This window comes from Xenopus laevis, chromosome 1L, assembly GCF_017654675.1.
Source record: "Xenopus laevis strain J_2021 chromosome 1L, Xenopus_laevis_v10.1, whole genome shotgun sequence".
NCBI classification, from domain to species: Eukaryota; Metazoa; Chordata; class Amphibia; order Anura; family Pipidae; genus Xenopus; species Xenopus laevis.
In genome coordinates this window covers 31,466,283-31,733,875 of record NC_054371.1, presented here as the reverse complement: position 1 = coordinate 31,733,875, position 267,593 = coordinate 31,466,283, and the positions used below count along the sequence as shown (strand labels likewise).

Here is a 267,593-nt window from a genome sequence, read left to right as displayed (position 1 = left end):
ATTCAGTTTGGCCAACAGAAAAACCTATGTGGCAGCAGTAGGTAAACATTCAGTATTCGTCCGAATCTTTTTCAGTATTCAGATCTCTTCACTATTATTTCACAGTAGTAGAAATGTATAATCTCAGGGGCAAGTATTGTACCGGTATGGGACCACTTATCCAGGATACTTGGGACCTGGGGTTTTCTGGATAATGGATCTTTCCATAAATTGGATCTTCATACCTTTAAGATTACTAGAAAATCATATAAACATGAAAGAAACCCAATAGGCTGGTTTTGCCTCCAATAAGGATTAATTATATCTTAGTTTGGATCAAGTACAAGTTACTGTTTTATTATTACAGAGAAAAAGGAAATAATTTTTAACAATTTGGAATATTTGGATTAAATGTAGTCTATGGGAGATGGCCTTTCCGTAATTAAGGACTTTCTGGATAACGGGTTTCCGGATAACGGATCCCATACCTGTATAAAATAGCTACATTTTCCTCAGCAAGGTGAAAAAACCATGGACATTGTAGACCTAGTCATGTGATCCGAGGATCCAATGCAAGACAGCTTACTGTATGGAAAAGGTCACAGTAGTTGGAAAAAAGTGTGGGAAAGTGTCTTAGAACTGGCAAAGTCCTGATCGCAATTCACTGCAAATCTGTGGCCATATATGATAACTGGGGTGCACAAGCATCATGTGAATAACCTGAACAACCAGTACCAAATCAGCTTGTAAGAATAACTCCCGAACACAGTGCAAAACTAGTATCTACTTAAAGCTGCTAAATCATCTAAAAATGGCTCTGCTCAACATTTAGGGAGTTATTTACTAAAACTAGTTTTTCTTCTCATATTTTACTCTGTTGGTGCCTGTTCAAAGTCAACACACAACTTATCTAATACCACTGCACCTTGGTCTCCAATTAGTCTTCAATATTATCCTGCTTTATGGAAAACTCCTCCCTACTGTTTTTGACACAAGTGTAAATGGAGGTGGTTTACGTAGAGGAGGATATAATCCAGGCCTACACTGAGGTTAAATTGTGGTGGTTCTATCATGTTCTGGGAACTCTTTGGGAGTTATTATGGAAAAAACTTTAATTTATCTACTTAAAGCTGCTAAATCATCTAAAAATGGCTCTGCTCAACATTTACGGGGTTATTTACTAAAACTAGTTTTTCTACTCATGTTTTACTAGAGAACAAATTTGATCTAACTCCCATCCATGAATTTGGCTAATTTACTCATAATTAGTCGGAAAAAAAAAAAAACTATTCTTCACATTTATAGGCTTCAAAAATTCAAATGTATTGAGTTTTTGAGCTACAATAAGCATCAAACACCCCAAACCACCTAAAAATCGTGAAGGCAAAAAACATGGAGTATTTTGAGATTCAGATTTTTTTGCTGCTTTGGGGCATAATAAATCTCTAAAAAAAAAAAATATATATAGAATTTTTAGAGAAAATAAAACTTGACTTTTAATGGATAGGTAAACTTTAAAAATAAGTGAATGTAAAATTAATGAGGGTGCTATTATTCTAAGCACTTTTGCATTTTACATTCATTATTATTTTTTTCTAATTCCGAGATATTAAAGGATACATGTACTGTTAACAAGAATGAATTTTGTTACAAAAGCACCACCTGTTGACCATTTTCCAACCAATCTGACCACCAAGTAGTCAAGAAAGAGGGCTCCTATTCTGGTTAGGAAAAAAAATAAGAAACCTTTCTCAAATCTTTCCTAAGCAGAAGAACATCAGAGCATAAATCTTTCTTTCTCCTGACAACTTCCTTAACAGTATAAATAAATGAAGTGTCCAGTGCTCTGCTGCATTGTGGCCACCTCTTCTCTGTTGGTGCCTGTTCACAGTCAACACAGAACTTACCTAATACCACTGGCAAATTAGTCTTCAATGTTTCCCTCCTTTACGGAAAACTCCTCCCTATTGTTTTAGACACAAGTGTAATTGGAGGTAGTTAAAGTAGAGGAGGATATAATCCAGGCCTACACTGAGGTTTAGTTGTTGTGGTTCTATCATGTTCTGGGAACTCTTTGGGGGTTATTAGGGCAAAAACTTAAATTGTTTTATTATACCCCGATGCTGTAAAAAGCCCGAATCCAAAAGTCTGCCATGTGAAACCTGTCAGGGTCATGTCTAAATCAATGGGAGATGAACCTATTCCAATTCAAGATATCATGGATTATGCTGGGTTTAGCCCGATAATCTGAAAAATTAAGGGTTTCGGGCAAAAACCCCCAAAAAACTGAAAAAGTCTGAAACATTTTTTTCCCAATCCGATTAATTTGAGTTATTTTATTTATAAATAAGGCAAAAATCAGGTTTGGGAGCTGGTAGAGCTTTTTTTATTAAAATAAAATAGGATTTTAGTAAATAACCCCCTTTGTGTTGCATTGGAGGGTACCAATATAAAGGAGCTCAGTAACCTCAGTGTAGAACTGGTGAGAACATGGTAAAGGTGTTTGAATCTAACACTGCACACTCCACAATTTTGCCTTATTTATCATTAAAATCATTAAACTCGATTAAATCGGATCGGGGAAAAAAACTTGATAAAATCAAGCGAAAACTGTATTGTATACCATTTTTTTCGGATTCTTGGGCTAAACCCAGCGCAAACCACAATATCTTCAAATTGGAATAGGGACATCTCCCACTGACTTAAACATGACCTCGACAGGTTTGATGTTTGATGGTGGATTTTTGGATTCTGGTTTTTTGCAGCATCGGGGTATAATAAATTAAAAAACTTCAATTCTAAATTCGAGTTTTTGCCCCAAAATGTTATGTTTTATAGAATTGCATGACAGGTGCTAACCTAGGGTTTACAATCACTGTAATATTGACTAGCGTAAATGGCTACTACCTCCCCATTTTTACTTACATCTCACCACAACTGAGTTATTTTCCGGTTCTCTCCTCAATCCGGTTTGGTTTTATAATTTGCTGCTCAATCACATGTATAATCCCAAAACGTTTCTGTAATTGCGGTCACACTACATTGCATATTATTTGCTAGCACCATTAATGCATTGGGCATTCATATTAATTTCAAAGTAAGGTAATTAATCAACCTACACTCCACCGACCCAGACAAATCCGCAAATGTAGGATATTGAAATTTAAAAAATGTTTTTAAAAATGTAAATGACAAAGATTGAGAAGAAATGAAATTGTTAAAGAGGGAGAATAGGGAACGAGATGGGTTGAAAAGGATATGTAAAGCATTTACGGTTTTAGAAATATATTAAAGATATTTTAGTTTACTCTGCTTGTCTCAATCGTCTTGACAGTCCTTGGTATCACACTTGTCAAGGTGCAATTTCTTTCCAATCCAAGTCCAATGATTGGCACTTTAGTAATTGTTCTTGTGAAACTGGTGCTGTCATTGTCAGAGATGAGTGCTGCATATTGATTGAAACCGGCAGTGCTTAAACTCAATTTCCTTTTTTAATAATACAGGTATGGCATCCATTATCTGGAAACATGTTATCCAGAAAGCTCTGAATTATGGATCGTTGTCTCCCATAGGGTCTGTTTTATTAAAATAATCAAATTTAAAAAAAAAATGATTTCCTTTTTGTCTGTAATAATAAAACAGTTGCTTGTACTTGATCCCAACTGGAAGCAAAACCAGCCTATTGGGTTGATTTAATGTTTACATTACTTTCTAGTTGACAAAGTACGTAGATCCAAATAATGGAAAGATCCATTATTCAGAAAACCCCTGGTCCCAAGCATTCTGGATAACAGGTCCTATACCTGTAACAAAAAAAAAAAAGTCTTGAAACTGGGCAACAACTCAAGTAAATCCATTAGAAAAACTTTTATGCTAAAAATAATATAGGAGACAAATAATCTGTAGAAAACTGGAGAAAAATCTGAAATTGTAACCTTTGAATTCACAAGTCCCAGGTTAAGACACACATTAAATTATCTGCGCCAAATGTAAGCAGTAATGAGGTTACTGTCAAAACTAAATTGTTCCTTCTAATCACTCCACGTAAATATCAGAGCGGCCCACTGTAATATTGAAACATGAGGTTTCTTATATCAATATTCAGCACGGTGCTCTAAAGCAGAAGGAAAGCTACAAAGGCGGTTTATTGCCAATAGATTAGCCACAATAGTACAAGCTAGAAAGATATATTTATTCTGTAGAATGCTTTAACATACCCAAGTAAACTGCTCTAGAAGCTCTCCCTTTGTTTAGTTTAACAGCTGCCATATTTGCTTGGTGTGATATCACTTCCTGCCCGAGTTTCCCCCTGCTCACTCACAGCTCTGGGCTCAGATTAGAGAAGGGAGGGGGAGAGAGGAGAAAACTGAGCATGCTCAAGCCCTAGCCCTGGAGGTTAAAGCTGAAAGTCCAATACAAAATGCCCAATGTCAACGATATTATTTAGTGGTCTGGGTGTGTTTTCATGAATTCGGTATAGTCACTAGTTCCAGTAAGAGCAAACTTTTTATTAATACAGCTTCCTATCACGTGTCCCTTTCCTGTTTCAGCACAATAATGCCCCTATGCATAAAGCAAAACAGGTCATGTAGGAGTCATTGGCAGAGGTCCCTTGAACCATTTGAAGATGTTAATAGCCTTTATGATGTTCGAGTTTTTTTCAGAGGGTTTTGCCCAAAAACTCAGTTTTTTTTCGCCGAAAACTCAATCACTTTGAGTCTTCGGGTTTCGCAACTCAAACTCTCTGAATCGAGTATTTTCCATTCGAGCTTTTTCTTAAATAAGAAACCATTTGAGTTGTGAGTTCATTCAAGGTACAGTGGTGTGAAAAACTATTTGCCCCCTTCCTGATTTCTTATTCTTTTGCATGTTTGTCACACAAAATGTTTCTGATCATCAAACACATTTAACTATTAGTCAAAGATAACACAAGTAAACACAAAATGCAGTTTTTAAATGAGGGTCTTTATTATTTAGGGAGAAAAGAAATCCAAACCTGTGTGAAAAAGTAATTGCCCCCTGAACCTAATAACTGGTTGGGCCACCCTTAGCAGCAATAACTGCAATCAAGCCTTTGCGATAACTTGCAACGAGTCTTTTACAGCGCTCTGGAGGAATTTTGGCCCACTCATCTTTGCAGAATTGTTGTAATTCAGCTTTATTTGAGGGTTTTCTAGCATGAACTGCCTTTTTAAGGTCATGCCACAACATCTCAATAGGATTCAGGTCTGGACTTTGACTAGGCCACTCCAAAGTCTTCATTTTGTTTTTCTTCAGCCATTCAGAGGTGGATTTGATGGTGTGTTTTGGGTCATTGTCCTGCTGCAGCACCCAAGATCGCTTCAGCTTGAGTTGACAAACAGATGGCCGGACATTCTCCTTCAGGATTTTTTGGTAGACAGAATTCATGGTTCCATCTATCACAGCAAGTCTTCCAGGTCCTGAAGCAGCAAAACAACCCCAGACCATCACATTTTACTGTTGGTATGATGTTCTTTTTCTGAAATGCTGTGTTACTTTTACGCCAGATGTAACGGGACGCGCACCTTCCAAAAAGTTCAACTTTTGTCTCGTCGGTCCACAAGGTATTTTCCCAAAAGTCTTGGCAATCATTGAGATGTTTTTTAGCAAAATTGAGACGAGCCTTAATGTTCTTTTTGCTTAAAAGTGGTTTGTGCCTTGGAAATCTGCCATGCAGGCCGTTTTTGCCCAGTCTCTTTCTTATGGTGGAGTCGTGAACACTGACCTTAATTGAGGCAAGTGAGGCCTGCAGTTCTTTAGATGTTGTCCTGGGGTCTTTTGTGGCCTCTCGGATGAGTTGTCTCTGCGCTCTTGGGGTAATTTTGGTCGGCCAGCCACTCCTGGGAAGGTTCACCACTGTTCCATGTTTTTGCCATTTGTGGATAATGGCTCTCACTGTGGTTCGCTGGAGTCCCAAAGCTTTAGAAATGGCTTTATAACCTTTGAAATTGAACTCAGGTGTGATAAACCACAGTTACGTTATTTTTTAACAAGGGGGGGCAATCACTTTTTCACACAGGTCCATGTAGATTTGGAGTTTTTTTTCTCCCTTAATAACGTAAACCTTCATTTAAAAACTGCATTTTGTGTTCAATTATGTTATCTTTGACTAATAGTTAACGGTTTTTGATGAGCAGAAACATTTAAGTGTGACAAACATACAAAAGAATAAGAAATCAGGAAGGGGGCAAATAGTTTTTCACACCACTGTATATATAAAAAAAAAATATTTGATCTTATCAAGGGGGTTATTATAATTAATAACCCCACTTAAAGGAGAGCAAAACTCCCCAATAAGAAAAACCCCTACATACTACACTAGATAGTCCCTCCTCCCTGCATAGTTCTTTACCCCTGAAAGTGTCCCTAACACAGTAATCACGTATCGGTGCAGAGTAAGCGCAGCAGAGCTCATCTTCCTGCTCTTCGGTATTCTTCCTTAAGTGAATGCCATATTGGTGAATGCAGAGTTGGAGCAACAACAGTGTGCTTACTTTGCACTGATACGCAGTACTGTGTTAAAGGAGAAATCAACCTGTGGGGAAAAAAACCCCCACCCCAGGTAGACCTCCCTCCCATCTCCCCCCAGGCTAACTACCCCCCCCCCCCGGGGAAGTGCCCCATACTCCATACTTACACCTCGGTGCAGATTCTTCCTGCGAAGTTCCACGCTTCCGTCTCCTCTGTAAGAGGAGAGATCGGTTTTTCTGGAGCAGTTTGCGAGGAACTGGAAGAACTGGAAGAATCTGCGCCGAGGGGTAAGTATGGGACACTTCCCCGTTAGCCTGGTGGAGGAGGGAGGGATGTCTACCTGGGGTGCGGGGTACAGGGTTTTTTTTCCCCACAGGTTGATTTCTCCTTTAAGGGCACTTTCAGGGGTAGAAGGAAGGGGGGAATATCTAGGGTAGTAGGTAGGGGCCTTTCTTATTGGGGAGGTTTAGTTCTCCTTTAATATTCACCATAAAGACCATAGTTAATGTTTACATTTTTTTTAGCAGATTTAAGGGATGGTAATCCAGATCACAGAAAGATCCCTCATCTGGAAAACCTAAGGTCCCAAGTCTGCCGGAAAATAGATCCTCTCTATGTATAATTATAGTCTGAATATGAGTTATCAAATTTCTGTAGTTTCAGGTCTTGTAGTTATGAGGTAATGGCCTGAATGACAGATGATAATTTGAAAACAGATCCGCACACACTCGATTGAATGCAGTCGGGGAAGATGCCCCTATTATTATGTCACCAGTAATTAAGCCGGATTCCCCTGAAACGTTGAATTACTGGTGGCACAATAAAAGGGGCATCTTCCCCGACTGCATTCAATTGAGTGTGTGAGGATTGTTTTTCAAATTATCGCTGTTGCTAGGAAAGAAAAATGCATGAAAAAAAAAAACCAAAACAATACATTTTTTACATCGATTTTTGGTCCCCACTTTTAAATGTACAAACACCACTGAACTGGTATTAAACATATTAGATTTTATTCTTACAGTTTTTAGCATTAAATTAAAATAATATGAAGGTCACTCCCAAACATAATTACAGCTACTGATGATGGAGCACTTTGTCATTGGCAGCGTTTAGCGATGACCGCATTTCAACACAATTCAACGGATTGGTCCAAAGTATTATTTCCTCATGTCCAAATGTTGTAGTATTCATTGCCTCTTCAGTTACAGGTGGAACAGTATGTTGGAATTTTTGATTTTATTATTCCAAGGCTTTCCTTTACAAAAAAAATAAAGAGCAAATCAGAAAAAAGAAGGTTGTTGCTGATCACAAATCCACTGTAAAGTACATTTGTCACATCTGATAGAACATCTTTGAGACATTCTATAGTCCACGCTATTCCCTGTGTTGTCTGGAACACCCAATTATTTTGTAACGCTTTTTATTAAATGCAAAAATGAGTTCCAGTATGTACCTACGTATCTCCATGCTGGAATTCTTTGTGCAGATGACTATGTTTGGGTGTGCGCCAAAGGTCTAGTTATCATGCTGTTAGTCTTTCTTTTTGGAAAAGTATTTGCAAATTTTATTTATTATTAAATAGCACAGACACATTTACACAGCACTTTATGGAGATCATCAGATCATGGGCTACCAAAGAACCAATTGCAGCCCTTATTTGGCACCCACAGGGACTGTTTTTATGCTTCAGTTGCTCCCCAACTCTTTTTATATTTGAATGTGGCAACTTAGAGACATCTATGAGGGTTACATTCCTGAAAGATACAGAAGGCACAGTATCCAGATTCTATTTTGAAAACAACTAAGAACTTCCTCTAGTACACATTTAGTTCATAGTCGTGCATCTATGTTTTATACACATAAAACTTAGATGCATCCATGTATATACAAGCAAAATTCTTACTGCCTGTAATTAACTGTCAGTTTTTGAAGTGGGTGACAGCTATTGATTGCCATCATTCCTCTACAGCCTTTTACCATCAGGATCTGCTGTTTGCCCTGACTCCGAACATGCACATACACACACATCACTGAAGAACAATAACAATCTGTCCAGCATGCCAGCTTAAAGGAGGATATTCGCCTTTAACTTAACTTTTTAGTATGATGTAGAGAGGGATATTCTGAGACAGTGTGCAATAGATTTTCATTTTTTACATGTGTTTTTTATTAGTTATTTAGCTTTTTATTCAGCAGCTCTCTAGTTTGCAATTTCAGCAATCTGGTTGCTAGAGACCAAATTACCCTACAACTATGCAATGATGCCTGACTGGAATATGAAAATTGGTTCGTACAGCAGCTAAGATTTGTCTCATCAAAGTATTCTGGAGTTTCGTAAGGGTCTTGGACGGGCAGGCTAAAAGAGCCGTAGTGGCTTCGGGGACTATATGCGTGTGAAATACCCGCTCAAGTAAGTAGCCTTTGTTTTTTATGTGGGGTTAGTGACTTTCATTTGAAAGCGGTTAAGTTAACTTAAAGGAACAGTAACACCAAAAAATGAAAGTGTTTTAAAGTAATGAAAATAATACGGATGCACCGAATCCAGGATTCGGTTCGGTATTCGGCCAAATCTTTCGTGAGAGATTCGCGGGGTTTGGCCGAATCCAAAAAAGTGGATTCCGTGCATCCCTAGAAAATAACATGTGTTGCCCTGTACTGATAAAACTGATCTGTTTGTTTCAGAAACACTTCTATAATTCATATAAACAAACTGCTGTGTAGCAATGGAGGAAATTGAAAAAAGTCTGTATGGCACAGGTTAAATAGTGGATAACAGATAACACCATCATGTTCTACAGAGTTTATCTGCTGAGCATTTTCTCCTTTGAATGACTGCCCCCATTGCTACACATCAGCTTATTTATATAAACAATAGTAGTGTTTCTGAAGCAAACACATCAGTTTTACTAGTGCAGGGAAGCACTGCATTATATACTAATTACTTTAAAACAATAAAATTTTTTCATGTTAGTCGTCCTTTAAAGGTGAACCATCCCCCTATGGCAGGCATTTTCGTTCGCAAAGTACATTATGACAGTATTACTGCTATTCCAAACTATTTTTCTAAAATTGGGAGATTTAGATTATTCAAGCCCTTCACATTGCCGTATTTTGTGATACTTTGTGTGAGATAAATGCAGCATACATACCTTTCCTCCATATTGTTCCATTTCCTGCAGTGCAGCAGTGATCTGTTCTTTATAGGTTTTTTCCATTAACCTTTTAGAAATCTATTGGACAAGAAAATGAATGAATATAAAACAGCACTGTATTATTGTTTCACTCCCAATTTAAAACATTTAAGACACTATATTTTTTTAAAAGACAATGTTTTAGGTTTATTCTTATCCAATCTGTTAGTTTCCATTAACCATGTGTAGCAGTCATTTTTAATTTTGCCTTTCTTTTGCTTATCTCATCAGCCATATGTTTCTTTTACTGCTTCAGCTGTGCAAAAATACATGATTAGAAGTCTTTAGGATAAAAATAGAAATATTATGAGCTTTAGGAAATTGATTTTTTTTCTGGATGATGAAATAATTACCAGGATGATTTTTCTAAATCATGTATAATGCTAGCACACAATGTCGTTATTTTAGCCAGAAATAAAGAAACAAGAAAAGTATCTAGAAGCCTGGGGGCGGTACTAAGTCACACAAAATGGTCCAACTAAAAGCGCTAGTTCAAATGCTTGCCAGGTGGCTGTGTGTGTTTTGAAGTGAAAATCCCCTGAAACAGTTTGTATAGCATGGGGGTGGGGCTAATTATACTATTACCTTACAGTATAGCAGGGGTCCCCAAACCTTTTTACCCGTGAGCCACATTCAAAAATAAAAATAGTTGGGGAGCAACACAGGAGTGCAAAAAAAAAAAAAAAAAGGGCTGTGATTGGCTATTTGGTGGCACCTATGTGGACTGGCAGCCTACAGGAGGTTCTGTTTGACAGTACACCTGGTTTTTATTAGGGATGCACCGAATCCACTTTTTTGGATTCGGCGGAACCCCCTGGAATCCTTCGCGAAAGATTTGGCTGAATACCGAACCAAATCCTAATTTGCATATGCAAATTGGGGGTGGGAAAGGGAAAACATTTTTTACTTCCTTGTTTTGTGACAAAAAGTCAAGCAATTTCCCTCCATATGCAAATTAGGGTTCAGTCCTGGATTCGCTGCATCCGTAGTTTTTATACAACAAAAACTTGCCTCCAAGCCTGGAATTCAAAAATAAGCACCTGCTTTGAGGTTACTGGGAGCAACATCCAATGGGTTGGTGAGTAACATGTTGCTCGCGAGATACTGGTTGGGGATCACTGCAGTATAGTATATAAAATGCTTCTCTAGAAACTGCATTGCATGTGGCAGCAGGTGACAAAACGTGGTGAAACAAATGGCTAAAACGCTAAATCACAAGAAAAGGAGCATTTTATACATACGCTGGTAAGAAGTTGCTTCAGGTGAATATTTAGTGATGGTCCAACAACTGAGCTTAACTGTACCAACGCATTCAAACCTCTTTCAAACACACTGCCATCCGAATGAACCTAGCAATAAAAGACAAACACAGCAGGAGGTTAAGGTTTCACATTATAAACTGACCCATTAATACAACAGTTCTTTGTATCCGTGTGTTTTTACAATGTTATAGAATCAGTTTCAAGCCAGGAATCTCATGATTTGTCTACTCCACAATATGTTAGGCTAGAGCACCCCATCACCACCCACCATGCAAAGCCTCGTCATACATTGTTCCCAATCCCAGGGTTTACTTGCCCACCCCACCATGGGCAGATTTACTAAAGGGCGAAGTGGCCGTTGCTAGCGAAAATTCGCCAGAAATCTCATCCGCAGGGACATCGCCAATTTACTAACAGGTGTAGATGACAATTCGCTAGCGAAAGAGACCATCGCTAGCTTAGTTTTGCGCCCTATCGCCAGGCGAGCTATCGTTACTCCGCAAATTCACTAAAGTGCGAATTTTACTGAACGTTGCCTCTTTTGCCAGAGTTTCCTTCGCCACCTGATAAGATGAAGCTACATCCTCCTCAATCTTATGTCAGTGACACCATATCCTGTATGCCAGAAATTCATTAAAAGTTGTAAAAAACACGTGCGTTTTTGAATTTTTTTTTAAAGTGGGATTGTCTTCAAAAGTCCTAACTATAAAAGATTTTTGTGTTCATTTTTTTTTAACCAATTTGAGGGGCATGCCACATTTGTTTAAGGGTGGGCTCATGTCTAGGGTATTAGAGGATCTCTTTAAACTTTATTTTGTTTCCTTGGACATGTGTAATAATAAGTGGCCACTTCTAGTATTTGCACCAACATCTCTAATAAAGACACATATATAAACCTATATTTACCGGCCCTATTCAAATGGACCTAAGCGCAAGAGTACTAACAAAGTTTCGGTAGATAGAACTTGAACCCTAGTGAAAGTTCGCTATGAAATCTCACGCTGACCAATTAACTAGCGAAACTTTGACCAGTGTTCAGCTGCTGTTCAGCAGCAACTTTGCATTTTAGTAAATTAGCATAGTAGTAACGAATTTACGCCTGGAAACGTGGCGCGAAGTGTGGCGGAGCATTCGCTGGCGAAAATGTGCCCTTTAGTGGATTTGTCCCCATGTGTTTGATTACTTGGTATGTGCATCATCACCCTGAAAAATTATGTTTGCTGAAAACAAAATTAACTTGCATTACACAATGATCATTATTTTCCCTGGCCTTAACACTTCTATAGATGTTAGAGCTTCTGAGCGCTAACACTCCACAGCACAAAATGAAGTTCAACAGATTTCACATTCTAATGAATGGACACATTTATCCAAGAGTAAATACTTTCATAAATGTATCATTTAACATGTTCTGTCCGGACTAAGTCAGTGTTCGTTATAATCAATCTGCAGGGAATCCCTCTGGATTACTTAGTTCAATATTTTGTTATCTGCCTCTATACTTTATGTACAAGTACAACATTAAAGTAACAATATCATTACTTATCTAAGCTTTGTATTTGTACCCAAAAACACAAAACTGTAGTTTTGCGAAACTAAAAATCCAAACAAGGGTTGGCATTAATGTGATATCTATATTATTATAATTGTTACATTTATTTATGGAATGCCAACATATTCTGCAGCATTTCACAGAAGGGTACATAATAATGGACATGCAGATAAACCAATACCCAGTACGGCAGGTAATTAGGGTCTTTTCAACAAGTGTTACAATTTACAGAGGCAGGGATATGCAAGACACAATGTATAAGAACTATTATGTTGAAATTACAGAAATATGAAAAAGCAACCACTCAGAACTCTTTGGTCCTTTCTATTGTATAGAATAAATAGGATATACTGTTACGGCATCTCTACTTTCTGTCAGAGAGCAGCAGTTGTAGGCTGCATCACACCACTGCAATGGGAAAATGCTGTATCAGGTCAAGAAGTACTTTTTAACAGAACCCCGCAGAGAACTAATGTAATATGCATAAAAGAAATTAGTAACAGAGTGCCTGTTAGAAGGTTAGATAAAGGCCATGCAGAGTTGGCTATTAATGATAGCTGTTCGGTATAAAATAAAAACTGGGTAAATAGATAGGCTGTGCAAAATAAAAAAATGTTTAATAGTTAGTTAGCCAAAAATGTAATGTATAAAGGCTGGAGTGACTGGATGTCTAACATAATAACCAGAACACTACTTCCTGCTTTTCAGCTCTCTTGGTTTCCACTTATTGGTTACCAGGCAGTAACCAATCAGTGACATGAGGGGGGGCCACATGGGTCATAATAACTGTTGCTTTTGAATCTGAACTGCATGATAAGTATTAATTGCAAACTCACTGAAAAGTTATGTCCCATGTGGCCCCCCTTCAAGTCACTGACTGACTCGCAGGAAGTAGTGTTCTGGCTATTATGTTAGACATCCAGACATAAAGTGGATCTTTTACCCATAAAGTGGATCACCGTACCAGAGGCCACCCCTTTAGACTAGAAGAAAAGAACTTTCATTTGAAGCAACGTAGGAGGTTCTTCACAGTGAGGACAGCGAGGTTGTGGAATGCACTGCCGGGTGATGTTGTGATGCTGATTCAGTTAATGCCTTTAAGAATGATTTGGATGATTTCTGGGACAGACATAATATCAAAGGCTATTGTGATACTAAGCTCTATAGTTAGTATAGGTATGGGTATATATAATTTAATTAAAAGTAGAGAGAGGTGTCTGTATGGATGCTGGGTTTTCATTTGGAGGGGTTGAACTTGATGGACTTTGTCTTTTTTCAACCCAATTTAACTATGTTACTATCCAGTCACTCCAGCCTTTATACATTAAATTTTTGCCTAACTAACTATATTAGAAACATTTTTTTTTTATTTTGCACCGCCTATCTGTTTACCCAGTTTTTATTTTACACTGAACCGTTCCTTTAAAATAAAAAAAATTATAATTTTGTAAAAGTAGATGTATGTTGGGCATCCAGGAAGATAAGGGCATAAGCTCTCCAAACACAATATGAAGACAGCACTAGCAAGTGCCACAAAATACGAAGTGCCTAATAAACGAGTTGTGTTCTTCTTCTAACCCATATCAATGTAGAGCAGCTCCTTAAGCAAACTGCAGCAAAGCAGGGTTATAGAGGATTGTTGTTGGAGAGGATACATACCAATGCACCTTTAAGCGCAGCTGTCACTTTCGGTAAAATTGGTAGGACTTTTTCTTTAGCTCCGGGAACCATTAGTAACTCCTTAAATCCTTCTTGAGAAACAAAAGTGTAGGGATGCCTCGTTTCTTTAAGCCCCTGCAGGAAAATATTCCACTTAACCAAGTTTTCAAATACAATTTCTACTCTTCAATCTGCAGCCTGGCCACTTCTCTATAAGAAGAAGCTTGATGGTATAGGATTTAATATAGTGAATAAAGTTCGAGGAGTTCCGTGACCATATAAAAACATGTTAAAGGTCGAGTACTTTTTTTTTTTTTTTTTTTTTACAGGTCATGGAATCCGAGGTGACTTCCAATATCCTCATATTTTGCAACAGGGGGTACGTTATTTCTTATAATACAAAAGTTTCAGTGAGTCATGTGACAGAAATGACATCACTAAGCTACGATTATAACTGGTGACATCACTTTTAGTTTAGAAGTATAGCCAGTTTTGGCCTGTGTACAGTTCATAACAAGAGTTCACTTTTAGGTAGAAAAAAAAATATTGCTTTTTTTCCCTAATCTGGTCAATATTTATAAACAGAGAATTAATACTAGGATTCATGGTTATGATTCTGAAGCAAAAATTATAAGTCCACTATAAGTCCATAATTAGCAAAGTTCTAGGTATGCATTCTGGTTCTTTCTACAGGTGTGAGACCTGTTATCCAGAATGCTCCGGGACCCGTGGGTTTTCCAGATAAAGGGTCTTTTATTCATTTCCATAACTTAAGTCTACCAAAATATAATTGAAACATTAAATAAACCCAGTAGGATTGTTTTGCTTCCAATAAGGATTAATTATATCTTAGTTGGGATCAAGTACGAGCTACTGTTTTATTATTACAGCGAAAAGAAATCATTTTTAAAAACGGGTTTCTGGGTAACGGATCCTAGATCTGTATATATTATAGTGTTAAGTCTTATTACATATAGCCAGGTGATCCCACTGGTGGCCAATAAAAGTGCAACCAAGTTTGTGGAGTTTTAAACTTGAAAGCAGCAATCAAGTTACAGGTAAAACTTAGTCCCTGTGTAAATTGTATAATGAAGCCATTGAATTCTTAATGAATCAGATGAAAGTTGAGTGTAGGACTGGCCACACCGGGGATGACGTAGTTGGCCAGCTTAAATATATAGTGAATAAAGTACCCCCTCTTGTAAAATATAAGGATATTACAAGTTACCGAGGAGTTTCATGACCATATAAAAACACAAGGCTGAAGGCTGAGTGTTTTTATACAGGTCATGGAATTCCGAGGTAACTTCTAATATCCTCATATTTTGCAACTGGGGGTACTTTATAACGATACACAAATTTTAGTGAGTCATGTGCCAGAACTCACCGTTTATAACTCATGACATCAGAACTCAGTACGTTTAGAAGGATATAAGATATAGAAGATATTCATGGCTTTTGTGTATTATATTGCAATATATGGACAAACAATCCCTGTTTTGTTTAGGGTAAGGCATTTTTTTGGTAGCTTAAAGGGATACTGTCATGGGAAAACATGTTTTTTTCAAAACGCATTAGTTAATAGTGCTGCTCCAGCAGAATTCTGCACTGAACAAATTTCGTGTTATTCAATTTTGAAATCTGACATGGGGCTAGACATATTTGTCAGTTTCCCAGCTGCCCCCAGTCATGTGACTTGTGCTCTGATAAACGTCAGTCACTCTTTACTGCTGTACTGCAAGTTGGAGTTATATCACCCCCCTCCCTTTCCCCCAAGCAGCCTAACAACAGAACAATGGGAAGGTAACAAGATAGCAGCTCCCTAATACAAGATAACAGCTCCCTGGAAGATCTAAGAACAGCACTCAATAGTAAAAGTCCCACTGAGACCGATTCAGTTACATTAAATAGGAGAAATAGCAGCCTGCCAGAAAGTATCACCAAGAAATATATATAAGGGCTGACAGTTATCAGTGGGCATTTTGATTATTTGTTGAAGAGGGAGATTGGAAGTTTGATCACAGCAACAGAAAAGCCCAAGGTATCAGATTGGTTGCATTCAAGATTTTTTTTATTACTTTTAATCATATTACAAAGCTTTCTGATTCAAAAACACTTTCCATATTGATAGTCTTTTAAAAAATCAAATAAACTAATTGAATGCAAAGTTAATTTGTTATATAGAACACCTTTGTAGACAAACTTGAATGGCGCTTTAATCAGACCTGAAAATCTTTGGCTGAGAAATAAAATGATTCTGATAGAACTGGATTAATCTGCGGCTAGTTGTACAATTATGAAACACACAATAATCACAATGAACTTCTTACTGACATGTGAAACAGTCTGTGGCTACATATTGATGGATCATTATGCAGTTTGAACGTGTGAAAAATATGTTGTGGTATTATTTCAAATAAATGCTAATCCCAGCACTCCTTCCTTCTATGATTTGCAAAAATACTTTGGGACAAAAACTTTCTCGAAGTCTTGTTTAAGTAAAGGAGACATTCACCATGTAACTGCCTTTTTAAAAAAAAAAAAAACAATTACATTTTGTGTTTTGAATTATTTATATTCTGCAGCTCTCCAGTTTGGAATTTAAACTGTTATCTGGTTGCTAGGGTGTCAATTACCCAACAACCAGTTACAGCTGTGTCCTAAAGTCTACATACACCTATGCTAAATATGTTCACATTATTTTTATTATAATGTGTTATTTTTCCATACAATGCCGGTATTAAGTCAAGAAAAGTATCTACTTTATTGCTATGACATCATTTCAGAGTAATAGCTTTAATTTATTGGCTTTCCTATGGGTGAAATTATACATACACCATGCTTACCGCCTCTTTTTAAACTATAAAATATAATGTGATATTAGGAATTGTAGAAGCACCTGATTCATTACTGAAGGGGAACGAACCTGCTACTGTATTTAAGGATCTACCACTTTCTTGTTCTCTCTTGATACCACTGGAAAATCCATGCAACTGAGCTAAGACAACAAAAGTCTAGAACCTACATAGGAACAATTTCCAAAAAGCTGAAGTTCCTTCAATCATCTTTACAAGCAATTATAACATTTCGGGACCACAGAGGCACTGTATGGTTTAGGTAGGAGGCTCAACTTCATTTTCAGGGATGAATGAACTTTCCTTTGAAAGGGTTAGTTGAACCCAGGATAGCAAGAAAGGAACTGGTAAAAGAGATGGAGGCATTAGGTACCAAAGTATCAACATCCACCATTAAGACAGTACTTCATCGCCATGGTCTGAAAGGCAATTGTGCAAGTAAGACGACTAAGACCTAGCCTTTGGTCAGGTGAAACAAAAATGGCCATAATGATCATTGTTATGCACGGAGGAAGAAGGGTAAGGCTTTTAAGCTGAAGAACCCCATCCAAACTAGCATGGAGGTGGCAGCATACAGCCTAGTTAGAGTTATTACATTCTCTTGACGAGTCAGTAGTGACATAAGCTTCAATGCTCATATATCGGTATTGTTATTTATAGCTTAAAGGAAAACTATACCCCCCCGAACAATGTCGGTCTCTATAAAAAGATATTGCATAAAACAGCTTATGTGTAAAACCCTGCTTCACATAAATAAACTATTTTCATAATAATATACTTTTTTAGTAGTATGTGCCATTGGGTAATTATAAAGAGAAAATTTTAAAAAATAAGGGCCGCCCGCTAGGATCATAGGATTCACAGTGCACACAAACATACTAAACAAACCATACATGTTAGGTCACATGAGCCAATGAACAGACAGTTCTGTCTTTTACTTTAACACTTCTTCCTGTTGCAGTTAGAGTTGTAGTATTTCTGGTCAGGTGATCTCTGAGGCAGCACAAAATGGTGGTTCAAGGCAAGAGATGTAAAAGGGCAATATTTACTTAAATATTTATACCAGTTTGGTAAAATTCTTTAATATGCCACTTAATATGAGATAAACTATCTGTTGCTTAAATATTAATTGTGTTTTAATAATGTTTTTTGTTTTATCATAGCCTAATCAGAGTGAGGATATATAAATAAATCTATATAAATAAATCAGAAAAGGTAGCCACTGCACTAAACACAACACAGCTGGAGAATGTTAAAGTGTAATGAGCCTTCAAAAGTAGGAAGAAAACACAATAGAACAACAGTGAGAGTATTTTGAGTATTTTTGTGGCACACAACTGTTCTCAGAGTTATGTTACATCACTGATGGAAGAATCATTTAAATAAGTTATTTACCATTTTCAAAGAGGTCACCAGTCAGACATTCAACCAGGGATGCAATACTATGAATTTGAAGTCATTTATTAAACTTGCCAAAAAATAACGGTTCAAAATGAAAGATATCTGATTTACCTCAGCCAAGGTGATGAGCAAAGGATCGAATGGAATAGTTTCCGGAAGACGTTCCCATTGCAAGTTGTGTTTTACCGAGCCATGAACCAGCCTGAAACAACAGCAGCAGTACAAAACATACTGTAGCATACTGTAACATTGCATACTGTAAGGCAAAGATGCCCTTTAGGTAAACCATTGAAATGGGTTATGTGCCTATAGTATTCTTTTGCCCAGTTTCTAGGGTCAATCAGATATTCATTGACAGTTAGATCCAATGTATCTTATAGAGGGGCTCCTTTTTACTAGAAGATTTATTAGAGCTCGTTCTATTAAAATCACCAGAAATCCTGTCTCTCTACAGGATTTGTGCAAAAGACAGTTATTTTTTAGATTTTGTTTGTACTGGAATCAGTTATTTGAGTGAGCTCTAATACATCTAGGAAAGGAAGCCCCCCTATAAGATATATTGGAGTTAACCGTCAATGAATATCTGACACTCAACTGCTGCATGAAGAGAGAATGAAGAGAAACAGATGCTGAGAGAGGAATAGTGAAGATAAACTTGATTATTTCAGAAATGATGCAGAATATTTAAATGGTTTCTTATTTCAGTATGATGAAGCTTATATAAATTTCCATTTTCATGATAGTTGCCCTCTTAAAGGAGAATTTAACCGTCAACTAAAAAAAGACCCAACCTCCCTCCCTCCTCCCCCGCAGCCTAGCTGCTCCCCTCGGGGAAATACCCCTAACGTTTTACTTACCCCTCGGTGCAGCTTCAGGGATTGCATCCATCTTCCGGGTCTTCGTAATCTGAGACTGAGACCGACGAAGCAGCGCATGCGCAGTTGGAGCAAGAATAAGACCCGGAAGATGGCTGCCGTGTACTGCGATCGCTGAATCTGCACCGAGGGGTAAGTAAAACATAGGGGCATTTCCCTGGGGGGGGGGGGCAGCTAGGCTGGGTGGGAGCAGGGAGGGGGGTCTTTGTAGGATAGGGGGATAGGGTTTCTTTTAGTTAACGGTTGAATTCTCCTTTAAACATGGAGACCATTTAAAAAAGGCATTCGGGCAGCCATGCCCCCCTTCCTAATAAATGAAAAAAAGACATAATCCCAAAATAAATTAATAACTACACTGTATATCAGGGCAAGCATTACAGGGGTGGTTCACCTTTAAGTTAACTTTTTGTAGGAGAATTGACCAATTCTAAACAACTTTTCAACTGGTCTTCATTTTTTCTTTTCTATAGTTTTTTCATTATTTGCCTTTTTCTTTCAAGTCTTTCCAGCTTTCAAATGGGGGCCACTGACCCGATCTAAAAAACAAATGCACCTTAAGGCTACACATTTATTGTTACATTTTATAACTTGTCTTTCTTTTCAGGCCCTCTCCTACTAATATTCCAGCCACTCATTCAAATCAGTGCATGGTTGCTAGGGTAATGTAGACCCTACCAACCATATTGCTAGTATTGCAAACTGGAGAGCTGCTGAATAAAAAGCTAAATAACTAACGAACCAGAAATAATAAAAAATGAAAACCAATGACAAATTGTCTCAGGATATCCCTCTCTACATCATATTAAAAAGGTTAACTAACTTGGATTCCAGGAATATGCAAATAAATTATGAGTCTGAGACAATTCCTGCTCTCAAAATTATGAAGGAATGCAGTGTTAAAGGATGGTGGACACCTCTATCCTAAATGCAAGTGATTTCAATCCCTTCAAATAACAATATGCTATAAATTTACCTGCACGGTATCCCCCCTCTAGAATACACCGCAGAAAAGGCAGACGGAGATCGTCGAGGTTCTGCAAACTAAAAAGAAAAGGTTTAATATAAGGGACAGTCCACTGTTTTGATTTGGAAGAGAACAAAACATATGGAAAATGAATGGTTATCATAGTAATAAGCAAGTACGGAAAATAGAGGAGGTGCCATAAACCTGTGTCACAAATAGATTTTATAGTCTAAAGGGGTTGTACACCTTTAAATAAACTTTTAGTATGATGTAGAGTTCTGAAACAATTTGCAAATGGTTGTCATTGTTTATTATTTGTGTTTTTTAAGTTATTTAGCTTTTTATTCAGCAGCTCTCCAGTTTTTAATGTTTTGCAATTTGGTTGCTAGGGTCCAAATTACCATGCAACCAGGCATTGATTTGAATAAGAGGCTGGAATATGAATAGGCAAGGACCTGAATAAAAATATCAGTAATAAAAAGTAACAATAACTATATACATTTGTAGCCTTACAGAACATTTGTTCTCAGATGGGGTCAGCGACCCCCATTTGAAAGCTGGAAAAAGGCAAATAATAAAAAAGTTGCTTAGAATTAGACATTCTATAACATACTGAAAGTTAACTTAAAGGTGAACCACCCCTATATGATATGAATTACTTTTTAATATGTTACCTCTGCATTATTTCTATACTACTGCAAACAACATTTTGCTGGGTGTGTTGGGTGTTTCAATTTGCAGACTTGTACTAGGATTAATAAAGATGGGGATATCACAGTATGAGCGAGACAGAGAGAAAACCATTGGGTTGAGGAATTTAGGAATAAAACATTAAATATCAAATAAAACAAAATGATTGTTATGGAACAGGTTTATTAAACATCCTCTATAGTTAACTAACACTTACCCATTTAGTTATGGTATGAATGTTACATTCCTAGGAAACACTGTACAGGGACTTTATTACATTCTGGTCTCTCTAATATATCATTTGCAATCATCTTCAGTTTACCAAACCCCAAACATAGGGCATGGTTTTACAACATTTGATATGAATAAAGTTTAAAAATGAAAACAACTTACGGGGTCTATTGTTTTAGGATTTAGCTTGTCGCTTGGTCTTGGATGGCTTGAACTAGCTCTATTTGTAGAGCTTGGAATAGAAGGAGGGGGTGTAGCTTTGGTTCTTTGGGAGGCAGACCTAATCCCACCTCTAGATGATGAAGACATTCTTCAGTCAGAACATTTTAATATCTGAAAACCAAAGAAAATGGCATAGGTAAATAAAATGGAGAAACAATGGCTATAAGTTAAAGGGATTCTGTCGTGATTTTTATGATGTAGTTTTTATTTCTAAATTACACTGCAAATAATTTACTCTACCATATAAAATTTAATTCCTGAACCAGCAAGTGTATTTTTTTTTAATTGTAATATTGGTGTGTAGGCTCCATCTCAGGTCATTTTGCCTGGTCATGTGCTTTCAGAAAGAGTCAGCACTTTAGGATGGAACTGCTTTCTGGCAGATTGCTGTTTCTCCTACTCGATGTAACTGAAGGAGACTCAGTAGAACCTGGATTTTACTATTGAGTGCTGTTCTTAGATCTACCAGGCAGCTGTTATCTTGTGTTAGTGAGCTGCTTCCTATTGTTCTTTTGTTAGGGGGGGGGGTGATATCACTCCAACTTGCAGTATAGCAGTAAAGAGTGACTGCAGTTTAACAGAGCACAAGTCACATGACTGGGGGCAGCTGGGAAACTGACAATATGTCTAGCCTCATGTCAGATTACAAAATTAAATGTAAAAAAAAACAGTTTGCTCTTTTGAGAAATGGATTTCAGTGAAGAAGTCTGCTGGAGCAGCACTATTAACTGATGTGTTTTGGAAAAAAAAAAAAACATTTTTCCCATGACAGTATCCCTTTTAGGGACGTTTTCGGCTCGATCCGACACGCTGCAACAAAACCCTGGCGTCAAATCGGATGTGACGGAAATAAGGTAAGTAATGGAAATGTCAGATGACGTTGCATCGTTGATCCGACGCGACTGTTGGATGCAGACACAGCGTCTGCATCCGACAGTCGTGTCGCATCGGTTCAATGGTGCAACAACATCCGACAATGCATTCACTTACCTTATATCCGTTGCATCCAATCTGACGCCGGTGTTTTGTTGCAGCGAGTTGGATTGCGCCAAAAACATCCATGAAGTCCTACCCTAATAACTAGGGATACAATGGTAGCTACTATATAGCGCTTTAACCAACCCATATAATGTAACACAGTAACACTCCAGTTCCAGACAGAAAGTGCTGAGAGCCAGAACCAGCAGTGCAAAAAAGAATGGACAGATTCAATTCCAAATACACATACTGTACAAATAACTTTAATGCAAATGTTGTTTCCCCATTGGTGATGCAACCTAATAGAGCCTACACTCTGGTTGGAGAACACAAAAATATTTTAGCAAGAAAACCCCCTATTGCAAGCTCTATGCTGCCTGCACCGGGAGGGAGATCCTAGTGAGGGCGGCCATGTTTGGGCACATGTGTTACATCCCCCAATCTAACATTATACTCATGTGCATAATGAGTGAGCTGGGGCATATTACTGTCAAGGTGTTATGAATGTGTCCTAAAAACAATGACAAAACTGGTCATCAGGGATTAATGTCCTAATTTTCCTTAGAGTATTCTAAAAGTACCGGCAAAATTACATATATGGGTTGAATTAGGGGCTTGGACACTGTTAAAAGGGCATTTTCGCTTATTTATATGCGGAGACTCATTCAAGTCAATGTCTGTTTGCTTGGGTAATTTGGACCCTATCTACCATAGTGTTGCTGAAATTCCGAACTGGAGAGCTGCTGAAGAAAAAGCTAAATAACCCAAATCTACAGATAATAACAAAAATATGATAACCAATTGCAAATTGTCTCAGAATATCACCCTCTACACTATGGAAAATGTTAAAAATAAAGGTAAATAACCCCTTTAAGCATATGTTTGTGCATATGATTGCAGGCAGTTTTCATGTAAAGTAGTTTGTTTTTCCCGTGCAGTTTCCATGCAAGCCCACAGATACCCTGAGGTGCAATTCTAGCCTGCATCCATCTTTGTTGGATTTCAATGTTTTGGCACGAGGTCATGGAGATGCATTGTAGATAAATGGTGAAAGCAGTTGGACAGGCCCATCCCAGTATCATTAAGGTTCTATCGCCTGGAAGGGGCAGCTGCCAACTGGTTAAAACTAGGGTTTCACCAAATCCAGGATTCGGTTTGGGATTCAGCCAAGATTTTTTTTCAGATGGATTTGGCTGGATCAAATTCAAATTTGCATATGCAAATTAGGGGCGGGAAGGGAAATTGCATGACTTTTTGTCACAAAACAAGGAAGTAAAAACGATTTTCCCCCTCCCACCCCTATGATATGCAAATTAGGATTTGGTTTGGTATTTGGCCGAATCTTTCGCGAAGGATTCAGGGGTTCAGCTGAATGGAGATTCGGTGCATCTCTAGTTAAAACCCAACAACAAGTGGTAGATTACAAGGGCAGCTGTACCCAAAGTACAAGAGGACTCTGGCCAGTTTAGCAATGCCCATTATTGTGGGCAATACTGCCAGCTCCCCATCATATTCAAAGTATTATATTTATATTAAAGGGGTGGTTCACTTTTAAGTTAATTTTTAGCATGTTATAGAATGGCCAAATCGACAACTTTTCAGTTGGTCTTCATTATTTATCTTTTATAGTTTTCAAATCATTTGCCTTCTTCTTTTTCTTCTGACTCTTTACAGCTTTCAAACGGGGGTCACTGACCCAGTGACGGACTGGCCCATAGGGATACCAGGAAAACTCCCGGTGGGCCCTCCTGCTTCAAAACATGTGGCCTATTCCATGGCCATTACCTATTTCTATGAGAACAAAGAGACTAAATAGATTGAATAATAGATTATACCATGTAAGGAAAAGAGACTTGCGAATAGAGGTTGCGCGAGGAGAGGAATTATAATAGTGCTGAGAGTGGGCCCCTGATCTAAGGCTTTTAGTGGGCCCCTGGTCTAAGATTTTTGGGTGGGCCCCTGGTGCCCCAGTCCGACACTGCACTGACCCCATCTAAAGAAAACAAATGTTCTGTAAGGCTACACGTGTATTGTTATTATTATCATTATTAACATGTATTTATAGAGAACCAACATATTTTGCAGCGCTGTAAAGTAAATGTGTTTATACAACCAAATCACATGAATTACATAAGTAGAACATATGGAGTTACATACATCACAACCAATACAGGTACAAAAGGAAGGCCCTGTGCAAAAGAGCTTACAATCATTGCTGCTTTATTACTCATCTTTCTATTCAGTCCTCTCCTATTCATATTCCAGTCTCTTATTCAAAGCAAGGCATGGTTGCTAGGGGAATTTGAACCCTAGCAACTGGATTAATGAGATTGCACTAGAGAGCTGCTAAATAAAACGCTAAATAACTAAGAAAAACACAAACAACCACTTTCTACAGGATACTAAAAGTAAAGTCGAAGATGAACAACATATATCAGGCACATCCAAGCTGCAGCCCTCCTGCTGTGTGTAGTTCAATAAGAGGAGCTGCAGGTTGAACATAATGTAACCACCCCACAGCCCAGGCTTCTAACTAGGACCTGTACAACAGTAGAAACTATAAGGGACATGTCATTCCTATGCTCAGTAATAGACAGGCTCTGCTCTCACAACACACAGCCCAGGCCACAGTTCTCCACTAGAAACTCTAAAAGCGTTGTTATTGTGGAATATGGTCGCCTAATATCCCAGTGAAAATCTAATCTAATACTCACCCTCGCTCGTACCCGTGTCAGCAACAGGAGAGCCGAGGCCAGCGCATTTACCCAGAACGCCAAAAGAAAAACGTCTTTATTGCCATGGCAACCGCGGTAATTCTATGGCGTCAAAAGAGGGACAAACTTTCTTCATTGGCGAGTGCTTATTAAGCCTACCAAACACTGCTGTACGCGACGCCAGGGGGCGTTGGCTGCTGCTTGGAAGTTCTATCATTTGACGTCACGTTGGCGCAGGGATATGTGCGGTGAGCAGAGCCCCTGTGTGGGCTGTTTCAGTGAAGTCTGTCAGTGGCTCCTGCTGTTCATATGCAGCGTCTTACTGGCGTAGTTTGCTAAATCTCTGCGTTATCTGCCGACCCAGAAGTGGAGCCACAGGAAAAGGCTCCAGAAAAATTATTTCTGAACTGTGGCGGGATTGGACCCCAGGCTGTGGCTGTGGGGGATAGTAAAGTTAGTTCCTGGGGGAGGCGGCATTAGGATTTCCATCTTTTCTACATTTAAATGGATACTGGCTTGGGTAAAAAAAAAATTCCCCCCCCCAAAAAACACATTAGTTAATTGTGCTGCTAAAGCAGACTACTGCACTGAAGTCCGTTTCCCAAAAGAGCAAATGGATTTTTTTATATTTAATTTTGAAATCTGACATGGGTAGACATATTGTCAGTTTCCCAGCTGCCCTCAGTCATGTGATTTGTGCTCTGATAAACGTCAGTCACTCTTTACTGCTGTACTGCAAGTTGGAGTGATATCACCCCTTCCCCCCCCCCCCCAGCAGCCTAAGTGAAGAGACACATGCTCAGATTCGAGGAGATTAGTCACCCGGTGACAAATCTCTTCGGGGAGATTAGTTGCCTTCCCGCCAAATGTAAATTGACAGCAGGATGGCACTTGGAGTTTCCTCGTGAGGCAAAAACAAAGTGATCCGAGTGCCATCCCACCGGCAATTTACATAGCCGGCGGGAAGGCAGTTCGGGGAGATTAGTTGCCCCAAAGAAGATGAGATTTGTCGCCGGGCGATTAATCTCCCCAAATCTGACTGTGTGTCTCTGCCGTAACAACAGAACAATGGGGAGGCAACCAGACAGTTTCCTGGTAGATATAAAAACAGCACTCAGTTGTAAAAATCCAGGTCCCACTGCGACTCCTTCAGTTACATTGAGTAGGAGAAACAATAGCCTGTAAGAAAGCAGTTCGATAGTTCAGCACTGGCTCTTTCTGAAAGCACATGACCAGGCAAAATGACAGGAGATGGCTCCTACACACCAATATTACAACTAAAAAAATATATACTTGGTTCACAAATGAAATTTTTCATGGTAGAGTGAATAGTTTGCAGTGTAAACAGTGTAATTTAGAAATAAAAACGACACCATAAAAATCATGACAGAATCCCTTTAAGTAACATTATATATTTTTACCTTTCTTTCCTGTTAATAAAATGAAGCCTATTTTTACAGACCCTGAGGTAAAATCTTTGACAAGTGAGAATACTGGGGCATTTGGGATTAACTGAAGTGTGAAAGCTGTTTGTCCTCCCACATACTCCTGAAATCCTGAAGTTTGAAGGTCATTTAGGTTGAGATTTTGTGTGAAAACCTGTTTACTGTCAAAGATACACTTGAAACTATGGCGGAATGGCTAAACCAGCATTGCAGAGTTGTTTTTTCCCCCCCATGCCTCTAAATCCTCCAGCCTATCCATGTGCCGCCCCACTGGTGGAATAAATATGGATTGACTGGTCTGCCAATGTTTTTTTCTCTAGATCTCTGAAAAAGTCTAACCAGAGCTAGCAATGTGCAGGTTGACCCCTAACCCACGGTGATTAGTGATGGGCGAATCGGACCCATTTTGCTTCACCAAATTTTGCAGAATGGCGAAAATTAGCAGAAATGCGTTGAATTTTTATTTGACGTGCGACAAATTTCTCCACCCATTGGAGGATATGGGTGTAATTTTCGATGCGAATCTTGGTGAAAAAATTTGCTCATGACTAGCGGTAATCCGTGTGTTGAGCTGGTTGAAAATTGGCCGACCAATGTGGGTTACATTCCCTGTCTTGGAACCAGAGGTGCGCACAGAAGTAGTGTACAGAGCGAGAAGATATTTTGTTGGTTAGGGTTGGGTGCAGGTTGAGTATTTCCTGATCCATACACCACCTTCCAATACCTCTGTGGACAGGTGGGATTGTTGCAACAACAGCTGAACAGATGGGTTAATATAATGGAATGCAGGACCATGTTCTGTTATGACAAGACCACACCTGAATGTGCCCTCTGGCTTATTGTCAGGGCTATCACTACGGGTTGGACATTATTATGTTGTCTGAGAGGGAGTGTTTACATCACAAGGGGCCCATTTACTTAGCTCGAGTGAAGGAATAGAAGAAAAAAAACTTCGAATTTAGAATGTTTTTTTGGCTACTTCGACCATCGAATTGGCTACTTCGACCACGACTTCGAATCGAACGATTCAAACTAAAAATCATTAGAATATTCGACCATTTGATAGTCGAAGTACTGTCTCTTTAAAAAATACTTCGACCCCCTAGTTCGCCACCTAAAACCTACCGAAGTCAATGTTAGCCTATGGGGAAGGTCCCCATAGGCTTTGCAATCTTTTTTTGGTCGAAGAAAAATCGTTCGATCGATGGATTAAAATCCTTCGAATCTGACGATTCGTTCGATCAAACTATTTGCGGTAAATCCTTCGACTTCGATATTCGAAGTTGAAGGATTTACATTCGACAGTCGAATATCGAGGGTTAATTAACCCTCGATATTCGACCCTAGGTAAATCTGCCCCAAACTGTTGTGTACAATATGATAGTCACCCTACTATAGAAGAGGTAGCACATAAGCATTAATTGGAAGCATATCAGAATAAAATCTCCCCCCCCCCACCAAAAAAAAAGAAATTGACCTAGATCTTCTAACTATAGGACATCTCTGCAGATTCAGTGGCCATGAATCATAGTAAATACACATTTATAACTATAGCTGTATGAACTTATGGCTGCTTAGAAGGTTCCAAAGTATTTGAGAACTCCTTCCATTTGGGAGCTTTACCAGAGTCTCAATTTCCCTCGATTCATGTTTTTGTAGCAGATGAGACCTGTCAGTTTAGTGAGACTCAAAGACTCAGCTGTGCACAAAGAAGTGCTCAAATATCAGCAAAAGACTTGTCTGCAGAGCGTTGGCACACAGATTTTCAAAAACGGCTAACAAGTAGGGATGTAGCGAACTGTTCGCCTCGCGCGAACTTCGACCGTTCGCGTCCGCCGAAAGCATTTTGAGTTCGCGTTCGATTCGAATACAAATCGTTCGACCATTCGACCATTCGAATTCCTTCGACCGCTAAAAATCGAACAATTTCCATTCGTTCGAACGATTGTAAGCATTCGATCGAATGAAAAGCATTCGATCGAATGCTTCGATCGTTCGATTTGAATGAAAATCGTTCGATCGAACGATTTTAGCGGGTTTTCGAAGTTCGCGAACTGTTCGCGAACTGTTCGCGAACGTTCGCATTTTTTGCCGGTGTTCGCGAACAGCGTTTGCGAACACCAAATCGGCAGTTCGCTACATCCCTACTAACAAGTGGTGAGTTTAGGGCCGTTTGGATGGATACAAAGACAAGGTTATGAATGCATGTTGCACATTTCATAATGACATATGTAACAAATATGGTGTCCGCAGATGGAACTGCTCACAAACATCAGATGGAACATTGAAATTCTACAGGGTGCTCTTCTGTTAGCATTGAAATGAACTAAAAAACGTGTGTACCATTTAATACACAAGGGGGCAGATTCACTCTATTGACGCTAGCGACGATTCACTAGAAATCCCATACACAGGTATATCGCCAGTTTACTAACAGGCATAGAGGATAATTTGGTAGCGAACGAGACCGGTGCTAGTGTTCGTTTGCACCCCATCGCCAGGCGATTTTTCCTCTGGCGAACGGTCGTTACTCCGCAAATTCACTAAGATGTGAATTTTACTGAACATTACCTTTCGCCAGAGTTTACTTCTCCACCTCAGACCAGGCAAACTGATAAAACGCAGTAGTGGTAACGAATTTGCATTTGGTGAAGGGGCGTGGAGTCTGGCAAATCGGTCACTGGCGAAAATTCGCCCTTTTGGGACTTTGCCCCAATGACATTGACTTCCTACGCTGGCTATGTTGCGGAGTGCACATTTGTGTTACATACTAACAGGTGGAAAAATGTATCTCATTCGAAAAATGTAACATACATTTAATTATCTTTCTTATACCCCCACATCACAATCCCTGTGGAATGAAAAGTGACATTGTACAAAAACATTGATTGCCCAGAGCTGGAAGGAGCAACAAATTCATTCATAACAGCTAAAGGCTTGAATCAATTGCACTTAGGTGCCAGCATTTCTGAAAATCACGTTGACATGTTTTACAAGTTGTAAATTTCAACTAAAATGTATAACAATAAAAACAAGCACTGTCAGCATATTATTATATTGATTCTTATTTGTTATGGCAATATGGCGTAGACTGTATTTTGTAGTTTATTAAAATTGAAAATGAATAGAGCAATGCAGTTTTCATTTGCGAATCTGATCCACTATTTTCTGAAACTAGATGTGATCACGATGATTCTGTTTGAGTTTTTCCCGATTGAGGAAAAAATTCACTTGAGTTTTGCCCCAATTTTTTTAAAATCAATTTAGAAAATGGATAAATCAACATGTAAGACATCAAAATTAGATGCTCACTCCTCATCCTCCTCTACCTTTTTATGAAATCAGTATTAACTATTCTCTCTCACTAGATATATCAGCTGACCATGTGTATGTATTTATTTTACATGGACCTATTCTAAGCAGCGGCGTACCTTTCCGCCCCCAGCAAAATAAATCTTTGGAGCGGCCAGCACAAGCAGTTCCTCCTCTCTTACCTGCTTGCGGCGTGACTACTTTTTTACAAAGTTTAAGGTAGGAGAGGGGCCAGCGAAAGGGTAAATTTATCCCCCCCCCCTTGGTCCCCTTGTTGCCTGGGCCCTCAGTGGGGTCTGCTGTATACATCGTTATGTCACTGCTTCTAAGAAACTTTTCAACTGACTCTCATTATTTATTCTGTATGGTTTTTGAATTATAAGTAGGGATGGGCGAATTTTTTCGCCTTGTTTCACCTCAAAAATGCCGCCCATAGACTTGTATGACGTCAGACGTCCAAAAAAAAGACGCGCGGCAAAAAATTTCGTTGCGCGACAAAATTTTTTGGACACCCATTAAAGACTAATGGGTGTCGGCGACATTTCGCTGTCAGCAAATTTTTGGCGATACGAAACAGGTTAAATTCGCCCATCCCTAATTATAAGCAGGATCGTAGTAGGCTGGTGGGGCACTGGTAAAAAACCCGGTGGGCCCATGGCCTCGTGGTACCTGTGGCCCCCAACAACCCAGGTTTCGTGGTGTGCAAATCTATTTGCTGTGAATTTCCACATTTCACCACCGGCAAATAAATATGCAAATTTGCAGCGAAAATTTTCCGGCGATGATTAACAGACGCCCACTGACTTTAATGGGCATCAAATGTCGGCAGCGTCAAAATGTGCATTTCACTAATTTTCCACACGTTTCGCAAATTTTGCAGGAAATTCATTAAATTCATGTCGAAGCAAAACAGAACATATTAGCCCATCTCTACCCAGGTTTGCTTCCTACTGTGAGCGGCCATCGCAGCCATTGCATCAACAAAGTGTGAGGTGGGGGGTGGAGCTTGTGACTCAGTGGGGGGGCCCCCAAGCGGCAGCCCCCCATGGGCCCCAGACACCCCAGACCAGCACTAATTAAAAACTGTCTCCTATTTATGTTTCATTATGACTTGCAACCTAACTGACTAGTTGGTAGGATAATCAAGCCCTATCTGTTCGGTGCACAATTAAAAAAAAAAAAAGAAATATAAAAAAAGTGATTAATTGCAGGTAATTGTACAATAATGCAATCTTCATCATACAAATAGTTAATTCTGAACTGAACTTTCCCTTTAAATTATATTTTTGTGGATCTAACATTAATTGATGTAAACGTGTCCTCTGTGAATCTTATTTTTAGTGAAATTCAGAGGATTAAATTACTAAACAGATTCGTATTTTGCTATGGTTCTGTCTGTAAATAGTCATTTACCCCCATAGGGTAATATTAATGCTGCAATACTTAGCCCTTTTCATGCAAACAGTAAATACTGTATTTCAAAGTAAAACAGACTCCTGTGCTTATAAATAACTTGAAATATATTTGGGCTTTAACATATTGCCCTGATTTTACATTATTATTTTTTTCCTGGTCCCCAGAAAAAATGTAAAATGGGGGTTCTACTGTATAAGGAATTTATTTTGTTAATAGTCATATTTAAATATTTTTTCAAGGACTTTTTTTAATAAACCTTTTTATTCAATTCAGTTATTAATTTCTTCAGTTTTATGGGGTTTTTTTTAATTACAGACTTTGGCCCCTTGGGGGCACTGTTTATCTTTAGAAAGAGCAGGAACCTGAATGCATCTGGGATTTAATGTTGCAAGCTAACCACATATGACATTTTATTAATGTGCAATGCTTTTCATGGAGTTTAAACTGTGTAATTTAAAATGTGCAGTTTTTACGAAGATTAAATTTTACCTCCTGAAAATAAACTCTAGTTTTATTAACTAGAAGGAAATATGCTAATACCCAAAGGATTAAAGTGCTTGCATGTCTGTTTTTGTCTATACACTTATTGCTTTTAGTATTGAAAGGAAACTTTAAATAGACAAAAAAAATATTACATTTTTTATTAATAATAGTAATAATAATTGTATTATCACAGGTATGGGAGCTGTGAGCCAGAATGCTGGAGACCTGGGGTTTTCTATATATGAGGTCTTTCTGTAATTGGGATTGCATGCCTTAAGTCTACTAAAAGATCACGTAAACATGAATTAAACCCAATAGGCTGGTTTTGCTTCCAATAAGGATTAATTATATTTTAGTTTGGATTTTAGTTTGGACAAGCTACTGTTTTATTATTACAGAAAAAAAGGAAATAATGCTTAAAAATCTGAATTATCTGATGAAAATGAAGTCTATAGGAGATGAACTTCCTGTTATTTGCAGATTTCTTGATAGCGGGTTTCCAGATAACGGATCCCTTATCTGTATTATGATTATTATATGGGATGGGATCCGTTATCCAGAACCTGTTATCCGGAAAGCTCCAAATTATGTAATGGCCATCTCCCATAGACTCCATTATAATCAAATAATCCAAATTTTTTAAAACTATTTACTTTTTCTCTGTAATAATAAAACAGTAGCTTGTACTTGATCACAACTAAGATATAATTAATCCTTATTGGAGGCAAAACCAGCCTATTGGGTTTATTTAATGTTTACATGATTTACTAGTAGCCTTAAGGTATAAAGATCCAAATTATGGAAAGATCTATTATCCGGAAAACCCCAGGTCCCGAGCATTCCGGATAACAGGTCCCATTGCATTACTATTAGCATTTTTTAAATCTTAATACTGGTTCAGTTGTTTTAGTCAGATGTAATAAGGGTATCTCCTTGCACAGTGGTAGCAATTTTTTTTTAAAGAACAGGGAGCCCCATTCATTCATTGGGTCCCCATATTTTAGGAACTTCTGAACCCGGGAACAGAGGAGATGCATCTTCTGGAGTTCTAAATGTCATCTCACTATATGGCATGTCTGATGAAAAAGACTGGGTTAGGCAAATGCCACAAAAACACTGCATGTCTGAATACATAATGCTGAGGGTAAAGTTTGGTGAAGGAGGAACTATTGTCCAGGGCTGTTTTGGTTTAGCTAAAGTCATAATAACTCAGGGGTGCCAAAAGTTAGGCACTCCCATGTGATTGTAATCACTTACTTGATACCTTGTTAGCAGAAAACTGGGCTGTGGTTCTTCCAGCGAGCACCATGGAGCAATCCTTTTTCCTCAAAATCCTGTGGCAGACGCATGTGCAGAAGAGCTTAAAGGAGAATTAAAGCCTAAAAATGAATATGGCTAAAAATACAATATTTTATATACTAAACATATTGCACCAACCTAGTTTCAGCTTGTCAATAGCAACAATGATCCAAGACTTCAAACTTGTCGCAGGGGGTCACCATCTTGGAAAGTGTCTGTGACACTCACATGCTCAGTGGGCTCTGAGCAGCTGTTGAGAAGCTAAGCTTAGGGCTCGTCACTAATTATCCAGCAGAAAATGTTGTTGGCCTGTGATATAAGCTGATGCTACAGGGCCGATTATTCAATTCTGGTGCTAGTTGCACTGATTTCTGTGATGCCATGTAGTAATTATCTGTATTAATTTCTAATCAGCCTAATATTGTGACATTTCTATTCTATGTGTACTGTATATTGTGAGTGGGCCCCTAAGCTCAGTAAGTGACAGCAGCACAGAGCATGTGCAGTGAATCAGCAGAAAAGAAGATGGGGAGCTACTGGGGCATCTTTGGAGACACAGATCTTTATTTCTAAAGGGCTGTGGTTGCCTCGGGCTGGTACAGAAGCCCAACCATAATGTACAACATTTCTAGCCTGATTCTTTAGTTAGGCTTTAGTTCCCCTTTAATAGTTGGCTTTTTTATTAAACTTCGATTTTTCACTGCACATGCGCACCCGTCTGAACAAAGAAGAAGCAGGAAGAGGATTGCTCCATGGTGCTCTCTGAAAAGAACCCAGGGCTGCAGTTTTCTGCTGACAGAAACGCCGACCCTGGGTTTCAGGTACTCAGAGTTAGGGGCATATTTATCAAGGGCTGAATTTCGAATCTTCGAAATTTGAATTCATAAAGACCAACCGAAATTAAGTCTAAGTTTTTTTTTGGTCGAATAGGTCCGTTTTCGATCGCATAGGTCCGTATTTGGCCGAATTCAAATCGTATGAATCGAAGGAATAGCTCATTCGATCGAATTTAACTTGAAGTTTTTCCACCAATTGACTCCAAATATGTTTGGAGTTCATAGGCTAAAACATCAATTCTGCAGGTTTTAGATGGTGAATGGTCGAAGTCGAATTTTTAAAGATACAGTACATAATATATTTAGATATTCGAATTTTCGAATTTTTTTTTCAAATTCGAATAGAATTTGGACCATTCCCTAGTCGAAGTACACAAAAAATAGTTTGAAATTAGAATTTTTCTCATTCAAAAATTCCCCTCGATCTTTGATAAATCTGCACTTAATTGTTGCCTTTTCTTCTGCTTTAAGGCCCCTTATTCACTGAAAGCAAACCTTCACTCTGCAGTATACATGGCAATTCTTGACAATTTCTTGCTTTCTAAATTCGTCTTTTAGTAAATAACCCCATTGAGTTTTTTCGAGTTTCGCCGTGCTTTCAAAGACCTCTAAAACCACTAAAATCCGACCTTCAATAAATAGTCCTCCCGGAGGTAAGTGCATTATTTTTTCTCCTGCGCTTTAATCGATCTGCTGAATCCCAACACAAGTTCTAGATTCGGTTTATCCCTATTTATTTCATAACCTTTACAGAGAAATTCCATAAGACTTGGACATCATACCGTATGATGATTTTCATGTACAATTCGGCAGAAGATATGGTGGATCAGCATTTCTTGTTTAAATCCTTGTGCTTTATGTTCTTGGATGACATGCAGTGAGACATCTATTTCATGAAAAATTGCCCCTTAGCAACCCTCTAAATGTAACTATTACACACCGAGCAACCTTTCCTTCTTTAAGACACCAAAGTGCTAAAATTCGAGCACAATATATTCCTGCTGAAAATGATAGATCAGTATTCAAGGTCAACTTGTCAAATGCACGGACTGACAGCTCTCTCGAGTATTAGAATGCCATTATGTTGCTCTTTGATCTTGTACTTTTTTGTGAGCCTTTTTAATCAATTAACCATGAAACTACTCAGCTTGCCTTATTTACTTCATATAAAACCACTTCAGTCTGGCTGACATATTCTACATTATACATCAAAGATAACATGAAACTCTGTGTCCAACAGAGATAATTATGGAGCATTTTTTATTACCTGGGAAACAAAAAAAAAAATCCCTCTGACATAGATGAAATATATTTTCAAGTTCTGGAAAGATAAATCCTGTGGCTTTAAACTGTAGTTTTGCAGATGTGCATTGCAGCCTTAAATGGTTTAGATTGGGTTCCCTTATAGCATTCTACTGCTTGTGGAATGTGGAAATTTTTTTTTTCTTAGAAAACTATTTTTTTATTTGAAAGAATAATAAACACATTTTAGGTAATCATTACTTATTTATATAAGTAATTTATAGACCAGTGGTTCAGTCATAGTTCCAAAAATTACTAAATCACAAAATACACACTCACCTCGAATCTCACCCTTACTGGTCATCAAGCTGGATATTCAGGTGTATCTAGAAGAGTAAATGACCACTCTCCCCAATTCACACTGTAGCTGGCCATCAGCCTCAGCCCCATGATTTGAGAACCACTGGCCGAAGCAATGGTGCTCCTCAGTATGGCCCTTGTGGTATTGTAACAAGATTTATCCATAAAACCCCAGGGTTCAAGCTACATACCTCCCAACATTTTGGAAATAAAAAGAGGGACAAAAAAAGTTGTTTTTTTTGACCATGCCCATTTTTGTGGCCACACCCCCTAATTACCATGTTTTTTTTTTTTTGCAAAATTTGGCAGGTTAGGAAAGTTTGAATATATTTCTGTGTTTTTTTTTCAGTTATTACAGTTTTGCTAATGAAGGTGAATTGCCCTTTAAGCTGTGAGTCTAACTTCTCCCAAGGGAGCTGTTATCTTATATAGTTACAATTACTTATTTGCTTATTTTGAAATTGTTACAAAAGTATCTTATCTTCTGCTGTGGCTATTCTGGGCTCTCTGCCAAAAGCCAATTAAGTTAGAAACATTGTTTCTTTTTCTGGCTGTTCAGTGCAGAGAAAAACGTGACTTTCCAGTACAAACGAGGGACTGTGGGTTGAGCTTTCAAAAGAGGAACTGTCCCTCTAAAAACGGGACAGTTGGGAGGTACAGTATGTAAATGGTCCTGCACCAGTTAGTAAGTTTCTGGGCTCTCTGCCAAAAGCCAATTAAGTTAGAAACATTGTTTCTTTTTCTGGCTGTTCAGCGCAGAGAAAAACGTGACTTTCCAGTACAAACGAGGGACTGTGGGTTGAGCTTTCTGGGCTCTCTGCCAAAAGCCAATTAAGTTAGAAACATTGTTTCTTTTTCTGGCTGTTCAGCGCAGAGAAAAACGTGACTTTCCAGTACAAACGAGGGACTGTGGGTTGAGCTTTCAAAAGAGGAACTGTCCCTCTAAAAACGGGACAGTTGGGAGGTACAGTATGTAAATGGTCCTGCACCAGTTAGTAAGTCCCATACCTATACAATAATATGTTCTCTTTTGGTTTCACTGGTCTCTTTTTTAAGAACCCCAATGTCTTGTGCTTTGCAGGTTTTTTATTTGAAAAACAACTGGCCTTCTTGAATTTCTTTATGGCTTGCATTGTAGTCTAATGGCTTGGTAATTTACCCTATATTCCATATATTTAAAAGACCACTAAGTTTGCCCAAGAGCAGTAACCCATAGCAAAAATATGGGATAAAGATGGGATCCGTTATCTGGAAACCCGTTATCCAGAAGCTCTGAATTACGGAAATGCCTTCTCCCATAGACTCCATTATATCCAAATAATTTTTAAAAATGATTACCATGTATTTGATCCCAACTAAGATATAATTAATCCTTATTGGAAGCAAAACCAGCCTATTGGGTTTATTTAATGTTTAACTGATTTAGTAGTAGACTTATGGTATGAAGATCCAAATTCCGGAAAGATCTGTTATCCAGAAAACCCCAGGTCCCTGGAGAACAGGTCCCATACCTGTAGTTCCTTTTATTACATATGGGTGTTAATCAGGAACTAACTTTTCTTCAGTTTGTGTACATTTCTTTTTCTAACACATTGTGAATAAAAGTCACTGGTATTCAGGCTGAAACAAATAGATGACTGCAAGGAATCTAAGGGAGCATTGTACTTTTGTACAGTAATAATTCAACGGTGCCATGTAAGGATGTCAGTTTCTAATCTTTACAGAGGGAAAGCTTAAGGAATACAGATAACCCACAGCCCTTTTAAGACTAAGGTTATGTTATTCTGCAATATCCTTAATACCAAGGGAGAAAGACAGTTAAGAACAGGGCAAAGCTATTAAGTTTCATGAGCCAACTCAAGATAAAAGGGAAAAAAAATTCAATAATTCAAACCAGAAACAAAGGCTTTCACTGGATATCAGTATCATTCTAAGCAATATTCAAGTGTCCCATTGCCCCTGGGTCTACGGGCATTTCCATATTTTAAGAATTTGAAGATGTAGTTGCAGGTTAGGACATTTTGAGAAGTAAAGTAGAAGTGAGTCCTTTTCACAAATGTTTTTGTTTCCTAAGGCAGAGTATTCATATTGCCTTCACCTTTATTTCTTCAGTGAATGTGTTAATGCCCTAAAAAATGCTAGTGAGGAGTAATGATTTACAGTTGTTCCATAACAATTACCTCTATTGAAAGCTTCATTGATCCTATCTATGGTGCAATCGACAGAATAACAAGCCAACTACCAAATATTTAAACCTTCAGTTCTGCTCCAATGCTCATTCAAGGGGCAGAGCAGAGGTGTTTAATTACTTATAAAACTTCTAATTAGAATTTGCTAATGTCCATTACAGGACTGTGCACAATTGTAGCCTTTAATTACATAAAAAATATAGTTTTGGTCACAGTCTTAGAGGTTTATTTACTAAACCCCGAATGCAATTTTTTCAGGAATTTATTAAACCCAGAGGATGGAAAAGTCTGAATCTGAAAATCTGGCATATAAGTCAATGGGAGATGTCCCAATGATTTTTAGATGTGTTCTGGGTTACGTGCATTACCCCGGGCAAAAATCTGACTTTTCGGGTGAAAAATCCAAAAAAATCGGATGAAAAATCCAAAAAAAATCGGATGGGAAATCCAAAAAAACCCGCAAATTTTCAGGACAATTTAATAATAAATAAGAGTAAAAAACCAGAGCGGATTTGATCAGAGTTTGTAGCAGAAAATATTGAGATGTGTGTTATTGATAAATAACCCCCTAAGTCTTCATGAAAAACATACATTTAGAAGTTCATAACACAATATTATCCGATCCACATATGCTTCATAGTGTTGAGCATCATCGTTACAATACCAAACGGGTTAGATCCTACTCCAGCAATAGCTTCTAGTCCACAGGGGTTTGGTTCATAATAAAGTCCATATTAATACTACTGTGGATCTGGTCACCATAGAAAAAATGTTTCTGTTAAATTACATAAAACAGGCTTCGCTCAATGTGGTATTCATTCTATAAGGTTCAACAGTATTTAACCTTTTCAGTCCAGCACTCTTCTGCCTGTAAGTGTAAAGCCTTTCTATTAGCAACTCTGTTAGGAAGCTTAACCTCCTTTAGTAACTCCCATTATGTAGACTGCAGGATCAAAAAACAGAAGCATGTTCTTCTTATTTCTCAATAAAGGTGGAGGCACTGAGTTGTGATTTATCCTATTTCTGAACATATATGTATATATAGAACTGAATGGATATGTTCACTGTTAAGGAACCTGATATAAACCTGATATAACCTGATGTTTGTTCTATAACACCATTTGGTTTGGGGGTAAGTAGAAACATCTGTCTCTTCCCATATTGCCCCCCTACCCCTAGAAATTATTATTGGGCACATGTTTGGGCTCTTCAGTTACAAATCAGAAGTGTGGTGAATCCAGCAGCCATGAGGAAGAGGTTCTAAGGTTTATCAGATGCCAATGGTAATACAGGGGGAGGGTCCAAGATATGTCATTGATATGTTGTATCAATCCATCCCCTTATGGGCCCCCGCTGGCCCAGACCAACTACCCTGATCTGCCGCCCCCCCCCCCAAGAAAAATGATATGCAGCACGTGCGGCGGACGCCAGTGTTCGCGCATGTGTGTGGTGCCCCCAGAAGTTTGTAACCCGGTGGGCCAATCCTTCAGTCTGACCCTGATCCTCCCTGACTTGAATTCTAAAAATATCAGTTATTACAAAGTGCAAATATACAGGTATGAGACTTGTTATCCAGGATGATTGGGACCTGAGGTAATGTAAACATTAAATGAAATAGGCTGGCTTTTCTTCCAATAAGGATTATCCAATAAGGATTAATTATATCTCATTTTGGATCTGTTTTATTACTACAGAGAAAAAGGAAATAACATTTTAAAAAATGTGAATTATTTGATTATAATGGAGTCTGTGGGTGATGTCCTTCCCATAATTTGGAGCTTTTTAGTTAACAGGTTTTCAAATAACAGATCCCATACCTGTATTCAGTTTAAAGTGGACCTGTCACCCAGACACAAAAAGCTGTATAATCAAAGCCCATTTCAAATTAAACATGAAATCCAATTTCTATTTTTTATTAAAGCATTCATAGCTGTTGTAAGCTCATTTAAAAATCTCAGCTGTCAATCAAATATTGTCTGCCCCTCCTCTATGCCCTGGGTATAGAGGCGGGGCAGACAATTACTTTTACTTTCCATTCAGCACTTCCTAGACATCACTGCTCTCCCCACATTCCCCCATTCTCTTCATCATTTAATTGTGTAGCAAGGGCATGGAGCTAGACATCAGGTCCCCCATTCTGGTGCACAAACAAGATTCTGAGATGATGCAAGTCTTGTCTTAATAACAGTGTCCGCAAAATGGCTCCTGCCTGCTTGCTATAATTATGAATTCCCAGACTGGAGGAAACAAGATTCAAATCATTTATATAGTGTAATTAAAGTTAATTTTGCTTGACTGATGTAGGATTATGAATAATTTTTTTGGGTGACGGGTCCCCTTTAACCGACTCAGAGAACTCATAAAACTCAAGCAATATTGTATATGGGCTGCCCTAATATCAGTGATTGGCAGCACACGCATAGCTTGTGTGCCCTATTTTATGAAAAGGCGCTGGTCAGTTTTACTTGCCCTTTATTAAATGTACCTTAAATTTGGTGACCAGTTACATAAGCAAATGAAAAATTAAAAGCTACTGTTAAAATCTCATTGTAAAAACAAAAAACATATCACAATATAATGTTTGGGTAAAGTTTTTCTTTCTTTTGTAGAATGTAAAATGCAAGTTTTTTTGCATCTGTAACACCAGTGGCGTAACTATAGAGGAAGTAGAGCCCTCGGATGATTTGTACATTGTCAGTTTTTTATCATAGAGGCACAAGCATTTTCACTTCATCTTCATTCTCTTTGAATAAACTAGAAAAAAAAAATTAAGCATTTCTTTTCCTTGCCAAGTGCCGAGAAAACATATCTTTATTCGATCCACATTAACATAGATGGCAAAGCATCTAAGGCCGTTGCTTTAATCATTAGCCAAGTCACAATCCTTCTATGAAACAAATCAGGATAGACTTTTTGCATTTTGTTCTCAATATTTTCAAATGATTGTGTAAGTAAATAAATGTGACATGTACTATGCATACATATGGCATTTCTTACTTATTTTAATTAAATAGACAACTAACATAATAAGTAGGAAAAGACAAATGTCCATAAAGTTCAACCTTTCAAGCCTATATACTGTATAAACTGCTAGGTGATCCAGAGGAAGGCGAAAAAACCCATTTGACGCCTCTCCAACAGACCTTAGTTTAAAAAGGAGTCATTTGTGAGGCACTGTATCAAATGCCTTGAAAAAATCCAAATAGATCATATCTGCTCCCCTGCTGTCCATAATCTTACTTACCTCATCATAAAAAGCAATCATATTTGTCTGATATGACCTATCCTTCATAAAGCCATGCTGATTGCTGCTCATAATGCCATTCGCTAAAACAAAATTTTGAATGTGATCCCTTAACAAGCCTTCAAATAATTTGCCCACCACAGATGTCAAGCTTACTGGCCTATAATTGCCAGGCTGAGATCGTAATCACTTGTCAAATATTGGAATGACATCAGCTTTTTTCTAATCCGTAGGTGCCATAACAGATAAAAGAGTCTGTCCTTCCGAAACAAAGTATAGCCACTGTTATTAACTGCCCAGTCATGCAACTCATTCAGCCATGTTTTGGCAACACCAAATAAGTATGTACTTTTTTTATACCATGGAGTAGAATCACGAGCACACTAAAACATAGTAAGCTTGGTGTGGAGGGTTGACCACCTTCCATTCCAGTCTAAGAATATGAGCATTAAACCAGCAGAACAGTGATTTATATGTGAATCATGTAATAAATTAGTCAGTTGCAATTGCTTTATTGTGCTGGTTTTGTGCTTTATTTCTACTATGTACTTATTTGCACAGAACATCAATTCTCTTCATTATTACCTTTATAATTTTTATTTGGAGCTTGTCTTCTATATGGAACACTAATCCTCTGCAAATTGCTTCCCATGATATGAGTGTGAAACTTCAAAAATATGCCAAAAATATGTGCCAAAGGACTTCCCAAACATTCATACATTTTTCGAGAACTGTTACATAAGTGAGTTTATATTCAACCCCAAAAGACAAGTGGTTTCCTATGGCCCAGGGCTTGCATTTAATTACTGGATGAGAAGATTTAGAGGAAACAATCACAACAGAACTTCCCACCCACTCTTGCTAATAGAAAGGAGCTAGGGTCTGTCTTCCACCTTGAATGGAACAACCATTGATTAACAGGTGATCTAGAATACCATCTAGTTTCTGTATTGACACACTCCTAACAACTCATCTCTAGAAAGTAGCCGAACGTATCTACATCATAGCTATGAACTAATAGATTGGTTTGCAGGCTGACATCACATGGGGGGGCTATTTATGATTGCTTGAGCTTTTGGCCTTGAGCAATCATCAAGAAAACAGACTTTTCATATAAAGAAAAACATTGGGAGCTTTCAGGTGCTGAAGATTTTCTGCTTTAGAGAAACCTCTCCAGTAAGAATTACAGAAATGTACAAGTTTTTTAAGCTCAAAACCAGCGGGAACTAAGTAAATTCACGTCGAATTTATTAAACCAGGAGGATGGAAAAGTCAGAATTAGAAAATCCGAGATCTCAGACCTGTCGAGATTGCATATAAGTCCACTTAGACTGTAAGCTCTACGGGGCAGGGACATCCTTCCCAATAGGGGCAAATTCACTAACTGGCGAAAATTCGCAAGTGCTGGTTTTGTGCACATCGCAACACTTCGCCAGGCAAAAATTCGCCTGGACAACGCTAATTCACGAAGATCCGAAGTTGCGCACAGGGTACCGAACGCTGGCAAAATTACGCTTAGCAGTTCGAAGTTACACTAGCGTTGGCTAATTAGCAGTTAAAGTACAATGGCCATATATGCTGCAGCAAATACATTACACTACACAAGGCCAGGGAACCTTAATAAAATTATATAAAGTTGTTATATTGCCCTACACATGTGCCCACAATATAGTTTAGATGCCATATGTTAGCAAATGTAGGGGGGTAGAGGGTACCCCAAAAAAAGATTTACGATCTTTTTCAGTCTATCACCCTTTAAATAGGAAAAAACGCCAGCGTTTTTTGGGATTTAGAAAAATTTTCCACTTTTTTTTGAGGAACTCCTATCTACTCTATTGCACTTCGCCTGGTCTGAGGTGGTGAAGGCAAGTCTGAAGATCGAGGTAACGTTCAGTAAAATCAAAAATTTTGTGAATTTGCATAGTAACGCTCTTTTGCCAGACCGAAAATTCGCCTGGCATTAGAGTGCGAAGTTGCGCCAGAGTCTATCACCTTGGCGAAATTATGCCAGCTACCGTTAGTAAATCGGCAAAGTGCCGAAATGACGTCACGCTGGTGAAAATGTAATAATAGTGTAAAAAAACCTAAGCAGATTTGATTGGGAGTTTGTATCAGAAAATGTTAAGATAAAATCGGACTTTGATAAATAACCCCCTAGTTGTGGAGACAATTTAATCCCTGTCTGTCACTAAATCACAAAAGGACAAATAAGTTCTAAATGTAAAGTCATATCTGTTTAATTTACAAACATCAGTTGCGATACTGATATCGCACACGGCATTGTACATGCACACCTAACTTGCTTTTTTTTTTGTAAAAAAAAAAAAAAAATATATATATATATATATATATATATATATATATATATATATATATATTCACAGTCCCAAGGTGCACACCGTTTCCATGGATAAGAACCTGTGTGCCTGCCAATGTGTTATAAAATCCAAAGTAAAAGAAAGCAGCACTCACAGGGTTAGCAAAAAGGTTCAAAAATAGAAAGAATCTTTATTGAATCTCAACGTTTTGATCCCTTCGTCAGGAAGATCCCCGTTTGTTTTTCCCTCCTGACGAAGATCCCTGTGGGGGATCGAAACGTTGACTTTACTTTGGATTATATATATGTATATATATATAAAATAAACAAAACATATTGAACATAATATCTGCAATTTTTTTAGAGTGCCCTGGGTATCAATTTTATTTCTAGGAAAAGGAGCCCACTACCAACATAATCAATTGTATACTGGAGTTTAGCAGCAGCATATTAACATGAGGACCACAGGGTACTATAGTAGTTTTATTAAAGGGGAACATAAAAAAATCACAGTATTCTGCTCTAAAAGAAACATAAACTTTATAGCAATATTGATTTGGAGAATTTCTGTATTAAAATTTCTTTTCCAGTACACAATTTCAAATTTCACGTAAACATAAAATTATATTATGTTTTGATTCTGAAGCTTCCGTGCGAAGAGACATTTTTGTCTTTTGTAAAGTTGTGAGTTCTTCAGGTATAACGTCTCTGCAAAAACGTAATCCAACAACCACAAGTGAACGATCATCAGACGGAACATATTAGCCTAAGACATTTCACTTATGTTAGTTCTATTACAAAATGTAAAGAAAAATCCTGACTTTGAGTATTCTTTATCAAAATAGAAAAATATCAGGATCATTATAAATTAATATATTTATATATATATTAAAACATCCAAAAAACAGTTTAAGGGAGAGCCTAGAAATGTTAAGGGTGCTGTACGTTGATACAATAAATACATATCTTTCAGTCTGAATACTGCTTTAAAACGTGTACAGTTGTTCCTAATGGTAAAAACTACCCAACATTTTATTCTCTAATGAGCCAGTTAACATTATCTTACAAAACAAAAATAATACTGGTAAAGGGATTGTTGAACACTTGTCAGATGCTTGTGCTATCGTTTCACATGAACGTAATCAATATCGGAAAATCAGTGGAACTAAATTCAAAGTCCAAATCTTGATTCTTTTCTGGATTCACTGGAATGTTTGCAGTTTCTCCAAATGGCTACGCCGCTCAGTCATCACATATAAGAATAAAAATATTTTGATCCCTCGTCGTTCACAGCTTTTCCTTTGTCACATTGGTGTGGTACTCCAATAGCTGTGCCAGTATAGAACTGGAAATGGTGATATGTAGTGGCCAATTTCACAAGCCTTTTTTTTTTGTCCCAGCCAAATGATTACTAGTTGTATCTTCAGCGTGTAACTGTGTCCGAGAGACATTGCATTACCCCTTAATGAAGCTGAATCTCCATAGAATTTTTTTTAGTTCCTATTTCAGCTCCTCTTATTAAAAGTTCAGGCATCAGCAATTCATTCTCTTTTTTTTTTTCCATTTTCTTTTTTTTTAAGACTGAGGAAAATTCTCTCTCATAATAAAAATAAGTCTGCTTCTGTATTTTACAATATAATTCAAATATTTCCACTATGAAACTTTAATTAGTCCAACATGGTCAATAGGTATACAACATTTTCAAAAGACTTGTGGTGTTTACATGTTTAGGAGGGGCACTTTGTACAACCGCACTTTATGACTTTCTCAACTTCGTCCACAAAGGATGAACCATCTGTGCATTCAAAAGCATATTTCCGCCTTTTGCTCCTCAGTGGTCCACAGCACTGACCATTTGAGCACCCTCCTTTGCATTCTAATCTGGATACCTTCTCGGTCGTCTGGCAAGCAGCATAACCTTGCTGCCTTTGGTAGTAATCTCTGATCCGTTCCCCTCGGCAAGAGATTTCTGGAAAAAATAAAAATGTGTATGCATTATATATAATAAACAGGGCTCACTTTATTTATATGGTAGGGTTGATGTTACGGATGAAGCAAATCTCTGTATCTTATACATATTTACTAAACTCAAATTTATCTCATATTTTTAGTAATCCAAGCTCGACCAAACTCCTATTCACGGTTTTATCTTATTTATCAATAAAATACTCAAAAAAGTGAAGTCGAAAGGTATAATTTTTTCGGCCAAATTGCTCATTTTTTTGGTTCACATCCATGCTGCAGCTGAGCACTAACACCTCTTTAAACAAAACAGTTTTAAATACAACACATTGATCTACACTAGGGGCTGATTCATTAAGGGTCGAATATCGAGGGTTAATTAACCCTCGATATTCGACTAGGAATTGAAATCCTTCGACTTCGAATATCGAAGTCGAAGGATTTAGCGCAAATTCTGCGATCGTACGATCGAAGGATTATTCCTTCGATCGAACGATTAAATCCTTCGATTCGAAGGATTTTAATCCAACGATCGAAGGAATATCCTTCGATCAAAAAAACGTAGGAAAGCCTATGGGGACCTTCCCCATAGGCTAACATTGACTTCGGTAGCTTTTAGCTGCCGAACTAGGGGGTCGAAGTTTTTTTTAAAGAGACAGTACTTCGACTATCGAATGGTCGAATAGTCGAACGATTTTTACTTCAAATCCTTCGATTCGAAGTCGTAGTCGAAGGTCGAAGTAGCCCATTCGATGGTCGAAGTAGCCCAAAAAATACTTCGAAATTCGAAGTTTTTTTACTTCGAATCCTTCACTCGAATTTAGTGAATCAGCCCCTAATAAATGTGTAAAACCGTTAAACTATTTCCTGACAGTCAAAACATGCTAATATTCATATTTGTGGGAATCCTTCAGGATTTCTCACATCAAAGTTTAGTAAATGTTATTGTTTCAGAAAAAATTGATATGGTATCTAAGTAACATGTCACTATTATAGTGACAGCAAAATTGTATTTTTCTTTTTCAAATGCAGAATTCAACCCAGTTTTCATAACCTGAACAGCTGGTTCTGTTTACAGCAAGGCAACTGTTCCAGAGAGCATGCAATTTTATTTATTAGCATTTTTGTTCTATACTATTCTTCAAGTAACATTCCATTAGCTTCATAAATTACTCCTTAAAAAGTTTTTAAAGATCCAAAATGAATCATCTGTACTCCCTAACCCAACTATGTTTTCCATTGTGCAACCACAGTGATATTGAAATTCAACTGAAGCAAAACTCAAAGGAAGACACTGATATGAGGGGGGGTGAGACACCAGGACAGAATAAAAGATGAGTCCAGAGATAGTGACCATCTCACCTGTGGAATTCGTTGGGATAAATCAGTGAAAGCTGAAGGGTGAAAAGCAAAGTTTGTGATAAAGCTAAGAGTAGAATCATTGGCTTCCCTAGTTGGGAAAAATAGAAAATTGATATAGAATAGCCAGAACATATCAGGTTAAAGATACTAAGTGAATTTGAAAATATGAATAAAAAGACTGCAGAGGTGAACATTGGGGTACATTTGAATGAATCAGTTTCTTTCCTTCCTTTAATTTACTACATTTTAAACCACTATTCCATATGCATTGCATATACAACTTGTGTTCCATGATTGCAAAATATTTGTGCAATAGGCAAAAACTTATGGATATGTCAGTCCATTGTTTAGCATATTGTTATCCAGGGTGAGACTGGGGGTCCCCCACTGCCAATCACGTTTCTCTGGCGGATGCAGCAGGAAGGAGCTTCCAAATCGTGGATCTGGGCCGGGTGCCCAGCGGGTTTCCTCCCGGTGTCCCGTCGGCCCAGTCTGACCCTCTTGTTGTTCAACATTGAGAATAAATCTATAACCTATACTCACACACATGGAATATATAAATGATATATCAATTTAATGTATGCAGTTGATTTTTATTCATATTTTCCTTAGTATGAATCAGAAAACAGGTTTTATCACTAGTGATGGGCGAATTTATTCGCCTGGCGCGAATTCGTGGCGAATTCGCGGTGAATAAATTTGCGAAACGCCCGCGAAAAAAAACGGACGCCGGCGCCATTTAGCGTATTTTTCGCCGTTTTGCAAATTTCGTGCGAATCTTCCGGCGAAGCGAAACAGCGCAAATTCGCCCATCACTATTTATCACCATATAATTATATTTTCATGTAAAGTTAAATGTTATAAATAACGTAGATATTTCTTGTGGAATTGAAATGCCCTGAGACGGTTTACAGCAGTACCCTGAAGGGTATTTTAAAACTACAGCCAAATGGTCAAATGTTGTCCGAGACATCATCATTGCTTCAAAGTACATAAATTGAAACTTCTTGGCCCCAATTACCATATAACATGGCATTCACCGTTTATACCTTCCTCAGTGCAAAACTTACAACCTCTAGTACCTGACAGAAAATGTTGTGCTTCATTGTTGTATCAACTACACTTGAATTCTGGAAATAAATGTTGCATTGCATGAAAACACATGCAAAACATACACAATTTCTTTTAAATTTTCAGACTTCAAAAACGATCCATTTTGTCTGTACGGGTACTACTACTTGCATGTCTGCAAATGCAACCCAACATTTATGGGGTTATTTACTAAAACTTGTGTTTTTCTCATATTTTACCAGAAACAAACCCAACTTAACTCCCATCCACGAATTTGGCTAATTTAATTAATAATTAACTAAAAAAAAAAAAATCAGATAATAAAAAAAAACTTGAACAATTTGAGTTTTAATGAATACCTAAAATTCTTTTTGAGTTTAGGCTTAAAATTTTAATTTACCGAGTTTTCGAGCGAAAATCAGAGTCAATCACCCCAAAACACCCGAAAATCATGGAGGCAAAAACAATTCTTCAAATGGTTAAATGGATCTCTGCCATTGACTTTTACATGAATTCAACAGCTTTAGCTGGAGTAATTTCGGATTTGGATTTTGTGTTGCTTTGGCGCAAAACAATGAAAAAAACCTCTAATTTTTAAAGAAAACAAAACTCAACCTTTAATAATCACAGCAGAGACCTTTCTGCCTTCAAAATATGACAATATATATTTACCTTGAGCTTTGGCAAATCTAATAGGTGTTTTTACACTTCTACCAGTCACTAACATAAAGCATGGTAGTGTCATTTAAAAAAACAAATTGCATAAATATTTTAGCGTCTGAAGGAATTATTTACCTTTATCACAGCTGTCTCCTGTATAACCACTGTTGCATTCACAATATGCTTTTCCTAACCCCGAAAGCCTGCACTTTCCATGTTTACATTTAATGGATTGGCAGGGATTGGGCTGATCTTCAGCTTCATCACAGAGAACTCCCACAAAGCCTTGAAGGCACTTACAACTATAAGAGAATGAATTAATCGGGAGGCATGTGCCATGGACACACCTACAAGATAAAAAAAAAAATTATTTAAACCTTTTGCACTGTTTTATTTTTTTACAAAGGGTTTTGATATGCTAGGCGATTTATGGCGTTTAGAAGAAACCCATTATTATTCATGACAAATAGCACAATAAATCAATGGATACTGATTCCAAAAAAACAAAACGTACTTGTTTCCCAGACAGGGATCATTGGACTGGATATCACAGAGTTGTCCTGTCCATCCTCCTTCACATTCGCAAGTGAAGCCAGCTTGGCTTGTAGCCAGACATGTGCCATGGACGCAGACTTTTTTATGGCACGGTTCACAGCCGGGAAGAACTCCAGCTTGTAGATTTAGCTTTCTGAAGTCCTGTAGTTCATTATTGATGTATAGGTTCCTAATACAACCTTGGAAGTTGGTGCCATTTTTACTTGAAGACTGTCGAAGACCTGCAATGTTGTTTTTCAGGGGCATACCTAGAATGACGGATGAAGGGTTAGTACCATGCGTGTACCCCATCCAACAGTTACCTACTGCAGGGAATCCACAATTACATTCTAAAGCATAGATTTGTAAAGTTAGGGGCACATTTACTAAGCTCGAGTGAAGGATTCGAATGAAAAAAACTTCGAATTTCGAAGTATTTTTTTGGGTACTTCGACCATCGAATAGGCTACTACGACCTTCGACTTCGATTTGAGCGATTAAAACTAAAAATCGTTCGACTGTTCGACCATTCGATAGTCGGAGTACTGTCTCTTTAAAAAAAACTTTGACTACATACTTCGGCAGTTTAAACCTACCGAGGTACAATGTTAGCCTATGGGGACCTTCCCCATCACTTTTCTAAGCTTTTTTTGATCGAAGAAAAAGCCTTCGATCGATCGCTTAAAATCGTTCGATTCGAACTTTGAATGATTTTTACTTCGATCGATCGAACGATCGTAGGATTTGCGCTAAATCCTTCAAATTCGATATTCGAATTTGAAGGATTTAAATTTGAGGGTCGAATTCGAGGGTTTATTAATAGGGATGGGCGAATTTTTTCACCTCGTTTTGCCGAAAAAAATGTCGCCCATAGACTTGTATGGCGGCGTGCGTCAAAATATAAAAAAAGACGCGCGTCAAAAAATTTCGCCGCGCAACAAAATTAGATTTGACGCCCATAGACTTTAATGGGTGTCTGCGACATTTCGCCGGCGGCGAATTTTTGGCGAAGCGAAACGGGTCAAATTCGCCCATCCCTATTTATTAACCCTCGATATTCGACCCTTAGTAAATGTGCCCCTAAGTGTTCACTTTAAAATTGTTATTGAATAACTTGAACAACAATCATATTAGTTTATCTAAAATAACATCAGGAGAACATTGTTTACCTCCTATGTAAAGGGTGGAGTCAACACTCAATAACGACTGTTTTGGTAAATTGGTAATGGATTTTGGGGTTCCTCCGTCAATGATCAGTGACAGTGTTTGATCCAGGTTAACCAACTCCACCACATGGAAATTTCCATCATTTATTGTCTCAACGCTTAAAAAAAAAAAAGAAAAGTAGGAAAAAAGGATAAGTCATACTGTACAAAACAGTTACTTTCTTATCTAATCATTTTCAGTTGGTATTACAGGAAACCCATTTCCTTGATAAAACAATGATTCTTTGATTAGAAGAATGTGAATCATCTTGGGAGGATTTAAATCCTATACAAGTAAATGTAATTTACTGTCTTTAAATCTATTTGGGAAATGGTTAGAAGTGATTGCCGGTGATTCACAGACTAATTTTTTTTTATAATTCTGACTTTCAAATAGACTTATGATTGTAAATTATTTTAAATGCATTAAGTCTATCTGTTAAGGAACTCCTCTGTGCTTCCTTCTTTTGATTTCCTTTGTACTAGGAGCCAGCCAGGAATCTGAAGATGTTATTGTGTAGATTGCCTTCCGTCATTATTTGACTTTTATTCTCTTGCTTTTTTTTTGTCACATTAGACTTTATTTTTGTAAAGATCATATTTTGAACAACAGAAAGAACAAATGCCTGCCCTTTTATTACTCAGTTTTATGGAAACCGAAGCAGCACCTACATTTGCGGTTTTAGCAACACAAAATGGGGCAAATTCACTTAGATTCGTAGTTGCGCCAGGCGAAACTTCGCCGCGCTTCGCCGCACTTCGCCAGCCATAGTTTCGACAGCGCTCAGCAAATTCACTAAAATCCGAAGTTGAGTACAGGGGTAGCGTAAGGTTGCGAAGTTGCGCTAGCGTTGATTCGCTAAGTGAAGCGAAGTTACGCTAGCGAAGGTTAATTTGCGTACGGCGCCAAATTCAAATTTCAATGGAGGAATACGTATCAGCACTACAAATGCCTAGAAAACCTTCAAAACATCAAATTTTATTTTGCCCTACACATGTGCCCACTGTCTAGGTAAGTTGCCATGAGTCAGGAAATGTAGGGGGGAAGGAGGGGAGCCCTAAAAAATTTTCGATCTCTTTCAGCCTATCAGCCATAATGTAGAAAACACGCCAGCGTTTTTTGGGACTTAGAAAAAATTTTGACTTTTTTTGAAGCAATCCCTATCTACTCTATTGCGCTTCACCTGGTCTGAGGTAGAGAAGGAAGTCTAGCGTAAAAGGTAGCGTTCAGTACACTGCGCGCGTTAGTGAATTTGCGTAGTTACGTCTGTAGCGAAAATTCGTCCGGCGTAAGGGTGCGAAGTAACACTAGCGAATCTACGCCAGCGTTCGTTAATGAATTTAATGGTAGAGGAGTTGCATAGTTATAGCTAAATTTCTGTTGAAAACAATAGATCTGAGATTGGATCGTCAGGGATTTTGAAGAAACAGAATGAATAATGTGCAGTCCTGATAGTCACACATTGAGTAAACAGTTTATCCAATGTGGTCATTTTGAGTGGCTAGACCCCTGGAATGTGTGGGGGCTCCCATACAAACATTTTTGAGCTATTGAGTCTGGAATCGCTATAATCAGTTGGATTAGAAGACTACAAATCACTTTATGCAAGCAGAACAATCAATCATAAGGCCATGACTCTGCACTATTTTCTATAGCTATTTTAGGTTTTCAGGAATTTATATTAAAGGTCCCTTTAATCAGTTGCTCTCAGCACTGAAATGGGGTCGCTTAGCTGTCAGCCTTGTTCATATATTCTGCAATTGATGAGAATGTTTTTTATAAAGGTTAATGATTTGTGGTTTTACAGTTTACATTCATAAATGGAGAGACACATGTATCTTAATGTTGACAACCTTAGGCAAGGCCTATGATGAACAGACTATATACTAAGGGAATTGGCACTGGATACCTTTATGTTATTTGGCGTACTTGCTGTACCCTTTAAAAAAAAAAAAAAATGATAGTCTTTTTCAACATGTGGGGTATGAGATCATTACAATGTGTTGTACCACCTTTACACCATTATATCCCTACATTTGGGGGGTTATTTATCAAGGTCCGAAATTATCTCAATATTGGCTGCTAAAACTCCAATCTAAGCCGCTTGGGTTTTTAACGCTTATTTATTATAAAATTTTCCCGAAAATTTGCTTTGCTTTTGCGTTTTTTTCAGAGGTTTCACTTGATTTTCACGATTTTTCCGGGGTTTTCACCAGAATGGTATGGCACAAGACCCAATGCACATAAATAAAATCATTGGGACTTCTCCCATAGACTTATATGCAACCTCAACAGGTCTGAGATGCCGGGATTTCAGATTCAGAGTTTTCCAGCCTCGGGGTTTAATAAATTCCGAAAAATTTGTGAATTCTTAAAAGCCGATTTTAATAAGCAGTATCAATCTTACAGCACAATGCTAGCAAATTTTTCGTGATTTTTGTATTCGGGGCTTAGTAAATATTAAGCAATATGAATCTTACAGCACAATGCTAGCAAATTTTTCGTGATTTTTGCATTCGGGGCTTAGTAAATAACTCCCTTGGTGTAATTCTTTTGACTTCTTTTCACCAGAAAACTTTGGGGTATGGCACAAGACCCAATGCACATAAATAAAATCATTGGGACTTCTCCCATCGACTTATATGCAACCTCAACAGGTCTGAGATGCCGGGATTTCAGATTCAGAGTTTTCCAGCCTCAGGGTTTAATAAATTCTGAAAAATTTGTGAATTCTTAAAAGCCGATTTTAATAAGCAATATGAATCTTACAGCACAATGGTAGCAAATTTTTCGTGATTTTTGCATTCGGGGCTTAGTAAATATTAAGCAATATGAATCTTACAGCACAATGCTAGCAAATTTTTCGTGATTTTTGCATTCGGAGCTTAGTAAATATTAAGCAATATGAATCTTACAGCACAATGGTAGCAAATTTTTCGTGATTTTTGCATTCGGGGCTTAGTAAATATTAAGCAATATGAATCTTACAGCACAATGCTAGCAAATTTTTCGTGATTTTTGCATTCGGAGCTTAGTAAATATTAAGCAATATGAATCTTACAGCACAATGCTAGCAAATTTTTCGTGATTTTTGCATTCGGGGCTTAGTAAATAACTCCCTTGGTGTATTTCTTTTGACTTCTTTTCACCAGAAAACTTTGGGGTATGGCACAAGACCCAATGCACATAAATAAAATCATTGGGACTTCTCCCATCGACTTATATGCAACCTCAACAGGTTTGAGATGCCGGGATTTCAGATTCAGAGTTTTCCAGCCTCGGGGTTTAATAAATTCCGGAAAAATTTGTGAATTCTTAAAAGCCCGCTTTTAATAAGCAATATGAATCTTACAGCACAATGCTAGCAAATTTTTCGTGATTTTTTGCATTCGGGGCTTAGTAAATATTAAGCAATATGAATCTTACAGCACAATGCTAGCAAATTTTTCGTCATTTTTGCATTCGGAGCTTAGTAAATAACTCCCTTGGTGTATTTCTTTTGACTTCCCAATGAAGATATATTTTCAGGAGCCTAAACATGTACATCATTTAGGGTGCCAGATGTAACAATTGCTCCCCACATTTGACCACATGACATTATTATTTGACGCTTATGAAAACTAACTATTAAATAAACTTAAGTTCTATTTACGGTACTTAAATTTTGTGATGTGCGATAACTGTAAAAAAGAACTGATTAAAAACAGAACCTCTGAAAATGTCTGTGATATAAATAAATTCAAAGGGCACGATGCTCATTTGAAATTCCTATATTCTTTCTGGTCGTAGACTTGTAATATTACAATATGGATGCGATTTCCTTTTATTAAAGAGGCAAGAGGTTTAATGGAAAGTCTAAGCAACAAAGAATTCAAAAGTCGAAAGCAAATGCCGAGAGCAGAGATCTGTTGCAGATGGGTAAACAATCTGGAACTCATCTACTATATCATACAAGCTGAGTAATTATGTTATTATTATGATATAAATATGTAATCAAGGCTGAGCTTAGAACTTTGACCAATAAATCTTTGTATTAATAATAGATAAAGTATTGTTATAAATGATAGATCTGGATGATGGTTTCTTTATAAAAATACAGCATTATAAGCACACATAGCCCCCAATAACACTTTTGTTGAAGTCTAATATACCAATTATGTCTCTAATTCAAACTTACTCTTGAATAAAATTACATACACAGAACAATAAGCTCCCTATTAGTGACACAGTGCTGTGCAGTTCTGGTGGTAAGTGGCCAAGGGACCGGAATGGTAGAAAGAGATGCCCAGGAAAATGGCAGTGATAAGAGATTTCTAGCTATCAAAATATGGCCATTACGTACCAATTAAAGTCAAACACAAAAGCGTTTCTATGTTGGATAGGCAACCTTGTACCATGGATAGCTGTCAGTTTGTCTGGAAATGTAAGAATATTCCATTGCCATACATCTGTAAATGTTTCTACCAAGCACATGTATGTTAGTGCTAGCCTAGGAACTTAAACGCTTGAATAACTTTGCAGGTTCATTAAAATCATATTTAAATGTTTTCCCAGAGAACAGAAGAATGAAAAACCCTCTGTGTTCTTAATGTTCCTTTAAAGCCACGATGACCTATACTAGGCATGATCAGATCATTGCAGGCTTCGGCTGGAAGGAATTCGGCCAGTTCTGACCACAGAGCACTAAGAGAAGTTTAACTTGGCTCTTATCCTGCCTCTTATCCTGCCTGGTAGTAATATACAGAATAAAATCAGCATACGTCATTACAATACATAGTTCCAGTTAGAATTTTTGTGTTTTATGCTCTTTCTTGAATACAAGATCATATTCATTGTCATTGTTAAGTGCTACCCAAAACTTGTATCTTCCTGTATAATATGAGTGTTCATTTGCAGCCCCCCAGTGATTTATATTGTGACAGAAAACACTTTTGGAAGGCATATCTAGAAGGTTGATAGTTACTAATGACATTCTTCTGAATGTCTTCTGTACATTGTTTTTTACTAGAAAAATAGGCCTTTTACGGAAAGGTGGTGCTTAAAAGGTGTACAAGGAATAATTAAAGGAGAAATAAACCCCCAATAATAAAAGCCCCTACCTACTATCCTAGATAGTCCCCCCACCCTGCTTCTCCCCCTACCCCGCACAGTTCATTACTCCTGAAAGTGTCCTGAATACATTGCTTAAGTATCGGTGCATAGTAAGCTCAGCGAAGCTCATGGGCACCATTTTCCGGATCTTCGGTCTTCTTTAGGTCCTCTTCCCTTCGGCAATTTGCAGACTTTTTTGGCGCATGCACAGTTGCTACAAACTGGAAGACTGCTCCAGCTGCGCATGCGCCAATACAGCACTCCCTTACAGATCGAAGACCGAAGATCTGGAAGATGGCGCCCATGAGCTCCGCTATGCTTCTTCTGCACCTATACATGAGTACTGTATTCAGGACAATTTCGGGGGTAATAAACTATGTGGAAAAGCAGGATAGGGGCTTTTCTTATTGGGGGTTTTCCTTTAATTATTCCTTTATTGTCTCTTCACCTTGTCAGCTCCACCTTTATTATAAAGGGGTTTAGTTCTCCTTTAAAGACTACACAGACCCATCAGAAATCCAGGCGTATCAGGGTATTTGTTAATATAACTTTATAATCCCGGTTTCATACAAAGCACCAAACAAACACATAACAATGCTCTTTATAGCAGTACTGTAGGTCCCTCACCTGTAAATGGCAGATGCTGGGTTGCTTCCAGTGTCATAACTAACTCTCACTCTCCCACGATACAGTTCCACTGCTACCTGATCCCTGTCACCCTTAAAGAGCACAATCCCACTATCTTCATCAGTAGCAACCTGTTTGTGCAAGAAAATATATGTTGTAAGAAATAATGACTAAATAACAGTATTTTAGATAATTCTGACAATATACAGTACATTGGCATATTGTTCTGCAAAACCTTTATGTATTTAAACAATTTCAACAGCAGACCTGACATACAGGTTTTAGCAGCTGAACTCACAAGTTACAAATGCACCTCTTTTGGTTATTGAGGATTGGGGGGGGTTATAGTTCAGGCACATTTTGGGTACAAGATATACCCCCTTACCAATTAGAGAATACTTAGCTCCAAAAATTGCAGCAGTATATGTTTTCAGTGTGCAGTTAAAGCAAAATATAAGCTATGAACTCATGAACTGCACAATATTCACCATAAAGTAGCATGCCCTTTTTATTTATTCCATGCAGACTTATATCACCATCTGTATGGAGTTAGTTGCAACATGGCTTCTGGAACAACAACAAAGGATGTAAGCTCATGCGGCATCTTTATGTTCTGCTTATGAAACTTTCTGTCTGGGGCAAAGATTTTATTATTGCAACTTTAAAATTACACAAATAGGTGGTAGATCATAAAATTATGCATTGTTTTAATGAATTTACATTGTCTTAATGTGGTCAATAGAAAGTCAGTGATTTGTGATCAGTTTTCTCAGGCTTTATATGCATGTTGTAGTATTGTATCTTCCAAGGAATTGATAATTATTCAAACAGAAAATGCTCAACTAGTTTTGGAATTCTTCGGCACAAACCTACAGGTATGGGATCTGTTATCTGGAAACCCATTATCCAGAATGCTATGAATTACGGAAAGGTCATCTCCCATAGACTCCATTATAATCAAATAATCAAAATTTTCAAAAATGATTTCCTTTTTCTGTGTAATAATAAGACAGTACCTTGAACTAAGATATAATTAATCCTTATTGGAAGCAAATCCAGCCTATTGGGTTTATTCAATGTTTACATGATTTTCTAGTAGACTTAAGGTATGAAGATCCAATTAACTGAAAGAGCCTTTAAGAATGGCTTGGATGATTTTTTGGACAGACATAATATCAAAGGCTATTGTGATACTAAGCTCTATAGTTAGTATAGATATGGGTATATAGAATTTATGTGAAAGTAGGGAGGGGTGTGTGTATGGATGCTGGGTTTTTATTTGGAGGGGTTGAACTTGATGGACTTTGTCTTTTTTCAACCCAATCCAGAAAACCCCAGGTCCTGAGCATTCTGGATAACAGGTCCCATACCTGTATATGTGTAAAATTATGTTAAACTTAAATCACACAAAAAGAAAAAAGCTTTCCTCAACCAAATCTTTTTGTGTTATCAATTAATAATTAGGAATGGTTGAATGGGAATTTTCCCATTTTCTTTTTGATTTCACTAAAGACCTCCCATAGACACATAAGGGGTCATTTACATCAGAGAAGGCAAGTGCAAGTGCAAAAACTGGTTTCAATCCAACATTTTTTATTTTTGCACGTGAATTTGTGTTGCTGAATTTCTGCAGGTCTCTGCAATCTGTTGTAGAGCATTCTTGCATCTATAACACACTACTCCTGCCTTTAACTATAACTGGAAAAATTCCATTGTTTACATGCATAAAAGTACTGTTTTTAGTAAAGTTTGTACTACATTTTGTGATAGTGGGCACTACCAGTCTCACAGTAGTAAAGCCTTGTCCAGGAGGGGAAAAAAAGTAGAGGAATGTGTCTAGTTTTCCCTTTCTCAGCAAAATGAACAGTGTTGCATTGTTTCTTTATTGTACAACTGTCTGCATTGTATATGAATCATGCCCAAACTTTTCCATTGGTTCAGAAGGTTACATAACATTCTAATCTTAGTAATGCTTCCTTCAGTATTTATTAATACAGTAATTTTCAGACATTCTTTACCTGCAGAGTGATGTTGGCCTGAGTGCGGATCTTTGTTGAAGGAATTTGGAGAAACGAGTCTTTGTTCACAAAATTTACGCTGACTAGTTTTTCACATTTGTTTCCTTGATAGCCGGGCAAGCACTGGCACAAAGGGTCATTCCCTTTCACAATGCATTGGGCTCCATTTTGACATTCGAAGTTGTCACAAGGACTTGTGCGAGGTAACACCATCGGTGGCGCTGATTCACAGAACAAGCCACTGTAAATATAAAATAGTTGCACTGTTATCATGAAGAGAATGAGCAAATTAATAAACTATGAGCAAGACATTGCTAGATTATTCTATGTGGCTATTGATACTCTAAGAAGGTGAAGAATTCTTTATTCATTGGATATAGTTATGTGCTTTGTTGAGACCAACTCCAATATAAACCTTTTTTTCTAAAATTAAGAGGGTCCTTATCTCAAGATTAGAGATAGGTTATATATATAGATGCTTTTTAATTGGGAACATATTATCTTCCTTTTTACAGGAGCAAATAATAACTCTTCTGGTCAAAAACAGATAGGGGCAAATTCACTATGCGCCGAAGCGCCTAAAGCTAGCGTCAATTCGCTAGCGTTGGGCATTTTCGTTACTTCGCAAATCCACCAACGAACACTGGCGTAAATTCGCTAGTGTTACTTAGCACCCTTACGCCTGGCGAATTTGGCAACGGACGTAACTACGCAAATTCACTAACGCGCGCATTGTACTGAACGCTACCTTTTACACTAGACTTCCTTCGCCACCTCAGACCAGGCGAAGCGCAATAGAGTAGATAGGGATTTCTTCAAAAAAAGTTAACATTTTTTCTAAGTCCCAAAAAATGCTGGCGTTTTTTCTATATTATGGGTGATAGGCTGAAAAAGAGGGGCTCCCCTCCTTCCCCCCTACATTTCCTAACTCATGGCAACTTAACTATACAGTGGGCACATGTGTAGGGCAAAATAAAAATGTTATTTGATGTTTTCAAGGTTTCCCAGGCATTTGTAGTGCTGCTACATATTACTCCATTGAAATTTGAATTTGGCGCCGTATGCAAATTAACCATCGCTAGCGTAACTTCGCTTCGATTAGCGACTCAACGCTAGCGCAACTTCACAGCCTTATGCTACCCCTGAGCGCAACTTCAGATTTTAGTGAATTTGCGAAGCGCTGGCGAAACTACGCCTGGCGAAGTGTGGCGAAGTTACGCCTGGCGCAACTACGAATCTTAGTGAATGTCCCACATAAACTCAAGTAGAGCAGATAAAGACTTAATTTGAGGGCTGCATTGATGTGGTCCATAACTGACTGCTATGTGCCCGCCCCGCCATGACCTGATTGCTGGTCTAGGGTCCAAATGTTCTGATCAACCTGATTTTCCCTGACACTTAGGTATTTGGCAACCTGGTTAAGTCAACAAATGCTTATATGTGTAAAACATTCAGTGGCTGACCCATCATCACTTTATCCAGTGGATCAAATCATGATCTCACTTACCTGTATCCTTCTGTGCATATACAAGTATAACCATTCACTGCATCAACACAACGGGCTCCGTTTCTGCACTTATTCTCCTGACAATCATCGTAGTCGATATTGCAGTGTTCCCCAATGTATCCAGGTGTACAGTCACATCTGATAAGAAGGAAAACAAGCCTGTAATCTAACCACATTGATCTTCTGCCCTGACAGATACAATATAACAAAAAAATCAGGACTTAGAAAAGTAATGTGACCATTGCTAAAATGTAAATCAGGCAGTGATTCAGAGATAGATGTTGGGTGCCTTTATTGGATTCTGGTGTAATATATTAAAGCAGGAATGTCTCCGACTTTACTCAACAGAAGTTAGCAGACTGTTAGAAAGTCACAAGATCAAATCACTATAGTATTCTGTTATAAAGCCAGAAAGGATGTGCTTTTGCAATGCAATGCTTACTTGTATCCTTTCAACATCAGGATGCATTTTGAGTCATGTTGACATGGATTGACATCTTGGGAGCAGAAGTCCAGTTTTTCTTCACAAAGTTCACCTGCAACAGAACAGTTCAATCATATATATGTTGTATCTAAATATCCTCAACATTTATTTTCCAACAGTTCATCAAAGCAAATGTCATACTTTGTGCTCATAGACAGAGAGAATTCAATAGTTAGGTCCTAGTGAGTTTCAATAGTCATGCTGTCCACTGGAAAAATTGGGTGGTAGCTTATTTTAGATACACTGCTATGCCAAATCAGGAGCCCTGGAGTAGTGTAAAGGTGCTGAAAATGCCCATGTGGGTGTAACAAACCCCCGTAGCACCAATGAATATTCTTATCAAGGCTCAACAGCTTAATGGTATAATGTACAATGATCCAATGACGGTGGATAATATGACATTGAACCATTCTCATCAAATTACAATATAGTCACAGCAAACTATGTCTAACCCATATTTTAGACCATGAGATCTCAACTTTTTATCACCCAGGCTGCACATGGCATGACATAGTCATTGTGAAGACTTTAACACCATACATTGGGTTACAGGTGCCTACAAATATGGCTTTTGCATATCATCTAGTTAAAATTATAGTAAAAGTCAATAGAAATTTTTTTATTTGTCATTTGAAGTTAGACATGATGAGCAAGGAATCGAATTAAGTCTCACCAATTTTCCGTAATCGTTACAGGAATTGTATCCATTTCTCTAGTTTTATAGTTCATGTATTTTTCTTTTGTTTTTGTTTATTACTTTTGTATTGTATATATTGACTGTATTATAGAACACATAGGGGCCGATTCACTAAGCTCGAGTGAAGGATTCGAATGAAAAAACTTCGAATTTCGAAGTATTTTTTGGGTACTTCGACCATCGAATTGGTTAAATTCGTTCGAATTCGAACGAAATCGAACGAATCGAACGAAAAATCGTTCGACTATTCGACCATTCGATAGTCGAAGTACTTCCCCTTTAAAAAAAACTTCGACCCCCTACTTCGGCAGCTAAAAGCTACCGAAGTCAATGTTAGCCTATGGGGAAGGTCCCCATAGGCTTGCCTGTGATTTTTTGATCGAAGGATTTTCCTTCGATCGTTGGATTAAAATCCTTCGAATCGTTCGATTCGAAGGATTTAATCGTTCGATCGAACGAAAAATCCTTCGATCGTTCGATCGCAGGATTAGCGCTAAATCCTTCGACTTCGATATTCGAAGTCGAAGGATTTCAATTCGAGGGTCGAATTTCGAAGTATTTTTAACTTCGAAATTCGACCCTTAGTGAATCGGCCCCTAACTCTCCCAGCCCTGCCGTGCTGTATCTTAAAATTTGCAAGAGATACGCCGGATAGAATAACAAGTGGGAGAAGATTTGCATATTGAATTAATTACAGTGACAAAACTGCTGCCTAAAAAATCTACATATGTCTCATTAACAAAATATAAATATATTTCCGTAGGCTCAGAAGAATATACAATCAGGACTTCATTTATCAAAATAAATGTTCGGCTCAGAAAAAAATTAAACACTCAGGTTTGCATTAAGAGCATAAATATTAAGATTCCTGTAAAATGTGTTTGTGATGTTATTGCATCTTTTTTTGGGTCCCGTTGTCTGGAAACCTGTTAGACTCTATTTTATCCAAATAATCCAGATTTTTGAAAATGATTTCCTTTTTCTTATAATAAAACAGTACCCTGTACTTTATCCCAAATAAGATATAATTAATCTTTATAGGAAGCAAAATCAGCCTATTGGGGTTATTTAATGTTAACATGTTTTTCTAGTAGACTTAAGGTATGAAGATCCAAATTACACAAAGATCTGTTATCCAGAAAACCCCAGGTTACGAGCATTCTGGATAACAGATCCCATACCTGTAATTGCATTTGTACCCTTTTCATTCCAAGGGCCATCACATTCACTTGGAAATGTGACAGTGGCACAAGTCGCAATGACAAGTTACATTGTGGTCCTTATATACTGTAAGGGGTATATACTGATTATGGATCCCTTTGTTGGACTATACCTTTTTCTTTTTCTATTTTAGACCAAAGAGCTTATAATCTATTAGGCAAAGGAAACAAAAAGGGGTGGGATATATTTGCATGGTGTGTGAATGTGATAGGGGGGTACAGGGGACAAGTACTAATGTGAATGAAGAAGAAGCTCTACAAAATGATGATTTGATGCTTTCAAGATTTGATGCAGGCCAAGATTGTTATATTATTTATATGTTATAAGAAATTAAAGGCAAAAGTATTCTTGGATGTACTTTTAATAAAATATTGTGCATGTCATCTATCGACCGATCATCATTTCTTAAGATCTGCCTTGTTTAGCCTCTGGATAACCTTCCTATTGCTAATGGGGTCAGTAACATTATAATTATGTCTGAATTGGACATTGTACAGATTCAGAGACCGTAGTATTCCCCTTATAGTATATGAGAACAAGACCCGTTGCATTGTGCAGCTGCTGGGAATTTTAAGGCAGTATGTGGGTCATAAATGGACCCCCTAGTGTATGAAAGTAAATGTGAATCCTAGAGATAGCTGTAATAGGTTTTATTTGCTGGACAGTCATATACCATTAACTCAACACCTTGCGGGTTATATGCTAAACCTCAAATTTATATGGCCAGGCTTTTTGCGGCAAAAAATTTTGAGTTCAAAATATCTCAAATATCTCAATTTTCGAGTTCAAAATATTCTTTATCTCAGACCTGTCGAGGTCCTGTATAAGTGAATGGGAGAGGCACTAATCTCACTTTTAAGTTATTGTGGTTTGTGCTGGGTTTAGACCAAAAATCTGAAAAATTCAGGGGGTTTTGGGGGGAAAAATTGTGCAATTCGGAAAATACTGTAAGTCCGAAAAATTCGGATGATTCAGGTTTTTGCTCGATTTTATCTGTTTTTTTCCATGATCCAATTAATTCAAGTTTTTTCAATTAATAAATAAGGCCAAATCAGGTATGGAAGTTTGGTTGTGGTTTTTTTTAAATAAAATAATGAAAAAAATTTTGAGTTTAGTAAATAACCCCCTTATATCACTATTTTCAAAAACACAATACATATGCTATATTTAGGAATAGCAGTTACACTGTGAAGGTCAGTCAAATCTTCTTTAAATAGTAGTGAGTGCAAAATATCCACTTCAAGTCAAGTATATATAGAGCCATACACATATAGCCAAAGGGAGAATGTAGCATATGATGTGACTTTGAGTGTGCAAATGAGCTCAATTACTTGCACACCCCTTTACTAACCAGCAGCCATTCATAGTACCATGCACATGTCATGTAAAAATTTTGCTAAAAAATGCAAAGAAGCACATCAAATAGTTACTACTTCATTGCAAATAGCCTTGACCTTCAGTAGAAAAAGAAGAAGAAGAAAACGACGATGACTAACCTTTTTCCACCTCATTCAAGTTAGCAGCTTGCGCAACAAAGACAGAAGAGACAAGATACATATGTGTTCATTGGGAAAACACCACGCACAGCACATTAAGCCAACAAACAAGTACAAAGACTTGGAAGCATTTACAGTAATGACACTACGCAGAGCAAAACTTATGTTATCTACAAATAAAATATACTGGAAGGACTGACGTTGGAATAAGCGTAGTGGCCAACTAAAGATATGATGCGCCTTAAAAACTGCACAAAACAAAAATATCTACGTCCAAAATGCACACATATAATTGTGACGGCTGAAAACGACCCTGAACGGGTAATATGTAAGATAGTAAATGACCTGAAACTGTAATGATTGTTTGTACATTAAGCACATTCATATGTACATGGATAATGTCTTTAATGTGAATGCTTGGGTACAAAATAAACTGTAGAACAATCTGCTTTCTTTTAGAGAGAGGAAGAACCTAGGATCTGCAAAAACCTTATTCAGTTCTAGATGGTGCATCATTTTTCTTCCCTTCATACACAATATTTGTTCTCATGGCGTTCTCACCTGTGTATTCCAGTGGGCAATGGCACGTGTAATTGTTAATGCCGTCGACACAAGTAGAATTATTCTCGCAGTCATTATCTTCACAGTCGTCAATGTTGACCTCGCAGTTTTCACCTTCAAATCCATCGGCACAAGCACACCTTTAACATTTAATAGCAAACGAGAAAGTCAACATCATTTCTAGTTCTAAATTAATAAATTACATTATTATTATTATTATTATTGATCGAGTAGCTCAGTGTTTTTAGACCCAATAGGGATGCATCACCTCTGAGTACTATGATTGAAAGTTTTTAGTTATTTTAGTGACTTTATTATATATTCCCTATAGAAGTAGCTCTGCAGGGGGGACAAAAAAATGGGCATCCCTAGAATGCCTCCAGCTTGTGCGTCATTTAGATGCTACATTGTGTTGGGGGCCACAACACACTGGGGAGACCTGGACTTACTGCCTGCTTATAGAGGTCATTAAGGGGATCTCTTGCTCCCCTGATGGTGTTGCACGCCACACCTTGTGCCAATCCCACAAAAACAAGTGCCCTGCGTGGATGGGCCAAAAGGGGAGCAATATTATGAACGTTAGCTATTCATGTATGGGAAGACAGAACAATGTGTACTCTACTCTTACTCCTTTGTACTCTACATACTGTTCTTCCTAAACCACCCCAACCTTTAATTCTAGGTAAGCCTTCTTACTTGCCTGGCCTCACAACCTTGGAACAGTTTTTTCTTCATCATCCCTGTTCTAGTGCTACATTCTCCAATAACCTTCTCCATAATTGTGTCTATTTTAGCATTTAAGACACTACTAATGTGAAAAACAAATCCGCTCTTTCTTGAAAAATTTCTTTACACATAAAATTTGTACATTTTGGAAATGACTCTTTTTTCATTACTTATCGCTTACTATTGAATGCAAAACAATAACGATAACATTAACATGTTATTTAGACAAACATAAAAGTAAAATTTTTTACGATACCTCTAACTTCAGAATTATTGCTAAATGAGATTCAAAGGAAAGTATTTCATTAATGCAGCTAATAGCTTAACAAGCTTAATGGATAGATTAGCATTCCAAAGTGAATGTATCCGCATCGTTTCTATGAAGGGGTTTCATTCATTTTTCATATAACATGCTGAGTGTAATTTCATTTTTGATTAAATAATCTTGCATTAGGAATAATGACAGAGTGTTGGTCTGCTACTATAGTGACAGAAATCAAATGGTTCATTAACCTTTCTTTTAAAGCTCTAAGGCCATGATTTAGATTTAACATGTACGTGGTAAATTTCCAGCGTTCCTAAGTGCACTTGTTAAACCTTAGATGTTTCTAGAAGCTGCCAGCCTCATAAATATCAGCTATCTGTGTCTGCTCAAACAACATATCTTTGCAAAAAGCCACATTTCAACATATAGAAATCCAATTTTGGAATTATTTCAGCAAAATTATTATAATAAACGGCCGGAGACTAAAGCAACTTTTTGTAAGACTTGCATGCAAAGAAAGAGTGTATGTGATGATCGGTTCCAATCTTGGTTTGATGTATCGTCGGGGCATAGAGAATGGTGAATGGTGTTATTCTTATGTGAGTGGGAGCACACAACTTAGAAGGAACATTGTGCCAGCTCTAGTAAAATGAAAACAAGTCTCACAAATGCATTTTAAGATCTGTCATGAAAATGTCCTTTTAGAACAATGGAGAACATAAAATGAGTTTTATGTATATTAGTGATATCAGAGTCACCAATGAAAATACATGTGTTTCATATAGTTACATACCAGAAGCCTTCTTTGTCTCCTTCCTTCAAATGGCAGGTACCACCATTATGACATGGGTTACTTATGCAAGCATGGATTGGTACATCACAGTCTTGCCCCTAAAAATGTACAATTGTTACCCAAAAAGCCACAGACAGTGGTATAATGTAAGGGAAGAGTATTTAAACATGAAGAGGAAAAGAGTTTGAGATAGAATGAGCTTTTAAATTAAATACCTTAAAGCCATAGGGGCATGTGCATCGGTAGAATTCTACAGGATCATTGTTACAGGTGCCATCGTTTTTGCAAGGATTTGATAAGCAGGGGTTACATTTAGCAAGAATGTTAACATCAACAGGCCCTGCAAGACAAAAACAGAATATCTGATCTTATGCTGTCTTATAACGACAATGATAGCAACAAATACGAATATTTTTCTTGAGAATTTGTAAAGTAATCTAAAAAAATTAAAAAAAAGTCTTCATAGGACCTTACTGCTGAGTTTTAAAACTCACAGTTCATAAATTAAAAAACAAACAAACAAATTTTAGATATTAAAAAAAAGACCAGGGTAAATCCCAGTAATAAAATTATTATATATATACATATTATACATTTATATTAAGGGCCCATTGTATAATGTAATACATTTGTAAAAACTGCTTCAATTTAGTGTTTTTTTTTAACTTGTAATTTGTAGACAAAGTTTTATTTTCTACACATATCAAATGCTTTTCACTTTTGAGCATTTTTACTAAAAGTAAATAAATAAAAAAAATCAAAGCTGTTTTAACTCAAATCCAATCACGTCCTCAAACAGTATTTAATAATATTTTGGCGAAGTCTTTAAAATTCTCTCAAAATAATTGTGTTCCAGAAACTTTTTATAACTACAAAACTTCCAGTACTATTTTATACTATAATTGTTTATTTAAAAAAAAAACAACAACTTTTTTATTGCCTAAAACAGGATTCTTATTTTTAAAGTTAACAAAGTCCAAGATTTATGATGTCATATTTGTGGGCCACCATCTGGTCTACAATTCCCAGGATTCTCAGCCAACTAGATACTGACTGGAGTGGCTGGGAGTTGTAATCCACAGAGGCTGGGGGATTTGCAAATTCAACATCAAGGGATAAGACACAGTAATATTCACCAGACTGGGGCATTTCATATCTTTCTTTCAAGGGGTAGGGTGTAGGAGTTTTTTTTGCCATCGCACAATGTGATTGATAAGAAAATAAGACAGAGACCAGGATAAAGCATGCAAGTCAGAGACCAAGATTCCATATTTAAACATGAAAGGAAGGTCAGAAGGATTGACTTGTACATCTACTGCTTCTTGACGCAAGGGAGCGTATGCCCTTACCTGCGATGGGAAAACCACAAGGCCCTGGAATTTCTAGAGTAAGGATTATGGCAAAGTCGAAAGTAAAAGATTGAAAGGCTGTTAGAAGACTTAGCACATATAATAAGTATACACAGTGAGAAACACATGGCAAGCAAGATAACCAGAAACACTCGCTTTCATCATTCTACAATTTAGATAATGATAGCAAATGACTGGTTGCCTTTGGTTACATATCATAAACAAGACAGAGAAGCATGAACATAGCCCAATATAGGCAGCGGCTGATGACATTTGTATTGAATATATTTCTTGCGTACATCTGTCTTGGGGTTTTGTCCACAAAATAGGGGAGTGTATCCATCCAAAACTGTGCTACACATTCCATTGTGACAGATGATGGTGTTTTAACAAGTTAACAGCCTGTACCACTTTAAAGTTGCAAAATGGAAAATGCTGCTATAAAAAAATAATAGTAGATCTGTTTCTTTTCTGAAGGCTAGTTTGAGGCTGTGGCATGCAAACAATTAAGCCATTTCATGGCCACAGGCAGTACTTTACTCCATAAGATGAGCGTGTAGAATAATCACCATGTGACTAATTAAATTTCAGGAGAAAGTGAAAATGAGAGCATACAGCTCTGTTCATAAAAACATTGAGCTACAATACTGCTATGTGGGGCCACAATGCAGGCCCATGGAATACGTACATTTTTGCTGCTTCTATTTGATAAAAAAACCCTAACATTGCAATTATTTCAAGACTATTTCCTCGTGCGTAAAGCTTTTGCACGCTTCTGCAGAAATCCAGTATTCACTGATTCTATGGCCAATTTGATTACCAAATAATAAAAATGGCAGCACAATCTTACCATTGCAGGTGAACTTTTTGGAGGGGGTGGTGAGGAGGAGCTTATCCGCCATTTCTCCAGGACCAGAGCACCTTGCAATCCCAGGTTCTTTGTATTCTGACTTCACCCAGTCGGAAAGCCACTGCATATTGCAGTCACAATACAGAGGATTCGCCCCAATAGCTCTAAAAGAGGTGGTACAAATGTATTTGGTTACGAAAAGTCTAGGCTGGATCAATAACAGACACTCACAAATGACTCTGCATGCTAGAGATATAAACAACCCAAACACTGGAACATCCCCTCAAAATACTGTACATTCATTTTTAGTGATGGGCGAATTTATTCGCCAGGCGCGAATTCACAACAAATTTCTGCGTTTTGGCACCGCCAAATAAATTTGTGACTTTGCCCTGAAAATTTGCGATGCCAGTGACAAGTAAACGCATGCCCTTTGATGCTCAATTTTGCCGCCAATGCCAAAGTTTGCATTTCGCAAATATTTTGCCTGATTCGCAAATTTCTTGGCAAATCGAAACGGGATCAATTTGCCCATCATTATTCATTTTCTAAGGGGTATCAGTGCTCGGCTTAGCCAGTTACGTTTTTATAAATAATCTATTGAGGTTTGACTTGCTGTAGTTAAATTTTTCCTTCTGCAAAGAAGACCTCATATAGCTAGCTGTAAGCAATGGAGCAACTGTGTATTTTGGATAGGGTTTAGCCCGCCAGATTGTTTTTGTATCTTTTAAATGACCCTCTATTTCACTACTAGCATCAGTTTCTACAAAAATGAACACAGCCTTACAGATGTGACAGGGCAGAAAGATCACTGAATACTCCTTCAGGTATAGCAGAGACGTCATTGCCGTGCAAGGATCTATAAGAGCAGAAACAGACACATATTAGTAACATATAGATGCCTGTAGCATTGATTATTTTGCCACCCACTGCTTTTTTGGAGTGCATCATATTTGCATTTGGGGGTATTTTAAGAGGAACAATCATTTTATTTCTGGTAAAAGGATATGATACTGATGTTTCCGATTTCTCAAAATAACACCTCTGCTTACTCAGTGCTACCTCCATCAAACTAATATCGTAATATACTAAAGGGATACTGGCACCATTACAAAAAATGTATCCCTAGACCTGATTTTCTAGATGGGACTTTCTTCCCAAAACAATAATTGTATGAAATTTTCAGGTCGAAGACAAAAATTTTACTTCCTATGCATCTTCATGAGTTGGCTTTGGAAGTCTGGATGGTTATCTAACCAAAATTGCTCTGTTTTGAGGAAAGTTTAATGATGTCAATATCCCTTAAAGGAATGTAGAACTCTACAGAAATGCATGCTTTCCAGAAACAGTTGCAGGGATACATGATACTCACAAAAGTCTCAGAGACTTCAGCCCATCAAAGGCCCGAAGTGGAATGCACCTTAGACGATTATAACTAAGAATCCTAAAAGAAAGGAGCAAAGTTAATAGTAAGGACAGACTTATGCACACAGACCTTCTGTTGTTGTTAGTTAATAGCACACCCCCATTATGAATTTAAAAAGCTACACAAGTACATGAAAAAAAGCCACCTTAAAGGGGACCCGTCACCCAAAACAATTATTCAAAATCCTATTTTATCACATTAGTCAAGCAAAATGAACTTTAATTACACTGTATAAATTATTTGAATCTTGTTTCCTTCAGTCTGGGAATTCAAAATGATAGCAAGCAGGCAGCAGCCATTTTGTGGACACTGTTTTTAAGGAAAGCCTTGCATCATCTCAGAATCTTGTTTGTGCACCAGAATGGGGGACTCGATGTCCATCCCCATGCCCTGGCTGCACAATTAAATGGTAAAGAGAACGGAGGAATGTGGGGAGAGCAGTGACATCTAGGAAGTGCTGAATGGAAAGTGAAAGTAATTGTCTGCCCCGCCTCTATGCCCATGGCATAGAGGAGGGGCAGACAATATTTGATTGACAGCTGAGATTTTTAAATGAAGTTACAACAGCTATGAATGCTTTAATAAAAAATAGAAATTGGATTTCATGTTTAATTTGAAAAGGACTTTTATTTTACAGATTTTTGTGTCTGGGTGACAGGTCCACTTTAAATGATTATACTGCAAGCCTCTGAGGCAAAAAGTATGCCTAAAGCATTTAAACCTCCCATATAACGGGATCATGTTTTGGCGAAACCCAAAAAAGATTTATAAGGGATTTTCTGTGTGTACTTACAAGGTTAAGAGCTGAGTCATGTTGCTGAAGCTGTGGTTAGAAAGAGTGCTGATTCGGTTGTTGCTCAGGTCGCTATAAAAAAGCACACAGTGTTTGTTAAGCCACTTTCAGTGTGTTACATTTATGAAAAAGATAATTTTCAAAAAGAAAAAGAAAATAAGTGAAGGAGAAGTGAATAATAACTATTTTTAATAAGCTTTAGTGGCTATAGGCATATCTATAAGAGCACTAAGTGCAGATAGCAGTGTTGATTGGCATCCTAACTTATGTATCTCAATGACAAACATGTTTGCAGGCCTGGATTTCTGGCAAGGACCAGGGCCGAAGATGGCAAAACAGTAGGGGCAGCATGGTGACTGGCTGCATTCTAAGGAGTGCTAATCATCAGCGCTACAGCACATGCACAATCTCATGTGGGGGGAGGGGTTGCGCACAACGGTGGTGGGTGCTAAGGCCCTTCAGCCTAGGGGAACCCAAGATGGAAATCCAGGCCTGCATGTAATAATGGTATAATCTTAATGGTAATCATGCTTTTTTATCAAAATGTAAATCAGTCACCAGTATATTATTTATCATTGCCTAAAATTGTATAGAGATACAAATGAGAACTTGACTGTCAAATATATCTGCATCCTCGGCTTGGATTGGAAATATAATATGGCAGCTCATGCATTATTTTTTCTATTAATAAGAGATTTACAGTTACATTTAAGAAGATACAAGGTTAGATCAATTTCAAATGACTCCATATTTGGTCTAACATCCATGATACTTACATAAGTGTCAAGTGCTTGAAGTTAGAAAGTTCCTTTGGAACAAGTGGAAACATGTTTCCATCCAAATATCTAAAACACAGAAAACAATGTTAGTTCCAATCTACATTTTTGGACAGATGGAAAAAAACATCTACACAGGACAACGTTCCCCATTCAAAATTGTAATTTTCCCAATGGTCACATTTGTGATCATGTTGTGGTCATGGAACTAACACCACCTTGCAGCAAGCAGGACTGGCTGTAGACAAGCAAACACACTGTTTAATGCAAAGTACTATAACTTCTCTTTAGTAAATATTCTTAAATCTTGACTAATTATGAGTAGAGTAGGGATTTGCAAGAAAACACACACACACGGAAAGTAGTGCAGCTCCCTTTCCATTATCTATAGAACCCCATGCCATTCAAGGTCTGTCATGAGAAGAAGGTACAATATGAAAGTGTAACTCTAGTGTGCAGAACATTCTTTTTTTCTTCTTTGCATATATAATTTATATATGGCATTGCCTTATGACCACTTGAGGTGCTGTTTTTTTACTGTCAAAGTCTCACACCAAGTGGGAATTCCCAATCAATCCTAACCTGACCTCCACTTATTGCCCAGCCAAGTAACTGGGTTGAAGCTACTAGTAGGCAAGGCAATTAAGACCACCAAGGTTCTCCCATAGGACTTTGATGCTCAAAACACTCTGTGTGCCAAGGGCCTGACATTCTATTAAACACCTAACAAACATTCTTCACACTCACCCATGTATTCATATTTTTCTTTCTGTTATGTGAATAATGTTCTCACTATGATGTCAATAAAAAGGATAATAAATATGGAGGCGCCAATACCCATACTTTACAAAGTGGTACAATTAAAGGCCTCTCTCATTATATTAAATCAATTTCAGAGCCTTTCATATGCCTCTTCCTATACAAACAATTGTGGGTTTTTCAGTGGCGTTATTTAAAGTATTATAATGGCATACAAGATTCAAATTTGAATGAAGAATTACATTGCATTCTCTACACTATTGTGTTATTCAAAAGTAACTGCTAATATGCCTTTGTTTTCTTTTGAAAAAACTACCAGTAAGTATATAATGTTAACATAATCAAGCTAATTAAAACAAGCAGAATTTCGCCACAGTATTTATATGAAACTGACCCTGAAACAATTAGACAAGTCAGGGTAAGTCATAAAATCCGCACAACAGCTGGAGGGGCAGAAGGATTCATTGCAAGCGGAAACCATATTTCTTTCGATTATTTTAAGTAATTTCCTTTGAATAACCTCTGCCCTAATTTAAAACACTTTACAGTCCAAATTTGTTAAACAAAATCGCTCTTGGCAATGATTTAACGCACGTAAAATGTTAAATGTATAGCATAATATCACACCCACATAGAAATGACATCCAGACCTTCACCTAGAAAGATATCGGTCTGTATCGTTGCATAGAATAATGAACACATGTAGATGAGAATTTGTGTAAATATTTGCAGAAGCCTCTCTTGAAAAACCCAATAACAAAGACCACACTATGTACAAATTAGATGGCTAAATTGCATTAGTCACTTAAGTTTCCTGATCCATTTTGCAATTGGTCATTGAAAGCCAAATTCAAAAGTCATTGGTTGAACCCTCAATCTTTGGCCTTCAGCTTGGCCAAAAACTGCTAGATATGGCTTGTCATAACATATGTGGCAAGACTGAATTGTTATGTCCCCTAATATTCTGAAGTATATATACTGTATATATATATATATATATATATATATATATATATATATATATATATATATATATATATATATATATATATATATATATATATATATATATATAAATACCTTTAGATTATATCAGTGCTGCAACTGAGATACTTACAATTCTGTGACCTCCTTAGGGATGCCTTTAGGTAAAGACTTCAGTCCCTTGTTACTACACCGAACGACAGTATCTAAACATGTGCACTCGGCAGGGCAGCGAGACAGCGGCGAACAGCTATTGTCTTCATTTCCTGGCATTGGAATACAAAACATGGACTGAGAACAGTGGTTCATTCTTAGAAAATGCAGTAGTGTATCTCTTATATTTAAATTTGATATGCTTTGGCGAGTACAGGGGGGCTGCAGGAAACTAGTGTTTAAAAAGTGTATAGTATAGAAAAGTGATTTTTACATGTATCATGTATCTTTCATAATATAAGATCCAACCCCCTGTGAGCAGGTGTGTCACAGCTTAAAGGGATACTGTCATGGGAAAACATGTTTTTTTTCAAAATGAATCAGTTAATAGTGCTGCTCCAGCAGAATTTTGCACTGAAATCCATTTTTCAAAAGAGCAAACAGATTTTGTTATATTCAATTTTGAAATCTGACATTGGGCTAGACATATTGTCAATTTCCCAGCTGCCCCAGTCATGTGACTTGTGCTCTGATAAACTTCAATCACTCTTTATTGCTGTACTGCAAGTTGGAGTGATATCACCCCCTTCCCCACCCCCAGCAGCCTAACAACAGAACAATGGGAAGGTAACGAGATAGCAGCTCCCTAATACAAGATAACAGCTCCCTGGAAGATCTAAGAACAGCACTCAATAGTAAAATCCAGGTCCCACTGAGACTAATTCAGTTACATTAACTGGAGAAATAACAGCCTGCCCAGAAAGTAGTTCCATCCTAAAGTGCAGGCACAAGTCGCATGACTGGGGCAGCTGGAAAACTGACAAAATGTCTAGCCCCATGTCAGATTTCAAAATTGAACGCTGAGTGGAATGATGTTTCATTTGTTATTAACCTTCCAAAAACTTTTACAGAATCAATCATCAAGACTGTGTTAGTGCCACCAGTAATGCTTGCTCACTGGTCCCTTTTTATGAATTGTGTTGGCATGGCAGTCTTTTTAGTATATGATGGTTAAGGGCTTCCCAATAAAGATGTCATATAATATTATCAGGTGGTTAGAAAACAATTAATAACACATAGTTTGGCAGCGGTTATTTATTTCTAGTCACATTTTCATGTTTCATCACAGACCAGACAAACTCAGCAAGAATATAATGTGGGACCATATTGGTTGGCAAAAGCATTGGCATTAGTCAAGACTGGCATTAGCACTCAAATGTACACAGCTAGAAGAGTCTTCAAGTTAAAGGGAAGTGTAAATCTGATGGTTCTGGAGATAACGGCATTAAGAAATGTAAGGCTAGAGGAAACTTACCATCATCACAAGTAAAATCTTGTATAGCCACGTCCTGGATCGGAATTTCTTTAAGAAAGTAGGGCTTTTGACATCGAGGGTTTCCTGTGACAATGCGTTTCTTCCTAAGCCAGTCACCCAACCAAGCCAGGTGGCAGTTGCAATTGAATGGATTTGCTAAAAGGTTCCTAAATTGAGAGAAAGGGCCACGTTATATTGCAAATCTATTAAAATCATTTTATTTTTTTAATTTTAATGTAAGTTTCTCAACCTAACATTTTTTTCCTGGTGCAACCAACTCTCTCATGCTGTCAGTTGCTGACAGATTTCACATGTTCTGTATGATTCCAGCATGAAATTTGCAATGCAGTACTGGCAAACAGTTGGCTGAGTTTTATTTTTTTTGCAGTGGGAAAATTATGGTATTGGTTTGGAAGCGCATTAATACATAATTTTTATCTCTAAATCCAGAAGAACCAAGCAACAAATTGTACATGTTGATATTAACAACTGTCCCTATTCAGGCATAATGTTGGCAAGTACTGTATGAAAGTGCATTTACAAAATGTTGTGTATAATTATTTTAAATTATGGTGCTGTGTACAGTTTTTAATACATGCTTTATGTACAATTTATCAGGTGCTAGCCAACTCTAATAACAAGAAAGCAACAGTTTTCTGCTGAATTCAAATATGTCTGATTTAGCAAGTTATTTGATTTTCTTGCCAATCTCACTTTCTGTCAAGCTGCACTCCTTTGCCATTGGAGTCATTTCACATAGGGATGGAGGTGGATTACTTTTTATTACTGGATTTTATCTGACAACCTCTGTTTCATTAATTTGTCATCTCTACATTTTCCATCTCACCACTGCTCCAGAGAGCAAGTTTGCAATTTAAACTGACAGACCAGCTGATTACATGCCAGTTATAAAAATGAATTTACTTGCTATTCAGTCTACCTTTGGCATTGCACCATTTCATTCCTGCCTGTTGACAATTCTACCCTTCATAAACATGCCATCTTTAATTTGAGCAAATTAGCTGCAAGGTGTACATTGTCACATTTCATAGAGATACAGTTAGTGTTATGTTTGCCCACATTCCTCAATACAGTTTTTCCCTGTTTGCTGATGAATAATCCATGCACTATGTCCTAGCACAGGTTTTCCTTTATTTTTAACATACAAATATAGGAATTCATTTTGTAACTTCGGGCCTGCAAAATGCATATCTGCTCTTTAAAATGAATAGATGTCTATAGATAGCAAGACATATTATTATATTTCTCAGCAACGGCCAGCAATTCCCTCAAGCACTGTTCAGAATCTAAAGCAAATCAGGTAATGAACATTGAAAGTTACTGTGCTGTAAAAGCTAGAAAAGCATAGGAAATATTTCCAAAAAATTACTTTCTGTAGAGATACGTATTATTTATAATGGCTATCTGTTGTTTGGGGATGCCCTTACTATAAAGTGGCAGGGAGGTCTAAATTTAAAGACCAGTTAGGATAATGACCATTTTATATATTAGATACACTTGAAAACCCAGGTTGAAAGTCCTATGGCAACTATGATGAAATGAATGACTGGTACACCAATATTTTCCAATATCTGTACTCACTTTATGAACTAAAGGGGCCCTGACCCCAAAGGTTGGGTCTTCATGAAGGCATCTGGCCAAATGTTGGACTTGAACTGTGAACATTTAACAAACACTGCTACAGATAGATAAATAAAGAGAGGGGTGTTTTGGTACCCGTTTGCCTCCAATCAGCAACCTAGAAGGCTGTTATCTACCTGGGATATCAGCATCCATATCAGTGTTGGTCTTTACTGTACTAATGAATTTATAAGCAATAATTATAACATATCAAGTGTGCACGCAGATTTCAGATGATCTGCCACCTTCATGTTATTCCATCTCCACTTCGGCGGTACAATTTGTGTTTGTACAACACTATTACATGCTACTTTTCAACCCAGTTTCGGGAGCTACTATGATCATCCGGGGGCTGGAGAAAATAAATATGTCCAAACTTTCGTTTTTTATGTTATATTTATATTATAATATATTTTATATATATCAATATATACACCTGTAGCTGCATTCCTTCATGAAGAATTGTTTCCGACCATCAATATATTGAATATAAAAAAATATATCATACATTCATGACAACTGACAAGTGGAAAGGTCTACACTTACAGCGTAGAGAGAGAATGCAGCGCGTCAAATGCACCTGGAGCCACTGTAGTAATTTGATTGTCATAGAGGGAGAGGAGGCGAACTGAGCTCAGTCCTGTGAAGCTGTCATTATTCACACAGCTAATGCGATTGCTTCTGAGCATCCTAAAAAAAAAAAAGGAACAGATTAACTTTGTTATTGCAAAGACCTGACATATTTATGATACACTCTCAAATTCATTTTCTTCCACTGGTACAGTGGCTGCACAAAGGCAATTACGGTTGTTTCCAGATTATAATTTTTGTTATGGAATACATTTTAAAAATATATTTTTTTCTTTGCACTTCAGTGTCTCTTATTTTACGTATGTCTAAAACAACAAAACTCAATTGAGAGGTGGGTTTCAGATATCATAAGGGTGCTACCACCCTATTGGGATATTTGTATTTTCATTGCACCTTGCTCTGCATCAGAGTGTAGGCTCCTTTAGACCTGGCTGGTTAAATTAATTCTGGAACTCTATGTATAACAATTTCAACAAATGAGTTATAAATAGTCTTTAGCATTATAACACATCTCTACTACAAAGAAAATAATGGAACATATAAAAGAATGTTAAACACTTACAGGGTTTTCAGTCCCTCCAGGCCCTTGAACATCTTATGGCGAACATTTTCCATGCGGTTACTAGTTAGCAATAGCTCATTCACGCCATTAGCACCTTCGAAAGCCCCTTCTTCTATATCTGTTATCTTGTTGTTGCTCAGATTTCTAGAAACAAATATACATGAATAAATGAAAGCAGGAAATGGATCTGGGTGTTAGCTCTGCAGTATAGTAATTAGCAATAGAAAATTACTATACTGCAGAGCTAACACCCAGATAGGTGGATTCACCATATATTTAGCCCAGCCAGATTCAGAGCATTATTTTAAGTTCTTAGGGCTACACTACAACAAACAACAGCAATGATGTCTGATAGCAAGCCTACTAAAACTGCTTAAAGGGATCCTGTCATCGGAAAACATGTTTTTTTCAAAATGCATCAGTTAATAGTGCTACTCCAGTAGAATTCTGCACTGAAATCCATTTCTCAAAAGAGCAAACAGATTTTTTTATATTCAATTTTGAAATCTGACATGGGGCTAAACATTTTGTCAATTTCCCAGCTGCCCCATGTCATGTGACTTGTGCCTGCACTTTAGGAGAGAAATGCTTTCTGGCAGGCTGCTGTTTTTCCTTCTCAATGTAACTGAATGTGAGACATGGGTTTTTACTATTGAGTGTTGTTCTTAGATCTACCAGGCAGCTGTTATCTTGTGTTAGGGAGCTGTTATCTGGTTACCTTCCCATTGTTCTTTTGTTTGGCTGCTGGGGGGGGAAGGGAGGGGGTGATATCACTCCAACTTGCAGTACAGCAGTTAAGAGTGATTGAAGTTTATCAGAGCACAAGTCACATGACTTGGGGCAGCTGGGCAATTGACAGTATGTTTAGCCTCATGTCAGATTTCAAAATTGAATGTAAAAAAAATCTGTTTCTTCTTTTGAGAAATGGATTTCAGTGCAGAATTCTGCTGGAGCAGCACTATTAACTGATGCATGTTTTAAAAAAAAAAATTCCCATGACAGTATCCCTTTAAGGGTCAAAGGGCTTAATGGAGATCTGAAAGATACTATTCTTTATAAGTAGTTGAACCAGGCAGAAATATTGTATTAACTTATTGAAAGTGGTGGGTGCTTAGAACTTTACTACTTCTTGTAGAAGTAGCAAAGGCTGAAATCAATGGAACTTAAATATTTTCTAGCACAGACCAGTTCTTGGTATGGTGAATTCAACACTCATTATTCCAAGTGCCGAATACACCATGCTGCATGTGCCCATAGGCTTTTATGTGTGCCAGGCAAAACTAAGTTCCCAAAAGCACACAACAAATTGGGAGCTAGTGTATTATTGCAGGAATTCTGTGCAATCATATGTGTATCTATCTGGATGTAAAGAATGCTTAGCTTTGTTGCACTAGGTCAGTGATCCCCAACCAGTAGCTTGTGAGCAACATGTTGCTCTCCAACTCTTTGGATGTTGCTCCCAGTGGCCTCAAAGCAGGTGTTTATTTTTGAATTCCAGGCTTGGAAGCAAGTTTTGGTTGCATAAAAAAACAGGTGTACTGCCAAACAGAGCCTGCTGTAGGCTGCCAATCCACATAGGGGCTACCAATAGCCAATCACAACCCTTATTTGGAACCACTAAGGGACATTTTTCATGCTTGTGTTGCTCCTCAACTCTTTTTACATCTGAATGTTGCTCACGGTTGAAAAAGGTTGGGGACCCCTGCACTAGATATTGTCAGAGGCTGATATACATATAGAGCTTAATATGTTATTCCAATGGCTTCAACACTCAACTTTGAGTATTTTTTGTGTGCGGCCTTTTAAAAACGAAAGAGTTGGGGGTTAGATTTATGCACCAGTACCAATGTAGCGCCTTGGAAAATGAGCGCTGCTATAGATAACTATCATATCTTTACCAGTATTAAAATATGCTTGCGTAAACATAAAAATGCTGAGATGACCTTGAGACAAAATGACTGTAGTGCGGTATTCTTAATTAATTGAATCTGTGCTCTTAAAATACCAGGGTCAGTTCTTTCTCACCCCAACAATCCTGGATACGTGCAATAGTTTATGAAGTATAAAGTCAAAGGTTAATTCAATAAAAAAAGAAGGTAATCTGGTTTTATGATATGCAGCTAAACACTAAACAAGCTGGCCGTATTTTCGCTTTACAGAACAGTCATATCCAACACTGTTGACCCGAGCTGTCAGCTCATAAAACAAACCTTTGTCCAGCTGGGAAATCACAACTAAACGGAAAAGACTGAGTTTCACAGTAAATCAGCCGAGTGAGTGACTATGATGGATTTGCACCCTATAAATAAGTTGAAGTATGCTCAATCTAACTTTTTCTCGCTTTGAGGGCCAGGATAATTACATTTACGCAAACATTCATTTACAATATGCCACCTGCAGCGAACAAGGCAAATACACAGTATGGATTTCTTGACCTTGAGTTTTGATGCGAAAAGATGGCAAAGCTTTTGTTATGGTTTATTTCAAAGGCTTTTTGGCATGATTCTTTTGAATTAAAGAAGCACTTTTGGTTTGAAATAATGGATTTATTTATTTTTCTAATAAACATTATACTACAATTCAAGATCTGCTTAGTGAGTGTGCATGTAATGTACTTTAGAAAGTCATGGAAGGACAGCTAATTGTAAACAGATAATTGTAAAATATGCTTTACCTGGAACTTTACACGCAACACTAAGTTTTGTTAAATGAATTGCGGACTGAACTAGGACGGATGATGCACTGGGTTGTTTTATTAATAATTTAATTCTCATATTTTTTGAATGTAGGATTAATGACGCAGGAAGTCAGCAGCATAAAACAATGTGCTAGAAGAGGAGCTTGGGTTGGGGAATAGAGAAAGTCACTCACTTCTGCAAGCTGCAAAGGCTTCTGTGATTCAAACTGTTTTACTGCTAAACCAGTCATCTGTTCGCTACACTTTACAAGCATATTCTGTATAAAACTTTTCAAAATTCTATCCATGTACATATGCCTGGACATAAGTGACCAGTTAAGTGTTATAAACATCAAGCTGGTGGCCAGTTTTATATCAGACCCATTTCTCACATTAAGGGGCAGATTTATCAAGAATTGAATTAAGAATTTGAAATTCTAATTTTCAAGTTTTTTTATGGACAAAACTGTCAAATTCAACTAGTGAGTTATTCAAATTTAATTAGAGTTTTTTAAAAAAAAAAAAAAGATTTTTGAGATTTATCATACTCTGGCCCTTTAAGAACTCAAATTCAACTATTTGCCACCTAAATCTGCCAAATTGCTGTTTATGTCGAATTGAGTTTTTTGAAATTTGAATTGAATTAGATTGAAATTCGATTCAAGTTTTTGGGTCTATCTTATTCACCCGAGTTTTGAAAATTTGATTTTTATAATAAATTTTGATTTTCGAGTTCATGGGAGTTTATGGGAGTTTTAAAAAAACTCACATGAATTCGAAATCTGTCCTTTGATAAATGCGCCTCTAATTGTCAATTTATATCCACCTATTTCTCTATTGTGGGACTTTTGCTGACAGTCTCTGACCATGTGCAGATTTATGAGTCAGGAGTTGGATAATACAATATAATATGAAAGGGTTTAGTAATTAAAGTGGTGATCTTCAAAACTTATCTAGGTGTAGTGGAATGGAAGTGAAACATATTGAGGTTATTGTAAGGTATACACTAAAAGTGCTAATAGCTTCTTACATTTTCCTAAGCTGGGGAAGTTTCTTGAAGATGCCAGTTGCCTCCAAAACTGTGAATTCATTGTTGTTGAGGCGCCTATATGGAAAAGTGAAAAGAAACAAAAGAAAACTATAAGATGATATATTGTGGTACTATGAACCAGTTTGAGCAGATATTTTTGTTCTGGACTTCCCCAAAGGTTTTCCAAGTCTGTTATTCTCACTGTTGACAATTGTGAAGGACATTATTTATATTTAATTTCCTTTTATACCCACAATATAACACCATGGAACCTCTCCATGGTGGTATATGAGATTACTACAGACCAATTTCAGAATATATTTCATTAACTAAGTGTGTATCAGTACGACACACTGTTTTAAAAACTAGTCCAGTAGATATAAATCATCTATATTATTATTGATTGAAAAAGAAAAGAAAATGTTAATGTTGCAAAATATGTCAATTTGGCTGTTATGATATTGTTCTATATGTGGTTTAATAAGACCAAATACAAATATTTCATATTTAAATTTTGCATTTTATCATCGTTCTATCTATTTTCTGTCCAGCAGCCAGACTAAAAATGAGGCATTACTTACAGCTCAGCTGTGTACTGGGGAATATGGTCGGGGATTTTTGTGAGTTTTTGGTTGGAACAGTCCACAGTGGTTCCTTCGCAGCGACATTTTTCTGGGCAGGCCAAGTCTGCAAAGCAGTCTCCACTGAGCTTGGATCGGTAGTCTTCTGTGCCTGTTGAACATTCAAGGTAAACGACTGTCATACAACCTTTAGTGGTGAGATGAACAGTTTTAAACACTCATGTAGAACTTGAGGGAAGAACCATGACCGTCAAGCTGAAAATGTGAGAAACATTTGGAACATTCCACTGAGACAGACATAAAGGTTTGGATTCAAAACAAGTTTTATATCAAGGATGTTTTATCAGCATCGCTACGGCTAATATAGCGCAGCATCCCTCCCTTATCACGAGGCAACAGATGGCTGACTGTGGTGGTGGGAATTGCTATATTATACCAGCAAAAGTGATGCATGTTGGACATCCCTGTTTTGGATATGACTCTTAACTTGTTGGGGGAAAGAACACAGGTATAAGACAAGACCAACTTGACAATAACACACTCAAGCTTTTCACAGCTGTACTTCTGCTGAACTCCTCAATCCCTAAGGAATAGTAAACAAATTTTTTTCTTTATAGATAATGGAATAAAATAATGCTGGATCTTCATATCCATTTTTGTAAGAAATAAAAGCAGATTCCCTTTGGCTGGTGGCTTTTTTTACACGATGATACTCAACGTAGTAAATATTAATCATATTACCATCAGGTAAAAGGCAATTTATCTCAACCCAAATCAGAAATTCAAAATGTCTAACCTGCTACCCATCAGCCTTTGTGATCTACAGTAATTGGTCAGCTGAGGATGCTGAGGCTGACATTTCATAACATCTTAAGGACCACACATTTTAAATACCAATGAGTGTGTAGATGTAGAAAGACCTACACACTTTTCTGACTTCCATTGGCGTCAGAAGGACTGGCAGTACATTGCAATGCTAACTGCTGATATTCCCTCAGGCTATGTATATCAGAATTGCCCAAGCCTCAGCAGCTTGCCATGCTGTAGAAAGCTGCGTGACGTTCCATGGTGCTTGACAGAACCATGTTTTACTCATACCTCACAACCACATGGTTAGATCAAGCACAACAGAAAATCTCGCCTTGTTACCAATAGTGCATCCATAGGGCCAAAAAAAGGGAAAAGGAGGAAGAGGTGAAAACTGCGGAGTCTGTGGATGTTTAATACCGGTATGCAGCAGGGCATTCTTTTTTTCCAGAATGTATACTGCCATAGCAACAGTATTAAAAGGGCAGAGAAAGCAGGAAAACGAGATAACACTGAAAAAATAGTTTTTTTCTTTTTAGTTCTACAACATTTAAACACAAGGAGAGTTTATGGTTAAAACACCAGTTCCACATCAAGGCATAGTATAATATAGTCTGTAATTTTTCTGAGGCTTTTTAAGCTACCACCAGTGTTTTGTACATTGCACTCAACATTAGCTGGTGATGATTAGCTGCTGAAATAGGTTTATTATTATGCAGCACAATATATAGAAAACATCTAAATCCCAGGTTCTTCATTTACAAAGAATGGAAATAGAGACAAAACTTTACAAAATATCTTTAGAGGGAAGTAGCAGAACTGATGCTTTAATGGATAAGGCACTGGAAGCAACTTTTTTTCTTTGGCTTAAGCCAGAAATACTGTAACACAGATGGAAAGAAGGTGTATTAGGGATGGCAGAGGATAGGGTTTAGGTTCTAGAATGATATTACTTACAGCCCAAATGATGAATTCCTGAAAAGGTAAAAGTGATCAAAGAGGAAAGAGAGACAGTATTGCCCGTTACAAATAAATACATACATAGTAGTGACCACAACCCAGTTGATTGGTTTCCTGGGAAGCACTAGAAACATTAGTAACTAAAGATCCTTGAAAAAGGTCTCAAAAGGAAGGTGACATTTAGAGCCTTTGCCTAGATTAAACCATAATGTAAGTCATTGCCTCACATTTACTTTATTTATTTTAGTAGATGTTTTTACATATTGGCATAGGTTATTCTCCGTTGAGAGTCTTGTCTTGATGTTTGTGTTTATTTGTATTAGTGAATGCAGCCATGACTGCTTCCATTAAATCTCTCAGAAGACGTGGAATTGGGGCTGGAAGCATTGACTGCTTGCATAGCTTTGACATTAAAAGACCTTTAATTTTTGAGTATTTACATCAAAAAGTTTTAACACACCATAAGAGTCTAGTGCTAGAGTCTATATTAATAGGGGTTAACTCAGTATTACTTAGCAAAGGCGCCTTGCTGGGCCCAAGGTTTACATTTCTCAATGAGTGGAACAGCTGCACAATGGTTGTTATTTCAAAATGGAAGATAAGGTTGTCATTTCAACCATAGTTATAAGGGTATGAGGTTATTGGCCAACTCAGAATAGACTGGGGTCAGATCAGTGAAGCCTATGCAGTATTCAACTCACACACAAACCAGTTGGATATCAACAAATCTTATAGTGTGTGGCCATTTGCACTGATTATTGATATCTCTTATAAAGCTAGCAAACTTGCATAGGAACACTGCAGAAAGTAAGAATGACATTGAACATAGTTTATCTTGGGTGCAGTAGTTGGGATACCTCCTTATATAACAAGTGAACTTGCAGGGATATAGGGCTGAGTCCTCATAGTCCTCCTAAATGTCAACCCGCTAACAACAGTTCTCCATTCCTAAAACAGAACCAATGCTGAAAAATAATGATGATTAAGCTGTTCTGCCAACTTAGTCATGGCTTTTCTGGAAGCTAGAAAGAGTTTTACTGGAGTGATGTAAATAAAAAAAAATAGGATTTATTATATTTAAATTTGTTCTAGGAATTAATTAATATCTTGCTGGAGCCATGTGCATTAGACACCATCTGGAACTATTTTAGGTTTGTAAAGATGCCTTTGCAAAAACCTTCGTAAAGTTAGTTTCCTTTTAAATGCCAAAAAGAATTTGAAGAGCCTAAACTCCACTGAGCTTGCAAAAAAAGATGCCAGTATTAATGGAATGTGAACATATGCTCAGATCTAAAGAGCAAAAAAAACCCTCAAAATCAGTCCCAAATCAACTTGTATAAAGACACTGGGCTTCTCTTTTCTTAAGCTACAGCCTCTCTGTTCTTCAACAGGATAATATATAGGCTGCTTCTCTTTCCCCAGGGTGAAGGGTCTGTGCTCCTTGGAACCTTGAAAAACCAAGATTTTTGTCTCCTTGAATCATTTAAAGCTTCTAACCTGTCTGATTATGACTAGAGAATTATGATGACTTTCAGTCATTGTTTTTCCAGATACTACAATGGAATACAAATGTTGTCCTTCTCCTAATTACATCAACATTCTATTTGTATTTATTTGGCAGTTTCTGTGGACCTGACAATTTTATTTTAAAATATCTGAGATTCAGTTACCACTGAAATGCACATTTGCAGATCAATTTATGGCTCATATCAGTCATTATCACAAGATAATGCAAAAAACACAGGCCATAAGCTGGGCCCTTCCCATTGAGAATATGTAGGTTATCGTGTCGCCATTTCTGTTTCCTTGTTTTGGCAAACAAGCCAATCCAAAAGCTCTATGTGCATCAGCCAAAATGCAGACTCGGCAGAATAGTGTGTTTCAACTAGATAAACTTAGACAATAATTAAATTCAACATTTTTACAGTGTCGCAATTAAGTGGCAAAACAGTCAACAGCAACAAGTCAATTTCATGCAAAAATAAACAAACATTTAAGAATGTGGTGAAATAAAATGGAGGCATCAGTTAAGGATAAGAGGAAAGAAAACTATTGAGGGAACACACACATTGTACCAGTAATAGCTATTAAATTGTATTTTGTTAAGCCATGTAGACTCTGTGACAGGCAAAAGAGGAGTGGTTCTGGACTAATACTCTATATATTTCGGGAAAAACACACGAGAGTAATTTGTGTTCTAGGGGGTGTATGTTCATAATTCAAAGGGTATGTCATTGGGTTTTGGTTTTTGAGACCTTGGGCAGCCTTGGACAAGTCACTTAAATCAATCGAAACCAATAAATCAATGAATGTAAACCTACTCAAGGTGGTCCAATATATATTTATTTTCTTTAAATGTGATAGACAGTTTTAGACTACTATCAGGCTTTTCAGCTCAATAACTCTCTGAAGGTCAGAGTCTCAGCAATTCTAACTGTCTATGCACTATGCCTGTCTCTCTGACTTTTGGATAGAGCTGCTGATCCAAAAGCCTAGTGTGAAACTGCTAATAATCAACAAACATCTAGAAATAGAAAATGTATGTAAATTATGATATAAATCCAATTTCCAATTGAGTTGTCATGGGCTGTTGTAGCTTACTGAAGTGATCCTAGATAAACCTAGCCTAAGCTGCTGAATAACCCAAAAGTCCACTTAAACATTTTATAAGTTAATACGGGGATGTTATGTATTCCTGTATATCTGATAGTATCTACAAGTATATATTAAATTAAAAAAGCAAATACCACTCGTACAGAATGTGCAGATTTGCTTTTTTCCAAAATATAAAATAAGTAACTATAAAGAGAACATTTTTCATTATGGAAGGGTTGGGTTTAAGACTTTTTTTTACTGTGGAGGTTTTCGTTTAAGAGGTCTACTCTGTGGCCCTCAAGCCATGACTGATCTATTACCCTTGAAAGCTGTTGAAGGATATTGGGAATTGTAGATTAACAACAGCTGGAGGGTCACACGATAGGAATGCAGATTTTTAGGAAAAATGAGTCCACGTGCAGGGAGATAGTTTACTGTATACATGCATAGACTTCCAGGAGAATTGTCACAATGTGGTTTGGTGGGTAGAGGCTGGTTGGTTGGTGTAGGGCCCTGGTACATATCAGAACCTACCTGGAATGAAATATTGCTCTTGGGCTAAATATGTGAAAAAAAAATGAAAGGAGAGAATAGAAAGATGCATCTTAATTCTGGCAAGGGTATAGATAGAAGGTATGAGCATTGTTAGAGAATCATGCAGTTGCACAGGTTTAAAATGTATTGCAAGCTGGCCCAGGGGATTATAAATAAACATTTGTTAAGTAAAAAAAAAAAAAGAAAGAAATTAATTCTTCAGCAGCAGTGGTGGTACAGCAATAACTACATCTGGTTACAAATTGATATGGGACACAGACAATTAACAGCTCTCTGCTTGTGTTTAAAGCCCAGTCTAAACAGGTAATAAAAGCTCATCGACACCTGCAACAGCTGCTTGCCATACAGTGAAGACTCAATACAGGGGGCCGCATGAAGAGGAAGTCAACAGCTTAGAAATACACATTACTAAAGACTGGTTAATAAGGGTAGAGGAAGTTAGACAGATGGAAGAAATGACGGCAATTTCACATAATCAAAGTAATAAATATTGGGCAATATGGCATCCATGGGTAGATTATACTAAAGCTAAATACTAATATACATAATATCTGTTTCTTCTCAAACTTGTCTTGTATAAGAGGTAAATATTGTATTGAATGTGGATAATGGATCATCCCACCCACCCCTCTCCCTTCCCCCCTCCTTTTTTTCTTTTTTCTGTATCCCTTTCCCTAATCTTATATACTGAAAAATATTAAATAAAGAATTGATAAAAAAAAGAAATACACATTACCACATTATTATTGTCACTCAATTGTTTAACCCTTGTGTCTCCAGGAAAAGAAAACTGCTAACAGTGATAATCCATGTATACAAAGTTTAAACTGCATTCTTATATACCATAATATGAATCATAATATGAATATTGTTAATATATTAAAGGGAAAATTGTGTTTCAATAATAATATTTTTTTGGAAAAGCTAGTAGCACATAATATGCTTTGCCCTGCTAAGTCTCCATAGTAAGCCCTTACAAACATGCACTGCTGTGTTCAATGCCAATGTCAGCACAAGGGGGGGGGGGGGCAAGGAAGCCAGGCTGATACTTGTAGAGATTTATCTTTTCTGTCAAAGGGCTGCTGAAAGTGCTAGAGAGTACAGCAGCCCAGTCACACATTTATTATTAATAGAATCAACTGTCTGGGCGGCTTTAGTCACCGTTTCAAAAATGTTTTATTATTACATTGTATTCAATTTCAGCTCCTGATATAGTTCAGCAAATGCTAAGCACTTTACACTTTCTGAAGTGATTTAAGCAATAGTTGGGTTCTTTTTTCCTATTGATTTTTATTTTGTTTTCAAGTATGAACCCAGTGTAGGTCTCAGACGGGGCATGAGATTTAAACACACAAATATGTTGGTTTTTTCAAAGCATTTCCCCTTTAATACTGCATGATTAAACAGTCTGCATGCCTGGATTTTTTTTTACTTTTTTCTCAGACCCAACAAAGAAGGCTCCTATGATTCAGGAAAGAGCCAGCTGCCCTTGCTGAGCCTTCTATTACCACTGGGTTTGGCAAGCAAATAAGAAAAAAAATACTGCAGCTGAACTAAGCAAATTACCTGAGCAGCGGAATTTCTTGCTTTTGATCTGCCCAATCCTTTTGTTTGCCAGTCGGCGGGGGCTGGTGCAGCGGGCACCACTGGTCTCAATAGGGTTTGTATGGAGATAATCCGCCAGCCACTTCAGATGGCAGTCACAGATAAACGGGTTCTGAGCCAAATGCCTTTCAAAGTGAAAGGAAATTTTTTTTTAAGAATGTTATTCGCAATTGACCTGACATTTTTCAGCGTTAATACAAAAAAAGAAATGCATTACCTTAAACAACAACATCCCCTCACAGCCCTCCATATACATATATTTGCCTTCAAAACAACACAAAGATACTTACAGCGTCTGGATCGCACGGAGTGGGGAGAATGTGCCTTTGGCGATGGTTTGGAGTTTGTTGTCATACAGAGATAGAAGGTTCAGGTTGTGCAGATCTTGGAAGGAGTCTACACGTAAACAATTAATCTTGTTGGCATTGAGTAGTCTGTTGAACCAATGATAATATGAATTAGACAAAGTTGGCTCAGTTTCTTTCAATTTCCACCATGAATGACAAAAGCTTTGTTCCTAAAGCTAACATGGACTGTCCCAAAAAAAAGAGTTTTGCTGAGCTCTAGAAATACTTATATTAGCGCTGGTTGATCATGACATTTTCTACTTGAAATGATGAAAATAATTTCACTATTACACCGAAAATGGTTTCTTTGCCTTATGTAATGGGTGCATTAATAAATATCTGTCCATCAATACAATATTAACTTTCATGAGCACTCTGTATTGTGCTCTATGTCCTTCAGTCCAGACCTAGCTTGGATTTATGAACAGACAACATTTATATTATATAAAATAGGTGCATGTGGATTTCTTTCTTTAATTTAGATGCTGATGGTGGTGATTCACATCACATCAACCTGTTAGGGGTGAATAACTTTTCTGTACCTATATATATATAGATCTTACGCTATACCCTTTAGTGACTGAATAACATTTACCCCAGACAGACTTAATGGCACATTTAGTGATTGATGAAGGTCACTGGCAGTTTTCTAGCCTAAACCCCCAGGGGCGGTTATGCCATAACACTAACACAGTTTATTAGTATGTCTTATATAATTCATGTAAATTGTATCTTAGGAGACTTAGGGACACATTAGGGGGCAGATTTATCAAGGGTCGAAGTGAATTCGAAGGAATTTTCGAAGTAAAAAAATTCGAAGTAATTTTTGGGATACTTCGACCATCGAATAGGATACTACGACTTCAAATTTACTTTGACTCAAAGTAAAAATCGTTCAAATATTCGACCATTCGATAATCAAAGTACTGTCTCTTTAAAAAAACTTCGACTTCAATACTTCGCCAAATTAAACCTGTCAAAGTGCTATGTTAGCCTATGGAGACCTTCTACAACCATTTTCTAAGTCTTCACACACCGAAGTAAGATGGTTCGACCGTAGGCTAAAATCGATCGAATCGTTTGATTCGAACGATTTAATCGTTCGATAGGGATGTAGCGAACTGCCGTTTATTTGTTTGCGAATGCCGTTCGCGAACACCGGCAAAAAATGCGAAGAGTTCGCGAACAGTTCGCGAACAGTTCGCGAACTTCGAACATCCGAAAATCGTTCGATTCGAACGATCGAAGGATTTTAATCGTTCGATCGAAGGATTTTCGTTCGAATCGAACGATCGAAGCCATTCGATCGAATGATTTCATTCAATCCAATGGCTTCGATCGTTCGATTCGAACGAAAATCCTTCGATTTTAGCGGTCGAAGGAATCGAATGGTCGAACGATTTTTGACGCGAACGTCGCGCGACGTTCGCGAACATTCGGCGGACGCGAACAGTCGAAGTTCGCGCGAACTAGTTCGCCGGCGAACAGTCCGCTACATCCCTATCGAACCGATCGAACGATTTTACTTTGATCGTTCGATGGCGAAATTTGGTGAAAAATACTTTGACTTCGATATTCGGTATTTCAATTCGATGGTCGAATTTCGAAGTATTTGTTACTTCGAAATTCAACCCTTGATAAATCTGCCCCTAGATGAAAATTGTAATATAAGTTGTGATTTCTTTTAAAGATTTAAAAAAGTAACGTCAAAGTATTATGCATATGATATTTTCAGTCTTATTTTTGGTTAAAATATATAAAAAATCAGAAACTGCTTTAGAAAATACTCACAGTAACTGTAATGAGAACAGTCCTTCAAATACGCCTTTGGGGAGCTCTGTGATTTTATTTCCATAGAGAACACTGTAATAAAGCAAAGGAAATTCACATGACTTGCTGAGACAATTATATTATTGTAAGAACGAGGATTAAACACAGAAGTCAGAATTCCCAAATTGCATCCTGAAGGACCAATACTACATTTAGAGCTACATAGAAACGACTATGAATTTTCGGTAAAGTTATATTATCGTTAATTCTTGAATAGGATATTTTTTTTACCTCTTTTTATAGACTTTGACAATTATAAATAGCAACAGCATATATACATATATAATGAAGACTTTTTGCGTATTAAACAAAAACCTTGATATATGCCCTCATGGAGCTCCATCTATCAGTGTCTATGAAAGTAAGAGCTTACTAATGCATACTAATTTGTCTAAGTGACTCACGCTAGTTGTGGGACTGGTAACTATAACCATCACTTGGTCCTACTATATTAATAACTGCCAACTCTAGTCTTACAAATGACTTAGTCAGTGCTCAACACAATCACGAAGAAACAAAAGAGTATAGATTTTTAGGAAATCATTCAGTTGTTAATGATTTAAAAGGCGTGCACCCAAATTGTAATGAATGCTTTACCATCCCTTTTTCACTAATACATTTAGGAGATTATTTATTAAAGTCCGAATGCCAAAAGCTCACATTTTTTTAGATTTATTATACCCTGAGGATGGAAAAAGTCTGAATTCAAAAATCCGGCATCTCAGACCTATTGAGGTTGTTGGGAGAGGTCCCTGTCCTATTTGGAAGTTTCTGTGGTCTGCGCTGGAATTTGCCCAAAAATACAACTATTTCTGACTTTTTGGGCAAGAATCCAAAAAAAAATAGGGCTTTTCAGGAAAAACCCCCCAAAAAAGCAAATGATTTGGGAAAAAACTTGTATGATTCAGCCCCTCTGTTTGCAAACCCTTTGCTCTATATTATAAACATTGGCAGCCTTCTTTACTTCCTTACTTCTTTACCTCCTTATTTGCAGGACAATTTTTAAAACCACTGCAGGTTTTCTCTTTCCGATATAAGCGAGGACTTGTTCTTGATATAAAATGAGTGACATTTTCCACCCCCAATAAATGTGAATTTTGTAAAACCTAGTTGACTGTTAATTTAGTCTCTTTATTTGTTTGCATGTAACATGAATATACTAGATTTATATTCCAGATATTCTTTAAAATTGATTTATAAGCATTGGGTGTCATCTGCAGCCAAAAGTAAAGGAGATATTCCATTTTTTATTTTCATGTCACTGACAGGCCTTGTTTTATACTCAATAGAGGATATGTTGTTACAGGTCTGGAAGAATTTTATAGCAAGCCAGAGAAGTCAGAATGATGTCAAGCAACATAAACTTGGAATTTTGACTCTCTTCTGAGAAGCATTCATACTTACAGGGAGTTGAGTGAACGCAGGCCTTGGAAAGCATCTGCGGCTATTTCCGAAATCTGGTTGTTGCTTAAATCACTGAAATTAGAAACAGTTTTAGGACCATGTTATATTCATCTTAAAAGTAGCTGAAAATGTGGAGGGCTGTAATTTGATAGAAAATGGAATTATGGTTGAACAGCTAAACCTTCTTTTTTTTCTCACTGAAATGAAATAGAATATCAAATTCAACTCTGCTGTGAAAAGGAAAGTCTCACCAATAAGCTCTTAACATAAAGGCAAATCTAACGGAAAGATATGTGTGGTCAGCTTTTATTTTATGATAGCATTGTACAGAATTCCTGGCAAGAAGAGCGGGGGCAAAGATAAAAATTAAGGCTAACTTAACTAAATGAATAATCACTTGTTCACATTTTTGTGCTGCATGTGAGAAATCTCTTATAGGCATTAATAATTTGTGTGCTATTTCTATGAGATTTTTTTCCAGACATTTCTGCTTCCCCTCAAGGGTGGCTAGATTCAAATACATGAAAAAAATATGCAGCTATATTTCACTTGATCATAGCTCATGAGTATTTCAGACACGCTAATATGAACTTCTGCCTTTTGGCATAATTTGCTACTATTTTGCTTATAATTCTGGAGCCACGGTACATTTTCAGTCATGTTACACTTCAACCATTTAGATAGTGGAATCATATGTTTACTTGGTCTTTTTTATTGCTCAAAGCACTGGCTAATATAGTTTAAAGGGGAAAATCTATCTCTTTAGAATAAGATTTTTTTTTAGATAAAGTTGATTCAAAATTCTGCACTTTCTGAAACAATCAAATTAGTCAGTATCTTTTGCTCTGCACTTTTTGTCTCTTCATTTGTGCTAGAGGTGATTATTTTAAAAGACAGTTAGCTCTAGTACATTGTCTAGGCAAAATTAATTAGACCTATCAGTAAATCACATTTTACTCAGAAATAGTACAGCACCTTTAACTGGTTATATTTAAAAAGCTCCTCATTTCCCGAATAAAAGCCAAATATTTAATTTCTATTCCAAATTCAAGTTTCTGAAACTAAAATTTAAAAAATTTGCAAAACAAGTGAAAATAAAAATTTGGTTTCCAAAAACTGGTTCATGTACAAGTCAATGGGAGTTTTATTAGCAAAATTCGAATTATGTATCAATTTGACTTTTTTAGATGAATTCAAAATTTGGCATACTCATTGAAAAATAATGTAGAATTTGATTTCACTGCATTCTTTCATTTTTTTAATTTTTTATGGGATCGACATTTTGAAATTCAAGCTTTTATCAAATAGGCAGACTTTTAAGTTTTGGGGTTTTTAAGTTATTTCAAATAAGAAAAACTAAAAATGTTTTATTTTTTTTCAGCCACCATGACAGATTTACATAACCTAAAGAAATTTGTATTGGGGCAAGTGGGCTATTACACCCCAGCTGAAACAACATAATCTACTTAAATACGTGGCAGTTTTTAATCATCTTTTCTGACATAATCGAAGGTGGGTAGGTGTTTTATTTTATAGAGATGAATAGAAAAGCTTCTATCTATCTACAGAAATGGAAATATTTCATTTAATATACAAGCCAAAATAAGTAGCGGCTGAAAGAAATTCTGTATATTTTAAAGTCAATAGAGCCTAAAGGATTTATGTGAAACATACCCTTTAAAGGCAAATAGCCCAGCAAACTAGTTAAACTGTAACACTTGAATTGTTTCCGCTCTGTTTATTCTCTTTATCTGCCATTGTTATGTTTATTCAGTGGTGTGGTAAAATAATCACTCTTTTATTGCACAAATATTATAATGGGCACACAAAGGTGCGGTACCGTTTGGGAAAAGATCCTGACTCATTTCAGCTAAATTTCTGCCAAAAAACTGCTTTGAAACTAGAGTTATTAGAAAAAAAAGCTGGTCTAATAAATTTTAAATATGGCATTATATATCATATAGCAGAGTAACAGATGATTAACAACACAACAAAGACCTCTGATCTTTCCATCCAGGAGACTGCATTTGGGAGTCGCTCATCTGTGAAAGCATTTTCAACAGTATTTTTGTTCAGATAGCTATGACCCCTATTAAAGCGTTCGGTTTAAATCTTTGCTAACTTACATTCTTCTCAACTTCTTGTATGGTGAGAATGCTCCTGGAGGAATGACCTTGATCGAATTTTGCTCCAGTCTCCTGCAAAACAAAATAACGCAGTAGTAGACGACAACACATTTATGCATGGGCATGGAAGTCATATGGCAATCCAAACAGTGAAAACTGGACTCTGGCAGCTTGGTATATTTTAAATTTAAATCAGTGCCTTTGAAACAACATATTATAATATGAGTGTAATATAAGCCATAACAAAAGGTGGTTGTTTTGTTTCAATAAATTTTAGCTTTGCGCATACTGTATAATATAAGATACTTGAATGTGTCTAAGTTGTTCATATTTATAAGGATATGTAGTTGTGTCTGAAAAAAAATCCATTCATCCTTCATGGTCTACAAAAGGCAACATTGAATAAGGGTGTAGATTAAAGAATTGAAGGAGGCAACAATCTACATTTCAACGTTAAACCTCTATAAAACAGGTTTATGCCATGCAGGGCCAAAACTCCCTTGTTGTCGCTTGCTCTTACAAAAACTCACCTGAGAAGCCTACAGTTCAGAAAATACTGTAGTGAGGTTAAAGTGATAGAAGGGGTAGAGTGTTCCCAGTGAGGGCAGTGAAGCTGTCTTTTTTTGTGAAACTCCAGCGAAAATGCGCCCGCGTCAAAAAAGTTTGGACGCGCGTCGGAAAAGTTGCTCGCTTCAAAACAGACGCATGTCAACACTATTCGGACAGCCACTGACTTTAATGCTGGTGTCAAAATTGACGTGAGCATCAAAATTGACGCAAATTGGCATGGGCGGCAAAACTGACACAGACGGCAAAATTCAAGTTTCTCGAATTTTCCGGTGAAACGAAACAGGAGAAATTCGTCCATCACTAGTTTTACTTCTGTTCTCTTAATCTGCACTATAGAACCACTAGAACACATATATCTATGTCATAATTAATACACAATCTCCACTAGCATCATCATCATCATGAAGGTCCCGTAATAAATGTACTTACTCTTCTCTATAAAACAAAATAATAGCACAAAACAAAAAGAAAACCCACATAAGCATTTTGGCCTGTAAAGTCACCTTTTTTTTTGAAGAAAGGTGATATTATGATTGGTGCTGTATACCATCATTATAAAACATTAAGTGTCCCTTTGCAGTAATCATAACATCAAGTTTATGCAGACATCATAAAACGGGTATCGGTAAATGTGTTCTCAATGGATGACTGATTTTTAAAACTTTGAAGGTAGGCTCACACGAATAGGTTATGATCTGCATTGAAAGATCAATGCTACAGCAATATACCATATAGACCAATCAATAATAATGTGATGCAGTAAGAATTCAATCTCTTAAAGTGAGACCAGACAGTATTGTGGAATGATCTACAGTAAAATTAGGCTGTAAATAAGGTAATAGAATGTAGCGGGATCAATCTAAGGAAATGCTTAGCTTGTTATTTTCCAGCACTTGGAGAAAAGGCATCTTGCATCTAGAATATCTAAGTGGACTTTATATATGGATCAGGAATAACTATGCATAATATTTTATAACTAAATGTTTTCATGGACCAATTATACAGCCTATGATTAAGTGAAGTGAGAACACGAAATGTGTAAGGCTGTGATCCACACTTGTACCTCAATAAAAGACCTGTTTTTACAACTACTGCCTAGAGGACTGCTCTTTGAGTGCCTACCCTACAAAATATGGTGAAGTACATTGTGATGGCATGGAGGCAAGAGGCATGAATTGTCTTAAGTATATGGAGGGGTTGCATTGAGTTGCTGATTCTTATATCTTACTATGTGGCTATAACAATTGCAAGTTTTTATATGTTCATTTAACAGCATAAGTTGCTTCTCCTAAAATAACAAGGTCATAATATAAATGGGTCTTCGGCCTAATGCCAACCAGCTGTTTTTGAGCAAGAACTCTCAAAGGTGTCTTTGTCATTGCTCTATGTTCAAAGTATTTTCATACTCATTTATCGGGTTTTTCTAATTCTTTGTGACAGCTTAGTTTTTACAGAAGCCAATCCTCAGCCAAAATGGCCTTAGGCAATATTTAAGCAGCTTTTCACTCTCTAAATGACTATATGGCCTTGTACACACTGTTCCTAGGAACTACTTGACTCCTGGTCACTTTCATTTCACAATGTAGTGATGAGAGAAATTTTTCACTGAATATTTGCAGTGAAAATGACACCCATAGACTCCATTGGATGTAAAAATTGTCGCAAGACAAAAAAACAAATTGCTGGACATAGACCAATGCATTTTGGCAAATTAAAATTTTGCGTATTTTCAGTGAAACGGATCAGATTCACCCATCACTATATGTATTCTGGCATTAATGGTAAACTATCGATAGTTCAAAAGTTATTTTACCTTCAAACGAGAAGTTCTGAGAAGGTTAGATTGACCTACCAAGGGACTTGTATTTCCAATGAAAAGCTATTGGCCTGAGGATGCCATGGAGAAAGCCAACCAAACTAACTAAACCAAACTAAATTATGTAATCAAGTAAGGGTTCCCTTTTTCCTAAATAACATCTGCCTTCTCAGTTCTGACAAGACAATAAGACCATATTACTTATTAAAGGTGCTCTAACAATTTAATAACAAATTCCTTTGCCTCCCCTTCATGTGATCCATGGACTCCACTCGATTGCTCTAACTCTGTGCACTATGTGAAAGCAGACATAAAAGTCAGTATGATAGAGATTTTATTAGGTGTAATGTATTGCCATTCTGACAAGAAATTGCAAATGCCAGGATATGTCTATTATAGAGAAAATAGGAAACAGCCTAATACAGAATGATCCTGCTAGGATTACAGTATGCCGAGAAATATGTTTTGATTTTTTTATGGTTTTTCATATTCTGGAGTTTCTTTGTCTCCCTTGCTATAAAACCGACAAGATATATTAGAGACATAAAAATGCAACACTGCTCAAGTATAATTGTTCTTATGCATTTGTGGAAATTAATTAAAATGATGATATATGGTATTTTTTTTTTCTTCTTCTTCTACTTGCTTTCATAAAATCTGAGCATCGCTTGACTTCCAATGCAATAAATCTTCCAAAATAAATTTCACTCTTTCGATGCATTTAAGTTAATTTGTTATAAATATATAATACATGACAGCAAATCAGTTCCAGTTCCAACTGATGAGGTAAGTCTCTTAACACCCCTTTAAAAAAGGAGCCTGTGTCCCTATGGTGGAAAGTCCCGCACTGAGACAAATGTAATAAGCTCATAAAATAAATAATTGATCAGTGATAACTAATGTGCAGCTGAAGCGTCGGGTACATTCAGTTAATGTTCAGTTTGGGGCATGATGATGCAGTCAGCTCCGAGCTGCAATATTAAAAATTCAATAAATACAATGCTGGTTTTTGATATTTCCTCCATCCCCAGACATAGAGCTCCAGGCCTTTCATTGTCCCTATAAAATCGCCTGACTACTAAGCAGCAAAGTCAAAGATAGTTTAATAAAACGCTACACAACCTAGGGTATCACCGCAGGAAAAAAGCATCCTGGCAAGATAATGCAAAGAAGAAAAAAGGAAATTGAATTATGATCTTTAGCTGGAATCTATGTGCATAAATATCGGGTTTTCTAACAACAAAATGCCTTTAACCCCTTCAAATGAACCTTGCGATGTCACGGGCTATTGATATTTGTTCTATGCATGTTAAGTGTTAAATCTGATTTGTGTGTGATCTTTTCTTTGTTCTCCAGATGGAAGAGGGAGTATATTTCTATTTGGATAGCTGCATGGTTAGTGTGGCTGACAATTGATACAGTATATCATGAGTCTACTGGGTTTAGTCTCATCTAGACCTCTACTAAATTTTAGTGCAAAAAATGGCTAGCACTTAAGCAAAACAGCTATAAAACTTCCATTGAACCTATCATATGTCACAAAAAAGTACTATACTTTTTAGACACGTTTACATGTTCTCCTACTACTTCCCATCTGTTCAGCTTCAGTTCACCACCATTTCTTCTATTTATTCTATTAACTTCGGGAAACTGTGTGCCGATTCCCAGGTTGATCTGACTGGGCAGCTTACAGGCCAAGTAATTAAACTATGTCTCATTTGGCCACATTTATTAGCTACATATTGACTACATATTGAGCAGATGATTTAAAAACAACCAAATTGGCTGATCATCCAGTTCTTGTAGGTAAGGTAAAACAGCAAAATGGCCCTGCACCCACTGCATCGTTACCTAATGTATACGTGATATAAGCAAATAATACTTACATTTCTGTTATTGTCTCTGGCAGGTTAGTGGGGATCTCAGTCAACCCTTTTCCACGACAGTCTACAATATTGTTGCTGCATGTACAAGCAGCAGGGCAATGTAAGACGCTACAAGAATGGACCATAAATGACTGCTGACCTGAAAATTAAAGTTAAAAGTTAGGATGCAGAAAATATGTGCTTCATTAATATGTAATCTTAAATCATTATTTATTAAGATAACTGCTCACTCTGCGGTAACTCAAAATAGCCAGTTAGTAGCCTTAAAGGAGACCCATCATCTGAAAAAATTATTCCAAATCCTACTTTATCATGTTAGTCAAGCAAAATTAACTTTAATTACACTATATAAATTATTTGAATCTTGTTTCCTTTAGTCTGGGAATTCATAATTATAGCAAGGAGGTAGGAGCCATTTTTGAACACTGTTATTAAAATAAGCCTTAAATCATCTCAAAATCTTGTTTGTGCACCAGAATGGGGACCTGATGCCCATCCCCATGCACTGGCTACACAATTAAATGGTGAGGAGACAGGGGGGGAATATGGGGAGTGCAGTGACAACTAATAAGTGCTGAATAGAAAGTGAAAGTAATTGCCTGCCCCGCCTCTATGCCATAGAGGAGGGGCAGGCAATAGTTGATTGACAGCTGAAATTTTTAATTCCATTTACAATAGCTATGAATGCTGTATTAAAAAAAATATTTGGATTTCATGTTTAATTTGAAAAAGACTTTTATTATACAGCTTTTTTATGTCTAGGTGACAGGTCCACTTTAACTAGTGCAGTTAGAATAAGGAAAGCAAATATCCCACTTGTTGCTGTATAGTTATTTATAGCAGGGACTGATGCAAACAACGGAAAAACGTTGTAGTATGAAGGCACTATATAAAATAAATTATAAAACATTCTCTAGAAAGAAAGCTTCTTAAACTATTATAATTAAGAGTTATGGATCTAATTTCATCTTATAAAACTTCAGTTTTCATCACTTTCCTACTGAAAGCACAAAAGCCTTTTCCTAGGTAGAGAAAGCTTTATCGCTGAAGATTAAATAAGTGGACTTCCCTCTGTTAGACTTTCCATCTATTCATCTATAACTAGCAGCAATGATTACCATAAACCACTGTCTTTTAGAGCAAAGCTTTTCAACTGTTGCCTGCAGATAATATGACCACTCTCAGTTTTTATTGCCCCCACTGATTAAGGACTCTATTGATGCTTAGTATGACATCATAAAATGGCTTGCCAAAGGTCACAAGTAGGCGAGACAGGATTCAAATTCCCTAAATGAGATGTCATTAATTTAACAATTAATTTCCTATAAAGTATTTCATTGCTACATTAGAAAAGTCTGTTATAATATAAATGTATTAAAAGAAAAAAAGCCATGAATTAGAAAAAAAACATTAAGGGGCAGATTTATCAAGGGTTGAATTTCGAATAAAAAAAAACTTCGGAATTCGAATTAAAAAAGACCAATCATAATTTCATTAAAAAAAGTCAAAGTTTTTTTTTCCGGGTGAATAGGCTGTTTTCATTCAAATTCGAATCATATGAATCGAAGTATGAATCAAAGTAACTTCATACTCGCTCAAATTTGATTCAAAGTTTTTTCTAAATAAGTCCACCAATTGATTCCAAATCGGAGGTCCCCCATAGGCTAAAACAGCAATTTGGCAGATTTTAGATGGTGAATGGTTGAAGTCGAATTTTTATAGAGACAATACATGATAAATTTCTATATCCAAATTTTAGATTTTTTTTTTTTCAAATTAGAATTCGAATTTGGACTATTCCCAAGTCGAAGTTCACAAAAAATAGCTTGAAATTCAATTTTTTTTAATTCAAATTTTCACTTCGACCCTTGACAAATCTGCCCCTAAATTAAGCTTAACGTATATTATTCACTACAAGCAAAATGGAGCAATATACAATATAACTCTGTATACGGCAATGGCACTATAAAGAACTATAAAGAACACTTGCCTTCTTCCTCATCTGAAAGTTTTATGTAAAGAAAATAGAAAAAAAAGCATCATCAGTACCACATTTGTGGAAAAAAATTATTATAGCATTTGCTTGCTGTAGAGGAAGTAGATTAAAAAAAAGTCCAATGGAGAGTTTATCGGTGCATTGAAGTTTTGAGTTTATCTGAGATGTAAAAAATGACATGTTTTGGATCACAATGGTCCTTCCTCTGGTACAGGACCCTTGGTTTGAAAAATGTAGTGCCATTAGTGCTTGCTTAAACATAAATGTATTGGTTGTCCTCCTTTCAGAGGTGAACTGCAGAATATGTTGGTCTTATGTTGTATATAAAGAATAATACTAATCACTCAAATTATAAGGAAAGTTCTGTATACATAACACGCTAAGTAATAAAAATATATTCTCAAAGGCCTACAAAATGCCATTTTTGTACTTACCAGTGCAGACGAACTCTCGCTTCTGAACCTCAGCAACATTATGTCCCCTCAGGTGAATGGGTCCCATACACTGAGTGTAGAGACCAACTCGGGGCCTCTGACGCAGCCAGTCAGATAACCAAGCGAGGTGACAATCGCAATACAAGTTGTTTGAATGGAGTCGACTGTGTTGATTAAAAAAAAAAAAGAATAATAAAAACAAGAAGAACAATCAGGGATATAATGCTGAAGGCAGAACTATTGCTATTGCTGCAGTCATAAAAACTGGCTAATACATTTACCCTGAAGCTCTCCCTTTATGGTTCCCAGTACCAACAAAAGTAAAAAATATTTTAAAAACGTATACCAACAGTAAGGGAGCTGACCCACGGGGTGCTTAATTGCCCGGATCTCCTCTACCGTGGGTGATAAAGTGCCTAACAATATTTGCCCCTTTACATTAGTTGAAATCGCTATATTTAATGTGTTTTATATGCAGCAATTCTAAGTAATGTAAGAGACAGGTATAACTGGGCACTTCATTGCCTTTGGGAGAGGAGATTTCTCGCCGGGGGATGAAATGGCCCATGTGAAAGGGCCTTAAGAGTATTAAGAGCCACAGAAAATGTACACAGAGTGTACATGGATGATATGCCTACTTTTTATGAGTAAAGGTGGCCATACACGGGCCGATAAAAGCTGCCGTCAGGCCGAGTCTATCTCCGATGGGCTTCCCAGATTGATATCTGCATAAAAGTCGGGCAGATGTTGATTGGACAGGACTAAAAATCCTGTCGGATCTCGGCCACATCTGTTTGTTAATGTCCATGTCCCATGATCCAACCACCCGTTATGATCATTGGGCCCTAGGGCCTACGATCAGATCCCCCCGATAACACCCCCCCTCTCAAGGTGTGCATATCGGGGAGAGTGGATCTCTCAGTGTATGGCCACCTTAAGTAACCACTTATGCTTGTTCTTCTTGGATGTGATCTTCTACTGAATCTTACTGTTTCTATCCTGCTTTGTAAAAGCAGCCTGTGCTATATTTGCTTATTTATGCTCTTGCTTTGAAATCTCTCATTCTTGCCCGTAACATTTGAAGGTGTTATAGGAAAAGCAGCAGGTTAAATAAATTATCGTTTATAATAATAACGAAGAAAATAAAGCAATGCAGAGCAGTTATAATAATGACAAGCACATTTTAAATCTAGTGTATGCCTGTAAAAAATATTAAACAGTCTCTATTTCAAAGTTCATTCCCTTTGATCCTCGAAAAATACATTGTGTCCCAGAACTAAAAAGCTTAAATCGTTAATCCTGGCTGCTTTTGTTTTTCATCTGTTTGCTAATTTATCTGCAGAAAATCCTTTTAAATTTATTTTTCTTTGGGGCAGGGGGTTAAAAAAAGATGTTTGCCGACTTTATTATTTGCCTTCTATAAGTTTACCCTTATTTCTTTACTGTTGGCTCAGAGAACCTACAAGAGCTCTGGAATTCTGTCGCCGCAGTCTGAACAAAAGAGTTGGGGGAGAAAGACGAAACATGTCTTAAGTAAATTGCTCTATAGGGGTAGAAAACTGACAGCAAAAAAAAAAAAAAGGGTCATAAAAGAATTGGCTGCCAATTAGAAATATCAGTAAGTCTTGCTTTATTAGTCTCTATAGAAACTGCCTGCAGAATCCTCTAACGGGTCACATTCATTTTCTGCTGAACAAGGCAAAAAAAAATAATTTGATATAAAACACTCCCTTGTATCCCTTTTCTGATTTCCTCTCTTTTTGTTTAATCAAAGAAAAGGGGATTAGCTGCTTTTGGCCCCTTAGGACTAGTGCTCAATGCGGTGCCTGAAATGAAAAGATGTAAATGACAGTGCAAGAAGGAATTAAGTTAGTTCTCTCTACATGGGCAGCGACCTACACAAGATCATGGCTCCCATCCAAGGGCCAAAAGCACTTTACCCATTAATAAAACAGCAGACAAATGTATTCATTAAATTAAGCAAATTACTGCAGCTTGGCTTTTATGTTTTTTCAAGCTAAAGAAAAGGACGCTCACAGTCATAATTCAGTGCTCTGCTCCTACAGTCAGCCCTGACAAAGTAATATAATTTTAGCTCTTTTTAGCTGATGCACTCAGTCCTAACTAAATAATTGTAATGGATATTAAAACGCACTGCTCAATCTCCAGAGCTAATTTTGTGTTAGCGAGATTGTCAGAGAGCCAGTTCTCTTTAATTAGGTCTGCCTGCAGTCAAGTAATCAAAGCATAAAGATTTCCCATTTATCAGATGTGACAGCCAATCAAAGTTCTGTCTGTGCTCTTAAATGAAATGTGACCTACCTAGTATATCGGACTCTACAATTATTTATGTGAAACTTTAATTTTCAGTAAATATATTATGTAAACTATGTGTGTGTAACTCTCAACTTTATATGAAATCATGTCCTTATTTTTTGCATACTAGCAGGCTGATGAAACCTTATTTGCCAATATATGAACATTAGAAGTATCTGTGATCCTCCATATAAAGACAGGAGAAAATGTCCTTATACAACCCAAGGAACTTACTATAAGGGGTACATTTCTTCACATTTTTAAAATCTACATGTGTGCACCAGCCATTAGGGTACCACATTGGTGTTCATTATAATGGTGTTAAAGGACCAATACTTGAATTAACATGTAGAAGACACGTGCCAGTAACTAGACCACATAACATGGTCAAGAATAGTTCTTTCAAGGAGAACATTTAATAGATGATGTTCATAAGGATATACAGGTATAGGACCTGCTATCCAGAATGCTTGGGACCTGGGGTTTTTCTAGATAATGGATCTTTCCATAATTTGGATCTTCATACCTTAAGTCTACTAGAAAATCATGTAAACATCAAATAAACCTAATAGACTGATTTTGCTTCCAATAAGGATTAATTATATCTTAGTTTGGATCAAGTACAAGGTACGGTTTAATTATTACAAAGAAAAAGGAAATAATTTTTAAAAATATGGATTTTTTGGATACAATTGAGTATGGGAGACAGCCTTTCCATAATTCGGAGCTTTCTGTATAACGGTTTTCCAGATAACGGGTCCCATACCTTTTTCTGGATATGTGCAGTTGGGTGATAAAGACTCCTAGAGTCAGCCAGCACCCTGAACTATAGCTCAGTGCAACAAAGAAAATAGGGAGTGTTAATAACTCTAATATAATTGGGAGCTTATGAAATTTCCAAATGAATGACCAACTTTGGATAACATTTCCACCTAATAAATATTCCATTAATTCTTACTGCTGCAATACAGTTGAAGTTCTCAGCAATAGCTATTTAGTCTAACGTATACCCCAAATTAACATTTAAATCCCCGGCTGGAAGACACTTACAAGGTCCTGAGTTTAGGCATGTGGTTAAAGCTTGCCACCGAAAGTCGAGTAATGTTGTTATTGTTGAGAGTGCTGCAAATACATAAAAGAAATCACGTCAAACACCATAGGCAACAAAACGGATTTGCAATACTGTTGGATATTTTTCTTTTGGCAGCTCAAAGTTTATGGCTTGAAAAATCTGTTCAACATGTTTCCTCAGCAATGAATAGCCATGCACAGCAACTATATTAATGGCAATGAACCTTAACTAAAGATATCGTTGGATTAGCCTGAAACATTTTACCGTCTGCATTGCATTTCCCACAGGCATTTTCCACTTATTTAATGCGCCACTAATGAAAACTGTAGTTGTACAACCCAATTAATACAGTTCTCTTGGCAACAGAGTGCCATCAAGGCATTTTAAGCAATAGGTGCATTCTGGGAATAGCAAGTCAAAAAAAGGTCATGAAACACAACTACACTTCAGAAACACTGGCTATTCAACTGAGCAGCACACCATCTTCTACACTTTTACATTTACTGTCTGCTCTTTCTGTTCTCAATAACTATAGTTTATTAATTTATTTCAATGCCTTACAGATAAGCCCTCATTAGGGCTATGATATAAAGATATCTTGAAGATATCTATGGTGATGCATTTTGGCGATTAGACATTGTGCATAATCTTTTTAATACAGTGTTATTGTTTTAGTAAAATTTAAAAAAAGCTAAAAACCCCAAAAATCTATTCTATATTTTTAGAAACAATCGGATGCATTGTTTGAGTAGACTGCCCCAAGTGCATTTCTGCTATGCTTTTCATATCGACATCATTTTTGGATGATATCTTCAATCACTGTAATTGCGATAAGTCTATATGCTAAGCAAAAATGAATCAGTAACCTACAGAAGAGATGCAGAATTAAAATACAAACAAAAGTAGGAAAAAAAATGTTAATGCACGAAGTAAGAAAAGATAAATAAAACAGACAATATTCAAGAATAGGAGATTATTAATCAATGAAACAAGTCTTTACAAAACTTGCCTGACATGGTAGAGATCTTTCCAAAGCTTTCATAGTAGATACAAATAATGGAAAATGCAAAGAGCATCATGAAGGAAGCCCTTTGGAGCATGGACATTGCAGTCACAAGAAGAAGAGTCCTTCTTCTACCTAGAACTGACTTGGTCTTACTAGAGCGGCTTCTACACTTTTCTGTTCTTCACAGCGAAAGTGGATCCGCCTTCCACGTACGTCATTAGAGCGTTGCTAGAATAACTATATGCATGGGCGTGGGCATCATAAAAACTCTTTTATGCTCTTGTGCCATCTTTCTACTAGACAATTTTGGATTTTTTAATATTTGCCCTTGTATACTTTCTAGTTCTTCTAGTGAAAATGTAATATAGCCTATTGCAGATCCACATGTACCCCAAGGTTTTACAATATCATATTAAGAACAATCCATTCTTTCATTTTGGAAAAACATTTAAAATAGTTCAAATACCAACAATTAGCAAAAACTTTCAAAATACCCTGTTAACTCTATGACTCAGATGACAAACAAAATCTTCAGCCAGTTATTAGATGACAGACCATATGAAAGAAATTTGTCAATTTATTAAAAAAATAGATGTCTGTTCATATAGCATATATACATCACGTTCCATAATTTGGGCAGTCAACAGTTTGCTCATTTATTGAACATAATATTACATAAGTAATTTTTCAAAATGTGTTGTCTTGAATTTTGACATCTAACATGACATTTTAAATCGAGGTAAGCCTGCTTTTAATTTTTTGTTGCGTCAGTATTTAAATTGAAAGTTTCACTTCTACAAAGACACAACTGTATACATTTCTGGTATCACCATTAACTTCACCGACAAAAGGGTGTGGCTGTGAATATCAGATGCTTTTGTTTAGCCTGATCTACTGGAAAATCTCTGTACAATTTATTGTAGTATAAGGCATGTGTCGTACATAGGTTCTGGTCTCTAGGCAAGGTCACCAAGAAGTCCTTAGAGTCTATAGGAAAGTTAATATTTTCATATACAGTACTGTGTTTCTCCAAAATAAAAATGCTTGAATTTTGGGTGGTAGTGACCAATACAGTATATCATGTGTCCCGTTTGTTTTTCTATGAAAACAGGTTCATGTGTTTTTATTTTTACTATGATCTAATTTTCTTTATGTCATACAAGGTCATGACATGACATTATTTACCCCAACATAAAATGGATTATTTCTATCTAACTGGTCTCTGTCTTATCTACACAGTTTCATTTCTTCTTCAAATTATAAAATAAACATTTTCACTAACAGCCTTCATCGTTTTTCTGTAAATATTTCTGAGAATTCTAGCATTTTCTTGCTGTGCCCTCCATCAATCTAACAATCACGATTCCCCTATAACAGTGCGAGTCAGCAAATGGAAGGTCATTGGGATTCCTAATGCTATTTTTAAACATGGTGCTATAATGATAATGACAGATTTAAATAATAAACCAATTATTAATGCATTGTACCATGAATGACTTTCAACTGTGACTTTTAGCATCCTCCTAACATGGAATATAGTGTGGTGACCTGGAACCATATTCTTTCATTTGAGGCATAATAAAATTCATCTGACAAAAATTAACAGATTAGCGCCTTTCAAAAGCTTGTGAAAGTCTATTTATGGCCTGATTTTTATGTTTTGAAAGTGAAAATTATACACTACATTTTTTTTTTATGTACAATAATTAGCCATACAATTATTTGGACCATGCATTGACTTCCACAGTTTGATATGGGATAAGTAGACATATTCATATTATGACCTAATTATTAAATGTTACTTATTATTAGAAGCTATATCAGCTCTTCAGTTAAGGATGGCCATACCAATCAACTGTATAGTGGTGAACATTGTAGGGGAATAGCAAATTGTATCCATGCATGGGAAAAACATTTACAATTTCATCACTTAGAATATTTTACTTCTAACCATTTCTAACACAAGATTATTTAAAGTCTCACAGTTTGACACCAAAGATGATGGCTAAACCAAGTGGCAACTGTGCATTTGTCTTAAGGAGTAATGGCAAATGGATTTCAGATAGATCCATTCTTATGATGTATTGTCTCAGAATATGTAACCCTATGCATTATTAGTGCCACTACTGTTTAAAGAATCCATTTAAAAAAAGACTTCTTAAATATGTTTAAAGGTGGGCTCCTAGCTAGCTCAAACAAGTTTGAATAAGAAAAATCTCTGTAGGCTTAAAAGTGGGAAATGTAAGGGGATGCCAATGCAGATTCAGTAAATCCATCAGATCAGCGCCAAAAGAAGGCAATATACTAACAATCATCAACTGCACTGGCATAGCTTTATATTGTTCTTTCTTTTAGATTAACTATTAATGTTAAACAAAAAACTATTTACAGTTATGTAACTTGTTATCCAGAATGCTCGGGGTTTACGGATAAGAAATTTGGATTTCTAAAAAATGAATTTAAACATTAAATAAACCCACAAAAGGATAGTGTTGCCTCCAATATGGATTCATTCTATCTTAGTTTGGATCAAGTACATGGAACTGTTTTATTATTACCAAAAAAAGAGAAAATCATTTTTAAAAATGTGAATTATTTGATTAAAATGCCATGTGTGGGAGATGGCCTTCCGTTAAATCAGAGCTTTCTGGATAATGAGTTCCCATATAACGAATCCGATACCTGTTCATCCATTTCTAAGAGCAGAAGGCCTCAAATGTTTTTTTGTCTTGATTTTAAACTTGATTTCCTACCAGATTTATACAAGCAGCGCTCACTTTCCAAAATAATTCTTTACTCGTTCAACTGCTGCAAAGATTTCTTGTTGCTGCTGCGCTGATGAGCAACGCAAATAGGTCATTTTAATTTTGATATTTTAACTTAAATGTAAATCATGTCATTGGGCATCACATGCTATTTGTACTGGGCCGGCCTAACCACAGCATACCAAATGTTGTTTATACCTATGTAGTGCTTCTATGGTCTATCCTTTGGGGCCTGAATCTCCCCACCACTGTGTGCATGAGTGTGTGTGTGTGTGTGTATGTGTGCATGAGTGCGTGTGTGTCTGTAATAGGGACAATAGATTGTGAGCTGCAGTGGGGCAGGCACTGGATCTTCCACCGTACAGCACAGTCTAATATATTGGTGCTATATAAAGAGAAATAATAATAAAATATGAGGCAATGGAAAACAGATCCTTGATATAGTCAATGATTTTCCAAAATGAATTGCAAATTTTTTTGCATGGCAACAAATGTACACAGAACAATTAGATTTAAATGCTTTGTTGCACAGTGTGTTTTTCCGGAATTCATAGCAATAAACAATCGGATAAACATTATTACCAGTTGCGATACACAAGGAAACAGCTCAAACATTGGCACAATCCCTCCTTAAGAATAAAAAGAGAAATACTTACAGTACTTCCAGGTCGCGCAGTGCTCTGAATGCCCCATCTTCAATACAGCTGATCTGGTTATAATCCAGCTGCCTAAGAGACACATTAGGAGGATGATTTTAAATCAGAGCGGCTCAGTTAACAACAAGAGAGCTTGCTAAAGGATCTACAAGGATAGGCCACACTAAACTAATAGAGAGCCTTGCAATTGCACTCCTCTGCTGCAGTCACACACAGACACACTAGCCTGCCCTGTTCCTCTTATTTGCTCCAGACTCTCTGCAGAAACAGAAGCTCTGAAAAAAAGCCCCAGTAAATAATAACTGCACCTTTTATTAAATGCCCAAGGAAGGCAATTTCATTACATCAAGTAAAGCTATTCATTAAAAGCTTTCAGCGTCATCTCGTTGAAACAATTTCATTAAGGTAAAGCACTGTAAATCACTTAATGTCACATGCATCCCCTCAGTGACCTAACCCAATCCATTTATCAAAAGAGCCAGCTGCATGTTAATTTTACTATCTTTGGCAAGAAAGTGTAGGAATAAGCTATTTAAGTTTAATATGGATGCTTTGCTCAGGCTTCTCCACTCTCACTTTTGCAGGCAAGCTCCCATTATCTCTCAGAGAATATCATGTCATATTTTTAGCTTACTATGACTGAATTTCCCCTGAAAATGCAAATCTCTGAGGTCACATAGATGGAGGCTGAACTCTGGGGTTAATCTAGGACTCTTCAATATTTTAACAAATCAAACAAAAATAAAAAAAGTAATGTTTGGGGCAAAGTATTAGATAATTGTAAGACATATACGGACAATGAGATGTCACACACATAAAGTGACAGGTATAGAATAACCTGAGAAGGCTCCTTGGGACAGGCATGAGTGCTTTATGCTTCTAGTCTCTCCGAGCAATGAGGTTGCATGAGCGCGAGCGCCAAAATGGACGCTGATGCGGACGCATGTGCATCATCTTATGTTGGCGCCGGCGTCAAAAACGTCTGCTAATGTGAGCGTGCGCGGCGTGATGACCAGGCGTCATTAGGTTTGGCGACAAAATACCTCTTTAAAAGGACGCTCAGGGGAAGGCTCTGTGCTTGTTGATAAAAACCTGCTCCTGTACATTTTGGAACCCTGACTATTTGATTCTGGTTTTGACTTCGGCTTTGGATCTCAACTTACGACTGAACTCCGCCCGCATCTGACCCCAGCCTGTTTATCCGTTTACGATTGAACTCTGCCTGCATCCGACTCCGGCCTGCCTTTCGACTACTCTTCTGCCTACCCCTACTATACTACTACTGCCTGCCACAGCTTATGACACTCCTGCTGGACCTCGTCTCCTCACATCTGGATCTAGACAGGTGAGGCCTGACAGTTGCATTACTAACAGTACCAGAAGCTATCATTAGCACAGACATACACTGGATCTCCAAATATTTATATATAATATATACAGTAGTTTAATGTCAGCTAATGATCTACAGCTCTGTAGTTAATCATTAATAACTTATCACATATTTTTGGCAAAGGTCTATTTTTACACTTCAGCTCTACAAAAATACAGTGAAATGCAGAGCAATGCTGTTTACATGTAGAGAACCAACACTTTTGACATAAAACACGTAAGCGGCCCAATTATTTAATTTCCTAATGCCTCTGACAAAACCAATAGTAAATAATCCTTAATGATCAGCCATGAATTTGGAATTTATACATAGCCAGAGAAGAAGTCATTACAAGAAGGATCTTACAGGGATGCCATCAAGCTTTTGCTGAATTATAACTTTGAAAATGTTCCCCTACAGCTGAATGCCATAGGTTCCTTAAAAAGCTTAAACTAAGTAAATGTAACACACCATGTTGTTCCAATCAAGTGTTCTTCTCAAGTTAAGTTATTAAGGGAGTGTACTTGGATCTAAACTAAAGCTCTATGGTCATTTATTTCCATGTTCACTACGGGAATATTCTTTATGGGTGGTTGAATGTATAGATCTAACCACAACAGCAAAAAGCCACAAATATTATAAATAACTGCACATGTGAAATCTTTTCCATTTATTGTATCCAGTAAAATAGTAATAAATAAGGAAGATTACAGTCAGCAGACTCTTAAATGTATAAGCGTGCAAAAAAACAAAAAATTTGGATAATTCATAATTGACTGCCCAATGCAGCATTTCTTTTATGTCGCCACTGCCTCTATCAGGAACATGGTTTTGTACTGGATACCAAAAGTGGAAAAATTAATGTTGGTAAGTAAATGGTGCAAATAGAAGTAAAGAGCAGCATATGGCAAAGAATGAACAAACATATACATGCTAATATTTAATATGTGGTATATTAATATTGTTAACACATTTTGAAGAGGTTCTGTGTAATACAGGTAGAATAGATACTTTATCTTAGGGGAAAAATAATATAATTCATGGAAGTCCAACCAATAACATTACAGCTTCAAGCATCCCTTGGACAGTCATCTACAGAGGCACAAATTAGGCATTCCTGATGTACTTAGTAAAAAGAATTCATCTTTATAAAAAAAGACATGCCCTTTTCCCACCAAATGGGCGCCTTTGATGTTGGATGCACACGTTCTCCAAAGAGGAGAACCACTGCAGTTGGAAATTTGACATAATCTATGGAGATTTAAAGCAGATTTGCTGTAAATTTGCAGATGGGTATGCAGAATTCAAATGTGACTTCCCTCAAAGAAAAGGTATTCAGACTTTTTGGGTGCAGGCCCCTTATGTGGTCTTTAGCTCATCCACAATTTTTTTGCCTAAATGTCCTTCAGGCTATACCTATCCACTGCTATGAGCTCCTTTATGGAGGGGCAGCCCCAGTGCTTGACAACCACTGTTTTAGAGGCAGTATATGGTCTAATAGTAGCGATAAGTGTAGAATGGATTGCAAGTTACTAACTGGTATTATAGTAATAACTGATACCCAAAAGTCATTTTAGGGAATGGGTTCAGAAAATAGGCCATGTGGATAGGTCTAGGATCAGAAAAATTAAGTCTGTAGTAGACACCCCAGGAAAGGGAAATACAGAACAAAGGAAAAATAATAAAGGAAAAGGAAAGGAAAAATAATATAATGCATGGATGTCCAACCAATAACGTTACAGCTTCAATCATCCCTTGGACATTCGTATATAGAGGCACAGATTAGGCATTCCTGATGTACTTAGTAAAAATAATTCATCCTTATTAAAAAAAACATGCCCTTTTCCCACCAAATGGGCGCCTTTGATGTTAGATGCACACATTCTCCAAAGAGGAGAACCACTGCAGTTGGAAATTTGACATAATCTATGGAGATTTAAAGCAGATTTGATGTAAATTTGCAGATGGGTATGCAGAATTCAAATGTGACTTCCCTCAAAGAAAAGGTATTCAGACTTTTTGGGTGTAGCCCCTTATGTGGCCTTTAGCTGATCCACAATTTTTTTGCCTAAATGTCCTTCAGGCTATACCTATCCACTGCTATGACCTCCTTTATGGAGGGGCAGCCCCAGTGCTCGAGAACCACTGTTTTAGAGGCAGTATATGCTCCAATAGTAGTGATAAGTCTCGAATGGATTGTAAAACACTAAGTCATATGAGGGATTTGGATCAGAAAACAGGCCATCTGGATTGGGCAAGGATCAGAAACATTAAGTCTGTAGTAGAAACTCCAAGAAAAGGAGAATACAGAACAAAGAAAATTAATGAAATACAAGTTAAAGCCCAAGGTAATACTAACTGGTTCAGCGCTCTCCATCCCTCAACCCCCTAGCACTAGGTCTTCATGCTGCACCACTGCTCAGTTTCTATGGCTTCCTCACTATTCACTCCACTGTCCACTCACCCACTTTCTCCCCCCTACAGTTGTCTCACACACACACCCAAGTGCTCCAAGGCACATGTCTCTTGTGTCAAACTCTAGTAGTGACCTTGGTCAAATTAGATCCTTCAGGGCTGATGTTTACAATATATTTGCTTTAGTGCCCAAACAAAATGTGCATCAGCAGTAGTAACTATACAGCCATGCATTGTGTATTTATATTGCTCATATCCTGTATATTGTGAGTGAGTCTTTCCCTCATTTCAGGTAAGTGACAGCAGCCCAGATCATGTACATGAATTAGCAGATGGGAGGCTACTAAGAGTCACAGAGCTTCCCCATACCTCCCAACATTTTGGAAGTAAAAAGAGGGCCAAAATTTTTTTTCCCACACGTAGCTCAGCAATTTTTTGACCACACCCCTTTCTATGGCCACACCCCCTAATTACCATGTTTGTTTTACAAAATTTGGCAGGTTATGAAAGTTTGAAAATATTTCTCCTTATCTAAACTGTGTTTTTGTGTCTCAAAATTGTTACACAGTATCTTATTTGCACCTGTTAGCTGTTCTGGGCTCTCTGCTAAAAGCCAATTAAGTGAGAAACTTTGTTTCTTTTTCTGGCTGTTCAGTGCAGAGAAAAGAGGGACTTTCCAGTACAAATGAGGGACTGCGGGTTGAACTGTCAAAAGAGGGACTGTCCCTCCGAAAAAGGGACAGTTGGGAGGTATGCTTCCCTGCTTAATGGTTGTTAGGCCGTGGGCAGGTTCAGAACCCAAAAACATAAGGTGTAGCAGCTCTAGCTGAATTCTTTATTACACTTTAACCTTTAAAAAACATACAACTTATTTAGGACAAAAACACACCACTTTCATTTCACATGAATTCATGTATTATTTAATAATCATCAGCAGACTCCTCTATAAAATGGATAGAAGAATAACTCTAGTAAAGGCTGAAGTGCTTAGCTATACTTATTTATTTTATCTGTTTGCCTTCTAAATCCTTAGCAACATCTTGAAGCTTCCTGCTGCAATCTGTCTCATTAGCAAGCGTTAGTTATGGTCCTATTAAAATGATGATGGTAATCTAAAGGAAAAAATTAGTCTCTCCTCTTCCTGGAATGATCAGTGACACTGTTGTCCTTTAATCAGTTAAGAGCAATTTTATGGCCGTAAGATATTTTAATATCTGTCTACTCAGGCTTTCTTGGACTCTCAACGACTTTAAACAATTTGACAAAGCTTGCGAACTGCCTGATGCCACAAAGCTACAGAATATTACAAATTCACCACAACCAAGCATCGGTAAAGGTCAGCCCGGCATCCCACCTTCTGCTGTATTTAAAGGGGAACACAACCCTAAACCTTTTTTTTTGAGTAGTGACAATTTCATTTATTCACTATGGGGCCAATTCACTAAGGGTCGAATATCGAACTTTAATTAACCCTCGATATTCGACTAGGAATTAAAATCCTTCAACTTCGAATATCGAAGTCGAAGGATTTAGCGCAGATAGTTCGAGCGAACGATCGAAGGATAATTCCTTCGATCGAACGATTAAATAGTTTGAATCATTCGATTCGAAGGATTTAAATCCAACGATCGAAGGAATATCCTTTGATCAACAAAAAGTTAGCCAAGCCTATGGGGACCTTCCCCATAGGCTAACATTGACTTCGGTAGCTTTTAGATGGCGAAGTAGTTGGTCGAAGTTTTTTTTAAAGAGACAGTACTTCGACTATTGCATGGTCGAATAGTCGAACGATTTTTACTTCGAATCCTTCGATTCGAAGTCGTAGTCATAGGTCGAAGTAGCCCATTCGATGGTCGAAGTAGCCCAAAAAAAACTTCGAAATTCAAAGTTTTTTAACTTCGAATCCTTCACTCGAAGTTAGTGAATCGGCCCTTATACGTTAATTACAAATATTGAATTGTTTACTTGAAATGTAATAAAAAAAAACTGAGCAGTAACTGTCTTTTTTCCTCTGAACTAATGCTTTCCACTATGGCAGAATTTGGCTGATTAAGAGACTTGGATGAGAACTTACTTCTGCAGTTTCAAGATTTGGGACCTGGGCTGTTTTCAGAGAACAGATAGGGATAAACAAATACTGCTATTAGTTGCAATTACAGTAAAGAACATCTGAAGGGGAGTTGGTTGGTCAACCCAACCCCCCAATAAAGATTAATTAAATCTTAGTTGGGATCAAGTACAAGGTACTGTTTTATTATTACAGAGAAAAAGGAAATCATTAATTTGGATTATTTGGATAAAATGGAAATATGTGAAAAAGAGAACTAAAACGCCAATATCCGAGCAAAGTTTATTAATGCAAAGTCTCCATTACAAACCCAAGCCCCCACTTCTCATCCCATCACTCTAAATTATGGCTCTTATGCCCACATTGAGATGGTGGATGGTGACCCGAGGGGTAACACTTATTCCATGGGGCCTTTTAGTAAAATTGCATTGCCTCAGTTTCAATTAAATTGTGTTTTGGAGTAGGGTAACTGATTATACAGAAAATTCTGGATATTGCTTTTAAAACCATTAATAGAGTCTTACTTAAAGTTGAGCAGGAAAGAATAATGTTAACTGTTTGTAAAGCCATCAGCGCTGCCTTGGATTGCACGAGGAGAGAAACCATTCTCTTACTAAAGCTCTTCAATTTGGCAGATTAATTTTGCCAAGCAATTAAGTAAATTGGCTTTTTATGAAAAGTGATAATATAGATGTGCAGCACAATTCTTTAGCCTCTCTGGCCATTCGTCATTGTCCTTATAAACCGCACAGCAGCATTAAATGTTACTGTTAATACAACGCCAGGGAGGAATGGCTTCCAGACAAATTGGCAAAGTCTTTTATTGCCATCAAATTTGCCTAATGCAGTCTGCAGGTTAATCTATGGAAGGACAAATGGTTTGTAGCCCCACATATTCTTATCCTTAGCTGTCGATATATAAATCACTGCTGACTCGGCTTCTTTTAAATCAAAGCAGAGAAAAGAAGCGATCACAAAGGGAAATTATTAAAGGCAATCATAAAGGCAGATAAACAGAACATTTATATATGTCTATTTCACTTTCACTGTTTCCTGTAAGTTACCAAGATAGCTATTTAAAGGGGAACTGCATTCAAAACAATAAACATTTTGCCAATGAAAGAAAATGTATTTCTAAGGAATTAGCAACAATTTTAAAGTTATTTGTAGAAGTGATTGCCATCTGTCTGTCCCTTACCATTTCCAGCACTTTTTCCCCACAATACATTGCATGTTCTTTAATTAATAGGAGGAGACTCACATAACATATACCGCCTGTTATTATCATAGCATGCCGCTAATGCTATGGTCACCTGACCCTATGTAGCTTTCTCCTCACCGAGGCAGAATATCTCAGATACTGTATATTAAGAGTTCATTTTTAGAAACTCCCCTAAACTCCCATAAATTCAAAATTTGACCAAATTTATAAATAAATTGAATTTTTCAAACTCAGATGAATTAAATCAACCTGAAAACTCAAATTTGATTTGAATTTGAATCGAATTTAGAAAACTCAATACAAGTTTTTTTCCAAGAAAAAATGTCAGAAAAGCTGCAAACAACTCCAAATTGATCCCTGGACTTCTCCCTTTGACTTAAACAGCAATTAGGCAGGTTTTAGTTGGTGAATAGTCAAATTTCAGTTCTTAAAGGGCCAAAGTATGATAAATCTCAAAAATCAAATTAATATTGAATTTTTTTTAAAAATCAAATCAAATTTGAATAACTCCCTAGTCAAATTTGACAGTTTTGACCATAACATTTTTGAAAATTCTAATGTTGGCCTTTGAGTCATAACTGTATTACCTCCCTTTAAGGCAAGGACTTCATTTTTTATCTGCCTCTATAACTGAGAATATTTATATTTATTTACAACCCGTGGTATTTACTTCTATATAATATAAACATACATATTCACAAATAAGATAGAAACTAGAAAATGGTCTAACTGTCAGTTGGCAAGTCATTAAGAGTAAAAATGCTTTGAGAATGGGATGGAAAGTCAAACTGCTTAACTGAGATCATTCCCAGCCTTGAGTTCATCCTCAGTCTTCTCCTACCAGCAACCTAATTCCCAGCCCATTTCTTTCCTTACCTCCATCTGTCTAAGTATGAAATATGTGCTCTAGAAGGGTATACAGGAGATCAAGTTTAGCTACTTCTTTTATTTATAGCCATAGATATGAAGAGCAGAAATAGGAATGAACTCATACTTTATTGCATATTTGCTACCCACAGTGAGATGGTATGGTGTTGCTACAGACTGGACATTTCTGCACCAATCTGAAATACAACCCCCGGGGTGGCTATTAGGATGGGTTTTAGATTACAGAAATGATATGGAGCAACTTGTAATTCCAAGTATCTTCTTAGTTAAACACTGCCCTTGCAGAGCTGTTACTAAACCATTTATAGGGTTGATGTAATATTTTCTAACAGGATATACTTAGCCAGAATTGTTGGGTGTATAATAGCCTATGTATAATTTATTTGTCAAGAGTAAAGGCCCAGATGCTGTGTAGGTTGCTGTCGATTTGTGACTTACAGGCTACAGCCAGAGATATTTGAGTGATAAATATGCATCATTTTTATTAAATTCAAGCCACAAGTACCTTAAGATGCAATATATACCATAGTCTTTAATTTAATTTTTTTAATTTGAATCCTGTCTGTTACGTTGTAACATAAGGGCATGTTTAAGCACAATATGTCCCTCTTTATGGCCCAGCAGGTTGATGGTTTGTTAATGAGTACTTGCAACTTAAGTTCACATGATAAATATAAGATTTAATGCTTGCTGCAATACTCTCCAAACTTCACCTTGGATCACCACCATCCCTGATGAGTAAATGTCCAAAGAAGAACCACCACCTATGTAGCTAGTCATACCAGAGGATCCAAGTTCTTTCTAGCCTTGGTGAAACCAACTCTGAGTAGATAATCTGACCACTCCAACATCTGTCAGCAAATGTATTCTTGTATTCTACTAAATCATCTGAATAATGAGAGCTTTGACCACTGGTGTCTCTTCTGGTAAGCTGAAAACATATGATAACTGTATTTCTTTTTCTAAACAATATAAAAACTCTAGGTATGTAGGAGTTGCAGAGGTGGCTCCAGGTTTTATATTTAAAAGAGTAGCTCTATACAAGGAAGCAAGATGATTTCCAAAAAGAACAGACTATTAGTGATGAGTGTTCTGTTTTGCTGAAAAAATGGTAAAAAAAATGCAAAAAAATTTGCAAAAGTCAATGATTGTCCAAATAATTTTGACGCACAAAATGTTATGCATGCAACAATTTTCACAATTTTGAAAAATCTGTCGCAAATCCATGCCTGCCAAATTTATTCGCCCATCACTAAAGACTATACATGTATGTTAAGAACAATTGAATGAAGCCATGAACTATATCAGTTTAAAGTTCCTGGAAATACTACTGTACTGCCTAAAGCCCAGGAAAAGCCAGACCTGAAAACTAGATGGAAAACATGACAGATTATGAGACAGGAGCTGCTTAACTTTTTTCAGAAAGAACAGAGAGAAAGTGGCAGAGGAAGAAAATTAGCTTTAGTACTGGAACCATACATTCCCAGAACATTTACAAATGGCATACACATGCACTCAAACACACCAAGATGATATCCTAAGAAGTATATTACACCAGCCTGACATAAACCATAACTCAAACACTAAGACAAAAGAGTACAATAAGAGGAAAATTAATGGGATCTGTGTAAACGATACGCTGATCTTTGCCCTGCAGAACAAGGATATACGCATTCCATTACTATGGTACTTTAAACACAACTGAAAGCTGAGTTTTGCACATGTTCTACCTAAAAATTAGCCTGTAGAATACTATAATGTGTAATAGATCTAAAAGCAGCCCAAGACCTTGACAAATTGACCCTGCAAAAAAAAAAATTTTTAAATTCAGTAATTTAGATCACTATACTTTAAATCTTTTAAAAAAATCATTTAAATAAACCTAATAGGATTGTTTTGCCTCCAAACAAAAAATAATTATATATTCGTTTGGATGAAGTTCAAGTCATTGTTTTATTATTACAGAGAAAAGGGAAATCAATTACATTTTTGAATTAATTGGTTAAAGTGGAGTCTATGGGAGAAGGCCTTTGCATAATTAGGAGGTTTTGGGATAATGGGGTTCCAAATAATGGATCTTATACCTGTACCTCTATCTTCTATCATTACAGTTAGTCTGTTAATCTAAAAATGTGTTGTTGGTAATGTCTCAATATTAGTAGCATTATCATAACAGACACTTAAAGGGTAGTTCCATTTTAGTTTTCAATTTCACATAAATTGCTCTTATTTCTCTTTAGTTACTTTGTCAATTACAGAGCAACTGTTACTAGTGATGGGCAAATTTGTGACGTTTTCGCTTCGCAATTAAGCAAAATTTGCGAAACGGTGAAAAATTTGAGAAACGCATTAAAATCAATGAAAGTCAAAATAATTTTGACGCCTGAGACAATTTTTATAGACGCCCTATTTTGTCCAAATGCATTAAAGACTATGGCAGTCCAAATAATTTTGACGGGCGAAAATTTTTATGTGCGCAACTATTCTGACGTGCACAAAATTTTGTTTTGACTCAGCGGATTTTCCCGAATTTATTTGCTGGCGGCAAAACGCGAATTTGTGCATGGCGAATTTATTCGCCCATTACTGTTACAAATTAATGAATTAGTTGGGGTGCATGCTTATTTAGGGCTGAAGATGATTGTGAGAAATGGCAGCAACTAATGTATCAAATTGTTCAGTTTAAAGCAGTCACGTAGGACTTCAGTTTTGGGGGGGGCACATACAGCCCAAATATATCCTACTTTGTGGCCCCAGACCATACTTTTAATTTCAGTTAAACGTGGCCCCAAAGTTTTACACTCTTCTCAATCAAATACTTTCTGTATTTTTTTTTATGTTATGCATTCTAAAAATGCTTTTATTAAAGGTTTGATATCAGTTGGGTAAAAAAATGCAAAATTACACAGTTATCATTATAAAATTAAGCATTAAAGTCATGATAAGGGTCAAGTAGTCAATGATTGGCCAGATATCTACAGACCAGGTTTTAAAGTCTCATTGGGCAAGGACTGCATCAGGCTCTTTGTATGTCTCCAGCAATGCAAGAAGGTTACATAAATCACAAATGTCTGACTTGAAACCCACCAGTTGTTGGTAAACTTTAGCACCCAATATCTCCCATACAGGTTTCAACTGCTGAGAGATTTTGGGAATTGCATTTCTGCTTAAGTTGAAGGGCCAACAGTTTGCATTCCATGCCTTTCTCCTTCATTCTTTCAAATGCAGAGCCCCTATGATATTGGAGGACTAATATAAATGTCCTTTCTATCCTGCTTTGGTTATATGTTGTGTGTTAGAGCTGGGATATAGGCCAATACATGTAAAGCTGGATATTAGAAATAATACATTTAGACAAACTGCAATATTGTCTAATAAATAAAGGTGATGGGTCGATGTGTGTTAATGGGCTGGCAGCTGAGATCATTTCTGGTTGTTAATTTGCTTTGAGCTCACCATTTATTTAAATAAACAGCACATATTTAATGGTTTGAATCAGTATAGAGCTGAAATCGGCAGTAAGGGCTCATCATTGTTATCAGGAGCTCTTTACTAAATCACTGTGAATCAGACAGCAAGACTTTAAATAAAATGACTGAAGAGCGTGTCATGCTGCAGTCAGGCATTGGATAAAGATTATAAATGGATTCACTTTGGCACTGCTATCCATTATCCTTGGTATAAAAAAAGAGCATTAAAAGCAATGCCTGTAATATTTTATGATACACTTCTTAGGTATTACTTTAAGGATTAGAATGAAGACAGATGGACAATCTTAAGGCTTCACGTATCATCTTATGTATCCCTACTCCTGCGTACAGCAATCAAATCTTCCATTTTATTGTGTCAGACATCTGTTTAAAACCAACAGGCTAAAAGCAAGTGTATCTCTCTAACTAATAAATATGATATTAGTTTAATTTCCCCCCCCCCCCAGAACATTTCATTCATAGCAGTTAGGGTCTTTATGTTGGAAGCATATGGTTTGCATGTGGATTGTTTGTTTTTCAGTATGAACCAAGGATGGCAAAGGTAACTTGTGCTAACAGATTCTTTTCTATTAATAAATGATCTGGAGGCACTGGAGTATATTGTGTTTATGTGTTTGTGTGTGTGTTTGTGTGTGTAGGGTGGGTGAGGATAAAATGAGTGATGGACCCAGAGCTATAGTCCAAGCCAGGCAGAAGGTCTGGGCAAGTACAACAAGGCAGATGTACAATAAAAAAGGAAAGTCACCTAGGTTTATTTTTATATTTAGGTGTTGAACTAAAGAATTTGTTTAAGGTTGTCTTCTGTTTAATAAAGAAGCTATGTGATACTCAGATTACATAAGCGGCTGCTTAGACCCTTATCTACAAAGGATAGAGCTGCAGGGACACTTACGGAGAAATATTGACCTATTCCCATATCTTCTAAAGCTAACTGTACCTAAGGTACAAGACAAAGACGAAAATTCACTTTTTGGTCCAGTCATTAGAGCAAATGCAATGTTACCACATCTGTAATACAGTTGACTGTTATACATTCTTTTCACATTCCATGTCAAGACCAAAATGTAATCATTACCCATTCTCGTCTTCTACCAAGTATATCTATACAGGTGTAAGACCTGTTATCTAGAATGGTCGTGAGCTGGGGTTTTCCGGAAAACTGAATTTTCTGTAATTTGCATCTTCATACCTTAAGTCCACTAGAAAATCATGTAAAAATTAAATAAACCAAATAGGATTGTTTTGCTTCCAATAGGATTAATTATATCTTAGTTGGGATTAAGTACAAATAATGTTTACAGAGAAAAAGGAAATCATTTCTAAAAATTAGGATTGTTTAGCTAAAATAGAGTCTATGGGAGACGGCCTTTCCATAAATTCGGAGCTTTCTGATCCGGATAATGGATCCCATACCTATTAACTGCCCATGTTGAGTTCAATGCTTCTGCATGTAAAAATGCAGAACAACTCCCCAAAAACTTGTGCAGGATAGATTTTTTCAACAATACAAAAAGGGGAAGATTGAAATTTTCCCATAAGAAGTGAAATCCTTGATTCTGTCTTTTTAAAGCTCCAATCACGTATCCAATAGCGTAGAAATAGGTCATTATATTCAGCACATGCAACAAAATAATTTTATAGCTTTCTTCTGCGAAACACCTTTCTGGCTTCCATTTGTGGAATAGGTCAAGGTATTGTTTAGGCACATAAACCATAACATAAGAGTTTTGTTATATTAAGGTAAGCACTGCATTGCCCAACATCACAAACTCCAAACAACACAGACCTACAGGAAAATACTTACAGATTTTTAATATCTACAGCACCACGGAAGGCCTTTCTCGGGATGGCTTGGATCTGGTTCTCACTGAGGTCACTGTGGATAAAATGAGAATAGTTTAGCCAGCATTCTTTTTATAGCAGATAACAAACCTATTGAATATAAAAGTATAAGCCATATAAATACATAATCTGTTGCAAGTACATGTATTCCTAGAACAAATTTTCTTACTTTTGGTAAAAAATATATATTACATGCTATGCCTAGTATATTTTTTTACACTTTTTAGGTATTAAGGGGCAGATTTACTAAGCTTGAGTGAATAATTCGAATGGAAAAATATTCGTATTTCAAAGAATTTTTTTGGTCTACTTCAACCATCGAATTGGTCAAATTTGATCGAATCGAATGATTCGAACGATTCAAAGTAAAAATTGTTCGACCATTCGATAATCGAAGTACTGTCTCTTTAAAAAATACTTAGACTTCATACTTTGCCTCTTTAAACCTACTGAGGTGCAATGTTAGTCTATCGGGACCTTCCCCAGCACTTTTCAATTTTTTTTTGATCGAATAAAAATCCTTTGATCGATTGCTTAAAACCGGTCGAATCGTTCGATTTTACTTCGAGGGTCGAATTCGAGGCTTTTTTTAACCCTCGAAATTCGACCCTTGATAAATCTGCCCCCAAATGTATAGACAACAATAACAAGCCAGATCTTTACTACTCCCCAGCATTTAGCAGACAGAGGCCTTGTTTCTATAAGAATGTTACTGTTTAAAAAAAAACAGTTTCCCTAAGAAAAATGCACACGCATGTTCACAGTTAGTGACAGGACGTGACGACTTATCATTATGTACTAAGGGCACATTTGGAAATAGAATGCTGGTTCTTATTTGGCACAATCACTTTTAGCCATTTTGCAAATTCATCACGGCTTTGCCGGTTGACAATCAATCCCATAACTATAAGAAATAATGACCTCCAGGAATTGGCGTGCCAGTGTGATTTATAAGCTCTCTTAAAATAAAGGAAAGAGTAAATTGATGAGGACCTGAGAGTGGAATATACTCTGTACAGTACTGCTTAATTTATAGCCATCACTTAGAGCCATAATGCAGTGTAAATGAGGTGTCTAAGCACCTCCATCGCATTTCGTACGGAACTAAAACTTCCGGCCATCCTCATTTTCTTGAAGTTAAACAACAATACCTGTATAAAGCCAAAATTATTATGCCAAAATTATGAAGTGTTATGAAGTGTTACAATCCATAATAATTTTAGCCTTGGTCAACTGCTTCTATAAAATGCAAAGGGGATACTTGAAAATTGGTGTGCTTTCTCCTGCTGCCAAGGCTGCATGTTTTTTTTTCTTCTAAGCAGGTGGTAGAGAAGCAAAGGCATTTTTCTTTCTACTGCTTGCCGTATAAAAAGCAACATTTTTGTTGCCGTTTACTTATGTATAGGGGGATCAATATAATCAAAAAGTCATTGGCTTCTTTGTCTACTGTTTGAGACCTGAGCAGACAAGTATGGCCGCCCCTATTGCCTAAAAATTGTATGCGTAAATATGGAGCATCCATTGCTTGCAGCCACAATTTAATAGCAGCACAAAGGTAAATACAAAATAATAAATGAGCATGTATAAATAGCAATTGCAATAGGGTAAATTTAAAAGAACTAGAATGACGCTGATTTTAATGGGAAACACAGGGCTGAACACATTGACGCGGGTTTCTAACAAATTCCTATATCCAGAACATATGCTAATTGTTACAAAACTAAGAGTAGCTGACATCCCAGATGTACCCCAGGCTGTTAAAGACTATAAATATAACACTTTTCTGCTCATGTGTTTTAACACTTATGCCTATCATTAATCTGAACTGACAAATAGACATGAAGAGCACAATAAACACCAGAAAGTATCAGTAAGTAAGAACCAGCTGTATGGGAAAATTCCTCACTCAGCCTCTGGCACGTTCAGCCACTTGATTGTGGCCTCAAGGCCGTTTCACTTCTATTCTTGCAATGTTTGTCTTATAGCTACACGGAGGCAACATATTGTAAGGAAGTCATCATGGTGGAAGGTGCAGGAGCTGGAGATTTCCTTATTCCTCTACTGATGTAGATGTGCACCCAAACTATCTACAACTACTGACTACTCATGAACGGAATTGGCTCATTGTGATTTGCCAAAATGTATGAAATGCTGAAATTTCAACAAACATTGGAGTCAATTGCCCCCCCCCCGGCCAAAATAATGCATGGAGAAATGTAAACAATGCCACTGCCATTTTCTCTTATAAAAACACAATTTTTCTAGCAAAACAAATCTAATGAAGCCATTGGTGATTTCTCTCCCAGTTTTTTTTTTTTTAGCAAAACAGAACACGTAGAGAAATTTTAATAAATGCTAATAACGCCACAGGCATTTTTCTTGTGTTTTTTTCCCCCAAAAAAAAATAAAAACATGGGACATGCATTTGCCGTAGACTCCATTTTAATCACATAATTCAAATTTTAAAAAAGTATTTCCTTTTTCTCTGTAATAATAAAAAGTACTTTGTACTAGATCCCAACTAAGATATAATTAATCTTTATTAGAGCCAAAACAATCCTATTGAGTTTAATTAATGTTAATAAATGTTTTTTTTTTTAGCAGGCTTAAGGTATGGAGATCCCTATCACAGCAAGATTCCTTATCCGGAAAACCCCGGCTACTGATCTTCCTGTGAAAATAATTTGTGGTTCCCCCCTCCCTGTGCTAAGGTGGAACTTTACTGTCATCAGCACAGCCCAGAAAAAAAGTCAAATTGTGGGTCACAGTATTTAAGTGCAATACTGATGTGATTAATGATCCCCAATATGTTCCAACTTCACTGGAAAGAATTCACCCTTGAACTGTATTTTAAATCTATCTTCACAATGAAAAAGAGATTTTTATAAAACAAATGACCTCCATTGTTTACTGAACTGCAATTTACCGTATTCAAGTAATCACAGTTAAGCCTTCATTACAGCTTTCATTACAGCCTTTATTACAGCGCAGATTTTAATTAATAATGTGAAAAACAAGCTGTTCATAATTACAGATCTGCAGTAGGTATAATAGGTATTATTATAAGCCCTTGTTTCTTTTATCCTGTATATCCCATAACCCATTTGGTACATGGAGCGACAAAGGGACTGAATGCTTAAATAAAGGCGTATCAAATTCCCAAACGGTCCTGGTGCTTATTGGCATTTACACATTTGAAGAAGAGTTCAGTGAAATACAAATGCTCATTAACTTGACAATTATCGATAATATCCTTGCTTCATTACTGGCAAACACTGACACCATGATGTGTAATTATTATGAATCCAACATATGGAAACTAAGTGAAGCCCAGGAATCCGTCATAGAATATTGTGTGATAGACAAGACGCCATATGTTGGTCAATCTCTTCTTCTCTAAGCCACAGAAGGGGGGAACCCCACAAAGAGAATGTTCTCAGTTAACCCTTATATTTCTCTACAGAACTGACACGAAGAATAGTGAAGGCATTTTAACTCTTAACATGACCTAAATGTTTGTTGGTTGACTGGGTATTTTTGGAATTTTCCAATAGATGGAAGGACAACTTGGTCCATAATTCATTTTTTTTATTATTGTTGTTGTGTCCATAAACGTATATCAAGCTATTGCTGCATGAGGCTTATACAAATAGGGAGGTTGATAATGTAAATTGCCAGTAGAGAGAAAGATTTCTCTTTGTGAGATTTTGTGGATGCGCATGTCATTGTCTGTGTGTCCGTGTGTCTTTGTGCCTGTGTCCATGCTCAGAGAACATTCCCATAAGCAGTCCCCCAGGCAATAAATCTTTAGAGGATGGCAACCTGCTTGCAAATTTAATTACCAGTAATTTTATTTTCCCCTATGGTTTAACCTTCCTAAAAGTCTGCCAGTGACATCATAAATCTCCCATGCCATCCACTTTTCTCAAAAGCACTGACTAATGGGTAATGACTAATGTGCTCAGATCGGTTTTAAGAGGAAAAAATAAAATGCCGAAATTGTGATGGGAAAGCGGAAAGAGGTGATGCACTCTAATTTCGGGAGTAAAAGAAGGGCACTTCTTAAACAAAATGCAATTTAAGATATAAAACTTCAGCGAGGGAAGCACGGCGGAATATAAACGGCAGATTTTAATGGTGCTGGGGTCTCCGTGAAATTAAATGAAGGTCAGGCAGTAAAAAGTGCAGATATTTTAAAAAGATATTTTTAATGAAATTATGGAAACAGTAAAACAGCGATAAAAAAATGCATATATAGAACAGAGTTTTTTTTATCAAAGCATTCAGGAATAAAAACATAATGAAAAGTGCAAAAATCTGTAGGTTTCTGCAAACAATAAAAACCATCTCTAAGCACTTCTTATAATAATAAAATGAAAGTCCTTGAAAATACAACATAGGGTATAGGAAGTCCATAGGTTTTAAGGGGCCCATGGCTAGAAATGATCATACTCTGTAACTGCAGTTTATCCTTGTGAATGTTTTAAAGGGATGGCTGGCCTAAGATCCTCTGGCTGTTGTTCAGCCAGCACCCACACAACCCTAGGTTAGAGGGTTCTGGAAGCTAGATGCTAGACAGTTCTGATTTATAGATGAGAGAGGCTGGATAATTCATTACAGCCCATTCCAATTCTTTCCCTATTGTATCAGTGATGATTGTTTGTGGTGTGGTCTACTGCATGTCAGTCCTGGACTGTATATTCAGGAATGTCCTTTTGTTGCTACGTGCCTCCATGCTTAACATGTCCCTAGATCTGCTGACCTTTTTAACCCATGACCTCAGCTGTACTGGTCATATACACACATTCCTAACATATCCACCTGGTTCTACCTCATTTGAAGGCTCTCACCCTAGGCTGATTTACCTGAACCATTTCACAATTTTCTTTTTCTCCTATAATGACAAATAAATGAAACAACCTCAGCTACTGATAGTAGCTCACTTAGAGAACCTCACCAGCACATATCATTTCTCTGATTGGCCACTACACCATGCTGGTGTTTTTTCTCCTATCTACCTAATCTTCATCTGAATCTTCCATTTCATTGTCCTGTTTGTCTATGAATCAAATAAAATGTGTGTGCCTTTATCAGTGCAAATGATAAATCTGATTCAGTTTTATTCTGCATAACCTGAGCCTGTATTTTGACCCCCCATAGACTCAATTTTATCCAAATAATCCAAATATTTAAAAATAATTTGCTTCTTTCTGTAATAATAAAACAGTACCTTGTATTTGATCCACACTAAGATATAATTAATCCAGCCTATTGGGTTTATTTAATATTTTAAGGGTTTTCTAGTAGACTTAAACTATGAAGATCCAAATTACGGAAAGATCCTTTATCCGGAAGACCCCATGTCCCAAGCATTCTGGATAACAGGTGCCATACATGTAGTAACAATAGTAAGAATAGTTTTATGGTGGGAACTCAGGTTTGGGGGTATTGGCATGAAATATTGGCTTTCATGCATTTGCAAATAATACTCATATTGATTTGCTTGAATTCTCCGCCAACCACTAAAGGGGAATGTCCCACTTTGTAGGGTAACTCCACACGTATTTAGTGACATACATGTTTTGAAACATATTTCCTAAAAACGTCTCCTACTGGACTTAACATGGAATCTTCCCTTTATCCAATTCAATCATGTACTGAACATTCCTTATTTCTAATAATGTAATAACCAATTTATCTTGTTAGTATATCTTTGAAATCAACAAAATCCAAGAATAACCTCTAATAATTATTAACAGTGTTTAGTGATGACACTTCTGTCCCACGTTTTATCAAGATTTTTATAATAAAAAAAATAATGTAACATATTTAATATATGTAAACTAAAATATAAGATCGTTAGAATTTGTGTTGTTGTTCCAAGAAAGCCTCATTGCCTTTATATGGTAATGGACTTTATTGGTTACATGTAATATTGTATTCTGTCCCCATATATCTTAAAACAGGGGTAATGAATCCTATATATGTGTATATATATATATATATATATATATATATATATATATATATATATATATATATATGTTTATATATATATATATATATATATATATATATATATCACAAACCACATTTCTGTATTATCTATCTATCTATCTATCTATCTATCTATCTATATATATATATATATATATATATATATATATATATATATATATATATATATATATATATATATATATATATATATATAGACAGGCTGTCACATATAACCATATCAGTAAAATGAAATTAAATAATAAGCCTTTCTTTCTGTTCTTTGGAGTTAACATGGAGACTATCATACTGAGTTGAATAAACCAGGGTTTTTTATCATTATTGCAGTATATTGCAGTGTAGCATTTTATTTTTGTATTGTTGTGATCCTATAACGAGAATATGGGAACATTTATCTATAAGAGCAACAGCATAAAGACCAGAAATTCTTCTATATCTTACTTTGTATATTATGTTATGACAAAAGAGAACAATCTTCGTTGGAATCAGAACATAACATAAATTTTGAAGATTTCAGTATCCAAAATAAACACATTCTTATCATTGAAGCTGATTTATATATGTGGATGTCAAAACCCAAACTACCATTCTACAAATAAACAGAACAGACAGCCGATAGCATTGCATACTTAGTGCATTAGGATAAAAAGGAACATCAATCATTTCCATCTCAATAAGATTATGATTGCTTGTTAGCATACAAAAATAAATTAAAAAGAAAAAAAAAACTGTCTCGTCATGGAAGTCGATTCATTGACCACAAAATCAATTTTGTCCTGCTCTCTCTCTCTCCAAAAGTGCACTTAAATCAATTGGTTACCAGCACACAGCCGAAAAATTAGAGGTGATCCAAATAGTCTTTGTTCTGGTAATCATCATAATTAACTCCAAAATTCAGAGTTGCCCGGAGACAAATTTTTAAAATAAGATTAGACAATGGTGTTTTCTCTTTAAGAAGTATCCCTGCTGCAATCCACTTACATCTCTGAAACAGCTTAATGGTCTGAGCATAGAAAAACACATTACAAAATAGATTTATCTTAATAGGGAAGCAGCAGATGTGGCAACCAACCACATTCCTCCGTGTTATGATAAATTCATTGCTGTTTTTCTGGGACTCATTATAGCCATTTTGTAAAGTTTTATCCATTTTACATTTAATATAGGTGTACAAAATGGGGAGACAATTATATGACCTCATTCTAATTATAAAAAGAATATCTAAAAAAGATAAATAGAATGTCTAAAAAGTAATTTTCTTGGACTGCTTCTGGATCAGTCTAGAGAAGGCTTTACCTTCTTACATTTATAGAATTATTTGTTCTGCCTTTGCCTGATTGGTTGCTATAGGATACCGAACCAGAGAGATTTACACCTATGCTAGTAAATGAAAGCCTGTTTAAGAAATAAGACAAATAGAATTTCAGGCAAGGACCATAGGAATCTCTGTGTGCCAAAGGTGTTTCAACTAGAAATGATTATGGTACTAAACATCATGCCTTTTAGACGAATATACGCATGACAACTCTACTTTCATGATTAAGCTTTTCCCAGCCTCTTAATTGGCCAATGGGAGACAGATTTTAATTGGCTTGTGCATGGGAAACATTTGTTCTCACACTTGTACAAGAGTTTGAAGGAAAAAACTTTACAAATAACTTTTATCTCAAGCTAGTGCTTTCTGCCCTAAAAAAGCAACCACCCCTCAAAGTAAATTGGGGTAAAACACTAAACAGAAAATGGACCACCCAACATTAGAATGAGCTATTTATATACAAGAGGGGAATAACATCTTGAAATAGCTTTGTCCCTCAGAACAAGTCACATTGCTAATGTCGAATAAACTTAATGAGATGACATGGATTGACTCTGTGCTGTCATGTGATGGAATGCCAGTTGCAGTTTTTAGAATGGGCAAAGAAGTGTCTGTGCCGTGGATTGTCCTTATTTTTTCCATTTTCATTGTTGTGCCCTCTCCAGCAGTGAAAGGTTTGTATGGGGCAGTCATTCCTCACACTTCACATAACAAGGTTCTCTCAAAGACAAAAAAAAAATAAGCTCATTCAAGGAAATTGTTCACAGGCTAAATATGGCTTGTTCATTTTCTTGTTATTATCTTTTCCAAGTATCATGTAGAACGAAACATTAGTGAACCCTTAATGACCACAGTTAATTGGGGGATTCACATTGACTTCTTTCTTTACAATATGGTCCACTATGATTGGTTATCCCGCAGAAGTTATCATTGTTCATCATTGTGTAGATAGTGGTGCCCCAGTCAGTAACTAATTCATATCCCCCTATTTTTAAACAAATAATTATAGTTAGTTCCAATTCCACTGATGAGTAAATTAACCAAATACAGTTTGAGTTTCACTTCTCCTACAACCGATTCATGTATATCATATAATAGAATCAAGAACAGTGTTTAAAAAATGTAACAAGAAGTTGCCTCTCATATTAAGTTATGTTGTGATTTCCCCACTTCAAGTCAACTCATAAGTCCAAGCTTATCAAGTTCAGCACCCTTGATTTTAGCTTTATTACACTGAGTAATGTGATAACATACACATTAAGATTTATTTATCAACACTGGGCATATTTGCACCTGAGAAGTAGGGATGAGTGATTTTTTTTCCCCACGTTTTGTCGCAAAAAATGATGCCCATAGACTTCAAAGGGAGAAAAATAATGACACGTGTCAAAAAAAATTTGTTGCCCATAGACTAATGCATTTCGGTACATTTTGCCACCGGCAAAATTTGCCGAAGTGAAATGAATTGAATTCACCCATCCCTACTGAGAAGTAACCCAAACCGACCAGTTACATTTTTATTTTCATTGGTCAACCTGCAGTTGGCTGAAAGAAGTCAATCACTGGTTGGTTGCTATGGGTTTGTGTAGATGATGCAAATGTTCTCAACTGGGGGCCAGGTGTAGTTACCCATAGAAAACAATCAGATGTGAGCAATGCTAATGAACTATAGGTTACTAAAACTGCAGCAAATGTTGCATCTTATAAAATGACCCCCTTTCCCATTGAATGACTATGTAACAGTGCATGTGTCACGGGGGTCCAATTGAGTCCGTGATCAGGTGTTGGATAGGGTCATGAAGACTCTGAAATTGGTCTTTAGTGTTGTGATGTGGGTAAGAATAAGAGAGTCTTGCATTTACTATAAAACAGCTAGTCTTTTGGACAATAATTCTTTGATATTCCATCATAGACTGGGTGCAGAAATGGTGCAATGTCGGTCACATGGTCCATACAAAACTGATGGCCCTTAGTTTTTTTCCAATCTCATAATGGATGCAATAAAAGCATTTCCAACTTGATCCCCAGCTGAGCCGCTCTACAGCTCTTTCATGCACTGAGAGAAAGGTGTCACATAACACAAAACTATCAGGAAAGTGTATGAAGACAGATCGAAAGGTCTACGTTACTCCCACTTTCATGCAATTGTTATACATCTTTTTTGTAATGCCATATGGTTCATTCAGCTTCAATCTTGTATACCGGTGGCAGTTCTCATTACAGTTCAGTGTGTTACACTGTTGTAAGAGCCAACATCTGTAGGGAAGGGCCTTCAAATTGATTTAAAGTCTGAAACATAAGCATATCAAATCCCGCTTCGGCACAGAGCTATATATCTTTGCTGGGAGAGTGACACATGGTCTCCACATGGACATGTGATAACACAGGCTTCCTGGCAGAGATGTTGTTACAGCACATGGGAGACACAATAATGATAGATTATTTGAGTAACTCAATCATGCTAACATCTCTTTCTTTGGATGCTCCATCCTGGACCATTCACTATATTTTACAATGCTCTGGCACTTTTCCTCAAGGATATCAAGATGTTCTAAGAGTATGACAGATGTATGATGGGATTTTGTGCTGCAGCACAAGGACAAAATGCTCTGCGGAATGAAATGTAATGGTTGAGCTTAACAAAAATGAATTGCTGTTCTAGCAAAAACCCATTGAAAATTAAATTACTGGAACTTTTTTTTTCCAATATAATTGTTTGGCTGGAAAAAAAAGTAAAGACAGAAAGCTTTTTACAATTTGTCCAGACAGGTGTGCTGCTTTCTGTGTGACTTTAAATCAATTCAATAATCTCCTCTTGACTAAAGGTTTACAAGATAAATTCCTTAAATTATTTCCATTATGTTGAACTTCAAACCATGTATTTGTGCTCAACAGTCAGAATGTGAAAGCAAAGGCATTTAAAATGCTTAATGTATGAAAGCTAAGGGAAAGCTAATAAAAAGGCATATTTTCAAAGGCAAATACAAATTTACCGCTATGAATAAAAGTCTTTCAATGTAAATCTAATGTACTCAATAAGAAAAAGTTTTCAAAGGCAAATCAAAGTTTTATTACCTGCATTCAATTTGTAATTCCTCCTAAAACCCATATGGAACTGACCCTGACTTTCTATTTATTTGGTATTGTCAATAAATAATAAAAATGTGGGGGTCTATATATCAAACGTTGGATTTTAGTGATTTTTGAGGTTTTTGAATAGGGATGTAGCGAACTGTTCGCCCGCGAACTAGTTCGCGCGAACTTCGACCGTTCGCGTCCGCCGAATGTTCGCGAATGTTTGGGAACGTTCGCATTTTGAGTTCGCGTTCGATCGTTCGACCATTCGAATTCCTTCGACCGCTAAAAATCGAACGATTTCCATTCGTTCGAACGATTGTAAGCATTCGATCGAATGAAAATCATTCGATCGAATGGCTTCGATCGTTCGATTCGAATGAAAATCCTTCGATCGAACGATTAAAATCCTTCGATCGTTCGAATCGAACGATTTTAGTGGGTGTTCGAAGTTCGCGAACTGTTCGCGAACGTGCGCATTTTTTGCCGGTGTTCGCGAACGGCGTTCGCGAACACCAAATCGGCAGTTCGCTACATCCCTATTTTTGAATGACTAAACCCACAAACTACAAATGTCATGAAATTTCTTAAAAAATTCAAACAAAAAAAGTATGAATGGAAAATTACAGTGAACGCTGTGATAAAAAAAAACGAATACCTCGAAAAACCTCGAAAAATTCAAGTTTTTCAGACATTTCCTAGTGAAAAAAAATTAAAAAACCTCTAAAAGTCTGAATTGATTTAGAGCAGTCTAACAGGATCAGCGCAGCTCCCGTTGACTTCTATAGGACCTTGAAACTTTTACCTGACAAAGTTTTGTATCAGAGGTTTTCGTGGTTTTATAAATCGTGAATTTTTAGAGCTTTTTTTAAAAAACAAGAAAACCAGACATTTTTAGAGATTTGGGGGAAAAAATTGAAATTCGATTGTAAGTAAATAACCGCCATAGAGTTGTGATTGCAAAGAAAAGATGTGTTTTATGGACTTCTGTAATCATTTCTACTGACCATCTCATGCCAAAGTCTATAGACGAAGGACAACCCTGGGGATAGGACCTTCAGATTTCTAACTTTTATTCAATAAAACAACTTAAACATGTCAATAGTAAACATCATAACCAATACCTCTAGCACTAATTAGACAAAAACCCAATATATAACCAAGCAGAATTGTTTTTAAGCAGCAAGAAACCCTGCTTTGCAAGAGTAATTTACCCCTAACACATGGATTACAGATATTTAAACCAGCAATTATTTTGACTCCTTTTTTTTGAGTTTTTATTGATTTTCAGTTAACAGAGAAATGCTCAGTATAGAGGAATAAGAGAAGAAAAGTGGTGAAATCAGAGAGGTAAGTAGAGATTTGGGGAGGAAGGGGGTTACAAGGAGGGATTATTATTTTGTCCCTTTTTATCATTCCAGCTTTAGATTTACAACTTCCAGCCAACTATAGTTCCAAGTATATACAACAATGGCCTTTAGATGGTGCAAATCAACAGGTTGGACATGCATGGAGTTCAGTTTTGCTGACAATACTTAAACTTGTTTCTGTATAGTTCAACTGGCAGATCATTGTGTTCTTGTTTTGATGGTGTATAGGCTCAGAAGTTCTATTCTTTTGACTTGCCAGGCAGTTCATTAAATCATCTCCTGCTGCTTTTTCAATATGAAGTGATAGAACCACGATATACACAGGTCATATATACAGGTCAAGTCAGCATGAGAGCTCCGAAGAAAGCTAGTTGTTTGTTACAATCCTAAATAGCTGCATCCAGCTCAGAACATGTACAGTCACTCATATTGTGTTTTGTGCTCTGGACTTGCTACTGGCAAATTAAAGGGGAACCACTTTGCAATTAGTATTTTTCTGCCATATTTTTAAGAATTGCTTCAACTCCTGAAATAATATAATTTACGTATATATAAGAATATACGTATATATTTTTATATATGGTGCTGAGTTCTTTAAGATGATGAAGACAAGATCACTGCTGTTTCTGGGAGCTGAGTTGTGTTATTGAAGTTATTATTCAAAAATAAGTTAAATAAATTATAAATAAATGCAACAGCAATTTTTTAACCAGAATAGTAAAAAGGGCACTTTATCCATAGGTATGCAGAATAAAAGTTCTATCTTGCAATAACATTTGAATGAAGCATCTCCCAGAATCTAGTTTGTGAATACAAACGCAGCATGCAAAGTATAAAAAAGACTGCAATTGGCCACATGTTTGCACTGTGTACACTATATTCGGGTGTGTGTATCATATTAATGAATGAGTGGGTGGGGGCCAATTAGCCAACAATGCACATGTTTGCTATGGAAATGAAAGATTTATATCTGAATTTTGGCGGAAAGTCTGGGTAAAAAGTATATGGTATTGCAATGTTTTTTTATCATTACTAGAATTAAGACAGGTCCTAAAGCAGGTGGTAAGGAAAGGGAGAGCTGCGCTGTGCTCATCACTGAGCGCTGTTTTTTTCATCCGCCATTCCATGCAGACGGCTCAAGTACTTCTAGAATGAGCTCTAAGGGGCAACCACTTGGGCCCACCAGAGTAAAGAATGACCCCAAGTAAATTAAAATGGTAAATGAGTAGTAAAAATAAAATGGCATTTTAATTGGGCTTTGGTTTGGCCAAAGGCATGTGTCAAGGGTCAAGAGTGAGTTTATTGTTATTTCATCCATATACGTTTGTACAGTACACAGTGAAACGAAACAACGTTCCTCTAGGACCATGGTGCTACACAACATAGATGTACCGGACAACAGACAAAAAGTGCAAGTGCAAAACTATGCCATAGTGATCACTAATTACAAATGTTTATCTATATGTTAAAAGAAGCAGGTGCCTCCAACATATCCTACATTTGGTATGACATTTTGATATGACATAGATTCATCAGTTGAGTTGAGAGACATTGGAGCATATGAAGACCTGTGCAGTTTTCCATAGCTACCAATCTCCAAACAGCTTTGAATAATCTACTGCAAAGTAGACGCTGAATGGAAACCTTGATTGTTCCTGTTGCTTGTTGCCTTGTAACCAAGCCCGAACTACAGAACAGATAACAGGCCATTAGGCTTTAAGAGCAAAAACTATATTGTTACTATGATGGGCAAAAGCAGATTGAAATGTAGGCTTAACGTTGGGCAACCCAAATGAACTTCCACATCTACTAAACTGGTGGTCCAAAGCGCATGTACCAAGTAGATATTTCTATACTTGATGATGGACAATTACCCAGTAGTTATAATAGACTTTGAGTTTATTAAGACAAATGCATTTTTGAATTTCAGAAGGAATTCAGGGTAAACATTAAATGATATAGCAACGTTTATTTATCTGTACTAGAATGCTTTCATATTATTACAAATGTATTGATCTTATCTCAAGGCAGGCCACTGAGAGATAAAGCATGCTGGGAGTTGCTTTTTATTAGCATGTGGTCAAAATTCTGTGCCTTATTATTCCGTGGGTGTTCTATTCTGGTGTCCAGTTCTTATGGTCCCCATAGACGCGACGATTCTTCTTTGCGAAACGACCGATTTCAGCGCAGCCCGACCGATTCGTCAAATTATCGTGCGGTTAGTGGGATTCAAACGATCGTACATCTTACGATTTTTCGTCCGACATCTGCCAGGAAATTGATCGGCCAGGTTAAAAAATCTTTGTCGGTCCTAGTACAATCTATGGATGTTTGCAGGGCCAAGCAGGCAGCTCCCCTTTGTTTTCCTGGTAAATTGGTCGTTTTAGTTGATGGACAGTTCGAACGTTCGTACGATGGTTCTCAGAAGATCTTGGTCTCACGATGTGGATTGGATCTGTTGAAAATCTGTACATCTATGGCCAGCTTTAGAGAGGTTAGTCTTCTCCTTATACTGTGCCAGTGGCCAGACTCCAGGGAATAGGCGGTGGCAGTGGATATTAAAAAGCATGACTTCCAAAGAAGATGTGACCTGCCTTCCCATCCCTGCTGTGCCAAGCAAGCTGTTTTGTTGACTTTCTTTTCGTTCTTGTAAAAAACAAATATTTGCTATAACTGTGTGCAGCTTTCTTGCTTTCTCCCCAACATCATTATACGCTCTGTTGTTTTGATCCACAAAGAACACTTGTCTGGGCAGAGCCATGGCATAGATCATTTGGATGCCCTGTTCTGAAATAAGTACTAAAACATGCAGAGAATAATTGTTTTGCCTGGATGATACTCTTTGCTTGATCGGTTGCTATAGAATCAAATTCTCTGACATTCACAAAGAGGAAGACATAAATTCACCCAATACCTCTCTTCTCATGCCACTGAAACAAAAAGCACCATTATGGGGGATCCTCCCACAGAAGAGCACCATGCAATTTAATGTATTGCATCTCTCTCTCTCTCTCTCTCTCTCTCTCTCTCTCTCTCTCTCTCTCTCTCTCTCTCTCTCTCTCTCTCTCTCTCTCTCTCTCTCTCTCTCTCTCCCTCTCTCTCTTTATTGTATTAGTTAAACAAAAAATAATGAGTAAATAAAGCTCCATTTACCTTATTAATGTTAAATTACTATTGTCTTCTGTCTAACTATTATCTAATTATCTATCTATTTGTCTATCTACTATCTATCTCTATCAATCTATATGTGACTCTATCTATCAATCTCTATCTATCTACATGTATCTATCTATCTATCATCTTTCTATTTATCTATCATCTATCTATCTATCTATCTATCATCTATATATCTATCTTTATCTATCTACCATCACTATATATATATATATATATATATATATATATATATATATATATATATATATATATATATATATGTATTATCAATAAATCTATCAATCCAATCTATCTATTATCTATAATATATCAATCACCATCTATCATTGATCTGTTTATCTATCATCATTATTATCATCATGTGTCTATATATTATCTATCTATCTATCTATCTATCTATCTATCTGTTATCTATCTATTATCTATCTATCTATCTATATATTATCTATCTATCTATCTATCTATCTATCTATCTATTTATATATCATCTATATCTGTATCAGCATCTCAATCAGTCACCTTAACAGAAAGGTCTGTCTATTACATCAAGAGAAAATGAAGCTGTCTATTCAATGTAAAATGAAACACTTCATATTAGTGTTGTCCATTAAAAAGCCCTGAATTTAAGCCAGTTTGTAGGAGGTGCTGGGAATTGAAGTCCATCAACAGGTAAGGGGCCGCAAATATATAAACATTGAAACTCAGGGACTCTTGCTATGAGCCCTACCAGAACTAAAGATGGCCCTAATTAGACATCAATTTTATAAGGCTTTATCTGATGCTATTTTATGCCCACAAAAGCACTGTAACTAAAGCATAATAATTACCATATGCATGGTCACATTAAATCATGCTGACTGACTTCTGTGCAGTATCAAATGGAATGACTTGTTTATGGGTGCTGCCATTCAAGGTCTGGTGTTATTCCAATGAGCACTGTGAAGCAGAACTCCAGCTTTATAGACCAGAAATAGCCAGCAGATAATTATATACATTCCGCTTTGTAATTCTGCTGCCTTTTCTATCTTTGGCCACCTAGGGGCACTCAAAGACTTTCATATCCACTCAATAACTTAAATTTGAGTAATCAATACATGTTATATTCCTTCCTTCCAATACAGGAAACCTGAATAAGCAAAACTCATTCTATAGCTAGTACTCGATTTTCTGTATCTCGGAAGAAGCTTTGACCATTTTAATTATAGTCAATATAACATCCACAGAAAATGAAGAACTATGGGTTCCTTATTTCTATCCCTACAGCTAAAGCCATATTCATTGTTTTGTATATTCATTGTTTCTCGTATAGAACAGGAATCAAATGCAGGTCACCCCACATCACAGAAAATACTACAATATTGGGGTGTTCAGTTAGCAGTTAATGTTAATCTATGCAAAGAGCTTTTATATTGGGGAGCTCAGCTGCCAGTGTTGAGTTACTGATGTAGCTGTTTTCTTATGGGACTTTAGCATTGCAGCTTTTGTAAAGCTGGCTGGGTGGTGGGTGATAAACATTTAGAAGTGCACAATCTGAAGCATGGAAACATGCCCATAACTGTTGTAAAATGTTATAAAATATAGAATTTATAGGTCATATCTGGTTGGCAATGTAACATGGGGCATTCTGATCTTTGCCTGGCATTGACATGAGTGGGCAGTTCTCAAGCTCACCCAATGTCACCATGGGAGCTGCCATTTTTGCAGAGGTCAAACCAACTACTTGCTATAAGTGACAGCCAGAACCTTGGGTTGTTGACAACGTACAAAGCTGTTCCATATTGTTGGGTGACACTTTGATAGATAGATAGATAGATAATAGATAGATAGATAGATAGATAGATAGATAGATAGATAGATGATAGAACGAGAGTGAGAGTTTGTGAAGGAGTCAGTAACAAAAAGCAACAAACAAACAAGCAGAAAACCTCAAACAAGTTGATTTAACAGGGAAATTGTAGGCTCGGCTGCTTTCCCCTTGCGGCCGGCTTAACTTGTTAAATGTCTCCAAGAAGCTCGCCACACTGTAATACTTTGGCTTTTTAAGAACTTTGCCTGCAGCTGTTATTAAGCAGATCTGCTCACATGGACCTCCTCTGACATATACCCCACATTAGAAAAGTTTCAAAATTAGTACCATATGCTTTCAGTTCTTTTTTTTTTTTTAGCTAGAAATCTCAAAATATTATTTCGGAATGCTTTCTACAATAAGTCAAAATCCCAGTGAACTGACTGATTAATAATGTCCCGTTACCCATTATTATTGTGGTCATGTTATGTAAAATTAGCCGGTGGTTTCGGACGAGTCCACATATAAACTGTATACACCCTCTAACACAAACTGATCACTAAGTAGTCCATTCAAGCCTATAGGATTTCAACCATTAAATCTATGCCGGCGAGAGTAAATAATTGACTGGAGTGTGTTTGAACAGCGTCTTTTTCAATTTACACATTTAGAGCTTGCACTCTGAGAAATGTACAAATGAGCGTTCTCTTAAAATAATCTGAGAACAAACAAGAATTTAAGTGGTGAATTGTTTGGCTAACGGGAGGGGGAAAGAAAAGATAAACTTTGGTGGAGGGATTAGGTGATCAAAATATTTCCAAACCACAGAATTAATGAAGCACAATAGCTCAGCAGGGAGCACTCAAAAGCTTGGGTTTCTAATGCCTACCAAGTGCATAGACATCATGCTGGCCAACTATTAACATTATAGAACAGAGGTTCCCAAACTGTGAGACTGGTTTCCTGGGGGGAACTGGGGAGGGGCTGATAACAATAGTAGGGGGGCTCTGTATAAAGGCCAGTTAGGGTAAGATTTGAACAGAATGCCTATTTAATCAGCTAGATACACCTGAAAGCCCAACTTCAAATCAGTTAGGGTAAGATTTAGGATTAAAACTGATTTGCTGTCCTAAATATTTTTTAACTATGGCTAACGGGGACCTTGTCCAATGGTTGGATCTCCAAGGTAACGTGAAATAAACAATTCCTACAAAAGGGTCATATAATGGGATGTTTTGTCTTCTTCATTGATTTACTCTATAACTCAGCTGTGACCCTTGTTATTTATTTATTTATTTATTTTGCTTATGTTCTTCCTTTGATTATGTGTCATTGAGCTTTGGATTCCTCACCAGAAACATGTTGATTCTCTCAAATTCAAATTCTCAAACTTCAAGCTCATGGTCTCTAAAGGTTTGAAAGTACACCGTGCAGTCATTCGCCGACTAAAGATGCTGGGGGGTTGATGTCCTCAGCAGCTTAAAGATCCTAAATTTGCCCATGAGACACAACAGGGGAGCATTTCTTACTGATAATTTGGGAATATTTAGCAATTCCTATAGTCAATAATTAGAAACAACTCACAGAGAGTGCCAAGATTTGGTATACTATGAAGCAGTGATGGCAATGTCCTTCAAGGAGGAAACTTTGCAATAAACATGTATTCATTACTGGGTTTTACCATTGGCAACAAGTCCATGATCTATTTAGTGTTACACAATGTTTACAGCTACAAATAATCATCAGGAATCCAGGATAGAGCCTGAGTGACATTAGAGCATCTTTTCATTGATTCAGCAAAAACATGTCCTATTTTTATGAGAGGAGAGCTCACATACTGGTTGGTAGAAAAAGTAATAAACCTCAACCATAAAACAGCATCTCCTGTATTGTTATTGCAGAAAATACTTGCCTGCTTATTGCTTTCCTCATGTAAAGTTTTTCTTTTAAAAAAAATCCCTAATATGTCACTATAACACCATTTAAGCTACTTGGAGGTGCCTGGTCACTTGACTTGACAAAAGCAAGAGACTGGATGTGAGTAATAAGTCTGCAGGGAGCCTTTGGGCTTTTTACGGTGATTGCCAGCAGAGCTTCCAGTTTTATTGCTTTACAAGGCAAAAGTGTCAGAAAAGATGAGAAACAACGTGGGCAGGAAGCGCTGGGCTGAATTACGGCAGTAGCACAATGTGGGATGGGGCAGGTGTGACTCCTGCGGTGTTAAACTGTAAACATTTAACAGGTCTTGTAGCCCGGCCTCTGGAATGCATTGCTCCAGGCACCCACGGCTGATCTGATGGCTGTGCAGAAGTAGGTCCCGTGAGGAGTGAAGTTATTATTACACCATAGCACAGACCTTGCATGGGGATTGCTTCAGTTTCACATTGCCAAGATAAAAACAATGTAATGTCTTGCAGTGGGAACACAAACTAAGTTCATCCGCGTTTGGAAATTGTGTGCACTTTTATGTATTTCATGTTTAGTCTAGAAAGTGATGGAAAAGGAAATAATATTCTCAGGATATTTACTTGGACATGAAAAATGTAACATAAGGGGTCATCTACTACTGCAGGGCAGTGTGAAATCTAGCAGTTTTTTTGTATTTTGCACCCGGTCTTGTATGTAATAGAACTGCCACTGTATTCATAGGGTGAGCGGAGGTTACTGTGCTCTGTTTTGGAGCTCTCCACTCACCCCATGAATACAGGGCTGCAATGAGGGGCTGGGTAGGAATATTGGGTCCCTCCCAAGATTTTTTTTAGCAGAGTTGTTATGCCACTGTCACCTTCCGTATAACAGGGACAGGGTTGCCTTGCACTGGCCAATACATCACTCTGCACATTGCAGCCAGACCTTGGACAGAACTGATATTTGAATTAGCTCAAAGGGGGGGTATTTGTCCTTGAACATCTGTCCAGTCTATTTAAATGACCCAATAGTGTTGTTTTAGAAATAACCCCTTACTGTTTTGTGCTTACATAAAGTACTGCATTCTTTATACTTGTTGGCTTTATTTCCTTAACAATAAAAAAACTGCAGTGCTGCCTTGATTTATGGCAATGACTCTAGACGTGAACAATCACAAATCAAACAACAAGCTCACATACAGGCAGCAACAAGAACACATGCAATGCAATATTTATACCACTTCGAACAGTTCATAAAACGTCACAACAGTCAAAAAAGTAACAACTTCTACTGCTATATCTGAGGAACAAAGGCCTCATTAGATTTTCAAGTCAACCTTCCAAGTGAGGCTCATGTTACAGCTAGAGTAGTTTTCATGGAGGTTTGCAATGGTTATTGCTATTCTATCTACAGTAACAGGCAAAAAAAGAAAAAGTCGCCTTACTCAACATATCATCCATGCAGGTGATTATAAGACAAAATAGATTTTTGCATAGTCAATGGAATGTCGAACAACCCAATTAAACATTCAATAGCGTCAGCCTCTTGATTAAATTTTTCAGCAGCACAAGCCTCTGATATGCCTTATCCTACCATATGAAATAATTATCAAAGTCGATTCCTTTGTGATGGTGCAAACACGATTCTTTGTAATATAATACAAAATGATCTCACAGCAGGAAGGAAAGAGAACACTGACTTGTGACGTTCTCGGTCACAGGGAAAATTCTAAAATGTACAAAGGTTTATAAAAAATAAATATGAATCCTCTAAAGAGTGGAGGAAGGAAGAAAAATTGTTAAATTGGATTTTAAAAAATGAGAAGAAATGCTGGAATACAAGAACCAGTGTGGAGTCTGTTCAGTAAAAGGGTCCATGGCTTTATTTTATTTTAAAGGAGAAGGAAAGGCTAAAATTAAGTAAGCTTTATCAGAAAGGTCTATATAAATGCACCACTAAACCCTCAAAGTAATGTTGCTCTGAGTCCTCTGTCAAAAGAAACACAGCATTTCTTTCCTTCTATTGTGTACTCATGGGCTTCTGTATTAGACTTCCTGTTTTCATCTTAAACCTCCAGGGCTAGGGCTTGAGCATGCTCAGTTTGCTCCTCTCTCCCTCCCTGCTGTAATCTGAGCCCAGAGCTATGACTGAGCCGGGAAACGCAGGCCGGATGTGATGTCACACCACGTTAAAGGAACAGTAACACCAAAAAATTAAAGTGTTTTAAATGAATGGCAATATAATGTACTAATGCTCTGCGCTGGTAAAACTGATGTATTTGCTTTAGAAACACAACTATAGTTTATATAAACAAGCTGCTGTGTAGCCATGGGGCTGCCATTTAAGCATGGGAGACACAGCAGAGAACAGAAAAGTTCTGAAGACTCCCATTGTATACTACAGAGCTTATCTGTTATCTGCTCTGTATCCTGTGCCTTTTCTCCCTTTTCCAGCTTGAATGGCTGCCCCTATGAGTACACAGCAGGTTGTTTATATAAACTATAGTAGTGTTTCTGAAGCAAACACACCTGTTTTACCAGTGCAGCACAACACTACATTATATTTTCATTACTTTAAGCCACTTTTATTGTTACTGTTCCTTTAACACGTTTTGATATCTACTGGGCATAAGTGGGTCTATCTTCTTTAAACCTTCCTGCTTTTGTTATATAGGTATAGGATCAGTTATCCGGAAACCCATTATTCACACAGCACTGAATTACAGGACGGCCATCTCCCATTGGGGCATGTTTACTAACATTGGAGATAAATATCTGGAGATATTTCTGGAGATGTTGCCCATAGCAACTTATCAGATCTTTTATTTTGTTCTCTAAGTTATAGGTGGTTGTTTAAATCTAATTGCTGATTGGTTGCCATGGGCAACATCTCCAGAAATCTCTCCAGATATTTATCTCCAATGTTAGTAAACATGCCCCATAGTCTCTGTTTTAACCAAAAAAATTTAAATGTAATAAATTATTTTCTTTCTTTCTGTAATAATAAAACAGTACTTGATCCTAACTAAGATATAATTAATCCTTGTTGGAGGCAAAACCATCCTACAGGGTTTATTTAATGTTTTGATTACTTTTTTTTGTAGACTAGCGGAAAGATCCCTTGTCCACCTCCACAAAGGAAAAAGTTAAAACCCTTAGGGGGCCCATAACAACAATTTCCAAATGCTACCAAACCCCCAAAACAAACCCTACCGTGCTCCCATCCCACAGGAAGAGTAGGGCAGGCAGAGTATGGCACACACAGTGAGCATAGGGCAGGCAGAGTATGGCACACACAGGGAGTATAGGGTAGGCAGAGTATGGCACACTCAGGGAGCATAGGAGACATGGAAACCTATCAGGATCACTCTAAGATGAACAGTTCATACTGTTTATACCAGTTGGACATCACTGGCCTAAGAGATACTGTAATACATTAATGTACAAGTTAATACTGAGAAGAAGCAGCCAGAAGCTCTAAACTCCATAACCAAACCATTTCCTTTAGACATCTACTCTCTAATCACACGACAGCATTCTGAGAACTTTACAAGACCATTGAAATTAGCTCAGACCTAGAGCGTTGTCATCCCTAGTTCTCGTCAATGGCTCCCACTTTGCATGCCATTCATAACCCACTGACAATGAATTATGATGATAGGCATCACAAGGTTAATATCCCAAATCATCTCCATTCGCTATAGACCTGCTGTCTGACTTTTCCAAACCGTCGCACTTTGGCTGAACGATGATTAATAATCAGCAGGGCTCATGCTTATTTTCCCACAAACTCAGTGGAAGAGGGTTTGGCAGCAAATATGATGCATTATATAAGAACATGTGCCATGTGGAAGGGCTTCTCCGAGCGCATATGTCGGCACCAATCATAAATGGACATTAGGAATGCCCCATTCTATTTGCACAATGAATGATCACGCCTGAACAGCTGAAAGACAACAGGGTCCTTTTTGTTGCTTTCCCTAACCCCAAACTTTTAGTTAATAATAAAAAATGTGGAACGGTAGTCATGACTCAACAAATAAAGCAACATGCAAATAATAATCATTTATACATTATTATCATCGTTTATTTATTAAGTGTTAACATATTCTGCAGCACTCCTGGGGCCCTACACTTGAGTGAAAAGTAAAGTTATTTATGAGCATCCAGCTGTGTTTGAAATATTGCTCCCAGCAGGGGCGTAACTTGATGTCCCTGTGCCCCTCCAGTAAGAAATATTTTCAGGGCCTCTTCACGATGTGTGCATCTGACCCATGTCTTTCCCCCATGCATGACCTGTGACATCCCATCCCACTCCTGCAGTATATATTATGATTGAAAAATACATCATAAAAAATGTTGTGTGGGTCCTTACTAGGCACCCACTCCCTTCTAGGCCTCCCCTCAGTCTAAGGGTATATTCCCCCAATTGTTATGCCACCTCAACACCCTATAGTGGAGATGCTGGTGGGATGCATTAAAGAATACTTAAAATATCACAAATTTTCTTTATTAAAGGAATTTTTTGCAAAGAGTCTTTAAAAGCTTTAGAGGTTCAGGCAATTTTTACTACCCAAAATCACCAATACAAAGTACATACATTGTTATGCTAAGACATTGTCTTTGCCCTGTAAAACATCTCCTTTCTGGTCCTACCGTATTTCATGGGGGCCAATCTTAATTTCCCTAATTACCCAACAGGAGTAGGTTTTAAGAAATGTGGGAGGGATTTGAGGTAAATCCTGGTTGTGGTTGAGTGTAAATGAGCAAATACGGGCAATAGTGTACATGTATGTTCTTCCCATATCTGCACTGGTTTCTTCCAAATACCCCAGTTTCCTCCTACACAAAAACATACAGGAAAGTTACTTGGCCCTGGATCCATGACCTTAGATCAGAAGCTCCACCATAGCAGGGACTGAATGATGAAAAGCCTCTAAAAGAGCTGCATAATGTGTCAGAACTATAAAATGATTATAATAATTATGGACATTGAAAAAAGCATAGCAATAAAGCATAAACCAATCATTAGTCTATCTGCACGATGACAACTAGAATCTAACTGCCGCTTAGTTCCTACGAGCTACAAAGCTGGGAAAAACATTTGCTCTTTTGTGTTTAACTCTTCATGTTTTGTATTAACAAGTATGCATGTAATTGCAATGGAAAGCATGGCTGATTTTAGCACAGTCGGAAGTTTAGTAGAGGTTTTTGCAAATGAGAAACATTTTTTAAGAGGAACTGAGTGTCACATTACTAGAAATGGAAGCCTGTGTTGGGGGTGGTTATTCAGTGATAACAGCTCCGCAGCTGACAGGACTGCAGCTCCGACCAAACTCCTTCATGTTCATGGTCCACTGAAGCACTGGAAATGAATCCCAATCACTGCCCTACTGCAGGGCTTTGTTTTGCTTTTTTTTTTGTAAATGTTGCACCTGCACATTATCCCCAAGAAGTCCCGTAGATCAAGTGTTTCTGTGGCGGCAGTCAGTCATCTGTGTCAGTCTCACAGCAGTCTCTTTCATAGAAAAGCCCCTTTCCAGTTAATTACAAAAGCTTTGTAAGGGGGGGGGGGGTTGAACCAGAAGGCCAAGGCAGGAGACTAGAGCTCTTAATTTGGGAAATAAGTACAGGAGTCAAGGATTTGAAACGTGTGACACTTCAGCTGTCATTAAACTATAACTTCTATGTCCCTGAATGTTGATAGAACAAGGTTTATTAGAACAAGCACTAGGGGGTGCAACTTGGAAATTCTTGGTAGAAATAAACACACACAGTGATTACAGAATGATTTCATGATGAGCAACTCGTTCTTTTTACATCTTTTTATGGTCAGGAGGAGGAGGATGGAGACCCAGGACAAATCCCCTTTTCCTCTGGAAGGGGTTTCCCTTAATGTCAGTTCCTTCTAGCTGTAAAGAGGTGGGCCCATCTGTTGCATGGCACAAATTACATAAATGTCCAGCCTACGGGAATATCCAACCTACTGCTGCAAACTTCCAACAACAACTGACAGCAGAGAAAACAAGTCAACATCCTCCCATGAGTGCTCTACACTACAGTGCCCCATAGAATGCACCTTTCGGATTCTGCTCAATAGGAAACAGCTGCTATAGGAATCATTATAATGATGTTCTTCCGCTAAGGCACGGGTCCCCAAACTTTTTTTACTCTGAGCCACATTCAAATGTAAAAGAATCTGAGTGCAACACAAGCCTGTGAAAAGTTCCTGCGGGTGCCAAATAAGGGATGTGATTGGCTATTTGGTAGCCTTTATGTGGACTGGCAGCCTACAGGAGACTCTGTTTGGCAATGCACTTGGTTTTTAAGCAACTAACGCTTGCCACCAAGGCTAGGATTAAAAAACAAGCACCTGCTTTGATCCCACTAGGAGCAACATCCAAGGGGTTGGTGAGCAACACGTTGCTCACAAGCCACTGGATGGGGATCACTGCTCTAAGGGGTGTGACAAGATAATGAGGGATGCAACTGTCCCTTTAAAAAAACAAAACAAAAGGCGAATTTCCCATTCTAGTTCCTCACACTTTATTCTTTTCTAACTCCCTTTATTTTCCTCATTGTTGTGAGCTATTGTTGATTGATTAAGCCTTTTATTTACCTCTTACTGATTTCAGCAATGCTTGTGTCGGCTTCCAGTGTTCCGGCACTGCTGTTATCGCCTATACTAATCACACATGGCAGGGTTATCCCCTACTAGCGAGATGGAAGACAACAGGCTAGATAAGTCTATTTGATACAGTGCCACACTATTGTCTCCTCTCTAGTTCTAGGTGAAGAGCAATGGAATATAGTTTTACTATGCACTGAATATATGTGACATAGCTCTAGCAGATATGTATAAAGATATGTTAAATTCTACTTTATAATATTATACAAATTCTAACCAAGACTTATCCAGCAGTATTTTATAAATTAACCACATGCCTATTCCAGGTCCTGGTGTGCCGCCCTCTGGCATACTCAGTCTCAGCTGACCGGAAGTAACACACACTGGCAGGTGAAAACTGGAGCACATGGCGCTGTGAGTTGCTTGTAAAGACCCATATGTGCATAATGTGGCAAAGGAATATTGCAGCTAATTCTGTAGCGCTGTGTGCCCAGCACATGGTTTTATAAGTTTATATAGTCATCCTATATAATAAAGTTGAAGTGTCTCTGCATCCAGTCCCTGTTTCCGTGGGATTGCGCTACTGCGCATGTGCCCCACGGACCGTGTCTGGCGAATGTTTGACTACATATGTTCTAGCGCCAGTTAATTTAACGGGCTTAATGTCTAGTAAATAATAAAATCATAGCTGTAACTAGGAAATTTGGTCAATGGGGCCCTTTTTAGACACAAAGGGCAGTTGCCCTGGTCCCCCAGAATCAGACAGGGTTCCTGGTTACAGTATATGTATGTATTATATCTATATTAATACAGGTATGGGACATGTTATCCAGAATGTTCGGGGCCTGGGGTTTTCTGGATAACAGATGTTTCCCTTATTTCGATCTTCATGCCTTAAGTCTACTATAAAATCATATAAACATTAAATAAACCCAATAGGCTGGTTTTGCTTTCAATAAGGATTAATTATATCTTAGTTGGGATCAAGTACAAGCGACTGTTTTATTATTACAGAGAAAAAGGAAATCATTTTAAAAAATTTGTATTATTTGGATAAAATGGAGTCTATGATGGCCTTTCCGTAATTTGGAGGTTTCCGGATAACGGATCCCATACCTGTACTATCGTTTCCCCTCAGTTTCAGGCCCTGCCTATATGCATTGCTTGGGGTCCCTCTCTTCTTTAACTCTTAAAATAATTATGGAAAGTACAGACATTGTTTAGTTATGATTTTTAATGAATCAAATACTGGGGGTCATTTATCAACACTGGGCAAATTTGCCCATGGACTGTAAACCATGACAACCAATCAGATTGCTGCATTCATTGTTCTATTTGCTATTGGTTGCCATAGGTAACAGCCCATGGGCAAATTTGCCCTGTGTTGATAAATGAGCCCCACTATCTCTAAAATATAAATATTGCATTATTATAAAATGCAGAGGAGAAAAAAAACAGAAAGCCCGAAAAGAAAAATAATGCATAACCAGATTAAGAATACGAGTTCCAATATTGTGCGAACGATAAACTGGAGGCATTTGCCATTCCTAGCGGTATGATAAAAACGCAATTTTTTCTATTCTTATTTTTTTAATTTGTACATTAGGATGTGCCGCTCCTGTGGGAAAATAAAGGATTAGGAATATACACAAACCTAATACAAGTGAATTACACACCTCAATTTCCTCCTGCAAATCCTTTGTAAACAAAAGCTGTTTCCCCTGGTGCCGAGCACAGCTGTTCCCTCGCAAGGTGCATGAAAGGCAACAGCGTTGCACTCGCCCCGGCTTAGATTGTGGCCATGAGCTACTGCAATATTAGACCTTGGATGCTTTATTTAAAGAGCTCCCTCCTGACAAAGGATCTCACTGTGTAAAGAGTACACAAATGCTTTTTTCAAAAGTACATCTTAAAAGCTGGTTTTTATAAAAACGCCTTCTGGCCGCAATATTTGTATGTATACTGACAGTCAGCGGGGACGGGAACACAGATGTGCTTTGTTTGGATACTAATGGATTCTGTCCTAAAAAGCGGAAACAGCCATAGGAGATGTAATGCTCTACAATGAAGCGCTACTCCAGTATTTATTGCCTGCGGCGATGTATTTAACTTACAGTATCTACACCGTCTTTTTAGATGTTCATTTTGAGGGACGTTACCCTGTCCGGCCATTTTAATAAAAGGCAGAGAGAGTAATATTTTTTTTTTTCCACTGTGATAATGTTACTCGCCTACTTTTTCTGGACAGTTACATAATCCCACAATCAGCATAAATCAATGTCTAAGTGCAAAAAACTATACATGATGAGCAACCCTGGGAGATTACAGATAGAAGAGAGTTTAATGACCAAATAATATCTATGGATAATATGCAGACCATCGTGTCTGGCTGTAAGGATACATTAGCAGATATTTCCTTTTCTAATTGTGTAGGGGGGATAATAAAGGTATGTACAATTACAATTATACAATTATAATAATCTGCCGCAGGACAACCCCGTGCTTTGATAAAGATGTTTCTATAAGATTTCCAGTACATCCATTGATAGCTCTATATTCCTACCTACCTCCTCCCAAAGTTTTTCTTTCAATCTATACTTCAGGTTTTGGCCTGTGCTACCCTAGACACCCTAGCTCACCCCTAACCTCTGCCAGTTTGCAGTCTGCGCATGAGCCAATCGCTGAAGAGAGGGGTACATCCATCACTTAGTTCTGCATTTAGCACCACCATATATATTGCCATGTTCCATGGACCTACATACAAGACAACAACATGGGATAAACCATCCATACATGTAACATAAAGGGTAAATGCCAAGTTCAGTTTCTTAACCTTAACCCATTGAAGAAGCTTGTAAGAAGAGGTCTTATACTGTATTTTGAAATATGCAGTAACTTTAGTGTAAGTAATTATGCAGATAATAGGTGGGTCCAGATGACAGTGGGACCTCCTGTTCTTGGTCCTTCCTCTTTTCTCTACGCAAATAAAGAGGCGTAAGGGAGAGAAGGCTATGACAGTATAGAGAAGTATGACAGTATAGGAAGAGACTAGAAGAATAGATATACTCAGGAAAACTAATGAGGAAAGTAGGCCTTTGGTTTTCTGGTGGGCCTTTAGCATCACAGTCCGACACTGCGAGTGTGAATCTTCTTTTGAAGTGTGTATCACACACATATAATTATTCCCATAAGATTTTTTTCCCATAAAATTTTTCGACCCTGGTAATACCTCGAATCCAAAAATACACCATCTAAAACCTGTCAAGGTCATGTAGGAGTCAATAGCAGACGTCCCTTAAACCTAGGGTTTTGCCTGAAAACGCAATCAATTCGTGTGATTTGAGTTTCTTTTTCCTCCAAAAACTCGATTAATTCGAGTTTTTCGGTTTTCTCAACTCGAACTCGCTGAAACGCGTTTTCTTCCATTCTCGTTTTGAGTTGTGAGTTCATTCGAGTTCATTTGAGGTATGAAAAAACTCTAACATAACTCAGTCATTAAAATGTGATTTTTTTTTTTCTGCATATGAAATCTTCCCTTCATATCCTTGTCATTTCACAACAACAGCACAGTGACTAAAGGCAGGAAGGTCTAATATTACATCCTGACAGAAGGAAAAGAATAATGGTTGTAAAGCCTGTAATTATATAATCATTTGGTAAATTGTTCTTGATGTGACTCATCAATACGGCTGGTAGTATGAGGGGTATTAGCAAAGCTCAACCCTTGGTATTATCCCCTAGTACAGTCTTTTATTATCTCGGATAGGGCAGACAAAAAGCCAAGGAGGGTGTTTAACCAAGAGGAATTACAACAAGAAAACTACAGCCCTCACCTTGACCTACAGATTATTAGTTGTGGACTGAGCTAGACTGATGTTTCCCATAAAGCGTTTGGCTCTGTGTCTGCTGCTCTTTTGATTTGTTTCACTGGAATTCAACTGGCACTTTTTTCAGTAAAATGGCATTATGTGGTGTTTATTCAGGGCATTCAACTCCAAATAAACCAGCTCTTACTTCGTGCAACATTTTCTTCATGCTCAGCTAGTGACTTTGACACCTCACAAACCATACTGACCATTTGTCAACGTGCTTTGCCCTTGTCATGCTCCAAACTGTTTGTTTGCCTTTGCTGGTGTGCAAGTTGCAGCTGAGCACTAGGAACAAAATGGCGCATGTCATTGGTTTGTCTGAATTGGTCCTGGCTAATTCCAGACTCTTATGTATAAAGCTCTAAGTTACATAATATTAAACTAATCCTAGCATGTTATAGCTGCTTTATCTGTTGGATACCCAAGGCCAGTTTTGCTGTTGGACAAAGAATTATAGAATAAAACCATTGCATCATGATTTCATCACATAATTTCAAGATATATTGAGAGCTTCCATGTATAGAAATTATGATATCAAAATAGCATGTTGTTTGAGAAAAAATATGCGTTTATGGCAATTTGATTGGGTGTGGATTCAGGGAAGATAAAAGCAAGGATCTGTATATCCTATAATAATATGGACAGTTTTCCCACCCCACATAATTAAACAGTAGACTTCAAGGACCTCACTGAAGTGTTGTAGCACTTATGAAGATGTTCTCTTATACAAGTGATGTTAAACTCTCAATTTCTCATCGGTTTGTCAGTGGTTATTAAAAAAAATGAAATGCAGCTGGTGCCTCTTGTAACTTCTGGCGCTTGAGAAATGTATTAAAAAAACAATTGTACAGATTAACTCGTGGGGCAAAACTGCTAGAAACCAGGCTGCTGTGATGTGAAAGAATATGTTGAACCATAACAGCTTCTGTGTATGTATATATGAAGTTCAAATATACAGGGAGTGATTAGATTTCCAGCAGAAGTCTGTAAAGTTGCCAAGCTTCACTCGACGCCATTTTCCAAGTTCATTTCACATTCATTAAGTTCTCTGCGAGATGTGCCTTGGCCAGATCATAAAAAGAAGAATGATGTAGTCAGTTGGTATCGGAGAGGCTCCGGTTGCAGGGGGGGGGGTCAAGTGTCTGAACATTGTTATCTTCATATTTGTTTGTGTCTGAGAGTTTGTGCTTGTGTATAGAGCACAATATCCACAATGTTTGTATGCCTACCGTTATATATTTATTCTTCTTAGCAATTCTGCTACATTTACCATGTTTTATAATACTAAGGATAAAAACAATTACACAGCAGAAACCTTCAAAGCAATGGCTATACACAGAATTCTTATTAATGGCAAATGCTGGTCTGTATTGTTGTCATTGGTGTCCTACTTATATATTCAATCTCTATCGCTGGCTAAGTAATGGCATGCTGTTAATTATGTAATTCATTATTTTGCATGACAATATAAGAGACTCCACAGTGTGCCCTGTCCATACAGCTCAATTTACTCTATGTACACAATATCATACTGATCATGTGTTACAAATAGATTGCATTAATATGTAGGATTTGTGATAAGATTGTAATAATTGAATATTTTGGTAGCTTTCCAGGAGCTTTTATGTAATCTGGCAACCAGGTTAGTATTCTTTTTTTTTAATTACTCTGATTACACGCAGAGTTAATAAGAAGAAAAGAACCTCATGAGTATCTTGTTCTTCTACTAGACATTGAAGCTACAGACCTCCATCATAGCAAGAATAGGATGTCCTATATATATGGTTTCCTTTTTAATTTCTTATTTAGAATAATGGATCTGTGTGTATTTCTCTCTGCCCCTTGAGCTGCCATGATAATATTGGAGTCCAAATATCTTTTAATCTGCTTGGGATTTGGTTTAAACTACTACAGGTATAGGACCTTTTATCCAGAATGCTCGGGACCTGGGGTTTTCCAGATAACGGATCTTTTCGGAATTTCAGTCTTCATACCTAAATTCTACTATAAAATCATGTAAACATTAAATAAACCCAATAGACTGGTTCTGCTTCCAATAAGGATTAATTCGACCTCAGTTGGGATCAAGTACAAGCTACTGTTTTATTATTACAGAGAAAAAGGAAATCATTTTTAAACATTTGGGTTATTTGGATAAAATGGAGTCTATAGGAGGGATAACGGGTTCCCGGATAATGGATGCCATACCTGTATATGAGATAAAAAATACCTGACCTTGAACATGGCAGGTGCCATTTTAAGAATTAACCATGACAATATGGGCTAGGAGAATGTTTTTTTATTGGTTTATAAAACTTTTTGTGCCCTACTTGTACACATATTTTTTAAGTAACTGAGCTGCCATGGTTGCCCTGACAAGGTAATAATGTTCAAAATCTCTAATAAAACTCTGGCTCCCTCCTGTCATGGAACCTAGGCACAGTTTTTTTAGCAAAATAAGCAAGTTGAAAATGTATGCAAATCACCAGAAAAAATGCTGATGTCATTATTATGCACCTGTTGATTTCCACATCAACCAATGGGATTGGAGCTCTCCCCAGCCCTCCCCCTATCTAAGGAGTTGTCTAGGCACCACGGTAGAAGAAATAGACAACATGAGCCATTTTTGTAGCCATTTATATAGCACAGTGGGATAGAGCTTCTTTAACAATGTAAGGCAATGTATTTGCTATTGCAGAACCACAATTTAATTTCATATTTCTGTTGACCTTAATGCAATTTTTTTCCATGATTTTGCAAATTTTTTGGCAAAGAGACTCAGGCAAGTGTCACTCATCACACATCTGCTTTACATTAAGAAATATAATACAAAAACAAGAAACAAATCACTATAGTATCTCATTAAGATAAACGTCAATTGAGGGTTATGTAAAAAAGGAGATTATTTTGCTACAGATTAAAGGGATACTGTCATGAGAAAAACTTTTTTTTTCAAAATGAATCAGTTAATAGTGCTGCTCCAGCAGAATTCTGCACTGAAATCCATTTCTCAAAATTTTCCTTCAAGCAGCTCTTCAGTTACTGGTTCCTGCTGATTGGTTGCAATGGGTTACTTAAAGGGATACTGTCATCAGAAAACACGTTTTTTTCAAAATGCATCAGTTAATAGTGCTACTCCAGCAGAATCCTGCACTGAAATCCATTTCTCAAAAGAGCAAACAGATTTTTTTATATTCAATTTTGAAATCTAGACATTTTGTCAATTTCCCAGCTGTCCCAAGTCATGTGACTTGTGCCTGCACTTTAGGAGAGAAATGCTTTCTGGCAGGCTGCTGTTTTGCTCTGATAAACTTCGATCACTCTTTACTGCTGTACTGCAAGTTGGAGTGATATCACCCCCTCCCTTTTCCCCCCCAGCAGCCAAACAAAAGAACAATGGGAAGGTAACCAGATAACAGCTCCCTAATACAAGATAACAGCTGCCTGGTAGATCTAAGAACAACACTCAATTGTAAAAACCCATGTCTCACTGAGACACATTCAGTTACATTGAGAAGGAAAAACAGCAGCCTGCCAGAAAGCATTTCTCTCATAAAGTGCAGGCACAAGTCACATGACCAGGGGCAGCTGGGAAATTGACAAAATGTCTAGCCCCATGTCAGATTTCAAAATTGAATATAAAAAAAAACTGTTTGCTCTTTTGAGAAATGGATTTCAGTGCAGGATTCTGCTGGAGTAGCACTATTAACTGATGCGTTTTGAAAAAAACATGTTTTCCGATGACAGTATCCCTTTAAGTAACCCATTGCAACCAATCAGCAGGAACCAGTAACTGAAGAGCTGCTTGAAGGAAAATATCTGATTGGTTGCTATGGGTTCCTAGATTTGGGTATAGGTTGCTCCTTTATTACAAAGTCACATATGAAGAGAAATTTCAGATGGGTCAGAATGTGCTGATCTAATAGAAAAGGGACAGACCTGCATCAATACTGAAAAACACATTTTTGACTTACATTTTATTGACATTCCCAAAATGCCAACAACAACATAAAAAAGGAAAGAAAAGAAACTCCCTTTCCAATTAAGACTAAATGAATTAATCCCAACTCAGACAATAAAAAAATTGAAGCTGATTAATCATTATGAGTTGAGGTTGTATAATAAGCCCTTAACAATGCATTTTACATTCCATTAAGCCAGGCATGTGCTGTCAATTTAGATACCAGATGGGATTTGAAAGTAAGAAAGATTATGAAATACCACAGACAAGTTCCGAGATTCAAAAGTAATTTCCAGATGCCAAAACAACGGGGAGGTCACCAGAGTGGACAGTTTGAGAGCAACTGTTCCCCAAACAGCAGGTGATGCAGAAACCAAACCGGAAGAGGAGTTGAATGCATTGTAACGTTCAGAAATGCTTTGGCATTCTGTGCATTCCCCTGCACTCTTTGATGTTGGCGTGTAAGGGATGCCCCATCGTGATTCAGTATTGCACACAAACTTCCATCTCAAGAATAAGGCACAGTAGCACTGACATACTTGTTTTCTTATACATCCACACAGCTATGAGTTTGTGCAAGTGTGTATACAGATAAACAGCTATTTATTTTTTGCATTCTAAGATTAAATTGCAAGTCTGTGCCTCTTGGTTTTTACTTTGAAGCTTTTTTACTTTGTAGTATTTAAGATACTTAAGAAATGTGCTGTGACTTGTGATGTTGATTAAAGTTCACCAGTGAGAGAAATATAAAATAAAAATGTAAAATATAAGAACATTAGAAGTTGTTTTTTTACCTTTTAATGACAAGAAGCTGAAGAACAAGTACTTTTATACAAATAATTGAACTTCACAGTGATCAATGTGCAGTAGGGGGGGGGACCTTAACTTTTATAATACACAATTTTTAGGGATAAGACCCAAATTACATCACTAAGCACTGATTATAACTAATAACATCACTTAGCACCATTTATAGACATATTATGTAGGATATGCCCAAAGATAAGACCTAAGCGGCCTCAAAAACTTGTGTTTTTTTAATTTACGAAATTATCCAATAAACACAATCACTCTACATTTTTCTAAATAAGGTATATTTTGTAGGATATTTACAGCTCTTGCTAACAGCAAGTCATAGGTGTTTTGTAAGACGCTAGAAAAAAATCTGAACATGTCATAGTCCATAATGAGATTTGAAAACTCTGAAGGACAAATTAAAAATTAACTTCTCCGGCATCTTGGAAATTATGGACAGAAAAGGATTATTGGTCCTCCAGGTTGGTCCCTGGTTGGCCGCTCTTTTATAATAGAGAATTTTAGAGGAAACAGCTTCTCCTTTAACTTGGTAGTCATTTTCCTATTGTGTCTTGTAACATCTTTATCTCCCTGGCACTTTGGCTTTTGTAAGAATTCTAGCCATTTCACGCATCACCACGTTATGAAGGAGCTTGGGAGAGTCAGCAGTTTGTGTTCCCCCGCAGCAGAGAAAAGTTATTTCTTGCCAGCAAATGATATCAACTTTCTCTCATTGACCACACAGTGCAATATACCATATGCACACATTGGGGATCATATTTGCCTCTTTATGGGTTTATTGGAGTTTTTAAACTAACAGGTGTGATATTTTGTTTTCAGTATAGAAATTCAGTATAGAATTCTAGTTAGTCAACAGGAAGAAGTAAAGAGTAGGGATGTTTTTCTCATTTTCCTACAGTGGCATTTATGGCACAGGACTCATGTAAGACTGATAGTGCTCCTGACATACTACACGCAAGTAATAGTGGGCTTTAGTGTTCCAGAGTCATTGCTAAAGTGATTTTTCTTTTTAAAAAAATGGATGTTAAGCGGGATCAAGGATCCATCAAAGTCAATGATTTGCCAGTGTCACATTTCAATAATCACTTCTTTAATTGTGTTCCATTACACTTTGGTAAATAATTTGGAGAGTTGATATCTGGGTTAAAATGATGCAATACATGTGAAAAAGGATATAAAGAAAAAACTGAAAATATTTACAGGATTACTCCTGGACAAACTTTGGCAAGCCTACATATAAAAACAAGTAACAAGAGGTAATAGTAAGTACAGACTAAATTAATAGTGTTTGCATTACTTGAAGGCATTTAGAATCCCCCAATGATTTATCATTCAAAGATTTGAGTCAAATCTCATTCTCAATTAAGAAGCATTGCCGTGTGCCATCAGAATCTTTGAATGTCTCTATTTCCATTGCTGGAATATTTTTTTGCCACTTGCCATTCTTTATAGTGATGGGCGAATTTGTTCGCCAGGCGCAAATTTGCTGTGAATTTGCGCGATTCGTCACCAGCGAATAAATTAACGAAACGCCCGCTAAAATTCGGGCGAAAAAATTTGTCGGCGTCAAAAAATGTTTTCGCCAAAACAGACGCCGGCGTCAAAAACGGGCACCGGCGTAAAATAAAAAAAAACGTGTGCCAGCGTCAAAAAACGGGCGCCGGCGTCAAAGACAAGATGCTGTTTCGCAAATTTTTCGCCGTTTCGCAGGAAATTCGCAAATTTTCCCACGAAACGGCGCAAATTCGCCCATTACTGATTCTTTATAGAATTAGAGACAAAACATTCAAAGTATATGGAGATGGAGTCTAATGCGATACTTTATAATCACAGTTCAAGGGATGTTCTATTCTGATTGTCGTCGTTGAGCTTAGATCCCATTTTAACCAACTTATTCCCAATAAAAGTATTTTTTTTAAATATTCTCCTAGTATACCAGTTAGGTGTCCACATTTTCTGTAGTTGCCTAATATTGTATTGGGAATCATTAAGAAAAGTCATTTTTTTATAAAGTTTGTATGTTGAAAATGGCATGTTATGTTTTTACTTTAACTTCAAAGGGTTTCCCATTTTTCACTGCCATGTGAACCTCACACTCTTGACTTCACTCATCAGTTTCATCACCAATTTCCCGTTCAAACTAAAGCCAGAAAAATGCACCTACTATTTTTGGAATAGTTTGGTGTCAAATAGTTGAATAACTTGCTATTGAGCTGATGGGCTTATTTGGCCCTACTAATTATGTGTCAAAAGGACTTCTCTAGAATATGAAATTAGATACTAGCAACAACTTATTATTTTATTACTATATTACTTTAAGTCAGCAGTTTCAATAAATAATGAGTGCCTCAGCCCCAATCTGAACCGTAAATCAAAGCTGAATTTTGAGTTTCTTTGATAGAGTCAGTATGGTAATCAATAGTTATTTATACCATTTGCATTTGGTTTGGCTATAAAGACGTTTGTATTAAAATGCTCTCCAACTGTTTCTGTTGGCCTATTATTTAAAAATATTTGTGCTTGGGGCTAGGGTTTAGTAGGGTGTATATATCCAACAGTTAAGGTTGTGGCTGTGACCATAAAAATCTCTTGGAGGTCCACAGACAGTCTTCAGCATCCAGTTGTTAAACTCTGATATAAGAAGAGACAATATAACAATCATCATTATTATTATTATTATTTACAGCCGTGGTTTTATTATACCCTATACTCAGTGTTCCAAAAAAAGAGTGAAACACATTCACAGCATACTGGGGTGCAATTACAGTGTATATGCAAATGAAATGGTTCAAAAGATGAAAAGTCCCCTGCTTGTGTTATGGATCATAATAGGGTTAAAGTGTGTGGTGGATGTGCTTTCTCATATTCTTATACATATACATTATTCTGTTCCATAAATTCACTATGGTGTGGTCGCCCTTTGAGGCCCTGCTCATGTTTCATATCATTGCACACCAATGCACATCTACAATTGCTCTTTTCTTTGTTCATATTTCAAGACATGCACTAAGTCCATCTAGCCATTTTCTGGTATTTTTTAATATATCTTATTATATAAAAAAATGGATTGTGATCACTGAAGCATTTGATCCCTCTAAAGGGAATTTCTACAAGGAAAACAGCAGGGGTAACAATAGAGCTGTGGCTTTTAATGGGCCAGACATCATCTACATCAGAGCAGATAATCTGGGCTTTGTCTAACTGCTGATGTACAACAATTCCAAAAGCCTTTGCCAGCCTCTGGCTGTGAATAATGGGAGTGAAGTTCAACAACACAGCAAACCAGCTACTGCCTTTCTCCAGTCATCGGTATTCGAATATTTTAATTGCTGGCTGTAATTACATTAATCATTACAGAAAATAAAGGGCTATTCCCAAAAATATAGGAGTTTATGTAGCAACAATTGCAAATTGTGACCTGGTCCAATGAGCACCAGCAGTCAATCCAACATTAAAAGATATATACTAATTGGATTCTCTGGGTTATTGAGGTGCAGCAAACTTTTCTCTCTACCTCCCAAAAGCTTGTGGAATATATTCTAGTACAATGATTTCAAAGAGAAAAATCATAAAAATTCTGATATCTAGTTTGTTTCTTACAAAATCTAGTTCCTCTTTTTCATTTTAAAGTGGTGGTTCTCCTTTAAGTTCACTTTTAGTATGTCATAGAATGGCTAATTGTAAGCAACTTTGGTCTTCATTTTTTGATTTTTTATAGTTTTTTAATTGTTTGCCTTCTTCTTCTGACTCTTTCCAGCGTTCAAATGGGGGGTCATTGACCCCATCTAAAAACAAATGCTCTGTAAGGCTACACATTTATTGTTATTGTTACTTTGTATTGCAAACTGGAGAGATGCTGAATGAAAAGCTCAAAAACCACAAATAATAAAACTTGAAAACGTGATACTTGAAGCTCAACTTTGCGTTTGTTGATGTTATTTCAATTTTACGTTCTAGCAAACAACATTGTTCAATGGAGAAAGAAATATGCATTCATATTATTGAATCCTATATTGGACAAAGAACAACAGAAGTGAAAAAGATGGACAGATAAATAGACAGCTATAAAGAGAAAGCAAGAAAGAAAAAAGTCTAATGCCAATTGTTGTTCCTGCATTGCCGGATATATGGAGAGAAGGAGAGATACTGTATAGAAGAGCAAAGTATGTGAAATATACAAATGTGGGTAATGCAGAGCAGAGTGACATAAAGTAAATGAAATGTGCAATACTGGAAGGCAGAAAATGACTAAAACCCAAGAATTATCTAAGTAACCCAAGACTTTATTTCAAGTTTTATAGGGAATATTCCTGTAACCTATACGGACTATATCCCATTTTATAAATGCAAACAATACAATAGTGAATAAAAAAAGTAATTGTAATATCCAGAGAAACTCATTTTAAAGCCATATATTAAAAATAATATATCAGTGTAAATCACTGTGGATAAGTCTATATTTTCTTAAGAGGAGAATAAAGTCTAACCTGGCTTTGGGCCTGGATTCGGAGCAACGGCTGCCAAATAAAAGTACATCTGTGTTCAAGGCAAGCAAATTCTTAAAAAAAAAAGATATAAAAAAATCTCTTCTTTAACTCATCAGTTTCGAAAAGGGGAAAAAAAATCCAGGAGAATAATATGTAGCAGTGCAAGCTCTCATGAAATAGACTCCTGGCTCTGTACAGTCCCGAGCAAAGTGTTGGAATGAACTGAATGGCTGGAGTCTCCGATGGCTTACAATGAAATCATCGTGCTGCTTTGGGGAGAGATAATTACTAGGTGAAGATGTGACAGCCAGCCAGGCATCTTTTCAAAATCTAGTTCTATAACTAATCAAATGGACACACCTCTGTTAGACGTCTCTAACATGTCTTAAACTGTGGGGGAAAATAATATATAATAAAAGAGATCTACCAGGTTTTTTTTATTCCTTATAGGAGGCTGAGCTGTTACAATAGTCACCTGTGTGATATCACTCTCCTTATTTAGTGTGTATATTCTAATTGCCCTTCTATCTATGTCTACCTCTATTTTTTGCCTCTATCTTCCCATTGGCAGCCTTTTCCCTACCTATTCTATAGTCCACCGTATAGGCAGAAGAAGAGTCCAGCCCGTGTAGGAGGTGCACCTAGGGGGTTATTTATTAAAGTCTGAATGCCCAAAACTTGAAAAATGTGAGTTTTTTTTTTTTACTATAAAATATAATTTTTTTGTGAAAAAAACACTGAATTTTTCATGATTTATTATACCCGATTTTGGAAAAAGTGTGAATCAGAAAATCTGGCATCTCAGACCTGCTGAGGTTGTATATAAGTCAATGGGAGACTTCCAGTAGATGTGCGCTGGGTTTTGTGCAAAAATCTGAAGAGTTTTTTGGGTGGAAAATCTGAAAAATTCGTGCAATTTGAATTTTTGTATGATTTTCAAATTTTTATCACGTTTTTTCCCTTGATAAATAAGGGAAAATAACCCATGCAAATTTGGTCGGAGTATATTTCTGAAAAAAATTGGATTTGATAAATAACCCCCCCTAGACTAGAGTATAAAACCAATGATGCTTCAGGTAGCACTGAGAATCACACTTTAAAAAATATTGTTTGTCTTTGGAGTAAATGCGACTGCATGACAACAAGAGACAATCTAAGGGTCTTGCATCACACTGTGCATGCTAGAGATTTCCATACCCTATCAATGTTGTCCAAAGGTTTATACATAGTGGTCTCTTGGGGCCATACAAACTCTTGGAGGACCACACTGGGTCACTAGGCCTCTAGATGGACAATTACTGTATGTCCTACATTAAGCAATTAAACTTAATGAAATAATAAATTGTTAGTAAAGAAAGCTACAAAATATAGCTTTTTTAGTGCCATCTTATGAAAATAACCCCCATATGTATTAAAAGTTTTGCCCAGGAGCAGTAATCCATAGAAACCAATAAGATGTTTGCTTTTAAACTGATGACCAGTAAATGCCACCTGCTGATTGGCTGATATGGGTTACTGCTCCTGGGCAAACGTAGTATCTTTTATTTCATAACCCCCTTTTATTGGTTATTCAGGACTGAATGGCAAACAGCAATACAATTTCTGTCACTTGTCAGGCTAGAGGAAAGATACTCTACTATCCAAATGCAAATTGGTTGCTATTACCTTAATTCTCATTGATGCAAAAAAGTCATGTATTTTTGCTGATAAGTCAAAAGGTAAGATACATAAAGGGCAGGGGCGTAACTACAGAGGAAGGGGAAACCCTGCAGTGGCATTGGGACACAGGAGTGAAGAGGGTTCAGTAGGGCTCTAATAATGAGCAGTTTTGATAAATCTTGGTAGAATATGTCAATTTAGCAATGTTTAGGGGCCCTAGAATGAATTTTCCAGGGCACCTAGTAACAAGATGTCCACTGCAAACACCACATTGAAGACACACCAGATATTACAAAAAAGTTAACAAGAATCTAATTGGAGAAAATGTATTAAAATGAAAGTGCCACGCTTCTTTAAGAGTGTGTTTGTTCTTCAGAGTAAAAAGCTCTGCAATGAAAATCAATACCACTTCTAAAAATCAGTCACCACTTCTAAAAATCAGTCACTTCTAACTGCAAATCCATATTCCATAGTACAAGGGCATTAAAGACTCTCAAGATAAAGCACTGGCACTTGGTGGAGGCATAGATGCATTCTAGGTTATATGCACACCTGCCATGTCTCCTTATGACTGTTACAGGGCAACACAGCTCATTTACAAACTGCTGAAATGAGAAATGTTAGACATGTATTTAATATCCTGTAGGCCAGGCAGCAGTACTTAGCCTTCTAACAAGCACTCAGTGAAGCCTTTCAAAGACTAATGCTTCAGCGCTCCCTTTGTGTCTCATGCTAGACTAGATGATCATTCTACCTGCGCACCAAGTGCCATTCATCATCCGTATTTACTCTTTCATGGATCAATGTCTTCCATGCTACCGATTTTTTTTTTCTTTTAAACTAAACAAATATGTCAGATAATCTCACTTAGGATATTGTGTTGATTTCAAGCCCAATAATAAATGTCATGAAATTCTTAAAGGGCCAATATAAGCACTGACTATTGATTTTGAAAACAACGAGTGCTTTGTGGGGCTTCTCTTTCTGCCAAGTCTAAGATGTATAGATCAAATTTTGGCCATTTGGTAGCCCCTATTTTGACTGGCAGACTACAAGAGGCTCTAATTGACACAATGCTTAGTTTGTATGCAATTAAAACTTGCTTCCAAGCCTGAAATTCAAAAATAAGCACCTGCTTTGAGGACACTGAGAGCAACATCCAAGGGGTTGGAGAGCAACATGTTACTCATGAGCTACTCATTGGGGATCACTGCTGTAATGAGTCTGACTCTCTACCAGGAAAGTACATATGTAGATCGCTATTAATCAATAATTGCCATGTGATGCACCCTGGCCCCATTTGGGATGTTCTCCCCCACCCTCCACCAAGTTGACTACAGGTTCTTTCTCCCTTTCTTGCATACCTTTGGAATGACTTTTGGAAAGCCTTTGGAAGGTTTGAAACTGACTGCCATGTACAGTAACAGTCATACCTGTCTTGCCCATGGAATAAAGTGTTACACACAGGGAGGACAATTTTATAATACAGGTATGGGTCCTGTTATCCAGAATGCATGGGACCAGGGTTTTCCAGATAAGTGGCCTTTCTGCAATTTGGCTCACTGTACCTTGTCTACTAAAAAAGTCATGTAAACATTAATTATACAGGATAGGGTTGTTTTGCCACCAATAAGGATCAATTATATCTTAGCTGGGATCAAGTACAGGTATGGGATCTGTTATCCGGAAACCCGTTATCCAGAAAGTTCAGACTTAGGGAAAGGTTGTTTCCCATAGACTCTATTTTGTCCAAATAATCTAATATTTTAAAAAGTGATTTCCTTTTTCTCTTTAATAATAAAACAGTAGCTTGTACTTGTTCCAAACTAAAATATAATTAATCCTTAATGGAAGCAAAACCAGCCTATTGGGTTTATTTAATGTTTACATGATTTTCTACTACGCTTAAGGCACGAAGATCCAAATTATGGAAAGATCCATTATCCGGAAAACTCCAGGTCCTAAGCATTCTGGATAACAGGTCCCATACCTATACAAATTACAATTTTATTATTACAGAGAAAAAGTTAATCATTATTAAAAATGATTTGTTTAAAATGGGAGTCTACGGGAGATGGCCTTCCTGTAATTTGGAGCTTTCCGGATAACAAATTCCATACCTATATTGGCCTTTGTACATTGTTTGTGTGTCTTTACCCTGAACGTTTTATTATTTAATACCAAAGGGTTAGAAATTCTTTAAAAAAAAAAAAAGCAGAAATTAATTGAATCCTTCAGAGTATTCTCAAATGTCATCACAACTTGGCAGAATTATTAAGCATTAGTTTTACCTATTATATAAAAATAAAAAGTGAGTTGAAAACAAAGCAGAAATTTGCATTGCAAATGAAAAGGAATAAATTGGAACTGGTAGTGATTAAAATGCTGGAATAAGATTCATTTATTGCAATATGGAGCTGAGGATTATATTGTTTTATTAACAAATAAATACATCCATAGCCTAATATTGCAGACAAACCCACTACAAATGCAACATATAAAGAACATCTGCTACGAGGGATCTATACAAATGAATGCCGTTCCCATGCACAAGCTGATAAATGGCAACTATAACCATCTTGCTCATGTACAGCTGAAATTGGCTCATCCCTAAGGATATTACTAGATTCTGTAAGTTGTGGTACATTTAGAACAGCCAAATTTTTAGTGCAAATATTGTGTCTACCACAAGTATTTGCCAATTTTAGTTATTCCCCACAATGACTCAAGATAGCACTTACAATGGACCGGAGCCAGGCTATAAAAGGGAATATAATAAACCACAATAATATGTGCAGAGCCAAGTCAGGGGTAATATCCTAACACTATAAAGAGTTAGAACGAAGAGACTCCCCCCACACACCTCTTCTTAAAATGCATTAAAGTGCAGTTAAATCCATTTTAGTAATAAAAAGGCAAAAAATTAAATATGAGAGCTGCCCAAGTAACCCTCAACCGTAACTTAAGTTCAAACCATGACCTCAAGAGAATTATGTGTAAATCTATCTATCTATCTATCTATCTATCTATCTATCTATCTATCTATCTATCTATCTATCATCTATCTATTTATCTGTCTATTATCTATCTATCTATCTATCTATCTATCTATCTATCTATCTATTTATCTGTCTATTATCTATCTATCATCTATCTATCTATCTATCTATCTATCTATCTATCTATTTATCTGTCTATTATCTATCTATCATCTATCTATCTATCATCTATCTATCTATCTATCTATCTATCTATCTATCATCTCTCTCTCTCCCTCGTCTACCGTCTCTTGAAAGATAGAATGGGGGGTAAAGAAAAAAAACTCAATATTTATATTATATTTGTTCAAACTTTGGTTCCCTATTTGATGAGCTGCCACTAACAGTATCCAAAAAAAATAAAATAAAAAAAGAGATGATATTTTAAAGAGTTGGTGGTTAGTTAAGCCTCTTGGTGTGCAAGGGTTCTGTTAAAGTTCCCTATGAAATAAAATAAATATAAAGTCTCTAATTCTTCCTTTTTGGGGGGGGGGGGTTAATGCAAATAAATGTAGCACATGGGTGGGTGAGAATTTAGAAAAGAGTTAAAAAAAATAAAATGACATAGTAATACTGAGTATGAATAACAGACACTGTACTGTTTATTATGGCTTTTATATAAAAAATAAACAATTGTATACATTCCCATAGAGCTTAGATAAAACCTTGGTGAGACATCCAAGGTGATATCTGCTATTAGCTATGGTACATACATGATTGGGTTGGTTGGCAAGTGACCATAATACGATGGACACCTCTTGTGAACCAACTTCATCTATTCCCTGCTGATGGGAACGTCCTTATTTCCCATTTCCTAACGTATCTGGAATAGCTCATGTGGAAAAGCGCTGGTACTTGGATAAATTTGATCAAAACTTTATCAGCGAAAGCAGCGGAATGGCAAAGCATTTTCTTAAACTGTATTTTTCCATGCTCAGTGCTTCAGCCATAAAAATCTCCTTTTTTAAACCCCTGCTTGTTTACTTCATGAAGTAAGGTCAATAAATACTTTGTTGTGCTCCACTACATTTACTTGCTGGAATGGCTCTACATTCTCTTTCCATCTAACGGAATAACAAAATGTTTTTTTTTTCTTTTTGCCAAGGATGAACCCTCTCACCCAATCGCATTTCTGTAATAAAAAAAAAAAAAGCAGCAGGGACAGACAATGACAAAGCAGGGCTGTCTGCATGGGCGGACAATATCCATGAGAACGAATTACTAGAAGTCCTTGAAATGAAATGAGTTTGTCGTTGTGATTACTACCATCCTGGAATTTATAATAATGCTCCGGCTTTCATACAATGCTATTCAAAAAAAAAGAGTGTTAATGCAAAGTAAGGGATTTTAAAGGGGCATTAAGGTGACTGGTTTTAGATTTTGAACTCAATAGCTTTACTTGCTAAGTACAAAAACATAATACTTCTTCCAAACATGAGAGATTATTTGTTCAAAAGTTGTAGGGTGGTGAAGAAGAGCAAACATACTATATATTTCCAAGCAAAATGGTATTCACAAAGCTGTGTCATGGGTGTTGCACCTATATATGCAGCTGGTTTGCACTTAACAAATCACATTCTGATGCCTGAGCTTTACCCTTCCAGAACTGCTGAAATTTTCAGCCAGATCGATACCCAAAAACATGGCTGCCATGAGTGTACAATTTATCAGTGAAGATGCAAATTTGGTAAATCATATTTAAAGTGGAATTATGGCAAAAATGAAAATGTGATATAAGCTGAAATAAACTATTTTCTAATGTAATCAATTAAAAATTTGGTATAATTTCTGAAAATAATCAAGTTACTCCTCATTATCCCCATCACAACATCTGTGTCTCTACATTTTAGGTTTAATATAGAATTTAGTGGGACTCATTTTGCCTAGAAGATGTATTACAGCTCACTACTTTGATATCATCAGAAATCCTGTCTTTCTACATGCAGGATTGGTGCTAAAGTCAGTTATTTAGTTATATTTTGTTTTGTGCTGGAAACAGATATTTAGCGGGCTCTAATACATCTGCTATGAAGATAGAATGAAGAGAGACAGATGCCGAGAGGGGGATAGTGAAGAGTAATTTGATTATTTCAGAAATGGTACAGAGTTTTTAATTGATTATATTTAGAAAGTTTCTTATTTAAGTATGAGGATTTTCATTTATGAAATAGTTTCCCTTTTAGTTGCAGTAAAAGGTACTATGCTAAAATTCTGAAGAATAATGTTGCATTGTGAGTTAAAGCAAAAAAAAAAAAAAAATGTACCGAGTTCATATTTTCATTTGTTTTGTAAATAGTGACCCTTTAACTCTCCAAAATCTCCACTGCACTTGACTAAAAGGCAGACTGAAGATTATCTACACATAAATGTAACTAAAGCTTCAAACTTTTATAAGCTATATGTCTGTTAAATCTATGTAAAAACCAATGCTCCATTAAACCAAGTCCCTGTTCCCTATTCAGCTTAATTTCCCATCTTAGGTTTCTTCCCCCTGCTGTTCTCTTCATCTGTATAAAACACTTGAAAAGAAAGAAAATACAAGGATGTATATATTAGTTACATGCACATTGTAAATGAATCTCTAATCAGAATGTACTGATTGCCATGAGTTAGCAGCTTGTATCGTGCAGCTCCCTAAAGCACATAATGAATATACCAAATCTTACTGGATAAAAAGGATATAATTAAATATATAACAAGGAAAAATTATAATAATAGCATTGTATTCCCTTATTCTCCTTAGCTATTTAGCAGTGTAGTAGATCAATATATTTAGATACTCATCTATAAGAGTAAGAGCTTCTACATGATGATAAAATGATGATCCATGCTATTGTTTGAGATATCAGTCAGTCAAGCAACTTTTAGGCATCTCCCCCTGACTTTTTAAACCAAGCATATTATACAACGAGGCAACGGAGGTCAAACTAGGTGATCTACAGGGTGTTGTAGGAATGGGTAACGAGTAAAAGTAACAATTACAAGGGCAAGTCAAACAAGTCAAGGAACATCAATTACGGAAATGAGCGTTCCTTAAAGTGATGAATATCCCCCTAGGCTTTCTTTTAATGAAAGGGAGATCTAAAGGTGGAAATGTACCTATGCCCCCTTCTGTTGCCAACTAACCCCCACCCTAAACATCCATGATTTACTGCAATTCTATTTTATGTCATTTTTAGCTATTTGTTGGCAGTCTAGAAAGAGGGACATGACATTAAGATGACCTTTATGGCGATGAAGACAATGGTGGAACTGATCTGAATTATTTAATTTCTTGGTCTCTTTTTTTCTTTTTTATCAACTTTCAGACAGGCATTTTAACAGCTATTTTGTTGGGTGGGTCACTGACCACAGAAACCTGGAAATGCTATGGCTGTTTGGAAGGTATATGAATAAGTGACCTAATACGAGATATTAATTCCATCAATGGCAGCAGATGGCCAGTTAAAGGTCCTTCAGATACAGCTCCTGCCAGTTGGACACCAATTTAACATACTAAGAATGTAATGGTAAGAGTCACTATTAAACACAATGATTTTCTGGCAGCTCTCATCACTGATGAATAAACTCCCATACCTCATGGTTACAGCAGCATAGATTTCCTTTCTCTGGGACATCCTATCCTTCCTTGCATACACGTTCATACTTTACTTCCTAACCTCCTGCTGTGTGCCAACACTGCTGACCACTTCCATCAGCTGTTCCCAAACACTGCAGAGAGATGTTCACATCCCCTTCTCTGTACGACCACCCACTCATTTGGAATCTAATCTGTTAAAGCTGACGAGAGTTGTTGAGAATAAAGATGCATAATAGAACAAGATTATCAGTGAAGCTGATCTCTCTGGCTTTACATAGAACCTTGTCAGTGCCACACACTGATATGCAACATTCCACACAAGCTGGTACATGGCTTGGACTAAAACCCTGGATACAAATACTAACACTTCATGACAGACTGGAAATGCTCTGGGCCATTCTGTCATTCCAACAACAACAACACACACTGAAGCACCAGGGATAAAGCCATGACACGGAAATCCATTAAGTTGACTCCCAACGCAGATTGAGGTGTCTGTCTAGATATGAAACAGGGACAATAGCATGAAGGCTACAGGCATAGGTCCAGCTGTCAGCAATTTTCAAATAATTGTAAGTCACTGTGTCCGGCGCTTTCTTCTCCTACAGCTGCTTCTGAATTTTGATCAACTGACCAACTGCAAAGAAGAATTCCGATGAACTTATGACCACAAGTTCATTTCAATTGTGCTTCTCACACTACAGCCTATAAATATTTTAATGTGAGTGGCACAATATTCCCCTTTTAGAGCAATGATATAAGTCACGCTGGTCTAGCAATAATGTGGTCTTAGAAATTATCTCAAGGTATCAATCTCTGTTGCTTTGAAAACCAATAGAAATATGAAGTCCATATAAAAACTTCAAAACCAACATTTGAAATGCATTTTGATCCCTCTTGATGGGCTTGGGAGTTTCATAAAAATGATTCCAGGCACCCTGGAAAAGTTCAGGGGCAGAGACTCTTAAAAACACGGCCTTGGCAGTTTAAGTGCAATAAACCAGTTTTTACACTGTGGCAGGATCTTATTTGATCCTTTAAGAAGAAAAAAAATAACGCTCTTTGCGACTGAAAGGTCAGCCCTAATTGGTTATTTAGCCCTGTCCATTAAGCTTGGTGTTCCTTTACATTCTTAAGAATTACATTATAGGGCAGGTTTTATGACGATTTTAATCTTTAAAAGCCAGCTGCATTTAAAAGTGGCCATAGGATATGTATCCACTGGCGTTAAAGCCATTTTTAATGTGTATGAAAGTAATTTGCAAGCATGTATTATGATATCTACACCATTAACCATTCATTTTATTCTCTTCCCATACTTGTTGCATTTATTAATTTTCCTTCTTGAAATTGTTTCCTACACCATAAGCTGCACTAGCTGTACATGGATTCCTTTGCCTTATTAAAATGTCAAGAGTGTAAGACTGAGCAGTAAAACATGGAATCGGCACACTTAATATATATACAGTATTCTTATAAACATAGGAAGTGCCTTTTTCACTCTCATGCTACTCCAGACACACCCTGATCCACCAAAATGTGACCTGCTTGGAGATGCACTAATAGTTTTCTACAAATAGACTATAACAGATATGGGCAATGGATACAGGTCTTATGGATAAACTAGAAATTGACTGTATAGCTACAAAACAACACCATTTCTAATAGAAATTGTGCTACAATTTTTATTCCATGTAACTTGTCTCATAGGAAGCAATGATACACATTCCAGAAACAAGGAGGCAGCTAGAAGTCACCTGGGTAATTTGCCCTAAGTTAAAAGACCTTTTCTTAGTCCTACACTGAGGTGCAAAACTTGCCAGGACAACAACTTTCTTTTTACTCACAGTCATATACAACTTGTATGTGCAACACATTTTCACCTGCTGAATGACCCATCTAATTTCCCAGTGCAACAATTATATTTCCACACACATTCCCCATGCAACATGCCAATACAACAACTTTAGCACACTTTTATAGAGTTGTTCTCCCTGTGGGTTTCCACCTAATATGGTTCTTCCACACGCCAAACATACAGACAGGTTAATTAGCTCCACAGTGATTGTGAGACATTAGATTGTAAGCTCCATTGAGGAAGGACCTTGTGTGATGCTATTTAAATAAAGAATGATAATAATAAGGTTCCTTCTTCAGATATGCTACATGCTACTTAGTAGTGATGGGTGAATTTATTCACCAGGCGCAAATTTGCGGCGAATTCCTGTGATTCGCCGTCGGTGAATAAATTTGCGAAACTGCCCTTGAAAATTCGCCAGCAAAAATTTGCGGGCGTCAAAAAAATGGACGTCAAAAACTAGACGCTGGTGCCATTTCGAAGATATTTTGCCGTTTTGTGAATTTCGCAGGAAATTCACGAATTTATCAGTGAATCGAAAAGCCCCAAATTTGCCCAAGACTACTACTTAGCCATACAACATTTAATGGTTTAACATGAAGAAAAAATTATAGAATAAGCCAGGTCTCCACAAAAGAATTACCTTTGTGCAAAAGGTTAAAGCGAGGCTGACTGTTGTTTTTTTTTTTACCATCTTATGGGGTGATTTTAATTATAACAATATGATGGCAGCCTGGAGTCTATTAGAGCAGTATCACATAAAGCCCCCCTATTGGTCACATATGGCTGGCAGATTTGCAGTTGTAAATTTCTGCTTTAAAGGTTAAAAATAGCAAGATGTGTAATATTAATATCTGATAGAGTGGATAAAGCCTAATGATGCTCTGACCTGCTGCGGGAATCAAAACCAGCTTGAACTTTGAATTCTTTGGCACATGGGAAGGGCGCACTTTAAACAGCTCAAGAGTAAATACACAATTACTGAGGAAAAGTCAATCAAAAATATCATGGGAAGTCTGAAGAACAAAAATAGCACTGTGCTTGACTTTCTTCAATCTGACAATGTTTGCAGTGCAATATTTTATGTGACTTTTGTCAATATAACATTCACTCTCGCATTAGAGCAAATCAATAGTGGTTACCTTAACTTTGACAGTTTGGGGGATATGTTTAGTCATTTATGGTCTTATGGTGTGGACTTTGCGCTGTGAACAATTGGACATTGTCCACCATATAATGCTAGAGATTTAACACCTTGTAAAACTCTTGAAGAGTCTGGCACTGTTCCCCCATTGTTACAACTATGCTAACTGCCTGGCAAACTGCAATACTTGCCTATGGCCAACATTGAATATCAAAGAGGCCAGTGCTCTCTGTTTCTATTTGTGACTGCCTAGTTATATATTTGAAGTGGCCCAGATATCTGGCAAACCTCATTTTGCTGAACCTGATTATGGCAACGTGATTAATGCACATAATATTGGAGCCCTTAACATACTGTATTAGTGTGGGTCTGTACTGTGGGATGTCCCCTGTCTGAAACCCTTCTACTGATGTCACACTTAGGGGCCGATTCACTAACTTCGAGTGAAGGATTTGAAGTAAAAAAACTTCGAATTTCGAAAGTATTTTTTGGGCTACTTCGACCATCGAATGGGCTACTTCGACCTTCGACTACGACTTCGAATCGAAGGATTCGAAAACTAAAAATCGTTCCACTATTCGACCATTCGATAGTCGAAGTACTGTCTCTTTAAAAAAACTTCGACCCCCTAGTTCGCCATCTAAAAGCTACTGAAGTCAATGTTAGCCTATGGGGAAGGTCCCCATAGGCTTGGCTAACTTTTTTTGATCGAAGGATATTCCTTCGATCGTTGGATTTAAATCCTTCGAATCGTTCGATTCGAAGGATTTAATCGTTCGATTCGAAGGATTTAATCGTTCGATCGAAGGAATAATCCTTCGATCGTACGATTGCACTATTTGCACTAAATCCTTCGACTACGATATTCGAAGTCGAAGGATTTCAATTCCCAGTCGAATATCGAGGGTTAATTAACCCTCGATATTCGACCCTTAGTGAATCAGCCCCTAAGTCACAGAAAGTAAGACAACACTCTGGATATTATTTGGATCAGTAATGTGCATCTGGGTTGGGATGTGTAGGTTCCTCTTGACACAGTGTAATGGGTGCAACATCTGCATCCAGGCACTTCTAAACAACTGTCAACATTCTGATGTTTTTAACAACTGCATTCAAAAAATGGCACTTGCTTGATAACCTGGAGTAGCAGCATGAAAAAGGGAAACAATATGGATATATATTTTTCACATTAGAAGGCTAAATCAAAATATAAACATAGTAAGAAACCAGACTGCTTATAGATATAGAATGACAGAAAATCCCATAGTAGAGACAGGAAGATGATACAGTAGATATACAATAGATAGATAAATAGACTCACAACCTTATCATTATCTGTTCTATATTATATATTTTCAGTTTTTAATGCACAGAAATCCTGTACAGCATTGCCGTGATACTATAGTTTCTACTTAAATACAATGGCAATGTGAAATATATAAATCAGTCGTTGCCTTACACAGAAATGCGGTGCGGAAATGTCTCTCGATAAACACTTCTAGAGCAAAATCAGAAGCTAATGTATGAAGAGTATCGTAGAGAAAATGCTGAAAGACTAAACCACCTCATTGTAGTACAAACACATTCCCTCTACAAAGGAGATCAGTTTACAGGCCGGGACTAAAGCATTGTGAGGAGTTAAATACTGGGATTTAATATCCACTGAGCCAGAAGATATTACACTGTACTTGTCCCCTGCTAGTAATAAAACATGTATTCCCATGGTCGCACCTGAATGAATGCTTGACTGCCTCTTTAAAGGAAACTACAATATAACTGAAGAACATGTTGATCAAAACGGAGGAGCTTTTTGTTCAGTAACATAGTTAAGTATTAAGAAGCTTTTGTACCTTCTAATATCCATCCTTTGTATGAGTATCTATTCACTACATGGCACATATTGCTTTGCAACTCCATTATAAGGCATTACATTGTAGCTTATGGTAACTAACGTAAATGTTTAGCACTTAGTAAATAAGCCATGTGGGATACTTCATCTGATTTATATCAAGTCTAGAATTTTTCCCCAACCCTGGGCCAAGGAAGAAAAACTCAACCATGGCAATTCTCCTATTTAAATGTTTCTTTGAACCCATGGAAGAGAGAGAGTTGAATAACAAAACTGACAGTTAATAAAGTGGAAAGTACCAACTAATTGCTTGTTTTTTTGAACTGAGCAGGTGGTACCACTTATACAGGGTGCTCTTGGAATACAGAGACAATACCTGCATCCCCTTTTGAATGACATGCATTAATGGACATGAATGATAAAAAAAAGTCAACTTGAACTCATATGCTGAACCAGCATGTAAAAGCTTCCATATGGTCAGAGATGTCTGACACTTGGCCTTTGATCATGCTGGGAAGAAAGTCATTTGCCATGATGGGCAGCTATCGTTATATATATATTTTTCAAACTCTTCCTTGCATTTGAATGAGCATAAAATACATACTGTACATCACACATACAGTCAAGGGAGGATCAGTACCCCACTTATATCATAGAAAAAAAACATGGAATTGTCCGTGCATGACAGTTGCTTGTCCTTTAGCTCTACTGGAAAAGGAAACATGCCTTTGCTATAAAAAAAAATGTTTATTAATAACTTATATCAATGCAGCAATATTTTTTTATCATTGTCCATTGGTGTAATTTTAGGTGTTACAGTATTTGTTGATTCTGGTCAACTCAATAATCCAGCCCCCCATTGTTAGGACCTGAAGTTGTCCTGTGTGTATCACTAACAGTCTTCCTGTTTATCAGACCACCTGGGATCAGTTTGTGGCCCATGAATGGCCCCAGCCTGTTGTAGCAATTGCCAGATCATGCAATACAATCTGTTTTCCAGGGGCATGATACTTGTATTTGTTTTCCTGTTAATATTGTTTGTTATTTCTTACAGATTCGAGGTATATTTTGTTTCTAGGTATTGACTGTTCTGGGAAAGACCAACGTCTCCATCAGGAAAACCCTCTCGTAAAACAGTAATAAACCGAATCCTTTGATCAGTGGGATGTCACATAATTGGCAAAAGGAAACAAAGAAAAAGGAAACACTTGTTTGCAGCCCTACCTGTGACTTTTTTAGTGGTGAGTTTGCAGGTGCAAATTAATGTTCCCTTTAGCATGTCCAATTAACGGGTCTTATATTTTGGACATCATGCATGGGGTGGTTTAAATTGGAACGGGGGGAGATTTTGAGACCTGTCCTGGAGACCTGATCTAACTCAATATCATCGATAATAAGAATACAGCATTTTAATTTATGGTTTTGTACAGTTCATTCCATACTGAATGGGAATCATGATACAATAACTGGCACATTCCGTAAAGTCGTTCTAGAAAAATAAATGTTTATTTCTCAGCCATGGCTTATTAGGAAAGTTGCATTAGAATAAAGAACTGCAACAAGATTTGTTTCTACTATCTCAACATTGTACCAATATCATTGTTTTTCTTGACCTGCCCAAAAGGAGTATACTGTAAATTGTATCCAGACTTCTTTAGAATGCACAGCACCAGAAAACAGTGCAATAACCATGCTATTAGTGGGAATGGGCACCATCATCCTTTACTGCTGTAATTGTGTTTTTGCCTTTGGCAGTCTAATCAGTCCAAGGGGCCAAATGAAGCCCATCAGGTTGAGTAAGGAGTTCCCAGTGAGGGTTCTGTAAACCACCTTTTATCCTACAGCGTCTCAAGGGAAAACAGGCGTCCAAATGGGTAACAAAGATTTCTAAAATGTCATCAAAGGAAGGAGGAAAAACAATGAAATATTCTTAATAAATCCAGGATTGTTAATTTGTAGTTTTCTGATTCCAATTATGTACGTTTGCTCTATTATATAGTAATATGTTATTTATAATCATTGAAAGTTGAATGTTATAGGGCTTATTATGATTCAATCAATTCTGTGAATGAGTGCATGAATTTCAAAACAACGCAATGACAGAGTAGGGGAAGGCTAATGTCAGTACTCTTGCGCTAGCAGGGAAATTGAGAAGAATTTTTTAAGTGGAAACAGTTCATCCATCTGTACTGTAATACTAACACTAACAAGCTGTGCATAAAGAAATCACATCTCAAATGGTCAGGAGCAGGGGTCCCCAACCTGTTTTACCCATGAGCTACATTCAAATTCTAAAAAGAGTTGGAGAGCAATGCAAGCAGCACCTGGCAGCCTACAGGAGGCTCTACTTGGTAGTACACCTGGTTTTTATGCAACCAAAACTTGCCTCCAAGCCAGGAATTCAAAAATAAGCACCTGCTTTGAGGTCACTGGGAGCAACATGTTGCTCATAAGACACTGGTTCGGGATTACTGGTTTCTAGTAGAAATTAACTAGCCCTTATTTTGTATTTTTATGTACTTTCACTTATATTTTCATTAGTGGGTCCACATTGGATTAGAACCAGTAAAGTCAGAAAATACAGCAGTGGGCCAGGAAAGAACAATTTAATAACAATTAACATTGGACTGTGTCATTTTGCTATTAATTAAATCTTACCTTACTTTCGTGAATGCTTTGATTGTGTTTTCTGTCAATCCAATCTTAGTTGCTATGTGGTTTATCCCTGGGCATTGTTTACCAAGTGTATTTGTTTCAGCTGTTTACATACAACAGGCAAAGGGGCTTTAGGATATACAGCAGGAGCTTTTCAGTTGTTGATTCCTAATCCTCACATCTACTAGACAGGCACAGAAAGGTTTTTGGGATGTCACGATATTCCTCTTAAAGGCTCTTTGGCTCCTGGAGTGCCCCTGCTAGTTTATATTTTTGAAAATGGCCTTGTAATAAATGGGATTCAAGCTAAGCCACTTCATAACAGAGAACGGAGTACAAGAGACAGAAGGCATTTTTTGATCATCTCCTGAACAGTGTTTCATTGTAAACAACATATTTTACTTTTTATATAGTATTTTGATCTTGCTTTTCAATGCATTCAAAATGACATACAAAATATGCATTACTCTTTATTAGCTATTCATGGGAGTTGAGATATATTGATAGATAGATAGATAGATAGATAGATAGATAGATAGATAGATAGATAGATAGATAATAGATAGATGATAGATAGATGATATATAGATAGATAGATAGATAGATAGATAGATAGATAGATAGATAGATAGATAGATAGATAGATAGACAAATGATAGATAGATAGATAGATAGATAGATAGATAGATAGATAGATAGATAGATAGATAGATAAATAGATAGATAGATAGATAGACAAATGATAGATAGATAGATAGATGATAGATAGATAGATAGATAGATAGATAGATAGATAGATAGATAGATAGATAGATAGATAGATAAATAGATAGATAGATAGATAGACAAATGATAGATAGATAGATAGATAGATAGATAAATAGATAGATAGATTTACTGTATTTACTGTTGAGTGTTTAATTGTTTCATTTACATTTGTTGAAGTACATTGTATTTACTTTTACAGTATTTGTTGATTTTGCCCCTTTTTTTAATTGAATTTGGAGTTATGGAAGTGTTAATGTTACTCTAAGTGCAAGCCGTTTGGGAGACAAAACTAACTGTTGTGTGGGAGATTATGAATGGACCCAGATGATGACAGGGTGCACAGACCCCTACTGTTCTCCCACCCTTTCTTTTGTTTTGTCCTGGGTTGAACTGACAGATCAGTGCAATTTGACTTTCGATGTGTGTGGCCAAATTGTAAAACATCCAACCGATTGTTTCTCTATCATCTGTCTCTATCTATCTACATATGGCGACATTCACATTTACCCTGACTGGTAACCACGGCATGCACCAATATTGCATGTTATTTTTACATGGTTAGCACTTTTGTTGTCCTATGATTCGTTATTGTGTGTGCATCTTTTATTTGTGTACACTACAAGTCCTTTCAAATTGCAGTAGTGTATATTTTAGCCAGCATATCTCTATAACCGTTGGAAGATAATACCGCAAACAGATTTAAGTGTTTTAGGTTTTGCTATGTTTTGTAAAATAATTAAACTGCTTCATTTTTGCTTTATCCAATTTGTTCTAATTAGTAATTCCGACATCCGTTCCCCTAGAGCTTACAGGGAAGAATGGAGAAGGAAAACCCCTGATTGCAGCAGATTCATCAGCACAATGTTTGCTACACTTGTTAAAATGTCTCGCATTCCAGCCATTTCTCCCGTCTATTGATGTCAATGCAACATTTCATGGTTGAAGAATCAATAGAGAGTGTGAAAGTGTTTGATGATGTTGGATTTCTTAAGTGCAATGAGATTAAGATAATTCTGGGCAACATGGGTTTATATTATTGCTTAAAGCCAAGCATTGATAAAGATGATGATTACTAGTCCTTCTGAATGGAGCATAATGAATAACGTGGGTCTAAATCTTAAAAGCAAATACAACGGTAGACATTAAATAAAACTCATTTTGAAACAGTGATCTAAAAACAAGTGATTTCTGATCTATGGATTATGATGTTTGTGTTACATTGGAAGGGAAGCTGTAGACCAGTATTAGTTGGTAAAGAACAAGTTGATGGTTCACTATCATAACTATATAGAGGCCATGGTTCTTGAAAACTCAGTGTATTCTCCTTTTTTAGATCCAACCTAGGGCTGTAAAGCTCTACATTCTAAGTTTAATGAAAATAGAACCAATGAACCTTGACTCCATTTCAATAAATTCAACTGTGGAAAAATGGCTTCCAAATCCATGACAAGAACTGGTAAACGGTAGATTCCAGAAAAAAAAACATTGAATATGACACTTTACTTTACAGAACAGAACTGTAGCCTTTGATTTAGGGAGGAGAAGTGTAGAATACAGAAAAAGATCATTATAATCCAGTTCAGGGGACAGAACCATAAAACCATAGACTCATCTTAGTGAGTTTCCGTCAACACCTGCCTTAATAAGTTCAATGGAACCATTGGTATTATAGAAAAAACACAGTTTTACCATTTCTACATGGGTGTAAAATAATACATTTGTCATTTTCAAACAAGAGCTTGATCTGTATTCTGTTCACTCATATTCACCATATTAATAACACAAAAAGAGGCATATTATTTTCCAATCATTTGGAAACCTGTTATCCAGGAAGCTCAAAAATGTTAACATTTTTCAATGTTGTTCTTTTTTATGGTAGCGTTATGGAATAGCGCACCAAATTATGGAAAGACCCCTTATTTGGAAAACCTCAAGCATTCCAGATAATAAATCCCATACATGTGGTATGAAGTTCTTGGCCCTACACATAAATACTACTATATAATCAGCTCCCATAAGAAAAGCTGCACCTTGAAACATACAATAACCAGTGTCCTCTAAAATTGCTTTAATTTAAACAGCAATAAATAAAGGCTTAAAATATAACAGAAGAGAGATCTTTCCTACTTTATACACTATGTTCCTTTTTTTTTCAGTGGCACAGTGTCAAATTCCACAAGCTTCTAAAAGCCATGTTGTATATATTCTTGAAAAACAGAGATTTTTTTAGTGATTTATTTTCCATGTTGTATTTTTCCCATGATGCAATTATTAATAATAAATTCAGAAATCGTGCTAATATGTTTATTTTTTTCCTGTAACATTTTCCAAAGTGTATGATTTAAGATGAAAGCATTTGTCATGTTGTAACAGTCTGTGGGGCACATTTACTAAGCTCGAGTGAAGGATTCGAATATAAAATACTTCGAATTTCAAAGTATTTTTTGGGTACTTCGACCATCGAATTGGCTACTTCGACCTTCGATTACGACTTTGACTTCTGAAATCCTTCAATCGATGGATTAAAATCCTTCGAACGAAGGAACGTAGGATTTACCGCAAGGAAATGCGGTAAATCCTACATTAATTAGAATTGGCTTTCTAAAGCATGTAATGTTACTTTTTTGACTAAACATTTCACTGATTTGCAGAAAATTTGCATTTTCATTTTATCTACTTGTATACTTCTTATAAAATGATAAATGCAATTGAGACAGCTAAAAAAATATATTATATGGGAATCTTCTAAAAAGGAGCTCAAATAGTCGTCATATCTACCTGAGATTTTGCAGAAATATTTGCTTTAGTTCTAGGAAAAAATCAAGGTTGATCATAATTTAGACAAAAATGTTTAGATCTTTAAAAAAATTGAGGAAAACATTGTGGCTCATTAAATATCCCATCAACTGAATGTGAAGTTGCTTATATGAGCATGAGACTTGGAATAAGGTTTAAGAGGCACATTTATTAAAGGTTGAATTTTAGTATTAGAGATATTTGAAACCATTATTAAACTCTATTTTCTAAAACCATGAAAGTTATTAAAGACCCGAATATAAAAAGTACAAATGGAAACAACCCTGAACGATGTACTAAACAATATAAATATCTCTAAAATCTCTAAAAAAAAATTCCTTGCGAAAAAATATCTGAAAACCTCTATAGATCTGAATGGTTCGAAAAAGAAAAAATGTCCAATAGAATCAGCGCAGCTCCCATAAACTTTTATGTGACCTCAATTGCTTTTATTTGAAGAAGTTTTGTATTAGAGTTCATGGAGTTTTGGTATTATTTTCAATGAATAAATCTTGTTTTAGAGAAATACAAAAAAAAAATTTAAATTACAAAAAAATACACCATTTGTGAAAAAAAAAAAATCCAAATGAATCCAAATGAATTTTGATTGTTTTCCTATGAATGTAAAAAAAAAAGGTCTGATTTTAGGGATTTTGCTACATAAGCAGTAATTACTAGGTCACTAATTAAAACCCAGCCACCTGTGCTGAATTTCGTTGGCTAGTTTTTGTATTTGCAACCACCAATGGTGACCACCATAATACCCCGCATGCAACCTCCTCCCTATACTTAAGAATACCAACATTTAAAAAGAAAAGACCTGAGGTGTTTAGAGAGTATTTTCTTAACCCTTAGTCTTCAAAGCGTGCAGACCTTTTGACGTTGACAGCTTTGTCACGGGTGCTGGATTCTTTATAGGTTTTCATTTCAGGAAATGGAGACAGGCGCCACAAAGCAGGCAGGGCAAATGTTACATTACTCCAGGCTAAAATTAAACAACCCTTATGGGTAAAAAAGTTTCCAGAGCAAAACATTACAGGTATGATAAAGCAGAAATAAGACATACAAAAAATGTAAATTGTATGTGCTAAGCTCCATTTATAGGTTAATGAATTGTAGAAGTGTTATATGGGTATCAAATGTTGCCACCATAACCCATGTAGTGTCCATTCTTATCAACCATAACTTTAAAACTGGTAATGCTTTGTTGAAAATTCCTATTTCACCTATTTATTACTCAAATCTAGGGATGAGCGAAATATTTTTGCTATGTCTCAACCTGAAAAAACGTCCAGAGACACTAATGTATTATAAAAGAAAAGTTGCACGAATAAACGTCCACTGATTTCAATGTGATATGTGAATTTTCTTTGCCATTTCGTGAAAGTTTGGCGAAGCGAAATCGGTCAGATTCACTTGTCACTTCTCAAATCCCCTCTGCAGAATTATTTGATTTAAATATTAAATATTCCACTTTTTAATGCATCACTACCCTGACTATTTTGGTTCATTTAAGCTGAATTGTAAATAATAACAAGCATTTTTATAGAAATATCATATGAAATTTGTACCCAACAGACCTGGTGAAATCTATTATTTGCTTTAGGAAGACTAATAATCTGTTTGAAATAATGATTGAAAATGTCCCAAATCGAACAAAAAAGTCACTGGTTTGCAGTTATACTGTATTTTACCATTTTAATGACATTTCAGGTTTACAGGTATGGGATCCATTATCTGGAAACCCGTTATCCAGAAAGCTCTGAATAGAACCCATTTTATCCAAATTGTACAAATTTGTAAAAGAGATTTCCTTTTTCTCTGTAATAATAAAACAGAACCTTGTACTTGATCCCAACTAAGATATAATGAATCCTTATTGGAAGCAAAACCAGCCTATTGGGTTTATTTAATGTTTAAAGGATTTTCCAGTAGACCTAAGCTATGAAGATGCAAATTATGTAAAGATCTGTTATCCGGAAAACCCAAGGTCCTAAGCATTCTGGGTAACAGGTCCCATACCTGTATAAATAAACTTACATGTACCCATGGGGGCAGTCAGTTATGTTGAAACTGGGCCACAGGGTTCATATTTTCATCATTTATAGCAGAGAATACAATGGTTTTAGTTTTGTATAAACTAGCACTACTATTCCAGGTAGAATATGTTCACTTGCAGATATTGTCCTCTTTTAACAAATTTCCTGCTCAACCTCCAAATTTAAAATTCACAAATTTTCGTAAAAATGTTATTTGCATTTAGAAACTATTTATGACATTTTCTATGGTATAAAATAAGTAGAATATTAACTACAGGTATAGGATCCCTTATCCGGAAACCTGATATCCAGAAAGCTCAGAATTACGGAAAGGCTGTCTCCCATAGACTCCATTTTATCCAAATAATCTAGATTTTTAAAAATGATTTCCTTTTTCTCTGTAATATTAAAACAGTAGCTTAATCCTTATTGGAAGCAAACCAGCCTATTGGGTTTATTTAATGTTTACATGAATTTCTAATAGACGTAAGGCATGAAGACCCAAAGTACGGAAAGATCCATTATCCAGAAAACCGCAGGTCCCAAGCATTCTGGATAACAGGTCCCATACCTGTACTACAGACCTTATATGTCTTTGCCTCGCCTGCTCTTTCCAGTGCAAATAGTTCTACAGACAGAGAAATTCAGGGCTTTTCTAATTTATACTGCAGGGCTGATCATTTGACCCACTTGAAGTGCTCACATCCATATTCAGCTAAGGCTAAGGACTGGAAATTGAGGAGTATGAATATTTTATGTGGCTAAATATAAACAGATGAGTCTAGACAACAGATACAGATAAATATTTCTCTGCCTGCAATTTAAACTAACAAACTCGCTATGGGTCCGTTGAACTCACTAGAGAAGTCAAGTGGAAGGGAAAATATAAATGATATGATAACCTAATGATACTGAGCCCAAGCTGAGGCATTATCCATAGGGCATATACGATACAGATTGTCGAGTTGCTATTGAGGAAACATTAGCAGTATGACAGCTCCCACTTACCACATACCTGTATGTACAAAATAAAATAATCTGGAATTGAAGAACCTGCATACACAAATTCATATTTTATGGGTAAATGAATTAAAAAATAATAAGTGACTGCTAAAACTCAGGGCATGCATTCCGTTTAAGAAATGTCGGCAATATTTTGCTGCCGGGAAGCTTCAATGTAAAGCATTAACCCATTAATAACAGAGTTTGGAAGTCTGCTCATCCCCCCCCCCCAAAAAAACATTACTTTTTCCAAACAAATTGAAAGTAAAAATACACATCTTAAATCAAGCATGAAAATATGCTTTCCTCTTTGACTGACTGCCTATAACAATTAATACACCTTGGTTTCAATTAAGTTCAGATAGATTTCCTTTCACCTTTGAAATGGATACGCTTTATTTAGGTTTGCTTAGAAATAATGAATAGTTTATTAGTTTGATGGTGCCTCGATGGGTTACAGATCATAATCTGGCTTGGTTGAAACCATGGAAATCAGATAAGAGGAGCAATGGAGGGATATGGTTGTCACACTGCATTTGAGCAGAGTATGAGCTTCAGATGTTAAAAATTATTTCATTCACTGGGCGGTGGGTGAGTCTCGAAAATTGTACTGTGATTGTATGTATGTGATTTGCAAGTTCAACTTCACCAATCACATGATACCTACAGGCAAGTCCGCATGCAGTTTAATGTTACCAAGTGTCTCTCTAACTCAATCAGTGTTATTCTTTAAGGTCATCAACATACATCCCTGGGGTTCTAGGTTTGTTTACAGCCAGGATATGATTTACAAAGCTCATTTACATAGCCTGTTCATTCAAGTTATTTGTGTCCAAATACTTCTTAGGCTAATGCCACATGGGGCTAAAACTTGGCCTGCTTAAAGGAGAAGCAAAGCTACCAAAGCAGTTTATTGCCAATAGTAGTGCAAGCTATAACACTATATTTATTCAGCAGAATGCTTTACCATACCAGGGAAAACAGCTCTACAATTTCTATCTGGTTGTTTAGGATAGCAGCAGCCATATTAGCTTGGTGTGACATCACTTCCTGTCTGAGTTTCTTCCTGCTCACTCATAGCTCTGGGCTCAGATTACAGCAGGGAGGGGGAGAGGGAGAGAGGAGAAAACTGAGCATGCTCAAGCCCATGCCCTGGAGGTTTAAGTTGAAAACAGGAAGTCTGATACAGAAGCCCATGTGTACACAATAGAAGGAAAGAGATGCAGTGTTTCTTTTGACAGAGGACTTAGAGCAGCATTAGGTTTAGGATGTACTGATGTATTTATATAGACCTTTCTGATAAAGCTTACTTAATTTTAGCCTTTCCTTCTCCTTTAAAATCAAGAATCAGCCCCTTTACTTGCCTGTGCCAACACCCATTGCGTTAGCCCAAAAGTGGGTGCACACAGCAGATTTTGATGCCAAAATGCAAACTTATGCGTTTCAGCTCATACGTGTCCCTACTGATGCAGGAGAACCCTGAAGCCACCCTAACCACAGCATTAATTCTAGGGTGTCCACAGCGAGTATAAGTTGAAAGAGGATGCAAACCGAACTTCTGCCACAGCATTAAGGGTAAAAATGGCAAATTGTGAACCAAATTGCACTATGTACACGTTCGGACCCTCCCTGACTACTTGTAGTGACGAGCGAATAAATTCGCCTGACATGAATTTGCGGCGAATTCCCGCGTTTCGCCACTGACGAATAAATTTGCAAATCTCCTGCGAAAATTCGCCGATGTCAATTTCCGATTTTCGTGAGTTTTCGTGAAAATGTCAGATTTTCACTATTTTTTTCGTGAAAACCTTCACATTTCATGATTCTTTAGTGAAAACCTTCAAATGTCATGATTTTTTAGTGAAACTGTTCGAAATTCACTATTTTTTCATGATAACGTTCGAATTTCAGGGGGGTTTTTTTTCGTGAAAATGATTGAATTTCAAGATTTTTTTCGTGAACTTTCGGAATCTTTCACAAATTTTCCGCCATTTTGCGAATTTTGTGGGAATTTCGCTAATTTTTCGTGAAGTGAAACTGGGAGAAATTCGCCCATCACTAGCTATTTGTATGATGCATTCAATAGCTAAGCGTTTCAAACCAGCACCCTCTTACCCCTAGTGGAACATCTGTCACTTCTAAATGTCAGCCGATCTTACTCCATGAAACATGTTTCCTTCTCAAACAATCTTTAAATGAAAATGCATGTGATTATATAGGAATATATATATATATATATATATATATATATATATATATATATATATATATATATATATATATATATATATATATATTGTTGTTTTAATGAGTGGGTAGATGGATGCTTAATGGATAGAGCATCTTACTAGAGAGGCTGTAACATTCCAAGGATCTACCCAGGGAGCAGGGGAAGAAAAATCCAAAACAAGGCTCAGTTCTGTATACACTTAGGCAGTGATGTCAGCAGAAGAAGTGTGAACTTACCACCTGCTGTTTAGCTCTCAGAGCACCATAAGTTATGAACAAGGCAAGAACAGAAAAGCCATTCTGCCTAATGATTGTCAATTTCAGGGAAAATATTTAGACTCCCAGAGCAGTTGACAAGAAGTGATCAGTCTGTTTTTACTAATTCAACTATCAACACTCGCCTCCAGCCCAACAGTGTGGGAAAATTAATTCTGTTTAGCAAAAACAAAATCTGTGGCTCGTCATGAACGCTGAAATGTTGGGCACACAGTCCTAACCAGCTGTTGCTAAGAAGGGAGTTTAGCTGCCGGATAGGAAGGAACATGTACGGCAATTGGGAAAACACTTCTCTTATGCTCATTCTTTATCTTTTTGTGAGCTGGAGATGCGCAATATCAGGAGTCATTTTATAAATAGAGGCAATGTGTAAAATACAGGTACAATAACCAATGTCTTTTAATTTATGATGCACCTTGTGTCAACTGTTTTGCCGATGCTGCTGTTAAGATGGCCATAGATGTTGAGATTTTTAAAAGATCAGATCCTGATCGTGAGACCACGATCTTCTCAGAACGATCGTACGAATTTACCATCAACTAAAAAGACCAATTTGCCAGGAAAACAAAGGGGAGCTGCCTGCTTGGCCCTGCAAACATAGATAGATTGCGCTGGGACCGACAATGATTTTTTGACCTGGCCGATCAATTTCCTGACAGATGTCAGCCGAAAAATCGTAAGATGTACGATCGTTCGAATCCCACTAACCGCACGATAATTTCGAAGGATTGGTCGGGCTTCCCTAAAATCGGTCGTTCGGCAAGAAGAATCGTCGTGTCTATGGGTAGCTTAAGTTTCAAAGATTTGCACCTGGTATGGTGTGCAAAGATTAGCACCGGAAATGGCATCCTTAGGGCGCATTGTGCATTAATGTGCCATCCCCTGTCTCTGTCCAGTACTAAAATAGCCCTTAGGCTTAGTAAATGAGCCCCTAGCCCTTCATTAGAAAGTAATGGTAATGCTTTGCAAGGACCTTTTGTGAACTGCCTTTTAAGGAGATAAGTCGTTTCCCCCTTTTCAGAATGATATCGAGTGGCTTCCTGAATTATTACTTTTGCCACCAGAGGAATGTGCAGACCTGGTATAATGTTGCAGCACTTTATCCCGAAGGGGCACTGTTCTGAATTAAGTCTATAGAAATAGTTTCTGTTATCTTATAAGTAGTATGACAGCTGATTCTCATATTAATAGATATAAATATCTAGATAAATACGTCTCTAGGAGGCCCATTTATGAACATACTCATTTTAGTGGTTTTAAAGTTGTAATAGTTTAATGTTTTTTTTTTGTTTAAACAGAGTTCCTTTTAAAATCATGAATGCCTTGTAATTTAATAAAAGGCCCAAATATAAAAATCATGAATGCCGAATGATGCATTAAAAAATATGAAAACCTATAAAAAAAATTAGTTAGTTTATTTAGCAAAAAAATCTGAAAGCCTTTGAATGGCTAAAAAAAGGTCCAATAGGATCAGCGCAGCTCCCAGTGACTTCTATAGGGCCGTGACTGCTGAGGTTTTGTATTAGAGTTTTTCTTGGTTTTCACGCTTCATAAATTTCAAATTCTTGGGTTTTACATACATTTTAAAAAACGGAATTTTTAGAGGAAAAATGTGCTTCGTGAAAAAAATGAAAATCTGAATTTTAGTAAATCGGCCCAATGTAGAGGTATACATTTACTGTAATTACTAGATAAGGTATTTGTAGCTGTAAGCCTTTATACAGTGCCAGATCTTATTGTCTTTATAATGTTCAGTTGGGATATTATATCATAGCATATTATGTTATCTAATCAGTTTTTATCCAAACTGGTAAAATCCTAAAACTCTTACCCCCCCCCCCCAGTGTAAGTAAATATTTACTTGTCTATTCTTAAATCAGTGGGTGGGATAAATACGCGTTAAACCGCTTTTCCTCTTATTCTGAGCTTATTGTACTGGAATGCACCTGGGACAAGGGGTCCTGAAAGCCACAACACAGGTATCAGTGGGGGCCCCAGTCATTTTGATTGATATGTCCCTGTCCTAGGGGAAACTAAAACAAGAGGGAAAAGAAAAAAAAACTTTTACTATGCTAATTGTGTTCCCCTGAGGGCTAAACTATGCCTTTCAGTTTATCACAAGCAGGAATGCTAAAAACTCCCATTCTGGCACTTTTCTGATGTCACCCTCTGTCTCTGGGAACTGTCAGACCCATGCAACTGACACTTCCTGCAATTGCCAGTATAGGGTTAGAAATGTGGTTATGTGAGGGTGTACTGAAACACTTTATTACATATACTGTATATTAGAAACAGTGTAGTGCCAGCACAGCTCGTGTAGTGGGTCAATAGTGCCTGGGTGCAAAAGGATAAATGTAGTTGCAACGAAGGATCACACTCTCAGGTCTTATGAAGGTCTTTTTTTTTTGGATGAAGGCCAGGAACTAGCCTGAACTTCAGTTGTTTTCTTGCTGAAATAAACATCTGTATTTCTTCATAAGACCTGAGTGGGATCCTTTGTTGCGAATATATATATATATATATATATATATATATATATATATATACCTTTATTTTCTGAGTCTACAAAGAAATCAAATACGTGTAAGAAACCATTGTCAGACTGATGTATCGCGTCTACTTGATGCTCTTCTTCAGCCCTTGTGTCTGCTGCCACCTACATGAATCCTCATACCCTCTTTTAGCCATGGAAAGTTTGCCTTCCCTTGAGAAAAATGGGAAAGTTCTAGGACAGGGGTCCCCAACCTTTTTTACCCGTGAGCCACATTCAAATGTAAATAGATTTGGGGAGCAACACAAGCATGAAAAAGTCAGTTGGGGTAACAAATAAGGGGCTGTGATTGGCTATTTGGTAGCTCCTATGTGGACTGGCAGCCTACAAGAGGCTCTACTTGGCACTATACTTTGTTTTTAGGCAATTAAAACTCGCTTCCAAACCTGGAATTCAAAAATAAGCCCCAGCTTTGAGGACCCTGAGAGCAACATCCAAGAGGTTGGAGAGCAACATGTTGCTCACGAGCTACTGGTTGGGGATCACTGTTCTAGGACATGTGTCTGTACACCATGCTGGAAGGCTGATTAAACTCTCATTAATATCTTTATAGAGTAAGGATGAGCTTTTATGTAGATATATATAGATGACTAGTGTCAATAATCTATTATATCTAGTTGGTATTTTACACCATCCTGCTTTCTCAGCAGAGATTTTCCTTCCTGATTTTAAAGGTTTTCTTCCTACTACAGCTTTTTCAGTTCAGGCAAAGGTTATTACCTACACATAGCCAGAAGCACACATACCATGGCCAGCCAAAGAGCAACATAGTTGTAGGATCCTTTAAAAAAAAAAAAAAAAAGCTGCAGCCTTGTAATTTACCAGGTACTGGAACTGACATGTCTGAACAGTTGGCCATTTCAGTGGTATTTTGCAGTACATTTATCTTGATAACTAGTCACCCTTCACATTAACACCTGCATAACTCTTTTCCCCTTTCCCTTTTAACATTTCAGGCCACAGGTGTTAGTCATTTCGCCTGTCCCTACTCTACCGAGTTAAGCCGAGTTAAGCCGCATGTCTATTATGTTTGAGATTGTGATTTTATTGCACTTCATACAAAAAGGCCACTCTAATTTGATTTCCTTTTATCTGACGTGTTGGACATGCGCCGCTGACATTTAAAATGTACACATCGATTAACATGTGCAGCTAGTATCATTGAACAATATATATTTTTTTTTAAATACTTCCCAGACTTCCTGGAGGACTTTACCAGCTTGTACCTGAGTTTGACATGCCTGAAGGATGAAATGACATGTTTAACTGATTGTCTCCATTTTTTAACTTTGATTTCTTCTATACTTAAAATGGTCCTACGGGGGTTTACAAGTAATTTTTCTGGCTGCACAGCCCCTGGTTTGAACAGTCTATTATCTGTCTGACTGAAGAGCATTGCACTTTGTTTGGGATAACAATTTAACCAGGGCTGTCCAACTGGAGGCCCATGGGCTGAATGTGATCCTTTGGAAGATGTCCCCAAACGTTTTTACCTGTGAGCCACTTTCAAATGTAAACAAAGTTTGGGCGCTACAGAAGCATGAAACATGTTCCTGGGGTACCAGATAGGGCTGTGATTGGTTATTTTGTAGCACCTTTGTAAACATGCAGCCTAAGGAGACTCTGGCAGTGCACCTGGTTTTTATGCAACCAAAACTTGCCCCCAAGCCAGGAATTCAAAAATAAGCACCTGCTTTGAGGCCACTCTTAGCAACAACCAAGGGGTAGGTGAGCAACCGAGGAACTGGATGGGGTCACAGAATAGGGGTCCCCTCCTGCTCAGAAACTTTATTGGATGACACAATCATTCTAATAAAAACTGTCCCTCAAATATGTGTTAAATTAAATAATCTGCCCACAGCTTGTAAAAAGTTAGACAGCATTGGCCTAAATGGTTTTGATGGAAAGCAAGAAGTAGCTAGGAATCCTTTCAATGCAGATGTCTCATCCTGGTATTGACTGTCTTGCTTTTAACTTTGTTTTATGGTTGTGATTCTACATACAGAAGAAATCAATTAAAGACTCCTGGCAAGATCAATGCTCATTAATCTTAAAGGCTCATTATGGTTCACGGAACTGTTGGCTGAAGAGACCCATGACCATTAAACTTGGTGTGACATTGGTCAGAGCTGTAAATTAAGAGCAGGACAACTGAAACTAAAGGCAAAAACCTTAAGTTGTACGTCGATTTCTTATCTTAACTTTGAGGCTAGGGGTGTTGTCTATACCTTAAACAAAGCTGAGGGCAAAAAAACTGTAATATATTATATTATTCTGTCATATCTGCTTTCCTTTAAAGTTCTCCATATGTCCCATGGAAGCCATTGATTATGATTCTCATAATGGCATAGTCAGATGTGCTACTGTTTGCACCGTTCACTAATTTAAATCTCTTTGGAGATTTGTTTTTGAAAGGCGCTTTTAGGTTCCTCCGGTCTCCATTTATATTCTTCCCTCATCTTCAGGCTTTACTTTGAGCAAGCCTTTATGCTTTCCAGATGTAGCGACATTAAATAAAATATAAAAGCTCTGAAATAAACTTATTTAGCCCCAGCTTAATTTAAAAGAAAAAGGCAAAATGTGAACTCTTCAAACAATGCAAAAATCAAATATACATTTTCTTTACTATGAAGTTTTTTTCATCTTCCTTGCCAAAGCTTGAAAGATTCGTAAAAACAGTGGGGAACAAAACAAAGGAACATCTCTCAAAAAAGTAATACGATGGTAATAAACTTCTATGCCCAGCATGCTCCGGATATCTTGATTTGTACAATAACTGGATGAATTCAAAGTCTAAATGTTGACCTGTACCCATCCAGTGCCATCAGGTAACACATTATCAGTGGTGTAAACTGAATCTCTTCCAGCAAGTACCACAATTACTCTTGTCTTGCACTATAGACACTGTTCTTCATATTTCTGGGACGTAACCAAGTTTTCAAGGAGTTTAACTATTACCGTACGCTAAGAACTGTAATTATAGTTGTCAGTATTAGTCGTCATAATACTAGGTAATCCCCATCTTCTGGCAGTGCTAAGCAATCTATAAGGATTCCCTGGTGTGTTATCAGCAATTCTTATAACTGTAGTCAAAGCTCATTGTTTCTACCCCTTTCCAAGTTATATAAACAGTAGGATAAAAATAGTGTCTTTGATATGATTGAAAACTGTTCGACTTGGACAGGACATTTTTTTGAAGGGCTGTCCAGGTCAAAACTGCCTTCCCGGTTTTTCATGTTAGGAAAACCAGGCAGGGTTCCCTGAGATTGATGTGGTGATAGACCAATCACTACGTCATAGCCCAGCCTCTGATGTCATCGGCCCGCCCACGGTACTTCATTGTCCTACCCATCCATGTCATCGGCCCACCGATGTTACGTCACTGCCCTGCCCGGAGTTGCCTGGACCACTGTGACAGACTGCACTGTCCAGAGCTGCAGGGCTTCAGATACCATTAAATCACAAATGCGGAATACACAAACCCATTCAAGCACATAGGTCACTATAACTTCTTCTTAAATATATATTTTTATTCTAACACTTCCCTGTTGCAAAATATTACATAACTTTTAAGTACTAATACAAAGTTTATACTTTGTTGTGACTAGACTACAAATCAGCTCTACAAAAATGTGTTCCGTCTTCCCATGCCATTTCACACCGACAATCCTCTTTTTCCTCTGAAGGAAACCCCATTCAACATTGCTGTGAGCTTGTTCACACTCTCTAGGGAAAAAAAACTGCTGTGTTTAACCTGTTAATTGATTTAGGGCCATTCACAAGCTTGTCAGTGGGATACTGCATTCCACCTCCAGGTCTGATCTCCACCCAAAAGAATCATTTTGTGGATTATCATAAACTGAGTCACTTTGCTTCCTGAGATCACGTCCTGGACTGTGAAAAGATTTATGTTAGCAAAGGCACATGCCAAGTACAGAAAGGCTTTAGACTATTTTCTTTATACCTGTGTATGTCAGGCTTTCCTGAATAACACTGATAATCAAATTCACATAAATCTTATCATATCTATAACTGACCTCCAGGTATCCATGTTTTATTGGTCGTATAGACCTATGTTGAAAATAAGGGGCTAAAGTAAATTTTCTCACCAGGTCCTTGACCTATGGGGAGTTCCTTTGGAGGCAGTCCAACCTGTGCTTAAAACATTTATTAGGACTAAAGATATATATGAACTCAGACTTCTTGTCTGTTGGGAAGAGCATTCAGCCAAAAATGGCTCATAACAAAGGGTCAGTAATATATCATAGTAAGTATGCAAACATTGTGAACCCTATTGAGTTTGGTGAAATTGCAGGGACATAAATGCCCCAATAAAGTTGCTAAAAATGATTTGTGCATGAATCTTTGTCAGGTGTTTGCTTGCAGGCATAGCAGTAAGTGTCACCTAAGTTGTAAAGACTGAACTTTAAGGGATCATTTAACCTTCTATGAAAAGAATCACAGCGATAGTGGTGCATGCAGTGAATGTATGCTTTCATCGGTGTGAAAATACTGATTTAAAGACCTGCATGTGTATTTAGTCCTAAATTTAACTTTATATCAATTGAAAAACAATTCTTATGTAAATTGACTCACAAATCCACCTCTAATGAACAATGAGACAGGTGGGCACCCCTCTTGCTTTGCCCTTTGAGAATTCTGGGACAATAAGAGGTTTATTGTGAATATAACATTCTTTCGGTAGGAAGCATCATATCGGTCCACATTGGTATAATTAAAATTCTTACATTCACTAAGTGAATTAGAAAAGTTCATAACTATGTGGCTATAAAAGATGTTTTGTGCAACCAAATCACTTCCCAAGACCTTGAATTCTTGTTGTGAGTTAGGAGATCTGAGAAGGGTATATAATCTGTCATTGTTAATTAAATGTTTTACCCCTTTGCTTATGGGAGAAAAAGAAGAATATGGCAGCTTTTCATAGAGTAACTGGCTACAGATTGGACATTTCCTGTTAGTGCCTTGATAAGAACAGTCTCAGCCACTGCACATCAACAAAAAGTCCCCAGAGTGAAAGGTTTTCACATTCTTTTGGGGGAAGTAATAAAAGGTCAGAGTTTGCCCAGGCCTAGTCACTCATTGCAACCAATCAGATGTTCCCTTTCAATTAGCGAATAAATTCGGCAGGCGCAAATTTGTGGTGAATTTCCGAGTGTCAGCACCCACAAATAAATTTATGAAACTTCTTCTCACGTCAAAACTGTCGCGTGTCAACACTATTCGGACGCCCATCAAAATTGACACTGGCGTCAAAGTTGACGCGGGCATAAAAATTTGAGTTTTGCAAATTTTTGGGACCTGTTATCCAGAATGCTGGGGATAATGGATCTTTCAGTAATTCAGATCTTCACACCTTAAATCTACTAGTAAATCATGTAAACATTAAATAAACCCAATAAGATGGATTCGCCTCCAGTCATGATCTTAGTCTGGATCAAGTACAAGATACTGTTTTATTATTACAGAGAAAAAGGAAATATTTAAAAAATTGGATTATTTGATTATGATGGAACTTATGGGAGCTGGATTTCCTATAATTCTGAGCATTCTGGATTATGTATTTCTGGATAACGGATCCTATCGTGGTGACTTGGACCAATTATATTGTTTAGCCACCTTGGGCTAATGGCACCAAAGTTAACCTTTCAGTAACTACACATGATCAGTTAATTTTCTTATATTTTACAAGAACCATATTCCCACCTTTATATGGATAGTTAGGTTATGGACTTGCCAGTAAGTATCTAGTTACTATTGAGTCTACTGCAATTAAGAGTTTGTAGGGTCCAACAGGCTTTTCTGCAGGCCCACATCAATTGGCCTGATTTTAAACCTTCTCTATAGATATCTGCCTGATCCATGGCCAGATTTCAGTTGGTCAGGCTGTTGTTTTTGTTTAGCCCGTATATGGCCAACCTTATCCCAATGAACAATTTCTATCTGAGATATAAGGGGCTGATTTACAAAAAATTCAGCTTTTTTTTCTGTAAAAACTCTCAAAATGTAAGATCTATTAAAATATAAATAAATTCAAAAACCACGAAAAACTCTAATACAAAACTTCTTCAAGTAAAACCAGTCAAGGTCCCACTGATCCTATTGAACATCTTTTCTTAACCATTCAGTTTTTTAGCTTGTAATTGTTTGAAAAACTTGAATTGTTAGCGGTTTTAGAGATATTTGTATTCTGGGGGGGGTTGGGTCGTTCAACACTTTTTTCCATTTGTAGTTTTTGTATTTTAATTTTTTAATAACTTTTATGCCATTTGTGATTTTAGAGAAATAGAGTTTAACTGTTGTTTCAAAAACCTCGAATACCACTAACATTATATATTACCTTTAATAAATGGGCCTCCCCAGGTTGGAGCTAATTTTAGAAATATTTATTCTGTAGAGTGTCGGACTGGGCCGGTGGGACACCGGGAAAAAAACCCAGTGGGCCCCGGCCCTCATGGCCTAGGCAAGCTCACTCCAGCTGCCACATAAAGAAATAAGACTGTGCGCCGTGTTCGCGCATGCACGAGTAGCGCACTATGTTTGCGCATGTGCATGCATCGCACAGTGTCCGCGTATGCGCATGCCGAGGACCAGGTAATCAAAGGTAGGGAGGGGGCCCTTGGACACTGTGAGGAAGGCCCTTTGTTTGCAGCCCCGGTGGGCCCGGAAAGCTCCAGTCCGACCCTGATTCTGTACACGGTATATGAATTTTAAAGCATCTCTTTCCTATAAATCCACTTGTTTACTTGCAAGGTGCCCAAGCCAGAAGTACAAAGTCAATTAAAGAACTTAATCATAAAACTTTTGCATCCTTGCAGTGTGCTTTGCAGGCACCAAATAATAAAAACAAAATAACTTTGTCATAAGGTAATTATATTTATAGATCAATAAAAATGGCCAGATTTATTTATTAATCAAGTGTAAGTATCATGCTGTACTGAGCTGAAATGAATTAATTTCAGAGTCGTAGCTAGCAAATAAAAATTCCAGTCCTATTTCAGGCTAAGTGCTTCTGAATAATAACAATGGGCAGAAAGGGTACATAGCATTCATGGCTCATTTCACTGGCCAGAACATGCTAGTTCAGCAGAAAGCATTATTTCAACTTCTAATCAAATGTGGAACCCCATTTATATCCTGCGCTTGAGGATTCCAAAAATATTTTATAAAAATATTATATATTACACTGATTACATTAGCTGTTCAGAATTAGAGCGGGTTTGTTGTTGTTGATCCTTTTTTCTAAAGATAACTGGTATTAAACATTTAAATCTAGCACCCTACTAAAAAATATTAAGCCTTCAAGTTACTTTTCAAGCTAGATAACCAACGTTTTGGATAAGACTACTGCACTTGTCTAATAGAAGGGATGCAAGCAAGAATGATCAACTTGCACAGAATTTTAGACTGAGACCAGTCTTTATATAAAGTTTAACTGGGCTTTTGTGCCCATAGCACAAGTTACATGCAAGTTCACACTAAATAGCTTTAATGCAATTGCAGCTAAACACAGGGTTGGACTGGGACCGGGAAAAAACCTGGTGGGCCCCAGTACTCATGGGCTCCACAAAATAGAATAGTAATGTCAATGCTGTGACCCTTCCAATCCTTCTTTATATTTCCCAATAAATAAAACTCCCGCTGTTGTCCAATGCAACCCTGTACACATTTTCACTAAATGGAGTTATTTTGAAAAAGAGATGGACTGAACAGGGTGAGCATGTAAGCTGAGCTTTTGTGTGCGAAACCTGTAAAATAAAACTAGTAAACATTTATTTTACATTTTCCTCTCGCTAAGTAATAGCTTTCTACCTCCAACTGAGGGCTTAGATTGATGACAGACCTATTATTTACCCAACAAGGCAGCCTGTGGATAACTGCAGCTTATGTTTGAGAAAGACAACCCTGACTTCCTCTGTAATTGTAGCAGGTTTCTAGCTTTTAAAAAACACAGTGCTCCTAAACAAATGAGCACTTTTTTCGCTTCCAAAAGTGCTACATTGGGAGCTACCAACAAAAGCATAGGTTAGTTTTTTTTTATGTCAGCTACCTAGTCTGCCAAATTAAAAAAAAATAATATATATATAATATGGCAATAATGAGACAAGTTCTAGCTCTTCAGTAACACATCCCTGACTTTCCAAAGGCAAAACCATATATACTGTATATAACTGAATTGGAGACAACATGCTACAAGTATGTTTTGAATACTCAAGACCAGCCTGTTTTGTCACCTAGCACCGTTCTTGTTACAAAAAACTCATTATTTTACTTAGCACCTTAAGCTAACTTTAATAGGCCACTGAGTCATCATAAAGGGGAACGTTCAACTCTAAAAGAAGTCTGCTTTTCACAGCGCTTCCCATGTCAGCAATAAATGACTTGTATTTTTAAAAAGAGAGAAAGTAGGAAGGGCTGAATCCCACCAAGGGAAAGACTAAGTCAGTGTATTTTAGGTGCTGCTCTAGGATTTTTTTTTTTAAAAACTGTCAGATTTTAAAGCAGTTGTACAATTTTCTTTTAAACTTTTTTTTCATGATTATAGAAAAGTTGGTGGCTGAAAAAAATCTACCAATTCGGTCCTAATCCTTTAGGGGTTAAAGAATCGTTTTAGGATCAAATCATAGTTTTTCAGAAAGAATGTTTGGTTATGGGCAAATGGGGGGGGGCTAAACTGGGTGTCTAGCTACTGTGTTCATAGATTTTATTGAAGGATGTTTGTATGTACTGTATGATATAATCCTAGAAATATTATGAAGCCTACCTTACGTCGACATATATTTTGGACTGGAATTTGGAATATTTTGTTACACCATCAATAGAGAGTAAATCCATAAAAGGAAGCAATATGGTGGCTCTTGCTGACATGCTTAGATAAGTCACTTTCAGGGAAATAATACAAATGTTAACATGAATTATATAGTGGCTTTACTATGTACACACAACTATGTTATCTACTTTAAAAACACAGGAGCCCTACAACTGTATGTTATGTTTCAAGCTTGTCACCAATAAACACGTAGAACCCAATGAATGCTGATGGGCCACAAATGCTTTAGCAATATGACTTATTTTATCGTTAGTATAGATGGGTTAATGGCAAAGTTTGTCGATCGTTCAGAAATTCTCATTACCAAAGCGGATTACATTGCATCTACTGAGGGGATCAACCATGTAAGCCTACACTGAGCCATTATTGGGGAAACAAAGGTTTCATTTCAAGCCTTTGATAACAAGCATAAAATGGACAAAAGGAAAAATTCTTCTGATGTAAGAACAAGGCAAACACTATGGCCTTTTCATGCAGACTCAATTCCAGAGCCATGCAACATGCACAAAAATTGACAAACTGTCTCTGCCAAAGAGCAAATCATGAAACTTCTGTGTGATCAGCAAGTTAGAGAAATGGGCTGAATTAGAAGATTGCTGTCTGTTATAAAAGTACATTAAACAGATCCTCTCACTTGCCATATTCACTTTGGCTGGTAGTTAAATAAAGGCCTCCTAGTGTGAGTTTGTTCCATGGATATGAACAACTGATTGTAGCAGGTCTATAGCATAAGGTTCTGGGTTTTTGACAACTAGTACAGCGCCATGTACAGGGGTTTGATCGTTGGTCAAGAGGTGCTCTTGACTCAACCTTTTCCAGACCAAGGGAAGACATTTATTGTGTTTGTCTACCGCTAATTTGTCATTGATCTAAATCATACTAAACACTTGATTGTTCTAACTTTGCAACAGGAACCCTTCCATATGCATGGGATACCAAAGGGCACATTTACTAAGCTCGAGTGAAGGATTCGAATATAAAATACTTCGAATTTCGAATTATTTTTTTGGGTACTTCGACCATCGAATAGGCTACTTCGACTTTGAATGGAACAATTCGAACTAAAAATCGTTTGACTATTCGACCATTCGATAATCGAAGTACTGTCTCTTTAAAAAAAACTTCGACTACCTACTTCGCCACTTTAAACCTACCGAGCACCAATGTTAGCCTATGGGAACCTTCCCCATAAGCTTTCTAAGCTTTTTTTTGATTGAAGGAAAATCCTTCAATCGATGGATTAAAATGCTTCGAATCGCTCGATCGAACGATTTTTCCTTTGATCGTTCGATCAAAGTAAATGCGGAAAATCCTTTGACTTCGATATTCGAAGTCGAAGGATTTTACTTAGATGGTCGAACATCAAGGGATATTCGACCCTTAGTAAATGTGCCCCCCAAAAGTGCCTGGAATCGTTCTGGTACCATCTTCTTTTTTACAGGAGAAGTTGCAGCAATCACATCATGACACGTGACCTACAGCTTAGTTTACTAATGTGAATGTAATAGAGAAGTGATAGGTAAAAGTCCCCAATATAAGGAGATATTTTTTATTCAAGATTGGAGAGACGACAATATTGACTATGTCTTGCTATGTGGCTCATTCTTAGAGTGGCCTAGTGATACTCAATTTCTCATCTCTTTAAAAAGACATCGACATGAACATCGCAGCAAAATGCCTAGGGGTTTCAATATCCAGAATGCATCAATAATGTATATAAATATTATTCTACTAAAATTAAATACAGTCTCTATTAAGTGAAATATGTTTTGTTTCTCCAAACTCTATTAGCTGCTAAGTAAAAAATAGAACATTTTAATCAGATCTGGATTTTGATCAAACTTTGAGAAAATAGAAAACCGGCCAATAGCTAATTTCAGCATTAATCGTTGCTATGGCTGTCCAGGGGTTATGGAAATAAAGTTCCACTTATCCTAAAGTAAACTCAGTATACCTGGCACACATGCATGTCCTGCACCTGACTAATCTTTAATTAGGATTTATTATTGCTGGTTGGAGTGTATGTGGATGATGCCAAAGTCATGGCAGTTGCATCAGTTCTACAATGGATGATTTAGGGGACATTAATTAATACGCTGCTAGGGATAATTATGGCTTACTTTTACAATGGCCAATGTGCCACAGTTGTAACTTTATAAGTGTTGGCTCAAAACAAAAACATAAATATAGACTGACAAGGGAAAAAATAAAAAATGTAACAGGGACGAAAAAATGTAAATCCCTAAGAGGCAGAAAAAAATGTTGATGCTTGGATTTCCCACTTGACTTTTCATCTGTCATTCAAACTGACTGCGCCTTGGATTAAACTCATCACATTGCCCGAGAATGGATTGTTAGTGACCCTTGAAGGCGCTAGTTTGTAGCTGTCACATAAAGAAGATGATTGCTTCTATGACTACAGACTACAGGGCTGAGCGTAAATTCTAGGATCTCAACTGTAAAAAAAAATGAAAAACTAAAAAAGACTTTTGATGCATAGCTAATGAAAACACTGAAGCATTTAATAGGAGATGGTTATGGTAATGACGGAGCTGAAAAAAGGACAAGCCCTTCCAAAAATTCAGGTTTCAAAGAAAAAACGTCTCCTTGTATATCTCGTTTATGTGACAAATGTAACATTGGACAATAGAATTTGTCATCAGCATTAGAACAATGCCATCAGGCGATGATCTCACGAGCTGGAAATGCACGTGAATAAATTAACATGGGGAATACAGCTAATGTTGCACTAGGATAATAATGTATTGCGTAAAAATGATGGAGTTGCTTATTAATCAATATAGAGCTTTTACCCCAACAGTATAATGTTCTTAACAAATTGGAAGTGATGCTAAAGATGAAGTCATGAAATGTTATGTGTCACATTACCTTATAAGATTGATCTGTTGTTCGAGCAAAAGAATATTGTGTAAGAACATGAACAATACAATGCCTTTTTACTTGGGAGGAGTAGAAAATTGGAAGCCCATTTATCAACATTCACATTTTAGTGGTTTTAGAGGTTTTTGAAACCAGGAATAAACTAATTTTCTCTAAAAACTCGAATGCCATGTAGTTTATGAAAAGCTCTAAATATAAAAATTATGAACAGAAAAAAAATGCGGAATAATGCACTAATAATATGAGATTTCAGACAATTACTTGCCAACAAATCCAAAAGCTTCTAAAAATTTGAATCCCTGAAAAAAAGGTTCAATAGGATCAGCACAGCTCCCATTGATTTCTATGGGACCTCGACTGCTTTTACATGCCGAAGTTTTGTATTCGAGTTTTTTCTAAAAAAATTTTAAGTTTTAGAGAAATTAAAAAAACATTAAAAAATGTATTCTTGAAAAAAATAGAAATTTGAATGTTAGTAAATAGGCCCCTTAATAGAGGGTAAATATAATTGTATAAATAATCATATTTAAAAAGTCATGTGACTATATCACAAGCCACCGATGATCACCAATTGCTGTATAGAAGGATATATTTTACAGATTTTGTGCAGCAAATCCAGCATTTGGTTTAGGATTCCAAAGTGTTCAGCTGAAATGAATCCCAACCCAGTAGACTCTGGATAACTGAATGGTAAAATGGTTGGTTCAGAACTGAAGGAATCTTTTTTTTTCCTCAGTTTAACATATGCAAATTAGTATTAGAAATCAGTTCAGTATCCTGGCCTATAATCATGATATATGCATCTTTATTCCTCTGTTTGGGTATATGTATGTGTATTGGAGTGCTATTGATTGCTGTTAGGTGGGGGTACATTACCCTGTTTAAGGTTCCCTTTTTATATAAACTCCATGTTCTTTGGTTATTTGTTAGACTAGCATCAGAATATCTCAATTTACATATTGTATTAAATACAAATGTCACAAATATCCTTTAAAGTGTTTATATCTTACTAGACATTAAGCACGTTAAATTAACGGGCGTTAGAACATATGTAGTCAAACATTTATAAAAACAGAACTGTTCTAGTCTAAAAAAAATTCGCCAGAGACGGTCCGTGGGGCACATGCGCAGTAGCGCAATCCCACGGACACAGGGACTGGACGCAGACACTTCAACTTTATTATATAGGATTAATGGTATGTAGGGGTGTCATCAGTTATAAATAATATAAAGTGACGATGTCACTTGAACTACTTGACGTTTTCTGATACTTATAGTTCATTGGCAGCTGAAGGCATCTAACCAGGAAGTCCATGTTCCCAAGTGTGAATATTAAATAAAGCAGCCTGGGAACAATCTTTTAGAAGCCAAAAGTGCCGTTTATACATCTCATAGCTCTTAAAGCCAACTCAGCAATGAGGGTGACATTTTCACTCTAATCAAAACCTTTGCTGCCAATCTGTTAATATCACAATGACATATATAAAAGAACCGATCCCAAAGGGACTCCATCAGACTGCAAGAATTTCTAAATTCAAAGGAATTAAACTAATTATAGTCAAGCCATAATGGATGAGCGATAACTAGCTATTTCTGTGGTTATTATTTTAAGATGCAGTATGTCTTCTCAGTTTATTTAAAAGGCTGTCTGGTCTTATATTCAGACATACTTATCTGTATGCTAAAGAAACACAAGGCCATCTATAAGCGTTAACAGAAACTCGCTCCGCTGCGGGTTGGTTTATTAATATTTACTTTCCACTGTTTATATAGGAACATTGCTGCATATTCCTCAGCACATTATAATGCTTATGTGAATAATGACATGCAAGCCACCATAACCAAAACATAAATGGCTATAACACAGAAATAGAAACAAAAAGGAAGCTTTACTCTTATCGTAGGCTGACAGGTAGGAGAGGCGCAAAGGGGCCAATTGGGTTGGTTACAGTTTCCAAGGGGCCAGAGAGGGCATCTGTCTTGGGTACTAGACGTTACAGAGGGCACCTTGATCAGAAAATTAACTCAGAACAAATATCCAGTCCTTTTGCTATTGCTGAGCTGTAATAGCCATTATTTTTCAAAATAACTGAATTCTAGAAGTTGAACAGATGAAGCGTCCCATTTATTGTCCATAATATTTTCTCAAGTTGGTGGCCTCATCCTTCACTTATTTATTAAGCACTACACAATGGAAATTATTTAGGAATTGGCACTAGGCAAGTTTCTCTCTACATATATGATCCTTCCCTAATGTTATCTGTACCTCGCACAGATACCCAGTTATCTCCAAGCTCATATAATTATCCGTGAAGCCATTAATGAAGTCCCCAACCGGGGTGTACAGTGCCTGTTGAAACAATATAGCCGACAAATGAGCTTGCTATCTTCGGATCCAGTTAGATACTTTAATTTGTCAAATGGACAAATTAGGTTGGCAATGGTATTTGTATAGACTTCACTCCCTTTAATTGCTGAAACATTATCTCTGACTTTGGAGGAGACAGCGGGGTCTGGATAATGTTTTCCAGTGATATTTCTGATTATGTTTCTGATAGCACTAAATGCTTTTAGCACATCAGCACAAATAGCATTTCATTATAGCACTAAACAATTGCATCCAAACAAACTTTGGGAATTTCTGTATGCCACAATCTAATTTAACTGTAGTTCAACCGACTTGCTTTAGAGTCTAAATAAATGCTTTCCCTGTTTGTCTGCTGCATTATATGGCCCAGGACTGTTTTCTTTCATGCAATTTTATTCTAACTGATGTTACAAAATACCTGCAAGATTATGAAAAAAAAAATCAGATCTACAAAAAAAACCTAAAACCTGTGTTTGCTTTGATAAAATGAGCCGGGACGGGAGAACAGAGTCAAGTAGCGTGAGTAACTCTCCATATTGTGCTTATTTTACACAGTGACCATGCAGTGACCTTTAAGTCAGGGGGCAGTTCCTGCTGAAGTTTAACACCGCAGGGGTCACCTTTTGAAGTTCAACACGTGCTGCGGCTCACAGTTTAAAGAGTTCAGTCCCACACGTGCATTTGGGATAAAGCAAAGCCATATTAATGTTTCTGAAGGAGAGAACAGAACTGCGGGTTGTGCAATTTAGACATCTAGGGCACCCCAACACCACCAAACGATTTTATCCTACAATACTTGGAAAATACCCATAATACTAAACTATACAAAGGTAAAGAGTATGTTCCTTCATCATTTGCCCATAACGGCGTTTGTCCTTCTGAGGCTCACCTGCTAAGTGCAGATACCTGGGCTTTTACATCCCTATAAGTATAAGGATATAATTAATATTAAATTATTAATTGGTAACTGTGGCACTGGTTAGCGTTCAGGCTCTGTTACTTGTGTGATGTTTTCCCTGGATGCTCCGTCTCCGGCACCCTGCATAAATCCAATTTTATCCACAGAATGGGAATCACTCACAGAGGCAGATTTTCCTGCAAGTTAGCTTTTTATTGTGCATCCACACGACATGTTTCGGACCCACTGGTCCTTTTTCAAGTGTGTGACACACTTGAAAAAGGACCAGTGGGTCCGAAACATGTCGTGTGGATGCACAATAAAAAGCTAACTTGCAGGAAAATCTGCCTCTGTGAGTGATTCCCATTCTGTGGATAATATTAAATTATATTATTGCCACCAATAGGCAAGTCTAGGATGTCCATATGAAAAGTCATCAGTCATGACAGGGGTATCTTGTAATTGCTTTATAACTCTTCTCTGCATAATATGAAGCCCTTGTACTCCCCCCCCCCAAGTTTTGCCATGCATCTTGAAACCTTAAAGTATTCACTAGCCCATGAAGAATCCTTTGTTTCCCCACTGCCGTTTAGGAATCTTGCTGGTATTTTTTCAGTCCTGGTTCTGTCCATGCTAACAGAGAGAGAAAAGACAGCAGTGCATGGAGGGAATCGAGGCATCAGCTGCAGAGCAAGCATTGTATGGTACAGGAAAGCAATGCATGCGCCAGCAATCACTTGGAACGCAGTCAGTGTCTGCAAAAAAACTTGCTAATTGGGGAAAGTGGCTAATTATGGAACAAGACAGACAGTGATAAGTGTATTTTGTACACCATGGGGACTGAGTTCAGAAAATAAGATGCTTCCTTGTGCCTCTGATACAGGGCAACTAACTAAGTGAAGGTTGTAACTTAATTCTTTTTACGAGAATGTAAGTAGAGACCTCGATTCTGGGATGGCAGTGGATGTGATTTACTTAGACTTTGCTAAAGCATTTGATACAGTGCCACACAAAAGGTTACTGGTTAAATTAAGGAATGTTGGCCTGGAACATAGTATTTGTACCTGGATAGAGAACTGGCTAAAAGATAGACTACAAAGAGTGGTGGTAAATGGAACATTTTCTAATTGGACCAGTGTTGTTAGTGGAGTACCGCAGGGCTCTGTACTAGGTCCCTTGCTTTTCAACTTGTTTATTAATGACCTGGAGGTGGGCATTGAAAGTACTGTTTCTATTTTTGCAGATGATACTAAATTGTGCAGAACTATAGGTTCCATGCAGGATGCTGCCACTTTGCAAAGTGATCTGTCTAAACTGGAAAACTGGGCAGCAAACTGGAAAATGAGGTTCAACGTTGATAAATGCAAGGTTATGCACTTTGGCAAAAATAATATAAATGCAAGTTATACACTAAATGGCAGTGTGTTGGGAGTTTCCTTAAATGAAAAGGATCTAGGGGTCTTTGTAGAAAACACGTTGTCTAATTCTGGGCAGTGTCATTCTGTGACTACTAAAGCAAATAAAGTTCTGTCTTGCATAAAAAAGGGCATTAACTCAAGGGATGAAAACATAATTATGCCTCTTTATAGGTCCTTGGTGAGGCCTCATCTGGAGTATGCAGTGCAGTTTTGGACTCCAGTCCTTAAGAGGGATATAAATGAGCTGGAGAGAGTGCAGAGACGTGCAACTAAATTGGTTAGAGGGACGGAAGACTTAAATTATGAGGGTAGACTGTCAAGGTTGGGGTTGTTTTCTCTGGAAAAAAGGCGCTTGCGAGGGGACATGATTACACTTTACAAGTACATTAGAGGACATTATAGACAAATGGCAGGGGACCTTTTTACCCATAAAGTGGATCACCGTACCAGAGGCCACCCCTTTAGACTAGAAGAAAAGAACTTTCATTTGAAGCAACGTAGAGGGTTCTTCACAGTCAGGACAGTGAGGTTGTGGAATGCACTGCCGGGTGATGTTGTGATGGCTGATTCAGTTAATGCCTTTAAGAATGGCTTGGATGATTTTTTGGACAGACATAATATCAAAGGCTATTGTGATACTAAACTCTATAGTTAGTATAGGTATGGGTATATAGAATTTTAATTAAAAGTAGGGAGGGGTGTGTGTATGGATGATGGGTTTTCATTTGGAGGGGTTGAACTTGATGGACTTTGTCTTTTTTCAACCCAATTTAACTATGTAACTATGTAACTATGCATAGTTTACCCAGGTGCATTAACCTATAGCAACCAATCAGTAGGTAGCATATACTGGTCACCTGTTAAAAAGTATTGGCTGCTTTGGGTTTATGCACCTGGGCAAAAGTGTATTTTATTGCATGAGGGGGATAGACTTCTAAGACTTCCAAAATGCTCTAATGGCAGAAAAAATTGTTTCATGGAAAAATCAAAAATCATTTTTGGAGTTGTTTTTAATTTTTTTAAGCACAAAAAGTAATGCTACTTTCTTTACAATGGCAGAATGGACTAAGGGGATGCTTACTTTGCTCCTTTAGGGTTTTCTCTTTAACCTTCAAGTTGTTTCACCAGTTATGTTTATGTGCCCCTCAATATTGGTAAGTGCTTATATTAGTGCTCCATACTAACTCTACTTTGCATCTATGGCAGATTAAAGGAATATCCCATGTGCTTGGTTCCATGGGTGTTTGGAGTAAACATCTGGATGTTTTAGTGTCCAGAAGCATACTCTTACTTTTCCTGGACTTAATTAATTGCAGGGGCTCTGTCATTTTTCACAAGCCCCTGAATTACCTATGAAGAGTTGAGGAGCTATATTCTATGCCAGTAGGCCTGTCAACATGAGATGTTCAGCTAGAAAGGCAATCAGGGTTCTAGGTATAGCTAGAGTGCTATCTAACGAGGCAAGAGAAGGAAATCCATTTGATGGGTTCTGTACAGGAAATGTACTGCAGACAGAAGTGAGAAAACATTGTACTCACCCGTGTGACCTGCTTGTTGGGAAGCTTCTATTTTTGGCTTTTATACAATGGCACTATATCAACAAAAACTCTACATCTGCCACCAGAAATATCTATTTCCAAGGTAGCACCAGAAGTGAAGAAAATTGGACTGTACTGCATTGGTAATATGTTTCATCACATTCATTTTGTAGAGGTTTCTAAACAATCTATATCTTTATATACTATAAATTGTATAGAAAAAGTGCAGGGTTGCCAAACTCAGGAAAATTATATAAGAATGTACTTTAGGATGTACTGCTCGCTTAGGTACTTCTTGTTGCAACTTGAAAAATAACCAAGAGGGATTAGTGCCTTCATAGCTCTTACCTGGAGGGTGCTACAATATTAATGGTGCAACATAGACTGAAAGAATACAGAGCTTTCTTTAAACCAAACATGGACTCCAGGACTAACCTGCGTCTGACAGCTCGTCATCTATCACTAAAATCTAATACGCAGGAATATACCTCGGCATTTGCGGTATGTAGTCTGAAGGTATTCTCTAATCACTTGTCATGAAATAATAGACATCGGGGATGATATGTAAACATGGCATAGCAAAAATAAAACATTTTAAAAACACATGTAATCTTTAAGACAACTGTGAAATAAATGTAGAGCCGAGAGGCTGGAAACCTATTCTGGTTCTACATTTAATTATTTTAAGTGTGAGTGTGTTTGCTCCCTACAGTAAAATACTTTTATATTAGGTGTGAATGAAGAGTTCTGTGACCATATAAAGTCTGTCAGCCGACTACTTGTATCCACGTTCCAGAACTTCTCTACAGCCTCTTATATATTTTAAAATAGGATCAAGCTTTTATGTATTGTCATCTACCTACCATCTATTTATATCTATGTATATGCATAGATATTTTCCTGTGTCTTCATACGTGTTAGGATTCCCTGACACTAGATCTATACCTATTATAATATGGACCCAGAACTTTCCCATCACACCGGCAGGCTATAGATCTATATTTATTCTGCATATGTCCAAAAGGGTAATGTCCATGAACCAATTGATTGGTTTAAAGTACACTGAACACTAATGCCACTATTAATGCCATATATAATGATAAATAAATGTAAGGTAGATGATGTCAGCATTGAACATTGTAAAAGGAAGTACATGGTGTGGACAGGAGGTTGAAGGTGCAGCTTGAAGGTTCATGGTGGGGGGTTGCAATGGTGACTGGCTGGGGTGTGAAGTCCTCAAGGTGGCAGCCCCTGGGGAACCCTGGACAGCTCAGTTAAGATATGCTTAATTTGCCCACAAGTTTCAGGGAGAAACAATGCTTTATGGGTAAAACCCATGCTACTCATAATCCATAAATGAGCTGCACACTGTAAAGTATTTTTTTTTTCATGCAGAATTTCCATTGTCCTTTTTATGGCTAAGATAATACTTTGAAATGCTCATATATAATAATGACCCTCCTTTCAGCTGTTATCCCACTTACAAACGCACACCCTTGCCCTCCTGTAACTCGAATCCCTGGTGCCTAGCAAAATGGGGGATCAGCCAACCCCTCAACAGCACAAAGAAAAAAGTTCACTGGCACTCAGGTAATGCTAGCAGGGTGAAACCCTTGCTTTAAATTTATTTAGTGCGGCATGCAACGTTTCGGGGACAAACCCCCCTTGCTTGATAAAGGGGTTGTCCCCGAAACCTTGCATGCCGCACTAAATAAATTTAAAGCAAGGGTTTCACCCTGCTAGCATTACCTGAGTGCCAGTGAACTTTATACTTTATCCACCTTTCAGCTGTGGCATAGATGAAACTGCAGTACTGGATGGAAAATCTGTCTAAAAATGAGCAGGAAGCTTTAATGTCTGCAGAGCCTTTGATACCGGAGAGCCTAATATAAAGCCTGATGTCTTTCCGTTATAACCGCTGGCGAGTTACTTTATCTTCCTGTGTCTCAGAGCAACAACAACCCAAATAAAATCGATAGCAAACTGTAAAGAAGTGAAACAGTAAATAAAGAGGTGGCCGGTGCATTTTGTGCTGACTCAGGGCACCTTTCCCATAATTGTCTTTCAAGGTGCAGCGATGGCTGATTTTCCAAGAAGAATGTTTCAATGACACTGAGACTCAGATCACAAACACTTAACCTGAATCTAATTGTCGGAAGTTTTTTTTTTTTTTTTTTTGCTTTTCATTGAGATTTTTTGCCCCCTTATATAAAAGGAGAAGGTGGCTCAGAGGTTAAACGTTTAGCTCTTGACTGTGACCCAAGGTCTCTAACATGGTTCCATATTTACCAACTGTTCTTTATTACTGGGACTCTACCATTATTTCCAGATCTGCCCTGAGGAATAATTTACATGCCTAGTTCTTATATTCTATATGTTTGCTTTGTCAGAAGGTAGTTCTAACGTTCTCCTCCAATTTTTGTGTGCTTGAAATGGAATAACTACTGACAGTTTTTAGAATTTATATGAACTTGTGGTAGTAGTTCTGTGGTCCCATACACCTACTGGATGTTATGTATGTCTGTATTGTTTGAATTCTAGAGGGATTTGGGAATTTTCATAAATGCAATTTCTAGCAAAGGATTCCAATTGAGAAAATAGGGGCAAATTGGCTATTTTCACATCTTAATCCATTAATGGCTTGTCGGCCTCAAATTGTAAATGTATTCAACTGTCTGTCAAGTACCTGTGTGCCATGCATGTTTCTTCTTTGATCTATGCTGTGTCACATGTTCCTGACAACAAATGGCATGGCAAGATGAAAGAGGGATTGAGGTTAAGGGTTAAGGAATGCATATTTTGTAGGGGAAACTGCGACTGACCTATCAGGGAAAGGATTATTCAAAAACATGTAAAACCCCCTCTTTAGGCAGATGTGACACAACACTAAGCAGATATAAATTTACAGAAGTGGAGCATCAAAATAAATGCTAAACATTTGTGTGTATTTCTCTAAAGAAGTGCTGGTTCTCACTACTTTTTTCTGGTTTCTTTTTGAGATATTATCTTAGCTAGAGAGATGTCTAAACCATTGCTTGATAAATTGTTGTCATTCATTACCACAACCTTGATTGTGTGGTCTAGGTGCCATAAACATAGCCAAAAATCTTTAGGGACATGATTTGACCAGGAGCATATCAGGGCCACCTGAGACAACAGCCCTGATGCTGCCTCCATCTCCACCTTGCGTTTAACTCTTTAACATGGGATTGGTTCTAGGTGGTGCCTCATCTCTGCAGCAGAAGGGCAGAATTCCCATTTTCTAAAACAGAAATTTGGCTGTTAGAGTTACCCAGGTTAGGTTTTTTACTTCCCCTCGTAACCTGCAGCACACTGCCATCTGAGGCAAGCTTCTCTGCTTGCATTGTGTCAGGTATGGCCCGGGCTCTGAAATGACCTAGCTCAGCCATACATAAGTGGCTCCTCTATCTTGACAAGCATGTCCCTATACAGATGAAAAATATAGACCATATGTTTTCCTACATATTAGGTGTTATAAGACTCTATTTATACTATAGTGGGAGCTGCCATTTTGCTTGTCTAAGCTGTAGCATCATAGACACTAATAGGATAGATAGCCAATCAATAGCACCCTAAGCAATCAAAAATAGATGTGCTATTTCTTATTGTCAATAGAAAATGCAACAGCCCAGGTATACGGTACAAATACAAGATGAGTGATCCTGATTGAAAAAATTGTACAATTATTTCTGTACAAACGACACAAAGAGAGAAACTGCAGAGTCACCAAGATAAACTGATTTGCCTTTGCTACTGTGATCCAAGGGGGTATTCTACTAATAGCCTTTTAGGTACTTGACTAGAAGAGGAATAAAGTGACACTTTGGACAGGACCATCACTCAATCCTGTAGAGCTAGTCATTGATGGCTTTGTATACAAGCTCCAAAAAAGGGAATTTTTTAAAAAAAAATTGCCCCCACTTGACAAAAGCTTAGATATCCCACTTGACAAAAGCTTAGATATCAAAATAACTGCATTGTCAAAAATCAGTCCATATTTTAATGGCAGACTCTAAATAGCAACCATGTTACCTAGCACTGCACAAACTCAGCCTGAAAGAGCATTGAGCTCATGTCAGATTTTTTTGTGCAAGTCAGCCCCTATTGCTTGGGAAATGATTGGCAGAAGAAAGATAGATTAGGAAATGGAGAGAATCATGAAAGAGATACAAAATGTGTGGTGGAGAAAAAAAGACGTTTGGTGGTAAAGATAGTCGTGGATTGCTGTGGAAGCTATGGTAGAAAGAGAGAAGCAAAAGCAAATGCTCAGGAAATTGAGGCACCCCTACCATGAGATGGATGACTTGCAGGTGCAGGAGGCCAATATTTCTTGTCTTGATAAATATATTTCTATTTCTTGCTAAATACCTTCCTCGCATCACTTTTTCTAAATGCCATCAAAATTAACCAGTGGGTCTCCCTGAATGCTCAAAATGCGAGTGCTGAGCTAGTCACAGGACAAAATACATCATTTTATACTGAAGACTAAAAGATGTTTGAAACCTGGATCCCTGCTATTCTTAGGGAGCTAGCACACGGGCAGATTCGGAGAGATTTAATTGAAGCGCTGCGAGTGCATTGACGCTGGCGTTTTCTCATTATAGCAGGTGGAAGGCAGTTCGGGGAGATTGTCACCCCGCAGAAGAGGAGATTAGTTGACAGGCGACTAAATCTCCCCAAATCTGCCCGTGTGCTAAAACCCTTAACCACTCGCCTTCCTAGTTGCCTACACCAAATCTTGTCTCTAAAGAGATGATAGGTGCATGGTTGGGGGTGGGGAAGAGGTACACAGAGATAATACAGAAGGAGATAATTGACATATGTTATGTACAAGAGAAAGGGGAGACAGTAGATGTGATTACATTGAAGACTGAAAGGGAAGGATGTAGGCATGCAGTTTAAATTCCTCTTCTGGGAACTCAGTGATTTGAGATTTAATAGTGGTTCTTTAAACTGTGGGCTGAACCTTCCCCTACCCCAGGTTAGAATTGGGTCTGGAGTAGTGGGAGTGTGGTCTTAGCATGAACGATGATTTAGGGAGGAAGTCTATTTGTTCTCCTAGATACAGCTTAAATCTCAGTTTAAACATCAGTTATAGTACAGTAGAGAATAAACATTTATTTGCTGACATAGATAGCCATGAAACGATGGCTGACTGGCTGATATACCAACACTTTCCTATCTATAACCTTATTATGAACTAATGGGACCATGAAAAAAGATTGAACCTTCAAGGGGAACTTGAAGTGAAAAGGTCTGACAACCACTGAGCTGGAAGGGTGTTGGATCTTTCAGGTCTGCCAGATCTCAAGCACAGACTGAAATTCTCTAACTAGAATGGGATATGAGAATAGCTTCCACAGCCGCTGGTGGAATTTGAGATATATTTAAGAGTATTTAGATTTTATAAAGTATTAAAGTTTATCAGGGTGTAGGAACTTAAGATTTATAGATTAGAAGAGCTGCCTGCATTTTCTCTGGAGTTCCCTGGCTGCCATTTTTTACAACATCTCTGAAATAGATTTTCAGCACTGATAACTATTAAAAGCTGAATAAATCTTGTTTGGTTAACTGATTTATATTTCCCTTGTTTGCATATATTCTTTCATTGCTAAGCAATTAGCCTGCTTTTGGTGACCATAAAAAATTCTCTGCAAAATGAAACTGACATCCGTGGAAGTAGAAAATGACCAAACGGCTTTAAAGAATCAGAGTGGGTGTTAAAGGTCCCTATGCAGTAAAGAATTTCAAGAACAAAAATATGTTATGTGCTTTGTGAAGCTGAACTAAAAAATTTAATTTTTGCCATGGGAAAATTGAAGTGTTGCAGTTTAATAATTAAGGACAATTAAATTCACTGGACTTTTTATTTGTCACAACAAACCGACAACTATGTTTTAGAGCCTTGGTTCCTCAAGCCCAAGTGGTGGTGTCCTTCAGGTTAATATGAATATTGGCATAATAGTGAGCAACAATTCCTCGCCTTGTTTTGTGACACTCAGTTAAGACAAGATACAGGAAAGCCAATTGGTTAATACAATATACTCACTTGGGATGTGTAAGGCCTCCAGTCAATGCTGCTCAGTGATTGACCATGATTGGGTCATTGCCTAGCCACAACTGCATGAAACTGAACACCAGCACAGCATTCTCACTGATCAGCCTAAAAGCTTAGCTGGTCCAAAAAAAGTCAGCCAGATTATAGCTAGTTTAATTTAAGTGGGCCTTAAACATACCACTAATTATTGGTACTTGTATGGTGGTCCACCAACCCCCGCTAATACTGTATATAATGAATATTGTTGGATGTGGGAATCAAGCACATTCTGCCAGTGAGCAGCCATAGTTTACAGAAGAAGCCCTCGAGCAGAGGTTTTCAGACATTTTGGTTAGTTAATCTGGTTAGATCCCTCCTGAGGGTCTTCTTAATGGTTTCATGGATAATAAGTTGGCTCGATCAACTGTTTTGAGCCCTCATTGAGTGAGGGTAGCCCCACATTTTGTAATCTAAGCATGAATAATGTACTAAAGCTAAAGCACAGTAAAGAAAATAAAGACCTCTACTGATGTACATTTAAATTCATTAACAACTCAAGATGGAAAAAAAATTCTGCTGCTTGTGTGCCACATAAATGTAAAATAAAAAAGTCAAATCTGAGAGTACCATCCCATGAAGCATATGTCATGCTACTTCAACAACAAAAGGATCAGTGAAGAACCTAGGGCAACGTATAGTCGTGCCTACTCTGTATCTTGGCATTGCTTAATGTATAAAAGCAAATGCATTTATGCCGTGGGGCATCTAAGTTTACAGTTACGACCAATCTTGAAGATCAAAGTTAGTGTACATATCAAAGAAATGACCTCAATTTAAAGCTCCGTGGCCCTTTGAACATGCAATGTCAAATTCTTTGAGGAACTAATGAAATGACAGTGTTATGGTGCTGCAGTAAAAGTGACTGGACAACTTATGACACTGTGGTGTTCTTTATAGAGATGTCTACAAAACAAGCCTAGCAGTGTCAGACTAGACATCTTCCTCACCAGCAACAATAGCCCTGGATTAACTGGCATCTTGGTGCCAGATTTCAGTTCCCTTTTAATCACTCTTCACGTTTCCCTTTCCTTTTTATCTTATTATTTTAGTGCTTCTCCCATTCATAATTAATCTGATTTGGAGCTGCTGGTTATTTGTTGATGTTTCCACCGAGGAAGCAGTTATCTGTGTGTCTGCCATTGCAAAGCGTTCACATGAAAGGACTCGAGCTGCCAAATTCCTTCCTGCTAATTCTGCTCTGACAGTGGACACCGGGGTGTTGGCACTCACATCACTGTAGACCCCCAACAGCAGACAGGCACCGTCATGAAACCATTAGATTGAAGTCTTTTGTATCAGCCACTTGAAAAAAAAACTCTTTCAGGGGATTCCCATGGGGCCAAACCCTGTCTGTGTTTCTCTTCATATCATTTATTATGTATAAAATACTTATGGCCGATCGATAGCTGCTGGAATTTTTGTTACCGTGCATTCTAGAAATGTCTTCAGTGTATTAAAGGCTCAGCTATACAATAGAAATAATTGTATTTCACTTATATGTTTTTCTGTTGGTTCTACCACCACATACAGAGGTTGCACAACCAACTGAATACAATAAGCTATATTTTTGGAAATGCAAATATCAAAGTCTTGTTGCAAAGCAACAATTTATCCCACTCCACCTAGCCAACCACACTCCCATAGATAACATACAGTATTATATTTCTAGGCCATGATTACATTGGCTTCATATAGGGACCTATGTCACATGGAAGGTTTTGAATGTGACTACATACAGTATGGTGGTGGTTGTTGCTCTTTGCCAGTCAAAAATAACCACAATAGAAGAAAACCACCATTGCTATTAGGCAAAAGTTTTTCTCCACCCACAATGGGGAAATGGAGTATTGGCTTGAGGAGCTTGACTACTGCAACAATGTATCAATGGGGCATGTAGTGAGTACCAGCAGTGCAAGGAATATTAACGAATAGGCAGATAGTGGTTTAAAGAGGCAATTTCATATACAAATAACTTACCTACTTATCTCAATCCAGTCTATTGTCAAAATTCATTGAAACACACTAACTTATAGATATCTATGCAGTTACTACTTTGCTTATTTCACTATGGGATTTGTCCAATAGAAAACCACAGCCAGATTGATAGAATTTTAACATCTCTGATTTATGTTGTTTTTCTTTTTTCTTCTATTTAAGTTGGGGCCCGTAGTTATCCTGCATTGCCCTGGGCCTCCTTTCTCTGACCTGGAACCCCTGACCTCCTGCTTTTATGTTTGTCAGCAATTTATTATATGGTTAGCAATCGTCACTTGTTTTTGAAGCAGATTTTTGATGAATTTAAGTTCAGCACCAGAATGGAATTATAAAAATGCAGTGTTTTATGATCTACAATGCATTCATGCAAAATACATGGCAGCCTATGGGTCTGTTGTTAAGAATGTTATGCCATTTTAATTTGGTGGTTGACAATTGTCTTTTGCTTATTTATAATAAGTTTATTTATAAAAATGCCTATACATTTTTATAAAGATTTAAAAAGATGAATAGAACCTTGGCCATAAATCATGTAAAGCAGTTAACCCTACACTTGTTTGGTGCTTTACTTGCCCTTAGAGAAAATCTGTCTTGACAGCTTAATGAAAAATATTAACTGAATATATTTAAATATTTTTTTATTTTTTTTTCAGTACTCTGACCACGAGGCAATGTGTATTACTCAGAGTGTATTCAGAAGAAAGGTGCTCCAGGAATGAAACTGCATTAGCTTTACCTCTCCCACACCCCATCTTTCAACATATCAATAGGCCCTAAGGACAGACATGCAGGGACTATTGTTCTCTTGTAACTGTGGAATGCGCATGAATCATGTAGGCAGAGTACTTAGTGATGTGTACAGCTCATACTGACGGAATCCCATAGTGACTATAGGAATCTCTCTCTCCAAGCATCAATAGTCCACTGAGTCTACTGAGTTTTGGTTACATTTCATTGTTTCAGTGCTCAGTCATTTGCTTAGAGATGGTGAATATTTAGCCACCTGGTCCATGTTTATTATGTTAATATTGCTAATACATGCTCATATTTGTAGTATGCTACCTAAAGGGAAAGTTCATCTTTGAAGGAACTTTTATTAACATATAAACAGGACTATAATAGTCACTATTATTTTTTAATATTGTTAGTTATGGCTTTTCAGTGACCAGAATGAGGACCACTCATGAGCATTCACTTTTAATATTATAATTTTTTATATTTGCACATTGAACCATAATTGCTGAATAAAGCACAATGTGCAAATAACAGGGCGTCCAATGCCAAGGTAACCCTGGAATTAACTACTGCCTTGAGGAGGTATTACAGACAATAGATACCATTTCCATTCCCATTCTTGCACACAAAATACAAACTTGTTCTGCAATTTCCCCGTACGGGTATCCAGAATGCTTGAGACCTGGGTCTATTAAAAAATCAAATCAGTTCAGCAATAAATAAAAAAAATACAATTGTTTTGCCTCCAATAAGAATTATTTATATCTAACTTGGATCTAAGTTAGGATCGTGTTTTATTACTACAGACTAAAAGGAAATAATTTGTAACAATGTGAATTATTTCATTTAAATGGAGTTTATGAGAGATGGCCTTTCCACAATTCTGACCTTTCTGGATAACGAGTTCCCGGATAACTGACCCCATGCCTGTACAGATATGAATAAGAATCTGCTTTGGTAAATTTGGCAATCCAGCTTTAAAAATGGAAAAGTCACCTGCGTTTTTTACACTTTTTCTGACTTTTCGGAGTACAGGATATTGAGGAAGATGTAGCTTCGTTTCAGCAGTTCGCCTTTTCTGAGGTGGTGAAAGAGGTAACATTCAGTAAAATCTGCAATTTAGTGAATTTGCGGAGCAACGACTATTCGACAGAGCAAAAAGTCACTGGGCGATAGAGTGCAATTGAACGCTAGCGACGGTCTGTTTTGCTAGCGAATTGTCATCTCGCCTGTTGAATTGGCGATGTCCCTGCAGATGGGATTGCTGGCGAAAAGTCATTTCGGCCTTTAGTAAATCTGCCCCTATAAGTTACTCTGAACCAGTCACCAACTAGTGGCTCGCCATTCCCTTTGGTTTTGCTTCCAGTGCCTTAATGCAGGTGCTCATTTTTAATTTCCTGCATAAATATCCAAATCTATTCCAAACAGTCTAGTGCAGTCTCCTTCAGGTTGTTGTCCACAAAGGACTGCAAAATAGCCAATCACATTACTTGTTTGACAATCCCATGAGTCATCTGCGTATTTGTGTAGCTCCTCATTCCTTTTTACAATTGAGTGAGGGTAAAACTAATTGTTAACCCCTGCCAGAACTTGGTTTTGTGCTCAGCCATCACCCTTAACGAATCAATGATCAAAACATTCCATGTGCTATTGCCTTCATGTTTTGACATTTTTAAGGAGGTGTCATCATACTCCAAAATTCATTGCTACAAGGCAGGAATGCTAACGTCTGCACCACTAAGATGTCCAGTATGTACAATAGATTGGAACAGAAAGCAGTAAAGAGTTTTTTGAGAGTTGCTACATAAAGGGATTTGGTTGATTGAGAATGAAAATGAAGTAAGAAGCTTGTGCAAGGGTTACAGCAGTGGGTTGACGTTCTCAGGCAGTTTATTGACTGTGGAAAACGATACCCTATGAAAGAATTTATATCTGTAATTGCCAGCTGAGACAATACTTTGTAAACACTGAACTCCTAGTTTTGACTTGCAGCCACAGACCATTGTTATATCTTGCTTAATTTTGCATGCAGGGTGAACTGGTCAGATTGCCAATCAACTTCTCACAATTCTCTCTTGAGTGAAGAAATGTTGTAATTCTGCCAAGATGTTAGTCTTTAGTTACCGGGTCACCACCTTCCAGTTCTAGGAGACCCCCAGTCATGATAGTAAAAAAGTCAAGAAATGAAGGCAATAGCAAATGGGGTATTGTGGTCACTGCTGCCTGTAACCCAATATCTTAAATGGGAAAGTCCCATAGTGCCACTGAACCTAATAAGAACATTTCCCAATGCTTCTTTTTATATGTTGCCTGTGTGGTGTAACTGGCAGCATTTCCCATTAATGTCAAAGGAAACCAATGGTAGATATTGTCTCTTTGGATAAAAAAAATGAATCAAGACCCACTTCTAGTGTTGAGTGAATTTGTCACATTTCGCTTCACCGAAGAATTCACAATTTTCCCACGAAATAACAAAAAATCTGCGAAATGCACTGAAGTCAATAGGCGTCAAAAATATTTTTATTGCGCTGCCGAATTTGTTGGCGCAGGTTTGCAAATGTATTCACCGGCAGCGAAACGCAGAGATTCAAGACAAATTCGCACCTGGCGAATTTATTCTCCTATCAATACCCATTACCCCTTATGTTTGTCTTTTTCTATTACACAGGCTCCCTTATTATGTTCTTTCCTTTTTCATATATTTTTGTATAATTCACACGCATATGTTGTCCTTATGTCTGTTTCGTTAGCAAGGTTTTGTTTATGTTTCTGTGGTTAATTTAACAAATTCTTACTAAATGGGAACCAGGAAAGTGTGAATGATAATGACACTGGGTATTCCATAAAAAACACTCACATACAGTATCTCACACTATGCAGTTCTTAGACGCTATCCTGGAATGAGAAGTAATGCATATTTCATTTGGCTTTCTGTCTGATTCTCAAGCCACATAAAACATATTTCTGAATTATCAGAGACATTATTATGAAGAGGGCAGGAAAGGATTAAAGCTTTCTCATGGCCTTGGACTGTCTGATCTGCAGTAGGAAACATCAATGGGTAAGGCAGAGTTCACATACATTTATGTCTTTTTATAATCTGCATTAATGAATAAGTGCTATAAAATCATGAATATCTCAATGCATGTGATTACAATGTAATAAAATAAAGTCTTTTGAGGTTCTGTCCTTTGTAAAGATGTCCCTCAGTTAGGTAGACCAAAGGGCTGATTCACTCAGTCATCAGAGAAGGGCAACTGTTGTACAATGAAGTTTAAGCTGGAGAGAACTTGTGCTCATGTAGTCCCTCTCATATTCAAATACTCAAAGAAATGGCACATGAAGAGCTTTGGGTTCACCTCAAAGTTAAAGGAACAGTAACACCAGAAAAGAAAACTGGTGTAAAGTAATTACTTGCTCTGCATTGGTAAGAGCTGTGTGTTTGCTTTAGAAGCCTACAATAGTTTATATAAAGAATCTGCTGTGTAGTCATGGTGGCAGTCATTTAAGATGAAAAGGAGAAAAGGCACAGGATACTTAACAGATTACAGATACTCTATAGCATATAATGGGATTCTACAGAGTGTATTTGTTATCTGCTATGCATCCTGAGCTTTGAATGGCTGCCCCCATGGCTACACTACAGCTTGTATATATAAACTATAGTTGTATTTCTGAAGCAAGCACTCCAGTTGTACCATTGTAGGCCAACAGTACATTGTATTTTAATTACTTTAATGCACTTTGATTTTTTTGGTGTTACTGTTCCTCTAAGTAAATAGCCATCCTGTTTATTACTATTAGTGCAGCCCTAGTTACGCCACACCTAAAAGACCTAAAAGTCATAAAAGTCTGAGGTTCTAAACTACCTTAAGTCCTACACTTATATTGTACCAATGGTAACACACAAATCCTAAACAAGCCATCCTGTGATACTCTTTGGAATGCTTTATATGCTATAATGGGCACAAAGCAAAGGGCAACTTTCTTAAACAGGTGGTTCACCTTTAAGTTAACTTTTAGTTTGTTATAGAATGACAACTTTTCAATTGGCCTTCATTAGCTATTTTGAAAAAAAAAAAACTAATTATTTGCCATGTTCTTCTGACTCTTTCCATCTGTCGTTACTGACCCCATCTAAAAAAAATGGTCTGTAAAGGCTCCTATATACGGGCCAATAAAAGCTCCCAGCAGCTTATAGGCCCGTGTGTGGGACCATCCGACGAGCTTCCCCGATCGATATCTGGCCAAAAGTTCGACAGATTTTGATTAGGCAGCTAAAAAAAAATCCTTGTCCCCCGAAGAAGTGGCGATTAGTCGCCAGGCGACTAAATCTCCCCGAATCTGCCCATGTGCCCCTGCCCTTAATCAAATCAATGTATGGTTGCTAGGGTAACTTGTACCCCAGCAACCAGATTGCTGGAATTGCTAACAGAAGAGCTGCTGAAAAAAAGCTAAATAACTCAAAAACCACAAATAATAAAAATTTAAAACCAATTGAAAATTGTCTCACTCTCTACATCATACTAAAAGTTAATTTAAAGGTCAACAACCCCTTTAAGAGTCTACATGAAATGTTTTCTTAGCAATATGGAAGGAATATTGCTTCTTTTTTGACACACCATAAAAAAATGAAAACATAAAAAAACAAGCATTACTGACTACCTGGCATATTGTAAATAGTAAATAAAACTCTCATTATTGTATTTAAATTAAAAACCATTCAAGCACCCAAACAAACCCCACCCATTATTTAATTTACAGTTCAGGAACACTGTTATATAGCAGAGAAGAAAAGAGTCACTGTACATTTTTATGGCCTGTTAAAAAAATACAAATATTGTGACAACTACAATAGAAATATGCCCGGCTCTTGGAAGTTATGGGGGGAAAGCAAAAAGAAAATAGCGTAATACATTTCCAGAAGGAATGAATAAATGAATGTGATCTCCATGCAGATGTCCCAAATTCCATATAATGCATTTGCAATCATAAATAAATAATATAGTACATCCACACACTAAATGCAGATATTATTACACAGCATGAAGGCAAATTAATCTGCTGCTTTATTACCAGTAGAAAATTAGGGGCCTATCATGGTGACCTTCTAAAGTGTGATTGCTTGACATTCCTCAGAGAATAGAAAGGAGTCTCATTACTTACATCATTTCATTCGCACAGGAAATGTAATGTTTTAATGCCAAGGAGATCGTTTAGCGGTTACAAACACATGGAGATTTTTGACAAACACAAGTGTTTGTGAAACGCAGGACAATAGCAGAACAGAACCCAAAAAAATCTGAGTTCGCAGCAAGATTCCTAAAATGCACTAGAATTAAAATTCATTGAAATTTTGACAGGGCAGATAAACAAGACTTGACCGGCTCTTCTTTTGACCATTTCGCGTACATACATTCCCTTTGTGAGGCCTATAAAGGAAATTTCCGCCAACTGGGATATTAAAACTCCCAGGATACCAACAATAAAAGGTACTAAGGAATTAACAAGTTTTTCATGGTGTTAATTAAATGATCATTTAACACTGAAATGTAAACAGAGCTATTTCTTTTACTGACAGCACAGCCTATTATAAATCCAGTGCAATAAAAGACACCGTGTTAATTCTCTGCATCAAGTTCCCACAACACTTTAAGATGCCTTATCGTGTCTAAGGTTAAGCATCGAGGCACAAAACAAAGATAAGGTCTACTTAGCGACCAGTTCTGCTTTCTCATCGCTTAGTGACCTAGGTAACACTTCAAAGGGAAAAAAAAGACTAAATTTAATTTCTCCAGCATTTTGTGGGGATTAGGACCAATTGTTGGCCCACAATGACTTTTCACCCTGCCTTTTTATTCTTCCTTTGCAACTTTCCTCTGGTCTTAAGTAAGTATTTTGTTGGTTTAAGACACAGAACAAACAGAAACTGAAAATGGGAGAAATTTTAATCATCTAAAGCACAGAGGAAGCAATCACCCTCTCTTTTTGGGCCTTTTTACAGCAATTCAGTTAAACCAGGCTCTTAAACCCTTGAGCAATCTAAGAAACCAGCCATCATGAGTCTGCCCACGCTAATTCTGATTAGAATTGTGTTAATTTTCCTCTTGCTGCATTACAAAACCTAAGCCACATAATTACATTTACTGTCGCATTTTGGGGGAATTTGAAGCAAACCTGTGTATTTTGTTATATTCTAAGACAAGCTTAATGTTTTCGACATGCCCAAGTGGCTTTTGCCGCCTCCACCAACAAAACTTTCTGCATCAAATTGAATTGTTGGAACCCAAGCACAGACGGAATCTTTTAAACACTGACATTGCACAAAATATGTTTATATATAAGTATATAGAAACTGCTAAGCAGTACTTATTCTGAATCTCAGTTGCAATGGGACACTATTGAGTTAGACTTGGCAACCAACCCTTAAATTTCATAGGCCTATGTTTTCTAATTATTGTAGACCTCACTAAAGAATAGAAGATCTAATTGACGAAAACCATGTGAAAAGACTATGCCTGATAAATTGTGACTAGTGATGGGCGAATCTGTCCCATTTCACCGAAATATTTGTGGAACTGCGAAAAAAATAGCGAAACTGCAAAAAATTTGCAAATGCATTGAAGTCAATGGGAGTCAAAATCTTTTTTATGTGCGACAATTGTTTACGTGGGCGAAAAAATTCACTCATCAATAATTATGATAATGCTGGTGAAGAGTAGCTGTTCTTTGTTCCCACAGTAGACCCTTGAGGGGAATTCTATGTGATGACTATGTCCCATCCACGTGTTGCTGTTGTTGTCCGCATCTAGTGTTGCAAATACAGATGAGCACAACTTTTTGTGCTCCATTGCACCTGTGAACTAAAGGTGCAACTTAACGTTTACAAGGTTTATTGTGAAAAAACTTTGCTTATTTTTCCAACATGGTAATTCAACTCTACAATGTCTTACTATATTGTTCATGGTATCTAAATAAACATTAATGTAGTTTCATGTATTGATGCCATGTCAAACCTTTTTTTTTCAACATAGCTAAACCCATGACCTATAAACTCCGCGTCTTCTTTCACAGCCTGAAGCATTAGGTCATACAGTTTGTCTATAAACATTTGGTTTGACGCATGACTCCAGCCAGGCTTCCCTGCTATATTTTTAAAACAGGAAGGACGATTGTTCTTCCAATTAAAAAAAATTTTGAGAATTTTGAATTTTGGTAGTTTTTTTTTTAATACAGGTCAAGTAAAAATCTAGAAGAATCTAAAATTATTAGTAGATTTTTAAGTTGATTGTTGTAGGTTGAGGTCTCACTAACCTTTAGAAATCTGGTTTTAGTATGGCCTTAAAATACACAAACTGTGTTGTTGAATTGATTGACAGTGCAGACTGTGTATTGTTCTCTTCTAGGCTGGTTGGTTAGGGAATGTAACATTTTATGGCTCCACACAAAACACCTACAAGCCTAGAATAGCAGTACAAAGACCCCTTATCACTGGGCTAGAGTGATTTAAAATACTAGAAGTTGAATGTGCTTCAACCACCTTGTATAAACTTGTGAGTTGGGTGCAAAGTAGTCCGGAAACCCTTGCCAGGGTTTAAATAGACATACTAGAAAAAATAACGCTGCTCGCCTCTTTGTTGGAAAAAGTGAAAGTTGAATTCATTAGGTGAGACAACCAGAATAGGTTGTTTGACCTAATAAATTAAACTGATCACCTTTTCCAACAAAGAGGTGCTGCAGTGGTATTTTTTTCTAGCTGGGCTAGAGTGATTAACTGGCACAATTGTATCCAATGGTTTAGTTGGATTTCATCCTATAGTATTCCTCCATATTGTAGAATTTTATTAGAAGATAGGACATTGACGTCTGAATTCCTTTAACCTCTTAAACTGAACAAAAGAAAAGAAATGTTGTATTTTTTTTTTTATTAAAAAGAATCGAATCTATCTGCTGAGATCTTGCTGTTGTAAAATGATATATGGAACATACATGTATATGTGCACAAGAGAGGTCAGTGCAATGGGCTTGTGTCCAGCATATCACCCCATAGAGGTTCGCAGCAGAAGCCTCATTTTGGTTTCCCTTGATAATTTAGCAAAAGGCAGTCACATGGCTCAGCTTGTGACCTAAATAAAGGCTGCTGGGAAGTGTATCCAGCTGGAATATCAGCATGTCCCAAATAGGAGCAGACATGCTTGACACTGATTGTCTGAAGTGCTACTTGAGTAACCATACATCTTCTCCTATTATTGTCTCTTCTCATACAAACCAATGGGCATGCCACATTTAAATACATTTCTTTGCTCCAGTTAACCAATAGCCCCATTGCATCTGCACCACCTGTGTTTGCTAGTTTTACAATTGCACTGCTTTTTTCAGTCATTGCCATGGCTAAATGGATGCGGGGGGGTGTAATTCTTCATCTCAATCGCTTAAAACTCCTTAGAATAAAGAAAAGCTTAATGCAATAATAAATTTAAAAAAAAACAGAGAAAGAACAGCATCTGAATTAGATATATGTGTAGGTCAAGAAAGAAAAGATTTCTCCTGCCTGAATGCTACTTAGAGAAACAAAGTGAAAGCTGAGTCAGTGCATAGGTGGACAACCATTTTCATTTATCAAGGAAATAAAATGGACTAGTCCTCTGACAGGGTAGTTAATATCACAATGACTCTTCATAGACTTTCCTCGTTGCAGCTGCTTCCCTTTTTCTATATTAGTCAGGGGACTCGCTTTATTCCTTCGTCAGCATCTCAAATCCTTGCTGGAAAGAAAAGTTGTTTTTCCAATGCTGATTGGCAGTTGATTGTTACAAAAAAAAAAATGCACCTTTTATAGCAGAGGATTAATATTTCTCCAGAAATAAACACTGTGGGCTATTGTGTTCAAAGACCATTAACAAAAATATTCCCTTAAATCTTCTTATTGGTGTTTAAAGTCTTTTCTCTCACCCATTAAACGGTGCCTGGCAATTGGATACTTTTATATGGATATTTTTCTCTTTACATAATTGATATAATTCATGTAGAGGCTCCGTTGCGATTAATATTCTATTTTATCTGAGCTTTATACTTTAGGCTTCATGCTTTTCCCCCCCTTTTAATTCATGTTTGCCTCAACTTCTCAAATCACACTCATATAAGGTTCTACCAGGTGACAAAAACATCTATGTTTGTTCTGTAACACAGTATAAGTGCTGGTTTAGTTTGCAAATTCAAACATAATTATGTTACCAATTTAATGCAAACAAACCAGCGATCTATTTACAATTCACGGCAGGACCTACGGCAAATTTACTATTAAATTATCAGAGTAATGCTTTTTCTTCTCGATATGTTTATTTAAGCGAGCGTGCATAAAGAATTGTCTTTGTAATCTAAGCAACAGAGTTCTTCTAGCAGGAAAAGGTACTGCCTATTGTAGGTAATTTTGAAGCCCCCCCCAAAGAATTCTAAAGATTATGTAAAGATATAGCTTTCTGATTTTTAATAGTTTAAGTAATAATAGCTATAGGTTTAATGAGCAAAATACAAACAAAGCCTTGCACGTGTGATCCAATTCGGAGGGACTGGTATACAATACTTAATAGCCATTATTGGGTGCGAGGGAAATTTAGACATCAGACTCAGTCGATGCAAGTGTGTGTGTGTGATTCTTAAATGTTATGTAACCAAAGTCATCAACGGGAAACATCATCTGTTTTATATTCACAGTTAGCTTTTATAGAACCATAGCTGCCTCACAATGACTAGTATAAAATATCTCAGAAGTCATTCTGTACATACTTGTGGTGAAAATGTAATCATTATATAGTAATTGTAGCAAGGAGTCATCTTTGTACAATATAGATTCCCTGTCAAAATAAGATTGACAATGCAAGGGCACATGGTGAACAAGATCAGGTAATGGCGGTTTGTGGTCAAGCCAAGTTTGCCGGAAGGAATTGCAGCCTCTCACTATTTGGAGTCTTCCTTATAAATGCACTAAGAAGAAGCATTAGTAGATTGTAGTAGATCTTAGACCAGGGTCCCCATACATTTTACCCATGAGCCACACTCAGGAAGGAACTGCAACCCCACCCTATTTGAAGTCTTCCTTATAAATGCACTAAGAAGAAGCATTAGTAGACTGACATGTTCTAGACCAGTTGTCCCAACCTTTTTTACCCATGAGCTGCCACACAAAAAATGTAAGAGTTAGCCACACAAAAAATTGCTGTATTTTGTTATATGGTATTCCTATGAGATGTGCCAGTCTGATGGAGGACTGTATGCCTCCAAAACTTGCCTACAAGTCAGGAATTTCAAAATGAACGCTTGCTTTGAGGCCACTGGGAACATTAAAGCATTTAATGAGCAACATGTTGTTCATAAGGCAACGATTGGAGACAATTGTCCTAGACAAACCTACTGCAAGTTGATGACCGTTCCAAACCAAAGGGGCCCGTAGGTGGCCAAGCATTTAGATCAGTATTGGCTAAACTGATTAACATGTTGGTGCAGCTATGACTGCCTCTAAGCTACCCCGTTTATTTCTCAGATTTGTATATTATTGATCCTTACTTTTGCATTTTATATCATTTTAATTTTTTCTTTAGCAGCATTCACATCTTTCTCTAGATGTAAGACACAGGTGAGGGGATGAACAGTACGGCAAGAAATATACATGGATAAAAAATGTTTTTGCATATAGCAGCTACCATTCATTCATTAATATTATTCTCAAATAGATTACCATGTACCTTCAGAATATATTATATGTTGGAGTAACAGAATTCTACATTCTAGTGTTAGCTTCAAAACAAATCTCTATTAGCTATAATGTTGGATCATGGTATGAGCAGTGATATCAATCTTTCTGGACAACAGTAACCGTGGCAACAGAATTCTGTAATTCTCATAACCCTGTTTCTGACTGTGGCAGGGGCCAAACTGGTTTAATGAAGAGGAGTACACAGCTAAGGCATAATAAGAATCCAGCCATGAATAACAGAGTCAGAGCTGCTAGAGTGTCAACTCTATTAGAATATGTGAGAATGTTCTAAATAAAATATAAATCAAATCAGAAATAACTGCAATGGAGACTTTATCAGATGAAGATGTGAATAGAAAGGACACTTAAAATACTATGAGCATTTCAAGATCATGTGTCAATAGATAAAAATTGGACCACAATAAAATAGGATGGTCTAGACCAGTGAACCTCAACCAGTGGCTCGTGAGCAACATGTTGCTTTCCAATCCCTTGGATGTTGCTCCCAGTGGCCTCCAAGCAGGTACTTCTTTTTGAATTCCTGCCTTAAAGGAAAGCTTTATTTGCATAAAAACCAAAGTTTACTGCCAAACAGAGCCTTCTGTAGATTGCAAGTCCACAAAGGCGCTACCATACTCACCATAGCCCCAGGAATTTTTTGCATGCTTATGTTGCTCTCCAACATTATTATACACTTGAATATGGCTCACGGGTAAAAAAGGTCAGGGACCCCTGGGCTAGACCAATCATTTTAACCAAATCTGCCAGCTATTTTTCTGTCTGTGACAGTGATGCACCCAAATTCTACCTGATAAACATACCTTCAAAGTCAATGAATTAGCATGTAAAACCCTGCAAGCCAATCATCTCTCTTGTAACGTGTGGGAGGTTATCCAGTGACCCACAGAAGAAGGGTGTCACACTTCAGTGAAAATTTGTCATCCGCAAGTCAAAAAAATGCACATGTTTTTGTCATCTAGCCCCTAGGCCTGACAATTGGATCACTTGTGATCACATCATTTTCTTCTTTGGTCAGGGTAAGGGTCTTTGTTTATGTACAACCATACATCAAATACCCCTTCTTTACCCAGTTCTTAATGAATGGAAGAATATTTCAAACTATGAAAGGACATATTCATCTGTAACCGTTCAATGCAGTCCAATGATTTTAATTAGATTTCAAGATCTCCAAGGGTAGGCTGTTTCTTCCATTCATGTTTCGTCTACTTATAAGCTTCTAATTTGCTTTTGGTAATGTATATAACCTTGCACTTTAAATCAAACCCTGCTGGTTTGTAAGAGCTGCATGCAAAATTATATAAATACAGTTACACACGCAAGTATAGTCTGTAATATATTCTGTATGCAGTATAACAGCATAGTGTAGAATCATATAGCTCTTTAACACATATATATATATATATATATATAGGACAATATCCTAGTGGAATATATTACATTTTTAGGCGCATATGATCATATCTAATTTCTATGTTTTGCTCTTGTTGGTGCCACATTTTAAAGTCCTAATGAAATCTATATTGTCACCTTGAATACTCGATAAAGGAGATGTTGGCATGTAGCTGATGAAAATAATCAAGAAAAGATGTGAGTAAAGGGAGAGGGAAAACCAGCTTTGTGTATTTATTGAGCAGTGGAAAATAGTGATGTGACTATGATGATGAGATCATTTATAATTCAGGCACAAAATTAATTATATTATTCGCTCAATGAGAAAAAGGTAGCAATTTCTAAGCAAGCTTTATTCCTTTAGATATTCTGTATATACAAAATATCTGCATATTCATATGTGCCTCCATTTATGATCCTAAAATGCAGTGTACAATCCTAAAGTTTAGGATCCTTCATGAACCAAGTACATTCTACCTTCATGATTTATATGAAATGTATGACATTCTAAAGCAAAGTGGATTCCAATTTAAGGTGTGGAAGGAGTAAAATGATTAAAGTCATCAGAGACCGTGGACCTATAGTCGAAGGGAATATTTTGTTGTGTGTCAGGGGAATCGATAAAGTGTGCTTTGTGTGTATATTTGCCTTATAATTGCAAAGAAGTCACCAACAAATCACTCAGTGTTGATTAAGTTTGTAGGTTTATATCAATAAGAACTATGTGATTTCGGATGATTCCAAATGAATCAGTAGGCAACAACTAATTCTGAGATTCTAAAATAGTCACACATGTATTGGTGCCAACAAACACATCATGACTATAAGACTATATATATACTGTTAGGTTTTATTTAAGATAATGGAATACAGTACTTAACATTATTTTCCCAATACTCCACTAATAATCCATTTTATTGGCATTTTGCACACTGCAGAACGGAGTCACAATATCTTAAAGAATCTCCATTTTTCTCAATCATTACACATGTAACCCTTTCTGCACAACCAGCAGCATCATCAAGTACAAAATACATTCAAGACACTTTTATCCGAGCAAAAAAAATAAAATAAAATTTGACCCACTGTCTCATTTAAACTCAAAACATATCACTTCCCTTTCACTTACGCTCCCCATCTGTCAGCAAGTGCTTGTAATTTTATTACAGTGTCCTGTAGTTTATGCAGAGTTGGTATTACTTTACAGAGTTCTGTTAATGGACTGGATAAATGGAAATGCTATTTAAACTAGTCTCCTGCTCCAACAAACACAGCTGCAACGGCACTACTATTTCCGAACGAGTGCCTTGACCTGACCATGCGGTGCTCTATAAGCTGGTGCAAAGAGAAACCGGAGCACACTGCAAAGAGAAAGAATATTGGAGTGCTGGCGGCAAGCAACCATGTCTAATCACAATTCATATATACGTAATCGTCTTTCTTTCATTTTGTTTTTAGGCTACAAACTAAGCATGTGTCCCCTTTCACCTGGCATCTCATTTACAACTAGAGGTCAGAGGATAATTATTATGCACAAGGCAGAGGGGGGGGGGCTGCATTCAAGAGCCATTACAACAAATATTGTTTGAAAAATGTGGACCAGTATGGAAATAATTTCCTTGTTATAGGAAACAGTAGTGCTCCTTGGCCTTCTATCAAAGGGTAAGTATACCCCTCTTCAAGAAAACTTTTTATCATTTATGTTTTTGACTGATGGTCAAGTGTCAGGGCATTAATTCTAGGTTATACAAAACATGTGTTATAGTTGTGTCAACATTTATATCAGTTATGGATGGTGTTATACATGTAATGCAGCATTCTTCATCTTAATAAACAAATTACTTATGGAAATAGAACCACTCATTTACAGGGGACACCATAAAATATTTTAAATGGCTGGTATGCAGAGAATGAAGGGTCGGAGTGTGACCTATGGTGGTTGCATTGGCTCATTAATGCTCAAGCTATCATGGGACCAGCAACAGAACTTAATGAACATCATTACAATGCTACTCAGAGAACGGCTGAGGCTTTGTCTCGGCTGACTTCTCATTGTCATTTGAATACACGCATTCCTCTTCAATGCTCTGGGTCATTTTATGACTCAATGGTGGCAATTTGCATTGAGCACAAAAGACAGTTGATAGATGCCTTTAAATGTAACCTGGGCAGTCTGCAAAAGTACCATTAACATGAGTCAATATGTAGTTTTACACTTATTGGTCTTTAGTGGCAAATTGGCTTGTATTATTGCCTTCAGGACACGGCGAAAAGCTTGGGTTTCAAGAATATGCTTTTGTAATACTTATGCTTGCAGGTTTCCAACGGAGTAAGCATCTCTCTACCAACTTAATTCTTATAAATGAATCACTATGTGCATAAAGATATTCATTAGGGGTAATTTATTCTCTATATATAACTGTTTTTAAATGCCATACAAATTCATTTGTGTAAATATCCGTATGATACCATACTCATCTAAAATGAGAGCTTTTCTGCAATACCTATAGCCTAGTTTTGGAAAGACACTGTAAAGCTATTTGATTTACCTGGGGGATCAAATACTACAGGTGTACGTCACGTAAATGCAGCTGATATAATACAGTTGGCCTAATACATATGTATATTTGGGCAAGATCTAGGTAGTTGATGGGATTATTTATGTAACACACATATCCACTGTGTACAACAGCAAATATTTGACCTAGTTGGCACTAAATAGAGGTTAATTGCATTCCAAGTCCTTCCGAGCACTGACTGAATATTTGTTTCCACGACACTTTATGTGGGACACAGCTCTTCCACCTCAGCGCATCAGTGGTGGTACTTGTGTTTCCACAAGTTTCCACTGATGGTAGCACATTGGTCTTTAATAATTTTCATTCCATTTATTTAAATAAATCCTACTACTTTATCTGGGTGGCATTTGCCATTGGGTGATCTTATTCATCCTAGTAGATAAATTGGCTCATAATTAAACTAACATTACAGTGTGTATGCTGTCCAAGCACCCAACTCATTTACTTATCAATGATAACTGCTGATTGGTTTCTATAGGTTACTAGACCTATTGCATTAGCCCATAACAACTGGCTCTGTAAAAGCAGTGTCAAAATGTTGCAACTAGTTGGCTATCAGGTCCTATACCAGTGAAAATGCCATGTTTTAATTAGCCATGTAAACCTTTACCGTTATATAATTTATCGCCAGCTGGTGGTTTGCAACTAGTAATTAAAACACATTCCTAAGGGTGGTGTCAAAAGTGGCTACTGGGGGAGATTAGTCACCCCAGTGACAAATCGCCTCTTCTTCAGTGGTCTAATCTCCCCTAAATGCCTTCCTGCCGGCTAGAATGTAAATCGTCGTCGGGATGGTACTCAGATCACTTCGACTTTTCTTGTGAGGAAACTTCGGGCGACTTCAGAAAACAAATAGTTCAGAGACAAATCCCGCCGGCAATTTACATTCTAGCCGACGGGAAGGCTAGAGATTAGTCGCCTAAATTAATAATCAGATCTCCCCCAGTAGCCACGTCTGCCACCACCCTACCGTGTAATCAGATCAGGTTGGTTAAATGCAAAACATTTTGTAGTAGTCAAGAAGCAGAACTAATTATATTTTTTCTGATAAAATTACATAATAAAGCATGTACTAATATTTCATAAAATAGTGAAATAATGAAAATTAGCTTCTTATACAACAGTCTTCTTAGTTCTATTTTGGAGATGGCAAATTGGGTGTTAATACCATGTTCCAGCATAAACCTGCTGCTTCCTATTGACTTCAATGGAAACTGCCTGACATTTGGAGGTGGCAATTTGGGCACTGGCACAAATATGAAAAACAATATCCCCCTGTGCCATCATCCTTCCATCCAGCCATCTGTGCCATTGCTTATGAACATTGCTCACCAATTACAACACACCACCCATGAGAAATATCAGGCATTCCCAGCTTAACACAAACAATTCAATGAAAAATATAGAACAATGGACTACAATAGTGACTCCATTAACACTTTTTCCTTTTGGCTGAACCCACCGACACCCCATCACCATAGCTAAGGCTTTTTTTTTTTGTAAAAGCACAGCAATAATGTGAATAATAAAGTGAAATGTAATACAAGTTGAGTTGTCTGACCACCTCCATGATTGACATTTTTAGTACACCAGTGAAAAGCATTTGTGAATTATAAAATGACGGACTCTCTGCACCTGAGGTCGGCACATTGGAAGCCAATTACAAAGTGCATATTTTAAGGCCAGTTATTCGAGTTTCCTTGCAAGTCAAGCTCCTTATGATTGTTCCTGCTGTTTCTGGCTCTTGCTTTCCTGAGGGTGCAATTCAGCTGAGGAAGTACAATGATTTCTCACCCCCCTTTCCACAGCATGAACATTTCTATCTATAAAGATTGAGACTAAATTATATAGTTGATGCTCGGTTAATTACGTTTTGGCCGTGCATGATATTTTATTTCTAAGGTATTATAATCGAGCTGCCTAAGCAAACGTTTCCGGATGTTAACCTTTGTCCCATAATTTCAAATGTCACAGAGGAATGCAGATAAAGATCTGTAGAGAGATAGCTGAGAAATTGCAGGAGCATCTCACCTTTCAGTTAGTTAAATGTTAGAATTAAGGAATTTTTTTTGGTGTATCAGTGTATTACTCATGCTATGAAAAAGCTATGACTCTGCACCCAATGATCTGCCCTCAACCAAGGCTAAATAAGTAAAAGTGTTGCTTCCACTTCGCTTACATAATCAGACCACATAAAATAAGACTTGTTTGCCTTACCATGTAATGAAGATATGTATGCATCTAAGACATGATCACGAAATTCACAACCATTAAATCATCAAGATTACTTACAGTCTGTAGAGTTTTGGAGTCCCCAGGAAAAGAAGTTCAGGGAACACCTGCAGATTGTTTCGGTTAAGGCGCCTGAAACAGATATCGATTTGTTAGTGCCATACGTTAAAGACAAATATACAAATGTCAATTAATGTATATAAAGCTACAAATATTCTGCACTTCTTCTATAGTACAGGTATGAGTGATCCCATTATCCAAAAAGCTTACAGAATTACTGAAAGGCTGCCCCCCCCCGTAGACTCCATTTTATCCAAATAATCCAATTTTTTTTAAAATTTCCTTTTTCTCTGTTATAATAAAACAGTAGCTTATACTTGATCCCAACTAAGATATAATTAATCCTTATTGGAAGCAAAACCGGCCTATTTGGGGTTTATTTAATGTTTACATGATTTTCTAGTAGACTTACGGCATGAAGATCCAAATTACTGAAAGATCTGTTTTCCGGAAAACCCCAGGTCCCGAGCATTCTGGATAACAGGTCCCATAACTGTACAAGATATTTGCTCTTGTAAAAAATGTTAATTTAGTAAGATATCCAAAACCCTTTATATTGAAGAAAAAACTAATTTTTATACAATTATGATTTTCCGTAACCTTTTGATTGGAAGCTTTTGTGAGCAGGACCCTCTGATCCCATTGTTATTGTCTGTTAAGGCATTTTTTTTACATTATAAATTGTGCTGTGTATCTTGCTCTATAAATAAATTATGATGGTGTAGGCTGCCATACTTCATTCATATGACGCATAAAGATAGAGGTCCTATTAGTAAATGCAAAGAAATGAAAGGGGAAAACAAGAGATGCAAATGCCTCCAGCTAGGGTGTGCACAGTGGGGTGCACAGTGGGTAAAAGTCTGTTGGCTCAGTTGTGAGATGGGAAGAGATTTTTAATATAATGTCCTTTTAAAACAATTTCTACTGGATATACGGGAAGATATTTTAGGAGTAACAATTTTAGAAACATTCTTCAAAACATCCTGAAACCTAATAGTGTTAATGTAACAGCTTTTTAAACTAGGCCTATTAAATATTCCAATGTAGTAAGAGGAGTAGTAGGATTTTAACCAGCTCTTCTAATAGCAATATCCAAAATATCAAATGTGGTATTGCTCTTAAGTTGGTTAGTTGGGTATAAGTTTATCACCAAGATAGTTGCTTTGAATGAGAAATAATCCATCACAAATTCTATAATTGTTGCCCTGATAAAAATGTTTGTGTTGATGCTGCTTTAAGATCATTTTTAGAGGTCAGTGTTGTCTTTGTAGGTATTATATTGGGACACTGTAAATATTATTTGATGGGAAGAATAATACTTATTTTGGCATTATAAAACAATCTGCAATAAACTGATCCAAAACCCCATAGAAAAACAAAAAGTTCTTAAGGGAAGAGCTGAGAAAATGTTTTACTAATTGTCTGATACAGTGGACTTTGGGGTTTAAAGAGAGGAGATAATATCGCCCAAGCCATGAAGTGGGAGGATGAATATACATTAGACATGGGAAAAATAAACAGCCAGCAGAGACTTGGAATTTGTGAGAAGGTCTGGAAAGTGCTTCTCACCATCATTTAAAATAACCATTCAAAGAAAGCGGTCAGGATGTTTCCATGGAATAATGTACTGTAATGTAAAATCATGAACTGGACAATGCTAAGTCTGAGAACCAGGGAGGCTTTTTCTTTGTCTTCACACCCTGAAAACAATGAACACCAAGTGAATGCATTTTGCAGATTTGTAGACCTAGGGGTTTTCTAGATAATATACATACATACCTTGCTATAATGTAATACATTTGAAAACATTGCTAATCTATACACATCTCCCAAGAGTAATGGAATTTCATCAAATTCTAAACACCAGCTTAATTACATTTTACATTTTTATATTTACAGTGGTCCTCCTGTTGGTTCATAGAGAAGCCAAAGTAGATAGCACTATTATCAAAAAGAGAATTAGCTTGATGTAGCAAAAAAAAAAAAACATTTTATATGGAATCTGAACATCTACAAGAAGTATAATTATAAGCAATGATTACCAAACTAGATTAAAAATGCATCCAAAAAATGTTCTGTTCTATCACTTAAATAATTATGGACCAGTAGATTGCTTCTAGCATAATAAGGTAACACATGATTAACCCTTCCTATAACTTCAGCTAATTAAATTTACCAATGGGCTGCATTGCAATTAATGTTGATGCACCTATTGGTTCAGTGCACTCAATCATTAGTTGCTTTTATAAAACGAAGACCCAATTGCTTTTGACTCATGGAGATAACTTCACCCACTGCCCATCTTTAGCACTATATATATATATAAAGCAGGAGAATAAAAGAAGTGTATTTGTAATGTATCTATAGGTTGCCTTAGAAATGGTACTGGATTTCAGAGCCCCATGGAGATGAATTGGTTGTGAGAAGACAATGTGCCTCCATCAGATGGACTTGGCAGTTGTACACAAAAAAGGTTCCCTTAGCTCTTCCTCACAAATATGAAATATTTACTTTTGGTCAACAGCTGGGGAATGGCATAAAAGGGCTGTGTATATCTATCTTGGTTTTCATTCAAAACCAAGGGCTTCTGTGCCTCCATTCAGTCTAGGCAGACACTGCCTTAGCGGACCCAGGAACAAAGACCACGATGACCCCTTTAAATTACATCCTGGAGGAAAGTCAACTTTAATTGGTAACCAAGCTTAAAGAAATGATTAAAAAAAGGTTTTCCAAACAAAAGTTCAATAAATTCTGTTTTAACTTTGAAAGAATTCTCTATACAGATGCAGCCATTTTGGTTTGTCTGTTTGACACAGAATAACTAAACACAGATATCCCATTTATCTCATTTAACACAGAAAACTGCGTCACAACATCCCATCTAATTAAAGCATTCACCATTGTTCACAATGGTGCTTTGGTATGCTAATGGAAAGGTTAAATGCATTAAATGAGTTAAGATGACTTTAGATAACGCAGTTTCTTCAATTAACCATGAGTCATGACGCATTTATCTCACAAATCCAAGTGGCTTCATCTGTAAATTAGCTGTATTTATCAATAAAAAGACTAATTTCATTTTTACCGCAATGATTTCAGTTTCACTTTCTTTCAAAAAAGAATGCAGGTTGGAAAGAGGCCAATGAACCCTTAATAGAATACTTGTATGTGATTTAGACCAGACATATCTTGCTCTCTGGACCGCCAGCTGTTGGGAACTGCAACTCACTGTCCCTGTTCTATAGGAGGTCTGAGAATGCTGGGATTTGTAGTCTGCAACAGCTGGAAAATGAATTATCTTAAAGGTCCTTTTAGTCTCTATTTTGAAGTTTGAAAGAAAAATAACCACCCAACACAAACAGCAAATGTGTATATCTTTTCCCGTTCTCTCATTTCTAAAATAACCAAGGAGCAACTTGTATATCAGTGTGTCATTTTGTTTTTGACTCTCAAACGTATATTCCAGCTTTCGCAAGTGTTTTCATTTTGTTGCAGATGTCCATTTTTAGCAACTAATCAAGCTTGTTTAGAGGACCAGAACTACATGAACATATGTTTCTGACATAAGCAGTGGAACTCAGGAAGAACAGATGGAACCAACATACTGTATTGGTCATTTTGCTAATAAAGACATTTGCCAAAGAACCATGAGAGCTGGGCTCATTAAAAGACTATCCAGGCTATAGGCTAAATACATATAGTTATCAATAGGAAACAAGTGTTTATCTTATCTTTTATCAGGAAATAAATAAAAAAGATGAGTGTGATCTACGAAAATATATAGCCCTTATTAAGGAAAACTAGAAGGTCTTTGCACACCCACAGTCAGAAACAACAAAGTTATTCCAAAGGGGTGTTCAAAGTTGTAAGTAAGTTGGGAGGGAGGAAGCCTGAACTTTATTAGAGTCACATTTTAGGTGAATGATTTATATGCTGCCCAGGAGTACTCTTGAGTATATTGAAGCATATCTGTTGCAATGCTTTGCATTTTGACTGCAACAATAATGGAAATCAGTGGAAATCTGAAGTTATTCCCAATATTCCGATGTCCATAGCTGTTGATGTCTTTCTATCAGACTTCCATGTTAAGATTCCCAAGTCCCTGTAGAACTCACGAAATGTTTTCCCTTAAAGAACCCCACTCTCTTAAAGGTGAAGAGGCCAGTTATCATATATTTCTTTTGTTAGATACCTGTGCGTACCTAGATTCTTGACCGATTATGTCTAACAAAGTGTCAAAAATAACCCTCACCTGTGTGAGTGTAGCCATAGTGGACCCTTGCATTTTTATTCATTTAATACATAATGGAAGTCACCCAGAAGCCTAGGTTTAAAGTATGAGTGTATAGTTGATTGTATTTACAGAACATTCCTTCCCTGTACATTTATCAAAGGTTGAGCTATTTTTTGTGTAATTCGACTAGGGAATAGTCCAAATTCTATATGAATTTGAAAAAAAAAATTTGAATATCGAAATTTATCATGTACTATCTCTTTAAAAATTCGACTTCGAACATTTGCCATCTAAAACCTGCCGAATTGCTGTTCTAGCCTATGGGAGAGTCAATTGGTGGACTTTGAAAAAATCAAAGTTTTTTTTGGGAAAAAATTCGGTACAGACCTATTTTTATCAAAAAACTGACCTATTTGATCGAAAACGGACCTATTCAGGAAAAAAAAACCGTAGACTTATTTTCGGTTGGTCTTTTTGAATTTGGATTTCAAAGTTTTTCAAATTCTAAATGTGACCCTTGATAAATATTCCCCATAAAGTTTTCCTATATATCTGAGTGTGGGCAAAGTTATTGTCCCCAGGTGAATAATTCTCAATAAAAAAATAATAGTCAATCGAGTCAATATAATTAGATGTCTAGGACAGTATTACAGCTTCCTCTGATATGTATAGGTGCCACACAAAGGAAAAAAGTATGTTCTGTTCAGACAATAAGTTATGTCTTTATATGTTACTGTCTACTCCCTTTCAGTCTGATAAACTTTCCATGCTAGTTATCCAGAACATTTTTTGGGGAAATACAGATCTGAAACAGAAACTGTGCAGAATTTCTTTCTCCTTGAAGTTTAAAGCCAGATACGTACTGGGCACTAAACTAGATAAATATTTTCCCATAGCACAAAAGCACCTCCTTGAAAGATTTTTTATAAAATAATCTTGGAGAAATGGTGTCTCCGGGGAAGCAACACAGTCCTAAGATTCTGGATGTTAACAGTAAAAACAATCAACTGGATGGTACAGGGTGCAGATGACTTTGGCACATTCTTTTTTTCCCAGTGCATAAGAAACAGATAGGAGAAAGTATAATATTGTGTGTTTGTGTTAATGATTGCTCAAAGCACACCAAGGGGCAGATTTATTGTGCATTTATTGAACATATACTAATAATGTCATTTACATTTTAGGGGGGATAATGATATTGGAAGGGTGTTAGAGCTCAACATTGCCACTGAGCTCTAACATCCCATAAAATAACATAGTTCTATAGTGACAGAAGGTACATTTCTGAATTGGCAAGTTAACACATCGAACAGAGCACTTACCAGGGTTGGGAGACATTTTCCTGACAGTTAGGAAAGTCTAATATCAACTGGGCAATGATTACTCTGGAATTGTTTACTGGTCACCAATTTTTATTTTTTTATAAATATGTGCATTAGTCTGAAAATAACTTATTAAAATATATGTCTGTTCCTGTGTATAGTATAGTGCAAGGATTCCTAGTACAAAGCTAATAAGGATAAGTGAGGTACCCCAATACCTTAAAGGGGGGGGGGGGGCAGAAAAGAATTTCTGATGCTTCCTTAAATGAGAAATAATAGAAAGTCACCCTAACAAAAATGGCATCTGCATATTCGAGTGTTACTTTATTTTTTCTGATGAATTGTGGATTTATAGTGTAATAAATATTTTTTGAGCAAAACTAGAGTAGTTTTAGGTCTTAGAGGTACGTAGGTATTTTTTGTAAAAACTAAGTACAAAATGTATTGCTCTGTAAAGTGAAGCAAACTTTCTACTGTGCTTTTATTTGGCATCTGGAGGGCGCTGTTTCATTAAAGTCTACACGCAGGACTATTTATAAAAACATGGATCTTAAACACACAAACCAGCAATTTCTTAAATAGAAACCTTCTCCCCCCACGCGTTTCACAACACTAAACTAAAGCAATCGTCTGAACTGGCTACTTTCGTGATCAGTATAAGAATACTGTAAAGTGTAGTCCATGAACTTCCTCCAGTCATTGAACTATTTCAGGCATTCCTAGCACCCACGGAGTTAACTGAATGAAGTGCATAAATCATTACTTTTTGTTAATCCATGGAAGAGGCTGGTGCTCTCAATAACTACCCTAAGCTACAAGGTTCAATGCACAGTGGTAATGCTCTGAAACAAACTGTGCAGCCAGGATTGCAATTAAAATTTACTTACAGTCTTTCCAGTTCTTTCAGGTCTTGGAATGCTCCCCTCTCAATGGTGGTAATCTTGTTCTCCATAAGCTGCCTACAATTCACAAAATATGAACGTGATTTTGTGCAGCCATTAATCATGCAGTCACTAATACCTGACATTGCTAAATATGCCAATAGCCATCTTTAGTGCAATTCTGGCACCTTGGAAATCTGATATGTAATAATAATAGTAGTGGTAATTTTCTGACCGTAGGGTTAGAAATGACAGGAGACATAAAATCCTACTTTCTCCAGTATGCTGGACACATTTTTAAACAATTTTCTAAAAACGATTTATTTTTCTGTCGTAAAAAGTTACAAAACATCAGTTTTTCTTTATAAATAGAGCATATATCATTTATTTATAGGATTAGCAATATAGTAAAGGCTGTACAATAAAGAATTTTGTCAAACTTTTGCTTTTTAACCAAAAATATAATTTTTAAATGACACATCAATGTATCCGTAATATTATTATTATTATTAAAAGTAATACTTAAAATAAACTGAAAATAAACCCAAAAAGTTTTGTTTTATTTTTAAATGGCATCGCTGTAGATTTAAAAACAGAAATAATAATTTACTTATGGCATAAATAAGAAGATCAATTCTGTTTTATTTCTAAATCCATACTGTAAACATGCCAACCTCACTGATCCAAAAGTTCTAAAGATCAAAAAACAATGGCTGGGGAAAAAAAATGACCACCAATTTTATAAATGTGTTGGAAAACACAGAAAATGGTGACTAATTACTTGCAGATGAAAATCTGGTCTGGCAATAAAATGCGTAACTAACTTTTTAAATTGTTCAAGCTGACTTTTAGAATTGTCCCATAAAACACCTCCAATAATATATTTTTTTTTTAAAAAAAGTCCAGGAATTAAACAGGAGTCCCATTTGTCACAAATTACAGCACGACAATGAAAATAAAAATGAATACCGTCTAAGAGTTATTAAGAAGTGGATATGAAATAATTTTGGGGTTTTATTACTCGTGATTAACATCTGGTTAAAATTGACATGGCATGTGGCTCGCAGAAAGGAACATTAAAAGAGCCCGTGCTTGTTATATATTTACAAATACCGCGGAACACAAATAAGCAAATTCGGGATATTATCGCTATTTAAACTTACAAGATCCGGAGGTGTCTTAATCCAGCAAAGTCTGTTTTGGAGATTCTAGTGATATTATTGGCATTCAGGTCTCTGGGAAAACAGGAACGAAAAAAAAAAAATCAGCAATAGAAATAATTTGTCAGCATTTTAGATTTTCAATTTCTTTTTTTTTTTACATTAAAAAGCCAAATATGATTTATAACTCAGACCAATGTTATCTTAAAAGATAATGAGTTCCAAACTTCACATTTAAGAGGCTTATCTGTAAGAAGTCCATAAAAGAGACCTACGGTAACTTTTGCAGAGGAACATCATAACGTTTTTTAAGTCATATGTCAACATTTGAGCAGAAACTTTGAAGTGTGCCTCATCAAGGTTTTATCTTAATGGTATTATTTATATCCTCGTTACATGTAGTTGATGATTTTACGACCGGCGGATATTTACTCATCACTGGGAATCTGTATTATCAGCTGAGCTGAAAAGAGTGAAATATCTGCATAGATAAGCAAATGGAATATTTATGGCTTTGTATTAAAAAAAAAAAGGTTTATCTTCTGAACTTCGTCAAAAAAACCCAAAAACAAATATGAATTTCGTGCAGAGGAATGAATGGCCCAGCTAATGCAAGAGTTGACTTATTTTGGTTGATTTTGAATTTGTCTTCAGATGATCCATATAAAAAAGTGCAGCTTTTTTTTATAGTAAGGTAACAGGTTTTAAAATAACAAATGAAATGTGAATGGAATGTCCTTTGGAACTGGTCTTTTTTGTTTAGCTTGTTACTCTAAACTAAACAACTTCTGGGCTTAATACACTATCTGGTATATCTGGCCAAGATCATAAATTAACCTTAGTTCTATCAAAGGAAGATTAGCTCAGCAGACATCTGCTCCTATCTGCTGCCACTGTGGGGACTACCATTTAGCAAAAAGGAGAACAACAAACTTTTAGAAACTTTGGAACAACTCAGTCATTAATTTGCTCTCCCATGCTTGAGATCTCACAGTTAAGAGTTAAGATGTGCCTTTGTATGTCACATAGATCCCTGAAATAATCCAGAATGAGATAAACCATATAACCTAGACTGTTCTTCCCTATGTACATATCACAAAAGACATATACCTCAAATATATCATGTGAATTTCAGCAGGCATCAAATAGAAGCGAAATATTTGTTATACCATCATGCAGAGTTTATTTAGATAGGACAGTGTATTCTTTGCCTCTGTTTGCCTAAACGTGGGTTTGTCTTTTGACTTGAGATGTTCCAGGAACTTATTGAGCTGGGGGGGGGGTTGATTTGTGTATGAGATCATAACGTTGTATATAAGAAACCATCTCCTTTTAATAATTTAGTCTTCTCAAGAGTGAGACACTTGTTCTGCATAAACTGTTTAGCTCCACTGTTAGTGCCACCATTTGTTTTGATTGTGTTTCGGTTGATTTAAATAAGTTAAAAAAAAAATCCTCTGGAGCTGACAGTTTGTTTACACTTCCCCCAAATTAAAAAAAAACTTCAGCCAGTTTAAAAAATCGCCAGTGTGTATCTTATACAGTGTATAAATATTATTAGTGCATTGAGACATGCTGTTCTGCACCCTTCAAAACAAAGCAGCGTGCTTGACCTAGATTAAATACAGTACTCCAGTCACTTTTCATTAAACAACTTGGAAAAGCATTTTTTTTCCCCCTTAAACCGGAATGACAAAGTTTGCTTGAACGAACTCACTATACCTCCACCTTCAAAGGGAACAGTCAGCTCGGGATAAATTAAAGACACCAGATACAACTTTTTTTTTTCCCCCTCCCCTGCTTATCTGATAATCTTTGCAAGGCTGCTTATCTATTTCTATATTTTGTTCCCTTAAATAAAGATTAGGGAGTGAATACAAAGCAGCAGGCATAAAGATTACTTTATCTGTGGATAATGAGTAGATAGCAGCATGCCACACATTCCGACTGAGAAGCTCACTGCAGGCAGAGTGTAGGTAGCCATTCATTCATAGGGGCTACCTAGCTTTAACACACCATGCAAAATCAAAAATTCTATTACTGCAGGTTACTCTGGGGGGAAAAAAAGAACAAAACGGCCAAAGTAAACTGCCCTCGTTCTGCATTCTCTTGCCTTGGCTGCTGAAAACTGTAATCATTAGGCAAGCAGATGTCGACCAGGCAATAGAATTATTTATTATGTCACATCAGGCATCAATATTGATCGTCCCTATATAAGCATAATAAATGTGTAGTTTGGATGGAGAACACAATGTAGGATGGGGGCGAAACAAGTGGGCACCTGCCTTGTAAGGTGCATAGCGTGCTGCAAATAAACATATATACCCCTCTATAGAACTGGTGCTTCTATAGTGGGTTCTAAGTAGAAATTGGTAAAATTGGTAATATATATATATATATATATCTATATATATAGATATATAGATATATATATATACACACACATATGTAATGTCTTGAGAAAGGCCCAGAACAGGACCGAAACGTTGACAATAAATTTTCTTTCCTAAACTGCACTATGAAGCCCAGGAGTGTGTCAATCTTGGGGAACTACTATATATATATATATATATATATATATATATATATAGTGAGGTTCATAGTTATAACATCATTGAAATAATACAGATATGGCATGTCTATGATGGATATCCACTTACAGACGCTCTGTGTTTCTTGGGATGTTCCGTGGCACGCTCCGCAGGGTGAGCCCATGGCAGTCCACGGTGGTGCCCGAACAAGAGCATTGAGATGGACAAGGCTGTGGTGCCACCTCGCTTAGTGTGACCAGTACCAAACCCAAAGAGATGGACAGTTTCCAGAAACCTACGTAGCACATCTTTTTCTTCACGACGCTTGGTAACATTTGGTCAAAAAAAAAAAAAAAACACAAAACCACCCAAGTAAAGCCAAGAACTGTTAGATGTCACCAAACACAGGACAACTGTCAGACAATCTGATCTTCTGCAGGATTTTTTTTTTCCTTCTTTTTCTGAACTCACAAGTTTGTGCTATAGGTAGCGCAGCGCTCGCTTATCCACAGTGCATGCTTGGTGCACACCTCCAAGATCCAATGGCAACTTGTCGTGGCTGTGAGCAAAAGCTTTTATATTCCCGTCAGAGTTGATGATTGTGATTTTTGCCTACAGCAGCCCCAGCAATCCTTGTTCTTCTTCTTCTCTGTATCTCCGTCAGAATCCCTGTGTGGGTTTTGTATAGCTGGGATATCCTTAGGCTAAGTCTATGCAGGAAACGTCAGCCCACCAGGCAGGTATATTCAGCAGAACTTACTTGGAGTCACTGCATAGCATCTCAGTTGAGCCTTGTGTAAATACAGGGAATACAGTTCCCATGCTGCTGCCCAGAGCCTGTCTGCTAACTAACTGCACATTGCAGCCAGAGAGGGAGAGGAGGAGGTTCTAAACAAACACACTGCTCTTAAAGGCACAGCACCTTACACTGCTGCTCTCCTCCTAAATCCAATGACACGGTCCCACTTAAACACACACAAGCACATTTCTTTAGAGTTTGAATACCTCCTACAGGGCTGCATTGCAATCTGTCGCCACCATGGGAAGAACCTCCCTATTCAAAGCACAGGGGGGGGGGACGCTGATAGGGAGCATGCTTGTCTTGGTCACTTTATTGTTCCTGGCTGTTCCCTGCACTATTTATCTGCCACTTTAAAGTCAACACTAGTGAACAGCTTGTGCTGGAGAGTGCTCTGTTTATCACCAAATCACTGCTCATTCCCTTGTTTCTTGCCCCCCCCCCTCACAATCAGCTTTCTGTACCCCAGTAATATCCAAATAACAATCAAGACATCTGGGGAAAAAAATCCAATTAGGCATAATATTTGGAAATCAACAGAATTTTGTTTTATTTGAAAATTTTTAAAAAAATATTTTCTGAATCACATGTACAGACAATCGAAAATAAACTCAGTGGGGAACTTTCTTTTTTTAATCCATTACCCAGAAACCTCCAAATAAGGGGAATGCCATGTCCCATAGGGTAAGGGTGAGTTCACACTTAGCGTTTCGGGGAGATTTAGTCGCCTGACGACTAATCGCCACGTCTTTGCGACGACCAGTCTCCCTGAACGCCTTTCCTCACTCTGCGCTGGCTAAAATGAAAAATTGCCGGCGCTAATCACAAGCGGCGTTTTGTTTTCCGAAGTCGCCTGAAGTTGCCACACAAGGCGATTTTTCATTTCAGCCAGCGCAGAGTGAGGGAAGGCGTTTGGGGAGATTGGCCGCTGCAAAGACGAGGCGATTAGTCGCCAGATGAATAAATCTCCCCGAAACGCTCAGTGTGACCTTACCCTAAGGGCACCAGTGAAGATTTGGGGGAGTCGCTCAGCGACTAATCGCCTCTTCTTCGGGCAGCTAATCTCCCCGGGAAACCTTCTCGCCGGCGGGATGGCACTCGGAGCACTTCATTTTCCAAAGTTGCCCGAAGTTTCCTCATGAGGCAACTTCAGATGACTTCAGCCATTCTGGCGGCGACTTAAATTCTAGCGGGCGGGAAGGCTTTTCGGGGAGATTAGTTGCCCGAAGAAGAGTCGATTAGTTGCCAGGCAACTAAATCTCCCTGAATCTGTCACTACCCGTAGAGTCTATTTTAATCAAATAATGTACAGGTATGGGATCCGTTATCTGGAAACAATTATCGGAATTATGAGATGGCCATCTCCCATAGACTCCATTTTAATGAAATAATTAAAATTTTTAAAAATGATTTCCTTTTTCTCTGTAATAATAAAACAGTACCTTGTACTTGATCCCAAATAAAATAATTAACCGTTATTGGAGGCACAACAATCCTATTGGGTTTAGATAATATTTACAAGTTTTTTTAAGCAGACTTAAGATATGAAATTATGTAAAGACCCCTTATCTATAAAAACCCCAGGTCCTGAGCATTCTGGATAATAGATCCCATACCTGTACAACAGTAGATTTTACTTGATCCCAACTTAGATAAAATGAATCCTTAGGTGACAAAACAATCAAAACTATTTGGTTTGATTTCTGTTTAAATGATTTTTTACATCAGGGATGTACAGATCCAAATTATGGGACAACATCACTAAAAGTAGACCTCACGTTATTAAATTAAGGGCACTCCTGCAGTAAACGATTCAGTGCTGCTTAAAGGGTAGAAAGCAAATCAGTTCCCTTCCAAAAAACAGGCTATACAGATACACCCAAAGAGTAGATTCACACAAAATTGTAGATTCAGTAGTCAAAAAAAATCAATTCATAGTCTTTATACAAATACATTTCTCTTTTTGTTTCTGATTTCTAACAGAAGTTACATTACCGAACCTTACAGTGCTTGTCTGGGTTTCCTCCAACCACTTACACCATAGCAGCAACTTGTTGGCTCTTAATGAAAGTGAGCTTAATGTGAGTCTGCAGGTATAAGGGGAATTATACTGTGGGCTGCACTGGGGCAGGGATTGATGTGAATGACTAAAGACTCGCTGTGTAATATGTCCAGTGTCGGACTGGGCCAGTGGGACACCAGGAAAATACGCAGTGGGCTCCGGGCTCATGTGGGCCCCGCCGGCCAAGATCCACTTCTAGTGGCACGGCGCAACCCCACTTTGCCGGGGGTCACAGTGAAATAAAAATGTTGTGAATCCTGCACAAATGCGGCGCCGCGCGCATCCGCACTAGCGCGCAGCACACACGTAGGTACCTGGCACCGCACATATGCAAATACGAGATGCACCACACCGGAGCGGAAGCCGGAGGGGGCCCTGGGTCAGTGGCCCGGTGGGCCCCAAGCCTCCCACTCCGACTCTGAATATGTCAGCTCTGTAACAATATAACAAGAAAGTAGGGCTTATGTATGATCTATTATTTATCTGTTATTTATCCATTATTTCTATTAATGCATGTTCCTTGCAACTTGTGCCCGTCAACAATTTGCCAGTCCAGTCCTCTTTGATGAACTGAACTCAACACAAATACAGCGACCGTGGTAACATGAGAGCCCAAATTCACCATTGAGTTAACTTTTAGTATGTTATACAATTGCTAATTATAAGAAACTTTTCAACTGCCTTTTATTTTTTCCTTTTTTATAGTTTTTGGATTATTATTATTGTTATTATTATTATTATGACTCTTTCGAGCTTTCAAATGGGGTCACTGACCCCATCTACAACAAAAAAGCTCAAAAACACGTATATACTCGAGTATAAGCCGAGTTTTTCAGCCCCCAAAATATGCTGGCATCCAAAAACGAGACGCCGGACCTCCAATGGGAGCAGAAACCCTCAATTTTTTTGATTGAAACTTATCAGAAGCTGCTGCATTTCTCACCCTAGGCTTATACTCGAGTCAATAAGCTTTCCCAGTTTTTGGAGGTAAAATTAGGTACCTCAGCTTATACTCGGGACGGCTTATACTCGAGTATATACGGTAATACAAAATTAAAACCAATTGCAAATTGTCCCAGGATATCACTCTCTGCATCATATGAAAATATAATTTAAAGGTGAACAACCCCTTTAACACCTGTCATGATGAGTTATTGCTTTCCAGGGTTCCATTAGCATGTTGTAGCTACGCACACAATATTACAGTAAAGTTCTGGGGAAATGCTGCATTTTGGGTACAAATTGTTGGAGCATTGTACTTAGGTAAGTGAATGAGCCCTAAAACTCCAGCATAGTGCAGTGATCCAAATGCATTTCTTTAATTGTTTACCAAGTTATCCTTCAATCTAGCAGCATACAAGCTACTAAGGCTAATTGCAGAGGTGTTGGAAATTAAAATTGATGGGAGCACCGGGAGAAAGGGTCAATATTGGGCAGTTACTGGTGTTTCTTTCCCAGCAGAGGTTCTACCATGTCTGCCACTATTCTATCACTGTGAATCTCATACACCAATAACAACAATTGTCAGGGGAAAATGATGAAGCTGAAGTAGCGAATGTGTCAGTCAGTAAATTCCCCAGAGTAACAAACTGACTCCAGCATGAGTTAGCTACTGGAATGCCCAAATGTTAAACAGGACAAATGAGATGTTTACAGCAGAAAAAAAACACAGCATATCTTCAATATCTCATAAACTACAATATATAAGAAAAAAAACTAGCAAATGGCAGTGAAAAAAAATTGTATATGCCTTTCAGTTCCTCTTTAAGCTGAAATCAAATTTGCTTTTAGATGAACAAATTAGTAACCAATTTTCTTTGAAATGAAGCCATGTTGTGGATTCAGAGAATTTTGGTGAATGTATTGGGAGTCAATTATTTGGAGGTGATCCAAGTGTAATCAGCACAGAATTCATCGCTTGAGTTCTTTTTAGAATGGAGGTTCAGTTTGAGTTTAGACTCTCTTTGACACCCAAGATTTTTTTTAAAAATGGCTACAGATATAAACATATTGGGGCAAATTTACTAAGCAGTGATAATTTGCCAGCGATGGCTTCACATGCAGCACAACACTTCGCCAGGTGAAAATTCACTAACATGCAAAGTTGCGTTCAGGGCGACGAACGCTGGCGAAGTTGCACTAGCATTAATTCGGCAAGCAGAGCGAAGTTGTGTTAGTGTTGGCTAATTTGCATATGGCAGGAAGTTAAAGGGATACTGTCATGGGAAAACTTGTTTTTTCAAAACATATCAGTTAATAGTGCTGCTCCAGCACTGAAATCCATTTATCAAAAGAGCAAACAGATTTTTTTATATTCAGTTTTGAAATCTGACATATTGTCAGTTTCCCAGCTGCCCCCAGTCATGTGACAAGTCATGTGATTTGTGCTCTGATAAACTGTAGTCACTCTTTACTGCTGTACTGCAAATTGGAGTGATATCACCCCCTTCCTTTCCTCCCCTCAGCAGCCTAACAAAAGAACAATAGGAAGGTAACCAGATAGCAGTTTCCTAAGGGTTAGTTCACACGAGGAGCTTCTCGTGTGAGATTCTACATGTCTTCCCAAAGGCTATAATGAATAGTCGCCTGTGCTAAAGCACAAGCGGCGATGCGTTTTCGGAAGACGAGGCAATTAGTCGCCAGGCGACAAAATCTCCCCGAATCTCCTTGTGTTAACTAACCCTAACACAAGATAACAGCTCTCTAGAAGATCTAAGAACAGCGCTCAATAGTAAAAACCAAGTCCCACTGAGACTAATTCAGTTACATTAACTAGGAGAAATAACAGCCTGCCAGAAAGTAGTTCCATCCTAAAATGCAGACATAAGTCACAAGGCTGGGGCAGCTGGGAAACTGACAACTTCGCTCGGCGATTGAGTGTAATTGAGTGCCAGCGTCAGTCTCTTTCGCTAGCGAAGTTACGTCTGCGCCCATTAGTAAATCATCGAAGTACCAAAATGACGTCACTCTGCCAGTGTTAGTCACTTCGCCCTTTAGTAAATTTGCCCCTAAATAATCCTGCAATGGGTCCAGACTATCCAGGAGTTCAAATGTGTATTTGTTGGTAAAGCTTACCCTTTCTAGAGGACCAGCCCCAGAGTGTAAGAGCCGTGCTACCAAGGGTATTCAGAAACCTTGTTATCCATAAAGCTCAGAATTACGGAAAGGCCGTCCACATGTTTAAAAATTATTTCCTTTTTCTCTGTAATAATAAAACAGTACCTTGTACTTGATCCAAACTAAGATATAATTAATCCTTATTGGAAGCAAAAGCTGGATTTATTTAATGTTTATACAATATAATTTTATAGTAGACTTAAGGAATGAAGGTCCAAATTATGTAAATATCTGTTATGCGGAAAACCCCAGATCCCAAGCATTCTGGATAACAGGTCCCATACCTGTAGTTAAATTGTCCGATTTAGCTAATTTCAGGGTTTTCAAACTTTGCCATTTTATAGAACTTCTACTTTGACAGAGTTTGAAAGTCATTCCGATATAACTTTGATAGAAAGAACTTCATGTAGCCTTTGACTGTAATATCTTTGCCATTTATTCACCTGGTATTGTCCCTTTCCTTTGAATTCTTTCCAGACAAAACTAAAGAAGACATGATTGTAAAATCTTTTCCATTGATTCACCTCGTATTGTTTCTTTCCTTTGAATTATTTCTGGCCAAAAAGAAAGAAGACATGACTGTAATATCTTTGCCATTTATTGACCTGGTATTCTCCCTTTCCTATGAATTCTTTCTGACCAAAATGAGAGAAGACATGACTGTTATATCTACTACAAACCAAAAATGACTTTGAACCCCATCTACAAACTACACTAGAAACTTACTGACACTTTTGGAAAATGTTGCAATGCATCCTAGTTGTAAGCGATGCTCTGTCTTAAACTTTCTCAATGAGACCAATAGCAATAATTAATCACAAAGCTTGGTAGTAACCAAAAAGTTGGAAAATGCTTGCCCACAATGCCTTTTCTCTTTTAGAGTTTCCTTTATTGAACATTTCCTGCACACTCTGTAAACACAGGTGGCTAAATAGGTGATTAGGAAATGCTTCTAGTGAGATAATGCAAATAATCTTCTGTCAAACACGGCACAGGCAGGCATAAGTGTTTTCAGTATATTAAAATAAAAAGGTATGGCATCAATCATACCAAAAACCCATTATCCAGAAAATCTCCATATTCCCCACTGGGTCCTAATTAAACAGTTATATAAACAATAGAGATCAATGCTAGTGCAATGTGCAAAGTGCAATATCAGATTTGACATTTCTACTTGCAAGGCAGTGTATTTGAGAGGGAGTTGCGTTGGACACAATTTCAGATGTTGGACCAATTGGACACAATTCAGAGTCATTGATTAATTGGGTTATTTCTGACATCTGTATAAGAATATCTAGTTGCAACTCTACTGCTACAAAGGATACCCATGGGGTTCCCCTGTGCACATTATAGGTATATATTATATAAGTGCTGTCTTTGGACACAAGTACCTAAACTGAATGGGATCACTGCGTCCAACAACTGTAGCAATTATCAAGAGACTGCAGCTTGTAGGACAAACCCCAGGTCTTCAGCATTCCAAATAATATCACTATTCTCTTTCATCTGGCTACGCATATTTATATTTTAGTGTATTTTTTTTTGTGGAAGACATTTTTGAGTAATGAAGGTAAGAAAAAAATTGGGTAGTGAAGTCACACAAGGCAGTATATTTTGCTGTTGTATGTTTCTGTACTGAGTCAATGCCCAGCCTTTACCTTCTGTAAGTTCAATTAGAGAGAATTATGTAGGGTGTCTACAACAGTCATTGTGTGTTGGGAGCTAGACAGACCTCTAGTGCCTACCTGCCTGGCTGCTGTTTAATTATAATCGCCAACAGGAAACTTCCCAGTTGCTCCCCAATTGTCTCTCCAGGCACATCTGGTAATTAGAATTGTATTGATCTGTACTGCTTGGTGCTTAGTGAGGCTGATACTTGGTGTAGTAACACACTTCCCAACACCCTGAAAATTAAAAATCTGGTAATTTGTGGCTATGCCCTTGCTCTATCAATTGCAACCCAATAGATCACTAAAACAACCTTTCTGACGAGTCTATACAGGTATGGGACCTGTAATCCAGAATGTTCGGGACCTGGGGTTTTCCAGATAACAGAGCTTTCTGTAATCTGTATCTTCATACCTTAAGGATCAGGGCACACAGGCAGATTCTGGGAGATTAGTAACCCAGCGACAAATTTCCTCTTTTTCGGGGCGACTAATTGCCCTGAACTGGCAATTAGTGGCATTTGGAATAATTTGTTTTCCAAAGTCGCCCGAAGTTTCCTTGTGAGGCAACTTTGGGCGACCTCGGAAAACGAGTTGTTTTGAGTGCCATCCTGCTGGCGACTTACATTTTTGCCGGCAAGAAGGCAGAGGAGGCAGTTCGGGGAGATTAGTTGCCCTGAAGAAGAGAAGATGTCAGCGGGCGACTAATCTCCCCAAATCTGCCTGTGTGCCCTGACCCTAAGTCTACTAAAAAATCATATAAACATTAAATAAACCTAATAGGCTGTTTTGCCTCTAATAAGGATTAATTATATCTTAGTTTGGATCAAGTACAAACTACTGTTTTATTATGACAGAGAAAATTCGAATCCTTTTTAAAAATGTGGATTATTTGGATAAAATGGATTTTATAGGAGATGGCAATCCCATAATTTGGAGCTTTCTGGATAAATGTGTTTACGCATAAAGGATCCCATCCCTGTATCCATTTTAACTATGGATTCAGATAAAAAGCTATTTAAAAAAAAAACAAGAAAGAATCGACAACCTACAACAGAAACACCACTTGCATCTGGTTCCACTAATGCTGAATGGCCCATATTATCCGCGGCATTTGTTCTTAAAGGGACAGACCTGTGTCTCTTCATAAATCACTCTGCAATTACAACTACTAACACATGTCAATAATCTTCTTGTACCAAACCCGAAACTGGAAAAAAAACTCTATTTTTTTTTTATTTCTATTTGACTGGAGTCAGTTGGAATCGTTTGTCTGAAACCCAACTCCAAGGTGCAAACTGTGATACTTCATTTAATCCATGTCATCAAAGGAACAGCTGTCCATAATTACCGCAGCGCAATATGCTTGCAATAGAATAGCTGATCAGTATTGTAACTTGGTCGCGGATTACAGGCAATGACTTTAGTCAGATCAAGTTTTCAATTTTCATCCTACATATTTAAAGAGCTCAGAACGATGCAGCTGCGTTGGGCCTCCATCTTCCTGTATTGAGATATCCAGGTTAAAGGGTCAGCTGTTTTTTATTTATTTTTTTTTTGGTCTTCAAAGATAGTATCATCAAAGGGACACGAGTAAAAGTTTCAGCAAATTTGAGATAGATTACATTGTCCATGATGTTTTCCAGAAGATTTTGTGAATAAATGACAACTGGAGCTCTGCAGTTTAGTCTTCCTACCACTTCATACATAGGAGATTGGGTGATGCTTGAAGGCTGGATTAAGGCCACCCTGATGTGGCAAGAAACAGCGGTTATAACATTTTTTGTTTCAGGATTTAGCTGTCCAAATGATGGTCCATGTAACCTTCAAGAGAGGTTATCCTTCCTGCTCAAGGTTCCATTGACTATGCTGAGCATAAGAGTCAGGGCACACAGGCAGATTCGGGGGGAGGGAGGAACACCCAGCGACAAATCTCCTCTTCTTCAGGGTGACTAATCTCTCCCAACTGCCTTCCCACTGGCTAAAATGTAAATCGCCGTCGGGATGGCATTTGGATCGATTTATTTTCCGAAGTCGCCTGAAGTTTTCACATTTTAGCCGGCGGAAAAGCAGGGGAGGCAGTTCGTTGAGATTAGTTGCCCTGAAGAAGAGGAGATTTGTCGCCAGGTGACCAATCTCCCCCCGAATCTGCTTGTGTGTCCTGACCCTAAAAGCTTCATCATCATTTGCCCCCCAAACATGGGGCTTAATTTGCCTACTACATGGGCAGTACTCTCTTATAATTAATAATTTCATTGCAAAATAATTACAGGTATGGGACCTGTTATGCAGAATGTTCGGGGGCTTCTGGATAATGGATCTTTCCATAATTTGGATCTTCATAGCTTGTCTATTAGAAAATCATGTAAACATTAAATAAACCCAATAGGCTGGTTTTGTTTTCAATAAACATGAATTAAATCTTAGGTGGGATCAAGGTACTGTTTTATTATTACAGAGAAAATGGAAGTCATTTTTCAAAATCGGAATTATTTGAATAAAATGGAGTCTGCGGGAGACGGCTTTTTCCATAATTTTGAGTTTTCTGGATAATGGGTTTCTGGATAATGCATCCCATGCCTGTACAAGCACATATATGTGACACACCGATAGCCTCACCCTCTAATGACAGGCCCAAGTAAACAAGGTATAAAACATAATCAGGATTTCCATGACCCAGGCCACAATGGGACCCTGACTCTATCACCTAGAAATTAGACTATGGCACTCAGTACGGATACAGCTTTCCTGTGCCCCTGACTGGTATTCCATAGGGCACTAGTGCTTGTTTACTGAGCATGAAGGGTTGTACTCTTACACTCTTTAGTGCTCTAGGACATCCACCCTGTGGAAAAGTAAAAGCCCCCTTTAGAGGCTACTATTAAAAGAGCTTACAGTCTAAATAAAAAAAAGTGTAAATGGAACAAAGCTCAGTCCCATTCAGTGATAGGAGTAAATACAAGAAAAAAAATAGGCAAACGGGAACAAGAACCCAATTCCAAAAGCAAAAAAACTAGTTTGTATTAAAGGGTTTAATCACCTACATTATCTTTCAATATAATGCACAGAGTGATATTCAAAGACAATTTGCAATTGGTTTTAGTTTTATTATTATTTGTGTTTTTTTTAGTTATTTAGCTTTTTTTCCCATCATCTCTCCAGTTTGCGATTTCAGCAATTTCCAAATTCCCCTAGCAACCATGAATTGAATTTGAATTTGATTTGAATAAGAGGATTGGAATATGAATAGGAGAGGCCTGAATAGAAAGATGAGTAATAAAATAACAATACAGCCTTGCAAAGCATTTGCTTTTTAGATGGGGTCAGTGACTAGGGATGTAGCGAACTGCCGATTTGGTGTTCGCGAACGCCGTTCGCGAACACCGGCAAAAAATGCGAACGTTCGCGGACAGTTCACGAACTTCGAACACCCGCTAAAATCGTTCGATTCGAACGATCGAAGGATTTTAATCATTCGATCGAAGGATTTTCATTCGAATCAAACGATCGAAGCCATTCGATCGAATGCTTTTCATTCGATCGAATGCTTACAATCGTTCGAACGAATGGAAATCGTTCGATTTTTAGCGGTCGAAGGAATTCGAATGGTCGAATGGTCGAACGACTTGTATTCGAATCGAACGCGAACTCAAAATGCGAACGTTCCCAAACGTTCGCGAACATTCGGCGGACGCGAACGGTCGAAGTTCGCGCGAACTAGTTCGCAGCAGAACAGTTCGCTACATCCCTATCAGTGACCCCCATTTGTAAGCTGGAAAGTGTCAGAAGAAGAAGGCAAATAATTCAAAACTATAAAAAAGAAAAATTAATAATTGAAAATATTATGGGGTTATTTATTAAAGGTCCAATGTTAGAGTTTTTTATACTGTACCTGGAATGGTGTCATATTTAAATAAAAACTTGAATGGAAAAAACTTGATTAGAGTTCAAGTTGCGAAACCCAAAAACGTAATTAATAGAGTTTTCGGTCGGAAAAAACTCAAATCGCTTGAATTAATCGAGTTTTTGGGCAAGACTCTCCAAAACAACTCGAACATCATGAAAGCTAGCAACTTCTTCAAATGGTTCAAGGGACCACCTCTGCCATTGACTCCTACATGACCTCGACAGGTTTTTGGATTCAAGCTATTTCCTGGGTGGGAGTATAATAAATCTCAAAACATTCTAGTTTAAAAAAAAAAAAAAAAAAATTAAAGTTAACTTATAGGTTAATCACCACTTGAGCATCATTTGCTAAGCAACAATCCTTCTCACTGGTGTTTCGTGCATCTCAATATGACTAAGCTAAACCTGCTGGAGCCCTTATTTAGATATGGGATTTCTTTATTCAAGGGCTTTCTAACTGACTCTGTAACTTCTTTACAACAGCTTTTACCTCCTGTGAGTATCTACTAGTGTCCTAGTAAGTGAAGAGTGCGGCTTCAAAGAGGAACTTTTATTCCCAAAGTAAAAGAATTAAACGTGCGGCTATTGGACCTCCCTAGTGTTATAAGCACTTATTCTCTAAACATCTTTAAAAAAATAAGAACTTTGCTCATTATGCTCCATGTATTTCGTCCCATCACTCATGTACCGAGCAGGCATGGAATGTATTTGCACAGAGCAACAAGGTGTCAATTTGAAATGTTGCCTATTGCATTGCCCAGTCGGCCGCTGTAGTGTTTGCTGTGTCTACGTACCGAGTCCTGTTATAATTAGATTGACTCAGAACAAAGGGATATTGACATTCTGGATCACAAAAAAATGTCACTTATTTAGTGGCAGGCAGCAAAATTCTTAATGCCGATTGATTAAAGCTTTGCTGCTTCAGCAAGTTACAGGTATGGGATCCCTTATCCAGAAACGCCTTATCCAGAAATCTCTGAATTGCAGGAAGGCTATCTCACGTAGACTTTATTATAACCAATGAATCTAAACTTTGAAAAACAATTTCCTTTTTCTCTATAATAATAAAACAGTACCTTGTACTTGATCCCAACTAAGATATAATTAATCCTTATTGCAAGCAAAACCAGCCTATTGGGTTTATTTAATGTTTAAATTATTTTTAGTAGACTTAGGGGCATATTTATCAAAGGTCGAAGTTAAAAAAACTTCGAACTTCAAATTTAAATCGTAGGATTCGAAGTAGCGCTACTTCGATCTACTTCGATTCGAAGGTTTTTTTACTTCGACCTTCGATCTCCCAAACTCTCCCAGTTGCCTCCATACAGATTCTAGGAGGTCCCCCATAGGCTAAAACAGCACTTTGGCAGCTTTTAGGTGGCAAATGGTTGAAGTCGAAGTTTTAAAGAGACAGTACTTCAAAAAAATTCGACCTTTGAATTTCAACGTTTTTTCAACTTTAAATCGAAGTATGACTATTCCCTAGTCGAAGTACACAAAAAATGTCTCGAAATTCACCTAAACCTTTGATAAATCCACATTATGGAAGGATCCCTTATGCAGAAAACCTCAGGTCCTGAGCATTCTGGATAGCAGGTCCCATACCTGTACAAGTTTTACTCCTCCTTATCATATATAAACAAGGGCTACAACAAAGCAGGCAAAGTACAAAGAATATTTTTATTATCAGAGGATGGACACAAGTTATCTGATTTGGCAGATCACTCACTAGTTGCTGTTAGAATGGCGTCATTTCCATACTTCCAATAGTTCCATAATTCCAATAATGATGAACCTTGGAAACCCACAAGTAATTTTGTGAATGACGTCAATGCACAGTCAATGTTGCATTCATTTTAGCACTTTGCAATCGTATATGATGAGACTTTGAGAGTAAGTTGACAACTAATCATTTCCAGTGTATGTTGTGGAGTGCAGTTTGCACTTTGCAGTTTCACAAATGCTTAAAATATGGTACAACTTAGGGGGTTATTAACTAAAATCCAAATTTATCTTATATTTTATTTTTAAAAATAACTACCATGTTTGATTTGAACGTATTTATTGATGAAATAACTCAAATTAATCTGATCACGGAAAAAACTCGATAAAATCGGGCAAAAACTTGAATTGCTCAAATTTTTCTGTTTTTTTCCCAACTGCTCAATTTTTTCAAGTTTTTGCCCTAAACTCCAAAAAGTTCGGATTTTCAGTTACACCTACTGACGACCACCATAACTTAAATTCAGAATAGGTGCCTCTCCCATTGACTTATACAGGATATAATAAATCTTTGAAATAAAAATTCTCAAAGAATGTGTTTTGCCCCAAAAAGCCCAACCAGAAAAATTTGAGGTTTAAAAACTATGAATACAAAAATCACGGAAAAATTTTTTGACCAAAAAAAATCAGATTTTTTGAGAATTGATTGTACCCCGAGCCTGAAAAAAGTCTGAATCCTAAAATCCGCCATCACCAATCTGTCAGTCCTGTAGAAGTCAATGGCAAACATCTTATTTCAATGGCATGGTCCACGCGGAGTTTCTGGCAAAAATCTGATTTTTTTTTAAATTTATGAGTAATAAAAAGTAGCACTAACATACATTTTTAGTCTTACAGAGCATTTGCTTTTTAGATGGGATCAGTGACCCCCATTTGAAAGGTGGAAAACCTCAGAAGAAGAAAGCAAGTAATTAAAAAAAATTATAAAAAAAATTGGAAAGCTGCTTAAAATGGGCAATTCTCTAGCATGTTAAAAGCTAACTTAAAGATGAACCACCCCTTTAAAACAAAGCTAGGGGGCATCAATGCGAGTGTCCACATGTAACCGACTGCCTGCTGCTTATGAATACAGTGCTGCCAAATTCCTTTTAAAGTAGGGGTAGTTCCATGCCTTTTGAGCACAAACCCATTTTGCCCTTTGCTTAGTAAATAAGGACCCTAGCATTGTTTAGTTTGCACCTACTTCAATCAATATGCTGCATGCACATGATGTTTAGATGAGCAGGTTGCATATACTTCTGATTTCAATCTATTTTGTCCAAAATTTCCATGTTTTTGCAACCAGAAGCCTTTTTTTTCTGCTCAGTGTAATGTACAGTGGCAAACAGTGAGTAATTGCACAGCTGAGCCCTAGCACAAGCGTTGTGTGTAATGTATACACAATTCCCTGTCCTGATAAGCTGGCTAGACAATTGCTGCAGCTAGAGGGAAGACAGGTGTACAACATATAATTCAAATGCTACCCAGAGCTTCAAAGGGAGGCCTGGCCAATTTCTGTCCCTTGTACATTTCTCCCTGTACAGGTATTTCTCTGGGTGGCATTTAATCAGTGCAGATCAAGGGTTGCTGTTCCAATGCCCTGAGGGGAGTGCTTATAGTACAATATGCTGAGATTGAAATCAAGTTTCAGGTAGCGAGTACCAAAACTGCCTTGAAGCCAGAAACGGACAGGACACGGACAGGACAAAATCTAAGTCTTTCTGCCCTCCCTCCTCCATGTCAGACCCCTAGTGAGACTATTTACTGTTCACAAGACAACAAAAACACATACTAAAGAGGCGGAACGCTGAAAGAAAACATTTAACAAAAACAACACAGAAACCATCACTTCTCCAAACCACAGGGGGGCTTTGTTTTAAGGATGGGCTGCTCTGCATTCCTGTTTGGCAATGAGGGGGCACGGCTGAGACTACCGAAAAAATAACAACCTTCCCAGGGTGCAAGGAAGTTCCATCCAACCTGGCATTCACTTATCTTACCATGCAGGATATCCTTTATAAAGACATGATCACCAGTAGGTAAATTAAAGACCAGCCTTGGAATGAACATGTAGAGATGCACAATTGTGCTGGAGTCTTATGGACAAGGGGGTGGCCTGGGACAATGAAGTTCAGCTGTGACCCCGACCAGAGTTACATAAACTACATAAAATATTCAACCTGGAACCCCCTAGGTAAAAACTTTATTTCCAGCACCCACCCACTTTTTCTATCCAAATTTCACCTACAGAGTTTGGGAATTACAATTCATCCATAAGGTTAGATGGATGTCAAATATATTTTTCAGGTTAGTACATATACAGGTATGGGACCTGTTATGCTGAATGCTCTGGGCCTGGGGTTTTCCAGATAACGGATCTTTCCATAATATGGATCTACCTCAAGTTTACTAGAAAATCCTTTAAACATTAAATAAACCCAATAGAATTGTTTTTACCTCCAATGAGGATGAATTATATCTTAGGTTGGATCAAGTACAAGCTACTGTTTTATCATTGCAGAGAAATCATTTTTAGTGATGGCCGAATAAATTCGCCAGGTGCGAATTCACAATGAATTTTGTGTTTCGCTGCCGGCGAATAAATTTATGAAACTTCGGGGGAAATTTGCCAGTGAAAATTCACCATTTTCAAAAAAAATTTGGATGTGTGTCGGAATAGTTACTAGTGTCAGAACTGTCACGCGTCAACATTATTTGGACGCCCATTGACTTTATTGTGGGCGTCAAAATTGACATAGGCGTCAAAATTCATGTTTAGTGAATTTTTTGCCGTTTCGCAAATCTCGCGGGACATGGGACACATTTGCCCATCACTAATCATGTTTAAAAATTGTAATTATTTGAAAAATATGGAGTCTATGGGAGACGTCCTTCCTGTAATTCGGAGCTGTAATTTCCGGAAAGCTTATCCCATACATTTACTTATTATACTAAAAAATGTAACATTACTTAAATTATCCCTTTGCAGCAAATTGGGGAAAAAAAATCTTTTCTCTTGAATTCCTCTGAATGGTTCCAAAATAAATGGTTCCAAAATAAACACAAAAACGTTTAATTTTCACTAATCTAAATTTTTTTTGTCTTGAAAACGGCCTTCCCTGAGAGATGGGGACTATTCCTGACCCTAAATTATTATTTACAGTTTCATTAAATCCATAATTTTAGAAGCATCCTTATATCAAACTGAATACAAACCATAATTTGCATATTAAAATTGCAGCAAAATCAAAACAATTGTCCTCATTAAAAACATCACCTTCAGTTCAGGCTTGTGGCAAACTGAGCATTTTGTGCTCTGGCAAAGAGCAGCTGCATTAAAAATGTCTCTCTGTGCATATCAACACTGTTCCCCCCATACAGACCCAGTTGCAGTAATCCATAGTAACCAATAAAATGTTTGCTTTTAAACAGGTGACCAGTAAATTCTACCTGCTGATTGGTTGATATAGGTTACTGCTCCTGTGCAAACTTAGTGCCTTTTATTACATACCCCCTAAGTGCACTGTGCAAATTGCAACTTTGGACAGAATTTGCCTTGTTTTTTTACCCAGTAGTGCAGGGATCCCCAACCTTTTTCACCTGTGAGCCACGTTCAAATGCTTGGGGAGCAACATAACATGAAAATAGTTCCAGAGGATGTCAACAAAAGGCTGTGATTGGCTATTTGGTAGCCCCTATGTGAACTGGCAGTCTACAGGAGGCTCTGTTTGGCAACACAACTATTTTTTATGCAACCAAAAGTTTCCTCCAAGCCTGGAATTCAAAAATAAGCCCCTGCTTTGAAGCCACTCAGAGCAACATCCAAGGGGTTGGGGAGCAACATGTTGCTCATGAGCTACTGCAGGGAGTTGTAACAAAACTTTGATATGAATGCAATTGTACGTTCATGTGGTAGCCAACTGGATGCAAAATGTGGCTAAAATTTGCAGACTTGGATTTGCTTTACTTTCACTACCCACTGTTAGAATGATGTCTGTGTGCAATGGGCTCGAGTCTGCTGAGGCCACTCATGCAACCAAAGCTTGAGGGTCTGGCCACACAAACAGATTTGGGAAGTTTAGTTGCCCCAGCAAAATCTCCCTGAACTGCCTTCCCTCTGTCCTACGTCAGCTAAAATGAAAATCGCCTGGGGGAAAGCACACGCGACGCTTCGTTTTCCGAAGTCACCCCATGAGTCAACTTCGGGCGACTTCGGAAAATGAAACGCCACGTGTGCCTTCCCACAGGCAATTTTCATTTTAGCCAGCCGAGGGCAGGGGGAAGGCAATTTGGGGAGATTGTCGCCTCGAAGAAGAGTTGATTGTCACAGTAGGTTTGAAGTGGTTGGCATGGTCACCTATCCATGGTCTCTCATTTATGCACTCCATGTATAGAGTAATATACTGAAAGGGTAAGGCACACGCTCAGATTCAAGGAGATTAGTCGCATGGCAACAAATCTCCTCTTCTTCGGGGCAACTAATCTCCCCGAACTGCCTCCCGCCGGCTAGAATGCAAATCGCCGGTGGGATGGCACTTGGATCAGTTTATTTTCCGAAGTTGCCTGAAGTCTCCTTGTCAGGCAACTTCGGGCGACTTTCGAAAACAAAGTGCTCCGAGTGCCACCCCGCCGGTGATTTACATTATAGCCGGCGGGAGGCAGTTTGTGGAGATTAGTCACCCTGAAGAAGAGGAGATTTGCCGCCAGGCGACTGATCTCCCAAAATCTGAGCGTGTGCCCTGACCCGTATAAGTGATCATTATATTTATGTATTTAAATGATAACAGAAGAAAATATCATCAACCCACTCAGTCATCTGGGAAGTGGTAGGGGCCATGCATCTCCCAAGCTTCTTATTCTATCCATCCATTCAGTTGTACAGCTAAATTCCACAAAATTCAGCCATTTGACCCTCAGGCTGAAAAACAAGATCATAAGAGAATCATTCAGTTTGTTATACTATTGAGTGCTGTTCTTAGATCTACCAGGCAGCTGTTATCTTGTGATAGGGAGCTGCTATTTGGTTACCTTCCCATTGTTGTTAGGCTGCTGGGGGGTTGATATCACTCAAATTTGCAGTACAGCAGTAAAGAGTGACTGAAGCTTATCAATGCACAAGTCACATGACTGGGCAGCTGAGAAACTGACAATATGTCTAGCCCCATGTCAGATTTCAAAATTAAATATATAGATTTAAGTGCAGAATTCTGCTGGAGTAGCACTATTAACTTAAAAAACATGTTTTCCCATGACAGTATCCCTTTAAGTCTTTCCCCTGAAATAACAACTAATGAAATGCTCCTGAGGAGGGACATTGAATTGGGTTCTCCAAACGGAGACTATTTGGTTTGCTGGGGTCCCCATGCTGCATAGCAGGTACCAGGGAGAAGGGGTAAGGAATACATGGTAGAGAGGGATGGTTGAAGGTTTTGTTTTAGTTCTGGAATTTCAAGGTCCATGCTATGACTAAACTTCACCTAAACCTGTGAACAATTTTAAAGTTTGAATGTGTTTAGCAATAAATTGCCTTTGCCCATGTGTGACCCTTATCTCAGGCGCATCTGGTGATAATAACTGTACCATACACATCACTTTTACTGTTTAGTTAATGTTTCAAAGCGCAGCTCACCCAGACTTCCTTCTTGATGGAAATGTCAGACTCTGACATACTCTCACTGTAGAGACATGTTCTCGCATAGCTTCTAACCCTCAGAATGTCACACTGAGGCCACAGCTGAAAAGAAAACATCTGGAAGTCATGACATGGCTACTGAAAACTGCAAGTGTAAATGTTTTTATTGGCATCTCGGAAGCATTCGGGTCCTGCAAGAGTACATACACACTCTGCTCTGGAAATATCTTGTCCATAAGTTGATTCACTTCGAGATTAATATAGAGGTGACTTTCTACCGCTTGAAAATGGCATTTAAAGAGGTAGTTCACCTTTAAGTAAATTTTTTTTAATATGTTATAGTGTGGCAAATTTTGCCCAACTTTTCAATTGAGCTTCATTATTTATTTTAAATAGTTTTTTTAATGATTTGCCTTTCCATCTTTCAAATTGGGGTCACAGATCCCCATCTAAAATACAATTGCTCTGTAAGGATACAAATGTATTGTTATTGCTACTTTTTGTTACTCATCTTTCTATTCAGGCCCCTACTATTCATATCCCAGTCTCTTAGTCAAATCCATGCATGGTTGCTAGGGTAATTTGGAGCCTAGCAACCAGATTTCTGAAACTGCAAACTGGAGAGCTGCTGAATAAAAGGCTAAATAACTAAAAAAAAACCCCACAAACAACAAATTAAAAACAATTGCAAATTGTCACAGAATGTCATATCTATATCATACAAAAAGTTAACTCAGAGGAAAACAACCCCTTTAATAGTCTCACGCACAGGATCACCTCACTATGGGCAAGTGCAAATGGGGTTCTTTAATAATATTCATAATTATGTAAAATATCCTGACACCCAGCATTTCATGGGAACACGTTTTGGCATTTATATATTTTCCTAATTAATTAGTGATAGGCGAATAAATTCGCCAGACACGGTTGCGCAGCAAATTTACAAGCAAGTGAATTCATCGAAACTGTGGCGACAATTTGGCAGCGAAAATTCCACTGCATTAAAACTGCGCGTCAAAATTGTTCGGCTGCCCGTTGACTTTAATGCAAATAGTCGCGTGTATAAAAATTGTCGATGGCGTCAAAATTGGCGCTCATGAAAATTATTTTGACTTCAATGCGTTTCACAAATTTTTCCACGAATTTCGCTGCACAGATTCGCCCATCACTTGACCACCATTTGAAAGCTAAAAAGAGAGAGAAAAAAGGCAAATCATTAATAAACTATTAAAAATAAATTATGAAGATCAATTGAAAAGTTGCCACTCTATAACATACTAAAAATTAACTTAAAGGTGAATCATAAAAAAGTGAGAAGAAAAGTAAAAAGAAATATTCACTCTAGAAATGTCTCCGTATATGAATAAAAGCACAAGCCATGTTATCATCATGTGTATACAGTTACAGTAGTCGTGTAATGAACCCAAATGGTCTCTGTTCATGTAAAACAATCCAGCAAGTCCTCGGCAATCTGTCACTGATAGACTAAAAGTGTATGTAATTGTTGCTTCATTTTTCATTCACACCAGTGTTTCATTATGCTTCTTTGCCTCGGGGGACAATTGTCATTACAAGGCAGGGATGATAGGCTCTGACAGGCTTCTTCAGGCAGGACGGTAGCTCGCAAGAATGAAAAAAAAAAGCTTCAATTAACCAATGACACAATGTTAGCTTTCTAAATTCTTCCAAAGAACTTAGGTTGCTAAACACTTTATCTGTAGGATATTGTAACATTATCATTCTTTTGGGCTTACACACAAGAATATAAAGACTCCCAGATCGTTCGTTTACTCTGGCGTAATCTCAGATACTTGTAAGAGGACGTCAAGCAAATACCTGAGATACTTCAGAGATGCAGTATCAGAGAGCATCCATTATACCTGCCTGATAAACAATATTTTGCTGCATATTCCTCAACAAAATGGATGATGGGACCCTGGTAGAGCAAAGAAAAATAGTTTTTAGGTTGGGATGTCAGCTGTGTGGTCTTTCAACTGTGATTGGGCCAAAACTTCCAGCCAGAAGAATTCTTTATTCCTGTGTTGCCCTAAGACTGCATGAAAGTGTTTTGGTGTGAAAGCATATTGCAAAAGTATGTGGAAACTTGCCCATCCAATGTCTCATTCCAAAACCATGGAGATTAATATAAAGTTGCTCCTCTCTTTGCTCCTAAAACAGCCTCTACTGGACTGACAAAGACTTAAACAATGTTGCTAAAATTTGTTGTTGATACATAAGACACTGGTCAATGGTGTTGGGCAATCAGGCCTGGTGATCCAGCTGTTGGCCGTTTAAGCTTATGTCCCAGGTTCTCAGATGGGTTGAGGTCAGGGATCAGCACAGGCCATCAAGTTCTTCTACTTCCACCTCTGCAAAACTATTCTCTATGGACCTTACTTAGTACTGAAACAGGATAAGTCTCCCCAGGGCTACCATCAGGGGGGCACGGGGGGGACAATCATCCCTGGTCCGGTTGTTTTAAAGCGTTAGGAGGGCTTTGTGGATTAGCTGGGCCCCCCTCAAGTCGCCGAAGTTGGAGCAGAATCTACTGAAGTTGGAGACAAAGTAGTCAAAGTCATCAAGCGAGCCTAAGACAACGAAAGGTGCCTATGAAGGTGAGAAACCTTGAAAGCCAAGTTCCACTGAACATCAATGGTCTTTTTTTTTTTTTTAAAACCCTGGCCACTAATGGTTTTTTAACTTTATGGGGGAACCCTGGCCACCAATGTTTTTTTTTTTTGTTTTTTTTTACTTCTGAGTGGGGGGCCTTGCCACAAATAGTTTTTCTAACTTGTAGGGGAGAATTATGTTGTATGGGGCCTTGTGAATTCTCCCGGTGAAAAATTTGTGAAAAATAGTGAAATCGGAAAGTTCGCGAAAAAATCATGAAATTTGAACATTTTCGCGAAAACAAATCGTGCAATTCGAAAGTTTTCACTAAAAAATTTAGCAATTCAAATGTTTTCATGAAAAAAATCGAGCAATTCGAACGTTTTCACGAAAAAAATCGTGTAATTTGACCGTTTTCACAAAAAAATCATGAAAATCGGAAACTGATGCTTGTGAGTTTTCAACGGCGAATTTTCATGGGAGATTCGTGAATTTATTTGCTGAAATTTGCCGTAAATTCATGCCAGGCAAATTTATTTGGCCATCACTAATAACCAAGGGGTATCTATATACCTTTGGCCGTATAGTGTATAAATGTAGTGTAAATATACGTGTGGAGATGTACATAATTTCATTCTACCTCCCCACCCAAAGCTGTTGTCTTCAACAATAGCTTGAGGTCACAGTACATTCCTGGTGTGAATACTTTTAATGTGATACAACTGGAAACTGGCATCTGCATTGTTACCAATACATTTTTTGGTCTGTTGGCTTCATATGAAGTTTGGGGATAAAGACCAAAGGCTATAATAAATTATGTGATGCCGTATTCAGGCTTTGCTGTCACTTTTTTTATTTGGAGCCCAGGAGCTTATTTGTTGAACTGAGCTCTGTCTGAATGCATTTCAAATGAAGACATGATTTGATGGAGAAATATAAATCCATGGCCTTTATCTCCTCAGATATTTCTACAGATATGTACTCAATATAAGGGAATAACTATCCATATGTTACTAACCTATGTCTCTATACAAAGAGATGCCATAAAATCATGCTGATATAATATCAAATTAAATTAAAAAAAATATTTATGCACATTTTGATCATAGCAGAAGTATTTAGTATTAAAGGGGCATATCAAGGAGGGTCAATCATTTAAGAAGCACCTGTAATACACTTGGGTGCTACTATTATAACTGCCTGTGGCAGAATTTAATATTAATTCATTTATATTTTTATTTAACTACAGACTCACATGTCATATAATCTGAATAGTTACCATTATTTTCTGTATAGATGTTTCAGTGAGTTTTAGCTGCTTTATCAATGAAGCAACTAAAATATTTTAAAATATTATATTTATATTATGGTACATTGAAAGATGCAATGGCTGTGCCCGAAACTTCCATACATATACTTTCATTTGTACAGATGTTGTTTCAGCCAACCATTGCCTGACTATTGCCTGACAAGTGATGTGTATTCAAATGAAGAAGACATTAATAAAATAACATTTAATGCTATTGCGATCTAAGGGCTTTCCCTACTTTCCATAAACCTATAAAGCTGTTACTGATTCTGCTCATTCTTGTCTTGTTGCAGACACTACGTTGTTTTTGATTCTGATAATCCTTCTTGTCTCCTTCGAGTGCCACTTTCCAAACTATGCATTTATATATCATGGCCACCCTGGTCTAGTCTACACTATCCAAAGAGCTTTGTTGCAGGGCCTAGGGGTCTTATAATATAAATCTTTCAATTTCAGGTAGTTAATGAGGCATGGGACACTGTGCATAACAAGGGGCATGCTTTTAGGCTTAGCAACACCCCTTAGTATTCCTCATGATTGTGTTTCATTCTATAAGGACATTTTATAATATTGTGTATGTTTAAGTTGCATCATGTGTAGTCTTATACTGTTTTACCTGTTTTAAGTCATCATAATGTGCTGTTATTTTGTACTTTGTACAGTGCCTTCCTTGGATGGTGAATTGCTGCTGCACTGTGTTTTGGGGGCACCTGTGGCTATACCCACAAATACAATTCTACCAGTGTTCAGTACTCTGTATTTACGAGAGGCAAGAGGGGAGAAGAGGTGAGAAGCATGTAGACATTTCCTCTCCCATACCTTGTAACTTCATCATGCACAACATGGCCCTGTCCTTACCACCTGCCGCTGCTGCACCTCTTAGTGCTCTTGCACTTCTGTCTAGTGGAATAGTAAAATGACCCCTATTGTTTTGGACCATTATAATAATATTTAAAACATCAGGGTATGGAATAGCTCCATAGTGAGTTATCTGGCCCAGAGCATCATTTGTTTATTACTGCCATGTCTCCAGGCTCTCAAGGTGGCCTTGAAAACATATCACCAAATGAGTTGATCGTTGCATGATTTTGTCACCCAGGTGTTGTCATTTGGCTCCAGACTAAAGATTGAGTGACACAGGGACCCTGCACAGACCCACAACCAGTCAATATTAGGTTTCTGTAACACGTGCCCTACAGAGAGTAAGGCAGAAGGTTTCTACTTTTCAACATGAATGTTTCTCTGTAAAAATAATGGGAAATAACCTGTCAAGGAGGTGATCCCATAAGTGTTATACATAGAAGAAAAAGGTCTGGTTTCTAGGAAATCTATAATCTATAGGATTTTCTCTGGAAGAGAGGAATACTATTTACAGATTTTGCAGCATTTATCTTATAGTGGCTTCACAGTTGGATTAGACAACTCTACTACTGTGCAATATCTAGTTAGAGGGCTGGATATTGAGGTTTAGTTACTTTTTTAGTTAACTATACTGCAGGGCTGCCTAGTACTCTACCCAAGGAGAAATACGGCAGCCAGTACCCCAGTAGGATTACAGGGGACTTAAATGGGTAGAAACTAAAAATACCCCAAAAGATGCCCTTGTGAGGCACAACCTGCACTGCTCTATCTATTTTGTTTTTTCTGTTCTGCACTGAAAATATGTTCTCTTACATGTTCGATATATTTTTTACTGTATGTTTGAAAGCAACAGGAACCCGGCCCATCCTTCATAACATAAGTAAAGTAAGCACCATCATTTTTGTTCTATTGCACCATCCGCTGTGTAATGATTGCTCTACACTGTCAAAGTAAATATACAGCAAAAGGTCAAATACATTTCAGGAAAAAATTAAATAAGTATTATTGCAAGGTCTGCTCTAGAGGTCAAGTGCTGATAAACTGAAAGCACAATGCCACAATATCATCCATCATGCCATGGCAAGCATCACAGGAGATAATGATAAAACACTAGTATATGCTTTAATAAGATGTACAGTATTTCAGGAGCATGGAATAATTACAACAGTTCCCACCTTTTCAACATGCATGTTGGAAATTACAGATGGAGCAGGCCTATCTTTAGAAAATGGTGTTCCCATGAAGCTCCATTTTTGATGTTGTTTGTTTGGGATAGACATCTTGACATTTGTACAAGTGGTCATTACTTCTTGAAATATAATTAAACTATGCATCACCAAAAACTACATGATTTAAGAGAGAGAACACATCAATATGGAGTATCCATCCTTTTAGGGTTGAGGTTTGGTGGAAACATCTAAAAGAGATGGCAGGAGAAACAGAAAGTGGGACTTCTTTTTGTAACTCCATCCACAATCTCACAAGATCTCATCATTCCAAGTAAAGTCAACAATTCAATCAGAAATGCCACAATAAGGTTTAATTTTTTTTAACAAGATCATACAAGATAAAAGTCTGCTCCGTTGCAGCAGGCTAAAAAATGGGACAAGCCCTCAACAGCTGCACTGAACAATCTCTATCTGCAATCGCTGTTGGTGCAAAATTAGTCAAGTTGACTTTGTGTTGACATCCTGTGAACATTTATCATAAACTGACAGGTCTTTGGTGCTGGTTGCCATTGTGAATCTCATGTTGATTTTGTGTATCCTTTTTATCTCTTATGGATGACCTCATGATGTCCTCTACAGCCAAAGTCATTACTTGCATCTGGTATGAAGCAAATTGGGTCCAGATTTTATGTCTCAGCTGGTAGTAATGGAAGCATGTGCTTGGGATTGCTATAGCTGGGGAAAGGAAGTGAACTGGTCATCATCATTAATGATACTGATGGTGGAGGAGACATGATCATCAACAATATATTCTCTAGCTTTTCCACAGATCCTATTTTCAGTGTTGTGTCAGCTCGTTGGCATATAGAGATATCAGACAGAATATTCTGGGTTCAGATTTATTCCTGATAAATAAAACAGTTACAGACAGAGAAAGTGGCTGAGAAACAGAAACTGAAATCTACATCAAGACATTCTATCAAGACATTCTAGAAATGTAAGTGACTATTCTCCCTAAAAAAATCTATAGGGACAATTTATGAGAGTTCATAGAATGTTTGTTTCTCCAAATCGTTTTAGCACAAACAAACACATTTTTCGTATTGTTATTGAATGGACAATTTTCATAATTTATTACATGTAAAAACCATAAAATCTATGAATACATATGTACAGCAAGTAAATGCAGTCATGGTCATGTAAAATTCAATGGAAGTTGCCTTTTTTTCCTGTGGTTTTAGAGGTTTTCAGAGATCAAAATGTTCATTGTCATACAAATTTTTTGTTTGTTCATGAAAAATACAGGGTTTTCAAATTCATTTATACTTTTATAATTCTGATCTTTTAATAACTTTCATGACATTCATGAGTAAAAGAGTTGAATTGCGGTTTCAAAAAGCTCTAATATCACTAAAATTTAGTAAATAGGCCTCCCGGTATCTACATCAAGAATTCTTAAAATATGGGTTGGAGCCCTTAAATCCCGTGCCAAACTGTTTAGGATGAACCCCTTTAATACAAAAATTGTTCTCCAACAATAGAAAATTGTAATTAAAAGGATTTCCAAAACAGATTGTAAACCATTTTTTTGTTCAAACAGATGATTCCGTGACTTTCTTTGTACCCCCTGAGCAAAAGGTTAAGAAATGCTGATTGAGACACATTGTTCTGTCACTAACAGAAAATAATCACTGAAGATTAAAGGGATTATGGTAAACTGGTCTTGGTTGGGAAACTTTATATGTTACTTTTAAACAAGTGCCTTTAATTTCAACAAAAAATACAAACAAAAAAATGTTAACAATGTGATGCAATCTAACAGGGTTTTTTTTTCAGTTGGAAGACAAAT

General features: G+C 37.2%; 2 protein-coding genes across 19 annotated transcripts; both read right to left on the bottom strand.

Annotated features, from left to right (window-relative positions):
* Positions 1-7,459: 7,459 nt before the first annotated feature.
* Positions 7,460-25,211, bottom strand: pacrgl.L (parkin coregulated like L homeolog). Of its 2 annotated transcripts, XM_018228919.2 has the most exons (8): positions 25,066-25,211; positions 21,314-21,484; positions 20,240-20,307; positions 18,503-18,593; positions 14,136-14,270; positions 10,904-11,011; positions 9,621-9,701; positions 7,460-7,726 (listed from the first exon to the last, which is right to left on the bottom strand). In XM_018228919.2, the coding sequence occupies exons 2-8, from the start codon at positions 21,458-21,460 to the stop codon at positions 7,670-7,672; spliced, it is 687 nt and encodes a 228-aa protein (XP_018084408.1). In that variant the 5' UTR covers positions 21,461-21,484; positions 25,066-25,211; the 3' UTR covers positions 7,460-7,669. The 2 variants fall into 2 exon arrangements, with proteins under 2 accessions (XP_018084408.1, XP_041444211.1); XM_041588277.1 differs by lacking the exon at positions 14,136-14,270.
* Positions 25,212-43,678: 18,467 nt separating this feature from the next.
* LOC108698051 (slit homolog 2 protein) lies at positions 43,679-241,803 on the bottom strand. 17 transcript variants are annotated; one of them, XM_041588212.1, is made up of 42 exons: positions 240,981-241,803; positions 238,324-238,395; positions 237,167-237,238; positions 230,724-230,795; positions 120,980-121,051; positions 107,723-107,794; positions 103,274-103,345; positions 99,908-100,071; positions 99,468-99,479; positions 97,478-97,616; positions 93,206-93,277; positions 91,080-91,151; positions 89,637-89,708; positions 87,789-87,932; positions 87,460-87,623; positions 85,873-85,896; positions 82,741-82,758; positions 80,977-81,127; positions 80,396-80,470; positions 76,689-76,832; positions 76,082-76,225; positions 73,895-74,061; positions 72,560-72,692; positions 70,684-70,752; positions 69,908-69,979; positions 69,061-69,132; positions 68,476-68,547; positions 67,689-67,852; positions 66,839-66,871; positions 65,705-65,829; positions 65,490-65,587; positions 63,706-63,845; positions 63,145-63,171; positions 59,689-59,782; positions 59,247-59,384; positions 57,740-57,980; positions 55,722-55,852; positions 49,967-50,121; positions 48,778-49,066; positions 48,399-48,610; positions 46,533-46,620; positions 43,679-45,177 (listed from the first exon to the last, which is right to left on the bottom strand). In XM_041588212.1, the coding sequence occupies exons 1-42, from the start codon at positions 241,184-241,186 to the stop codon at positions 45,012-45,014; spliced, it is 4,719 nt and encodes a 1,572-aa protein (XP_041444146.1). In that variant the 5' UTR covers positions 241,187-241,803; the 3' UTR covers positions 43,679-45,011. The 17 variants fall into 17 exon arrangements, with proteins under 17 accessions (XP_041444146.1, XP_041444152.1, XP_041444151.1 ...); XM_041588270.1 differs by having other exon boundaries at positions 44,948-45,177; positions 46,533-46,564; XM_041588218.1 differs by lacking the exon at positions 63,145-63,171.
* Between the last annotated feature and the right edge of the window lie 25,790 nt (positions 241,804-267,593).

What these genes read in the sequence shown, in the direction of transcription:
- pacrgl.L (XM_018228919.2), bottom strand. Translation starts at nt 21,460, where the DNA reads ATGTCTTCATCATCTAGAGGTGGGATTAGGTCTGCCTCCCAAAGAACC. An exon ending in TGAAGCAACTTCTTACCAGC is followed by an intron (nt 9,702 to 10,903) that starts GTATGTATAAAA and finishes CTTGTCCAATAG; the next exon opens with ATTTCTAAAAGGTTAATGGA. An exon ending in TGGAACAATATGGAGGAAAG is followed by an intron (nt 7,727 to 9,620) that starts GTATGTATGCTG and finishes TTTTTTGTAAAG; the next exon opens with GAAAGCCTTGGAATAATAAA.
- LOC108698051 (XM_041588212.1), bottom strand. Translation starts at nt 241,186, where the DNA reads ATGTTACCAAGCGTCGTGAAGAAAAAGATGTGCTACGTAGGTTTCTGG. An exon ending in CTGCGCGACCTGGAAGTACT is followed by an intron (nt 103,346 to 107,722) that starts GTAAGTATTTCT and finishes ATGTATTTGCAG; the next exon opens with CACTCTCAACAATAACAACA. An exon ending in CTGCGTTCACTCAACTCCCT is followed by an intron (nt 89,709 to 91,079) that starts GTAAGTATGAAT and finishes GCTTTATTACAG; the next exon opens with TGTTCTCTATGGAAATAAAA.